The sequence below is a fragment of the Molothrus ater genome, chromosome 6 (assembly GCF_012460135.2).
Source record: "Molothrus ater isolate BHLD 08-10-18 breed brown headed cowbird chromosome 6, BPBGC_Mater_1.1, whole genome shotgun sequence".
NCBI classification, from domain to species: Eukaryota; Metazoa; Chordata; class Aves; order Passeriformes; family Icteridae; genus Molothrus; species Molothrus ater.
Genome location: NC_050483.2, coordinates 12317799 through 12556476, shown reverse-complemented (window position 1 = coordinate 12556476; position 238678 = coordinate 12317799). Strand labels below are relative to the sequence as shown.

General features: G+C 39.8%; 5 protein-coding genes across 8 annotated transcripts; 3 read left to right on the top strand and 2 right to left on the bottom strand.

The window, feature by feature from the left end:
• Positions 1-57374: 57374 nt before the first annotated feature.
• On the bottom strand, positions 57375-62560 carry CALCB (calcitonin related polypeptide beta). Of its 3 annotated transcripts, none has more exons than XM_036384326.1 (5): positions 62513-62560; positions 61479-61574; positions 61054-61185; positions 58153-58340; positions 57375-57846 (listed from the first exon to the last, which is right to left on the bottom strand). In XM_036384326.1, the coding sequence occupies exons 2-4, from the start codon at positions 61562-61564 to the stop codon at positions 58178-58180; spliced, it is 381 nt and encodes a 126-aa protein (XP_036240219.1). In that variant the 5' UTR covers positions 61565-61574; positions 62513-62560; the 3' UTR covers positions 57375-57846; positions 58153-58177. The 3 variants fall into 3 exon arrangements, with proteins under 3 accessions (XP_036240219.1, XP_036240220.1, XP_036240218.1); XM_036384327.1 differs by having other exon boundaries at positions 58153-58337; XM_036384325.1 differs by lacking the exons at positions 57375-57846; positions 58153-58340 and adding an exon at positions 59698-60242.
• Positions 62561-71462: 8902 nt separating this feature from the next.
• On the top strand, positions 71463-77029 carry LOC118687319 (vitamin D 25-hydroxylase). Its single transcript, XM_036384243.2, is given in 6 exon segments — positions 71463-71528; positions 71530-71733; positions 73354-73495; positions 73765-74397; positions 75395-75724; positions 76378-77029. Coding segments are annotated over 6 exon segments (1551 nt in total). The 3' UTR covers positions 76554-77029.
• Positions 77030-85496: 8467 nt separating this feature from the next.
• On the bottom strand, positions 85497-168027 carry PDE3B (phosphodiesterase 3B). The gene is made up of 16 exons (XM_036384651.1): positions 166880-168027; positions 104014-104064; positions 103118-103363; positions 100548-100693; positions 98041-98147; positions 97663-97873; positions 97032-97105; positions 96419-96522; positions 95544-95678; positions 93940-94051; positions 93116-93229; positions 91329-91528; positions 89746-89949; positions 89357-89518; positions 87812-88061; positions 85497-87471 (listed from the first exon to the last, which is right to left on the bottom strand). The coding sequence occupies exons 1-16, from the start codon at positions 167873-167875 to the stop codon at positions 87245-87247; spliced, it is 3339 nt and encodes a 1112-aa protein (XP_036240544.1). The 5' UTR covers positions 167876-168027; the 3' UTR covers positions 85497-87244.
• Positions 168028-192709: 24682 nt separating this feature from the next.
• On the top strand, positions 192710-201072 carry PSMA1 (proteasome 20S subunit alpha 1). Its single transcript, XM_036384835.2, is given in 12 exon segments — positions 192710-192740; positions 192743-192805; positions 192808-192821; positions 193700-193744; positions 195908-196009; positions 196503-196606; positions 197377-197465; positions 197682-197752; positions 198614-198743; positions 199359-199438; positions 200138-200242; positions 200723-201072. Coding segments are annotated over 12 exon segments (891 nt in total). The 3' UTR covers positions 200780-201072.
• A 1703-nt stretch (positions 201073-202775) lies between these two features.
• COPB1 (COPI coat complex subunit beta 1) lies at positions 202776-221272 on the top strand. Of its 2 annotated transcripts, none has more exons than XM_036384514.1 (22): positions 202776-202884; positions 205377-205528; positions 206211-206440; positions 207085-207254; positions 207410-207524; positions 208073-208165; positions 208698-208835; positions 209781-209900; positions 210320-210427; positions 210519-210665; positions 211098-211243; positions 212262-212358; positions 212954-213114; positions 213637-213757; positions 214109-214336; positions 214513-214692; positions 215484-215628; positions 217019-217138; positions 217462-217607; positions 218824-218913; positions 219643-219798; positions 220939-221272. In XM_036384514.1, the coding sequence occupies exons 2-22, from the start codon at positions 205438-205440 to the stop codon at positions 220996-220998; spliced, it is 2862 nt and encodes a 953-aa protein (XP_036240407.1). In that variant the 5' UTR covers positions 202776-202884; positions 205377-205437; the 3' UTR covers positions 220999-221272. The 2 variants fall into 2 exon arrangements, with proteins under 2 accessions (XP_036240407.1, XP_036240408.1); XM_036384515.2 differs by lacking the exon at positions 202776-202884 and adding an exon at positions 202949-203018.
• Positions 221273-238678: the final 17406 nt, after the last annotated feature.

Below are 238678 nucleotides of genomic sequence, written 5' to 3'. Positions count from 1 at the left end.
AGAAAGATTGCAAGTGAGATCCCTTCCAGCCCTAATTATTCTGCAATATGATTTCACGATTGTTAAGTAGCGAATTTACAGAAAGGTCCTTGATGACTAAGTTACTGAAGTATTTGACCCTTCCATATTAGACAATTTCATTTTTTGTACATTTAAAATGCTGCACACGTCTTTCTCCTCCATGATTTCTCTTTATACCTAGTGACCAAGAGATGGATCCAAGCTTTATTGCACTAGGAAAAAAGCAAGAGAGAAGAAGGACTCCTAATTTTCACAAGAGGAAGGATTCTGCCTCTTCCCCCCCCCCCCTTCCTTTAATTAGCCTCTCTTACATTAGAGCACTACCTACTATGGTCAAAGCACATTACAACAAAAATCACAGAGGATTTATTCTACAAAAAAAAAGGTGAAGTCATTTTCACTCACACACGGCTAAAAGAAAATTAAGGCAAGATATTTGAAGGAAAAGACTAATCCATGACTCAGGAAGAAGAGGAAATGGATTCACTTGGACAAGGAGACAGGAACAGAGGGAAAATTATGCTTTCTTAGATGTGAAAAAAAAAAACCTGGGATCAATGGATCTCACTCCTAGAGAAAATACTTTACATAGGAAATTACTGTTTGTGTCACCAACTGAGGCAGAGTGCTTTTGATGTAGCTGCTTGTGAAATTCTGCTATTTGGTTATTTGGCTGCATTGTGCAAGCTGAGTCAGCCAGCATTCAAGATATTTGCCACCCCAAATTGCTCTTAATTGACAGAGAGTGGTCCTCACTCCCTTTCCTAGCAAACTGATCTCATTACTAATGCATGGCCTTGTTTTTTCCCCAAGATCTCACAAACATGTCCTGAGCACATAAAAGTATTACAACCAACATTATGGTTCACATGCTCTGTCCACTGTTAGCTCCAGATTGCCCTGGTGATGGTGCCATCCTGTGTTCCTCCCTATCCCCTAGGTTTTCCTGGAAATAACAAATTTAATTTAATCCTTCTTCAGATGTATAGACTAAGAAGATTGAAATACAGGAGAAGAATCTATATAAAAAAACCAAAACCAACACCAAAAGAAACCCACATTAAAAATAGTTGAATTGGTACTGAAGTCTCTGGTTTAAAAAGACTGCAGATATTTCATAGGTTTTGACTGGAGGTTTGTATGTCCAATACATGAAAATATTAGTATGTATTCTTCTGCTACTGTGACACACTAAGATTTTTAAAACAAACTTATTTTGGGGGGCAGGAGGAGGGGAATTTAAAGAATTTAGTGTATGATATACAGATTTCACTAACAAAGTGAATAAATGAGCTATCTTCATTTTCTATTTTTAAAGACATTTAAGATTACCAGATACAAACAACTGTACAATCACATTTACTGGAAACAGACAAATATCACAATAATCACTGTCTTCATTTGCAGGAGATAGCCTTAAAGCTGAACACATCCACATAAAACCTTAATCTCCAAAATTATTTTTCCCTCCTAAAGCTTGTCATTTAAAGGACAAAAACTCCAATATTTTAGCCTGCAGAATTACAGATTTCATGGACACTAAGCAACTGTTTCTGCTCAGCATTAGACCTGGATTTACCTTCTCATGCTACCAACACTAAATCAAATCTAAAGCTTCAGCTTTCTCTGGCAAGCTAAATCTACTTCACCATTAGCTCAGCCTACTACCAATTTCCACACATACAAATCAAAGCACCTGCTTGTACTCCATTACTTGTGATCAGTGACATAATGTACACAGACATAAATTAGATTATTGCATGTCCTTGTTCCCCATAAATTAGAAACCTGACAAAAGCACAAGTTTTTATATGCTGTCTTCCCACAAAGCACACTTTTATATTATGTCTGAGAGCCTGTAAAAACATTATCAACTTCTACTTAGAGGTTACTTATGCTCCAGGAACAATAACAAAATGCTACAACAATATCTTAACCAAACTGTCTGGCTGGGGACAATGATTAGATATTAGCTCAAATCTTTAATCCCAAATTAATGTTGGCAACATGAGGAAATTCTCTGCCCTGGCATTTTGCCAGGGGATCCACTGTACACCCCAGGATCACAGGAGAGGTTGGAACACCAGTGATTTGTGGCACAGGCTTCTGGTCCTGCTTAGAATGCCTCCTCCACCTGCTGGGCAACTACAGATGGCAGATATTGGTCAGATTCCTGAGCTCTCATTCCTCTTTCCAGGTAAGACCAAAACAACTGTACTTCCTAGTAAATGAGTCCTTCTCTTTAGCGGATTCTGCTTTTTATTCAAGTCCACAACACATGATGAGTTCTTGATGATGATGTTCTATGATGTTCTCATCATGTTCTTCATGATGAGTTCTAATCAGCACTCCTAAAAGCAAAGTCCTCTACTCGAGCTGACTATGGAGATGTTACACATGCACTCACTTTTATTAAGTATATAGATAATAACAGATAACATTATTAGACTTCTGTAGGAGAGTCTAATTTTTTTTTTCCACTGAAAATATTTATTTCCATGATTAATGATTAGACCCACAGCTTGTCAGAGTTGCTGTCCAGATAAATTTGTACAAAAAAGACAAACAAACAAACCAAAAACCCACTGCTTGTACTTTGCAACATTGATCATTTTGGTAGAAGCCTGAGTGATACACTGAAATAACAAAATTATATTCTTGGACTATTATGAAGCCTTTTATTTAACACTCATATAAGGCTTTACATCTGCACACAGCCTTGTATCACAGTGTAAATGCTGACTTGCAATTTGTTTGACTCCTCTGGTAGGTAGTAGCATGTATATGTGGAATTACACATACACAAGGCAGCAGGCTCTGTGTCCTGCATTTTTCTCTTTGTAATTCCAACACTGAATTATGTTTTGAGATGTTATTTCCTCCAGGAATAGATGCAGATAGGCAGAGCACAAACTACATTTCAATCCCATCCAATACAGCCAGCCAAAAGCTTTTTTCAGAGAGCAGGAGTTCAGAAGAGAATAAAGCATCACAAGTGAAAAAGCATGAAAGCATTGCTCTCAGAAATCAGCAAAGTATCAGCAAAGGGCATGATCTTCACAGCCAAAATTCCCAAAACCACATAAGCAGGAAGAGGAATCTTGCTCACAGACAGGCACCAGGCCTTGCCAAAAACTGACAGAGAACTAAAAACATCTCTAAAAACTGTCAAACAGCCCATCTGTAAAACAGAGGAGGAGAAGCCTCACCCCAGCTTAGACCAGGCTTGGCAGCAGAGGGTAAACCTGTGCAGCACCTCATTAGCAGAGTGGTGCAGCTGGCTGCTGTTATCCCACTGCTCCAGGACAAACCCCTCCTGCCCCACAAGAACTCCCTGCTGGGAGCCTCCTGTTGCTCCAGCCTTTTTAGCAGTGGAAAGCAGCTTCTACAGGACCACAGTGCTTTTTAGCACCCTGCAAAACATGTTATTTCTGCTAAGAAAGCAAATTGTAACTCATAGAATCTCCCAGTTTAAATTTCTTCTCCATGATTCAACGTGTTAGCTTACATTTAAGAAACTAGATATTAGGAGGGTTTTAGCATAAGGATTCTTTTAGAAACAACATCCATACCCAAAAGTATCATGGTAACAGCATGTTTTCCAGATGAACTCAGTGTGACTCATTTTCTTCTACTACTGATGGCCCTAATGTTCTCTATCACAAAATGATGTCCTTAATAATTAAGCCCTGAAACTTCAGACAATTAAATTCACATTTTCGAGCTCATTCATGTCACACATGTTCACCCTTGCAAAGGTTCAAATCAAAAGGCAAATCTGTGAACTTTCACCATGCCCTTTCTAACCCCTAACATCATAATTTCAACACTAAAAATACCTTAAAATAGGGTCAATCAAGAGCATAATTTCTCTTTCAGAAAGAGCAAGAAAGCCACACATCTAGCCTTTGACTATTAATATTCATCTGAATTAGAAGAGCATCTTACCTATAAGCAATGTGGTTAACCTGAGAATAAGAAGTTATTAGCTAAAAGTCATTTCAGACCAGATATCCCTTGATTAATATGAACAGTTCCTGTCTGTACTAAAGTACAATCTCTTTTCTGCCAAACAGTGCTTGCCCTTATTCTACAATTCTGGGAGTCTGGGAATCATTAGTTATTATTCTCCTATATACAGAATAACTGTTAATGGAACGCTACAAATCAAATTAAGAGCAAAATTCTGACAGCATTTATGTGAGAGGTCAGAAAGTAAATACATACATTCTGTCCTTCAGCAACACATCCAGCCCATCAGAAGTTTTTCCACACTAACCATTTAAGGACTCAAGATCCTGTGTCATTCTGCATTATAAGAGGCTTACATGGGCATGAATTAATTACAATTGTAACAGCCAACTCAAAATTAAGCTGTGTGACACAAATCTAAGAAACCATAAAATCAGGAGCAAAAATAATGAAGAGCCCTTCGAGCGGTGCATTGAAATGGGTTGTATTAGCATGGGATCATATACACAGACCTATGGACCACACTCCTAGAATGCAAAATTAAAACTAGGAGGGAGTGGTGGCAAAAGGCACTACCTGTGACATTCATTCATGGCAGTGGCTCTTGCAGAACCAATAGTCAGAGAGCAAGCTCTGCTCAAAGTTTATGCCTTACACTTCAAGTACCATCTGAAGTATAAATTCATTTTCAGTCACAGAAGGGGTCTTATTTTTATGACATATTTCTTCCCCTCTTTTCTCTCTGCTTTCTGCAGAGAGAGGATCTAATTTTAAATTAGCCTCTGAAAATATTCCTCTAATATATCATAAAACAGTTTGTTTTGGAAGGGACCTTAAAGATCATCTACATCCAGCCCCTCCATGGGCTTCAGTAGGGTCATCTACCACTAGATCAGGTTGCCCACAACCTCATCTAACCTGTCCTTGATTATACACACATACCAAAAAAAAAAAAATATTATATATATATAGTCATCTGTTTATTTAAATATTTTCTTAATACTTCGCTTATATTTTCATAATTCTAAAAAGTATGTCTTATTTTATTATATATTCATCATAAATTTCTATTACATTAAATATTTTTGAAGTATAAATTATAATACATATGGAGATGCGGAGCGTGTGTGTATATATGCACATGCATCTGATGCAGTTATTCACGCAAACTCAAGTTTGTGCTGTTTTTTCTTCTGGATACTTCCCATTTTAGTCCTGTTTTACACACCTATGCCTTGGAATATCCAGGGGGATGGAGAGAGAAAAACAAATAAAAATCTACCTCAGTCAAATAGGCCATCCTGAAAACTACAGACAAGGAATATGATTGTGTAGATCCTTGAGGGTGGAAGAAAAAAACAAATCTGAAGCCAGTACCATTTCTCTGCACACAGAGGAATTCCTTAATTAACTTTCTGGTTTGTGTTTTGCTTTTTTAAAAACCTCCTTGAACATTAAAATAAAAAAATCATTTATGATCTCCACAGGGCAAAATCGTGCTTTGAAAGCAAGATGTATAAGACTTCTCTTTCATTTCTTTATTTTAGATAGTGGATCATATGAAAAACACTAAGTAGAACATATTTATCCAGGTAATTCAGCTTTCTCCAAGATTAAAAGTGGAGGAGATCAATCATCACATGTGCCACAGTAAGTCCTTTTGCCAAGACAGGAGTTTTCTTACCATGTATCTTTAACAAATTTTCCCATTCAAATACAAAATATCTAGAAAAATGGAGCCTCTATCAGCATGGATTACATTATGAAAATATTTAAAATAAGGAGATAAAGAATGGCATAACAGATTTGATGACTTCTTTTCACTCACTCCCCCTCAAAATTATTTTAGGCAACAGGCCATTTTAGGTAACAGCCACGTGGCATCTCTTGGGTTTTTTAAATCTTATCAAAGTCTCCAAAATCTCCCCTTCTGCAAGGGACACACCAATTTCTATAGCTGGCAGTATTACGGGAACAAACTGATTAGTGGTCACATTTCTGGCAATTAGCATTTTAGAGGCAGTTTCACTGGAAAATAATTTACTTTTGAGGTCCAGCAACCGAGTAAGAAGTGTCAGGTTGGGGCACTCCAGAGCTGTATTTTACCTTTTATGTGGTGCAGCATAATCACCATATAAAAATGTTTCTTGGTTCTCAGAGCAGCAGTAATGCAAACTGCTACCATGTAATTTTGGGGGGTCCAATAGACCAGGCTGCTCAGAGCCCCATCCAACCTGGCCTTGAACACTTCCAGGGATGAGCCATCCACAACTTCTCTGGGCAACATCTCCCAGTGCCTCACCAACCTCAAAGTAAAGAATTTTATCCCAATATTTAATATAAACTTGTTCCAGAGCCATCATCCCTTCTCCTGGTACCATGCACCTTTGTAGAAACTCCCTCTCCAGCTCTCTTTTAGGCTCCCTTCCAGCATTGGAAGGCCATTCTAAAGTCTCCTCCAGGCTGAAGAATCCCAATTCTCTCAGCCTCTCCTAACAGGAGAGGTGTTCCATTCCTGTGACAGTCTCCGTGGTCCTCCTCTGGATTCACTCCAGCAGGTCTGCATCCTTCCTGTGCTGGGGAACCCAGTGTGGTATTAGAGGTCAGAGGTTTGTTTTGCTGACAATAAATGACCTCAAGTGAAATTGCCCTGCTTTGGTCTCATTTATCCCGGACACCACAGCCAGGATTTCATCTGGTCTCCATGTAAAGAGATCAGAAATAAAAGGGCTGTTCTTTCAACTGTGCAGGGCACAAGGGAAAATGGGAGATTTTTGAACCTTAGAATGTACAAATGTAGAAGTGTAGAAGAAATGCCTACAGAACAGAGTTTTCTGTTATTAGATAACGTGACTCTCCCAAAAGTAGTGAAATTGGAACTAAGATTCATTGTTTCCCCTAAAAACATGCAAAAATTCCAAAACGACCTTAACATGAAAAGAAATTTAAAAAGTCCTTTCCCTATTGAGACATAAAATAAAGAAAAAATAATTTAATAACCCAAAGTTAAACATAATGCAAGTAAAAAATTGAAATAAAATATTCCAAAGTTTAATACTGTAAACAAGTACATAGAGAAGATATCACTGTGTTTAACCACTTCAAAGGGAAAGGAATAGAGACCTATACAAATAACTCACTGCAAGGAAACATGATAATATTTGCACATCCCTGTGTACAAACCATTACCTGTAATGAAAGGATTTCATCTTAATAGCCATTCCTGTTAGTCAGACAGGAAGTCTAAAAGACATCTTTATTTACATTGATATTCCCCAAAAAGAAAAACAAATCTGACATTTTAACAGAGAGGAACATAACAATATTATTAGGTCAGGTCATAGTCAAGGCTATATTGGACTAGCATCACAAGGAACTGCATGGTAAACAGTGGACATATTTTCACAATATTTGCCAGTGATGATTAAGTTTATAATTTTACAGAGTTAATACCAAATTGCTCTTTTTTGGTCATAACTCCGAAGACCTTAAGACCAGCTTTAGACCAGTACAGATAAACACACACTTATCTAAAAATAAAACAATCACAGAAGACCACAAACAGCTAATCTCTAGTCCTTAAATCACTTCTCTATTTGAATTACTAATAAACTTCCTACTTCTTTCAATCAACTTCAGCATAATTTTTTCACCTTTCCACAACATATTGGCGAAAGGATAAACAAGGACATCAGAGAATACAGAAAAGTTAAAAGGGAAGTAGCTGACAAAGATCAAAGTTCTTGCCTGCTACTATGGTAACTCAACAGAATGCAAGAGCAGGAGATCCAGTTGGGAAACAAGCACACAAGAGGAACCAACACACCAAAGAAAACCTAATACACATGTGGTTGAGCTACATATTTTCAAGGATCCCAGCTCTCTTCATGCTCATTGCAAGTTCTACTTTCAAGTCACCTTTTCTAGATAGACACAGCAAATCCAGTAGAAAAACCTCCTGAAAGCTGAAAAAAAAGTCAAAGTATGTTGTGAAATTACCTATACACTAAAAAGCAAGAACATGGAGCCTACAGCAAAATTTGAGCATATCTTCTATTTCTTGCTTCTTTCATTTAATTAACTCCAATTAGCACTTCCAGACAGCCTGTCAGCAAACTATGCTACCTAGTCATCATAATTCTACACAAAGAAGTCATAAAGCAGCAGCGAGCTTTTTCTGTTTGTAAGGAGAAAATACTTCATTTATAATGTTGAACCACTGCCAAAGAGGATCCAATCACCAGATATTTTCTTCTTCCTCTGTCCTTCACACATACAAAAAAATAAAAAAAGTGGAGAAGCCAAAAAGCTTTAACGATATCAAAGAGAGGGAATCCTCAGCAGGGCTAGAGGCAAAACTGCTCTGGAGGATTGTTCCCGTCTCCAGTGTCTCAGGGTGGGTGTAACATGAGCAGGGCACATCCAGAAACTCCAAGCAAACCCAAAGGCTCAGGGGGACTTTCCAGCCTGCTGACATTGTTTTTGCACCAGGGATCAAGTTGGGTGTGGGAGCAGAAATTGCAAATCCTACTCAAGTCAGTGAGCTGCACTCAGCCTGTGTGCCCCAAGTTCTCCTGAGCCTCAGGCTACTGAGCTCTGGAAGACCAAGCAAAAAAAGTTCAGGTGGTATTCCCTGACAGAATGGCAGGTTTTGTAAGGATCACAGGATATCCTTACAAAATTGGAAGGGACTGGAAGGGACCCCAAGGATTATCAAAGTCCAACTTTTGGTCCTCCACAGGACAATCCCCAAGAATCACACCGTGTGCCAAGAGCATTGTCCAAATTTTTCATCAAGTCTGGCAGGTTGGATTCTGTAAGCACTTCCCTGGGGAGCCTGTTCAGTGCCCAACCACCCTCTGGTGAAGAACCTTTGCCTGATATCCAACCTGAACCTCCCCTGACAACTGCAGGCCATTCCCTCAGGCCCTGTCAGAGGTCACCAGAGAGATCAGTGCCTGCCCCTCCTCTTCCCCTCATAAGGAAGCTGTAGACTGTATTGAGGTTCATAGGACCACAGACTATGATGAGTTGGAAGGGACCATCAGGATCATCAAGCCCAACTTTTGGCCCTGCACAAGACAGGTTTCTTTGGAGCTTTTTGAGTCTGGGTTTTGTTGGTTTTTTGTTGACATTGTTGCTGGTTTTGTTTTTTTAATCTTTCCCCTCTTCCCGATTCACAGGCTGAGGTCTTAGTATGGAAGAGCCAAGGAGGAGATCACAGGCAAAATAATAACAAGAAATATAAGGAGAGGAGTACTGTTGATTAGGAAATAAAGTTTGGATGTTGATGAGTGTGTGAACAACCATGCCACACCCAAAAATATTGTAGCTCAGTAGAGAGCTGTGCAGTTTCAATTAAAAAGTGACTGTATGTCACAGTACTTTTAATTACTAAACCTCCAAATTTGGCAGATACAGCAAGTCACAGCCTGTATCTTCTCTTGCACTGGTAACTCCCAGATAGTCAGCAAATCACCCAAGTCCAACAACTTCACATCTATCAGCTGATGTTCAGTAACCCATTATGCAAGGATCTGGCACACAAGTTCTGAGTACACCATGAATTGCTATACAGTCTGTTCCAGGATGGCTGCATTGTTTGTTCTCATGATTTTCTAAAAATGGATATTGAAAGAAAAGAAAAATTATTTTTTAAACTTTTAAATCTCCTTGCAGAACAGGCTTAGTGTTTTGATAAATATTTCCCATTATTATCATGAGGTTGTAACAGTTTGTGATGGCACAAGTAGAGACACATACCAGAATTAGTTGGAAGGAAAAGTCCCAGAGCCAATTTTGCTATTAGCAGCCAAATTCAATGAATTTGTAATCATTAGGTTTAGGAGTGCTCAGATTCCAGACTTTATTTTTTAATCCCCAAAATATAACAGTGACTATAGGGGGTTTTATCCATAATACTAGCTTGAGCTTGGCAGTTATTTATGAACTATGCCACAGAACTTTGTTTCCCTGCAAGTCAAACAGAGGCACATTAGACTCACATTTGGAAAGCAGTCTGTTCACTCATTTCCAATGCAGGTCTCTGTACTATTAACCCTCCAGACACATGAGATTGGTAAGAACAAAGAAGTGTAAAAGTTCTCCATAAACTTCCATTTCCAGAAATTGGCATTGACTGGTTTAGGTGCAAATGCACCAAAACTTAGAAGTCACACTGCTGATCTACTGCCCCGAAAATTTCAGTCTTCTCACCTGTTTCTTTCTGTTGCTGCCTGTGATATGTGGGCAGTGGATCAGCTCATCTCCTATTTGCAAGAGTAGCTAAGAGAACTCAAAATCCCTCCAGAGACCTCATTTCACTATTAAAACACCAGCACTTTTCCATAGACAGTTCCATGATCAAGAGTTTCCTTCATCTCCATTTCCCATTATCAGCCTTAGAAAACTCTGCCAATCTTCAAACACCCATCATCTCCAATATTTCTGGTGCAACCTAAGGCAATAATTGGCCTCAGCAAGAAAACAGACACATTCCTAATCCCTCAGGGTGACAGAGAGTACTTTCCACCTGCAACTGTGGCTTTCATCATTTTCAGTGTGCCTACGTTTAGAGATGCTATCAACAATCCAGTTTTTACATCAGCTGGATCCAAGGTACTGCTTGTGCCAATTACACTTACATTATTTACCAGTAAATATCTGAGGGTCAGGCATGTCAAATATCTTGCTAGGTATTGCCAGTGCCCACCCACTGTTGTGTTTGGGCATCCCACAGGAAGGATCTGCCATCTGTGCAGTCAGGCACAGTCCACCCCAAGAGTGGGAGAGGATGCACACAAGTTTTTCTTTAGATTCACATTATCTGGACAAGACACAGAGCAGAGGTTTCAGGGAAATAGCCCACGAGCTCTCTCAGTCAGTGCCCAGGTGAAAGAACTGGATCCTGACACCACATATCACCTGTACTCACTGCCATGACTTGAATGTCACATAGGCAATTTGAAGCTCATGTTGAAAGCTCATGAAAGCATGGCCCAGCTTGCCCAGCTTCTGTCAGTACAGACCTCAGTGAGAAAACCAGCCCCCAAAAGTACAACTAGCACTTGCACAGCAGACCCAAAACCTGAAATACCTTTATTTATTTAAAGATGGAGTGCTGTGACCAGCAACATGTACATGCAAGGGAAAAAGTGACATCCCTAAATTGTAGGAAAAAAATTTAAATTACTGCAGTGGTAAATGTAAATCAGTTCTGAGACCCAGCCACCTAATTGTCCATTAAGATATCAAAAAACAGATTCTTCTTTTAATTTAATAGTCTTCTAAAAGAGAACCCAAGAAAATGTTAGGCATTACTCATGGTAGAACTACAGGACAGAGCTTTCGACTCATGACTCATCCAATAAAAGGGAAAGCAGTTCATAAGCAAATTCTGAAAAGTTTCAAAGCACAAGATGAATTTACCTTTTAAAAAGAAGCATTTCAGTAAGCTGGGGTGGAAAAAGAAATCACTTACAGGAAACATAGGGCAGTGGTTACATCCAGGGAATGAAAATACAGAAATCATCCTGCTTTACACAACAAGGTGCATCACCATCCTCTCACAGCTATGCAGAAACTTATTTAGCCTCTCTCCCTACTCTGATAATGAAGTGATAATGGTCCAAATCCCTCTACTCTCTTTAGTGCAATGACAGATTATGCCTGCAAAGGTGGGGGCTGGTGGTGCCTTTTTACAGCCCTTGAACCTCAACTTGATTCTAAAGCACCAGCTCAAATCTAATTCCAGGAAGACCTCATACATGTGAGTGAAATGCATAAGGCACAAAATTTGATTTTAGTAAAAATGTGAAATGGTTTAATCCTGAGAGAAGGTGACTAAGAGGGGAATCCAGTAGGAAGCAAACATAGAAAAATAAGTCAGGAAGTTTAACATTTTAGAGCCCCTAAAAAATTAGAAGAATAAACTACAAAGTCAGAACTCAGATGGGCAACGCTCTTCTTGTAGCACATGTGCCACTTGCTCCCTCAAAGTCGCTGTGGCCCAGAACCTGGCATCCCACAGCCACAGAATCATTGAGGCTGAAGAGACTGAGCTTCAAAAGGGAAATTCTTATGGATAATACAGACTACCAAAGTTAAAATTATTTATAATAATTTTTAAGTTAATTTTTGCACCTCAAGAAAATTGCTCCTTGTATTACATCCTCCTCTTAGGATGCCCTTGAAAGTTTGGCTTCTGGTTTAATTTTTGAAGACCAGCATTTTCCAGGATAAGAGAAAACTGAATGGAAGAACAAGATGGGGTCAGGAGAAGTCAATGAGAGAAAAAAATACATTAAAGTTCCCAACAGCCCTGCCACTGACTTCAGTAGTGAAAGAAGCCAAAAACTTATTGTACATTTAGGAGTTAAGATTGACTGGGACCTTTCTAAAATTACATATACAAAACACCAGCTTCTGCAAATAATTATCAGGTCATATAACCATAAAAGTCAAGAAAATATACTTTATTACCTGCTCATCTTACTTATTCACAGAGCAGAGCCAATATTAGTCAGCACAAGTAGCTGCTTGCAAGAAGGAAGGCTTCAGTCATTAAGGAAGAGATGTAATTAAAAGGAGGGAAATCCAAAACACAGTTATACCCACCAATCACATCATCTAAATTATACTATTTTATTCATCAAAAATAAAGCTTTGAAACAAAGATGCCGTATTTTATGCAAGTTCTTGATTATCTTTCTTCTGAGGGAGCATGTAATTTACAAGAAAGAGGACTTAAAGCTTTAAGTGCCTCTGACTTAATTCAGCATTGCTGTATTGATGGTCCCATTTAGATGATTCCATTTCAGGCCCCTGTAACGCATTAAAGGCATGACTTACTCACATCCATTTGGCTAATGATCCCCTACTGCTCCAAAGTAAATGACAGCTATTTACAGTAAATTATTCAATTAGATAGAGGGAAGTGCGGTATTCATTTTATATTGTTTGACATGGCAAAACAGAAGTGTGCAAGAAGGCAGGTAGGGCATTTTAATCTTCCAGAATCAATTGTTTAATCCACAGCAGGAGGATAAATACACTCCACAATACTTGTTGGCATCAGGTTTTTATTGTAAACATTCTAAGAGAGACTGGAGTGTTGCAGCTCCAGTTAATATAATTCTGTCCATTTCAAAAGTAAGTCATCGTACCACACAAGGAATACCAGCATCTGACAGGACTGCTTTATTTTAGGCACAATTTCAAGGAGCACACAAAGTGACCATATGCTAGCAGCAGACCAAATTTCCATTTAAATAAAAGAATAGGCATGAGCAAGCCTGAATCCCATTTATCTGTAATGGGATTTACACTACTAAGTGACTACCTCACTCTCCAAAACAAGGACCCAATGTCCCAAGGCATTTGGATAGTGGGATATTTTTAATTTATGGAATCCCAGGACAGGACAGCTCCGCTCCTCTCTCAAATTAAGAGGGGGATCAAAGGATAATCAAGTAAAGAACAAGTTGGGGCTAAAACAGAGCCCAGAAAAAGAGGGAATGATCACATTGCAATAACTCGAATCTTTTCACATATTCATTGTTATTTTCCAGGAGTTGAAGGGGATGTATGGATACATACACATTGCAATCCCACTGTATACACACTTGCTTGACCACAGCACCTGGAGAAAAAAGTCATGACTTTGCTGTCCCCTGTCAAACCTTTGCCTTATAAAAGAGAAAATGAACAAGTAGTTCTCATTATTTTAGACAGGAACATGAAGTCCAAGGTGCAGGACAGGCCATCATGTGTGCTGAGCCTGCCAGTGACCATGCTTGTGTGGCTCTCAGGCCTCCCAGAATTTATCTGAGGGAGAAAACGAATAGGTAATTTCTCCAAGCCCTCCTGGCTAGCCCTAATTTTGGAGAATTTCTCTCTTCTGCAAGCCCAGAATGCCTCAGGACAAGTGCCGAGCAACCCAAATAGAAGAACATTTTCCTCTGGCTAACCTGCCAACACATTTAATTTTCTACAGGCAGAGGGCCAAGCTCAGCAAGCACAGCTCCTGCTAAGCTTAATGGGAGCTGCACTGGCCTGTGCCAGGCAGTGAAGGTTTGCTGGGGGACTGCAAGGAACACACCACAGAAAATACAACTGCTGCCAGTATCTCTATTCAGAGGCTGCATTTGAATGGACTACTCTTTTTTTCTCCCCCTGATTTTATTCAATTCTTCTAAAGCTGCTGGCACAATGAAACCCTTCCTACTCTTAGCATGTGTTCAGTCACTTCTATGAGCAAGGAATCCAGACTGGCTGCTTGCAGTGATGAATTTTGTCCAAAGACCAGCTTACCACAACTAGGCTGTATAAATTTAACAGTCATTTGCTGCCTTATAGCCAACAGTGCTGGCCAGATTATTCAAAATGCCTCAGACACACAACTCCTGAATTCCTAGGGAAGGTCTGCATTTCAATGGCTCCAGATCCTATTTTCTGCAAATCAATTCTAATTGCTGATTTTCCTAGCTACCTTTACCTCTCATGAATTATTATGTCTTAATTTCTAGCTCTCATTAAGAAAGTTTTAGTCAAGGTTCTCAGCAGCTCTAAGCTACACCAATTTTTACTAGGCAAAGATTTCTCCATTGTTATTTGCAGAAAATCCCCTCCCCTTTAAATATTTTCAGATGCTATAGTAATACAAGTAATAGGAATAGCAGTTCTAGACCTTAATGAGCAGCACTCTGGTCTTGCAGTCCCTGGTGGCTGCCTCTGCTCCATCTACCCTTCTTCATACAATGTCTTCTTTGTTCACCCTCCTGCTCTCAGACTAAACATATCTGCTGACATTCTCTCTGGTGCAAAAGGAGGTGGCTTGGACTTAAAACCTTTAAACCTGTGATGAACCTCTGAAACATTCCACAGTTAATTTCCAGTAAAATTCACCAGCCTGAAAGGCACTGAGTTGAAATAGACTTCAAGCCAGTCCTCCAGCTAGTAGATAAGAGGAGTGAAAACACTGTGTGGCACTTGAAATCACACAGAAAGGCTAAATTATTAATAAGAAATGTAAAAAACACAATGACAAAATGCAAGGACAATGTGAACTTGGATCCACATTTTTAAAAATTTAATTCACCAAAATAGACTTCTCTACACCAAATAGTGAACATTTATATTTTTCTAGTTCCAAAATTCCCCCAGACAGCCAAATAGGAAAGTTCAGATCAACTGAGACATTCAAGGTACATTGCCAGTAAAATTGCTACACATCAAAACTACACCAAGCACTACTGAAAACTGAGTGGTGAGTGCACAAAATTTCTGCTCAGCTGCTCAGATTCTGAGTAGTTGCTCAGAATAGGCTGCTTGGAGTAGCAAAATCTAGAAGATACTGAAGTGGAGGAGGCAGGGGGAGCCAATGCTGCAGCTGAGCTCTCCAGAGAGAAACCTTCCCTTCCCCTGGGCCAGACCATAGTGGGAGCCACTGCCACCAGCAGGGACAGCACAGCCAAGTTGGCCTGATAACATGGCCATGCTCCTGCCAAGGAAATACAAGAGCAAGGATTGGAAGGAATGATCTGGCCTAGGATGAGTCACTGGACATCATCTCCTGTGGGATGGTGCAGGCAGGAATGCTGATGCTCACAGCTCGTGTCCTCATCCCCGCTCACTGCCCGGCTGTGCTGCCCCAGGCAGGGGCCCTGTCCATGCTGTGCACAGCTTTCTCCAGCACAGGGACATGAACTGCTACAAATGGACCTGACTTGCAAGTGTTGTTTACAAAGCACCTGAACATCCTTCCAATTTAAGTGAGATTATACCAAAATGCAGTGTACAAGGTCACTCCACCTTGGGCAGGTGTGCTGCCTTTGCATCAACATCACAATTCACAGGCATTAAGGGTCAGGCACACACATCAGCTGGAAAACAGCACCAGGATAACTGACATGAACAGCCCAGCTATGCCCACACAACATCAAGCTTTGCTTAGTTTTGTTTTGAGATTTTTTTCTGCCCTCTCAAAACCCCTGACATTGTTTTCTAGCTATAGTAATACTTAGATAAATAGAAACAGGCAACATTTCCACATGTGGTATTGAGTATGCCACCCTATAACAGCCCTTAATTTCATAATTTGTACATGTTTAGATTTAAACAATTATATGCAGAGTATTTTTAATATAACCAAACACAGGGTACAACAACTCCCTGAGGTTTTCCAGGTCTCCCAGGTCTCAGGAGCTGTTTAATATAACTCCATAGAAGTTCAGAAACTTTTTTTTTTTTACATTTTCACAACAACCTTCATTTCACAAGTCCTACAAATGCTCTCCAAAGGAAAGGAGTTAGAAATGGGAGAAGCAAGAGCATTCAAATACAAAAAGGAATGCAAGAAAATAGATATAAAGGAAAAAGCTGTTCTGGGGAGGGACTTTCATTGAAAATTACCATGAAAATAAAGAAGATGCACCATGAAAAATGCCATTGCATCTCATGCTTAGGATATCAGTCTGTGCTGGAGACAGTAAGTGTCTGGCATGGGGCAATGTTTCAGCAATGATGAGAGCACATTTCAGACACAGCACAGTGTTATATTTTGCAACTCATATTGGCTGCATTTTTCTTTTGTAAATCAACATAATTTGGCTCTTTTAACATTCTTCTTACTTTTCCTTCATTTAATGATTTTTCCAGAATTACTTAAAATCAGGGTGTTCTGAACACTAAATTATAAAACCTGGCATATAAAGACTCAAATTCCTATAAATAGATGAATATCTCATTTTCTGGAATTCTAATCAGCTTCCACTTTTTATTTCACCTCTATTAGACAGCAATCTCAAGAGCATTTTTACAACTACTGAATATTCATCACTGCTTTTTCCTTTAAAGAAAATCTATTGATTAACTGATTTTGTGGCTTACATGAAGCAAAGGTCCCAGGTAAAAAACAATAATGTTGGTATAGAAGTACTAAGTTTTTACCTTATAAGTTAGAAGGATGACAGAAGTTCAACAGCAAATCTCAGTTTGAGGGAGAAGTGTAAAGCTCTGCCCCTCATTGACTCTACACTGGTGTTTGACAGTGCCATGCATCAGGACCTTATTCTAATATTTCTAGGGAAATCCACCTCCAGCTTTTCATCCACTTCATGTTCCCAGCTCTACATTTCCCCAGGATGAGGAACCAGTGTTTAGGTTAAACAGGTGCTCTGACTCAGGGCTGGCAAGAGGCCCCTGCTGGACAGCTGGGACCCTTGGAGAAGGCAGAGAGGATGGAGCTCTGAGGATGCCAACACTGCACAGTCTACAGAGTTTTGTGTCCCACACACCACTGTAGCCCTGACAGGGAGTGAGCAGCACCAGCCCAGGGCTGAAGGCAGCACTGGGAGCCCTGTCCCACGCTCAGCCGTCAGAGCATGCACTCACCTTTTCAGTAGCAACTCCATGAAAATGTGAAATCAGGAGAGACTTGCTCTTTGCTCACAGCAGTGTTCGTACTAGAACTTACATAAAAATCAAAGGGACAAAAAGCTCTCACAGCACACACAACTAAAATAACCTTACTTCAGCTGTGCCCTGGCAAAAAGCCTAGGCAGCAACAAGATCTTTCCCTTCAGCTAGCAAACAGACCCCATTTTCCTTTTTCCAGGGCCCACATCCGTATAATCAACTGTAGTTCTGGTATCAGCATTTATAGGTTTCATATGGTCACCATTTATAAGCAAACCACTTCCTCAGTACAAACACAGCTAGTATATTTTCTCATTTTCATTTGGCAGAATAGCTGTGGACTGTGGGAGAGAGTAAGGAGAAACTGTAAGGGACAGAAATCAGATCTCAAAAAAATGGAAGTATATTCCTTAAGACACAATAGATTAAATATACATAAATCACTATATAGATTGTTTGAAGCTCGCTCACTTTCTGCCCTCCTCTTCTCAGAGGAGCTATGGCAGCCACTCAGACCTTTCTGGTGAGATTTCATGGATAATTGCAAGCATTGTGTGCAGAGGGACTGAAGCAGCCACATCACTATCATCACCTCTACTAAATGACATCTCTAGCACATCTGCACTGTGTGTGCAGATGTAGTGTGTCCTGGTGGCTAGCTAACAGGAGCAGCCAGGGAAACCAAAATTTCAAGCTCAGGTTAGATACTTTATCTTCATTTTTCTTCCATTAGAGAAAAAACAAAAAACAAACCAAAAAAAATAAACCCAAAAACAAAACAAAAAAAAAAAAAAAAACACTTAGAAACAAACCAAAACTAAAGCCTCTTCCAACAGGAAGGAGGTAAAATTGTCATTTCAGTGCTTTCTTTGAAACAGGAGTTCCAGAATCCAATACACAAACTCTTCAGGCTCCAAGATAAAGACTGACATTAAACACCACAGCTTTAAAAGAAAATATAAGCACAGACCTCAGCCTGCCCTGGGATTACTGTTGCAGACTCCCAGGAGCTGCCTTTTGCCTCTGACAGTTTACACATCAATGTGTTGAGCTGGTACTGATAAAGAGAAGTTCAGAAAAAACAAGAGCACACATTTCAGTCTCTCACTGCTCCGGCAGGGACTGACACCAACCTTTTCATCTGCCTGCTCCATCACACAACAGCAAAATGATTTTTTGTGACACATAATAAATACTGCTTTTTAAAGAAAACAATCAACCACCCATCCTGAAGCACCTTACCTGGCCTGTAGCAAACAGGAGCCAGAAAAAATGAAATACCAAAAGGTCAGTCCACTGTTGGCACAGACAAACTCCCAACTCCCTTGCACTTGGGCTGAAAAGGCATGCTCAAACCCTACATGCAGTGCAGGCCTGGCAGGGCAGGTTCATTTTATGAAGAAAGTTCATGCTTGAAAATTACTCAGATTGTGGTCTTTGGGAACAAATTGACCTAGTTTTAATTATTCATGCACTTGACTCTCAACAGGTGGGCTTTCCCAATTACAATGCCTGGCAAAGTGTGTAACCCAGCCAGCCCTCAATGACTTCCACATAATATTTTCTGCTGGTTTGTTTCTGATTATAGCAGAAGATTCTTGTGTAGATATTTCCCACCTGTTTAATCTGTTGGTGGTATTCCATCTGTCTTTCAAAGTTTCAAAGACAGCCAATTATCAACAGGCCCTTCCATTCTAGTCAACAAGTCTTCAAATATTTTTTTCCTCCACGTGCCAGTAGATCTCACAAAGCAGATACTGAAGAACAAAAAGCCTCAAGAGATCACATCACATTCAAAGGATCAGATTTTCAAATTAAGAAGCATCACCAAAAAAAAACCCTCAGAAATATTTTCCAAATTTGACACACACTCATTTTCTGGGTGAAATGGGGATTCCAGAATAAACATAAAGCTCACATCTGACATAGTAACTAGGAAACTAATTTTTTTAAGTAAAACAATGTTCTAATATAGGTTCATTATGAATATAAAACCTACAGCAAATCAACAGCTTCTGTTTTACTGGAGGACAGAATGGATATCAACAAGAGATAGCAATCATGGAGCAGTGCCATATTATACCAGCTGAAAATATGGCTCACTCCCCTTGCTACAGAGAATTGGAATCTAAAAATACTATGCTATAGCCCATTAGTTTAATGCAAGTTTACAGCCATTCTACTTTCTCTGAAATTTTTACACTCTGCCCTGAAGTAGGCAACGAACTGGAACTCAGCATAGGGAAGGCAGAAAACTGCAGGGAAAATGCAGCATCTCTGGCTACCACTGCCCCAAACAGAAAACTCAGTGTATCTATGCTGCACTTTCTATTTTTTGTACACTGATCTTATTTTGCAGAATTGGACCACTAAGGGAAAATGAAAAGCTGCTTTCCTGTAGAATCAGCACAGCCTAAAAGTACATGACCCAGAAGGATAGAATTTATGTTTTGCCAATATTAAGAATTTATCAATGCTGAGCTAGTTTAAGAAACCCATTTGTTTCCACTATTAAATAAGGTATATTAAAATAATTTTAAAATCAAAATTATTTGAAGAGCTCTCAAAGCAGAACAGCATTTAGATGCTCTTACAAAACTTCTGCAACTTTATCCATAACCTTTAGGAACAATTTACTGTGAGCTGAGTACTAAAAGAACTTGGATTGCAGAAAGTGTCAAATTAAAATTAACTGATATTTCATTAGTAAAAAAATATTAATTACTACCAGAATTAAAATAATCTGACTTAAGGAAAATAATGAAGATATCCTTATCACTGTGAATGAAGGCAATGTTCATTTCCAAAGACTGATATTTTTATTTGAGCATTCACTTCACCCTATAACAGTTACAAGCAAATTTAAGTGCATAAAATTTGAAAAGTAGTTATATGAACCAAAAGGTGAATGAGAAAAAAATCCCTTCCTTTTAAACCATAAACTGTTCCTGCAAATTATGTGACTAAATGCATGCTCATATCAGGGCTTGAAAGTATTTTTCAAAACTATAAATTGTGAACAGCAAAGAAGGCAGTACACTAATGCAATGTAGATGTAAAGTTCAATTTGTTTTACACAGCACAGCAGCTCATCTTAGTACTTAGACATGACATTTACTTTTTTGCCTTTTAATCCATCCCAATAACAAGCAGACATTTCTCCCACAAGCCACTTTTTCAAGCTCTCTGTAGAACTGTTGAGTGCATTCGTGCCCACTGCAGCCCTGCAGAGCAGGAAATGCTTCAGCCCTGCATAGATACCTTACACTCATCCTGCACTGAGTGCAAAAACTTCTCCTGAGAGGAAAAAAAAAAACTACAACCAAAAAAAAAATCCAAAAATAATATTTCTTTTTAAAAACTCTCATACATATTGCCCAAGACATCCCTACATCTTCCCCATGCTTCCCTTCCAGTAACCTGAACAAAGACAAACTAGCAGATCTAAGAATTGCTCCAAAAGACATTTACCATTTCACAGTGATAAGCATATCTGTTCTTTGTTTTCCTTAAGTCAGATTATTTTAATTCTGATAGTAATTAATATTTTTTTTTACTAATGAAATATCAGTTAATTTTACTTAGACACTTTCTGTGATCAAAGTTCTTTTTGTGCTCAGCTCACAGTAAATTGTTCCTAAAAGTTATTAATAAAGTTGCAAAAGTTTTGTTTTTAATAGACTCACCAGGAAGGGCATGGATGGTGCAGGTTTCTAGCAATTTCACAGTTCCTGTGAATACTGACCTACCTGCAAATTTAGATACCACCATGGATGCAAATAATAAACCAAAGTCTTGACCAGCAGTTGACATAATGCTGAAAGTAGACTTAATTACTTTTTCTTCCACTAGAACAAGGAAGGAAAGCTGAGATCACATTTCACGACTAAAATGGAATATTTGGGATAGAAATGAAAGGGCAAATTCATCCCTTTGGAAAACCTTTTTAACCTCAAAATAATAGTCAGGTTTGTGACTGAGGCAAGAAGTATCATATTTTGGGGGCTATCTTATTTGGTATGCTTCTGTAATTACGAGTTTAAATCTATCCAGCTGGAGAAACAGCAGTAATGGTGTCCATTTCCAAAAGATCTGCATTTAAAGACTTTGGGTTTTTTCTATTAAGCAAAATTCTTAGTGAAATTGTGCCCTCTCTGTTTTCTTGCTTGGCCCAGTTTTCAGTACTGGAAACTGCTGAAGTCCATCTACTCCAGGCAGATTTATTGTCTAGGCAGACAGAGAACCTACAGCTGCAACACATCCCTTATGCACTGAAAAACTGCTGTATTCTCCCTGATTTCAAGCCAAAAGAGACCCTCAATCAATGTGCAAAAATCTGTTTTAAAAGAACAACAGGAAACCTGCAAGCTACAATAGCACAAACTGGGCAAGTACAGTCCAGGTCCTGCTGCCTGAATCATGAGAGCTCTTCCAGCCTTGCTTCAGCTTTCTTCTCACCAGCCAAAAGAAACATATGCTGTTCTATGCTGAAAAGTCATTTAATTCAGCTAGTTTTGGCAAACAACACCTCTTGAAAAATGCATTGCATTCGGCGTTTGCCACCCAGTCTCCCAATTCCTTCTTCAATAATACACAAAAAAAAAGCACAAAGAAATAGAAAGGCATCACCACCAGGCAGGCACAAAGGTGTGTAATGCAATCATGAAACATAAGCAGAATCAAGCTCAACAGCAGTCATTTTGTAGAGGAACTAATCCATCATTTATGATGGTTTGCTGTTAAGTGTGAGTTCTCTACAGTTCAGATAAGCTGAGCTCAGCTGAGCTGTTGCTAGATGTGCTTCATCTTTGCCGCCACACTAAGTGCAAATACAGCTCTCAAAATCACTTTTTTTTTGGCAGGCCAGAAAAAGTACTCCTCTGTGATGGTTTGCTTGACAAGACTGCAATTTTTTCTATGGACAGCCTCAAAGTTCTACAAGAGGTGTATTTTTCATCAGTATTAGTTTTGTGGGGCCCATTGATTGATTTCTTTTTCTTTTTTTTTTCCAAGATCTTTAAATGGGATTGCATATCTAATAGGAATAAAATGTACACTCTTAAATTTTATAAAACCTAATGAATTCTTTCAAGCTCTTAAAGAAGCAGAACTACCAATAGGGAAACAGTATAACTATGTCACAGAATTTAAGTAAAAGCTGCAAATCCAAAGAAATTTTTGCTATAACTCATGCTGCTTAATGGGCAAAGATATTTAAGGTTTCAGTCCTGCCAGGATCCCAATCCAGCAAACTACTTAAGGACTCTCATATGGAACAAAATGAAAAATCTCACATGTTTGAAACCTGCCACCTGCTGAAATGCTTTGCTACATTAGGGCCAGCCACCTCAGCACTTCTCAGACAAGCTGCTTGTGAATCTCCACTGAAATCAGTTTTGCTGTCCTCTGTCACTTGCCTTCAACCCTGTCAAACACTCCAGGGTTTGTCTCAGCACAGCTGCTGTTTCACCATTTAGATGCTTAGGGTATCAATGGTTTCTGAGGCTTTGACACAACTCTTGAAGATATTCAAGAGAAATCTGCTTCAGAAACTCCCAGTACCAACAGCACTGAGTGGAACGCACCCCTTATGGAAGGGCTTAGATTCAGAACATTGTTTTAATGCCTCCAGGGGATGGCTGCATAGCCCACCTACCTGAAATTCTACGTGGAATCTGCTGTCCCAGGTAGTTCATTTGGAAGTGACATGTTTTCCATGACAGATGTGGTGTTCATGCCTAGAGCCCCAGTCCCACTCTGTTCCTCGTCCTTGTCCAGCCCAGTGAGTCACTCACACCCTGATTCTGCAAAATGCACATCCAGCCAGGAGGACACAGAGCGTGTGCTTAAAGCCAAATCATCTCATTAAGGTTTGAGCATGATCTTTGTCAATTAAAGCAAGTTTCTGCCTTGTAGAAATAATCACATTCCTCTTCACACTCCCTGCTTTGCACTATTCCTTTATCTTCCAATAACCTCAAGCAATCTAGCTCTTGCTTGCCAGATTTCATAGACAAACTCAAAAACCTGTATTTTCTGGACTAGATGGGGACTCATCAAGTTCAAAAATGTAATAGCTCTGAGAAAAAATTTCAGTCTATTTTATCCTCTACTGCGTGAACATAACTCTCCATTAAAGACCATTAGGGTAAATTGAATGACTCTAAAATGTGAAAATTTGGCCAACCCATTTTTTTAGACAAATTAAATACACGGATTGTAGCTGGCAATCTATTTCCAATGACAAAGTGAGAGACACAGCAATGGGCTGTGCAGACCTTCACAGATTTCATACTAGAAACAAAATGCAGAGCCACCAAGTGTTTAGACTTGTGTTTCAATGAAGAAACAGTACCAAAAATATGTAGTTGTAGGCAAAGGATGGTCTTGCAAAAGAAAACATGGATTCATGTAGAAAAAATAACACAAGTGGAGAGGATCTTGTGAACAATGAGTTGAACAAGGAACAATGAACTCACAACTCAAGCTCAGATAAAAATTAGCTTATCACTTAGGAGAAAAAAAACAACAAGGATGAAAAATAAAGGCTTCTTTTGGTTACATGCAAGTTTGTTTCATTCTTCACCAATTTCCTAAAGCATCTGTGCACATACTGCCCTGTTCTGGTAAAAAGAGGGGATGCAAAGGCTGCATATCTGTGGGAAAAGGCATTGTCCAAACACATGAACACTGTGTCAGCACACTGTGGGGGTGACACAGCACAGTGGCTCACAAGCATCTCCAGTTTAATCAGTCAGCTTCTGCTCCCCTACACAGAAGTTACTGGCACAAATGGGTATTTTGAACATCAAAATTGAAAACTTACACTGTGATTTGAAAGCCAGGTTACTAGGAGAAAAAATATGGTTGTATGTAAGATTTTATCCCTCCTTTTAAATAAAATAAAAATAAAACAGTTATTTATCAAGTGAACCCGACAACTTCTTGTCAGCACAAGCAATTCATTTATCACCAAAGTTTTGTTGGACCAGGGAATATTCCTTGGATACTGCAGTGTTAAAAAAAATCTACCTTGATCCAACGACACTACTGCCTATAATTTCTAGTGGCACTTAAAAGGCTGAACTTTCCAGGTGCTGTTGCAGAAAAGTATAAGTTACAGCTACATCCAGTGAGACACAACAGGTTTTAAACCAGTATTTTCAGCTAGTGAACCAATATTGATCAGCTCTGAATTGTGATGGATCCCTGTCAACAGGGCTGACTTGCACTGAACTTTGGCCAGCTGTTCAACATTCAAACAACCTCACTGAAAACCCTTTCTGCATCACTTTTGCTACTTAAGAAGAACATATTGGACAAACCCTAAGCATCAAGAGTTTTCTCACCGTTTTCTTATATTTAAATGCATTTGTGTACTGCCTTTGATCCATTTGCACAATATTTGAGGGCAATATTAAAAATCAGTGCTCACAGTCCAAGGAGAGACTACTCCCAGCTGCAATTAAAATCAGGGTGACATCTGGCTGCTTTTTGTTTCAAGGGAGCGTGAGAATGGGCATAGTTACTTCTTGGGCTCATTAAAAGTAATTTCCCCTCTTTCTTAGCAGTCTACACTGAGAATACAAGGCAGAGGAGGGCTTTGTTCACTCCCCACACACTCTGTACTTGTCCAGAAAGGCAAAAACTGATTGTTTTAGTGACACATAGAAGGTTACTGGCCTCCCTGGCACCACACTGCCAGCTCAGACTAGCAAGGTTACTGTAAGACTCAGACACTCATGCTAAGTTTATCAAGCAAAAACACTTTTCTGATGACTCCAAGAGAGCCTTTATCCATCCAAGATATTAAGGGGACTACAGATATTTCACAGACTTATAGAACCATCAGGGTTGGAAAGGACCCCCAACATCATGAAATCCAACCCTTGATCAATCACCACATTGTCCAGTAAACCACAGCACTAAGTGCCACATCCCCAACCATCTCTTCAACACTTCCAGGGATGGCAACTCCACCCATTCCAAATGTCTAGCCACTTCAGTGAAGAAATTCTCCTGATGTCCAACTTGAGCCTCTCCTGCTGCAGCCTGAGGCCATTTCATGCCATCCTGCCATTATTTGCCTGAGGAAGAGGCCAACCCCACATCTTTTCTCAGGTGGTTGTAAAGAGCAAGAAGGTCTCCCCTGAGCCTCCTCTTCCCCAGCTCCCTCACCATTCCTCACAGGACTTGTGATCCAAACCATCCACAAGCTCTGCCGCCCACATCCACAGAACTGACTCTATTTTTACTCAGATTTCTACTAGACTTTTCATCATTTTGTGATTAATTCCTCTAAATGGCCATCCTCTGTATTTTTATAAATATGTTAAGAAACCACTGTGCATTTAACTAATTCTTATGTAAACATATCATGAATTGCACAAATTAAAATGCAGAGCAACCCTCTCTTTTCAAAGTATCATCAGCTTCCACGGCAATGCTTAAATGGACAACATTTAAAATAAAAGCTGTGAATTGTATCCTGATTTTCTCCTATTACTATCCAACAGGTGCACGGAGTACCAGCACTACTGAGACCACCACTGAGACAAAGCACAAAGTCAGCTTGTACAAGCCCTGTATGAGTGGCTGCTTTATGCAGTTTATTACAGCAGAAGCCACATAAAACTCGGTGTGTGGTCTTTGGGAGAGAAGGCCTTGGGCAGTGATGCTGCAGCAGGAAGGGGCTGCAGCCTCCCCTCCACCAGATGAGAGCAGAGCCATGGAACAGAGCAGGACAAGCAGGCTGAACACAAGACAGGCCTGGCCTGAACTCTAAAGAACTTTGAGGAGGAGACAAGGCTGCCTATAATAAATGGGCTGCCAAGCAATGATGTCAGCCAAGCTTTAGGATTGCATTTCCCTGGGTTTTTTTAATCTCCTCTTCACCAAATCAGCTCTATATTGTTCAACAATAAACACAGCTGATTCTGCCCTGTATGCAGACTGAAGCATTTACCAGCATGAAAAGGCATGAAAGAGCAAAAAGTATTTGGCCATCCTAGTACATCCAGCTATCAAAGCACTTGAACATGGTTACACTTCTATGTTAACATTAAGAAAAAATAAACAGTGATCTTGTACTACATTTCTATAATAAACAATTCATCTACATACTTGTAAAAAGTTACTGATTAAAAAATTGACTTGAACAGATTAACTCCACAAGAATAGAAAGCTGTCATACTTAAAGGCTGTAACATAATTCTCCCCCACAGCTCCTGGCTAAGGAGAGATTGACATAACTTTTCAACATCCTCAGTTAATACATTGGCAAAAGGCAGAAGAATTCATATGCTCCTTGTGAAAGGTTTTGTTAAAATTGCATCTATTTTTGCAGCAGATCTTATAAATCCAAATCCATCTGCAAATATCCCTCAGCTTCCAGAGCACTGAAGCCATCAGGAACCCAGCTCATCTGAGATCAATGATGAAATCCCTGCCTTCCCACGTGCTCTGTGTCATATGCAGATTTCAAATTGCCTGATAAAATAAATAGCAAACTCCTGACAAAAAGGCAAGGTAGGGATTTACTCTTGCTTTGCTTGTAGGTACCACATATTTGAGCATGAACCTTAAAATTCCAGGAAGCCAAAGGGCAAATCAGAACAAACAAATCATGCACAGCACAGTTTTTCCAGGTCTGCCACAGCCAATTTCCTCTTTTAGCAGTTCCAGTAGGAAGTGGTCTCCTTGCACATTGGTTTTAAAATGTCTGAGACCATTGCCTACTTAGAAACACTTTTTGGTCCTCTTTGTGCCCTGGATCTTGTTCTCAAGTGTGCCTAAGACTAAATGAGACTTTGGGTATTCACCAGTTAATTTTTGCTGCAGTCTACCTCATATTTACTTTTCCTAGATATATCTTTAAATCACTTGAGAATGAACAGCCTCAAATCCTCCTAGGAAAAAGCATTAGAGTATGTGCTGTGAACTAACTCTTCTCATCAGACACACATGGAAACCTGGCTCCACAAGAAGACTTAGCCCAGAAATCCCCAAAATTCACTTCCCTGCCCTTGCCACACCACAGTATGTGCCGTGCCACAGCCACTTCCTCCTCCTGAGGGTGCACATAATTGTGGCATCTGAGATAATGCTGCAAGCATGGAGAAATGCTAACTTTTGAAATGGAAAAATGATAGCTTGTACAGTAATTGCAGGCTATCATAAATGCCAGAGTTACTTAACTGCAAGACGGAACAAAGGCTGGCCCCAGTTTGAGGCAGTTAAACTCCACAGCAATCAAAATAAAAATAAAAAGTCTTCGACACAAATGTACTTTTTTGTTTTTTGCTGGAAATTGTAAAGCGTCTCAGCCTCAGTAAATCAGATGCTGAGCCAGCCAAACTACAGGTCTCCCCTCCATGAAGACCCTGGCCTGGGGCCTTTGGGCTTTCTGGGAAGGAAAGGAAGAAAAAAAATTAAAAAAAAAAAAAAAGAGGAACATCCACAAACCTGAAATATTTTTTTTCCAAAAATACCAGCCATCAGGCAGGTCCAAGGGAAGCAGGCACTGCAGAGTCAGGCGTTGCTTTGCAGAGACCTGGAGCCACGACAGAGTTTGTCTGGTATTTCAGATGTGATCTCATCTCCACCCATGGGCACTTTGGTTATGGAATCAAATCCCTAACAAGTAATGAATGTATTGATTTGGCACATAAAGTTGCACTTCATTATTGCTGCAAAATCTAGAGTTTATTTACTTATATTTATTATATAGATATATTATAGAGTTATATTTACTTATATTTAGCATATGCAACATCTAATAAAGCAATTGAGATAGTACAGGCTGAAAACTCAAATTATACTTTTACAACACTGTGATGGGCCAGTTGCCTCTTTTAAGCAGCCCCTTCTTTAGAAATATGATTCAATTTTTGCCTCCCCATCTCCTTTTCTTCAAACCAATTACCCCTGTACCCATTCCTTCAATTTATTTTGGAGGTACTTAGGCTGTGAGAAGGGAGAGAGAAGAAAAAAGAAGTATTTTAAATTGAAAAAATCTTTATAAATCTTGAATTTATTTTTAACAAAAAAACTTGAGGCAGTGTGAAAAACTCTTTATGTATTATCCTTTCATAGGAACTTTTCTCCCCAGGCTAGTTCACTGTTATTATTAATAAAAAGTTCTAACTCCTTACTCTTTTCCCCTTCTCCTCTCCTTTCTGACACACTGTATTCACTTTTGAAAGGAATTAGGAGTTTTGAGCCCTTTCCATACCTGGTGTGTTAGCTGCTACAGAGGCCTCTCATTAGTAGGCTACATAAATGGTACTTGAAGCCATAATGGTGGAAAACAATTTTCTAAAGGAACTATTTATTCATGTGATAAGAAGTGCCTCACTTGTTTTCCATAGAGATATATCTGATTTAATTAATTTTTCTGTTTTGAAAGCCCACTAAATTGTATTCTGCCTTTGACAAAACGGTACAGAGATTCCCAATATTATAGAAAGTTTTTGCTTGGTTTATATTAAGTTTTATTTACCATTATTTTGTGATGTAGTTTGTTGTGCTCCGGTTTTAAGAATGACAGGTAAAATTCTGCTGAAAATGGAAACATTTAATGAGACTTCCTATCTCGGTCCAAAAAAATGCAAGATTCAAGAGAAAAACCAGAATTATCTCGAGCTATTAAGTGTAAGAGCTGTTGATTAGGATCATAAAGGCAGAAACCATGAAGAGAAACTCAAGGTATAGGGAACCTGATTAAATCTCAGACTATTCTTCTGTCTGTCCTTGAGGCATGATTGCCAGCTTTTGCACAGAAATAACCCCAAATCTGCCACCAGCTGCTTGTGAAATAACCTCCCTCTAGGAAGATGCACACCTCATTTAGATGGTGCTTTTATCCATGGAAACCACCAAGGAAGCATGACAAAGAAAAGAATATTCTTGAGACAAATGACATGATCTGGATCACATCTTGCCACCAGGTAATTTTCCTGTGCATGTGGGGTTTTGGTGGGTTATGGAACAGAGCACGAGTCCACGAGCTCTGGCAGTGCTCTGGAGCCCTGCACAGTGGGCACCTGCATTCTCACCAAAAGTTATCATTCAAAAGAAACTTATAAATTCAAAAGAATAGTGCTCACTTACGCAGTTTATGAGAAGGATCATTTTTGGAAAGCAATTGATAGGATTCTAAATTCATCCCACTGTTCCTTTCACCTCTAGAGCAAGGCTTTTGCTTTTTTGTTTTTTGTCTTCAAATAGCTCCCTATAGACAACTAAATGAAGCTACTTCATATAGAAATTAAATTCCTCTCTCATCTATTAGTGCAGCAAGAGAACACAATCCTTAGCAGCCAGAGAGCAGCCTCCCACCTTTGACTTTTGTTTGGACAAGGACCTGTGCTGCAACCAGAATCGCAGAATAACGAGGTTGGAAGAGACCTCTAAGATCATCAAGTCCAACCTATGCCAACTAGTCTATAGCACCAAGTGCCATGTCCAGTCTTTTTTTAAACACATCCAGAGATGGTGATTCTACCACCTCACTGCTGAGAAGAGCACTACAGTACTTTATCATTCTTTCTGTGAAAAATTTCTTCCTAATATCCTACATTTCTGTCAATCTTCATCAAACCTCACCTTGATTATTACCATGCTTAAACCAGCATTAAAATTAAGGGGGTGGTTTGACTTCCACTCATTACCATGATGAGAGTACGGAGGATCCAAAAGCATTAGAAATTTAAATTATCACACTGAAAGAGATACACCTTTGTCCTCCCTATTTTTTGTATTTGCCCAATTTTTGTTTAAAAAAATGCGGCAATGGCACCATTCACACCTGTGACCAATCTGTTCTGCCACTTTTGTACTTTATCAGCAACACTAACAGGTGAGAAAATTACTTCATAGTAGTCCTGGTAATTTACAGCATTTCCTCTCTCTGCTTTCCCATCTGCACAAAACCCTCTCCACGACACTCAGACCATGACAATGACTATTTTTGGCACATTGCCACCCTCCAAACCAACCAGACACTTACCATTTACTGTTACATCATGTTGGACCTATGTGTAGCACCCAGGCCTGTTTCAGCATTGACCTTCCTGCAGCATGAGCTGGGTCCTGCAGGCTGTGCTGAAAATAATTGTACAAATCACAGCTTTTGCTGGAGATTACCAGATCCAACAGGAGATAATCTCTGCTGTGCACAGCTGTTCCAAAGGTCTCAGTGGGAAGTTGTACTCTTTTTTTGGATCAACACACTGAGTGAGAGCTTGGGGATCATTTTAGAAACAAAAAAGGAAAGTAGATCTGGGGGACTTAAAAGAAGGAAGGGGTGGAGAGGACTGATTTATACACTCAGAAGAAGAATACTAGCTCCAAATTATTTACTGAGGAATTTCCAGCATCTGCTGTTTGACTGAACCATGTTCTCACAGGTGCTGGCTGTATTAATCCTAACACACTTGGGAACACATTTTCCACTCACACAGTAATTATGAGCCAAGCTTCTTTTTTCATACTCAATTCCCCCCTAAAAATAAACCCAGCTAACATGAGCATTTATTTCTAGTTAAGCAGGGAAAAAAATAATTAACAAGTCACTCCACCTTCAAAAGCACAGAAAACCAACTGCTAAGTGGAAATCAATGCAAATATTCATGCCTAGTTAAGATAGGAGTCATTCATTACAAGCTCAGTTGCAGCTTGTAAATGCAGAGCCAGGTTTACACATATAGTACATAACCACAATTTTCTCTCCAAATCCTGCCTTTCACAGGCAGTTAATTGCCTCTCCATTTGTAGAGGGAAAAAAATAGCAAGGAAAACTTAGAGGACACTTTACCAGGAAGCATATTTAAGATTTATCCCAGCTTCAAACACATTACTAATTTCAAAATGACACTAGATTAAAAAAAGCAGTGATTTAGATTTCCTCACCAAATCACCCAATGCTGACTATCCAGCCAGCTGAGGCTTGGTTTGTTTCTTTTCTTCTGTTAACTCCTTTCCCAAGAGCTCTACTCCTTTGCACAGGTGGTGCCTCTGCAGCAGGGCACTCAGGACCATCACACTCTGTGATTGCTATGGATTCCTACCTACAGCATTTTTTTGAGGAATACAGTTAGGAAAGGGAAATGCAGTCCTAATGTTACTAAGCCAGTTAATGCTTAACATATGGAACAGAGAAAGGCATTTTTCCCGGCCAGGAAAGCTTTCTCACAACTGGCTTTTAGAAAGGCTAATGTAAATGATGGGAGTAAGGTGGTGTTCCAGCCAAAAAAATTGAGAATATTTAAAATGAGACAATTTGAGGATGCTGATGTTTTAAATCTGCTCCTCCAAGTTGTTTTTTTAACATCCAAGATTATACAGCCTTAAACCCACATCTAGATCACAAGATGCTAAGAACAACACCTGTATTTTTATTAATTCATGTATGCAGGCTACAAATAGTAAAATCCCTACATCTGAGATGGGGCAAAGTTCTGCAATAGATAGGCTCACTGTGTGAAAAATGTGCCATATCATATCAAAATGGGCTTCTTGTTCTAGGAAAGAAACTGTCACTTAGGCAGGCTTTAAGTAATATGAAGTTCAGAAGGAAGTCTGAGTCCATAAATCACAATTTGATTAAACATCAACAAGTGTTCAGTGGCCCAGTTCCACTACTCTCAGAGCATACTGAATTCTTCAGAGCCCTGTAGCTACACGAGGAAACATTTCACTTTCCTAATTATCAACTGTTCCCACATCCACAGGGAGTGACAGGGACCAAGTTTTATCACAGATAAAAGGTCTAAACTATGCATGGAGTTGTGCATTGCCTATTTCCAACTATAACAGCAAGGAACTACACCAAGTCTAGGAATTACTTGACATGATGAGATCTAACCATAAAAGAATCTATTTTGTTTTCCTGGGTTTACATCCCAGCAGCACATGCTGAAAGATATCTGTTGCTTACACATTTTTCAGGCTGAGTATCAGTTGTTGGTTCCATACACAAGTTTGTATAGTCAGACACTTATATTTAAAATAAATTCAATCCCAGATCTCTTGAAAATGAAGCTACCTTTTTTTTTAATATATATATAGACATTTTTGGCTCATTACCCAGCACCGCTTCCCACCTGGGCAGTGGCTTGAAGAGACAATGATTCTGGGGCCTCCAGTTCCATTCATTCAGCTGAAAAGCTACAAACTTCAGCTGTTGTTGAGTAAGTCAATTACTCAAAGCTGTGTGCTTTGATGGCTACTGGGTACGTTGTTCAAGGTGCAGTATTGCTTTGGCCAGAAGTTTTGGGGAGGTCTAAAAATTAGGTAGGTCCCTTCTGTAGTTGTTTGAAGTAGACCAAGGGGGACAAAAAAAAAAATGAACTGCTGTTAAATATCAGATTGACCACTCTCTTCAAGTCATAGCCTGGGGAATACATCCAGCCAACACATCCAAGAAAAAGTCCAACACAAAATCTGAACAAAGAAAACCAGAATCCTCTCTTTGCAGTTTGCTTAATGTAGAGCAGGGCCAAGCACAGGGTTCTAGACTTGAACTTCATAAGGTCTTTCCCCACACCTGGGAAGACACAGAGAAGCCAGATGTATATTTGTCATACAGACACAGTTTCAAAGCTCACTCAGGCTGAGGGATGGTAAATTGGATACTTAACTAGATTTAAATATCCTGAAATCATTCTCAGATATCTATTTCAGTTACTGCAAAGACTTAGTTTAGAGTATCAATTAGGGTGCTAGCAAAGAAAGATTTTTGGCCCTAAGCCTCCAGCTTATACAGATCATGAGACAAGGACAAATTAAATGCCCAGAGGAACAAGAGGCAAGTTACCCTCCCCACTCCTGCTGCCAGGAAGGATGAAGGAACATCTCCAGGGAAAAGCTTGGGCAGCCTCCTGTAACATGCACTGAGCAGCTTGCTGTCCCTTAGCCTCTATTGGCAAAGGAGCAGTGGTGACAAGAGAGGTTTGAAGAGCCCCTGGGAGGGGAGAGCCAGTGGGATATTGCTGCAGTGCTGCGGAGGTACCTCCAAACAATACCGAGCAAAAGGCTCTGAGCTGCCCTGAGGAGCACGGCTGAGTGGCCTCCCTTTCCAGAGAAGGGGGACTGGCTTCACAGAGCCCAGCTGCAGAGCCAGGGTAGCATTTCACCATCTTCATCTGACTCCACATTCAGCCCTCTTCTCAGCTGCAAAATCCCCAGCACAGAGGCAAATCCCCAGAAGCAGCCATACTTACACAACCTCCACGGACAAAAACCATGGCCTTCCTCCCGCACGCCAGAGCTGCCACTTTCTGTTCCTGCCTCAAGGTGCTCTCCAGTGGTGGTCAGTCAGCAACATGCACTGATTTCACTTTTGTCAAACACTGTTTAAAATCCGTGCTCCACAAGCTGCTGACTTCAGACACCAGCTACTGTGTGAAAGGCACACACATACAGCGCTCCCCCTCACTTCCACTCTCAAATACTTTCTGTGCTAAATGGTGTAAATATAACCCACCTGTGCAAGCTGCTGGAGGGGCACAGGTGGTGCTTGTCAGCACCAAAAAGCAGCAGAAGGGGAGCAATAAATAAACAGCTGTGACAGAGAAAAGCTGTCCTGCTTACAATCAAGTCAATGGCAAAATTCCCAACAAGAAGCAGTGTTGCACCCTGCATCAGCAGCCAAGAGCTCACTGTAACAATCTTACTTTTCCTGTGTCTTCCTGTGCAGCTTTCTAAAGGAAAGACATTCCCAGTGTGTTCTTCACACGGTGTATCCCTGATCCTCTGGCTGGAAACACAAGAAAACTCTTTGTGCCCGGAGCCCGCGCCGTAACTCTGATCGCGTTTCAGCACGGCTGATAAATAAAGAAAAACCTCGCACGGCAGCCTTCACTCAAGACACTTAAATCTGCAGCTTCAAATCCGCTTTGTGCACTTTCAGCCACGTCAAAGTAAAACACTTTCCCCTAGAAAAAAAAAAATGAGGGCGGTAGAAAAAGCCTCTGGGTTCTCCTGGGCCATATACCAAATGGAACACTTACTTTCTGTTTGGTGTAAAGTGACAGCTGGCTTATTAGAACTGACACTGATCCTCCCGAGAGGATTTCAGGGAGCCAGTCACACAGGTGAAGGTCAGCACAGCAAAGGAATTAAATGAAGAGAGGAAGGAAGCCACTTCCTCCTAAGGACAGAAATTAGCTAACAGAAAAGCTATTACTAAAGCGGCCCTCGCTGGCTGGAAATGCACTACTTGCAATAAGTTTTGCTCTCCAGAAATGCTTCCAAGACACTTTTGGGATGTAAGTTTTTATGCCTTGTCACCAGCTCAGTGTGCTGCAGTCAGGGCCCCAATGCATTCTCCACCTGCAGTGAGGGCTCAGTGAGCACAGCTTGCCCCCTGTCACTGTCTGACTGACACAGCACCAAAGGCAACACCTGAAATATCCTCATTTATTAATCATGCCTCACTTCTGACACATGTGAAAGGGATAATTAACGTGGCATGACATATTTTAAAGAGAATAAGACAACATCCACAGCCCCACTGCCTGAGTGAGTTTTGACTCCCGCAGCAGGCATGCACAGCTGGCTGCAGAGCTGCATGAGTTCTCTGGCTCCCTCAGCAGACCTTCAGCAGGCCAGAGGAATAAAGACTTTAGCCAAGGTATGATCAGCTTTTGCCAAGGTTTGTTCAGCACTCCTGCTCTTGCCTCTCTGGGTCTGGCCCTGGAAATGACCTCCTGCAGCACCAGGACCTTGGCAGCTGCAGCCCCACAGCAAAACCTGGAGAAGGAAGATTCCATCCTCACAAGGCTGGTGAGAGAGGGTGTAGCTGGTGCACAGCTATGGAAAGAAATGGGGTTTAAACCCTGGCCAGAGGCAGAATTCCTGCCTCAAACAAGGTGCACTGTCTTCTTGTGTGCAAACCCCTAGCGGGAGACAGAGCCCCAGAGGTCTGATTTTTATTCCTTTCCATGTTTGCTCTGCTGAAGTTACAGCAGTGAAACATTTCCCCTAAGCCTGCTCCACTGCACTGAGTAGGGCAGCACATCTGTGTGCCAGCTAACACACCCAGCCAAATCAAACATGTGGGTGCTGCTCCCCAGGGCCCTGACCTGGACAGCCTGGAGTGGCAAAGCAGGACAGCTCTCACCACCTGGGACTGTGCTCCAGCTCAAAGCCAGGCTTGGCTTTTTTTGAGGATGCTTGAGCCAGGCCAATACCAAATCACTTTGTTGTGAGCCTGGGAGCCCCCACAGCCAGTGGGTTTGTTACTCTTTCCACAATTTAAGGGAGCAGGAGAGCAGCAGAAAGCACAAAGTCCTACTCTCAGTCAGCACAGCCTCCTCTGGAAAACTCTTACTCTGAATGTTTCAACTCACTTCCAGAACTGGTTTAACTCCTTCCTAACCAAGAACACAAAAAGCATCAGAACTCTCAGTGACCCATCACCATTTTGGGTTTCCCCAACAGTTCTACAAGTCAGTGAGTTTGGAGTTGCAGGGAGAGGTCACTAAATTAATCTGACAGGTACCAGCAGCACCTCTGGTTTGAATGTCATCCATCTCCAGGCATGCTTGTATGATACAAGTTCACAGATTTTATTATTATTTCATGTAGATATGACTTACTTAAAATTATGAGGGCTTTTCCTGGCCAGAGACAAATTAATGCGGTTCTGCTGACTACACTGGGACTCTGCCAGGGTGCAGAATCTGGGGATGTAAGGGTATCACAGCAGCATCATTTCTCTTGAAGCAGCTTTTCCCAGGTCTCTCTTATCTCTAAAAAAAAATAATCAGTAACTCTGAATTGTTGCAATTTTGATAAGTTGGAATTCTGATATGAGAAGTTTTCAAGTGAAGCTCCATGTAATAAATCTCAGGACCACCAAAAGAAGATTTTTGTCCCTTGAGCCAACTGAAGATGAAGGTGCACAAATAAGCATGTTTGAGAAGTAAATTTGATTCCACAGGTTTTTCCTGTATGACAGGAAAGCTGGGCAGGCTTATATTCATGAAATGTTCTAAATTTCCTAGATGACTTAGAGTGGCACTGAGCAGGTGTGTTATCCCAATATGTCTCAACTTTCCCAGAAAAATATGAGTGAGAAATCCATCCTTCCAGTTCTCAATCCTCATGAGAGCAATTGGATTTCAAGGATACTCAGAAATATGCTAAGGCAGGATCTGAGAAGTTTGGCTCAGTCCTAAATTTTTGCAGAATCCCAGTGATCCACTCCAGTTTCAATCAATAATTTCAATTCTGAGGCTCTGGATAATACCCTGAGATTGAGCACATCTCCATGGAAGACCCCAAGGAATAGTTGTAGGCAATCAAATACATTCCTTGGCTCTAAAAGATTTCTATGAAATACCACTTGCATACTATACATAGTCAGATAATATAGAGCACACACTCAAAGAACATTGGAGGTACAAATGAACTAATAGCTAGCTCTAATCTCTTTTAAAGGTCACAAGCCTGCTAAAATGTTTTCAAGCATGTGCCTACCCAAAAGCTGTGTATTTCTTGTCTGCTCCTGGGATCACAGCACCAGGTGCTTTCCCTCCCTGCAGAGCTTCACCTGCAGAAGTTCAGGCCTTCCTAGGGCTTTTTCTTTGGAATCTGAAGTCTGTGGAGTGGGATGTCTTTCAGCAGACCATCTGCCCCCTGGCACCTCCCACCCCATGGACCTCTGCAGAGGGAGGGTTGGAGTTCAGGAGGCACAGGGGCTGTAGCAGGGAAAGAACTCAGCTGCTGGATTTGTCACCAAGCACAATCCATTTACAAGCCCAATTAGCAAAGTTATGGTTAGTCCCCACTTGGGAGGGAGGCAGGCAGGCAGAAGCAAAGGAGAAATCTTGTTTAAGAGACAAGAACCACAGTATCTAATCCCAGCTGAAGTCCTTCCCTTTGTGCTCAGCTGAAGTTTCTCCACTGGCTCCTCTGTGAAGCTCTCCCAAAGGAATCCAGCTTTCATCCCATGGCCTACGTTACCCAAAGAGACTCTTCCAGCAACCAGGAAGAGGGCACAGGTACATCCTCTCCATTTCTTTCTGGACAGCACTGCTGCCTCTGACATTCAGAGACCCCTACAAAGGGCTAAGACAGCCCCTACACCCAAAACATTTCCACATTGGACTGGTGCCATGCGTTTTATGGCCCATTAAGAGCAGGTCATCACCTGGGGAGATGACTGAAGGAGGAAGAATGGAGTTAATTGGGCCAGGTACACAGGAGGCAAAAGAAGTTTGGGAGGCAGTCACTCATGCCACTCTAGCTGATTATCCTGGTGGAAAACCTTGCACTCTGTGACCACATTTGCTTTCCAGGCCCAGGAAAATATGTGCTTCCTCCTGTGTTCATTAAGTTAGTCTGAGGACTGGTGCTCAACTCCTGCAGGAAAAAAAAAAGAGCTTTCCATGGCTGTGCCATCCCATGTATGCCTTTCCAGCAACCTGTGCTTCAAGCTCATTGTGTTTCCCCTTTGATCACCAGAACTTTGTGCCAGAAATGACACATTAAATATTTGGCATTCAAGAAAATAAATAAAAAAGGTCAATGGGTGAAAAACATGTCCACACACAGAATGGCAGTCCTCAAGAAGCCAGGAGAAATGTCAGTGCCCTTTGGAAAAAAATTACACAGGCCAAAGGATGACTGCCAAAAAATACTAATTTCTTTTATTAGACAGTGCAGGTCTTAACCCCATTTTCCTTAATGCTTTAATACATATTTTACCTCATATGACACTGATGAAAATTTAAAGCCACCTCAAAGAGTACAGGGGTGTATAAAAGAAGCAAAGAAACACTTGTATTTCCTCTTTACCAAAGGGGAGGAAACAAACCTTTGCTTGTTACAGATAGTAAAATGCTAAAAATGCATAATTTATTTTTCAGTCTTCCAAGTATTCTCCCTACATACAGCCATGTAGACCTATCAAACCCATAAAATATTTCATTTTTGTCTCTTTCTACATATTCAGAAATTGCAGCACAATTTCAACATCCAACACACATGTACATTGTTCTTGGTGAGATTTTTCAGGAAGCAAATTAAAATCCAACTGTCCAAGGACTGGAATCCTGCAACGTGAAACTTTAAACATTTTTGAAGTAAATATTATATTTTTCTGTCAATCAGCTCCAGTGAGATCCATCATATATATTCACCCATAGGCATAGGTTTCTGGAAAATCAAACCCCAGACAGGTGGAGGTTTTACACAATATTATGACAATTAAATTAGAATTGATATTATTCTAGTATCTATCAGCCTTGACTTTAAGGCTGCTTCATTGAAGAGAGGAAGGAGAGAAAAAGCAGGGACCAGAAGGGTTTCCATGAAAATGGCCCTGTTTCAGGAGGAACCTGGCTACATCTGTCTTTTCACTGCCAACACACTTCCCCACCCTACCTGGACATAAACCACTTCAAACAAAAAACATAGATACACCATTACAGGCTCTTTTCAGTCTGTCTGTAGAAACTGCCACATGTGCAACTGAGAAAAAGCACCTAACCCAGTAATAGCTTTCCCTTTCCAAGAGGAAATATTTGCCTCAGTGTATGCCAGGTTTAGAAATACAGAGAAAAGTTCCTAAAGGCTGAGCAATGTTTGCTTTCCACAGGCATCAGATAAGACTGTTCACATGAAATGAAGGTATGGTCCAAAATAAGGTAGCAACACAAAAAGGAATGCTGAGATACAGAAACACAAGCCCTGAACAGCAACAGAAATCATTCAAAAAAGCTGCTATCACACACATTCACCTCCTTTCTTACAGTCAAAGTGTATGAAAGTTCCAGTCCAAAATGCACTGACAGAAAAAGTTGCTCAACTGTTTAAACTTCACATTTAACACACTCACCGCCCTTGCAAAGTGCCAGTATGGATTTAATCTCACAGACTCCTCAGAAGACTATGGACAGATGTTATCACCCAACAGCCCTTACCATTTGTCCTCATTTTCTTTCTGTATACACCAACAAATATCCTTTTTCTGCTTTTCCAGCTGAAGCAGCCAATTACCTGCTGTGCTTTGTAAGCTCCCATCCACATTCCCCAGGAAACGGATAACGTGGAGTGCAGCACAGTGAGGAGAGCTCACTCAGATGCAAAATAATTCCCAACTTACCCAAGCAAAGTCTCTCCACTGCATTCACAGGCTGAGCTATGTGTTAACTGTATTTATTCACCACTGAAAGACTACACTTTACAGTTATAACCCTGGCAAATAGTGAGCATTTCAATAATTCTGCTCTTTCCTTATCTGCACAAAGGGGTTTTATTTCTCTACCACAGCTGTACACAAAAGAATAGAGTGCCATTTCAACCCAAAACTCTCTGAAGTTCCTACTTACCAGCTTGTGATTATATATTCAGCAAGCCCCAAGAGCTGAAAAGATTTTGTTGCGGGAGACAAAAGTTACAAAAAAGCAGGCAGAGTCAACAAAAATGAAAGGAAACTAGCATAAATCCTCTCTTCATTCATCTACTTAAATGTTCCTGAAGACTAAAAAGGACCTTAAAGAAAGCGCTCTCAGCAAAGACTACATCCTCTTGTCAGTCAAACCCTGCATAGTTTCAGCCAGGCACCCGTCCAAAAAGACATGGAATTATTCTATTTTTGTCTCCCTGTGCAAGTGGAAACATTTTTACAGATTTGTGGTGAGGATTTCAATTTTTGTAGTGGTCAGCTAGTGGAGGAATGTAATTAAAGACCCTGATAAATGAAAGATAGTCCAGAAAGATTATCCTGAAACTGGATAAATCTGGAGATAAATAACAATTCCATTACAATGCAGTCTGATATAAAAACACATTAAAAACTTTCAATGAAGTTAAAAATCCAGATGTGGTTTAGTGGAAGAAAGTTGTAAAAAACTTTCCTTTTAAAAGAGAATTGTTGTCAGTAGTGGGACACCAACACAGTTTCAACAAATGTGGGCTGATATTTTTTAATTAAATATTTTTAGTAAAAAAAAAATTAATGATATTATGCAGAGCACTAAAAGTTTGGTTTACCACCCATGTTATGTCTGGTATGTTACTGGTTTTACACAACACAGGTGTTTCCTTAGAAGTACTTCATATTTTGCCTGTTGCTGTCTTACAAAATAAACCTTCTAAACTTCTGGCTTTGCAAAGTAGGAAAATACTTGGGAAATTATGTTTGGCTTCTATTGCATTTAATGTTTGCTCCTATTCCATCAGTAAGAAAGTTTAGCCATTTCCCCTGTACATTCAGCCTGGAAGCTGACTCTGAAACTCAGTGTACATCATTACTGATCTCTGGAGCTCTGCAGATCTGAGACTTCCCTCAGAAGGGAAGCTTTTAGTTCAATTCCCCAAAACTCTGTCAGCATTGAAGAGGATGAACTTTTGTCCTTGCTGCCTTCTCCTCTCTGCTCCAACTTCCTCACCCACTGTGCCTTTCACATGGCTGCTATTCTGCTCTCATCCCCCCTCCCCTGACGTGCTCCATCGCTGCCCTTTCCCACTGTGCCCTGATTTTTACTCCCCTTTGCAGCTCTGAGTCCCTGTCTCCAGGTCCTGCCCAGCATCACTCTCAGGGCATCCCCAGCCACTGCAGCCTGCTGGGCTGCCTTACACACAGCTCCTAAAGCTCTAGAAATCTCCCTCCTGCTTTAGTCCAAGAAGTGAGTTTGTCCTGGCTGTCATCATCCCTCAGGTCAAAGCCTTCATCCACATCCACTAGAAGACATAAGAGAACTGTAAGTTGGAGGGTTGCAAGGAAAAAACAATACATATTTTAACAAAAAAAAAAAAAAAAAAAAAAAAAAAAAAAACCAAAAAAACACTTGTTGTCCCCCTGTCCCCTGGCTCTTAACTTAGATGTTGCTTTTTTTTGCTTGGATTTTTTACGTTCTCTTACAGTGGAAATGTCCTTGGGGTAGGAATGTTCTCACACTACATTTTTAATTCATCTCTGGAGTAGCAGGATCCAGTCTCTTCACACTGCAAAGCAAACAAGAAATAAGCTCTTTCTTTAGTATCTTATTATCTTCTTCCTCAAATCACAGCTCTTCTGAGATGCAGCTTTCAACTAACTGTAGAGATTTGTTTTAGTTTTAGGGATGAAAAAGGGAGTTTAAAAAAAGCCTGTGTGGATGGGTGCACATTGTAGATTGCTACCCACACATTTCTGGAAATGACAGAGGGCTACTAAAGCTTCAGCAGGACAAGGGAGTTGCTTCCCTTTGAAACATCTCAGGCACATGACAGTGCTGGTTTCTCTAACCAGGAACATGGCATGCTATCATTCCATGCTTGAATTCTCATGTTTGCTGAGAGTGGGACAAGAAAATGTGAAGGAGAGGAGCACAGGGGTGCAGAAGAAAGGCAAAACAAGCCCTAAGTGCCAAGGAGAAGTTCTGCTTGGATTACATCTGGGAAGGCAGGATAAGGACAAGGCAGGATTGTCTCTAATAAACTTGTCAGCCCTTTTCTTTTTGACAGAGGAGTTGAATTTCTCCATGTCCTCCTTTCCTACAGGATGCCTGGAAATCCTTCACTGGTGACCTGTAGAGAAGCATCTACCTCAGGAAGTGCCACAGGGGTACCCAGGAAACCACAAACTTTCTCCAGCCTCATTTTTACCTCAGACTTTATGGATAAGCACAGCTTCATCCATTCCATGCCCTACAAGCCTGCCCATATCTGCTCTGGCACCTACAGGTGGACTATTCCCAGTCCTCTTCTTCCAAGATTCCACCAGACTCCAACCTTTAGTTCAGTCCCCTGCCATCCTCTCCCACCATAAAACTGTGGCTGTTTTTACAGCTTGCTCCTGCCTGGGCAGCCTTGCTCTCCAGCCCCCTGTGGTTGTGCTGGCCAGAGCAGCCCAGCCCTGGCACCCACAGCAGCTCCACCTGCACCTCCTGGGCAGAGCACAGTGCCTCCCTACCTGTGCCAGCACAGAGGCTTTGATTTTAATTCTGCTTGCCCCAGTGTGATGCTGGTCACCTAGAGGATGAATGGTGCTTTCAAGATGAGCAAAACACTCTAATTTAAGGAGTTTGCAATTTACCAAAAGACCTGCGAATTATGTGCTCAGAGCAGCTCCTAAGTAATAAAAGACTTGTGCTGACACAACCTAGGAAGGAAGGCTCTCAAACCTCATGTTGCTCACAGCAGAGAAAGGCTGCCAGCATTCCCATGCCTTCTCTCTGCAGTGGAGAGCCCAGAGAGACACCTGGCACTGATGCAGATCACTGTTCAGCTCCACCACCTGATGTTGAATACAATTCCCAATCATTCTGCTATCCAAAATACAGGAAAATCATCAAGGTTTTGCACTGTTAATGTCTAATTAACATCACATCTCTTGCTGGCTGGCCATCAGCCACTATTACACCAGCATGACATTGACTTTTAAAATTGAGATGTTTTATGGCACTGATTGCTTAACTGTCTTGTTCTAAAATTGCCTGGTCTCCAAAATCCATCCATTCTGAAGAGTTCCTAAGAGGCAAAAAGCCCTGGATTAAGATTACTGTTCCATTATTGGTCAGAGTGTTAATTTCCTTCCTGTGATACCAGGCTGCTTATCATCTTTGACAACACACCTAATTGCTGTTGCAACCCCCACAGCTTTTTCATAGGTGCTGTCAAGATTATTTTAATTAAAATAATATCTATTCAGAGGTTAATGAAAATAGAGAGGAAAAAATCCAGCAGGAATTTGTCATTTGCCACACTTCATTCCCCAGGATTCATGGACACCAAGTGGGACAAGGAAAACACCCCTGCATGGCTTCCACAAAGATGTGGCTCCATCTCACTCTGTTTGTCATGCAGATCCAGCATGCTTTCCACAGAGAAAGCATCAAAGTCCTTGTCACTCTCCTCAGAAACACCAATGACCATGGGGCAGGTAAAATCTCCTTCATTAAGTCAAATGCTGCTTTGATAGGACCATAGACATAAACTGTGGTCACCTATACTTTTTCAAAGATAAGATCATTTGGTATCAAAAATTCATTTCCTTTTGTACATTTTAAAACCCAATAAACAATACCACATGTGGGAATCCCAGGCTTCCAACAATACATGCACTGAGCACGTAATACATTTAGTCAATACGACTTTTTCTTTTTAAAGGAGACTAATCTCCACTTTAAATAAACCCTGCACATAATTAGATAAATAAATATCTATTTCTCTTTTTTTTTCAGTTAGCAACCCTCACTTAGTGCTAAATTCTATCTCTGCAAACTGCTCATCTAACAAATTACAGGTTTTCAGTCAAACCAGCACATTTTGTTCACTTTGTATGGTTACAGTCCCCAGACTTTGGAGACTGTTTCAGTAAAGTTTCTTGAAGTAACACTCATGAGTGTAGAGCTCACTGACTCCTCCATTTTAAATACAATTTACAAGCTGCTGGTGCATCTTAGTGCATAGGTGACAGCAGGCACATCAGTCACCTCCTGCAGCTCAAAGCAGCCTCCTTCTCTGAGGGAGGCTGGCCATAACTCCAGGCTCCCCTTCTAGCTCAGCCCCTTGTTTGCTCTGGTCCCATTTTCTGTCCCATGATAAAGTCACTACCATAGGTTGCTTTTCATCTGGAAAAATGGTCACTTCCCCAGCTAACACCCCAGCTCCCACTGAGGAGAAACTGCAAAGTCCATGTCTCTGTACAGGCAGCAGAACTCACAGGGGTTGTTTTCCCACAGATTTCCATGCTGCTTATTAAAATTTCTGTTCTCAGTTCCTTGCCATGTGCCATATTACACCCATTATGGCTCCCCTGCTTCCTTCTAAGCTCATTTCCAGACAGGCAGTTCCTGAAAAAAAAAACCAAAAAACCCCAAGAACAGCTAATTCCTCATTTTTGCCCTAGTAGGAAACCGATTTTGATACAACTTGTAGACACTTAGTACCTGTGACAGGCTAGAATTTGGAATTTTTCAGACTTTCCTGGTTACACAGCTGTCAGGTGTGTCTCACTCCTTCCTGCAAAGCCAACATCCCAGGACAGCTGACAAAAACTTGTTCTTATGGATTTACTGTTTTGTTACATACTGCTCATGCAAAAACCATACAGTTGTTCAAAAAACTATGTATGAGCACCTAAAAAACCCTGGGAAGCAAACTGCAAGGAATCCCTTATGAGGTCAGCATTGCTGCTCTTCATCAAGGGGAGACAAAAGCCTACTGCAAATAAGGAAATATCTGCCTGCACAGGCAGTGTCAGAGAGATTTTCTTGGCCAAATAAATGCCTCACACTGCATCTGAACACATCATACTCCCCCCCATCCTGCCTGCAAGCATGTGTTGTTCTGTTAAAGGGAACTCCTCCTACCATAAAGTTGCCAAACATAAATCAGCCTTGAATAGGAATAATTAGAGTAAGTTAGAAGATTAAAACCATGGGAACAAACTGAAATCTACAACAACTCTTCTGTAGCTGTGATTTTGTGCGGGGGAGGCAGAGGATTCTTGTTCTCACTCACACTCCATCGGGGCATTTTCTGATAAAGGGGCAGCATTGTCACTCACTCTCAGATTTCCTCATGCCTTTTCTGTGACTATGATGATGCCTCAAAGCCTTTTCTATTAGCCTTTCCCATTATTAACCTTCTTTAGCTCATAACAGTTCATATGCTTTCTGCTGTAAGGATAAAGGGGCTCTTCACTCCTCACACACTGCAGAGACTCTGATTACTGGGAGGATATTTGAAATATAATATTGTGAGGAGAGGTGTAATTATGTCTGCATTTGAATGGATCTATTCTAAGGGGCTTTGCAAAGACAGACTGTCATGGCTGCTATAGGCCCCTGGGGTCAAGCAGTTCCTCAGGAAATAATCAGGACCTGAAAATGGTCTGGTTGTTTTGTGGATGCTTGGCAAATTCCACCACCTTCTCAGGAAACTGGTATTAATTATTCTTATTGTAAGAGCTCAAACTGTACAGTGAGCACTGGCATTGATACCAGTGTTCCTTAACACTCCTAATGGCACCACCAACATTCTTTTCTTTTCCTGGCTACTGGATGTGGTTGCATCCTGCATCACTTGTTTTGTGCATTTTAATTCTTTAATCATCATTATTATTGCTGTTATTTCCCCTTCCATTTCTCTCCTACTGAACCATCTTTATCTCAAACCACGAATTTCACTCTTTTTTCCCAGCTGTCTCCCTGATCCCATTGGTGGTGGGGGGAGAGGACATGAGTGGCTGTGTGCTGTTTATCTGCCTGCCAGGTTAAACCACCACAATCCAATGCAGAATAAATAGCTTCCCCATTTCTTAAGATTAAGGTACATTTCTTCCTCCACACACCTTGTAGTTCCCAAAAACTTGAAAGGGGGAGAAACTGAATAATCTTCCTTCTTAGAATTTAAGGTTTGGATTTCAGCCCTTTCCAGTTTATCTTTTCTCATTTTATTTTTGTCGCACCCTCCCTTTGCTGTGCTCTCAGTCTCTGCTCAGCCTTCACTCTGTGCTTCCCCAGCAGTGTCTGGGCAGTGCCTCCAGCAAGGCACACCCCAAATCCCCCACACCACCCCAAAGCACCACTCAAGTTTGTTCTTAATCTTCTGACTAGAAAACACGAACTTCCTTTCTCCTCTTCTGCCTCCCTTGTGGATTCATTCCAGCAATGCAATAATGTAAAATGTGTTGTGCAAGCCATGGGGAAAGCCAGAGGAAGCCCAGCTTTTCTGTCCCAGACAGCCTAACCTAGGCCAAGAGCTCTGTGAGGAAGGCCAGCTTTCCACACACTCTTCCCACCCATACATGCATTGTTGCCCAAAACAAGAAGTTTAAACAGTGTCTCGCCAAGATAGCCCAAAGTCAGCCTTTCTGAGAAATATTCCTTCAAAATGTTGTCTTGTTTCTGGCTGCAGCACTCAGCCAGGCTCTGTCATCCTAGGGAGACGTGCTCATGCAGAGCTAGATTAGAAATCTGGCCTGAGGAGTGATCAACCAGTTTTTCACATAACCTTTTTTTAGAAATACTACAAGTCAACATATGCTTCAAGGGAGGGAAGGAGCCAAATTTGGGCTGAGAACATCAAGGTCCCTTGGGAGTGCAGGCTGCAGGCAGCATCAGTCAAGCACAGGCTGAGAAGAGGGCCAGTGATCCCAAGCACCATTCCTGTGGGATTTCCACAAGCTCACATTACAGTCTCAGGCACACATAACAGGGCACCCAAAACAGGCAAGAAACACTACAGAAATCACCCAGCCTCTGCCACAGCCAGCTTCAAGCAGCAGCTGGGCAGCAACCACATCCAATCATGCAAGAATGCCAAAGGCACTGGAGTCCGTCCACAAAAAAATGGGTACTCTCCACATTCTAATGCTGCCCTCCACCACAGGACAAAATCAAGGCTTTGCCTTCCAAAAACAACAAGCTGAATGGCTGGGTGGCTCGTGTGCAGAAACATCTGGACTGGATGGGGAATAACATACAGAAAACAGCCAGCAAGAGTGTCAAAAGTTCAGAGAAGCAGGAACTGAACATCATCCTATTTCAGCCCTATAGGCAAAGATATCACAGAAAATCAAGGCAAAAATTGCAAGCTCGTTGTGCAGGAGAAATCACGAGTATTTAACTTTTTAGAGTGAATTGTTTCCCATTACTTTCCCTGCTCCCAATAAATTGTGATCTCTTACAAGTCAAGCACAGAGAATAAAATGCCAAACCCAGTAGGCAGCCCCAGCCACCAGGAAGGAACAGGGAGGCCTCTGACTGCGGCAGCAAATAAATATGCACAATTTCAGGGGAACAACACGAAAGGTTTTCCATGCCTCTGTCTAGCAACATGGTCTCACCAAATGGAGCTGTCAAAGGTGGGGTGCACATCTGCTATAGGAAAGGCAAAGACTGCTTTACACTGCACAAAATTGATAATATTGCATTAAATTTCAATCTGCAATGTTAGGATAAGCTGTGTCTCAGTCTCCCACAAATTACTATCAGGAAAAAAATGCCTTTAAGCAGAGTCCCATTCTCTCTAGAGCCCTATTCTTTGATATCCAGTAGCAAGACAAATAACTTTTTAGATCCTTACAACAATGAACCAGATTAATTTGCTACATTTTACTCTAAGATTACAAGACATCCTAATAAGCTGAAATTCGTCTTTAATGAAGAAAAACGTTGCAAAAAACTGTAAATTGTATTTTTTAAAACATTACAGGTTGAAAAAAAAGAAATTATTATATGACACTTGATGATGAAGCAAACTCTGCACTTTGTTCTTGATAAAGTTCAGCTAGTATGACAGCTCCTAGCAGTAACCACCATCAGAAGCAAGCCAGACATCTAAACAGGGACATCAGCTGAGTTAAATTATTCTGTGTATTACTATAGGATAATTTTTATTAATATAATGTTTAAAATACATTATATTAGATGAAAAGTCACTTAGTGAAAGCTTGAGTGTGCCAGCTTTGCCTCGGATCACTATTGCCCAGTCCAAGATGCTGCCCTGCTTATATATTAATACTCTTTTTTTTCTTTTTTTTCTTTTTTTTCAGGGTTCTGTCTCACCGAGCAGACATTACAGATGGCACCCAGTGATCAGCATTTTATAGCTCATGTTTCTCAAACCCTGTGGTATTACCCACTGTTTTGCTCTTGGATTTTCTCATAGCACCCGTCATCACTACCCCGTTGGAGCCCAGCACAAATCTGAAGGGACAGCATGATTCTCCTTGCCAGTGCTCTCTGCCACCAGTGGACACCAGCAACCAGACTACCATGACCTAATGCTGCACATTTTATTGCTCCCACCAAAGGTTAGAGTGGGGTTTTGGAAAACTAGTTTGCTTTTGGGAAGGTGGGAGGTTTGGATTCTAAATTCATTCTACAGAGGGGTTTCCTCCTTCCCCCACCCCCGGTGTAATCTTTCCTCCAGAGCTGTGAGTGAAACACTGCTTCACTCACCATCACTATTGGCAGGCCTCAGCAGACACTCCCTCTCAGCACCATCCAAAACTAAACCTCCAGATATTTTTTGTTGGAAAGACCAGTTCAGTTCTATAGACACAGTTGGCCTCACCATCATAATTTTCTCCACTCCAGCTTCTCTGCCCATGCTGGACATCCTCCCTTAAATTTCCTACTCACATTAACACATCCCTGGTCATTCTTAAGCCATGACAGCAGTGGGAGTAATGTACCTCAGGATACCTACTTTGGGATGAGGCTGTGCTGCTCCTCAGCTTCCAAAGGCCAGCTGGGAAAAGGCTTCATGGGCTAAAATTGTGCCGCTGGTACACACTGCTTTTTTGGAACCTGGCTGATGTATTCTGTATCCTTGTGGCCATGTGAGACATTTACTACAAGGCATCATCAGATTTTGGCCAACAAGTTTGAAGATATGCTTCTCTTTGAAGATGTGTTTCTCTTTGAAGATGTGCTTCCTTTAAAAATGTGCGCAAGTCCATTGCTTTGTAGCAAAGTGCTTAAATGTGCTTTCAATGTGATGTCCATGGAAATAGAGCCTGCACTTTAGTGGGGTTTTTTGGAATTAGATTGACTATTCAAGATGAGTCATAAATTTCAAGGTGAGTTTGGTTGACAGCTACCAAAGATGGTTGTTCCAGCCCTTTTATGCAAAGACATGAATTTTTGCAGATGCTTACCTGAGAAAACAGGCCAGGTGCACAGGGCTGTGCCTGGCACTGCTCTCATCTTCAGGGCTGCTTACTATGAAAACTCTCTCTGCATCATTCAGGACTCAATGAATAATTCAGCAGAGTTTCATTACTTCACCAGTGCTGTTTTGTTTACTAGAATATCATCCTGTGGTTCAGCACCCATCTGACTTTAGCCATAAAGCCTGTGGAAAATGTAGAATTCCCAAAGGCTGGAGGGAATCCTTTATGTGATGCAGGAGTCCTACAAACTCAGAGTTCCTCTGATATTCTGCTCAAGAGAGAAAGCCAACGGCCCTGAGAAATTCAGCATAAATTAATCCATACATACATCTTATATCCTTTGCAGACTGGCAAAGTTATCTCACTGGCTTACTTGGAACTGAAAACAAAACACACTGGAATTTGGGGAGGTGCTCCAAAGAGCAGGTCAGGATATTCTGTTCCACTTACACACTTAGGGTAAGGTCTGTGAACTTCATTTCAAAATGCAAACAAAGTAAGGATTGGTCTGTACCAAAAAGTTTCCCAATGTCCTTCTCATGCAGGTATTACACTGGTGAGACACGTGGCTTTTAAATAAAATAAAATACACCAGAACTATCACAGAAATACTCTCAGGGTGAGGAAAAGTGCTCAAATACTTCCACTAGACCAGCTAGACAAGGAAAATCTGTGATTATTAGGCTTGATAGCAAAACTCCTCTGCTCATGAACTTACCTTTGACCTTTTCTATTAAAACAGTTCTCAGTAGTTCTCTACAAATGGTTAATGATAGGAGCTCCTGCAGAAACTATATTATTACTGAACTAATCTGGATTAAAAATGGGAAGCATATATTGGCAACTTCATTTATATCAATAGCAATATGAATAGTTTATTTTCTTTTAAACCATCAGCAAAATTGATAAAAATCCAGAAAGACAATTCTGATTTTCAGTCACTTCTCTTCAGAAAGAAAAAAAAAAAATCTGTTTGAACTTGAGTAGCAAGTGCCATTTTATGTGAAAAGAAGCAAAAGTTACTCTGGCTTACTCACTCCTCCTGGTAACTGAGTTATACCAGAGGCTTTCTGTGTCTCCTGTGCCCTCTAGCTTCTAGAAGATGTATTTACCAATCACTCCCTTAACTTGAGCAGGTTTACAGAGTTTTCATTTCTATGCAGTCACTAAAAACTTGCTAAAACAGAGAGTGACACCTTTCCCTCTCTTCCTCCCAGATATAACTTTAACCTGAGACTGAAAGGAAGACATGGAAATATTAGTCTAGGTTTTTGTTTACCTTACAGGCACCTCATACTTCTGTGGTGATATAAATAGGCTTTATAGGTACACATTATATTAATATCAATTTAGAGGGTTACACATTATATTAATGTCAATTTAGAGTCCTCTGTGAGGGCTGTAAAGGAGATTCACAGAATTCACAGAGCTCACAGAATGATAAGGTTGGAAGAGACCTTAAAAATCATCGAGTCCAACCCATGCCCCATCACCTCATATAAACCAAGTGCCACATCCAGGTTTTTTTTAAACACATCCAGGGATGGTGACTCCAGCACCTCCCCAGGCAGACCATTCCAGAACTTTATCAACATTTCTGTAAAACACTTTTTCCTAATACCCAACCTACATTTCTCTTGATGCAGCTTGAGACTCACCAGATTCAGCTCATCAGAGAAATGCCAACCAAACTGGAAACAGCAATGTTGAGAAAAAGTGACTTGTGAGAGATAAGGGACACTAAATCAGGTCATTATGTGGTGTACAGCAGAAGGCACCTGAAGCGCAAGTGGCAGGCTAGAGGCTGTACTTTGTGACACCCAGCAGGTTTCAGGTTGAACTTCTGACATGAGAGCAACACCTGGCTGGGCAGGGGAATTGGCCATAAGAAAAGATAATCCTGGTGTCCATAGCTAGAGAACCCACAACAATCTGATGGAAAAAGTAGTTTTCTTGGAGTTTAGGAGGCTGATGGAGCATGATCAGCTTAAAGCTGGCTGGCTGTGAGAGAAAACCCAAGTTAATTTTATCTTGACATGTCATCAAAAGCACCTGATCTAGAAGTGTTCTTCACCTGTCAGATTACAGGTCTTTGTAAGAGTAGAGGCTTGACCTCCAATCCTCCCTGCCACATCACTGCAGTAGCACCAGTGGCAGCCTATGAAGTGCAGCTTCTGCAAACCTAACAAGTGATAACAAACAGGCAATGAAACTTTTGTTGAGGAGAAAGTCACCGGAATAACAGAATAGGGACACAAATCCTACCAAAATCTTTAGTCACAAAGGCTCTTCATTAAGTTAAATACTAAATGTATGTGGTTTTAAAATACACAGTTACAAATCCAGTGCTTTGACACTGTCTATTAGGAAAAGGGGCAATAAAGACATTTTGTTTCTTCTGAGAACCCAAGCCATGAAGAAGAAGCAAAGGCATCTTCACATAATGCAATAAAGCCTTTTGTCCACTGAAGTGTGCAACCTTACCAAGACTAAGCTTAAACTAGAGATGGCCAAAGCAGAAAGTTTATAAAAAAAAATCTTTGAGCTCACTTTCATTGTACATAAAAGTGCTTCAAATGGCTTGGTTTCTCATCTGCTTATCTGTAAGCCTTTTAAACAAAAACTATGGCAGTTTTCATTTAAACTCTGTATTTCCAGTATTTGAAGGGCAGAACCATTTCCTTTTTCTAAATAACTCTCTGCTTCTATTGCATTAAGAACAACAATCAATATTAATTTTCATAACTAATTTAACTCTTAGATAGTATCTTTAATTACACAATGATAAAGAAGGACCGCATTAACTAAGAGGGAAACATTCCCTGGAAAATGTACACACTCAAGAATGACCCTGGCAACATTGTCTTCTTCAGACTGTCTGGCAGGATTGACACGCTAAAAAGTTCCCCTAAACTACTAAGACTGCTCCATAAATAAAATTTGCTTGTCCACATGGAATTCACTGAACTACAAGGATTGTCATCCTTCCCCTGATGCACTTTCCTGGAATTCATTCCCAGTAACAGGCCATTCCTACCCTACAAATAACAACTTTGATATGGTTCCATATAAAATCATGGTCCTTTCATGAGCTAAAAATGGAATTATAAACAATTTATTCAACTATTTTAGGAACATATGCTAACTAGAATAATTGTCTCCTTCCACAACAAAAGACAGTGAAGACCTGTAACAGTCCTTCAAGCATGTCAGCAGAAAAATGTGCAAATTAATGTGTCTGACACAATATATTTGGGCATTCAAAGTGTTGCAAAGCTACAAAAAAAAATCTATAAAGGCTCCAAATAACCACGTGATTGTGTTCCTTTAGAGTGGTGGGTTGACCCTGGCTAGATTCCAGGTGCCCACCAAATTCACTCTGTCACTCTCCATCTTCATCTGCACATGGGAGGGAAAATACAATGAAAGGTTCATGGTATGAGATAAGAACAGGGAGAGATCACTCAGCACTCACTGGCATGGGCAAAGCAGACTAAACTGGTGGAAATCAGTTCAATTTATTACAATCACATCCCAGATAAATGATAATAAGTAAAACAAAGTCTTACAAACACTTCCCCCACCTCTCTTCTTCCCAGGTGTAACTTTACTCACATTTCTCTACCTTGTCCCACTGCCAGCAGTGCAGGGAGATGGGGAATGAGAGCTGTGGTCAGTTCATCACACGCTGCTTCTGCAGCTCCTCTCTCCACCTGAGGAGAACTCCTCACACTCCTCCCCTGCTCCAGAGAGGGGCCCCTCCCACAGGAGAAACTCCTCCTCCAACTTTTCCGGTGTGAGCCTTTCCCATGGCTGCCCTTCCTGAGCTGCTCCAGCGCTGATCCTGTTCCATGGAGTGCAGTCCTTCAGGAGCAGGCTGCTCCAGCACGGGTCCCTCATGGTCCCTCATGAGCCAACAAACCTGCCCCAGTGCGAGCTCCTCTTCCCATGTCTCCAGAGGTCCTGCTGCCTCCATCAGCCCTGGCAGAGGAGGAGGAGGAGGAGAAGTAGTAGTAGTAGTATTAGTAGTATTAGTAGTATTAGTAGTATTAGTAGTAGTATCATCATCGCTGGTTGGGGGCTATGTACAAATCACAAATGGGATGGGACTGCTGTGGAACTGCCTTGAGCTGTTTTATTGTCTAGCATCAGTCTCATTACATGGTTATGACAATGGGAAGATGCCATCAGCTCATATCTCAGGCAGCAGACCAAGAACGTAATGTTGCAGCTTACTTTAAAAGTTTTTTGACCAATCACACAAACCAAAAGCACATTGACAGTAGTTCTATCCAATCACTATAAGCACAAGTACAAACAATTGTACAAGGGACAAACAATTGCTTATTTCAAATACAATATTTGCTTGTAAGCCTTAAGATACAATGCACAGAGCTCCATTATTAAGCTTAAAACTTCCTAATATCTCGTTAGATAAACTTTTCTGCAGCTTAGGGAGTTGTTCTAGACAAGTGTTAATACACAGACCCCTGCTCTATTTGTCTTTACTTTTCTACTTCTTACATAATTTTTCTGCTGACTTATCTCATAGCCACTGCTTAGCTCTAATCACAATTCTGCTCTCTCTGAAGCCTGCCTTTTGCAGCTTTCCTAAAACCCTCTAATTTTATAGATTCCCACAGAGGAGGAGGAGGTGGAGGAACTCTCCATCATGCCCAGAGCCTGGGTGACACTGCTGGGGAGGAGAGAAGCCAGTGACTGCAAACCTGGCTGTCCTGTCCCCTTTCTGTGCTCTGGAGGGACAGGAGGCCTCTCAGGGAGATACCTGGGGGCTCTGGCAGGCAGCTCCCAGGCAAGGCTGCCCCAGCACCCACCGCTGGTAATCACACAAATTGTTCAGTGTTTAAAGCCCTCGGGCTGCACTTTCAGACTGCAAGGCAATTATTTGCTTTCGTGGAGGTGACACTAATAATTTAGCTGGGATCACAGCTCAGCCCCAGCCAAAAGAGTAATTGGTGAAAATAAGAGCTGTGGTGAAGCCAAGAATAGAAAGGAAAGATAAATGTTGCAATGGTTCTGATTACTCCATTGAATCCGAAATCTCACAGAGACTGGAAAGTTCACAGAGAAAGTGTGACAGTCTTAGGTGTAGTTTGGAAATAGAAATTATTTCCTTTCTGTGGAAAAAAAAAAGAAAAAAGAGGGCTACTATAATCCTTGGGCACTTTCTGCAGAACAGAAGAATTTTAGAAGGCATGAGGAGCATCCAGAGTGGAGAATAGGGAAAGGATGTGGTGCCTTTTAGAACAGTACAGAGACAGCAAAGGTGTGCACCATGCTGAGCCCTTTGAGCTGCCAGGGCAGCCTTCAGCTGCCTGCCAGAGGCAGTGATTGTGACCAGCTTGGAACCAAGCTGCCAGTGCTCAACCTGGGTGAAGCCAGGCTTGAAGCACCCAGTTTATATCTCTAATAGGTATTCACCTGCTCTGAGACAGTTCAGTCTGGAAAAATGCACAGATCCGGACTCTCCAGCATGTTTTAAACTCTTCACCTCTTAGAGATGTTCAATCTGCTAATTAGACATGACAATGCTGGATTAGATAACCAATACCAAAATTTACTACTGCCTGATATAAGTTGCTTTTGGCAGTGTTCAGTGTCAGAAGCAATAACATTAGCTCTGCTCCTTTCTCACACTGCAGATAATGGAAGCTTTCAGGAAGATGAATTAAATTTCACTAACAGAAGGAGAAAAAAAAATTGCCACAGTGGAAGTCCACTTGGGTTATTTCAAAATGATGCTCTATCAGTGTGGGCAGCAATGTCCTGGTGAATGATCCTGAATCAAAACCTGACTCAGCTCTAGGAGCAGATCACCACCTGTCCCCTTTCTTTCTCAGAAATTTATTCTGATTTTGCCTTTGCTTGCAAAGTACTCTCCCAAGATTTCATTTGCACTCAGATTGAAAAAAAAAAAAAAAAAACCAACAACTTAGTAGTTAAAGGAAACACACACAGATAGACATCTAAAAATATTAGACCCAAACTCCAGTCAGGCTGGTATTGCCTCATTAACAAGAACATAGACACTCGTGCATGAATACTGAATTCTAAGTAACTGGGGTTTGGTGCCACTCACTTATACTGCACCAATGTTACACTTTACACCAGCTCCAAGTATTCTTAGAATGGCAATGTATTAAAATGAAAAGAAAAGTACACTAAAAACCACACTTTTCCTTTTTAAATGCTAATTCCAAAATAGATTTTCTCCTGGAGCAGAAGTTTGGGGTTTACTTGAGAGCTGACAAATTTGGGTAATATTACCAGAGCAGTACCTTTTAAAAATGGAAGCAATTTATTCCACTTGTTCACAGCCATTCAAGGCAATTGACAACCTTCTAGCAGCTTTGCAATTCCTTCTACCATGTTTACTGCCTTAAAACTACCAAATTTTTACTTAAAATATTACTGCTTACAACTCTGCTTTTCTCTAGTTTCAATAAAAATCTGCTTCTTCTAGCATCTCAGTTTTCTGAAGAAGGGCTTCTATCCCTTCACATCATGGAAAAGTTTTTTTGTATTCCCTCTTGCTTCCATAGTGCTCAACCCTCTTTCCTTTACAGGGATATGCACTGCTGAGTGTATTGCATTGATGTGCAGACAGAGCTCCTGAGGAGAAATGAGACAGAAGATACAACAGGAATAGATCTTGAGGTGGGAAGGTAGCTAGTTCTTCCTAAGGAAAAAGAAAACAGCAATCAGCACAAGCACCATGTATCAAAATTTTCACCCAAATTTCCCATACCTAGGACAAGGTAAAAGGCAGCACCAAGGCTACTTGGATGTTTTACGTGTCAGGTTTGTGCTGTGGTGTGCAATGCTGGTCTGGGGAAATCCCTTGCATAACTTTGTTACACTGAAAAGAGGGACTAACAGTTTTTAGATTAGATGGATGTACAGCTGGCACTCAATTATGCAGAGCCTCAGGTGTCTCTCAGCAGAGAATGGCTGTAAATGGGAAAAAATAAACTGCCTGACCATTTAGGCTTTAAAGCCAGAAGGGGCCTTTGGGCATTGCCTGGCTTCTTATTGAATATGAATCACTAAAATACATGTACTCACCCCAATAACTGTACTTAGCATTCTGTCTTGGAGAAGATTAAAGTGCTGTACTAGGAAACAAAAGAAACAAGCTGCCACCTGTGCCCAAAGGATCTGAAGTGACAGGGAAAGGTGTTGCTGAGGTTGCCAGCCAATCCCAGCATAAGCTCCCCACTTTGTGTAAAGAAAAATGGGGAAAAATACCTGAAACGTGGCAACAAACACTCACAGGCTCCAGGACTGGCAGTTTGGTCTAAGCCAAGCAGGTCCTTGCACAAGGACAGGGCAGTGGCTGATCTCCCCCAAGGCCTGCTCTGTACACTGACTTACCAGGGCCGCTGCTCCGAGGAGCGACCCCGCAGCCAGGAACGAGCACGGACTGCGGTCACTGGGTGGCCTCAGCGCCCACGCCGGGCTGGCCAAGCTCCTCCTTGTGACACCTGCAGCAGAGACAGGCAGGGGCAGCGTGAGACCCTTCCCCTCTGCTCTGCACAGCAAGGTGGAGCCTCCCTCGCTGGAGAGAGCGCAGATCCCTCTGGATGCCATCCTGTGCCGCAGGATGACCCTGCTGGAGCAGGGAGGTGGCGCCACACGGGGCCCTGTGGCCTCTGCCCTCAGCCATTCTGGGATTCATCTGAATTGATGAAGCAGATTTTAGGGTCAGGCTGTAAAGCACGAAACAAATCTAAATAAATATCTGACTCAGCTGCTAAACTGAAGCAGCAGCAGCTTTGAGAAGGAAGTTGGCAGCACCACTTAGAACTCCATGGAATGGATCCAGCTACCCTCTTCTCCACTCACTCTAATTATTTATCCCTGATCCCTAAATAGACTCTGTCTCAGGATTGCTTCAAAGAAATGTACATTTCTGTAGCTTCTCTTTCTCTTCCTAATTCACTTTTTTGACTTTACACAAAAATCTACAGCAGATGTCAGGCCATTTCATCTGAACTAGAGCCTGTATAAAATGATTTTGTTTTAAACTACACAATGAAATTTGTCTCCATGTTTTTACTAGATGTACCTGTGGCTTCATCTTATTTTTCTATCAGAAGTCTCACTAAGTGGTGTCTTTTGGTTCATTTGGGTTGGTTTTTTTTTTAATATATATAAAAAGCAGCTATTCTTTCTACTCTGAACTTTTGACTCAAACTCTAATATTTATAGTTAATAAGGCTGGAGCAGATCAATGGACTAGCAGATCTGCAATGGTGTTGGCTTGATGCCACATGTCTCCAGAAGCATATCCAAATGAAAAATCAGTTTCTCAATCCAAGTGTATCTAAAATACTTTTTTTAATTTTGCGTAAATTCACAAATAATACAATACTGAAGTGATTTCTTTTTTTTTTAAACATACTGTACAATCAGGATAGTTAAGTGTTTTACATCAAGGCACAGCACACTGTATAATACACATATGCCTTGCCAGGCAGCAGTTTAGTATAATCCCCGAGATTTGGCAGTAGGGCCAGGATAAGTAGCATGGATCACATAAGCTGGAAGATAAATAAATAATAGATGCCGTCACATTTTATTTGAAATAGAGTTGCATATAAAAAAGAATATACAATAATTTAACTTTTATAACTAGATTCTCTTTTACTATACATAACAGAAGTGTTTTCATTTGTATTAAATAAAACATTTTCAATAGTAGGATGAAAAATTAATCTTTTTGGTGGTCTTGGATTATGAAGAAGAGTTGCTTCCATTAGAAATTAAAGTCGAATTTTCAGTTTCATTGCAATCTGTAAGAAAAAAAAAAAAAAAAACAGAGTTACTGATACATTGACAATGAAAGGTTGGTGGTAAAACAAGCAAACAATTCCAACCAAATGGTTGTGTTTAGTTAATGCACTGTGAAGGCGGTTACCCAATCAGAACATCTCCAAAACCTCTTGTACACTCATCTTTGTTCTATTTGGAACATCTTTTTTCTTTTCCCACTCTTACTCCCCCTGTCTTCACAGAGGTGACCACTGCAGGTCTGTTATTCCCCCCACACAACCAAAACACAGGTGATGCCCAGGCTCTGTTTGGTGCTGTGCATTTACCGAGTTCATGTCACCGTTCAGCTTCTTACATCGGGATGCTTCTCCTCCGCCTGCCGAAGGCCTTGGAGCCCACGTTGGTTGGCACGAAGTTGTTCTTGCCCACTGCCCCTGACCTGCTCAGGAAGTCTGCCAGGCGATGGGTCACACAGGTGGCTGTGTTGCAGGCCCTCTTCTGTGCTGTTACACTGCTTTTCAGGAGGAAAAGGAAGAGTCAGTTCCTGCAGCACGAGCCCTGCAGGCAGGCAGACATCACTATGGCCAGCAAAGGCTCTGCTGCAGGATTAAAAGCAGGCTGGAATTTGCAGCCTTCTGTGCATGGCTTAGAGCTGCTAAAAGAAGCCTCTTCATGGTTTTCTCAATGTCAGGCTCACTTTATAAGAGTTGGACTGAAGACTAAATCCAGGCCAGATTTTCAGCCTGCACTACTGCCTGCCTCCAGCCAGGGATTATGGCCATGGAAAGGAGCTGAGGAGGCTCAGATCTGGAGAATTTAAACAATCCCCTCTTCCGCCAAAAGCTCACATTTGTATTTTGCTTGAGGTGCTCCTGAGAGGCAGTAGCCAGCAGAGATTTTTCACTTCTCACTCCAACACCTGTGCTCCCTAACAGCCAGAAAACACATGGAATTGCAGCACCACTGACCACTACAGGAGCTCTGTCAGTGACTCTGACCAGCTGCCTTCAGAGCTGAACCACACAAAGACACTGCTTCCAGGTGCTCAGGGGGAATGGGAGAACCTCTCCTTCCTCCAGTTAGACCTTTGTCTACTACAGAACTCCACCATGGGGCAGTTCAGGCTTGGACAGTATTAGTTCTCCGCCCACAATTCAGCCTACAGCTAGCAGTTGTGCTAGATATTGTGCAAGATAATGCATACTCAAGGAATATGCATTCACACAATCCTTGCTTGCAGAATTTTCTACTAAAGCAATGAGTTTTTCTGGCAGTAGGAGGGATTTTTCTCAGCTAAGCTGTCACAAGCCAATTTATTAATTTTAACAATGAAGGGTTGTTTAAACAATCAATGCCATTTTTTTGAAAGAGGCCGCTAATTACAAGATAGATGCAGGGCTGCAACTATCTTTACAAGAAATGTAAAGAAATCTGGGTTTGGCTCTTAATGCAAGATAACCGAAGGTAGGTGAATTGTAAATCAACACAAATATTTTAAAGGTACATATATTTTAAATATAGTGCAAAGACCTATTGCAAAATAAGAAAAGAAAAAGACCACAAAATTCTTACCTGGACATGTTCAGCACCCAGTTTTAAACAGGATTACATTTCTAGTTTGTTAGAATTAATAAGTATGAGTCTTCCTGATTTCTTAGCTTCTCAGGGTTCCTACCAATAGGATTGCATGCATGCCTGATTACAGCACTACATATCAATTTATAAGTAGAACTTTGACTTCTAAGCTCTCTTTGAACTTTTCTAGAAGTTACTAGCATTGCCTCTCTTGAACATTAAGACAAGGCGCAAAACTTTTCTAACCTCATCTAGAAATCTCACATTCTAAAACAAAATGTTAAACCAAGCAGATCTAACCCTTATAGAAAAATAGGTTTATTGAACAAGTGCATGGGTAAGCACAAAAGAAGGAATCTACTTGAACATTTAGCAGCCAGAAATGAAGAACCTTTTTTAGAGTTTTTTCTTTAATCAATGTCTAAGAAAATCATTTGGAATGTCAAGACAGTGCTGATCATTTTTATTTATTTTTTTCCCCTAGTTTGGTATGCATGTTATATTCTTGGTCTTCCTAACATTAGGTCCATCTCAAACATTCTCTGTCGAAAACAGAATCAAAAGAACACAGCAAAGTTAGCAATCAAAGTTATATCCACATGCATCAGGTTAAAAAAGGGAAAGGGGGAGAAAGAAGCATGTCTAGTTGTTTCCCAGGGGCTCCCCATAGTTTGCATAGTGTTCATGTTCCAGGTCACTCAGCACATTCCGCTTCTTGCCAGGAGTTCCAGCCCCGACGTCAGTGCGAGGGTAAGTTTGCAATTTGTGCAACTCTTGAGACAGTTTGCCCAGCACACAAGTACTCAGACTGGCACAGCGTTTGGAAATGGGCTTATCCAGGCTGCAGGGGGGAAAGAAAATAAAAACATGCCCAAAGGAAGAGTAACCTCAAGCATGCACATCCATGCATTTCTTCCCCGCATTAAAGATCTACTGCTAGGAAACTTAAACATTCATTCAAAATAAATCCAAACCCTCCACATCACATTCATGCAAGGCAAGTCCGTACAAAAGCAGTCAGAAGGAAAACACCATTTGTTAATGAATCCAATTTTGTTGACAAGCAAGTCCATTAGCCTTTTGGATGCTCATACAGTCAGAGGTCAGGAAGCTGAACTTCCCCCACATCCCGCATGCTGTTCAGTGTCTCATCCATCCCCATGCATTGCAATGCAAATCCTGTTAGGATAATGCAAGTGCTCCTGCATGCCTTTGGTCCCAGGGAACGTGGCGCTGCTGCGTGCATCAGGAGGAACACATCCGTCCTGCCAGGGACTTTCCATGCCTTACAACAGCATGCACTTGCACGACAGAGAATCCAAGAGTGACTAAGAGTAATGCCCTAACACTCCCACTGGGAAGACATACCTTTTGCTGCCATATTTTAACACAACCTACTCATTCAAGCTCAAGTCGCCCTCCACTTTCAGAAGTAAGAGACAGACAGAGGCAGGTTAACTAGGTGGAAGCCATTCTCTTGACACCAACACTAGGATGTCTCTGCAGTATCATCCTTTACCAGTTAGCCATAACCCCAAGAAAACAAAACAGATTTTGACCTGCAGAGGGGTCTGCCCAAATGGCTTTTGCTAAATATCAAACATATAACACTCCCACATTGCTTTTCTGCTGCCCAGGGCTGCAGTCCTTACCTGTTCCCCTCGGAGGCTTGCTCCAGCTCCTCTGCTGTCATCTGTATGAACTCTTTCACCAGCGCGTTTAATAACCGCCGAGCTTCGTAATCACTGAGAGCCACTCGGTCCGTGAGGGACTCCAAGCCAGGTCTGGGCAGAGGCAAGGGAAACAGGGTGAGTAAAGCCCAGGCTGCTGCAGGGAGAGGGGTCTGGCAGGCTGTGTTGTCATTGACAGTGCCTTTCAGGGTGGGAATGTGCAAGCCCCGATGCGCTCTCCTCACACCCAGCTCAGGAGGTTTAAAGATGGAATCAAAACACCCCAGCACAAAAAGAAGCCACCTTTCTCCTTCACCGTGGTCTGTTTCCCTCCTGGACCTCTCAGGAATATTAAGCATTTTCATCCCATTCAGACAGAGCACTCAGCAACAGGACCAGCTTCTTACCTGACTGGAGCTGCCTGGAAGCTGTCCATCTGGCACACAACCAAGGCATAAACAGCAAGGAAAGATGAAATCTTCAGCATAACCATGATTTCCTCTCTACAACAAAGAGGTACATCAAGCAATGGCTGTCTTCCAACCCTCTCAATCCTGCAAGTTCCACTAAAGAGGTCATTGCTTCCCAGCCACAAGTAGCACAAATATGAACCGCTTTATATTTTGAATTCACCTTTTTGTTTATTGTGATTATTGCTATTGTGCTTTAGTTTTCTCAAAAATTTATTATAGCCTGGCTCTATTACAGGGCAGAAAAATGTGGCTTTTCAGACCTGCAGCTATTTGCATTCAGCTTAGAGCAGTTTTCCTCAAACTGGCACAAAATACATTCCTCTGACTACTGCACACAATGTCACAGACTTGTGTCCGACACGGACAGATACAAATCACAAGGAAAAACTGTAAGTGTTTAACATTTTTGAGAACCAAGTGCCCTTCTTAGCACTTTACCTGAAGCAGCTTGCTTCTTGCCAGGCAGCACACTAACACCCCAGTTCAGACTACACTAAGAATTAAGTAGTTTAATTTCAATAAACACTTCTACTCTGAAAACAGAGAACAGGCTAAGTTAAAAATCAGTCATAAGCACAAAAGCTGTAAAAAATATCTATTACTGAAGATTTGAGATACACCTCTCTCACAGCATCAGTGTCTTGCACTCCAATGAGAGCATCACAACCACCACACCATCCTCATTTTTGCCAGCTGCTGGTACTCGACGGGAACCATGACCCCACTTCCAAAGGACGCCCCTCTTCCCCGCGGGCCGTGACGTTTACCGCAGCACTTTGTCCTGGCCGGACACGCCACGTCGAGGAAGCGACCGAGCGGGGAAGGGCTGTGTCCCCCGCCTCGGCTGCCGCTGCCCCGCGCACACGAGCCATGAGCGGCGGTCCCACAGCCCCGCGCCCCGGCAGAGCCGCGGGGCAGCCGCGACCCGCCCCGCGCAGGAGCCGCGGCGGGCGCAGCGCGGCGCTTACCGGGCTTGGGAGCGGAGCGCAGGAGGGGCGCGCTGCCGGTGCCGGTGTCGCCGCCGATCCGCGGGGTCCCGCACCGCCCGCCGCCCCTTTATACCTGCCGCCGCCGCCGCCTGCGTGGGCGCCCGCGCGCGCCCGCCAGCCAATCACCGCGCCGGCCGCCCGACGGGGCCCGCTCCTCCATTGGGCGCCAATCGGGCCGGGCGGTGACGTCATGGCCCGCTCCGTGCGGGTCCCATTCACAAAAAAAATCGCGGCCGGGGCGCTGCGCAGGGCGGGGCGGGGGGGCCGCTCCCGGCGCGCCCCCGCTGCACCGCTCACGCGTGGCGACCTCTGCAGCAGCGGGACCGCATTGCAGAGCGGGGCCGCTCCCTCCCCGGGAATTCCCGCCCTCCCCCGGCCGCCGCCGCGGCTCCGGCGCGCAGCCCGGGCGCGCCCGGCGCTCTCCCGAAGCCCCGGGAGCATCCTGCACCGGCGGGGATGCGCAGAGGGGCAGGGGCACGGCGGGCGGCAGCGCCGGTCTCTGCCCGAGGGGAGCACACTGGGGCAGCTCCTCGGCAGAGGAGGGAGCGCTGGCGGCGGCACCCGCGGCTCCTCACCGGGGCAGGGGACAAGTGGCACCTGCGAGCATCCCCGTGGCGGCAGCGAGCGGCTCCCGTGCTCTGCCCTGCCGGGCGCCCGCACCGCCCCCCCGGGCCGGGGCAGCGGAGTAACTCCGCGCTCCGAGAGGAAACTCAGCATCACCAGCACCTCCATCACAACTCCAGGGCAGGTGCCGGTGCCGGTGCAGGTGCCGGTGCCGGTGCAGGTGCAGGTGCCGGTGCAGGTGCAGGTGCCGGTGCAGGTGCAGCGCCTTTCGGCGCACGGAAGCGGCGCCCGGGAAGGGGGCCTGGCCCCCGCGCTGCCCGGCGGGGATTACCGGGCAGCTGCGCGCCGCCCATGCATCACCCGCCGCGGAGCCTCTGTCACGGCAGCACCTGCCCGCTCAGGATGTTTGCCCGGGCGGGTGTTTGCCCAGGCGCAGCGGCGGGGGACACTCGAACGGGGGGGACACAACCGCGTTGCCGCCCGGAGCGGGCGCGGGCAGGGGGAGAAGCGGCCCGGGAGAGATGCTCTGCAGCGCCTGGGCGCACAGAGCGCTCCCTCCGCGCCTCGAGGCACCGGGGGCGCCTGTCCTGCCCGCCCGAAGGCGCTGGGCGTTTGCCGCGCACGGCAGCCCCGCCGCACACGGGCTGCCCGGCGGGCGGGGACGCGCAGGGTCCCCGACCGTCCCCGGGACCCCGGAGTGACCCCGCTCCGCCCGCCCCGGCTCCTGCCCTCGCTCCCCGGCATCGCTCCTCAGCTCCCGGCGCTGCGGACACCGCCGGCGGCAGCGCTGGCAGGAGACGCCGGTGTCGCTGTCGCCGGCCCCGGCGGTGACACCGCGGCGAGCAGAGCCCCGCGCACACTGCGCGCACTGGCTGCGCAGGTGACCGGCGCGGCTGCACGGATGGCGCGTTTCGCCGCTCCTATGGATGGGGAGCGCCTCTGGGAGCATCCCGGCGGCTCCTCGTTTGTGTTTTAAAGGGTCATTCCCGGCGGCAGGAGCCGTGTGTTCGCCAGGAGATGGATAAATGTGGGGAGAGCCGCGGGACGGGTGATGTTCTGTTGATGAGATTTTAGCTGGGAAGTTTGGGGAAAATCCCACGAACGTACAGAGACCGCTGGCGAGTGGCTGCCGTCCGGGCAGGGAGCGCCGTGTCCATCGCCACCGCCTCTCGGGGCGCCCCGGCCCCCTCCCCTCCCGGCGCGGGGGCGGGCGCGGCGCCGCTTCGCCACCCCCGTTTGGCAGAACCACAATCACAAAACCCTCTCGGCTTTTGGGGTCTGGGTTCCGCTTTTTTTCCAAGTGACAACCCAAACCACTTTTGGGTTTTTTGTTTTGGTGGGTTTTTTTTGGGGTTGATCCCCCCCTCCCTCCCAACACATCTTCGTAGCCCTTCACGAGCAGCATCCCTCGAGGGGGTGGCAGAGGGGATGCTCCCTGGAAGGTTTTCTCCTTCCCCCCCGCTCTGCCAAATTTGAAAGTTCGTTTTAAACAGCAGCTCCCTCTCACGTATGATCACCACGGGAATCCCCCGGGAGAAGGAGTCTAAGTATTTGATTTAAAATCTCTTCCGTTTTCACGACTCCTGTGCTGGTTTTAAGGTAGTTTTTCTGAGGATGTACTTACAAATATTAGGCAGCACCTAAAGGAATGGCTCGGCTTTGGTTTTGCTGTTTGAATATGATTTATACAGTTACACCAACGGAAATAAAGTGCAGGAATTTAAATGACTGGGCTGCCAGTCTGATATTTCTCTCTAACTCCACTCTTCCTTTTCTCTTCCTATGCTAACAGTTAATTGTTCCCATTTCCTTTTGGGGAACTATTTACTCCTTGCCCACATAGAATATTCCCGGGATTAAAGTTAAAACAATAAAATTCCAGACGATTCTGTTGTAAAAGCATATTTCAGTTTCCTCCTTCTGGGAGGCAAAAGCTAAATTTTGCCTCGTGGCTGAGTGCAGTCAGTTCAAGCCCTTCTCCTGCTGCCAGGGTGGCTCGGTCCGGGGCTGGAGCCGGCGTTTACAGGATTGCAGGTGCCAACATTTCTACTTTAAGCTTTCACAGGAAGGAGAGTAAATTTAAACCAACAGGTAGGAATGCCAATAGATCCACTCCTGTGCACGTAGGGATGATGTAGCACTTGGATGTTGGCAGGCGCTCCGGCTGCTCCTTGCCAGCGCTAATGGAGGGACTCCCAGCTGGAACGCTGGTCCTATCCCCCCTCCCCCCTGGCTATATGTCATCTGCTCTCCCCAAACATATCTTCTTTCTGCAAATTTCTCCTGTACATGAGATGGGGAAGAAGGGCAGTTGACCAGTTAGTTTGTCTATTTTTGAAGCTGTAAAAAAGAGAAAGGATTTTCACAGGATCACCTTCTTCTGTTGCTTGATAAATCCAAAACTAGAGGTTAAACGTTCATGGGAAATCTAGCAGAGAGGGGTACCTTGCAGCACTGCACTAAGAAAGTGAGATATTAACTGAAACAATCTGTTCCAAGGGACTCGTTCTGCCTTTTTCAGCACTGGGTATAGATTCAAACAGATTAAATAAAAAGCCACAGAATGACATGATTTTTTTTGTTTATTTATTTCAAGAAATCAGATTATCTAATGCAACCCCCAGCTCCAAGTAAAAGGAATTTAATTTTCAAATAAATTTGTTTTAATTTGTAGATAATAAGAAAAATCTGGGCTATTTTATAGTGACTTTCTCTATATTAAATGCAACTTCTTACAATATTATACTCATTGATATAATTTAACCAATACATTTAAAAGGGTGACCTTTTTTTCTACTGTAAATATTGCCATTATATTGAGAAGCCACAGACTCTGTAGTGAAGTTCTGAAATGCTAGCAGATGGCATGCTGGTAAACAAAAATACCACAATTATATATTATGGTGAAATTTTTGTTCAATACTAAAATGTAATTCTTCAAGAAAGGTAAGACTGTGACTGCACAGGGAAAATCTTAATTTCCATGATTGGTTCATATCAGAGAAAAGTGGACCCTGCAAAAATGAAAGGGGAGACAGTGATGATGCCATGATCCACAAACACAGTCAGCTCTCCATGAGGGAGTTGAGTGTGATTCTGCTCTCTGCTCTCTCCAAGTTTGTTCTTCATTACACCAAATCAAGATTTTTCAGGTAAGGACAAGTTATGATAAAGCCAGCTGTAAAAATCACATGCACTTTCCTTATAAGGAGAACCTGGGGAATTGCTTCTCTGAGTTTTTGTTGGATGCCTGGCCTTTCTGATCCAGGATCCTGTCCCATGAACAGCCAGCAAGCTGCTCCTTAGGAAGGCTCTACAAGCCATGTGGGGCAAGGTGAGCAGAGCTAACATTCTAACATTTCATTGTAACCCTTTCTGCAGAAAATGAAATAAGCTAAGCCAGAGTTGGTGGGGTTGTGCTGCTGTAAAAGCAAGCTGTGGGTCAGCAGGAGTGTCTTGTTTGAGGCCTGGGAGGTAATCCTTACACTCTACTTTTTGCTGATAAGATCGAGATCAAAAAGACTTGGGCAAATTAGAGAAAGTCCAGAAAAATGCCAGTAGGGATTATCAGAGATCCCATATAAGGATTTAGGGAAACAAGCCCAAAGACCAGGGAAACATAACAGAAGGAAAGACTGTGGAGAAAGGTGATAACAAAAATATAAATACTTGTCCTGAAACAATAACAATCTGCAATCTGGTACTATATTATATATGTATATACATACATATATATATATATATATATATATATATATATATATAGTCTTGAAGGGCAACAAAGGAGACACCACACTTGAGGAAAGCTTTCTGCAACTGAGATTAATGACAGGTAAGAATAAGTTGCATTTCAGTTATGGCACTGAAACCTCTTTCAGTGGAGGATTTCATGGCATGTTACTCCAACATCTGTCAGGAGTGACATATATAGGTGAGATGCTCTGCAAAAGGAACATAATCCATTACATTTGTTCTCTTTGTATCCTTCTCCTCCAATTTCTGTGACACAATAATTTGAAAAGCTGGAGAATGACTTAAACTCTGAAACCAGCAGTATAACTTTTGTAGGCATTTGGTTTTGCAGAACTTACATCCCTAATTGGTCAAATTATTTCCTAAATCCTGCTCCCATGGTCTCTGAAAAACCATATTCAGATTTAGCATAACCTCACATCAAGCTTATCCATATAAATAATATTGTACCAATCTATCTTGTGGCTTGGTTTGAATTTGGCCCAAAAAAAAAGAGCTTCTTTTTTAAAAAAATGCAGTACTTTCCCAAGAACCAGAACACTGATATAAATCCCAACACTAAAGCATTTCCTTTTTAATGGACATTAAATCTGGATTTAGGCTGCTTCAGCGCCTGCTTTTGAGAAAGTGGAACTGCTGTTCAGCTAATTAGTGAAAAATCTATGAATCACTCTGGAAGCAAATTTTCCTCCAGAATGCCTTAGAAAAGCTCCAAAACTGATTTATGAAAGACATTTTAAACAGATCAGGGTTGCATTGGTTTAATCTCCTTGAAATCTTCTCATGGCACAAAAACCCCAAAAGATTCTGTAGGTTCTGTGGCAATCTTCCTGGATATATTCAAAATCCAGTTTGGAATAATCCTTTAGACCAGACTGGGCCACACTGCCCTGCCCTGAGGTTGGCTTGGCCAGGCAGCAGGGGCAGAGCACAGGGACGTTTGCCATGGGTTTGTCACCTGTCCTGCCTTAGCACGGCTCAGCCTCCGAGCAGTTACTCCAGCCCTCTCCTGCCACCTGGAAACATTCCCTCCCTCTCACAGCTGGCACAATCCCAGTTCTGTCCCGAGCCAAACCTCCAGCAGGCTCACAAGGAGAGCCCCTCACACTCAGCAGAGGCAGGGTCAGACTTGCAGCACCACCAGGGCAGCACTGGGGGGGAAGCACTACAGAGGAAAAACTCACCTTGAAAATGTTTCAAAATCAGCACCTACTTGCCCTCCTTTTTTTTTTTCTTTTTTTTTTTTTGCATTCTGCAGGTAAAATGAGAGTTGAAAAAACAACCTCAGAACAGAAAACTAATTGTGTTAAACAACAGCATGGTTATAAAACTTTGATTTCATTGCTTGCACAAGTACTGTGATACTATCTCTATATATTGTCAGAGCACGTCAGCGAAAATGACATGAGAAACTGTTTCTCAAGCCCTCAAATTAATCCTTGCTCATTGTTTACAGGATGTTGGAAGAGTGGAACTCCCCCTGTCATAATTTCATCCTGAGGTCTGATGAAGCCACAGGGTAACTACTGAGAGTTTTCCTCAGTCCCTCCCAGAGCTATGCAGTTGTGCTGGCATTGACAGGTCCTACAGCGCTGATTGAGCCTCTGCCTCCAGTGAAATTTGGGGCTGAAAAAGATCTCTCTCCTTTCAGTGTCGGTAAATACCATGTGAAGGCAAAGGCTATTACAACGTAATATGTGCTAATCTACTTTCAGCAGAGTTTCTCAGAACCCATAGTCATACGAGACCGTCAATTAAAAAGATGAATTTCTTAATTTATGCATAGAATTGACCAGCATCATTACAGGCTTGGCTCAGGAGACAATTGTGACATGGAGGTTGATCATTCTCTGTGATGACATAGGTTAAGAAGAGCTCTGTGAGTGTAACAGATAACATCTGCACATTGGCCGAAACTTGTCAGTGGGCTTGTGAAATGGATTTCTTTCATGACAAGCATGCCTGTTTCACATACATCTGTAAAGGTCTCTCTCTTTTCCCCAGTCCACCACCAAAATCAGGGAGCAAAATCTTTACACATCTGCCTATAAAGAAGTTGTTTTCCTGCGCTTTATAAATCATGTCATGATTTCACTGAACGAGAGACATTACTATAGGAATGGAAAACACTTGAACCTGATAAAGGTTTACCTTGTTTTCCAGCTACAGTGTCAACTCTGGAGAATAAGAAAACCAGAGCCTGTTTCAAAGTTGTAGCTAAGTACAAGTTTGTGAGATTTTTAATGGAACTTGGAAAAAACTTAATTTTTCTCCCCAGAGTTTTCAAGATCTTATAATTGCAACTCAGAGAACAGCCACACCTGGCAGCATATTTCTTCAAAATTCAAAGCTACATATAAGTATGTGTAGTCAAAGAATACAAAGCCAAATAATTGCTTTCTGATTTTCCTGAGAAGACAGGAACACAATCATTTCCTGTTACTCCAACTTCTGCTTACAGAATTTCCAGTGCAAAGTAATTGTAAAACTTGATGACTAGAATGTTTCAGAATTTAATAAAGATACATGCTTTAATGGGTTTCTTTACTCAGGCATCATTTTTATAATTGAAATAAAAAAACCTTTATTCATCCTATAAGTTTTCTCATTTGATCATCCATGATTAAGATGAGTAAAACGTTCCCAAAGAAGCAATTCAGCATAAGCTGCCCACACATTTCTGAAGGAATGAATGAATGAAAAAAAAATTAAAAAATAAAAAGATCAATCAGAAACTGGCAAGGAATCCCGTGCTTGGACAGCAACTGAAGTCTTGCATCCCCAAACCTGCATCCTTAAGTGATTTCTTCTGTCTACAAGGGTTTATTTATCACTTACTTTTGACAAGTTTCAGTCATCTCTGTCCATGCTGCTGCTGCTTTTTACCTCCATTTAATCACACATCTTTAGAGGTTCTCAGACCTTTAATCTTGGTTGGCTCACTATCTTTTAGCATTTGGCTTGACCAAAATGGATTTTATTTTTCTGCAATCACGCTCTTCAGTTTCCCTTCCTCTGTTGCAGTGGTGAACATCACTGTCTCTTCTCCATCCCCACGGCTCAAACACTCTGGTAAGGTCAGTTTTGAGTGTTCTCTCCTCTGCTTGAGGAAAATTCTCAAATATTGTTGGCTTTCCCCCCACTACAAATCTATTCCTTCCATTTTAGTTAAATATTTGGACTTTTCTACTGTATCTTTTTTCCCCTCTTCTTGAGTCCTTCCTATACTATTTTCCCCCTTTTCCCCCTTCAAAATGCTTGCTGCCAAAACTGTTAATTACCTTTCTTTTCCTATACAGATGCAGTGGAAATCATGATTATCTAAAACTTTGGGTATTCAACATTTAAATAACAGAGCATTGACGATAAGCTGCGAAAATAAATCAAAGCAATAGTACCTCTTCCTACATTCTCTCAGATACTTAAGCATGTGCATACCTTACTTTACTCCTTGGCAATTCTTCCTCTGACTGGAGCCAAGCTGAGGTCCTGAATCTTTGGTGAGAATTCTTTAGGCACTGACATTGAAAATACTGGTATTTTCTGCAGATATGATGCAAATAATTAAGACACCAGTCAGTATCACACTGAAATAAAGGATGAAGAAATAACTTGGAAGAAGAATGAAAAAACTAAACCTCCAGCAGGGCTGAAGCCACTTATTTATTATTATTTCTTCTCTAGTCTGACAAACTTGGTAAGATTTTGATAAAGGATGGTGGCATTGACACAGGTTATTAATGAGCTCCATCAGCCCAAATTCCTCATCTGTTTAGATCTTATCAATGTTCTTAAAAATCTATGTGCAGCTATTAAGAATAAGAAAGACACCTCAAGTTAGAAACACGTGGCACAGAAATTGTAATGGGCCAGGAATGCTTCTGTTATTCCTAAAATTGCTTGTAAAATAGTAGTAACGTAATAACAAAACCAGCGTGCACGGAAACAAATCTGGGTTTGTTTACGAAGTGTCTTGCCAAGAATGCCTCATGGCGCTACAACACTGCTCTGTGACCTCTGCCTTACCGATCCTGGCCTCTGCTGCAGCTCAAGCCTTCGCTCTGAGCCAGCATCCCACTAAGTAACAAGTTTTGCACATTAAGTGTGTGATCTCCGTGCTGCCTGGTCACACGGGCCGGGGACATTCACACATCGCTCCGAGCTGCCTGCGAGGGCAGGGCCCCTGTCCTGCCGGGTCAGGCTGCGCAGCACGGGGATCACGGGCATCGCACCCGGAGCTGCCACGGATCCGCACGGAGCATCTGCCAGAGGGAATGGGAATCCCTGCGGGCTTCGCCGGCCCGAAGCTCCCCAAGCCCGGAGCGTGTCTGGGAAACACGTCTCCAAACTGTGCGTCTGAGATTCTACAGAGGAGTAGAATCTCCTAACAAGGAGCAGTGAGCTGCCTCGGCCGGCGTGCGGAGCGTTCCGGCACTGCACAGAGCCCGAGGCACCGACTCCGCATTGTTCCAGGGGAGAAGGGAAAAAAAAAAAAAAGAAAAAAAAAGAAGAAAAAAAAAGAAGCGCTCCTGACGCGGCGGGCGGAGCCTCCTTGGTCCAATGCTCGGGGGCGGGACCGGGCCGAGAGGAGGAAGCGGCGGCGGCGGGGCCGATGCGGGTGGCGGCGGAGCCCGGGGCGCGCCCGGGCGCGGCGACAGCGACAGCCACAGCCACAGCCAGCGGGCAGCGGCTCCTGGCTGCTGGCGCTGGCGGCGCTGCTGGCGCTGCTGCTGGCGCTGGTGGTGCGGCAGCTGCTGAAGCAGCGGCGGCCGCCCGGCTTCCCGCCCGGCCCCGCGGGGCTGCCGCTGCTCGGCAACATCCCCGCGCTGGGCGCCGAGCAGCCGCACGTCTACCTGCGGCGGCAGAGCCTGATCCACGGGCAGGTACCGCCGCCCCGGGGCCCGCGGGAGCGGGGAGGGCCGGCCCGGGCTCGGGGAACCGGGAGCGGCCCCGGCACGGACGGGAAACCGGGAGCTGCCGCCCGGGCCGGCGGATGCGGCGGGCGGAGCGCCCCGCCGGCAGCGGGAGCGCAGGGCTCCGGCGGAACCGCGCCTAAACGTGCCTTGAGCGCGATATTTGAGATACTTACAGCCCTTCAGCCTAACTGTTTAAAAACTAATCTTTTTCTTTTTCCTTTTTCTTTTTTTCCCCCACTTTTTTACTTTCTTCTATATCGGGCGTTTCTTTCCATCAGTTTTAAGCGGCCAGTCTCCTCTTACGAGCTTCGTAAAAGTTAACTCCCGACTAGATCTGACATGAATTTTTGTAATTAAAAAAAAAAAAAGTAAACGTTCTTCAAGCAAAGTGCTGGGACAAGTAGAATGGAAATAGGAAGGAAATGTGCTGTCGAATAAAGCAAGATTTCTACTTGCCTGGAATGCTGTATGGAGTTTCAGTCATCTGCTCTCAGAATCATGCAGAATTTGAGGGAAACAGCATATTAGGGTTTGGGGGACTCTGGAAAAATACAATCAAAGGGTTTTTTTTTAATCACGTATGATATAGGAATAAAGATCAATAAGTTAGACCAAAGAGGAATAAAGATCAATAAGTTAGACCAAAGTGTACAAAACTCACAGATGGTTTGCAGAAATATACCGGGAGTGTCTTCTTGACACATAAAAAAGAAGAGCCATTATAACAGTGAAAATACCAAAATAGACTCATAGAATCATTTAGGTTGGAAAAGGCCCCTAAGATCATCGAGTCCAGCTGTTAAGCCAGCATTGGCAAGTCTGCCACTAAACCATGTCCCCAAGTGCCACAGCTGCACAGCTTTTAAATGCCTCCAGGGGTGGCGACTCCACCACTGCCCCAGGCAGCCTGTTCCAGTGCCTGACAACCCTTTGGGTGACAACCCACTTGTCACAGAGTGTATAATTAGGCTAACACAATTTCATATTGTGGAGGTCACCAGCTTTGACATGGAGAAAAATATAAAGATTTGTAATGGTAAAAATACAGATTTCTAACGCCGAGGGAATGCATGGAAAGGGATCTAAGGATTCAATCATAAGTTTAGGTTCAGTTTTAATTTTTAAAATATAGATTCAGATTTAAATTTTTTTTATTCTTTATGTGCTGTATTGTACCTTTCTCCAAAGCACCTTGTGCTAACCACTCAGGAAAAGGAAGCTGGGCCTAGCTGGGCTCTGCTCTCAGTTATTGGCTGTCACCTTGGCTCTCACTCCTCTCTAGGGACTACATGAAGGTGTCCCCAGTCCTTAATTTGGAGGGCTGGTTTCTTTAGGTGCACAGCAAAGCACAGAATGCAGTGTGGGCTAATTAATTTTATCTTTTAACAAAGCAAATGAGCTTACCACAGACTCTCCGTGTAATGCCAGAGCTGTCCCACCTGTGACCACCTGTGTGGCCTGCTGAAGGTTATCCAACTCTGCATTTCACATTGACATTTAGTGTCGTTTCACATTTTCATTCCTTGTTCCAGATTGGGTTGTAATAGCATTTGACACTTTTTATTCCTTTTTTTTCCCCCCCCAAAGATCTTCAGCCTTGACCTCGGGGGAATATCTGCTGTTGTGCTGAATGGCTACGATGCAGTGAAGGAATGCCTTGTCCATCAAAGTGAAATTTTTGCAGACAGGCCCTCTCTTCCCTTGTTCAAGAAACTGACAAACATGGGAGGTGAGTGCTAATGTCTTTTGTATAAAGATATAATTTTTGTCCCATAGATGTCATGAAGCATCTGCTTTAGCCATTTTCCCTACTTGATGTCCTTTCATAAAATACTTGATGCTTCTTTAAAGATATTATTGTCACTCGTGGACTATGCTCCATAGCAGGACGTCCAAAATATTTTGTCTCCTTTTTTGTCTTGTTGAATAATTTTATTAACTTATGGGGGAAGAAAAATAAAGCATTGCATAAAATACTGTGTCAAAATATTTTTTCAGGCTTACTGAACAGTAAATATGGCAGAGGATGGACAGAACACCGCAAATTAGCTGTAAATACCTTTCGAGTTTTTGGATATGGTCAAAAGTCCTTTGAACACAAAATTTCAGAAGAATCTCTGTTTTTTCTTGAGGCCATTGATACATACAAAGGCAGACCCCTTGACCTTAAGCACTTGATAACAAATGCTGTTTCAAACATTACTAATTTGATTATTTTTGGAGAACGTTTCACATACGAAGATACTGAATTTCAGCACATGATTGAGATTTTTAGTGAAAACATTGAATTAGCTGCTAGTGCTTCTGTATTTTTATATAATGCTTTTCCTTGGATTGGTATCTTGCCATTTGGGAAACACCAGCAGCTGTTCAAAAATGCAGCTGAAGTCTATGAGTTTCTTCATGAGCTTATTGAACGTGTCTCTGAAAATAGGAAGCCTCAGTCACCTCGACATTTCGTAGATGCATATTTAGATGAGATGGATTGCAATGGAAATGACCCAGAATCTACATATTCAAGAGAAAATTTAATTTTCTCCGTTGGAGAACTCATCATAGCTGGGACAGAAACCACAACAAATGTTTTAAGATGGGCAGTGTTATTTATGGCTCTTTATCCAAACATTCAAGGTAAGAATTTTGACATTTTGAGGAACTGATTCACTTTCCTACTGCAAATTTAAAATGCTTTTTCAAAGTGGTGCATTGATCCATAATCATCACCAAAAAAAAGCTTTGTAAATACTATTCTATTCTGTCATTTACTAAATATACTATGGACAGAGGTGGAAAGCTTGTTTTAAATGCAAAGAGGATATCAAAAGTCAAGTGTTATGATAAAATTTTAACATATTATTTTGTGAATACACTTTTATGAAGCTTTAATACTTTTAAGTATTTCTAATATATTTAGGTGTAGCATTGTGATGCATGATCTGTGGTTGGCAGATATACTAATCTATGTAGTTAATAAATAATAAGAAAATGTAATTAAATATGAAAGTAATAAACTAAATTAAAAATGTACAGGTGTCAGCAAAAATGTAAATCAGGTTGTAGTAACAATTTAGGTACAATGCTTTTTATCTTAAGTTCTCCAGTTCACAACAGAGTTACATATGATAGACAGGAATACTTACACTTTTGGAAGAACAGAAATGGCATTTAAAAATAAAATATGTGTTACAGTCATTGTGAAGTAAAACAGCAGTAGGTGTTTGAGTGTTAGCCCAGACATTGTGAGGAGAAGTTTGGATTCCAGAAGTGAAGAGTCACATTTCTGATTTCACTGCCTCCACTTCACTTTTCCTGCCAAACCCTTAGCAGTGCTTGGGACAGCTGGAGCTTCCAGGATTTGGAAGCTGAGAGGCCCAGATAACTTATAAAGTACTTTGACCAAAAAGTATCACTCTAGTATCAATTTCACCATTGTTTCAGAATGGGGATAATAGCACTAACCAAGGATAGGAATATAGAGTCTAAATTTAAAAGCTTGTGACTGTTTTTTGTATAAAGGTATATCATGTTTCAGTATTTTTTAAAAATGTATGTATATACACAAATACTTCAGCTTAAATTGGAATGTAAAACCTATTACAAAATAAACCTCAGTTTTTATTCCTAACAGGGCAAGTTCAGAAAGAAATTGATCTTGTCATTGGCCCAAACAAAATGCCCACCTTGGAAGAGAAGGGCAAGATGCCCTACACTGAGGCTGTTCTGCACGAGGTGCTGAGGTTCTGTAACATTGTCCCACTGGGGATTTTCCATGCAACTTCCAAAGACACTGTTGTGCGTGGGTACACCATTCCTGGAGGCACCACAGTCATTACCAACCTCTACTCTGTTCACTTTGATGAAAAATACTGGAGCAATCCAGAAGTGTTTTTTCCTGAGAGGTTTTTGGACAGTAATGGGCAGTTTGTCAAGAAAGATGCATTTATTCCTTTTTCCCTAGGTAAGAGCAATTCCTTCCACTGTTCCTTTTCACAAATCCAGAGATGTGTAAAGTGTATGGGGTGGCAATAAATGGACAGAATGATATCCTCAGTTCTGATTTAAAGATATCCAATATAATTCAATTCAAAGATATTCCACATAACGCGCTCTGGAGATAACAAATTTTTAGCATAACATCTTTTATATAGGTGAGCTCAGTTTTATATGTAAACTAATAAAAATCCTCCTTACAAAGTTCTAATAATTGCCAATTAATAATAACTGGCAGTAGATGTAATTAAGAAAATAGTAGGGGGAAAAGGCTAAAATTCACAATGTCATTTTTTAAGCATTTTCCCTCTAGACTGGCACTTCACAATGTCATTTTTTAAAGCATTTTCCCTCTAGACTGGCACTTCAAGACCAGATACAGTAAATAACAAGTGTATATAAATCAATTTGACAGAATTCATTTCAATGGCATTTGTGAGCAACAAATTCTCTAAAATCAGTTTCTTAGTGTAAGCTCTTACCTATCCTTCTTACAAAATACTACCAACCAGGTTCACACATCGCTCCTAGAAGACAGAAATGACCATTCCTATCCACCTTAAAGGCAAAATGTGACTGAAGATACCTTAAAACCTTTTTGAAACCTTCTTTCCAATTCAGGAAGAAGACATTGCCTTGGAGAGCAGCTGGCTCGAATGGAAATGTTTCTTTTTTTCACCTCGTTGCTACAGCGATTTCACCTGCATTTCCCTCATGGAGCGATCCCAGAGCTGAAGCCCAGGCTGGGGATGACCCTGCAGCCACAGCCGTACCTGGTGTGCGCTGAGAGGCGCTGAAGGGCAGGGCTGGCTGGGCAGGTGCAGCACAGAGCTCCAAGCTGCAGCTCAGGACCCACTTGCTCTATTCCTAAACGTGTTCAAGCCAGAGTAACAACATTTTAAAGGACTGATAGTTTGCTGGGGTTTTTTTAACTTGGTTTTCACAGGAAAAAAAAAAAATGGAAGCAAAGGTGTGGAACACATCCTGATGTTTTCACTCCAGAAGACTGTGTTGACTCTAAGTTTTGATACAGTTTTTAAATATTTAATTACTTAGCAAGCCATTTTACTTTGAGAGGGTATTTTCATAAGCATGGAGAATATGGTTCAAAATGTTTATGCTTGAATTCATCTGTGGAAATACCATTTACATTATTCCAGCTAAGCCATTCTTTATAATTATCCATTAAATTTTTATAGCTAAAGGGATTTTAAAAGGTATCTATTTAAATACCTGTAACCAAGAATAAAATATATTTTCCAGCCTTGAAAAATAGATTGTCTTTTAAAACATTTTATCCTTCTTTTTCCTTGCCCTGTCTTCCCCGTCGGTCATAATTTTCTAGTGAATCAGATAAGCATGAATTCACTTTTAGGACCTTTTATGGCTTGCTTCTCACTTAGCATCATACACACAGTGTTCAGTTATAGCCATACTCCTGACAATCACAGGGCTTTTTTTCCTCCAGTATATTGCATTTCCAGACCCCTGTCCTCCACTGCCTCCCAATACAAAGTACTATGTAATGATTAATCTCTGCTTAAATAGTCTGAAAAAGCCAGTATTTGTGTTACCAGAGTCACATGTACCTATACCATGACTAAAGAAAATAAACTGCTCACCCTTCTGACCAGAGGAGAGACTTTATGGGGAGGGCAAGTGCAATAGGATGGGGAGAAACAGATTTTAAATGAATTTTAAGCACAAATTTTAGGTGTAAGGGCTACACTTGACTTCTGTCAGCTTCATTGATTATTCTTGCCAGCTCTTGCTTTGTGGTTATTGGTAGATAAAAATTTGTGTCTGCAGACCTTGCAGGAGCAGCTGGGACTCCAAACACAGAATTTAGTCCCCTCTGTGTGGGGAGAGAGGGCCTCAGGACAGGGTTCAGAACAAAACAAGCAAGCAGCTACTGAAGGCCAGGGCTGAGCGTTTGACCTGGCTTTTTACACAGATAGTGCTGCAGCTTGGAGCTGCAGGAAAGCTGAAAGGCAGGAATTGGTGCTTGTCTGCTGACCTCATGCTTGCAGCTTATGCTGAGGAGAAATACTTCCTTTCTTTTGAAAGAGCAAAAGAGAAAAAGCAAAGAGAGCTAATGCCAGTCCACTCACATAACAGCCTGTGGACTTCAGGTGCAGCAGGTCCAGATTATTTTACCCACAGAGAGCAGCTCTAGCACAAGTTCCTGTTTCTCTGAAGAGGCTGGGCAGGCTACTCCACTTCCTGGAAAAGTGCCTTTTGTGAGAAGATTTAAAACTCAAAAAAGAGAGGAAGGAGGCAAACCTGATTGCTGTGCATTGGGCACACCATGAAAACTGAATCAACCATTCCTAAGGCATTGGCAAGCAGTGGGGTTAGGAGTCATGATCAGGGTTTTTCTGGATACCAAGTAGATGTTGTGTGCTTGTGGAATGCCTGAGGAGAAATTGTGGAGTCCACTGAACGTAGGTGCCTTCAGCATGAAGCAGCCCTGAGGAGTTCAGCTCTAGCTTTGGACTCAGGGCAATTGCTCCTGTTCCCAACCCTGGGCTCTCAGATCAGACAGCCAGAGTTTGTGTAGTTCCTAGTCCTGCTTTCTGGGTGGCAAGAACTCCAGGACATCCTTTGTTACAACATGGCTCAAATAATGCTAATTGAAGTGGGGGGGAGGATTAAAAACCATCAAGAACCAGTTCTTGCAGGGACCCATGCTCACAATGCAGCTGACCAGTTATAATTCCCTTTTGCTGAGGTATTTTGAGATCTAACTCCTGGCTAGTCTTTAATCCATTTAATGAGAACCATATTGATTATATGTCATTCTGGTTTCTAAATCAAAATGCCCTATAAAAGCCTCAGAATATCAATCCAAACTTTTACCATTATCTGCCAACTTATGGTCTCATTTAAGCAATCAAATACATTTGACAAACTGTCTTTTCTCTAAATCTGTATCAGTATTATTCATATTTACATGTTTCATTCTATATCAGCTTTTTTATTATTTTCCTTCTGACTTAGAATTATCCTAATGATCCAATTTAATAATTTGAAATATTGACATAATAGTATTTTTTTCTAGTCCTCCAGAATTCCTCCACTGTATCAATACTGATTGCAGTAGCCAGCCAGATGTTCAGAATTTCCTGGTGGGATGTTCAGATAATTCCAGCTGAAATATCTAGGATAGATAGCAGCTGGCTGCTATTTAACATTGTTTTGGTATTAAAGGTTGATATATTAACCAGTGTATCTTCAGAACACTGCTGCAAGAGCTGCAGTCAGAACCACCATTGTGTCTGAAATCTTCCTTTCCAAATCTCTATCCTTACATTTAAGTTTTTGGGTTGTTTTTGGCCGTGTCAGCAACCCCAGAGACTGAAAAGGGAACAGTATAAGCATGTCATATATGACACTGAAAAAAATGCTGAAGAAAAATCTCACTCATTAGCACTGAATTTCCTGAACTTCCAGCAGTTTCAGTGGTACTGATGAACATGTCCTCAGTATGAACCTAATAAATGCAGGAAGGTTCATTAATTAATTAATTCATTCAGAAATTAACTATACAAAGGAAGATTTCATAAAAGTTCAAGGAACATTACTGCTTCTCTGAAAGTAAATAGTACAAACATACTGAGATATATTTCTATATGTATCCAGGATGTGTCTAGCCTGAATTGAGCTTAAAGGTTTGTGCAAGCACTAGAGAGTAGATGAGGCAGATTATGTTTTCATGAGAGAAAAAGCAAGCTCAGAGAAAAACACAGTAAAAAGTAGTGAAATCCCTTTGAAAAATGAGTGAAAATTAGATTGTGTAAATTTGATAATAATGCTTTTGATATGAAAACATAAAGATTCAGGCTAAACAAGGGGGGGAAGAAATCATAATGAGGAAGATGCCAGATCAGAATTTGTCTTTGATTGAGAGAGATGGACTGATGAAAACACAAGATAGCATGGCCAAGATCAGAGGATCAGTAAGAGTTTGAAAAGAACTCCATATTCCCAGCATAAATTGCTCTGTGAAGGTACACACAGAAGGTTGGTATGTGTTTTCATGCCAATAAGCTGTCCCAGGTGTTTTTCTGGCACTGGGCCTGATAATTCAAACCCTCTGTCTAATCAAGATCAAATTAAACTACGGCTCTGGAAATCTTCTGCCTTCTTCTGTCCTTTCACAACAATGTAAATTGGGCATCAGCAGATTCTCTCTATTCTAGATTATCCTTTCAGGCATTTTTGAAGGCTGTCAGCTCTGTCCATGTCATTAGAGTTAGGCAGGATGCACATTCAGAGCAGTTGTTCCTTAGGAAGACTGCCAGGCTTCAGGAGATGCTACATTTGTTACATTCTTCCGAAAAAGTAACATCCCAAATAGATTAAACCCATTAAAATAATGGGAGCACATCAGGAATGTGCAATCTAATCCAATATCTTGCTATTACTGCAGCAGATGGCTGCTTGCCAAAAATTTTACATGTGATGTAGACTGGCCTATAGCAACATTCTAGAAAACAGAATAAAGTTACTGTTTATTCTGCTGCTGTTTTCAAGTGATGACTTCCTTTTCTACACTCATGTAAAAAAAAAACTTAAAGGAAATATTTTTAATTTGTGTTAACTATGATTCATCAGAAGCATGAAAAAATATTATGTATTAAAAAGCTTTTTACTTTAATTTGTTGAGATGCTTATCCACATCAGGCCCATCAGTATCCAGACAACAGGATCCACCCATCCATGTCTCATGGACATTTATACCCTCACCAAAACAAGGGGTTAAAGGATGCCTCATTGTTCAGGTTCCTTACTAATGTAGGTAATACAGGTTCAACTTCACACCAGCAAGGAATGAAAGTTAGGGAACTGAATCACTATGGATAAAACATCTGAAGGAATTCCTGTTATTCTCAGGTAATTAAGTTTCCTTTTGCCACAGGCATCCTTGCTTAAGGAGTCAAAATGCCCCTTTGGTTCTCTTCAACTTACACAATAAGCTCATTTAAAAAATATTAATAATAATAATGCTGAACATGCACCACAGCAGAATTTTATGAGCCTAATTTTTCCAGGAACAACATTGGTATTTGCAACCCCTCTTTATCTGATATAGATTAGGAAGTTAATTTAATTCCTTTTTTTTTTTTTTGGAAGCATAAAAATGCTTTATAAAGCCACTTCAGGGCATTTTCAGATCTTCTTCTATTTTATTTTACATTCTGTATGGACACACCATTTCTCTCTCAAGGAATGTACAGTCTAAACTGCCACACTATAGAGAGGAATGCAACACAGCTTAATACTGCATTTACTTCACCACAAATTGTAGGTGCAATCTATAAAATGCTCTTTGTGCCATAATGAACTTCAGGATGACATAGAGACAGTAAGAATAATTCATTGTTGATGGGAATAAAATTTAGTGCTAACAGCTAAAATTTGTCTAAAAATCCCTACTCACTGATACTAATTCTTTTGCTAAGTATATGAATTACATCATCTTCTGAAGCGTCCAACACCTCCCAATGTCTCAAGAATGCACTTTCTTAAGATCTAGAAAGGCCCACATAGATTGAAAAGTATTTAAAATACAATTAGCTTTAGCAAACTAACTTAAGATAATCATATTTTTAAAAAAATTTTGGCTACTGCCTCTCCATTTATTCACCATCTGACAATTAGATTCTTATCTCTGGCTAAGGTTCAAATCTCACCTATTTTTTCAAGACGATTCTAGCTCTCTCAACAAATAAAAAGACTCTTTCTGGTGGGAGATGAATTATGGGTGAAACTCATTTAAAATAAAAAGGTTTTAATATTTACTGAAATAAAGGAGTTGATGCCTGCAGTTCTTGCTGTTTGAATGCTATTATTTCTATAACTGTGCACATTTTCTTCTTGGTATTTAAAGTTTCCATATCAGACTTCTACTCTAGTCCTAGTGTTTAAAAAATAGGTTCAGAAAGGATCTCAGTAAGTTCTGCAGTTCACTCATCTGGTCCACTAACAGTTTTACAAAAAGCTGTTTTTCAGACTTTTTTTTTTTTTGCAGATCCTTTCTTAATAGCCCCAGACAATCTATTTCAGTGAGTCAGAGCCCTCTCAATCCTTAGACAATCAGTCATGTTTGAGCCTTGCCACCTAAAGGTGTTACTCCTTGTCCTAAACACGATAAACACTGAAAGCATTATTCTGATTACTCTTTGAAACAGTCTCATAAGGTAACCTAAGAATATCTCACTCAAGTCTGATTTTCTCTAGACAAGGAAATAATCTTTTTAATTAATTTCATCCTTCTCTTCAGGCCACGTCATCAGCCCCACTGGTCTGTGCTACAATTCTGTAAATCTGTCTAAAGGACAGGCATTTTTCCTGGGGTGTGGCATCTGAAATTAGAAACAGTATTTTGGTAGTGACTTAGTTATGATGAATTGAATTCAATTACTACAAACTCATTCTCAAAGATAGAGGGTCTTGCTTATCGACTTTTTTGACTGAAAGAAAGCTTAGTTAATATGAGTCAGATAAACTGGCAGTACTACAGATTAATAAATTCCACTAGGATGAATGTCATGATAAAAAAAGGGGCATGCTAAGCCCATTTGAATGACTATATATAGGAGCAAGTTTTCACATCTGACAGGTACAGGGGACAGAATCTGCACTCTGCTCCTCATGTGCAATAATTAACGTCAACCCTATCCTCAGTATTTTTGGTATGATACCTGCATCTTAGGCTAAGCATTACCTTTTGCTTTATATGCAATTAAAATGAAGATATTTTGATCTCACTCAAGGTGCAAAGGGTTCTGCTGATCCAGAGAGATGAGTCAGAAGTGACTCATCACCTGTTTTTTGGCAGGATGTTTAGAACATGGACAAATCACAAGGTGAATGGTAGGGATCATTTGAAACACCGTGGTCTCTCACCAGTACTTAAAGGCTGGGTTGGTTAAACATCACCTTTTTTTTTTTTTTTCCTTCTGAAACCTCACAGATAAACCAGCAGACAGAAGGTTTCACCTCACTAGAAGATTTTTACTCTATGATATTCCACAGATGGCAACATTCTGCCAGGGAGCAGAGCCTGTGTAGCAGAACCTACCACAGGCACCAGCAGCTGATCTCTTGAAGTCCAGAAATCAGAAGATGACTCACGATGTACAGATTCCAAAAGAAACCTTCCTGTCAAACATTTCTGGTTGTGTTGTGCCCTTCTTAAAGGGTGTCTGAAGTGTCACACAGAACCAAGTAGGTGTAAATCACTTACACACCTAAAGCCAAGTGCAATGGAAGGTTTATCCTGTAGCAGCTTGGTCCATCAGCTTTCTTTCCTCTAAAAATGTTTTATTCCTTCTCACTAAGTAGAGGACAAATAAACTGACTCCTTATGGCCTTTTTAAACTAAGATCAGACAGATAGCATTTAAAAACCTGTGTTCTTTTGTCATCTTCATTCCTGAGAATCCACTGGACAGTTTTATAGCAAGTTAAAGACTTACTTCAGAAGATATTGCAAAAAAATTCCTCATTGGAAAAGTGAAAGTAATTCATTACCTCATTTGCCTTAACACAGACATGACTGAAGCAGCACATTGTCCAGAGACACAATTCTGAGAAGAGAGCTGGAAGAAAAAAATGCAAAATAAATACTGTCTTGATCAAACTTCTTGTACCTCATTTAATCAACTTTATATATTTGCCTTCGCTCATTTAATCTTTATTGGCCACTGAAGGATCAATTTCCTAAAACTTCTATCACAGCTTAAGTTGTGATGACTGCATCATTATTTCCATTACCATTTTCATTTCATTTCTAAAAATCCAAGTATTCTGACTTGATAAAGACATACTGTTTCTATAATATTTTGAACACAGACTGGCCTGAGACAACAATCAATGTCTCTCTTCCGAATATCTTTAGTATATTTTTGTGTCTGTCCCATTGTTACCTCTTCTTTCTAGTTCTCTGTCATCCAAGGTAATTCCATCCTTTTAGTCCAAAACATCTCTCAGGCTGAGATTCCTGCTCTCACACTCACCAGTGTATGAGACACTTACAATTCTGAACATCTCAAATGGTTTTTTGGACAAGAGGGGAAATGCTGCCACATGAGTGTAGGTGCCACAGAGAGTCACAGAATGGGTCAGGCTGGGAGGGACCACAGGGGTCACCCAACCCCTCTGCTCCAGCAGGGCCATCCCAGAGCACATGGCACAGGATTGTGTCCAGATGGTTCTGGAACATCTCCAGGGGTACCCCACAACCTCTATGGGCAATAACACACTCTGGATTACCTCAAATTCCATCTGTGCTTTCAGAGGATCCAGAAGCCAGGATTCAACTGCATCTACACCAGGAGCAAGGCACCAAAGCTAAAACTTGGAGCTCTTGAATTCTAACTCCTTTTGCTGCTTCACCTGCCCCTGGTTGTGGTTAAAACTGGATGTAAATACAAAGAAATGGTTCTATGCACAGAGCAAATGAAGTCTTACACAAACTTCGTTAGTCTGGACTTACCTTAAGCAATCCCAAATCATTCCTTTAATTTTGAACCTTACACTCACTGTTTAACTTTGTCATGGAGGGAGAACTCATAGGAAGAGGTTCCAAGTTAGTCATTTGACTGGTTTAGCACCTCCTCCACATCCAGAGGACTCCAGGAAGCACAGAGAGAATTTTGCCCTTATAGAAACTTGGTAGGTCTAGTTCTGTGTGTATGGGTGCAAGTAATCCAACACACCTTGGAAAAGAAGGCAATGAAAAGATGGGAAACTCAAACCTGAGAATATTATACATAAAAGTTGTATTTCTGCATGGCATAAACTTCAGTGTAGGCTAATTTGGTCCACTTCTTGGGGGAAAAAAAAACCAAAAGAGGTAGTGCTGCATTAGAAAGTGTTTTAAATGTGTTCCTTTGTGTGGTTTTCAGCACTACTCAGCATCCCCTGGCAGCTGTGAATTACTGAAGTGTGATCACAGATTTAAGAGTGATATTCTTTGTATGGAGAGATGATATTTTGCACAACAGCTCAATCAACATTCAGAGGACCCTCCATCACCATTTTTGAAAGATTTAAGACACCTTCAGTAACAGCCACATCCACTTCTGCAAACGTTCTCTGAACCAGCCTTTGTTAATTTTTTTCCATCTTTTCCCTTTGCTCTTAGAGTAACAATTAGTCACATACTGTGCACACATTAAAAAAGGCACTTTAAAGCAGATTTAGAACACATTCATAATTAAATGTATCTTTGAAGCAATCTATTGTAAATATCTAATTGGAAATACATATTAGCATTGCAGTTTATTAAACATTGAGGTTTGCTGCTTGTCACTGGATTTTAAAATTGCTTCAGTATTCCTAAAGAGTTTAAGAGAAACCTGAGATAAGAAAGTTGCTGGCAAAGATGTCACCACATACAAGTCCTGCCAATGCTCTAGCAAAACATAAAATATTAATTTTTACCTTGTTATACTTTTGTTAATTTATAAATAATGGCATTTTAAGGGAAACTAAAAAATGGAAACTTGTAATGTAAAATAATAGAACAGAAACTTTAGACAAAATAATTAGTATCATTTGTCAGACAAAGCAAAATGATATTAACCAATATTAAAATGATATTTTATGTACACAAACACACTATCTAAACACAAAATGCTGAGAATACAGCATACTAAAAGAATCAGAATTTTTCTAGTCTTCACATTAACTGCAAGAATATATGACCAAAGAAATGTCAAATACCAGGTGTATGATCAGTAAGTGCCAGCTTCAATAGTGCAACATTTTATTAATGACAGAAATATCTGGTTTAACACTGCTCATGTTACAAAAAAACTGCAGTGACAGTGATAATGGCAGCATAGGGGAATTTGACACTGAAGATATAGCAAAAGCACATTTCAGTGGTCTTGAAGTGCATCAACAAAAGGCTTATTAGTGAAAAGAGCAAAAAGAAAAAAAAAAGCCCAAACCTTTCAGTTATTTAAACTGGCCAATGAAACAGCAGAAGGAAAACCTGTGTAAAATAGTGTAATACAGTTTGCACAAGGTTATCTTTTTTTTTTTCCAAGTCAATTGATGCAAACACAAATATGCTGAGACACATTCAGAAATAGCACACGTGCATTTGGGTTTTATTCAGTTCAACTACACAGCATTTAAAGGTTCAGTACTAAAAGGAGCACTTTTAAAACCAGGCTTATCTCTGGCTTGCTTACCTGTAGCCTAATTTTCAACTTTTTCATTTGTTTGTTTACAAATTAGACCTACTATGGTAGTGTTTCTAAAAATACATTGGGGTGGAATGTGTAAGTTTGTTATTTTAAAACTCAACAATCTAAAATGTGGTACAGTACAGTGATTTTTATCTTGTATCAGGCTTTACACAAAGTTTCCGCCTTCTGGTTTCCATATGTGTATTTCAGGATGCACATCAAACTTGAAGGCAATAAAAGCTGTGTCTGTGATGGAAAAAATGTGTGGGGCAAATTAAAATAGCCATTTTGCAACAGTAGTTTATGTCTTTAAAAAAAAATCTTTAATTCACCTAAAGCTTTACATACAAAGAATAAATGAGATAAGATCTTATTTCCTTAAAATTTAATATGGGAAATGGGTGCAAGATAAAAATCTATGATGTGGTTGACTTGTTTTTAAAGTGAACCTGAGTAAGGGCAGGAAATACAACATTATTTATGAGTAAAAGAATAAAATTCCTTCATAATTTAAGTAGCTGAACAGGTTTTTAATGTTCTACCACAAAACAGCAAGGCAACAGATGAGAATGGCCTTGTATTCAATGAATTATCATGAACACCCACTGCAAACCTGAATATTTTCTGCAAAAATAAAACATCAGATTATGCACAATAATAAAAAGCATCAGAAATAGATGCACCTGGATTTTCTTTCCTCTTTTTAAACCACAAATATCAGAATTCAGCACTTATGTCACAGTCCTTGAACAGTTGCTCTGAGATGACTACATGAAGCACACTACTGCACTAAGTAGACACCCCACAACAGGCTTGCACTGCAGCAGTAACATGGTTTTCATGTAGGCACAGACTTTTTTTCTCATTCATGTTCAAAAACAACATGAAATAAGCAACTCAAGACAAGGTTAGGATTCATCCCGCGGTTCCTTGTTAGCGAAAAGTTCTTGCCACTTTGGTAATCAAAGTCACTGAATGTTTTTTAAAAACTGCAGGTACCTCAAGGAAAAGAAGAGTTCCATATTCAGCAAGGCAGCATTATATCAGGATATTTTATACCAACTAAGGCATAAAGAACTTTGCATCAGGGTATACAATACTCAATCTCTGAATAAAGTCCTGTATTCTGTGTGTGGCGAAAGTGCATAGGAGTGGGATTCCACCAGAGCACAAAGAATCCTCTCACAGTATTAAGGCCTTTCGATTTTATGTGTGTGAGCTGAAGTCAGCACAGTAGAAAAAACATAGGCTGTCATCACACTGGACACCACTGGAGCTCCCTTAGCACGTCTTCTCTTCTCCGAGCTGTCGTTCATCATCTTCATCAGCTTCCTCAATAACCTGAATGTCATCTGCTTGAGGTAAAGATGAGATTTCAGTCAGCAGTTTGGCTCCTTCTGTTTTGTTTTTCTCTTCCTCTTCGATCACTTTCTTCCATATTTTGTGATTTTCACTGAGGTGGTGTATTAGCTGGCAAAATATTCGTCTACCTTTTTTTCTTTGAGCTTCTGTAAAATTATAAGCATATTGGATTGTTTGACATTCTGAGTAATTGTATTTTATACATACAAAGCCAATGGCACATTGCAAGCAAGATGTACATTTCAGCGAGGCACATGGATGATTATTCTGAATATTTAAACAGTGGCATGGCAAAGGATATCAACAAGCTTCTGTTTTAAATTGCAAATCTCCTGGTAGCAACAAAACTTTTGTAAAAAGAGGAAAATTTATGAAGCAGCAGAATAGCAAATGCTACAAGATTTCTACAGCACAATTTCAACTACCACTGCTACATCTGAAGCTACTGAAGGACAACCAAGCACCAACCGAAACACAGAAACTTACTTAAAATAAGATCATCTTCCATTTCTTCATCATCACTCTCTAACTGTGCACCATCATCATCTTCAGTGCTTTCTGCATCCTCCTCCTCTTCATCAACCCACTGCCCTGGAAGCAACCCAGCTGCATTGTAGGAATTACAAAGGGGACCAACTATGTGAGTGATGAAAGATTCCTGCAGTTTCGCCAGCTGGGGAGAAGAACGATCCATGAAGGGGCTTATAGGTAACCCAAGACTTGCTTCCTCATCACCCTGAAAAAGAAATGAAAAAACTATCAGAATTTCTCACAAAATTGGCTTTAAATTCTTATTTTAAAAATTACTTTTAATGAACCGAGTAATCTCCAGCTTCCTCAGGAGGGGAAGCACCTGGAAAGGCACTGATCACTTCTCTCCAGTGAGCAGTGACAGGGCTTGAGGGAATGGCATAAAACTCTGTCAGGGGAGGTATAGGCTGGATATTAGGAAAAGGTTCTTCACCCAGAGGGTGTTGGGGCACTGGAACAGCTCTCTGGGGCAGTGCTCACAGCACCAGCCTGACAGAGCTCAAGAAGCTTTTGTACAATGCTCTGAGGCACATAATGTGATTTTTGGGATGTCCTGTGCAGGGATAGGCGTTATGCTTTGATGAGCCCTGTGGTCCCTTCCAACTCAGGATATTCTGTGATTCCATGAACCACCACATGGGATTGTACATTTTTACTGAGGAGAATAATTGTACAGACTAAGTGAATGAAAACATAATTAGGCCAATTTAAAATAAAGACACATTATGGCTCAGACTAGCACAGTCCATAATCCTCCCTCCAGCTTTGCTTGTGTCTGGATGGAGAACTAGTTCTACTGGAACTGCTATTCCTCTGCCTTTACAGGATGGATTCAGAGCAGGCAGAGACTCAACTTCAATTGCTGAGCTGACAAACAGAGAAAGTGGCAGAGAAATCAGCCATAGCAAGGCATGCTGCTAATGGCATCCCCTGCAAGGCCACAGGAGAATGAAATGAGCTATGACATCCAGAGTCAAGTGGTTTCTTTGCTGTTTTGTTGGGGGTTTTTTCCCCACCATTTTATAAACTGGAGAAGAAAAACATTGAACAGTTGTTCATCAAAAAATCTGAGCTATAATTACTTATCTCAGCACTTCCATGGACCTGAGAGCTTTAGAGCTGAACATACACTTTCAGTCTTGTAGATATTCTTTCACCTAGAAACACATCTGTGAACTTAACTTCCAAAATGAAAGAATTTTTTTTGCTTTACCAGCATCATCCTAAGGAAAGAATCCCTCCCCCTCAAAAATCCCCTAATATCTGAAAAATGGAGAATACAGGCTGGGAGCTTGTTTTCTAACACAATTATTAGAAACTAAAAGATCATGCTAGTAAGCTACTCGTGAAAATAAATTTTAGTGTTCAGAATGAGAAGATAGAAATACCTCACCTGAAGATTTAAAACAAGGAATAAAGCTTAATTTAGTTAAACCACTGGTAAAACAAAGTATTATCTGCCCATCATTTAAAAGAGAAAATTGCTCTTTCCATACCCACCTGCTCATAAAATTCATTGACAATGCCTTCAGTCCATTTCAGATGCAGGTCTCTGATTTTGGCTGGGCCATTGATATCAGCCAGTTTGATGCATATTTGACAGGCCAGCAGGCGATCGTTCTCATTGCTCCATTCTATGCCATTGCTGTTCATGTCATTGACCTGGGGTAGGCACAGACATCCACTTCAAACCATGGGTTTATTAAGCAACCTACGAACCATCTACAGCTGGTTTGTACAAAGGAAATACTCTGCTTGCATTTTAATAGCTTACCTTTAAATAAAATAAAACTTTAAATGCAAGTAATTAAAACCAACAATAACTGAGAAGCAATGATAAAATCTGTACATCAAGACCAGATCAGTGCAGACACTAAAGTGGAACAAACCTTGGCATTAAATTCTGCAAGGAAATCAAAATGCTTCTTGAGGTCTGTGGCAAGGATTGCTTCAATCACTAAGAAACGAAAGCGCTTGAACTCCACGTGATCAAGGTTTGATAAAAAGTTGTATTCTGGTCGTGATAAGAAAAGATTCCAGGCAGATGCAGCATGGTGATTTTCTAGGACTGATCTGTCATTGTAGAGAACAGCCTACAGGAAAAAAAAAAAACAAAACAAGCAAGGAATCATAAATTACACAGGGAAGTTTTAAAGTTATAATTAAATATTCTGAAGTTTCAGGGCTAGTCAGAAACAACACTAGGTAAAAATAAAAATTAAAAAAATGTTTTGTCTTCTAGTTTTGGGGTTAAAGTGACACAAAAATTACAGATGAGGGAACCTCCCCCCCCCACAAACTTAACAATTAGCAATGTTCTTTTTTTCTTTAAAAGTCCTTAATGATGTCTTAGTGACACCTACATTCAAACTATAGGCACACACACAAAAACAGCTTAAGTCTTTGCACAGTGCATGTGTGGAGCAGTGTGTGTTTTATGTCACACAGTGAGGTAAAAAACAAAACAAAACAAGAAAAAAATAAATCTAAGTATTTGTTTTCAATTTCTCTTAATTGTGTTGGAAAAGCAAAAACAACAAAAACCCCAACCCAACAAAAACAAAGAAATAAACAAAAAAATGCAACAAATAAAATACCCCACTAGAAAAAGGACTCCAAAACACATAAGAACTGTCATAATGGAAAATGGTGCAAATTATCACTAATTTTCAAAGGGCTATGTTTAATGCTAATGCAGAAATTTTAAGTGTAAACGAGCTAACTAAAATATAAAAACAGTAGCAGATTTTACTCACAGCTTCCATGTTTCTAAAAAACACCCTATAAAATAATGAATTCAATATAGATTAAATAGAACCTGAAAAAAAAATTCATTTTGCCAAAGCTTTTTGCAATTTTTCAAAGAATGCTTGCATTTTTGAGACTTCATGATGGATGTCTGTGTAGTTTGGTGTTGTTCCTCCTTGCATGCTGTTTTCAGCAGAAATACATAGCATCCTACATACTAAACTCCTTTTGTAATAAGGAGTTGATGAAAACTGATTGGAAAGTTCATTTTCAAAGTCTTTATCTCCTAACAAGTGTACCAGTTTCTGATCTATTGTTATTGTTGATATTATTATTATTATTATTATTTAAGTTTCTTTTCTGTAACTTAATAAGAGATCCAAACAGCCATCATAGCTGATTAGACAGACCCAGGGCCAGCTCTCTATTAAATAATCCTTTACTCTATCCTGCATTGGTTTCTGTTGTTATTTTCAATTTTGCAATTTGAAAGTTGTTTGTGGATGCATACACAACCAGTACATACAAAACACATCAGAATTTAACAGGAAAGAAAAATAAAAATATTACACAAGTATAGTACATGTTAATTTCCCCATTTCTTAAATCAGGCCTAAATACTTCAATCCTAAACAACTTACTTTAGAGTTACAGAATAGCAAATAATTCTTTATACTGATTTCATACAGAAAGAAGTGATTTTTTTGTGTGAAGAGGTTCCTACCTGAGGTGCATTTGTGGCCACTAGAAAAGCATTTGTACGTCCAGGATGATCATAGTCGTGCATGGCAGCTGCTACATACAAAGCCATCAATTCCAAAGCAGGAATGTTTGAAGCCAGGCAGCCATAACTGTCATCAGTAATAGGACAGCTTTTTGAAGAAGTGTAGCTGACTTGAACTGGGGCAATACCACCAGCTTCATCTAAAAAAAAAAAAAATCCAAAGTACAAAACCAGAATATTTTTAGAACAGTATTTCATACATATTTGTAATACATTATAAATGTGTATAAACAGCCAGACACTGTTGCAAACACAGTATGTTTATCCTTACTGTCATGAATCTGAATAATTGTCAGACTAATATTTTAAAAAACAAAATTAATGATAATTTTTATAGATTAACAATTTTGAAGAAAAGTTGAAGTGCCATTGAGTTGCAAATTTGTAGCACTAACAGAGTATTCTATTGTTTGTCTCAAACCTGAATTTGTCCAAGAAAAAATTAATCAGCACCTTCCTTAGTATTTCCATAATTTTCCCATTTCTTGAACTTGCAAACCTACAGGAAAACTTGGAGGTGGAGAGTGGAAACTACTGCAAAAGGAATTAACTCCATTAATTTAGAAATATTTGTATGATAAGAAGATTCACAGTTTTATTTTCATCTTTCCCATGGACAAAGTCACTACTTTAAAAAAAAGGAAAAGAAATAGCACTTATTTTAGCAATGCATAATATCAAAGGAACTCCCATGCCTTAATAGAATAAACAAGGATTAGAAACCTGAAAATATTTGTACTGGAAGAGTTTCCAAGCAAGAAGATAATTTCTTATTTTTTCTTTTTTTGTAGACGAGAATAAAATCATTATTATCACTTTTCTCCATTTAAGTCTCCAGACCCAACCCATTTAACACTTGGAGAAAGAAAAGGCAATAGGGTGCAATCAATAGATAGGGACAAACTTGGAAAAAAGAGAAAATCCCAGCCCCCTAAAAGCCATATGACTTGTGTCTTGTCTTTTTCTACTACACACTTAAAACAGAGTTCTTGATTTTATTTTTTCTGAAATACAAACCATTTAGCATCAAAGTCTACGTTTCCAATCTTTTTTATAATCCTTTACTTACAGGATACAATTAGGTAAAAATTACAAATTCTAAATTTAAAAGTTTGTTCTATGAAGTCACAGACAATACACAAGCAAGCTTCACTGGAAGTACCTTCACACAACATTTGAATTTGGAGGTATTATTTCGTTTTCAGGGATGCTCTTATGCAGTTATTTTTGGGGTGGTCTCTTCTGAGTTTGAAAGCCTGCATGTGATAGCTAACTGAAAATTCTAAAATATTAATTTTTATACTAAAGCCATTAAGGAGAACTTCAATTAAGTTAAATACTTTGGTATTTTTTCTCTGGTCTATTTAACTTTCCAATAAAGTTAAGAAATATTAGCCTAATGTATTTCAAATGCTAAAAATACCCTGACTATGGCAGAATACAGAGGTTTCATTCAGCATAGAAAATTTATTAAGTGAACCAGTTTTCTTGGCTAACAAACTAACCATTACTCATCTACTAATTTTTCTGAAAGTCAATTGCATGATATTTCTGAACGGTGTGTGCTTTGTGATTTTTTTCTACTGCATTATATTAAAGTACAAAAAAAAAAAAAAGTGAGTCATAAGAATAATTCTATATTTTCTTCCAGAGCAATTTGGTTCACCTGCTGTAGGTTCATTGTAACATTCCTCAGCAAAACAAAAACAGCCTGTGTGAATACACACCTATTTCACTCTCCATTATGTGCTCATTACGGATTTGCTGGAATCCGGGAATGGGCCGTGTGGTCAGGTACCAAACTGCATGGAGAACATCCGTGGCATGGATACGATTGTGATCTGAAAATCAACAAGATACAATTAAAAAACTGTTATCTGGAATGGCATCACACGGAATCATAAAAACAACAACAAAAAAAAATGTACAAAATGTATTATAAGTGAGCTTTTGATTAAATCTAAAAGGAAAAATAGAATTTTAAATGTTAGTGGTAGATAGATGTATCACTGAACATTTTTCAGAAGGCAGTTAGATAAACAAACAGTGTCTATGTACACTTCATCCTACCTGGGCCTCAGGAAGGGATTAAATGGCCTTTTAAATCAATAATGGTGAGAAACAAGCGTGGCCTGCAATCTGATACCTACAAGCACCCGAGCTGGGCAAACATCTGTGGAGTGGGGAAGTGTGGTTTTTGTTTTGTTTTCCAATAAATTTGGCTGCCTTGCACACCATCAAAATTCTCCATTTCTTCTCATTTTGTTAAGGACCTCATCCAAATTTCTGTTAAATCAGCAACTATTCTCCCATTGACTTCAGTGTGTTTGATTCCACCACTACTTCAAATTCTCTAAGATTATCTTCAAACTCCAAATTAACAAATTCACTTTTAGAGTCCACCCACTTTGTGCTGCAATTCTCTAGACCCATGCTAAGCTCTGTCAAATGCATTCACTAAAAACACACTTAGCAGCCCAGAAATACAAATTCCCACACCAAAGGGGAGCCACTGATAACAAAATTCCTTGCGTAACCAGGGAGCACTTACAGGGAATATCCCGGTAGCCATTTTCGAGCGCACAGAAGTAATTCATAAATTCTTGAGTGGGGATCTTGAAAATTTCAAACAAGCCAGTGTCTTGAAACAAGGTATAAGTAACCTAAACAAATATTAAGATTAATTTAAATCTGAGAAACTTAAATATCTTTGCATGTTCTGCTTTTTCAACTTGAAAAATATTTCTTGTTTTTAAAATTGTACTTGCCGACAGACATGGAAAACACTGAAATTCCACTAAAGAATTATTGGAATGCTATTGTCATAGAGATATATTTAATATACTTTTAGCACAAAAATGTGGATTTTTACAATCCGCTCAATAAAGAATAATAAAAGCTTTTATGTCATTACTGATAATTCTATGCACAACTCATTTGTAATAATATACCCCAAAATTTTTTAGAAGGCTAAATAAGCCATGCTTTATCTCATTAATGACCTAAAAAGAAGAAATTTACATTCAGACTTATTATTCAGAACTTCAAATTATTTAATTAAAACAGCAAAGTCCTTAATAATAAAACAAAACAAAGAGAAACAAACAACACAAGTCCTCCAAGTTGTTTTGAGACTTTGGCAAAGAGATGCTAGTTCTTGCATTTATTATGATTTCTCTTGAGTGTTTTTAATAAAACTAGCTGGTTAATGAAGAAGTATTTCAAAAAGGTACTCAGAACTTCCATATATGTATATAGATCACATATTATTATTTACATGTAGATATCAGTGTACTTCAAAGCCTAATCCCCCCTCACCCACAGCTGCAAATATTTTAAAAAAATTTAAAACAAGTCACTGCTACTCATTTTTATAACTTTTTTCCCTAGACACAGGAGAGGAACAAGAAGTTCTAAAGCGTGGGAGGTGCTCAGAGGAACAGGAGCTGCAAAATTAGGGGACATCACTCCAGGGTGGAAAACTAAGATACTGGAAATAAAACTGTTTAGCGGTCAGATCAGGAGCTCCATGATTGCTAAATCCACTCTAAAGAAAGAGGCAGAAGCTTCCAGATGACCTTGATGAATGGGACAAGCTGGGGAAGAGCAAACAGGATCCTATTCTTGCACCTGCCAGCAGGAATTGGCTTCAGCAAACATGGAAATGCATGGAAATAAATCAGTAAGAGATAAAAGGGATACTACATGCAGAAAGCAGAATGGAAAAAAACTCCACTGTTTGTAGGATCAAGAGGCAAAAGGCTGCCTAAAAGATCACTTCTCTTCCCCCACAGGTGGGGCAGAAATATTTTACTGAAGTAGAGAAAAAAGTAATGGTTGCCAAGCAGAGTAGTAATTCTGAAAGCAGGAGATAATTCTGCACAGGAAATTATGGCAAAACCTCATCAGTGTGAGTCTAACCTATTTACATTGAGAATGAAATTCAGAAAAACTGGAGCATGTTCTCTATAGATAAACCATTTCTTATGGTTTACAATGACATGGAGTACATGAGAAGTCATATTTCTGCTTTTGAAGTTATTCACATAAATGCAATTTCAAGTATCCACATGAACGTTGACTGCAAAATTTCCACATGGTTTAAATAAAGGACACCTTTACCTACCCTCCCTCATATAATAAAGGACAACAAACCTGGCTGAGGATCCTTCCAGACTGATCTCCCATTTCTTTTACAAGGTCAAAAACTTGGAAATTCCAATTGCTCATCTTCTCCAATAGTGAATCATGGTCTAATATCATTGTTTCTAATGTAGAACTCTGTTCCACCTGTATGAGATTAAGATACTTTATCATCTCTAAAATAACAATGAAAATTAATTTATCAGTTGTGTTGGCAAAAAAAAGCCTTGAAAATGATAAATCATTAGTGAATTTATTGAATGGTGCTGCAACTATGGCTATAAGAAAACCATAAATCAATATCACAAATAGCACACTTAAAGGCCTGAGCTTTCCTGTTTTGGGCAGCAGATTCTGGGGCTGTCTGAGATAGTGCTAAATTTTCCTTCTTATTTATTTTTAGACATGAAGAGTTAATAAAACAAAGCAAAAATATGCATAGGCTTAAAACCAAAGATTTACTGAGCTTTAAGAATAGGTTAATTGGACAAGTTTTAAAAACACCTGATGTATAAACCCAAAATGTTAATAGCACTGTATTGGGACATTCATTTGTGAGTCTCACTGCACTGCTGCATCTTTCATAAAGTTCCAAAAGAAAATATTAGCCAGTGTTTGAGCATACCCTCTCAACATTAAGTCTACACAAATCAATATTGATCAACAAAATCAATACAACCACAAGCTTTCCTGTCATTTGCTAGTGACATTTATGCCAGATAAACAATTGTTAAATGAAAATTTGAATTCCAACCATGCACCATAACCCCTTAGAAATTACTATTTTCGCAACATAAAGGCCTCTTCACAGCAAGTTAGAAATGACAAAGAAATAGTGAATTGAGAAAAGTTATTGCAGGGGGGTTTTTTGGCAATTACATGCTTACAAGCAGTGTATTTTGTGTTTGATCAATCATTTCCTTCTTTTCATCTTTCCTCTTCTCTGTATGGTGGAAAGATTCTTTGGAGACATTAGCACTTGCAATTTCACCTTGAAGAAAACACACAGAGAAATACTGTATCAGTAACTGATTTGTAACTTACTACTGTCTAATAATTTTTTAACTGATCATATGGATTTGTGCCAGAAATATAAGTAAGAGCTTGTTTCTAAACCATTTTATTTAGGAAATATGCAAAAAAGTCATTGAGGACAAAATTTATTAGACAAAAATTATTTGAAGATGAAGAAAAGCTATAAGCATAGCTTTTATTAAAAAAAAAGTGATTAGTTTAGCTTAGTTAGTAAAGTACTTATTTGATACATGGAGTACAGAGCTATAAAGGTATTAGTGGAAGCCTGTTTTAAAATCCTTACTATGAAGCAGGCAATAATTTGTCTTATTTTGATTATTCTAAAACACAAAACAAAGTAAAATGCATACATAGGTTAAAATATAAGAAGAAATTATGTAGAAATAGTGAAATTTTAATTTAACAGGCTTGGGGAAAAAAAAGCAGTTAGTTGATATCAAGTATTTGTCTATTTTGAAATCCCACCTGATCTTCTGTCTCTGTATTCTGCAAAGTCTGGTTCTGGTATTGGAACAGGCTTGAGTATCTGACGTCCACAGCTTACAGAATACATGAAAAATATTTACAACATTCAGTAACTTTCTTCTTTTGCTACTGCTGTCTTCTACTGAAAAATATCTGCAGATTACTTTTTTTAAAAAGGCTTGTAAAGATTCCTTCAACAACTGACTAGAGTATTTTCTCCTAAATTTGGCACACATAGATTTAGTCTGTCCTTAGATAATAATCAACCATCACCTCCCCAGATTTAGAGGCCCTGAATTATTAAAAAGTAGAGCTCATAACTAAGAAAGTATTGAGAAACACAGAATCCTATTCCCAAGTAAGAAACCCTCCTTTTCTAGAATTCCACAGAACATTGTTCCTCTACAACAACAGCTGCTGAGAAGGATGGGCCATGTCAAAGCAGCAACATACATTCAAGCATGCTTTATTCTCCCATGGATAACACAGTTACAGATTATTATGAGATTTATGCCCATTTTCTATCCTAGTAGGGGCACAGGTCTTGATTTTTTGTTGGTTTGTTTTTATTTTAATTGCATTCTTTTTACCCATATGGAGTGACTGAAATTATAAACAGAATTTACAGTACCTGCTACACAAATAACCTACAGGTGTTTTAACTGGCTGCTGAAAATCTGGAGAGCTAGGTGTGTGTCCTGGAGGCTTGTGTATATTAATGCTTGGTTTTGTGAGGAAATCAGCAGTGTCAGGGAATTCCACAGGTGACCAGTTGCTGAAAGCCCCACTGGAGACAGATCCATGGCTTGGTGAACCCACGGGACTCAGGCCAGGAGAAGCACCTTCCAAAACAAACATGACATGGGGTCCAGATGACAACAAAGTCATTGCTGTTTACAAAGAGGGGATTTAAACATCGAGGGACATGCTGATGCTATTTCAGTGCTTTGTTTACATGAAAAGACCTGTGATGTGCCATCCTGTTACTGTACAAGTGGCATGATCCTACCTGCTCGTCTGGGAGCCATGTGATGAGTCAAGGTCACAGAGGATGATCTTTGCTTTGGTATTGTCAGCAAGTTTGCACCAAAAGACCCATTTGAGTGAGATCCTTGGCTGAAAAGAAAACAGTGAGGATTTTTTTTTTTCATTGTTTCTTCATTTCTCTTCCACTTTTATTAATTAAAATGCTTTTAAAATAGCTACACTGCCCTGTGACAGGTCCACCACCATTTAAGAATACTACAAAGCTGTCAAATTCAAAACCAGCTAAAAAATACACGTCAATTACATTAAATAAAAACTGCTGTGTACTGATTGAAAGCAACAATAAAATTAACACATCCTACAATGATGCAGCAAATATACTCAGATTGTGTGATAGGTTTTAGTTTCTAATATGCTACTTTCCTTGAACATTTGAAGCAGGCAATTTCCTAACAGATCTGAAGATTGATCACTTTGGAAATACAATTAAAGCTTTACACAGCCACATAAATTTTGCATATTCAATCAGATGTTTTATTTATTATAAACTTAAAACTGAAGCTGTTTTTGACATCAAAGCGTGTTTTTGCTTCCCTGGCCAAATCCTTAAACTCGATTGCTCAATCCTGCCATCTGCTGTTCCAGGGATAAAATTTCACTCCATGGTTTAAAATTATATTTCCTTTAGGGAACAAAAATGTAATAGGCAATTAAAAATAACTGTATGTGTTTACTTCAAAGTGAAAATAGTTAATGTAAAACTATTTTTCTTCAGGAGGGGAAAATAGTATTTACCAAAACAGATTTAATCTTTCTTCAGCCGATGGCAAAAAAAGTCCAATACAGAAATAATACTTGATCTCCCATCACTAGTTTAAATACATGAATATGAAAAATTAGTTCAAGAATAAACATGGATTTATTCCTGTGTATCTCCAACTACAGTAAAGGGTCCAGTGGAGCCATAAGATGATGAGGGATCTGGAGCATCTCCCATATAAGGAGAGGCTGCAGGAGCTGAGCCTGGTTAGTTGAGAGAAGGCTGAGAGGGGATCTCATCAATGCATATAAATATCTCAAAGGAGGGCTAAGAGGATGGTGGCAGACACTTTTCAGTGCTGCCCAGCAAGAGGAGGAGGAGCAATGGCCATAAACTAAAACACGAGAAGCTTCACCTCAACATGAGGAAGAACTTTACATTTTGAGTTTGTGTTTGAATGAGAAACCAAGTCAAAAATCTGCATACAAATAAAACAGAAGAGATGCTTTTGAATAGTAAGGAAAGTGAGGAAACCCTCTGTAAATGTACACTGAGACTGCAGCAGGAGGGCTGAGTCTCAAATTGAAATCCCACGGTTGCTAAGGTTAAAGCAATTTCTCTGGTCCCTGGTTATTTCCAGTGGGGAGGTTCATCTATCTGGGCACCAGCTACCAGGTCAGCATGAAAATATCATCTTTTAATGACCACTACTGCTCGTATTAGAATCTTCAATGGTACTTCATACACACACCACAGTTAAGTCTTACAATGCAAAAACTTAAAGATCATCTTTTATTCAAGGGGGAAAAACCACTGAAAGGGACAAATTATTCAAGTAGCTCACTTTAATATTAAATATAATGCTGATAAGTAAATTCTTGGACATGTGTATATAAATTCCCATCTACTACTAATAATTACCAGTTATCAGCATAACTCACATTTTCTTTTCTAAAAATGCATGTTATACTTTCCTTATGACCTATGCAGAACCATTTAAAGAAAAAAAAAAACCAAACAACCAAATCAAGTAAAAAACTCAAATAAACAACCAAACAAAAACCCAAACAAAACCAACAAAACAAGAGAAGCAAAACCACACACATTTTTACAGATTTGAGAAATAAAGACGTGCTCATTTATACATTTAAATAAAATGGAATGTGTGAATTTTCACTAATATACAACATTATAGAAAAAGAAAAAAAAAACCTATTCATCTTAATCCTAATTCAGAATGTTATCTGATTCCGGAAATAAAACCTCTATTTGCACCATATTTACTAACCAGTAGAGAAGAGATTACTATCTTAATTTGTCTTGAAACTTGCTTGATGACTGGAGGAATAATAAACATTATAATACACACAACAGTGGCTCCCAACCACAAGAAAATTGTCTCACCTTTTTAACTGTGCATGGGTATATGAAAGTTGGCAAGTGATCCATATATTAAACTAAAAGACAGAGGCAGTCAGTACAAGTTTAGAGACTAGATTGTTTTGTGATCATGTATGCTGGACTCTTTTTTCATTTCCTACTCAAGCTTATATCAAGTTTTATTTACTATGACAGAGCTGACTATTTAACCTCAGAGCAACCTGATTTCTACTTAAGATCAACCTGAGTTACACAGCATAGTACATCATTAACTTTTCCAGTTTATGCTGGCAGAATTTGGAGCCTTAATTCACAGGACTTTACATCCAGTACTTCTGCTGCCAAGTTCCAGCATTATTATTGCCCTTAAAATGCTGCTCAGTGCTTACCTTGGTGTGTTATACTCCTGATGGGATCTCTTGCTAATGCTACTCCTTTCCCATCTGGATGATGTTGATTCCATAGATGACAAGCCAGAAACTCCTGAGGATCGTCTCAGCTGTGGGGTTGGCAGGCTGCTCCTGCTACTTAATCCCTGTCGAGCAATTTGACCGTGGTTAAAATCCATGGAAGTAAAAGCAGATGTTAAAATTTTATTTCTGATTTGTATGGGCTATTTGTTGCTAATTTTTACAGTGAAACAGGCTGATGTGGTACCTTACCACAGGTATGGTCTCTTACTCCTGGTGGGGGCCTCCCAAGGGCAACAAGGCCCGGAGATAAGAGATGTGCACACTCTGGGGTTTGCCTACACAACTTCTACTTGCCTTGACTGTGAAATCTGTTAAAATCATGACTGTTAATAACAGCACAAACTCACCCATCTGGAAAGCATTCTACTGTCATACACTGGGAGATCTGGGGACAGTTCTAGGGACAGTCCTGATGGAAGTGGAAACTGTTTCATTGCAGAGCAGCCTTGCAATGTTTTTTGTCTCATATTTAATTTTTTTTAATTTTCTGAATAGTGGGCAGTTCACACTTCCAAGAAACCCACAGGGATGGGTCAGCATTAGATAAGCTGTTATGACTAGCCCAAGGTCAGAAGCCCATTTACATTCTTTTCCCTGTTTTTAATTCCTTTCCTATAGAGGAGGACAGGCAGCTCACCACTGAATCATGGAATGGTCTGTGTTGGAAGGGACCTTAAAGATCCTGAAGTTCCAACCCACCCTGCCATGGACAGGGACACCTTTCCCCAGACCAGACTGCTCACAGCCCCATCCAACCTGGCCTAATACCCCATCCAACCCTGCCCTATTTCAGTTTGAAGCCATTCTCCCTGTCCTGTCACTACAGCTTGTGGAAATAATCCCTCTCCCCCTTTCCTACAGGCTCCCTTCCGGTACTGGAAGACCACAGTTAGGTCACCCAAAAGCTTTCTCTGCTCCAGGCTGAACAACCACAGTTCTCTCAAACATTCCTTGGAGGAGAGGTGCTTCAACCCTCTAATCAACTTGATGACCCCCCTACTTTGTCTCTCCCTGACTGGCTTCCAAAGATGTACATAATCCACAACAAAAAAATATGGAGAGACCTTTTATATTCTAAGTCAGGGAAAAAGAGAGAATGGGAACCTTTCAAAATCACCCATTTTGAAGAAATACTTGCATAATATTTTCTTTGCTGTGTTTTAACCCGGAATTTTTCCTCATATATCTGTTTTTAAAAGCAAAAGGTTTCTTTCTCTTGCAGTAACATACATAGTCCAATATTTGGGCTTACTCTTAAGCATACCAAAGCCAAAGAATTATTCAATGATTGTGGCAAGCACTAGGCAAATTTCTATACAGAAAATCTCCAGAACTTGAGGAAAAAGTTACTTTTTAGAAAGGAAAAAAAGAAAGCAGCTGCAAAAAACCATAATATTTAAATCTCACATACTCTTTATAATTGATCTCCAGCAATGACTATTTCTCATTTCACACTGTTTTGACTAGCTACAAAGAAATTTTAAAAATCAAAAAGAATGCCAATCCTTAGCAGCTTTTAAAGACATCCACAAAGAAAGCCATGCCAAATGACTGTAATCACTGCCCAACTGATTTCTGCAGGTATCCATCGTGACATTACAAGGAATTTCATACTGAAGTGGTTCTGCAGGATCTTCCACAGAGTAACCTGCAGACACTGAGTTTTTCCCCCAAAAAATATGTTCCCAACAGATATTTCACAGGCTGAATCAGGCTCCAAAATACTAAACCAACCAGATGATCAGTTTGGGCCAAGTTGCCCACTTCCTGGAAATGTAAACAACTACAGGGCATGTCCCAGAGCAGCCTCCACAACAAATAGCCTCAAGCATCAATACTGGGCTAGAAATATTAGCTCTGGCACCCTGCAGTTGTGTTTCTATATCATAATTTTTTCCCCACCACATTCTTTAGCATTTCATATAGTAACTACACTTTTGCTTTCATTTATTAACCTAGGGTAATGGAGAAGTGACAGTAGATTTTACAGTGGTCTCAAAGTGATTTGCTGAAGAAAAAGAAGGGATACTTTTCCTCTTACATAGCTGATTTGGTTCTGTGTGATGGCTGGTTTGCTGTCCACAAGAGTAAATTTCTTGGGGAGAAAAGGTCAATGAAAAAACCACACTGACAGTAATGGTTGGATAAAGAATGCAGAAGAATCAAGAACAGCCCTGTTTGTCCCATATCATGAGACTATAACACCTTCAGTTTATATTTGCTGTTATTTTGAAGAATGTTGTGGTCAGGGTGCAGACCAGTGCTTGTACTGTCTACCCATCAACCACTTGAATTTGCATTTTAGTACTTATATCCACTTCATTCAATGTGTTTTCACAGCTGCTCCCTTTTGACCTTAAACATTGTCCACAGGTACTCACTAGAGAACCTGCTATGCATAAAGGAGCATTCCATCTAGATGACTTTTCTTTCATCTAATTTTTTTAGTTGCAACACACACGCGAACGCAAATAAAAGATGTCGACCTTGAGCAGCTTCCGATCTTTTTCAGCAGGATCCTCGATTTCAGGACAGGGGAAGAAACCAGGAAAGGGAGTGAATGGGCTGGCCTTTGGCCTGCATGCTCCTGAGAAAGCACCAATGAGGCTGTTAATGCTTCGAAGGGAGGAGATCACATGTGGGGGGAGGCATGGGTCACTCAGGAGCTCCGTGAGCAGGTTCCGAGCCTCGTTCAGCACTGAGAGATCGACTCCACTCCCACTGCCAGCACTCTGCAATAGAGGGAAATGCTGCAAACTATTAACATGCCAAAACACTTCATGGTATTCTTTGTTTAAAGTATCTTGTGCATTGCAAATTTAGCAAAAATAAATTTTTAAAAAATCAATGCAACACAATTTCTTTTAAAGAAAATCTATATATAGACATTCAGACAGCAGTGTCTGCAGGTTTTTGTCACACAATAAAAAGTAATTCACAATTCAACAGTAGCTTTCAGCTTCCTTTTCTCTATTTGAAATCTGTTGGTAATTTTTAAATCTCTACTTTCATTACTTCATCTCAGAATTAAACTTACTATTCCTTCTCTTCCAACAATATCAACAAATTTTGGCAGTCAAACTGTTAGAGCCCCTTACAGAGGTACAATTTCCACAACTTCATAATTTTTATTAACCCTGATTCTACTGAAAGAAGTTATAAAAAAATTTATCCAAACAAAAGTGATTCATTTTAATTTTGCATAATTCTCTGAACAGGAACAACAAGAGCTTACTACAATCTAAGGAGACAGAGGGAAAAATAGGCAAATGCAGCATCAACAGAAGAACTGAAGTTTGACAGTCTGAACAGTTTTGAAATCTGTACTTAATCACATTTCACCAAAAAAAAAAAAAGACAATTAAATTCATAATATACTGACCTGGTAATAGGGCTTGTACCATTGCTTCAAATCCCAATCCCAAAGTATCATCTGTAAAGATAAAAAAAAAAGGAGAAAGAAAGATTAATAAAAAGGTAATGTGTAAATGGTAATTAACGGGTAAAGGTAATTAATAAAAGGTGATGTGTTAATGTTGAAAAACAGCAATGGCATACATTTTGATTATGTGATGCAAAGGGAAATGTCTCTCCCTTTGGTTTTTTCATATGTAACTTGGGCCTTATTCTCAGTTAATGCTACCCAGCAAGAGTCCTAAAGAAGAGTTTAAAGAAATTGCATGCAACAGAGATATCGTGATGACAGAATAATCTGCCCTTATTTCAATATTTTTAGATTGCTCATAAATCATTCAACATACACATTAAATTTGATGGTGATGCTGCCTTCCTGCTCCTATTCACTTCAACATAAAAAAGCAAATCTAGCGTAAAACCTCCAAAATATTTTATCTTTCAGAATCATTCAAACAGAAGCATTTTTTGTAAATACAGCGAAGAAAGCATTACATTAAATCGTGTACTTTTAAAGAGGGCAAAAATCTCTCCAAAGAGGTTAAAAATTGGTATTTTTAAAAGATTTTCTTGCAGGAGGTTTTGTTAGGCTTTGCTTGAACATGGCTACAAAGCCCCATGTTCTGAATAGCCTAACTAAACCCACCAAACCCACAAAAGAACGTCAGCAACACAATCTGAAGATGCTATCAGCTTCAAGTACGTCAACAGCACTCACTTAATTTGTCTTTTATACTGACAAAAAATGAAAACAACATACAAGAAATGAAATTCAGATGTCTGTTCTGTTTCAAAAGCTTTCAGTCTTCATGACTTCTCGACAGATTCTAATTATTCTTTGATAAATCAATCCATTTGCAAAATGCGTATTCACAAATTAAACATAGCTTTTCACTCTTTTACATTGCTACAGAGCACAAATAACATGCCAATACTCCACTTGCTAATTAATATTTTGCAATCCTGGAAGCTCTTCTGCTTATTTTTACAGGTGAGAGCTAGGTATGTTTTTGCTCTTCTGGGACTCACAGCACTTCCATGGAGAAAACAGCAACGTTCCAGGCTGGTGCTTGTCCAGAGGAAGGTGCAGAAAGTACACAGGTGGGGACGTGTCAGCAGTGCCCAGGCAAGGGAGGCACTTAAAGGCTCTTTTTCTCTTCAGCTGTCTTCACAGAGATGCCACTAAACTGTTTAAAGTTAATAGTTATAACATCCACCTGCTTGCTAGGAAAACTGAAGAGATCTGCCATGAAGCATGTGCTTGAACTGGGAGTAAGTTGTGCTCTATCAGAAAATCATACTGGGTAATACTGGGTAAAGCAAGCAGATCAAAATCAAGAATTAAGAATTTAGGTATTTGAGAGTTTGGGGGGATTTTTTATGTGAGTAATCTAGCTACCATGTCTTTTTCTTTTTTTTTAACTGTTTGTCACTGACAAACAGTAAGATAATGACCAACATTCTGTGGCCATACCCATTTTGCCATGATGCGTTTGGTTTTAGCAACATCTTGCCAGACGGGGTTGTTTCTTTTCATTTGTTTGTTTGTTTGAGTGGTTTTATTAAATTTTCTCCATTGTGAAGCGTCTCTTTCTAGACTGATGTTTCCTTACTGTATTGAACATCAGTAAATCTTTTGGTTTCATTCTGTCCCCGCACACAGAGACTGCATTAATCTGCTTCATTAACTTTTGCCTCAATCAGCAGCAGAGATCAGCTGTCCACATGGGTTTTGTTAGTTGTATTAGTAACCTTTGATACTAATGGGCCACAGAGTTGCGTCAGCTCGCTCGTAATCGTGCTGCCTCCATTAGGGGACACAAAAGAGGTTTTCCTCTCAGAGGATTTTATTTTTCTTTTGAATATGTGGTATGTTAGCTGATTTTATTTGTTTGCTACAAATGAGCTCACAATAATAATAAAAAAAAAAACCTTAACTAACAAACAAAATACCAAACCAATAAAGGTCTGGCTTACTCCAGAATATTTCTGAACCAAATAATTTACCTGCAACTCCTTTATTCATCCTTTAAACAACATGTACTCATACACATGTTCACATAAGCCATGATTTTGGGGGTCAATCTTTGTGACTAAAAAGGTTCAAAACCTTCCTTTTGGTTTAAGCCCTGCTATAGTAAATAAATAGGTTCTAATGACCCATGCTCACCCAGTAAACACAAGGCGAAAAAATCTTCCAATCTACTTTCAATGCAAATAATTGTTTGATATTTTAAATGGTGGGACATCATTTTATGCAGTTTTATTTAAATTAAAAATTTCACAGCTTGGATTCATCACTGAAAATTTTCTGTTGTCATTTAAACCAGAAGATTAAAGCTTCTTCACTGATACCAATTTTACAGCAAAGAAACTAAAACAGTTTTGAAATTAATACAACTTCAGTTTACATGTACTTTTCTATCAGATTATTCTTTAATTCATTATATATCACCATTAACAAGAAGCCATATCTCCTGAGAGAAAACGAGGCAGTATATTAACACAGCCAGCAGCTACCACAGCCTGTCACATTTTCAGGGGTCATTCCACATGCTACACATCAAAGGAATGAAAACAGACTGATGAGAAGTTGAGGTACAAAGTAGCAATCTCTGCTGCTAAGCACGACTGGAAAAAAAATGCAGATCTCCATAAACAAAGAATATTTTTCCAATAGATCCGACCGGGTACATCTCTGCACTAAGCAAATCCTCGCAGGCTGGCAGTAGTGAAAGGGGGGTTACCTTTCCTTAGGCGCTTAGAACGCACCACAAGATGGCACTCAAAATCCAGAAAGCCTCCCCCACAAAAACAATTCTGGAGAAAGTAGCAGAAAGCAGCACGATATTCCTTAACACACCTTCTGCAGAATTGCCAGGGCTTGAAAGACAAGGAGTGTGACGATTTTAAAGGTTAACAGCTGATACATTCTATTTCTCCATTTAAAGAAGAATTTTCTCCTTTGCACTAAGAAAATGTTATTCTTTCTCTCACTACCTATCAGACTTTGTTTAAGTAGCCTAACTCCTTGCATTGCAAGTTAAATCTGGAATACTAAACAAGCAGTATTTCTGGCATTATTTTTTCTTGAGAGCTTAGTAGTCTGAGTTTTGTTTCATTACTGTGCATCAACAAAAGCTACAAAGTACTCCCAGAGTCACACTCATCTTACAACAAGAGTGAAAAGACACCCTTTATTTTGACCTACTGTGAACAGACCAAGAGACCTTAAAATAGGTCTTAGGCAGAGCCTCAGCAACTTCTGATTTTGCAACCATGAGACTTGTTGCAAAAAGATCTGTACTCTGTAATACTAAGATTTTGTAATCCATTGCACATAACGTTCTTCCCTCACCTCCTCCATCAAGAAACACCTTATCTAGGATGGACTTGAGTCATAAAAGTTCCAAGCTGCAACTTAGACCTCTGCTTAGTAACTCACACACTTCGGCTTTGAGCGTCCATGGTCAGTGGCAACGTGACAGCAATCACACGCATCGGAGCCCCTCTGAAAATCCAAATTCAGTGGGCTCTGATACTGCAAATGAACTTCTGAAAGGTGGCAAATCTACAGCCATTCCCACCAGAAACGGGTATAGGACATTACCAGTCAGATTGGAAGAGAAGTTCTCATTCCAACCCCAGGGTCTTCCCGGTTCATCCAGAGAGCCATGAACACTCTTTCCTGCTTTTGTATAATTGCCTGACAAGCTGGTCAAGGGTTTGAAGGACAGCTTCAACAGAAAATAGCTTCAAATAGAAAAAAATAACCAAAACAAAAACCCACACATACACCACACCTTGTTCTCTAACAGTCAGGGTCCTTATTACTTTTAACTATAATAATTGAATCTATTTAGTCTGTGAAATAAATTTCAATGTGGTTAAAAGAAGACAAGCCAGCTCAGAGAGCCCCTTTAAGTACAAGTGACTTTTCCCTATTTGGCCATCATCAGCCAGCATAGGTCAAACTGAAACTTGTCACTCAAAACAGCCTAAGAGCCTCAAGAGAATGAATTTGCATCTCTGAAAATAAGTTTTTAAAGGTTAAAAAAGTTGTTAAAGCTCAACAAATCCTCCCCAAAGTTGCTGTTTTGAACAATGAACACTGTATTCTGTACCATGGGTGTTCAGTCAGATCCTGGGAGATTTTAAATACCTGTCACTTAGTGGATATATGCAGTGGATATATGCAAAAAAAAAAATGACAGTAGGCATCAGGCCTATGTTTTCTCAAACCACAAAAACAATATTTCCATGTACTTCAGAAGAGATACTGTGCTAGTTGAACACAAGGATATCAACCTAACCATCACCAAAGCTTAAGGACAGCACTTTGGCAAAGCACACATCATTAGCAACATCAGAAGCATGTTAAAAAAACCAAGGTAATGGTAACAGAGGCCTTCCCTAAGCCAGCTTCGAGCTCCAACAGCAGCAGCAAGGCAATGCTGCTTTTCACAAAATAAAAGGCAGTAAGTGCTCCTCTGAGAAGTTTATAGTCTAAGCAAACTAAAAACAGATGAGAAATGGGAGAAGACAATCAAGGCAAACCAGCAGGGCTTCAGGGGGTTTGTTTGGTTTTTAATTCCTGTTCCATAGGAAAGGTTATCTTTCCTGTGGCAGTGCACCCAGTGGTTCCAGGGCCAGGAATAGATGTGCCTTTCAGAAGAGTTGATGCTATGGAGGGTGAGGGCTTTTTAGATCTTCTTTATGCAAATAACACAACTCCATTTGTCTAAAGATCTGCTTGAGGAGCATTTTCAAGTTCCAAAGCATGGTAAAAGAGTATGGATTTTACTTTTGTCAAGCTATAAACAACTGAAATTACTATAAAAGTACACTAAGCATTTTAAACCTCTTTAAAAAAATTAATCTTAAAATGTATTTGATTAGACAACTTTGCAATGATGTTTTCTTAGTAATTTAACTTATAAAATACAAAAACAAAATATAAAAATATAAATATAAAACACAAAAATATCAGCTTAGTTACCCTAGAATTATTTGTTTGTAACAAGTTACAGTAAGAACAATATTAATGCTTATGCAGAGATTTAAAATACACGGCTACCAAAAAAAAATTACTTTAGAAATCAAAAATCATTTTAAGAAGCTGAATAAGACCAACATTATTCTCCTTTTCCCAAGCTGAAACATGCACACTGTCTAAGGCCACACACAATGTTAAAATTTGTTATCATTGCTATATGATTCCCTAAAGCTAAAATAGGATTTTGTTTCACTGATGATACTTTTTAGGAGATTCAATGTGTGCTTTAACGCTTACAACAACAAGAAAACTTGTCCTATTTGAGAACATCCGTTCCATTCCATGCTCCAAAATTTTAACAGAGAAAAACAAGCACAAAATTGAGTTTCTACTGCTGACTGAGTCTTTCATTGATCAAATATAAAGGATTCCTAGTTGCCAGTAGCATCTGTTTGACACCATTAGGCATTAGCTCCGTAAATAAGTATTTCCATAGCAACCAAGCATAGAATTAACTAAACAATGAAACCAACACCACAGCAACTTGATTCAGAAATCAACTCTGCAAAAAATCACCTCATTCAAAAGCCAAATTCTACAACTAGTTAAGAAATAAATTTATTGTAAAATATGAAAAAGGTTGTGTTACATACCCATTTCTTTTCATGACTGCCTTTCAAACAAGATTGATCCATCGCTTTTATTTCCAGATTAGTCTTTTGTAGCAGCTTACAATTAATTACTGGGTTTTATCCATGTAATTTAATAACGCAAACAAAAAAAAACCAAACCCCAGAGCATTTTACAATCTTGAAGCCTTAGGGGTCTTATTTATTATTAGAGGTCTTTTCTCTCTCTGTAGAAAAGGTAGATGTTGAAAAAAAGTATGTTAATAAGTAGTTAAATTTTATACAGTATGAACTAAAGGTGATGCAACCAAAGAATGAGTCTCAAAGTAGAGGCAGCATTATTTAGATAACAAAGACAACGTTCTGTTGTGAAATCTTGCAGGCCAAAACAGCAGCCACTTGTGTAGACTGCTGTGATCAAGACAAAATGCAGCCCTCAGTACCATACCCTCAGCATTTAGAATCATCATGGTATTTCTCCACTCCCTAAACCTTCCCATGAAAATAAACGGAAGAGGGGAAAAAAAAACGACGGTATTTTTGGAACCCTAATACTTATCACTTCCTGACTCTATACACAATTTATTTATCCAAGGGTGTAAAATGGCCAATGGGTTGTGAAGTCTGCAGATAGCCACAATCTTTGAACAGAAGCTGTGTGTGCTTTCATGGTTCTGAGGTTTGGACACATATCCTGACGGAAACAGTCACATCCCCTGTCCAACGACTCAGTTGTTGACTCTGCTGCACTCTTTTATGAAAGACATTACTTTTGCTTTTTTAAGAGCCCTAAAATCTTCCTTCAATGAAAAGAGATTCACTTCTTCTTAATTGCTTTAATTAACACTCTTCTGTACACTAAGTAGTACCTGCAATATATTTGGCTGGACACGTAAGAACAACACTGGATCATGCAGGTGTCTCGCCAGCACAATGTTTCCAGCAGACTCCAAGTATCCTGATCTCCCCTGCAAACACAAATCTTTGACAAGAGCTGCACCTAAGTAAGCTTTAATAAGTCACTTTAGAGTTTTCACAAGCTTAGTTACTATTTTCAGTGACTTTGCCCTCAGTACAGATACAAAAACAGAGCAAAAATGCTCCAGTCTATGCTAAAGTTTCAAAGAAGCCTTCAGCAAGCTCATTCTTACAGCTAATACTACTCCCTGCAAGCAGATTTTTTTTTGTTGTTGTTGTTTGGCTGGGGTTTTGTTTCTTTTTTTACATGTTTGTTTCATTTGGTTGTTTTTAAAAAGACATGCTACTTCTGCTTTTGTACCCAGGAGTATCAGCAGGACAGAGTCTACTTTGTCTGCTGTAGAAAGTTCTCAGTTTTTATTGCCTGTTTTATTTGATCTGATCTTCTTTTTCAGATATATTTTTAAGACCTTTTAATGTTTCAAAAAGGTTCTAAAAGGTAGAAAGTTGAGGGGCTTTTTTTCTTATTATGTAGGTAATGAAAAAAAAACTGTCTAAAACCACACTTAGATCATTTCCTGTTCCTTCTAGGTTTTGTCAGACTTGCACGTCAGAGTAAAGGCCAACCAGTAATTTATGACAACTGGGGGAGGGAGGGCAGAGGGGGGAAAAAAAGCCTGCTATGTGCAGATCCTTTAATTGCCCATTATAAGCATTTTCCTTTGGAGCATGTGGTTCTAATCACCATCAAAGGAAAGCAATAGTGTTAGGTGGATTACTGCTCTGCTCCGGTGCAGTTGCTTTGGTGTTCTGGCATTCTGCACCACTTTTACTGTCATCCAAAACCCAAAGCCCTTTTTTTTCTAAAGTGGTGTTTATTTTGCAGAAAGCAAGATCTAGAAATTGCTCCCCAAACATCCTTTTCCCATTTACCTATTGGCATTATTTTACAATTATACATAGTAAAAGCCTTTACTGCTGTGTTGACACACTGTTAATGCATCATGTTGGAACAGACAGAAGGAACAACATCACATTTTATCTCCCTTCAATAGAAGGATGTGCAAAAATCTTATGCTGAAATATTTCACTGCACACTGATGTATTCTTAACGCAGTAACTAGAAACACTAAGAAATGAACCAATTTCTCCATCTTACGACTTACATTTTTCAATCAATTGGTGTTTTTCCACCTATTATCCTGAAATACATCTTGGATTTTTTTCTTATCAGCAAAGAGAAACTATTCCATATGAACACAAGAAGGTTTTTCAGAATTGAGCTGAAAAGGGGGGGATACCGAATTTTTCACCCAGAGTTCTCTCACAAATTTTCTCTTTAAAATCTCACACATATGTATAAAACTACTTATATTTTCCTCTCTCTCAACTCCCTCTCTAAAACAAGAGAGAGGCATAAAATTAAACTGTATAATTCATTTAGTGAAAAATTACCACAAACCTGAGAATGGTTAGCATCAAACGAATTAGACCAAATGATCATCTAGTTCAGTATCTTGTCATTAGCAATGGCAGCCACCTCAAGATAAGGATATTCTTAAGTAAACAGCAACAAAGCCCAAGAAGCCATATGTTAGAACATATATTTCATGAATATTACAGAAGAGTCAGGGGCTTTTTCATCTTTGTCTTTCTCAGACCTAACACAATGTTCCAACATCACACACAAAGGAATTTCAGAAGTTAAATGCAGATTTTGCAAAGTTCCCTTTCATGGTGGATCCGTTGCACAGTGAGGAAGCAAACAACCAGCAGCACTTGCATGCAGCTCACCCACTGAACAATTTGTTTTTGCAAAAGCTCCAAGTTGTTCTCCAGCTGACTTCAGGCACAAGACAAATTTTTTCAGACTATGAGGATGCATTTTCATATCCCTCAGGCTACTTCAGAGACACAACACCGTCAGCAGAACAAACCTCTAAATCACTGAACACCACACACTTTTCACTTGATTCTGTTAATTACCATCTTGTGGGGGGGGGGGGGAGGTTTTGGCAAAACTGCCACAGGGTACAGGCTTTACACAAATGAGTGTTGTTTTCTTTCAATGACTTGAGGATGACCCAAAAAGAAATATTACAGGGACTGGAGTTAGAGAAGTAAGCTGAAAGAAGCTGGTCAAGATGCCAAAGAAGATATTATGTCATAAAGGAAAGCAAATATTGCTGCAGTGCTTTGGTTGGAAGTTATACACTGGGGCTGAACTGACTCCATCCTCAGTTGCTGAAGCTAAAGACTTAAAAGCAATAATTTAAAGCCAGATGAGAATGTAATTATGAGGCTGATTACAAGAGCAAATACATTAGTGAAAGTTAAATCAGTATTAAGAAAATTTGTCTTAATGGACAAGTTTCTGGTTGAAGTGCCAGGAAATACAAGATGAAATCTCTTAGAGGGAGAAAAATATTGAAACTCTGAAGAATGTAATACAGATTGCTCCCAGTAAGAGAGGGGAATGCAAATTGCTGCATTCTACAGAAAGTGCCAATTTACTTTTCTCTAATGTATTCATGGTAAGTAGTACTTTAGTTGGCAGCTTCGTAAGCAGCTGAGAACAGAATCAAATGACAGCAGATTTGAAAGAAAGCAGATTCCTTTTCCCCACATAGTAACACTGTGATGGTGTTCTAAATGAAAAAAAAACTCAACAATGATGCCTTCCCACTTGTTCTAGCAATAGGTGATGACTAACTTAAACAAAATGACTTGGGAAGATCCACTTGGTGCCCAAAATGCAAGTCTTGCATAGATATTTGTTTATCTTGCATGTGCAAAGTGAACAGAAGAATTACCACCAGCAGTATGGGAGGGTCACAAACATCATTGCACCTTGCCTCATGATCAATTCATCAAAGAAAATAGGCAGTCAGACTGCTCTGGTAGTGGTTACCATTTACTAATATGGTGAAAGAGTTCTCTGTGAAAATACTGAAGGCTCAGATTTCAGCTAAAAGAGGGAAAGAGATTCCCAACCAGCCTCAAACTCCAGAAGTCATTGTGAAATACTGTGGGCTTAATAAGGTTTAGTAGCACATCCTTCTTAAAGTGATCTCCTTTATCTAGGTGTAAACTGAATTTCACATTCTGCTAATGTGGTAACTAGAGGTGCCTTCCACAATCATCATTTCCTAAATCAGATGTTCTTTTTTTCACTGGCGTTTCACATATTATGTTCCATTCTGCTGTTCCAACTATCACAGGACTCTCACACACTTAAACACACAACTGTGCAATCCACTAAACACAAAGGTAGTGGAAAATTGCATCCAAAAGCCTATTTCCATTCCATTGTTTTGATTAATCTCTAAGGTACTTTGCTACCCTATTTGTAGGGCACAAGTTACAGTTACCTACAGCATTCTTATTGCAAAGGTTTCTAAGTACCATCAAGTCAAAGCCTAGCACAAAAAAAAAAAACAGGGGAAAAAAAATTATGCTGACTTGTTCCCTAGTTTTGTTTCTATGTTTTCCCACAATTTTGATGAGTGAAATCCTAATCCAACTTCCCCTGAACTAAAAGAAAATATTTTTTTAAAAATCAAACTTTTGTTTCTATAATGTATCTTAGGATTTTGATGAGTAAAATGATTACCCAAACCTCCCACTCCCCTCCAAAAGAATAAACATCTTATAAATGCCTAGACTCAACAAAATCTTTTTTGTTCCTTCATTTTGGTAGCAAGTCTCAGATGGAGAAACTAATATGAAAGCAAGAGGTCAAGATGGGTCAAGTGTCTTCCAGTGACTGTAAGATAGTAAGGACAGCTTGCCAGTTTTTCCTATACAAGCAGAAAAGCATTGGAATCTTCTTTTAAACTGCAAGACAATTTTAGCAAAATCATCACAATAGTGAAAGTTACATAAACATCTACAGAGAACAACATTGGCAGTGAGAATGTAATTTGCCATTTGGGACAAGTATTACTTACAATAAAGTTGCAGTGTAGCATGCCCAATAAATCCATCAAATTTTATAAATGCATGCAAAGGAACTTTTCCTTGGGGAACAACACTAATTTTTTTGTTTCTCAGGCCTTTTTTTAACAGTGTTTAATGTGTTTGCTATGAAATCTCTTTCAGACTGTGTTTTCAAAATAGTTACTAATAAGATGAACCTAAAGGAAAGAAGCTTACAGTCATCTGTGACTAATTCTATGTTCTTATCAACAAATTCATCTCTAAACCAGCATCTCATAGAACTTGCATATGTTTTGATTTATTTTCCGTAAAGCAGAAAAGGGGAAAATACCAAGAATTTTAACCATAGAAAAACAATGGTATGCCAAGACTCCCAGCAATATCTGACTAGAAAAATACTGTCCCAGTGAGAAAAGCAGGAAAGCTTTGACAAAACTTATCAGACCAATTTAATTTGCCATTCCATAAAAAAAGTCCCCAAAACCTCATAATCTTTATTAAAAAGACAAATATTTATATAGCTTGGGGGTTTTTAACCGAAAAGCTATGCACCTCATGATTTATAAACAAATGTTTTTTCCAATTCAGGAATTATAATTTTGCTCTCAAATTAATACACATAAGAAATATCATCTACAGCATTTCATTATTAAATTTAAACTGATATGAAGCAATTAGAATTTTTTCTCTATTTGAGTGTTTTTAACATGAGTTAACTTATGATGTCCAAAATATGTATATTAATCAAATACTCTTGCAATGCACATACAAATTAAAGTAGGAGAATGTCTGGACAAAACAAATATTCAGGTATTTAGTCATTCATGTAAGGTAAGATTTTATTGTAGGAACCTTCAAAGGAATAAAATCTGTACATTGTGTTAAAATCAATCACAAACTATGTCTTGTACCATAAGACCAGGAAATGACAGCTACACCATCAGCTTTTAAAAGGATGCATAAAAATGTAAGGAAAACATCAGAAAAATTGGATAGAAATTGGGGGAATGAGATAGGGACAGAACCCTACAAAATTAATTTACAGCTACAACATGTAAATGTAATATTAACAAAAATCAGTAGGATTTTCTTCACTAATACCTTGCCAAACAAATCTACTGGACTTTTTGAAACAGACTGCACACACCAATAGAAGTGGAGCAGCCAGTCAGTGTGCTTTGATCTAAAAACCAAACACAAGCAAAACACAATGAACAAATTTGATAAGGTCTGCCTTTAACGATCCTGAAGAAATTACATTTACATGGGAAGAAAGGAATGGCTCTCCTCAGGATGAGTGATTTGTTAACACAAAGAATGAGAGTAGAATGTTCACAAAAAATAAATTAAAAAAAACCAAAACACAATAGCTACTTCCTCAAAGATTCAAGCTGAGATCTATCCTAATCAGCCCACTCAAAATGAATTTAAAGTGCAATAGATGTCTAAAGTGTCAACATGCATTGACAACACAAAATTCCTGAGGATATTCAGAAATAGAGTTGATTGAGAAAAAACAGCAACAGGCCTTAATAGAGTAAATAAATAGGAATAAAATATTGCTAAAATTCTGCACTAACGAGTAAATGCTGAGAAAAAAATTAGTTTTAAAGTATTTATATAGAAGGCTGGGCTTGTATTACAGCAATAACAACCAGAAAAGACACTTTGGAGCCAGTTGCTTCAGCCCAATTCTCAAAGATGCTAAATGAAATATTAGAAAAGGAACATCAAACAATACAGACAAAACAACGTCACTGCATAGATCTGAGCAACACCCACAGTCTGAGCTGCAGAGAGACAGAAGTACTGAAGAAATAAAAAAGGGCAGGCTAATGAGAGAAATCAAAGGGATGGAGCAGTTTCTACTGTGAGGAGCTGCACAGGCTGTGAGACTGGGATCCCTCAAGCGTGAGGAAAACAGGGATTATTACAATGCTCTGTAGTCACCAGTGTCATGGAATGGTTGGTCTGTGCTGTTCACAGGCTCTAGAATGGGGGCCATGCAATTAGACCATCTGGCAGCAGGCTTAAAACAAGCCTAAGGAGGTATTTCTCACACACTACATAAATAAATTATTGCAGTAATTGCTGCTGGTTTTTACAGGAAAAAAATGTAACCAAAGATGTTAAAAAACTTCACACAGACTCATCAATCCACGGTTATTCGCCACAGCCCAGATGTATCCTCTAGCTAAGGATGACAAAACACGGCAGAGAACCCCAGAAGGGAAAGAGCCACTTCTGAAAGAAATGCCACTACTGACTATTGCTAAAGATAAAAAGCCTGAGCTGAGTTTGATATTATCTCCAATTAATGTAAAGAACTTAATTATAAAAATGGACCCATCTTAGAACTCTTCCTAGTTGCATAAAACTATACTGCTCTTTATACCCTTCTGTAAACCTCACAGAATTATTCAGGCTGGAAGGGACCTCTGGAGATGGTCCAGTCCAACCCCCCTGCCAAGGCAGGGTCACAGGAGCAGTGACACAGGAACACATTCAGGTGGGTTTGAATGTCTCCAGAGAGGGAGACTCCATGAACTCCCTGGAACAGCTGTTCCAGTGCTCTCTCTCCCCTCACTGCAAAGTTCTTCATTTTGAGGTGCAACTTCTTGTGTTTCAGTTTATGGCCATTGCTCCTCATCCTGTCCCTGGGCACCACTGAAAAGAGTCTGGCACCATCCTCTTGACATCCACCTTGGAGATATTCGTATGGAGTGATGTGATCCCCTCAGTATTCTCTTGACTAAATAGGCAGCATTCTTCCTCCACTCTTGTCATTTGGAATATCCTTCCCTTCTCCCCACTCAATATGCTTCCAAGAGCAGCAGCAGTCTCCTACTCCACCCAAAGAGTTCCACACGACCCAGTCATTCAGTTTAAAAGAAATATACTTTTATAAAATACATATTATCCACTTGATTTGTTTATATTATGGCTCAGATATTACTTAATCAATTTGCTCCATTTGAAAAATAAGTGACATTAATGATCTAGCCCTCCTCCAGCAATAACTAAGTTTGTGGCTTCTTCAAAACTTAAATACGAAACAGACCAAACAGCTTGGGAAAGCCTAATTACATTCCTTTTCAGGCTTCCTATGTTTTTATATACACATATGCATATACTTCTGTATATGTACACATGTATATACACACAAACTCTACAGAAAACGCTATATAAAGTATTTGATAACATTACAAAAACTCTAAAACATATCATTGCACTAACAGTATTATCACCTCTGTCATGCTAGAGCATCAGCAGACTAAGTAACACAAATGAAGAAACATTAAAACATCACCTTGCATAATGGTCAGAAAATGCATGGAAAAAGTAGGCTACAGAACTTTTGCTTTTTCATGCAATGCATCTCATCTCTTTTATCTTTTCATTACACTTTGAAAATGTGAACATCTGGCAGGCAACTAAAAATAATCAGGAAGGTTCAATAGAGACAAATAGGGGGTAAAGCAGCACTTGCAGCAGCAGAGATCTCAAGTAACAAAATGTAGCACCAAATATTAAACACAAAACTGAACCAAGTGCAGACAGCAAGGGAATAGAGCTGAGAACTTGCTTACAATGGTACTGAACTAACCAAACACATTGATCAATCTGTTATCACACATCCAATTAGAATCGAATTTTGGAGATCAGAGGAAATTGCAAGTCTAAACTGAAGATGACAGGCACTGTCACAAGTGTAACTACAACTGCTGTAAAAGGCACAGGGTACACATCTCTGAACGTCATCACTGAGCAGCTTAAAAGGGCTTAAATTCAGAAAAGATGTGTAAGAGTTCTTGAGGAGATTATCACTTTCCTTAAAACTAGCTAGAGACCTTCAGAAGCAGCACTTGAAATTTGAATGTGTTCATTATAATTACATTTCTAAATGAGAAAAAGTTATTTCCCCATTCTTTACCCTCTAATAATTTTATTTTTACTGATTGGAAATAAATTAAATGAGCAGCAGCAAAAGGAGAAAAGGCGGGCAAAAGAGAAATAAGGAAAATATTATTGTGAGATCCTAAATTACTATTCCTTATTCGCTATTTTCTTTCAGAAGGATTATTTAATATTTTTAAAGTATTTGACAGACTTCTCAGCTTTTCATGCAAAGATCTGCTCTATCTAAACAAGTGCTTATTCTTTAATTTGATGGTAGTGGCTGATGATCACATGATCCATAAGAAAGAAGAGAAAAATAAACTATATATAGAAAAAATTCTATTTATGCTAATGAAATTGGAAAGAAAAATCTCAAAAAAATCACTGACATATAATTTTATACACCATAGATACCATTAAATAAAGATATTTTGCAGACAAAAGCTTAAAATTAGGCAGCCATAAACTCAGAAAAGTAAAAACAGATGGAAAAAATCTTGTCTGAAATATATGGAAACACAGAATTATTTATTCTATGGTACCTTTTTTCCTTTACTTTTTTTTTTATTCCTTTCTTTTCAATCTGCCTTTTTGTGCTGCCTAACTTTTTGTATTTGTTTCTGCCAAGGACAGTCAGCTGGCCAATAAGGGCAATTAGATCATCAAGACATCACATAATTGCCATGGATTTTGACCCAAATATCATTCAGGAGGAAGTTGATGGGAAAAACAAAACAAAACAAACAACCAAAATGCTCTCAAATTTTGAGGAAGACAGACTTCATAAAAAACAAACAAACAAAAAACCCCAAACACAATTCACCTGAAAATTACCCACTGCATTTGCTGCCTTTTTTTTTTGTTCCTGTTTTCATAGTTTTACAATAAAACTCCGTTAGAGTTTGCCCTTATTTCAACCCCTTCTCTCCATCAGACCATTAGGATTTCAATCTTCCCAGGCCCACATGGGCAGTGGTTCTTTCTTGGTCAGAGAAGACAATTACCATGGAATCACAGAACACCCTAAATTGGAAGGGACCCACCAGGATCATCAAGGTCCAGCTGCTGGCGCTGCACAGGACAGCCCAGGAGTCCACCCTGTGCCTGAGAGCATTGTCCAAAAGCTTCTTGAGCTCTGTCAGGCTGTGAGCACTGCCTGGGGCTCAGGCCAAGCACTCTCTGGGTGAAATCCAAACCTTTTCCAGGTATCCAGCCTAAATGTCCCCTGGCAGAGTTTCAGGCCATTCCCTCGGGTCCTGTCACTGGTCACCCCAGAGGAGAGATCAGTGCCTGCTCCTGTGCTTGCCCTCGGGAGGAAGCTGCAGATTTCAACAAGGTCTGCCCTGTCTCCTCTTCTCTGTTACACAGTTATCAGTCAGAAATGCTCATTAAAGACCCATTACTAATTCCAGGTTAAATTGGACAGGGAGGACGCCCTTCTTCCTTTGGAGCTCTGTGCTGGCAGTTGCCTCTGCTCCCTTGTGCTTCAATTATGCCACTGATTGCTGAAAGTATCTTTTAACACTGAGGAAAGGCAGCCACAGCAGCTTTAACAGCAGATGACAAAGCAGGATACACAAACAGTTATGAAATATTAAGCCCAGAGGGACTCATTTTATTCTTTAATTACATAAAACAGAGCAGAACATAGTAATTTCTGCACCCATCCCTTAAGTACCAACTGGTTTGCTCTAGAACCTATTTTTAATGGTAATGTCTGGGTCTTATCACAGAAGTTAATTTTAGTTGAAAGAGAGAATGTGTGAATGAATGCTTTAAATATTTACTCTAGATTATGTCATATGCAGCATTATTGCACTAAATCATCTCACCTCTCCAGATTACATGAGAACACAGAAAACTCATCCTCCAAAAATTAATGTTATTTCAAAAACTAATTCTGTGTTGAACAGTTACAGCACAAGAGAGTTTATATCTCTCTTCAGATTCCAACCTCCTACAGTATCTTTTGCATGTCCAAGGAGGAGTCCTATGACAAGTTCAGCACAGCAGGAAGATCACTGTTACACTTCAGCTCTTCCTCTCAGGAGTAAAATAAACAAATCTTGCATTTCAAGACCATCACAAATACTGGGGGGGCTGAGTGATCAACATCTGCCATAACCACAAAAGCTAAACTATTTAAATGCTTTAACAACTAAAAAGCAATTTATAAAAAACATCGTGATAAAAACAGACAGACTTTGGTTCTGTGGGCAGTTGGTAATCAGAACTGTAATCAGAACACCCAAGTGCTTCACAGTCGCAGGAAAACACAGATTTAAAAGCAGTCCATGTACTGCTGGACTGGCAGACTGGACCAATATTACAGATCAAAAGCTCTGACACAGCTCAACTTAAGAGAATTGCTTCCTCAAGGAAGAAGCAAGCACTATTTTCTCCAAGATAAATTTGGTTAGAGACCAAATCTTTCTCAGAAAGTATTTCCCTCTCATTTATAGCAGGTCCTAACTGAGCCTGAAGTAGATTTAGAAAACTTCCCAACTTGCCACCAGAGCATGAAAGTTTAGGACTTCACTGGAGGAAATTATTGGTGTTTCCCAAAAAAATCCTTTCATTCCTGGGGATGAGTCCAGATCAAATATCACATTTCTCAAACACAAGCCTAATTGCAAAGGTGTACACAGAGAAATCCAGCTCTGAAGTAGCCTCCATAATAAATGTGGTTCTAAGGCACAGTTAAGTGTAAATGAGAATCTTTGAGGCACAAACTAGAAAAGACCAAAAGCAATTTGTTAAACAGATGTTACAGTATGGGAACAAAAGACTAATCAGACAGCAAAAGTAGTAAGTTGCTCAAACTTAAAATTGGTGTGTAGTTCTAAGAAACAGCGATTCTAGGATTAAATTTTTAGGATTAGCATGGTTTATGGTAGTGAAAAGACACATGGAAAGGCAAGGTTTGTGTGACTGCCCATGGGTCCTGATAGGGGAAGAATTTTTCCAGTCTCCAAAGCGGTAGTATGTGTACACCTATGGAATTTAACTATGGATGAAGAAGCACGATAACAGAATTCTTAACTAGAAGGAAGCAGCACAAGTCTCATCCTACTCTTTAGAAGGAGTTTTCTAGGATTCTGGCTATAAAAAATCTTCCTGTGAGCATGAACTCCAGAAGAAAAATGTTACAAAACCTTGAGTAGACCATTGAAGTTTTCTTATTGTGTGCTATTTCCATTTCTTTTCTTGCTACAGCCCTTACTGCATGCTCTTACTCTCATTATATAAAGGCTATATCCTCTTTCTCATATAACTTTTTTTTTCCACCATCTTCTTTCACATAGACAGCATCACCAATGGTCTTTTAATATAATTTAACATCTTCATGCTGCTTATATTGTAGTGTCTGCATTGTCCTACAATTCTTTCTAAAAAAAAGAGATGACCGTAAAACGCGCTATTTAGACACTTCCAAAGAAATTTAGCAGGGTGTGCAAAACCCACTTTGAAACATCATCTCATCAGGTTTGCTCTCACAGAATAATTTGAAAAAGTAGCAATGCCCTAATTTATGGGTGCTCCTCTCCCAAGCCATCTGCCTCAAGCAAAACAGCTGCCAGTGATGCAAGCTGGGAAAGTGGCCAACCTGGCTCACGTGCAACCATATACCCAATAGAGCAATTAATAAATCACAAAACAGTGCCCAATTATGCAAGAATTTCTGAATCTTGGGGCTCAGAACAGGGTTGAGAGAGCATGAGACAGCCTGAAGGAACTCTCAGCATTCAACTGCACTGTATAGATGCTCCAGCACCACCTGATCTGCCCTTCCTAGTAGGTTTCTTCAAAAAAATGAACCCAGATGCCAATATTTAAATTGCAGGAAATATCTTAAATAATTGCTTAAGCCCCAAGACTCACATAATGCTACTTTTCATTCAAAAAGCACAGGGTACTTATTCATGAAAAATGAGTCAATAATGATTTACACAAGTGACATTATTTTACCCTACTTATGCAAGCAAATTAGAACATTATTTCTATTGTCTTCTTCCAAATATCACCATCTGAGTTTTGTATATTTTGTTTTTAAAAAGAATTAATAATTTAAAATTTAATAAAGAAATCCTCCCCAGACACAAACTGAAATGCAGCCAGGGTTATTTTTTGGCAGGTAGAAAGCAAGATTCAAGCTGAGCACATCTGAGTAAGTTTTGACAGTTGTGTCATTTCAAATTAATTTTTCAATGCTCTTTTGTTCACAGCAAGTTTCACTAATTGTAAAAATATAGGAAAATTAAGGTCTACACATGTTTCAGTCTCTGGGGCCTCCATCAGGAAAAAGTCAGGCTATGTTAGAGCTAAAAAGATTAGTCTACACTTCGTGTTTTGTTAGACTATCTGGAGGGGCTGTGTATTATGAGACTGTCTCCAGGTTTATTAAAAAGAACACAGACTGATCCATATGCATAATATAAAAATCAAACCAGAAATGTGATTAAACATGTAAATAGGCCTTGTTTGGTAGTTTCCTGTTTTGTTTCCTGACATAGGAAGGATACTTGTTTGTCAAACTGTTGTTACAGAACCACTGCTTGGCCACCATCACTACAAAAGGAGATAGTCTAAAATGAAGAATACAATTATACCTCTGTTACAAGCCCTATCCCAACATTACTTCCCCAAATAAAAGTATAAAGTATTTTAGTTTCAAATGTAGACAAACTGAGAGGATGCCTAAATCAGCCATCTCTCTTACTTTCTCTCTCCCATCTGCAAAACATGTTAAATTAATCATAAAACATAGCAAAATGTTCACACTTGTGCAAAAATAAAAAATTTTCCATCATATTCAGTTAAATGGAACATTAGAAATTCATAAGATCAAAATCAATATGGCAAATTTTAGCTCCAAAATTGTAAACATCTACTAAGAGGTACATAACAGTCACATGTTTACTCAACCAAGCTACTTGGTTCAACAAGACACTTTTAGAGTAGATAGGGAGCAGCTGGAGGAAGACAGAACCACAAAGAATTTCACCTCTTTGGTGGATAACAAGGCAACAGGGAAACTCCTGCTTGATTAACTGACACCTGCAATGTAGTTAAAGATTTACTGAAAGGAACACTGTTCCTTGTAGTTTTAGCAAATCTCTTGGAAAGGTTTCATTTCAAGGGAGAAAATCAAGAATTGAAAATTCAAGACTGATGTCTCAAAATCCATGTAATGACATACTGCATGGAAAAAGAGCAAAAGGGGACAGTCAAAAACAATACAACAAAAATATTGAAATGAAATTAAGACTGCCATGCATTCACAATGTTTGTGAGGTCTTTCTCCCACAGTAATCTCTATCTGGTAGAGCACAGACAGGAGCTTGCTCTGAAATCATTAATACCTGTAACCCCAAAACTTAAAGGAACTGGATCATCAGTCAAATATCTACCCCTTCATCAGTTTCTTTAAATCATGCAACATGTCCAAAAACTAGCAAGCAAGAGGAGACAGATGTACAGGTAAATACAGACAGCACAGACACTGTCCTGCACCCTTCTGCCTGCAAAGCAGAATCACATGAGCTTCACTTCCTTTGGAAACTGAGCTAAAATACATATTATACCCCCAATATTATTTACTGAATAAACATACCTCTTCCTCCAAAGGAATTGTTCTTTCTGCTCTACTAATTTCTAAAAAAGGAAATATAGTAATTCAAATCTATCGGCTGCATGAATCTAGAATGACAAAATTGTGAAGGGCATGAAAAAATGCAAGGCAACTTCCCCGGAACATTGAAGGGATGCAAAGGAGCGGTGTTTCTCCTGCCACTGCACAATCTCTCCATTCTCACATCACACAGAAATGCTGAGGCCATGGGGTTGCCCCTCAGACACTCAGATAAGGTCAATATTGATCTCTGACCTCAGCCCTGGCACAGTTTTGCTACTTGCACCACCCTAAATTTAGCTTTGTAAGCCTCAATATAAAGTGCACTGTCAATACTAACAAATGCCTTTGTCACCTTTAAGGAGTGAAACAAAAACAATCAAAACCTTTACAAAAATATTTAAAAAGATAATAACTCCACAAACTTTTATAACACAGCATTTACTCAAATAATAACTGGCTTTACAAAAAAAGGCTTCCTATTACCTCACTATTTATACACAGAGGATAAAGCTGACAGGACAGAAATGCCTATTTGGGGCCTGCCATTTACTTAATAAAGTCATGGCATGAGTACAAGCCAAGGATTGACCACTTGTAAAAACCAGGAGCCATCTGTCACACACCAACATCCTCCTGCAAGTGCTCCAAGGGCTTTATGAGCATCTCTAGTCAGCCATACCAGGGCATAGTTGTGAAATTTTCCATTCCACTTCACAATACTCCTGATTTTATGGGAATTTTAAACCCATAAATAATCATTTTGCAGAATAAGGAAAGAAAAGAAAATGCGTCTTTATGCAATATAAATGCGGTTTGTGTAATCTGTAAAAAGAGTAAGATTTCAGTTTTTGTAATGCAGCCCTTTTGAGCAAGGATCAAGTTTAATGTGAAAAGTGAAACAAAAGTTACATGATGCCCACATAACAATAAGACTAAAATGTATAAAATGGCTAAAGAATTGCTTCCTTAATTTTTTTTATCCATAATAATACCAAACTATTTTTCTTTTTTTTTCCTCTTTACTCCCCCTCCTCTACCATAAGCTCTTGTGTGTTTAAAGTTAAAACAATGACAAAGACATTTGCAGGAAAATCAAAGTGCTACAAACCAAGGAAGGTCAAAATTGTGACGTCAGAACTGAACTTTACTCTACAATGACACCTTTTACACCTCACTATCACATTTCAACACACAGGTTGAATATATTTTACCTGTTTGTTTTTCAGTGTAATACCTGATTAGTTTTAAAAAATCTAAAGATCTCCAGGGTCCTCTTCAACTTCAGCCACTGTGATAGGCACACGGCAAGTCTAGAGTCCCAAATGAGATCAGTAAGATTTTTAAAATTTCAAGAAAATTCTAATATTTTTTCCCATCATCATATCACTGTGAAAGAAAATGTAAAAATTTGCTCATGTGTCCGTATCTAGACGTGCTGAATAACTTTAGAATTGGGATAGAAGTTGATTTCTTAATTATGCTTAAATTGGAGCTTTTTGCCTTGTTTGCTTTTCTATACTAGTCATTACATTTTGAAACAAAAATGAGAGTATATCAATACTAACTGTCAAAATGCAAAGCAAATACAATCACTAGATATTTCCAGGGCTATGAAAGTAAACAGAAAATTCCTACAGGTTGATTTTTGCATTTTCAATTTCCTAATTTTAGTTAAAAATTCCAGTACCTCCTGCCACCACCCCTCTTCCTTTGTGGCATTGATATAAAGTAGGAGGGATTTAAAAAAACTACTTCATGGCTTATAGTTATTAGATCTACATGGTTCACACTATGGTTTTCTCATCCTTGAGTGAAGCTTTCTGGAAGTAGGCTAATAAATGTCTTTCCCAAAAAAGCTCCTGAAAAACTTTCTCATTTCAAAACAGCCCGAGCTTCTGATAATACCATAGATAACATGATGCTGGTCATAATTTTATACACAACTTCTGTGAATTCAAACAGTGTCATTTGAAACTTTGAAAGGTCTAAGGATGCAGCCTATTTTCAAGTTACCACTCTGAAAAACTACATCAGACACCATAAATCAAATAACTCAAGAGGCCTAATGGTCTGTGGTCTCTCTGGGCTCCCCAGCAGGGTGCTGAGGCACTGGGCAGAAGATGCTAAAGCAGCTCCTGCCTTCAGTCAGCTCAGGTAACAGCCCTGCTGCAGCAGACAGAACTAAACTCATTTAAAACCTTTTACCACAGCTCTGTCATTCCAGACACACGTCATCAGGGCCATTAGGGAATTTCAGAGAGCTCCAAGTTGCCCAAATCTGCACGGTGCCATGGTTTTGTGCTGAGCTGTAGCATAAAAGGCCCTGGATTTGGAAAGCAGTAAGCCCCAGATCCACACAACCTGTGGAAATGTTCCAGGGGGTATGACAACATGAGGACAACATGCCTGGATTATTGAGCACCTGATAACTACAGGCTGATGATCTTGCTCCTCAAGCACGTGTTCAGCGATTCCTCTTTATGGCATCACACCAGGCTAACTATGTACGATGACTGTCAAACACAAAATATGTGCCCAGTGAAACTACAGGACTGGTCAGAAATTACAGAAAAAGTTTATGCACTCCATCAGTCTTACACATTGCATACAGAAGAAAATTTTTTTAAAAAGAGACTATTTTGTCTGGAAGATACTTTCTACAAAGTGCCACTCACTATGCCCCTTGACTGTGTAGTGGTTTTTGTGGCAATAATATAAACTTTTGTCATCTTGATTTGCTAGTTTTTGTTTTTGAAGACAACCTGCACCGCCTTCCCCTGAAGAGCTTAAATTCCCAACATATCTTCCTTAAAATCCAGGAATAAACTGAGAAAGTGCACAAAGAATCACATAAGCACCAACCTTTCGCAAGTTTCAGATGGGCTTTTTCTTTCACCACTCAGAGACAACTTGTGAGCTGCATTTTACAATATTATGATAGCAAAGGCTACTTAAATGGACAGATTGACAGATAAGAGAAAACAAAAATATTTTTCCTTCGAGAAGACACCAGTCTGCACTTGGACAATAGCAAAAGCCTCTGCCAAGCAGAAACAAGTTTAGAGGTCAAAACCTAGTGCCAGTACTGCTATCTTGAACAATAATCACTGTATCCAAAGAATGCCTTTGCTGCTGCATTAATATTTCTTCTGTGAGGAAGGAAAAATGCAGACTGAACCTCATAGGATTGCCAGATGTCCTGTATAATTAAGAAGTTGTGTTCTAGGGGCCAAATCTATAGCCTTATGAAAAGCCTTTATGGTATGGCTTTTCCTGCATTTCTGAAGTAACTGTTGTTTTTCCAAACACACAGGAATCAAGGCATCCAGAAGAAGTGGTTATTATGCAGATAAATTGTACTTTCCATGCACAGTTCATCTACATATGCACACTTTAGTTCTCTGACATCGTCCAAGATTTTAGCATCTAAACTCTGGCAACCCTAAGACATTGCCAAATTTCTACAGACAAAGAAAGAGTCTGTTTCAGCTCCAGATGTGATTGTGACTAAGGAGCTGCTTCTGACCCCCCTCCTCTCTCCCACTGACCTTGGCAAAATACTTGTAAAATGGGACTATTTATATTCATGAGCTGCCCTCTCGGAACTGGGTCATCACTGCATCCTCAGTCTGTACATAAAACGATTACTGGGGGTAAAAGATGCAAATTTGACTTTTCTGATATTATTAACACACAAATGTTGAACTAAATTGCTACTGGCTGGTAGGAAAGGAAAATAAGTCAAACTGCTGAGAAATCAGCATCTTACATAGTGAGCAGACACAAACTTCCATTCTGAAGTGCAGAGTTTGCACTGATGTAGGCAGGAAAACCTGTGAGATGGTTTCTCACGGTTTAAAAAAATTTAAGAGGACAGTGGAGTAAATGACAGAAATTGCCTGCCACAGAAGAAGAGACAGTTCTTCAACTAGATATTCATTACACTTCATTGGTTTTAACCTAAATCTTCAGAATATATGTCAAATGCTGAAATCTTAAAAAATATACATATCTCAAGAGACTTTTATCATCTATGTAAAACTGCCAGTCACCTGTGACACTGTGAAACTACTGGATAGAAATTGTTAACTCAGCCTTTAATCAAAACGAAGAGAAAGGCTGAAATTCCTCACATTAATGTTGTAATAAATTCAATCAACCCATTTAACTTTCTTATATATGCTGTGCAAGCAGTAGTCCAAATTTTTTTGGAGTATTGTAAAGAAAGTGCAAAGTAAACCCTTAGAAATTATGAATAAAGTAATAAAAGCTCTAAAATTAAAATAAGCTTTTGAAGCAACAGGATGAATCCCAAACTCTCAATTTATATGCCTCTTAATTCTAGGAAATGTGAGTTACTGTAGTTCTCAAATGGTAGAAGCAGAGTAATAGAGCCTGACTCAAGATTGCTGCAGTTTCACATGGAGGTGACTCTGCCCCAGCTCTCTGGGACATTTTTCTAAGCATTAGGGCCCCTCAGATACAACCATGAGACAATTAGAGTGGCTCGAGCTAGTATTTTACAAATGCTCCAAGAGAAGCATCTTAGTTTTTTAAAAACCAAAATACTCCAAATTATCACCCCTCAGAGATAATACACAGGGAATGCCTAACTGCACTGGAAATAAAAGCAAATCCATGGGCAATTACTGCAGAACAGCTGATGTACCATAAACCAAGCCAAGCCATGGCAACACACCCACCCACACAGCTACATGAGCATGGGATAAAAGGTTAACTTAGACCATTTTAGAGTAAGGAAACAATTTAGTATTTCTTTCTATTCCACACTTTCAGCGTGATCTCATACGTTCCTTACTGTAAACCTTCCAAACTGTGATGCAGATTAATTTTCTAATGTGTTTTTTATGATGTTTAAAACAACATCTTCTCCAAGACAGATGAAAGCATTATGATAAAAACTTTAAAGACAAAGACAGAAAGACAATTGACATAGACTGGTTAGCAGCATAACAATGCTGCATCAGGCAAAGATTCTTTGCCATTCAGTTCTTACAACCACAAAATGACCTTCTGTTACCATATTTTCAACTCTGAAACAAAACAAGGCATAGCTCTTAAAGTTTCATCAACTATAAAACGTCTCTAATTACCAACACTGATTATTTTCACTGAACACATCCAGGTTGTACCTGGAAAAGAGAAAAACAATAGCTGGAAAAGGAAAGGTTTTATGATAAACCTTTGCAATGGAAGAGATTTGAGGGCTGTTAGTATGGTAACATTTCAGGCAAAGCTGCAAAGCACAAATGCAGGTTTCTCAAATGCATCACATGCTTTACTGCATTTAAAACCCCAATATTTCAACTGAAATACATAAAGATCACAGTACCACTGCCACGTGCTGCTGTGTTATTAACAAAGATTTCGATTCATGACTGGCAGAACTGGTTCTGTTGCAGCAGAACAATTGATGAGCTGTCACATTCCTTTTTGGTGATGTGTTCGAGCAGTTCGTCATCACTCACTCCAGCAACCGGAAAGCGTTTGTCAAAATTCCACGGAGAAAATGTATCTGTGGAGCTCTCAGTCACACAAGGCAGCCTCGGGTTTGATGCAATGGTTATGTTTGGGAAACATCATGCTAATGTGTCTAAATAGAAAAAGAAACAAACACTCCCAGTGTCAAAACACTAAGACGTAGTTCTAAGGGACTTGCAGATGGGCAAATGAGGTAGAAATTTTGTCTGCCAGCAAGGATTATAGCAAGTGTGAGCTGTCACACTTGAAAAACAACAGATCAGGCCCACAGAAAGAGACACAGTGCTCTGCTGCTTTATTGTTCAGGGTTCAGCCCCAAAATTGCTGACTACAGTTGAAAACTGCTCAACCATTTTTTTCTTTTCACTTCCTCTGCTTTTGGTATAGTGCCTCCCATGATAACACCTGAATATTCACACACATGCTTACAAAATTTGTAACAAAATGCTTGCAAAATATTGCAGTACTTTACTGATCTGTACCTCAGATTAAAAAATTATCTTCCTAAATTTGGATGCCTAACTGAATGCTCAGTTTCTTTCACCACAACTTAGACTTCAGCCACTCAAAATAGGATTGATGGACTTCAGTTAGAGCTGCTGGTTCCTGTTACTGCAAAACAGATCCACATTCACAAAACACAAAGCTAACAAATAACAAAACTGAAACACACACAGGCAGTTAGGAACCACTTGGGAATAACAAGATTTTAGTGAAATGCCAAGGATCTCACACACACAAAGAAATTTTGGTGACAAAGCAGAATAAAATGCAGTTCTCCAATGTAATGTTTAACTGTCTCAAGCCTAAGTATATCTCTCATTATTTTTCCTGATCTCCAACTCAATTCTTTACACTTTCTTTTGGTCACAGAACTGGGAACTACATTGAGAAAACAAAACAAATCTCTCATTGCTCACCATGATGTACAAATTTCAGGATGTGGAGGGAAAAGGGGAACAGAAGAGGTGTATGGAATTATATATTCAAAATCATAGGCACTTTTATTTCCAGTATTATTTAATTTTTTAAGTCTTTCAGAAACACAGCCCATTTTAACTTTCTTGTTGCTATCTCCTAGTGGTTCTCAAGGGACACCAAAACTCCCAAATACCACCATTTGCCATCACACTGATGGACTGACAAGCCAACAGATTCAAGCCATTGGAGCAGGGAATGGCAGAAGTCAGGTTAGGGTTTCTTTTTCTGGTGAGTATTAGATAGCACCAAGAGCCCTTCTCAGGAGCTCTTGCAGCAGAGGGAGATGGTGTCATCCAGGTCCCTGATGTTCCTCAAGAGGCTCAAATTTCAGCATGTTCTCTCAAATACAAGATTTACAGCCTCGTCCATTCAGCATGAATCCAGACCCACCCCATCCCTCCTTATTCCAGTTTCATTCTTCAGCAATCTCCAGCTATGTTTACTCACCAAAACCTCCTTGTCTAGCACGTCAATCTCATTACTCCAGACAAAGTTATCCCACCCTCATTCAAGCTCAAACCACCATTTGAGCCTCCTCTCCTCCAGTCCCAAGTTCTTCCTCTCTGCTTGCCAAAACGTTGGACTTATTTTCTTCTCCACACCCACATCCCGTTCTTATCCCTACTGCAATCAAATCAGGCAAGACAAGGCAAGGGAGAGACAAAGCACAGAGGAAACTGCTCTCCTGTTCAGTTCTGGGGCACAGCCCAAGCTCAGAGAAGAAACTACAGGCCAAGTCCACTTCAGATCAGATCACATACATTGTGATTAAGTCCCCAGGTACTCTGTTACAAACATGAAAGAAAATGGAGCATATGCAAAAAACATTTTTAAAAATACAGCTACCCTGAGAGCAAAACTTCAGAAAGAACATCCCACCATAAAGGCCATTTCTATTCAACTTCCAGTCTTGTCCTAGAATAGAGGACTTTGAGACAATATTCAAACCAACAAAGGAAAAAGAAAGAAATAAAAAGATAAATTTAGTCTATGTGCCAATTTAGTAGCTTTCAGTTTGGAAAAGGGAGGCAAAGACAAATTAGATTATAATTTAGAAATCAATTTACTAATCAATTTTGGCTAGACAGGCTTAAGAGAAGCTTGACTTCCCTTCAGAATCCTTTATCTAACCTAACAAACGTGACCACCTATGTGGAGAGCTAAAAAACAAACCATACAAACATTAACTCAAATACATCTGTGCTCAGCCCAGGTTTCAACATTTTCATGATCCATGGCATTATGTAAAAATGAGCTTTACATGCTTGTATGTAAAGTTGCTCAAGAGGGACTCCTTGCATTCATACTAAAAAATACACAAAACAAAAGCAACTTGTGGACCTACTGTACATCCTGTAATTCTTGCTGTCACACACCAGCTGCCCCTGTCTTTGGCATTCCAATCAAACCACATTCTCCCAGCTCCTCAAATTCCTGATAACTGGTAATTCAGGTGACAAAGCGGAGGGAGCACAATCTTCCAGAAATCCAAGCAGACCGTAGTAGATAGATCTTCACTACAAACTTGCAGTTCCTTCAAAAAATTCTCACAAGCTGGTTTGATGTAAGACTCACAAAGTAGCAGTGTTGATTCCTCCCCAAAACATCTTTCTCTGAAATGAGTCATTTAACATTTGTTATGATTTCTACCAATTTGCTGCTATGAAAGTCGTAATTATTGGCCAACAATTCTTTAGAGCTTTCTTGGAAACTTTCATTAAATGACTTGCATTGGCCAGCTTGCAGTCAGCAGGGACCTAATCAAATTTAAGTAAAAAGCTGAACATGACATTCATCAGTTTGGGTGGTTTTTCCTCAAGTGTCTCGAGAACCTTGAGCATGCATTATCTGGTCCTGAGAGGTTTGCTGCTCTCCTGCTAGCAAATGTATTTTGCAACACTTAAATTTGACTCAAAGCCTCTGAAACATTGCCTGTAAACTTCCAGCATAGGCATTTTCTCCAGATTCTCCCACAATCAATTTCCTCAAAAATAATATTTTCTTTACCTGCTGTGGCCTCTTCTTGTATGGATGGTTCCTTCTTTTCTGAGAGCCTGATAGTCCTATAGGCATTCTAGGAGGCTTCAAAGCTTCTAATGCATTTGTACAAATACTATTAATTTTTCAGTACATTTTCTACAAACTGATAGATTTTTTTTATCTGCTTTGAATTATTACATTTATTCTGTCTGTTCTAAATACAATTATTTTAAGAATATTTACTTTTCCTATGAGCCCTTTTTAGCATCCTCTTTATTCATGGCATTTTTCTTTTTATCTTTACATCTTGTTCTGATAAATGGCATGCATTTTCCTCAAGTTTCCAGTGTGATATCTTGGAACAGTCCTGATCTTGCCCGCAGGGATTGTACTTCATTTACTTCCCCCTTTTATTTTAAAAGTTTTTCTGAGCCCAGGTGTAACAGATATTTTACCTTCCACTTCTCCAACATGAATTCTGAATGATCATTGACACTGCCATCATTATTATAGGAAAGGTAGAAATGTTCTCTGATTGCTATTTTGAAGGAGAGCCTAAATATCTTCCTCAGGAAGAAGTTAACACTTGTGTTTCCTTTTCCTATTGGCTGTTCCAATAAACAATCATTGATGTTATCTAAACATTTCATCCCAGCACCCACCTTCATGCAAAACCTGCACAATCTACATAAAGATATGCCTAATTCATGTCGTTTTAGAATGTTTAGGGTACCACAAATGCAAGACCTCAGAGGGGAGAGAAATCTTCAGTTAAAATTAATATTGATACTACCTCCAACAATTTATAATTATCTGATTCTTCAGATTTGTGAGGTTTTCACTATTCCTAATTCAACATGAAAGCCAACTTGTAAAAAACGGCAACAGCGTTCTTTATTTTGTTCAGACTCAAACTATACTAGTTTGTTATTTCTACCCATAATATCACTTAATTTCTAACTTTCTAGATAAAGCCTGGTTTAAGTGACTATCCAGCTTCTTAAATCCTATAATATAAATCTAGAGTACTACTGATGCAGTGAGGAATTTTTACAGACCTTGGAAAGATATTTTTCTATTACAGAGTGTTTAGGAACCATCTCTTAGTGGTCCAGTCCATCAAACAGCTGCTTCAACCCTTATAATAATGAAGATATTAACAAGTATCAAAAAATCCAAGCCTCAAAAGATATGTCAGTACCCTCCTCTGATGGAGGAGACATCTAGCAAGGACCTCTGTTTGTGTGCCAAGGTTTTGGTAGCAGGGGGCCACAGGGGTGGTTTCTGTGAAAAGCTGCATGTGTGCAGTTTATTCATTCTATATTACATAATCTGTAGTGAAGGACAAGAATTACATGGCCTCACGTCTTTCTCCAGTCTAAGATGTGAAAATTTCTGATAGTTCTGTGTAGAACATTTAAAGGAAGGCACAGATTTATGCTGTTCAGAAAAATATACTTCAAAGCTCATTCTATCACGACTTCCTTCAGCAACCTTAAGCAACAGCGTCCAAAATCAACAGAAGTTTCACACCAGGATGGGGATAAAAGAACTGAATTAAAAATATCCACAAGAGGTTTAATTTTTGGAAGAATTCAGTCATTGACATTAAAGGCAAGTAATACTGTAGTGAGAGGGCATTGCAACACTAACAGCCCTCAAATCTCTTCCATTGCAAAGCATATGAATATTTTCCTCCAAAATTCACAAGATTTCATCAAGATGCTGAGGTAAACATCAGAGCAACTAAAAGTTTGTGCTGTGTTATCAGAAGTATTCAGGTTTCAATGATATTTAAAGGCACAATGTGACTTGAGCACAAAGTTGCTCTGACTGCTGTGCTACAGAATGAGACAATGTTAAAGGCATCTTAAACGCCTCTTTCAGAACACAAAACATTTATTCTGCTCCCACCACCTTCTGAAACACAGATTTAACATGTGCTGATAAGTTTACACTAACACAATGAGCTAACAGACTGTTCCAGGTTCCTGGTTATAGCAATAAGGGTCTGGTTTTTTGCAAGTTTAATCCCATGAACAGAAAGATGGGATATGTAATGAAATGTGGCCTATTTCTACAATGACAGGAGAGTTATGAGCAGTCATTAAAGGTGCTGAGATGCTTCCAGTTCATTCATAAAGCTAGCAAGGAGCATGCTAGAAAACTAGAGAAATATAAGCTAAAAAGCCCAGGCAGCACTAGCTCAGTAGCCACTGAGTGGCTGGAGTTCAACATTGACTCAATACTTAAATATTTGCTCAGCTCCTTTCCCAGGATTCACAGCCTGAGAAGAATTATGTGCTACTGCAAACATGCCCTCAGCAGTACCTGCACTAGTTAGCTGTGTCTACACAAAACTTCACACCAACAGGTACAGTCTTCCAGGATAATTCTGCTTGCAAGGAGCCTCAAGGGGTCACAGAGTCACAGTGTGTCAATAGCAGACGTTTTCTATGAAAGCATAAACGTTATCCCGTATCCCCGTCTCACCTTGGAGTAGTTGCCAATTTTATTTCCCTTGTGATAAGTTCCATTTCAAGCCTCATTTCTCTCAGGGTTAGAACTCCAAATGTTAATGAGCAGTTAAGCTTTTACACCAGGGATGGAATTCCCTTTGCAACTGCTGTTACCCAAAGTAGGATGACAACCATTGACATCCCAAGTAGCTCAGGAACAAATTATGTACACCACATAAGACAATCAATTTTTGGCCAAGATGAACAGCCAATTTCTGGAATAAGGCAAAGCTACCAAGAGCAGAGAGAGAACAACTAATATTTAAAAAAATATGCTCTGAATCTACTCTAGAAACACCACAAAAAACACCTGGATCCAAAAAAGCACACGGCAAAAGGAAATCACAAAATAAAGCCTATATGTCCAGACTGCCCCTAAAAACTGCACTATGCATTCACACACTGGGCTGAAACTAATTATTTCAGCCATACCTAGCTTAGGTACAAACCTTTCCCTATTTTTGGCAGCCATATGTCAACTATGCCTCACAGAAGTGTTTATTCTGTGCTACAAAAATCCTCTTCAGGACTTATTTACAAATACATTTGATTTGTAACTTTATAAATGCACTCTATTAGCTAACTTTTCTGCTAATTGTCTAACACATGCTAACCAAACCCAAGGTGTATCTGTTGAAGTCTCCTAGCCTTTCAAGGTGTTTCTGAAGACAAAAGCTGCCCAAATTTACATCTGGAATAAAAACAAAAGTCATATGAAATTTCGGAAGAAGACATTTATAGGATCAAAGATCAAATATATGTTTTCCTAACCTTTGTAGCAACAAAAATAAAATCTCACTCATAGCAAATTATCAGTGGGAGATTATTTAAATTCCAGCATCTCATACTAACATACACATATTCACAAATTTTTGCATTTCCTTATTTAAAAAGATCCAGCAAATAAATCCTCAAAAAGTTATAAAGAGTCAGCATGGGTATTCTTGCAAATCTAGAGACAAATACTTCTCAGTTTGTCTATTATAAATCTACAGAGAGCAGATTATGGATCAGAGCACAGTTACAGTTTCACAAACTAACAGAACATACAGGATGGTAACTAAGAAACCAGAATGGTTGTTATAGGCTGGTACTGTAATTAAGAAATATAATAAAAGCCTGGTGCTTTGTCTCAATTTAAAATAATTATGGTTAAGTCATAAGTGTTCTTAAAAATGTTATTTTACTATTTTATACCCTTAATTCAAGAAGAGGTTACAGTAGCTGCCTAAACTGTTTAACAAATTAAAGAGCTTCATTAAAATAAATTATTATAGAATTTAAATTTATTTTGTACAGTATCCCAGAGCAGTATTTTGAAATTGGACTGTTATAAGATCACAAGTCATGAAAAATGAACAAGGAAACAGGGACCTTTTCTGTCTATAGACCTGTACTTTGGGATCTCTGTGACTGCTTTTTGAACTCAGTGACAATGAAAGAATAACTTTTGGAAAAATACATTTCTTCACAAAATCTTTTAAAAAATTGTTCTCTGTGAACAACAGCAGAACAAATACTTGCGAAAACCCAAACTGTATGTCCAAGGTGCACTTACTTCTCTGGAATTATGTAAAGACAGTAGAGGTAAATCCTACTGATCTCACAACACCAAATCAACAACATTCCCCTGCAAAAGGAAACCAATGTAATACCATGGTGTCTTAGCTCAGGGTGGATTTTTCTGCCTTTCTTTTGTCTCCAGAATTTTTCCACAGGAACATCTGCTATCATTGGGCAGAACTTTGAGTTGCATCAGCCTGCGACAAAAAAATTCTAATGGCAAATAGTTATCAACCTTCAGAAAACAGAAGACCTGTGTATTACTGCAATATGTTCAGAATATAAAATCTCATGAAGTTTGCTATGCCAAGAGGGTTTCTGAAGCACCTTAAAATAATTTTTAAATCAATCACTTATTGTCATTGCTACAGTGAACTCCTGATTGTTGCAAATGCTGCCCAAGGAACCGATCAGCAGAAAGTTAAACACATTAGAGTACTTTTTTACAGCACAAGAACCAGATGCCACTAGCATGGGCTAGGAACAAGGCAGACCAAACCAGAAAGAGACAGCTCTTCCCCAACAAGGAGGAAGTAACCTGCTTTATCAAAGGATGCAAGGAGTTCAAATGTGTTCAAGGGAAAACTAGACAAAGGAAGAAAGGTCCATACATTGTAAAGGAGACTGAACAGCATTGACAACTAAAGAACCAAACCACATCAGAAAGTCCCCCAAGGTGAAAACAGGTGGAAGTTGGGAGAGTGTGGGAAGGTGGTATGGGAGAAAAGAAAGAAGAGTATCGTATGTGATCATATTTTTATCCTTCCATTGGCTTCTGATTACAGCTACTTTCTTTTCCCCCATGACCTTTAATGCACTTAATTGCACATTAGCCCTTGCAATAGACGGGAAGATGATAAGCAGCAACTTGTGATTATAGTTTTTATTGATTTTTCCCTTGGTGTGCTGCTTCAAGAGACACTGCAGTAGCAGGCAGATGCTTTGGACAGACAGAAAAAGTTCTAACACACCCTCTGGCCCCAAAAGTCTTTAATATGACATCTTCAAGCCAAGGAGGTAGAAGATATTTAACTATTATGAACAGATGTTAAACTTGACCTTAGACAAAGATCAGAGATTAGAGACAGAATATTAAGATAAATGAACTCTTAATCTGAGCTAATTTTATGTTTTAATACTTCTAAAACTCAGATGTAACTTCACCATTTGTTTAAGAGCAGTTTACTGAATTAAATGTCATTTCCTAAGTCTGCCACTCCTATTGAAAGCTGAAAAAATATTTTGTAGTAAGAATGTGGTTAAAGGGAGTGGAGAAGCTACCCTGTGAGGAGAAGCTGGGGGAGCTGGGCTCATCCAGGCTGGAGAAGCAATGGATTTTTGGCTTTGGGGGGACAAGTCCTGCTACTGTCTAACAGGAGGCCATCACAACAAAAAAAGCCAGGCTGTACTCTGTGGTGCAGAAGAGGTGAGGCAATGTTGAAACAAGTAGTTCAGTCTAGAGGCAGGGAAAAAATGTCCCACTATGAGGGCACACAAGCAGGGAGACAAGGTAAGGCAGAATGCCCAGAGAAGCTGTGCTGTCTCCAGCCATGGAGGTCCTCAAGGCAAGAGGGGATAGCACAATATAACAGCACAGGATATGTAAAAGGAGGATGGAGACTTCAAGACTGGCAAGACCACCACCACAGCCACATTCAAACTGGACCTTATTTAGCTTGACCTTTTCACCTTTATGCTTGCTAATATCCTCCTATGTCCCACAGGCACTTTTTTTTTTGTTTTAATCTGATTTAAGTTTATTTGGAGCACTTGCTTTTGGCTTTTATTTAGTTCTGAAAGTTGCTGCTTCTATTCTTCAACCTGAAGAGGAGATTCTATGCTTGTAGTTTTTCCTCCCTGCCCTATTATGCCATTCAGTACTGCTACTACAAAAGCTTCACTTTTTGGCCTACCATGACTACAGTCCCACTACTTTAATGAAAAGATTTTCATACAAAGAGGTTTTGCTAATTTCTAATTTCTATTCATTATGGGTGTGCTGCAAGTATATTCAAGTACAAAAAAAATGTGCAAAGGTATTTTAGCCAGCTCCACTCCAACTCTATTTGACACAAAGGCATGCAGTAAAATATTCCAAGAGTATCATTCCAGTTTTTCCAAACGTATAGACTCTGGCCAAAAATCTCTAAGTAAATATGTTTCACTTAAACTGGAAATTGTAAGCCTGCTTTTGTTTCTAACAGTTCTATTTCCAGCCTTGAGATCAGGTATGTGAAAGCTTCACACTATAATACAGGCTTCTCTTCAATTCTCATTCTAACTGTGCTGCAGAAAAGAAGCAAAGCAGCTTCCCCTTTAAAGCAAGAGCAAAGAGAATATATACCCCCTCCTTATCATCCCCTGCAAACGAGATACTGTGGCATATGCAACAGAAGATAGAACTGCTAATCAAAATAAAATATATTTTAAAAAAAAATTTAAAAAAAGGAGCAAGGCATTGCAAACAGTACGTATGCTTATTTAAAGCAGTAATCTCTTTGGTCTAATCTAGTTACATACTTTCGTCTTTTCTAAGAGTCTGCCCACAGCAGATAAACACACAAACCTTCTTGTGCTGCACCAACTGACGTCAGCAGTCGCTTAGGAACCGCGTTTGGTGCAAAAGTGGTAGTACCGAAACTATGTTTACAATTGAAAAAGAATGAAGTATGCAGGGCTCACCAGAGCCTTGGGAAAAGAGACACACATTTATAAATGCAAACTACAAAAGAGCTTCTTGAAAAATTCACGGGGCTTTCTGAGATATTTTATCTGCTTAAATACCTTTATTGCTCTATGTATTCGCCAAGATTTATTTTTTTATATAAGCAATGGTAAAATTTTCACCCTGCCCAGAAAAAGTAAAAAAAAAAAGTAGTTGTCGGTTTTGTCAGTTTGGAATGTAAGCTTTGAGCTTCTTTCACTTCTGTATAATCTGTGAATGAAAATTCAAATCCAGTAACAACTTTATTGGGTAACTGTTTACAGGGACAAAGCCCTGTTGTTCCCACAGTGAGAAAAGAAAAGATGCCACAAAACAACCTGCACCAATAGAAATAATCATCCCATCACTATTTTCTAAGAAGTCAAGTTTTTAGGAAGTCTAGTATTTAAGGAACTTAGAGGTGCTGTATTTTAAATAACTCAGTAGAAAAATCACTTAGAAGACCCTGAAGAATAAACAACATAAAACTACACAGATGCAGAGCTGTTTGAGACAACTTTCAAAATAACCTGAATTTACAATTACAGAATTTTAATTTTGAAAAAAATGTGCGTGAAAACTCTATGCACAGGCTTACTTATTAGTCCAGTGTAATTTACAAGTAAAGCTCAATTCTAAATAGCCTGATACCTTCCATTCTATAAAGTTTCTAACCACTTCTAGAAATCTATTGAATGAGAAAAAAAAATTGCAAAAAGTTTTTAAAATGGCATTTAAAGTGCTAGATACAAGCATTATGTTTCTAGTAAGCACTCTCAGCTCCAGTCTATGGAAATGAAGCAGTTTTCTCATCGGAGCTGGCCCTAATAGGAATGCACTGTAATGTTAGACACTGTAACACAGGGAGTCTGTATCCTGTGTGCTCACATTCCTCCTGCTGGCTCTGGGAAAACATGAAGGAAGAAGCTAAAATTCAAGTGGCCAAAAAAAGGACACTGCAGAGAAGAACACAGAATAATTTGAGTCAATATTCCAAAACCCAGAATGCTTATTTTCGTATTCTTTTGACAGATATTCAATATGAAGCCCCACATTCAGCACTCCCTCTCAACCCCTGAACTGTAATTATTTACTCAGACCTGAGAGGTGGTGCGTGCATTTATCAGTTTTTTGCTGTACACATCTCTAATTAAAAAAAAATAAAAAACAACCAAAAAAACTCCACAAACAAACAAAAACTGCACAGAAAGAGAACACAGTCTGCCCAATATAACCATTACCATAAATTTAGGAAGGATAACTGGAATATATGTTCTATCAAATGCAAGTGATCAAAATCAGGAACAATCCCCCTTCACTTGACCAAAAAACCCCACCATCCATGTGCAAAGTGGATAAACGATAGAAAAGGCAGCAAACAGGGGTAAACCTCTCTTTTTAAATATCTAGTTCCTGACACGCAAAGAATTTTGCCAATTCTCTAAAACCAAAACAAGCAAAATGTGCAAGTAAAACCAACTTGATCTGAAGCAGATAATGACTGATTTTACTCATCTCAGTATTTTTTGGTCTTATATCAGGAGTGGGAGAACGCTCCGATTCCAATATAGGGGTGATTCCAATGCACCCCTAAAGAATATTGTCTCTGGATAAAGCCCAGAGGTAATTTGGGCCAAGAAACAGCTATATGATCCCAAACAAACATTTCAACACTACCTAAGGTCCAAGTAGTTCATCTGGAAATGAAGCAGAGATATCTGAAGAAAAAAATGGCTCTATTAAACTCAGCAATGCCTTACTTATTGATCCAGATAGAGTTCTGAAATTGCCTCAGCTTGCTTTCTGATTTATATGCCTGTACCTGGGCTCTAAGTCAACTTTTCCAGAACTCTGAATTTACTTCCCATCACAGCTCTCATCATGACAGCTGAAAACTGAGTTGCCAATCTTCTACCACCCTTGGAAAACAAAGCATCACTTTGCTGCTGCTGTATCTGGAACCAATCAAGGTGCTGAAGGGAACAACTTGCTGTTCAAATTGAGAATTTTGAGAGGCTAGAGCACAGTTCAACTCTGCTTCCATGGGCAGCAGCAGCAGGAGACTCTGTTCTCCCAGGTCCCACTGCTGGCAAACCACCCAACAAAGACTTGCAGAAGCCACCTGGATAATCTTTTCAATATGACTTGGGATAGGAAGGAAAGAGCAAGAAACAAATGTCCAGTTGTAACCAAAAAACAACTGTGCCCGTGCAGTAAGCACATGCTACACAGAACTGTAGTCAGAATTATGCTGCCACAATGACAGCTTTGTGACCCACAAAGAGCTAAGACTTACTGGGGGAATTATTTTGTTGTTCTAATAACTGGGCTTGGAAGTGGCCAAGTTTTAAGTGTCTTTTCCCTTCTTCACCCTCTCCTTTTTAAATTTTAGCTAGTTAATTTTAAAACAAACAATAACATCACCTCACCGCCTAAACAGATGACACATGCCTATGAGCAATGTAATAAATTATAAACATAAAAACCATCTTATCTGCAAGCAAAATGTGAACTTGGAGATACAATGAGAAACATTCTTCACCAACACAAGTTCCATTTCTTAGAGTGGGGCAAAAATAATGCTGGGCATCAGAAAAGACTTCAGAAAATGAGTGGTAAGCAATGTTAATAAATCTTCATGCTTTCTGGTCATTTAGTGAAAAGAAATTCTATGAAAACTCATTTTGCTTGAAAAACAAGCTTCTTTGCTTCATCCTTTTATCTGCTGTCCATTTTACTACTCAGGGCTCCACAAGAATAGGCTGTGACCTATCATTTTATTTCTGAATAGAATACAACACAAAATAAAATACCAGTGAGACAACTTTCTTTTACATCCCAGCAGCAGCAGTGAATCAGGCCTCGTGCCAGATCAAAACTTGTACAAGCTCATCCTCCAAAGAATGGCCATTGCCATTCCTATCTAGTAGCCTACTACACTGAAAAAGAAGTTGTAGACTCTGCAACAAATGCACAGAGCACAAAAAAAAAATAAAAATCAGCCAATAAATAAGTCAGTATTTCATTATATTGGTGCTGTCATTGCTAGACAGCTCGTTTCCATAACTGGTAAAGACTGAGGAGCAACAAATTAAGTCCTTATAACATCTCAGGAAATAAACTGTCATGTCTCACTACAAAGAAGAGCATCTTCCCAAAATTTGAATAAACATCTCAACAAGGAGTATCAGGACAATAAATACACTTTTTCAGTAAAAGGGTAAGTGCCTCTGTGAGGAGCACAAATGATGAAACCCTTAGAAATTTTGTCTTATGACTGGATTACCTGGCAGCTTGGAGTTGGATGCTTATGCTGTGTCAAATTTCACTGAAATAAGCAAGGATTTCAAAGGTACTAAGGATGACAATGCTGAGGCTGTTCAGCCTGGAGGAGAGCAGCCTGCATGGAGACTTCATAGCAACCTTCCAGTATCTGAAAGGGGACTACAGGAAAACCAGGCAGGGACTCCATCAGGCACTGTAGTGACAGCACAGGGAAAATAGCTTCAAACTGAGAGAGAGCAGGTTTAGATTAGATATTTGGAAGAAATCCTTTACTAGGAGGGTGATGAAGCAGCGGAACAGAAAAGCTGGAAGTGTTCAAGGCCACACTGGATAGGGCCCTGAAGAACCTGGTCCAGTGGAAAGTGTCCCTGCCCATGGCAGGGGGGTGGAACAAGAACATTAAGGTCCCTTCCAATCCAAACCATTCTATGATTTTACAAATTATTGCATGACAGAAAGGTATTTGAATTAAACTACAATGCATGCACACATACACTATGTGCTGATATATAAACTTGTCTATATTTACATTAAGGTATTAATTAAATAAAAGGTTATATATCCCAAATATATTACCCTAGAGAAGTATGTCCAAAAAGAAGGTCAGAACTGCCACTTCAGAGACAATTTGGAAAACAGACATCTGTGGTAAGGGAACAAAAATTCTTTACCAAGTTCAGATACATTTGTAGAATCATAGAATTTTTAAGGTTGGGAAAGAACTTCGAGACATCATCAAACAAAAAGTCCAACTAGGTTTAGCACTTACCACCACATTCACCATTAAACCTTGTCCTCAAGTACCCTAACCACATGCTTTTTGAACACTTCCAGGGATGATGACTGCACTGCTCTCCTGTTCCAATACTTTACAACCCTCTCCATGACAATTTTTTCCTAATATCCAATCTAAACCTCTCCTGGGGCAACTTGAGGCCATCTCCTCGCATCTTATTGCTGGCTGCTTGGAAGAAGAGGTGGACCCCCACCTCCTGTTAGGCAGCTGTAGAGAGTGATCAGGCCTCTCCTGATCCTCCTTTCCTTCAGGCTGAACACCCCCAGCTGCTCCTCACAGGACTTGTGTTCCAGACCCTTCCCCAGCTCCCTGGACTCACTCCAGCCCCTCAATGTCCTTCCTGCATAGAGAGGTCCAGAACCGGGCCCAGCACTCAAGATGTGTCCCTCACCAGTGCCCAGCACAGGGGGACAATCCCTGCCTGGTCCTGCTGGCCGCACTATGGCTGATCCAGGCCAGGATGCCCTTGGCCTCCTCGGCCACGCAGGCACTGCTGGCTCACGTCCAGCTGCTGTCAACCAGCACTTCCAGGTCCTTTTCTGACACTTTTCCAGCCACTCTTCCCCAGCCCATAGTGCTGCAGGGGGTTGTTGTGACCTGACAGGACAATGTCTTGTATTAGAATTTAACAGGAAAATAAAATAGGAAACAGGAAATTATTCTTTCAAGACTTTTCGTCTTGTATCATAAACTTTAGGGATATATTTATGGTTTAGCCTCTTGAAAGGACTATGATTTCAAGAATCATCGCAAGTTCAGAACTAAAGCTTCAATCATGAAAGATGTTCACAGGAACCTCAACTTGAGAGCTCACAAAAACAAGCTGGTTAGAAGAGAAAAAGCTACTTATAAAAGAAATGCTGAATCAAACAGTTCAATTAATTTCTCTTCAATGAAAAAAATCTATATTGGTACTTGAAAACACTGATGTAGAAACTTCAAACTTACTAACACGATAAGACTGAGTCACATTACCAAGTTTAAACAATGTTGACTCCCACTTTCACACTGAAACCGTTTTAATTAATTGCCTCAGGCCACAGAAAATGAGCTACTACTTTGCAAACTAGAAAACGCAGTTTCCAGTGAGTATAAATGGTTATTAAAAATGATTACAACTGCTTAAACAAAGATATTCTGTACAGTTCACATCAGTTATCAAACTAGTGAGAATACGAAGCAATATGGTTTAAATGTCAAAATGCAAAAGCTGTTACTTGATTTCAATAATTTTGGATTATGTTTTTGACATTGGCAATTTTAATAACATAAAAGCTTGTGTAGCTCTCTTGAAGTTAAGAGACTTAAGAGAGTTAAGGAAATTTTATAGGATTTAGTCATTAAATAAACATCTCAAAATGGGGTGGGGAAGACAGGTATCTTCTGTGAATGCTGGACATTCTAATTTTCTTTTTTTTCCCTTTTATAAAATTTTTAAATTTTGGGGCAAAAGGAGTTTTTTTTTAATTCAAGCTTCCAAGTAAATGCTCCAACAATCATTACCAAGTAACCAGCACAGCAGAATGCAGCAACTCTTCAGACAAAAAAAACCAATAAAGCCACACAAAGAACTTACAAGAAGCTGTAGAATGAATGGCATTAATTATCATGTCAATATTCTTAATTTTCATATTGAAAATTTGAAACATTTTGAATACTTAGTTGAAATTTTCTGACAAAATATTGTCTTCTGAAAGTACTGTCTTATTTTGTCAAAATAAGAATCCTTTACAAATGTTCCAATAAAAGAGACACTGAAACTCTCTTTTACATAATGAAACCTAAGAAATACAAATCTATGATAGATTTTTTGTTGCTTTGTTAAAATACTTAAAAAAATCTATGAATCAAGCTATATATTAAATACCAAAGCAAACACTTAAGAAGATTCTAAAGTCACTTCTCTTTGATGCGTGTTTCTGACCAATAGATAAAAAGGTGACCTTTACTTTTCCTCAACTCACACAGGGCTGTAACCAAGCTAATTAATTAATTAAAATTTGCACACAGGACATTTGCATTGAGACCAAGCCTGTAATATATAAAAAAGACAGATTTTTGACTGGAGGCCGCCAGACAGTGAGGTTTAAAAAATAAAGCAGGGAAATCAGATTAGAATTGCCTGGTCTGGCCTGGGGCTTTATCCCTGATGGCACTGAGCATTTACAGGAAACATTGGCTAAATTCACAGAGCATTCAACTTTTGACAGTTTGTCAGCCACAACAAGGAGATCTGGCAAAATATTTAAAGTCCTGTGGGCAACTTTTCCAAATATTTAATTTATCAGAAAGATTAATGGCAGAATGGAATTCAGCACAAAACATCCACCCATGCCCACTCAACTTCCTGAGCAGATTTCACAGGATACTGTAGCATAGGCAGCATTACACACAGCTGGTTTAGGACCACTGTGCCCCTTTTCTTGAGATATTATAGGGTCATTTATGGCCCTTTACAGTCATTATAGTGGATGACTGCTAAGAGCCACACTCTTCAAAGTGCTTGCCAAGCTGCCTCAGTCAATGAATAATTCTCAACTATTTCTTGCAAAATATTTCTAATCGTGTTTTCAGTTGAAAAGTCTATGTTCTATTTCAGCTCCTCAGTGTATTTCTGCCAACAAGCCATACTTACTGAAAACCTTAGAGAGCACATCCCTGGCAGTGTTCAAGGCCAGGTTGGATGGGGCTCTGAGTACTCTCTGGTCTAGTGGAAGGTGTCCCTGCCCATGGCAGGGGGGATAGAAGGAGATGATATTGCATTCCCTCCCATTCCATGACTCTCTGATATTCTGGGGATTCTGGTGACAGAGGACCCTGCACATCCTTCATACCACGTTGGCTAGAACACATCACCATGTACAGTCACTACCAAACAGATAAAGCCCTAAAAATTGCTTACTGGACATTATAAAATTAAAGTGTTCTAACTCCATCTTCTGGCTAGGAATAATTGATATGGAAAATCAAAAACGATCTAGTGAATTCAGCTTGGCATTAGGCTTTACTTACAAACTTCAGGCTTCTAAAGTTTCCTCTTTATGTGATTAAAGCTTTCTCTTCAGTTTACTTCTCACTTCCCTCTCAGTTCTCCCAGGTCTGAGTTTGATCTTTGTCTTCATCTATGTAATCAACATTTTTGTTAATATTTTGGTTTAAAAAAATGTGTATTTAATCAAGAGCAAATTTCCTCCTTATCTTCCTGAACCTTATTTTAAAAGATAATAATAATAATTAGGTGGTAAGTAACAGTCCTTGTGTTAGGAAGGCATCATTAGTTGCACAATGCAAGATTTAACATTTCAGATTTCATAAAGGAATAGAGCTAACAAATCCAAACAGCAGGGCCACAGATGTTTTCACACAATTCTCTCTTTGATCACAAACCTTGAGACAGTAGAAGAAAACACAAAAAGTTGACAAAAGAAACAGATACCTAAAGCCATTTCTGTCTATTCCTCAGCAGCTGAATTTGTTCAAAAGCTGAAATGAGACACATGGTGCTCCTGCTTCTATCTCCACTCCCAATCCCTTCTGCAAAAAATTGCCTTGGTGACTAAATGCATCTTACACTGGTGATTCTGTGAAGGGGTGACAGACACAACAGATAAGCAGGTAACTACAAAATGAACACACCACAGACTAGGAGTTATTATAAAAGCAGCAAGCAATACACAATTGGATTGCTCAGTTCCACATTATAGAAAATTGCAAACTGGATGGAAAAGGAACTCACAGGAACAAAGTCATAGGACCTATTTGTCTCATGAAATTCAGCCTGGGCTTGAAATATTAATGAGAAACTGGCGTTTTCATCATATTTTCCTATTCCTTGTTTGTCACATATGCGAATTTTTGGCAATGTGAAAATTAAGAGACAAAGAGGATTACTACAACAGAGCTGGATAGAAGCTTCCTGACTGTAGCAATTTACTTATCTGGAACCTCAGGTACCCACAAAATTCAGCAAAATCATCACATAGAAGCATCAGAGGGACAGACACTTGCTGACTCAGTATGAGAGGATTTCCACTTCTGCACTCCCAGGTAATAGCTTTTCTTCACTACCACATTACACATTCAGTCCTGCAGATGGAAGCATGATGAATTGATGAGAGTCCAAGACTCAGAAGGTGACTCACAGAAGTGTTGTTACAGTTTCATAAAGTTTTTGTTTTATTTCACTCCAAGACTTATGAAGAATTTTCACATAAACAGAGCAGTATTAAAGCGCTGTTTTAAAAGAGAGCCAAATATTCTGGCGTTTGGAAGAGCCTAATTCACATGTGCCCTTTACTAGTTCATTCTGTACGGACATATCAATCATGCAGTATGATTCTGTCTGTGACCACACGATCTCAAATTGTTCTTCAAACAAACCCTCTTCTCCATTAATGTACAAGTTTCACTTAAATATCTAAATTGCACCTTTCCATTCAAAGCCTTTGTGAAAACTTTGTGTAAAACATGATCTGTTGCAAGCATGGTACCACATTTGCCTGTCACTGCTTAATTTTACCTACCTGTTTGCCATATTTCAGCCACCCAATGCCGAAGCGTTTTGCTCCTTTACATCAAAAAGACAATGCAGAATATATGGCTCACTCAAGACTCATGGAAAAAACAATATAGAGGCTTTTGGGCATGAGGGGATGCTCCTTCAACTGATTTATTGGGAAGTTCTAAACACATCCATTCTTTACACGGCAGTGCCATTAGTTCTCTTAAATCAGCACAACTTGGCAGGGCCACAATAGAGCTGCAGCCCTGCCCTCCCTCTGCTGCTCATTCCCACCCCTGGGTGACTCCCCCCTTCTGCAGCAAAAGCCTTGACACAGACACGTGGCAAGGAGCTACAAAAAAGAACTTGATTACTTTTAACACGGATTAGTTCCCCAATTTAGTTCACTGTGTAGTCTCATGAATGCTTGTGTCAGCACAATGGGGGATGGTGCCAGGGCAGGAATGAGCAGACAGGGCTGGGAAGGACCACTCCTCTCAGTGTTAGTGCCATAAAGCATTCCGGGGACTGGAATATTTGAGTAGAGGTGTTCAGATTAGAAACCTAATGTCCAAAGGTCAATTAAAAAAAAATCACTTTTTATGACTATATAAAAACTAATTTAAAATTGAACCTAGTTCTTAGCATCAAAAAATTATGCTCTGACCTCAGAACTCATAATTTTAATCAAGACTTGCACTGCAATTGTACCTCCCAGCCAACAAAACCTGCTGTTGCACCACACATTTCACTTGGTTCTGCTGCTGGTATTATGAGCAAAAAAAGAGGAGGGAAAAAACACCTAAAGAAAAAACTCACCAGTATGTGAATGAACAATGAAGAAGACTGGGGGGAAAAAATAAAATATAGCAGACACAAATGCTGACAAGAGGTCAGCATTCCAATTTTTAAAAAGCAAATAAATAAAGGAGGGTGGGAAGAAAGGAAGGAGGTACTGAAAAGTTACTGATAGCATTAAATCACTTGATTTTAAAATTAATTTAAGTCTTGTCCTCCAGTGTGCATCTTAAAAACATTTCCTCTAAATAGGTACAATATATAGAGGATAACACTTGAAGTCAAAAATGCTTATAAAATTACTATCCCAGAAGGAAACTGTAGTGGAATATAAAGACTGAGGAAAATCATCTGTAACTGTAATCTAGAGCAATGAGAAGGAGCAAGGAGCTCTCTGCTCCACAGGATTTTAGCAAACTGTTACATTCTATTGATTAGTTAAGGACTCAAATTCTGTGTGGACACCAAATACTCTGGGAGGAAGCTTAACAGTGAAGAAACTGGGAACAAGTTAGTTACTTGGACACAGCAAATAAATAAACTATGAAAATCACAAAATAGTAAAGGAAAACTTGTGACATGCCAGGAAAATTTAGAGATGGCTATGGCATGCCTCTCTGTTATTCTCTCTAGCTTTTATCCTCTTAAAATCCAAAACAAACAAAGAAGCCCAATGACAGGTTTACCACAGGCTGAAGTTGTGATGTTCTAGGGTGGAGATGTAGAGAAACTTCCTATTCATAAAAAAGAGGAAGATTTTATTATCAGGAAAAAGGGGCTGAAGAACAGAAATATATCTACATAATTTCCTCTGTTGATCTAAATGATTACATGGAAAGAAAAAAAACATTCCCAGCAACAGTAGTTTGAAAACAAAAAGACCTGGAAGAAGCTATTCAAATTAGACTTTGGGAGTAATAATAATAATTTCTAAAAAGCTGCCCATTTAAGGGATTCTAATTGTCATTTAGGAATATGATGAGGATACAAAACAAGGAAAAGACCCCCTTGTGCTGCTCAGAAAAGCATGCAAATATTCCTGATGCACAAAACTTTCCATGCAAGGTAGTCTGACTGCTGGTCATTTTAGCTGCACACACTTAAAAAAATAAGATTGTCAGTCACTTCCTTCATGTTTTCAGTGGAATTTTCTACAAAACAGTTCATAAGGGCTGCAAAAACATTTTGCTGACTTGTAAAAATCACAGTCAGAAGGAGATGGTAGAGACCTTAATCCCTTTTCTTTCATAGCACCCACCTATTTTACTGGTTGTGTTACAGAATAAACATTATGAGACAAGATGACTTGTCATGACACTGACAGATATAAAACAAATGTTTCCCCAGGAATTGGACAAAACATCACTGATTTTGCTGAAAAACATGCAGTCCCTTACTGTAATGCCTGAAAGATGAAATAGCCAAGTAGCATCCAGTTCCATCTGTTATTACAGACTCATCTTTTGAAACATGCATGTATACCAAACAGTCTGGCTGAGAATCCACAAAACAACAACTGAGTATTGTCAGCTCATAAAAGCACTTTGAAAATAGCTAACAAGTGCCAGAATGAAGATCAAATACAGATAATTAAATAATGTTAAAAGTTATGCAGAAACATAAGTATGTGATCATGTAACTCCCATTTCCTTCATCGAAAGAAAACTGACAAGGCTTACTGGGCTACAATACTAAACAAGGATAAAACAAAATATCCAATATATGCCTGATGTACTGCATAACTTGCAGGAATTGTCCTAAAAAAATTGGCAGAATTACAGGACACAATCAAACCCAACACAGACCATAGCCTCCATTTTACTGTCCAGAATTGAAGGGGCCAAAAAAACGAAGGACAAAATTCAAAACTGTGATTTCTACGTCTTGCTTTGTTAACATCCACACTAGCTCTTTATTGATCACCCAGATTTAAGTCCCAATACCCAATGACTTCAACAGTAAAACTTCATGTCTTGCAGCTGAGCCAACACAAAGCCACACCAAATACAGCCCTTCCCAAGCAGTGGCCACATGCAATGTCTCAGTGAGGCTGGGCAAGGCAGCCAAAGGACTCTGAAATATCAGCAAAAGCCAGTGCTCTTCCTTTTTAATGGCCAATAAACCCCTGGTGTTCTGGCCACCTCCACACTTTTTTTTTTTTAATTTAATTTAAGTAAAATACAATTGGAGAGAAACCTGCACAAAGGTCCCAGGCCACACAGACAGTGATCACCATTTGGAATGCAACCCCAGTGACCAGCTAACCATAAATGACACTGGCCTGCAGTCCAAAAAATGCCCCTAAGAATACGGGCTGCCAGACTCCTACAGCCAAGGCAATTTATCATCAGTGTGCCTTGTATCCAAGGGTTTGAGGGGGGGGGGGGGAAGGGGAGGGGAAAGTAGGGTTTGAAATTGGAAAGGTTTGGTGATTTGTTTGGTCATCTTTTTTCCTGTATGTTTTTAATAAGAATTAAAATATTTGAAAACCCAAGTATCCAAGCATTTAAGTTATATTGACTTTTTAAGCATTGCACAAACTGAGGAACATGTGTATTCTGTATTAGTCTTGATGTTTTAACAACTCTGGCCTTCAGCTATGCACTATAATTCTAGTTTGTTAAACCCTAAGTTTGTGTGTTTGCCTATGTAACAAATCCATTAAAATTAAAAACAAAAAAAAAATAATTAAAAAACCAAACATTACAGGTTTATCCTGTTGGTCACTGGGTGATTTTTCCCTAAAAAACCCCCAGCCATAGCTAGCCACGAGACAATACCCATACTAACAGTATACATCAATATTAAGCTAGTTACTGTAAATTTGTTTACAGTTTTTAAGTGAAATACAGGAGATACGATGATTTTTTGAGATAAAACACACACTGCTTTCAACACTAACTGGTTTATATTAGTGGATAGGTAACCACTGGAAATAACTGAATTTTAATCAACAAAGAAAAAAAAGGGTTTTAAAAAAAATCCCTTGCTTTAGAGGTTAAGCTTCACGTAACATTAATTTTGAAAACTATGTTTTAATATGTAGCACACAAAAAAACTTCAGATTAATAGCTGAACTAGGTGGCAATATCCAAAATGTTGGTGAAATTTAATTTTGGCAACTAGGGAAGTTCACTTTCATACAGATCATAAAAATGTGACTGCACATTTTTGAGAACCAAGCCCAGCTACAGCTCTCTTTTACAGAAGCTGCACGGAAAGTTTAAATAAATTTAATTTTTCTCCCCGAGCAGCGCTTCGCAAATTCTCTTTGCAGTCACAAGCGGAGGGCTTGAGATGGAGTCAGTCTTTCCCTTTGTAACAGGCGAGTTCAGCTTGCAACACTATCAAAAATAAAAGAACTGTAAGCTAATTGCTGGCAAGTATGACGCAAGCGGTTTCCTAGGTTACAGCCCAAGTTGCTGAAGTGCCTGATCCAGCATTTCCTCATCTGTTTGCACTCACACCAGCAGTCTGACAATGTAGTCACTGCATCCTGTTTCACTCAGCAGCCAGAGAAACGCTCAGCTTAACCCTTCGCTTACAGCTTCCCACCCAGCCCGGCTCAAACTAACTTTTTGTTTTTACAGCCAGGCCTTTGCACAGGCCTTTGTGTTTTCTCGCAACTTGGCAGCAGCTGCTTTTTCTACTTTTAATTGGGGAGGAAAATATGAGAAGGAAATCAATTTAAATGTTTTTTTTTAAGTATCTTTTAATTTGTAATTTCTATTTGCACTACTGAAAGTTTCGGCCACAAATTAAATGTAAAAATTATTCACCCACGGATTTTACATAAAACAATGAGTTATATATATTTCCCATCTTAACTTTACAGCTACGGAATTTTCCTGATTTTATACTCTACTTAAAATAAATTCAATACAAATATCAAGATTATCTATCAAACTGCTTCTCATTCAATTCAAATAGATGTAGAATTTCTAAGTAGCCATAGGCTCATTCATAAGTAGCAAACATATTTTTAAAATGTATCAAAAAAACAGTAGAGACACCAAGGAATAAAACAAAAATCACATTTTGATCTAAAAAAACATAGAGAGCATGGATCTCATCAGTTTGCATGGAAACTGCAGATCCTGGAGAAAAAAAAATTACAAAAAAGAACAAATGCTGGCTTTTCTGGCAATATAGTGAACACACAAAAAAATAGATTATTTTACAGTGTACTTCTTATATGTGAATTTGAATTTGGTCATTTCAGGACATGAATAAACATGAAACAAACTATTTTCAGCACAGAGCTTTTCTGTGCTGACATCAGTGCTTATCCGGTGTAAAACACGACTGTTTTTCTGTACTATAGGAATAGCTGTGGGCCACAAAGAAAGCAAAAAGGTGAGATAAAAGTAATTATTTGTTGTTCCTGTTGTTAAAAATTCTGGGCAATTCTTCACCAAGGAAAAAATGCTCATGAAATTTGCTGGTGAAAAAGGCTCCCCCCTTCACAGAGTGATCTCCTGAGCGCACTTTCAAATGGGAAACCCCCTCAAGCATTCTGAAATGGATGACAGCCAGCCAGAACAACCTGTCACAGCAGCTTCCTGACCACCAAAGAGAACTGGGTACCGAAAATGTGAAGGTGCAGGCAGGAGGCAGTGGCAGGGACTTTTCAGAATTCCTTTCCCCAAAGCTTACTCACTCAGGGGCCAGGCTGCATCACACCAGAACTGCTCTGCAAGAAAACATCCTGATTTTCCACTAACTGGCACTCTCATTCTTTCTAATACACTGTGTTTCTCCTTTTTCTTGGGGAGCTTTCCTGCTCAAACCTAGCATAATGCTGTAACAATATTCCAAAGCAAAAAATAACAAGTTTTATGCTAAAAAGCCCAGGGGTACAGAGAAAGGAGCAGCCTGAATTAAAACTCCCGAGAACAGTTATGCACTGTCACCTGTACTTCTGTAAAAAATAAGAAACCAAAAAGTTAACACAACAGGATCAATGCTCTGGCTTAGTCAGCAATCAACTATTGGCTAGCATCTCAGAGGTGTATTTCTCAAAATACAGATGTTTCCATCAGTAGGCTTTTCTCCTCTATTAATATAGATTTTTCTCTGCATCACTTACCAGCTTCTTCCCATTCACCTGCATTCCTCTTATGTTATTCCTGTGTGCTACAGTACCCACATAGTTTGCAGGAAGGCAGAAGAAAAACAGAAATAAATGTTTTCTTCACCCATAGATAATTTTCCTCAACTAAATGGAAAGGCAGCTCAGGAAAAAAAAATAAAGGAAGTAGTCTGGTATGTGATTATGGAAATTCCAGAATGAGATCAAGCACTTTCAGGGATGAGGAGCAGAAAACCAGGGATGACACAAGGCATGTTGAGGAACCCTAATGTCCCTATAGGGGAGGGAGGCAAACCAGCACAGGCTAGCAAGATACACAAGATTCCCAGCCTAACTGTATTCAGCAGTGGACTAGGGAGCCCTGAGGAAAGCGATGAGCCACATGATGGCTTTAGCTTATGGGATTCAAGGTTCAGACAAGTTCTCCAAAACTAAAACATAAAATGGTTGCCAAGGATATCTTTGATAAAATGAGTTTTTAGGTGAGTGGATTAGAACCAGGTGGAAGAACACCCACATACAAGTTCTGTCAGAGGGCACTAAAAGATATTTATATACAATTTTGAACAAAAGCCTCTGCAAGAGTTGGAAATCTGTCCAAATACTACTGACTTAGCACTTTTACAATCCTCAGAATTGTTGTCTGCCTTATTACAATCCACCAACTATGGACTCTACCATCACACAGAGATTTTCTCCAGCTACACTCTAGGACACAAGAAGAAAAATACAGCTCTGGTCACCAAGCTAGGTGACATCCCAAATGATGCTCATGACAAGAGCAAGGCAGGGAACTAGCTGTCCTCTTTGACTCTGTTTATTTCTTGGCTTACCCATCTTACTGAAATCTGCAGGAGTACCACTGCAGAACATCTCAGAGAGTGAATCAGAGCTGATGGCAAGAACAAGACAGACCTGGAACACAGCTGGGAATCTAACAGATATGCTGAACCAAAGTATTACTCAGATATTGGAGATAAAGTTCAAAAGGTCTTTTAAAAGAAAGAAGAGTTCTGTGAAAATCCACTAAAACGTGCAAACTAAGGGAGGCAAATAAAGCTCAAGGTACCAGGACAAAAAGTATTCCTCTGCTCCTGCTGATCCTGTTACAGCCCAAGCTGTAATCAGAACAAAACACCTCAAACAAATTCATTGTCAGTACTGTAGAGATCAGGCAAAGCTTTCCTGTAGCTCTCAAACACTGCAGGAAAGCACAAATACAAATCCTCTGAGTCTTTATCTCCATTTTTAACAGAAAAGTGAGGGGAGGAAGATGTTCAGTATTTCTTTTTCGAAGCACAGCCCATTCCAGACTATCATTAGTCAGCCAGCTCCTCTTGCTTCAACTGCAGCCCTTGAGTCAATACTACTCCTGTTTTGCTACTCACTTGCTTACAATAGGAGAGAGCAAGGCAACACATAAACAAGCTGTCTAAAGAGACATCTTGTTTAAAAAAAAAAAAAAACAAAAACACCAAACCAACCTAGAAATCCTTTGTCCCCACCATCCAGGAAATAAACAGGAAATTGTTTTGAGTTTTGAAACTACTGAACACATGCAGATGTTGTCATCCTATTGCAGGGGTTCCATACAGTTGTCTCCTTATCACAAAAGTTCCATACCTTCTTGGTGTTCCTTGTGGGCAGCTCCTCAGAGCACTGACTCTTTCTCCTTCACAAAGCAGCCACAGACTCCAGTTCCCCTCTCACCCAGCCACCCACTCTCTTATAGCATCTTCTTCTCATTGCTTACAGTTGTGGCCTGTTAAAGTCAGGCCTGTTCCTAATCTTTGATAATTGGCCCAGCTGCAACTCCTTAGGGGTAAGATTACTTTCTACATGATCTTTATTTTCTTATATTCCATCTCCCTAGATGCACATACTCTTTGGGTAGCAAAGAATAAGCTCCCACATCTCACCAAAGCCCACATCTTAAGAGCTCAGATGTCACAAATAAATTTGCAGGTGCACTTACAGAGAAGGAAGAAGATCAGTGAGTGCCTTGCATCTAACTTGCAGAATTAAAAAAGCAAAATGAACAAAGAACTTCACAATAAAATACAGTATCAAGGTAAAAGAGAAGGTATGCATGACTGTAAAAAATAAATGTATGCAGCATCTTGAATGTAGTTGAATTGTGTATAGCTTTTCCATAATGGACATTACAAGTAACAGATTCTAGAAACATTTTAATGCTGTAACTACAAATAATTATTTAATTCCTCTGTGCTAGAAGTTATAAGTTACAAAAGTTTCTATAATTTTTTAAACAATAATTTGATTGCTATGTTTCTAAATAGTAAAGTATTTTGTGTCAGAACATTTTCATATCTCTGCTGAAACAGACACTTGTAATTTTGAACCAAATTATGGTACTGATCTTACAACAAAGAAAGAACACACTAGTAGGAAGTAGGGAAAGGTGTTCAAATTACTGTAAATGAAGAAAAGGTAAAAACAAGGACAAAGCAAGAAAAATGATATCTCCAAAAAAGACAAGCAAATAAGCAATTTACTTTTGAATGTTAATCTCCTGGAAAATTATTTCCTTGTACTTTTAAGGCCCAAATAATTAAGAATAAAAATGTGGCTTCTAAAGGCACACCAAATCTATCCATCACCAGACAGGTGAAAGAAACATAGCTCTAGGAGTGTATTCAAGACTGTTAACACTTGTTAAAGTTATAAATTACATTAAGCTCTGTGAATTTTTAAACAAGTAAGGACTATAATCTCAATCCTTAAACACTGCAAAACACATGTTCTTTTCCACTTGAAAGCTTAAGTGCTCTGCTGACTCTAGGGAGCTTCCTACTAGAACAAGTGTTAAGGCAAGCATTGAAGACTTTCAAATCTTTAGAAAGGATATTTTAACAGCAACTACTCTCATAAAAGACAAATTACATAGGACTAAATGTACCTTTAGAGGTCCATTATTGAAGCTGTACTGACTTTTGCAGATACCTGAAATGGCATCTCTTTACTACAAGAAACACAGTTTAAACATTTTCTAATGTTGTGAGACACTTTCCTAAAAAAATATATCAATTTCATGTTTACAGGTGTAATATCAGTTTCTAATTTAATTTGTCCTGAAATGTTATGCCCAATATAATGAGTTACATAAATTTTACATGTAAGCACCGAGTTTTACTCAGTTTTAACATGAGTGAAGCTTAGGGTCTCTTATCTAGTTTTGAATTTGCTCTTCATAGAAAATTCTTATCCATCACACATATGATAAGGTACTGGTTTTTTCCATCAGACCATTCTGCAGATGTCTCTGACAGTCATTGCCTCAGAGGATTTGAAAACACAGACCACACTTAAAGCAATAGCCAGCATCGCATCTGCCTCTGCTCATCTACTCCCATTTTCTTATTTTCATCTTGACATCATAGAAAACTTATTATTTTCAAACTTCTTTGAAATTCTCTGGCATATAATAAACAGGCTGCCAGTTATGAAAAATAAATGAAGTAACAGCAATGACAAAAAAAAAGAACTGTCATTAACACAAAAGCTGTTCCACACTCTTCCTTCTCAATCCAACTTGTTCAAGCAGAGACTCCAAATAGAAGGAAAAATTAGACTTTCTGTATTGTGAGGGCATGGAAAATTTCTGCTGTGCTCAATAAAAAATAGCAATAAATGCTGATAAAAATTCTAATTAATGCTTTCTACGACTGCTTAAAAATAAGCTAAGAGATACTTATAATCAAAATACTTTCAACTGTGCTTTGCCATAACAGCAAAATGCTGTCATTTACATCATGGCAATAACTCATTTTGACTTCAGACAGACATATTACAGTTCTTTAATCATTAGAAAGATCCTAAGTAGCATTCCACAGATTTTTTACTATTTAAACAAAAAAAGAAAAAAAGAAAAAACCCAAAACAAAACAAAAAAACCCCTAGAAGATGACTAAACATCTGTGTGAATAATCTATGGAAATTCTCTCACTGCAAGGTTCGTTTGAAATCTGCTTTGTGAGCATTTTCCAGTGGTCCCCAAAAGGATACTCTGCTGCCCCAAAAATGCAGGTTAGCTGAAACAAGGACAGAAGTGAGGATGCATGCAGGGTGGACAAGACAATCCTGGTTATGTTTTTTAGTTAAGATATGAAATATACTGCTCTATTCTATACTAACATGTTAGGAATAACCGTGTCATCATTAATGATTTCTTTACCTCTGTGCCTCAGGCCCTTTTGTAGGGACAATCTCAGTGGAAATAGTAAAACCTGGACCAATTTTCATCTTTCCCTGAGCAAAATAAAGTCTGTTTCTTGCAGATCCGACTGGCCAAGAGAAAAGCTGTGCTAGCGTGCCTTTGCTCCTTCCAGTCCCAGCCAATTCCTTCAGGGCACTCCTGCCAGAGCAGATGGCGTTTCACAGGCACAGCAGGATCTAAACTTTTTCAGCCTGCTAATCACACCTTCAGGTTTCAACACAAACTTCCCTCCCTTTCTACTCACACATCTGCTTGTATCTGCAGAAATGCGGTTTAAATAAACTGAAATTTAATTTCATACTATGTAATGAGGGAGGGAGAATTTGTAGGAAACTATGAAACTGCAAGAGCAGCTATGGAAGAGCCTGTGAGTGAATTTACACATTACACTGTCTAGGTGGCAAATCAAATGAAATGAAGGCCACTGTGAACAATAATCAACATAATAATCACTTAAGAGTTCTTTCAAAACACTTTTTTTTTTTAAGTCAGCATCATTAAACCACACAGGACACTGGGTTTCATTAACGACTCATGACATCCTATGAATACATAGATCTATCCCTGCCTCAGAGAAAGCTCACAAAGAGTCAGCTCACTTTGAGAGGTACAAGCCCAGCTGAGAGGCCATCCCTGCCTATAGAGCAGGGATGTGGGGTTCCCTGGCAACCCCACAGACCTCACAGTGGAGATAATGAGGTATCTGAGAGCCACTGTTGAGCAGTCATCACATACTGAAAAACAGGAGGTGTATCAACAACTTCTGTGAAAGGATGGAACTCTTCTGGACAGCCAGAAGGTACTAAGAAAAAAACTCCTTTAAAAGCCCTGTACTTCTTAAATTAGTAACTTTAGAGTACTCAGAAATTTAGAATTCTTTTAAAAGAATCTACTAGGCAGAAAGAACAAAATTATATTCTTGAAGTGGCAAACAGGTATCACACAACAATACTTAGGAGGAAAAAAATAAATATGTTGTGATTGAACATGCAATATCAACTGACTCTACAAAAAAATAAAAAGACCCTAAATGGAAACACAAGCCTTTAGTTTTAAATCACAGCAGAAAAAAAGTCATGCAGACATTAAGCCTAGTAAAAGAATGTCTTTTTTACCCTTTAATTTAGCTCCTATCTTGTTAAAGGGCATTAATTAATCAAAAACAAATGAAGCATGACCAGTAATGAAGGTTAAAGAGACATGCTAATACCATAGTGCCTATGCAGGGAGTCATAATGAAGCTGTTATTTCAATAAAACTGATGAAATTTCCCTCTGGTAACTGAAGTTTTCACAAACTTTTCTAAAAGTTGATTCTATATTCTGAGCTTTGCTGACAAAAGCATCCTGGCAGTGGATATTAACAGGCAGGTGTGACACAGGCTTGCTGTATCACCACTCCTCAGAGGTACAGCTCCTCTGGGGTGGGGGAGCAGCACTGGCAGCTCTGGCCATAATGAGTGAACTCACCCCAAACTAAACCCCATTCCTATTTCTGTGACCATCATCAGCATGGATACAGCTAAACCAACATACCTGTAATGATAATTCATACCAGGAGGCCTGGGATTTTCCTCATAAAAGAGGGAAGACCTCTCAAAGCCAAATCCAAAGCACTCAAATACAGGCTCATATGGTACCCTTTTTACAGTATCTTGAATAACTTAAAAATATAAATTATAGATGGAAAATATAATTTTCATATTCCATAAAACAAACTTTTCTTTATCAAATGAACAACAAATGGAACATTTGCTGCAAACATGCCTTTAACTTAGCGAAGGGATTTGGGCTTGCATAAAGGGACATTAAGGTTGGCAACTCAATACTGGTTAACAAAACTTGTCAACATTACCATTTGATCAGACATTGAATTGGAAATATGCCAGGTTTTTTCACACACCCCTGTACAAACTGAAGTGAACACTGGTGGTCACAAATGTTCTGCATAACTGCACTGTTTTTCATAAATATTGAACTATCAAACAAATAGGGGGATATAAAAAAACTGCTTGGGTATCTGTGCCCTGGTCTGGCCCTCTCCCAATAAATTTGCACTTGTTTCAAAGGAATGTGCCACATACAAAGGATCTGTGTGAAAAAGTGAGGATGGCCCAACACATCAAAACTTAGTCCTCACTAGCTGCCCGTATTGATATAAATGATATCCTTCTCCAGCTGAATGATCCATTTTCAAATACAAAACTGCTCTGGAAGTTGACATTTTGTTTCAGCAGTCATGCCTTGTTATGGCCCTTCCAGTTCCTAGAACAGTTTGTTTTGCCACACTCATCAATAAGGCCATTCACTTCTCTGGTCTTCCTTAAGCACAGAGTCCCCTGACCTATTTCTTTCACAAATATCGGTAACACTTCCCCAAATATCATCATCTGCCAGTTTACTTGTTACCCTGTGAACTCTCATTTTTTGACATCCATGGCTCCTGTCTGTTTTGAAGGCTCTAGCACAATTTTACTGTCACTGGATTCTTGAAGTTATTGATCCTTTTTATGCCTCAGTAACAATTACTCAGACATTGCACAGTTTGCCCTGACCAATACAAGCCCTAGCTGTAACCTTAAATTTTCATTTCTCCTATTGAGTTGCAGGAAAGTCCCTTTTTGTTTTCACCATTAAAATTTATTCTGTAGTGTCACTGCATCTTGTAAAGCATTGTTTTCAGCCACTGGAAAGGACATGCTGAAATTCAACATTTCCTTTCACTCTCTTTTATTCTCATCTTCAACTATTCTTTCAGCTTGCTCTCCACATAGTTTTATCCTGAAAAACCGGTGAGATTCCAGCAAAATATTCTATGTCTGTAGCCTTCTGTGCTCTGTCCTCTCTTTTCTCTTTTGGCAGACACAAGTTTCTCATCTGTTTTCCTCCAGAAGTTTTTATATCAACAATAGAACAGTACATCCCCCAGTTTCTCTGCCTGTAATCCCCAATCTTTGCACAAAAGTACAAGATTTACTTTTTCCCATCTTCAGCAACTGGTATCATCTAATAGTTGTATTTGGCTTTGTTCAGTGATTTCTTTTGAGGGTGGTAAGGCTGCATGAAGTCTTCATTTTAAAGTATCAGAAAAGCAAAACAGGACTTAAAAAGCTTTTTTTAGAAATACAAATTTCCAACCAAATGTCACATAGGGCCCAGGCTGTGACAGACTCCCCACCCCACCTGCATCATTCTGGTGTTCACTCGTGACATGAGACTGTCATGGGGATTCTGAGAGCTCAGCTCACATTGCAGACTTGCCCTGCATATTCCATAGGGTTTCCTCACTTCCCACTCACGTTCTTTTCATAAAATTTGCTGGGATTTGATCCTGTAAGGCCAATATACTACAATCAGTTCCATTGCTCAAGTTCAATTATTAGAATAGTACTATCAGGCATATACATGCACAGACATTTACATTGTGTCAAAATATGAGTTTTTCTCAGGAAAATATACCAAACTTCTTGCCATTCTCCTCCCTTTCATATTTCACCTCCCAGAATACACTGTTCACAAACCCCAGCATGGAAGCTGCCCTTCTTCTTCATTCTAGAGACTCTTCTGGGCACCTTTTGTTTCTCATCTCTACAAGTTTCTTTCCTAAATTTAAAACATCTTCCTGGTCCAAGCTGAATATTAGTACTTTATGCAATTTATTCTGCTATTTTTCTTCAACACAGTCAATCATGCAGTTGCTGGAACTGTCTCACAGCTTCTTTCATTTCTTTCCTACCCATACTCTGTAACATGCTTCCCTCGCCTTCCAACAAATTTCTCCAGCATTTCCACAGCAGTGGTCTTTGATCTCCTCCCTTTCTCCACTTATATTTTCTTTCCAGGAAAACACACCTGAAGCAACAGTCAAACTCCTTTACTACACAGACAGCTCCGAGACACTCTTGCCTGCTTTTACTTATGCAGAATATAAAGTGCCACCAAGTCTCAGATATCTAAAAGCCAGCTTAAGCTAAACTTAGCTAACAGAGCTCTTAAGTGCACTCAGTCTTCCTAAAACCCTTCTTTGTCATTCTCGGTGGTCCCAGGTGAAACTGTGCCAGAGGATAACATCTTAAACTCTGACCTCTCTACGGGCAAACCATGATTCAATCAGCCTTTCTCTGTGGTATAATACTACAAGAGAGACAGAGAAAGAGACAGAGAAAGAGACAGAGAAAGAGACAGAGAAAGAGACAGAGAAAGAGACAGAGAAAGAGACAGAGAAAGAGAGAGACAGATGGAACTTTGACCAACTTTTACTTCTCATTTTACATTTCATCTAGCTCAATATATTTTGCCAGTGTTAGAGAGAACCAGACAGAAACAACAGAATGCTACTCATCCAAAATACGGTTGCAGAGTTTTCCAAGTCTGTTTCTTTCACCATGGCATCCTTCTCTTTGCATATTCCTCACACTCAGCTGCATCCCATTGGAACTGATTCACACGGCTACCTTGACTTTGTCCCCATAAGACAAACCCCAGAGAGAGGAAGATTCGGTGAACAACAGAAACACATCTTGCCATGCAGGTAAAGCTGTGGTAACAGTCACTGGAATCGTGAGGGGGAAACTTCAAACAGCAAAAAGCTGGTTTGTTAAACACACAGCAAGGAGAATTGTATTTTGTTACTGGCTGCACTCAACAGGTAAAGGTTCACCTGTTTCTGGGTTGCAAACAGCATCTGAGTGTAACAGATACTAAAAATCTGTTTCAGTATCAGATTATAAAATACACATTAACAGACAGCTTCTGCACTAGGAAGTTTATGCCCTGAAAACTTAAGGACAAAGTGTAATTTGTTTCACAAATAGGTAACAGACGCAGATGTAAATTTCATGAGCAAATAAGGAACTGCATTAATTTCAAGCTACACAAATATTTCAGACTCCTGAAATCAAGTCCTGATGTTCCTAAGGTAATACATCAAAGGTATGAGATAGCTTGGAACAGAAACTGGGGAGAGGTGGTGGTCAATCCAACCCTAATCACAAGACAATTCTTCCTGTAATTAACAGAGTGCAACATGAAAGCAGTCTTTGTCCATGAAATATCCCAGCTTTCCTATGTGTTTGAACCCAGTCAGATAACCAGAAAAAGTGTGTGTCAGCTCTGTTTGCAGACTGTTTGGGACACGTATCATGTGTATTTAAATAGCAAGGCCTATTCTTTACTCAAGGAAAAATATGAATATTCTTTCTGGATTCTGAGAAGCTCCTATGTAAGATTTCCTACACATACGTGTTTGCTCTCATATACATGTCCACTATCAAGTTAAAGAAAAAAAAAAAGTCTTACTATCATATTTTTCAGGGCATGGTGTTTACAAGATCTGCAGTATTGACAAGCACCTTTTAGATTTCCTGATTTGGCTTTCAGACAAAAAAATATATAAAATGAGGTGCTAAATGTGCAACAGTCAATAAAGATAAACCCTTTGATATCAGCAGCAATAGGTAGAGCTAACAGATTACCATCCAATTAATACATGCAGTCAAAATATGACCTACACAAAGTTTGAAATACCAATCAATACTGCAGTCTTACTGCAATTCCTCTCTGGGTCTGAGATGAATATTGAAGTAAGAATACAAACAGCCTGTTTACTGCTAAAATCATATCAATTTCTATTGGCAGAAGTGTTAATGTAGTAGAATTCAGAAAAGGCATTGCCTTTGCAAAATTTTTAGCTGTAATTTGAGTCGTATTGTTTCCCAAAATGTGTATTTATATATTTTGATATTGGCATTTAAGTATACTTACATAAAAACATAAAGACATAATCTGTTCAAGTTTCTTTCCTCCCACCTCAAACTATGTTGCTAGACATATGCACTGCAGAAGAGACACACACAGCACGAATTTAGACACTTTGATTGCTAAAGTAGATATAGATACTCATATAAATGGCAAGAATAATCTAATTTTATCAACTTCCCAGCCTTATAGTTACTGCACCTGTTGAAGTCCAGAAAGCAATACCTACGTATTCGTCATGAGGATTACTCAAATTTGCAAGCTTTTACAGGATCATGCTTACAGGGCCTCTTTCCACTTGTACTCCAGAAAAAAATGATCGTTCCATCCAATTTCTGTGTGCATGTGCTGCTGGTTGTACATTCCCCTGTGTGTTAGTATCCCATCCTGTTCCCACCCCTCTATGCACACAGACCCCTTGGAACTGTTGGCTTAAAAAAAAAAGAAAAACATCCAGTCGAATAAATGTCATTATTTTCTTGTATACTTAAGTAGATAGCACATAAAACTTCAAATCAACACGTTACTGAAAATTTAAGGTCAATACTAACATTCCCTACTTTTATCAAATAATAACTAAAATCTACACAAAATGAGATTGTTCTTATTGTAAAAAAAAAAAAAAAACAATCAGTCACTGGACTAATCTCCCCAGAGAAGTAATGGATTCCCCAACATTAGACAAGTTTAAGATTTAGCAGGACAGGGTGCTGGGCCAACTTGTCTAGACAGTGATTTTGCCAAGAAAGGTACGACCAGATGATCCTTGGAGTACACTACTGACCTGCTATTCTATACTTGACATAAACTTCTTCTACATATAAGAGGTTTGTGACAATCACACAAAATACACCTAATAGAATCAGAATACTAACTTATCTCTCATTCATTAAAGTATTTCTGTCATGGTGGACCAGCAGCATCTTCCTAACAATGTTCATTCAACTCCTTGAAATATTAATATTGGGGAAAAAAAAACCACTGTACTGCTTTATAAAGACTTGCAAAATGTGTAATCAGTCCTTCAAGAAAAACCACGCAATAGATGCTCTCTGAAAAGCATTAAGTATACACATTCCTTCAGTTTCAAGGAGGCAATATAAAAACCTTGTACTGTTTATTCAAATAAAGTCACACATTATGGATTTACTTCTCCCTACCCCTGCCCAAACAATTGATGTTTTATCAGCTCTGCAACGTCTGATCTCTCTCCAAGTTAGACAGGAGATCAGAGGATTTAACCTGTGTTAGCCTTGTAAAATTGCATATAAAATAGAGCAGAGAACATGTATCTGTGGATCTCATTTAAACCGTGCTTAACAAAGCACAAATATTTATTGTAAAGCATAATAGATTATTAGGAAAATTAAGAACTTCATATCTCTTTGTTGTTCACATCTAGTGATAACAAAGATATCAAATCCTGGAAGTCTACCAAAAAGTTACATTTTATTATGAACACGTATGATTTAAGCATTGCCAATAAATTCCACGTATTTAGTTATAGCTGACATTTATGATGTTACTTGAAGAATAATGAATGCCCTAACTTGAAATATGCACATGCCTTTAAGAAGTGAGCCGAACGTCAAAGGAAGCTTTTAGTAACTTGCATATGAACAAATATCTTCTATCACCTCGAAAGGTTAATGAAATCACATTTTCTGAGATTTCTGCGCCACAGACAAATGTGTCAGCAAAAGAGAGCATTTACTATCCAGAAAGGAACAGAGAAAGTAAATTATTATATGATAGTCCCTACGTATCTTAACTGCTAGTAAAATATTTTAATGTTTCTTTCATTGTATGCATTAGATAATCTGCAACGTACTGAATGAGTTATTTCTGAGGACTGTCACAGCATACTTGCATTTTAACCTTTTATGCAGAAACAATTACTGTATTAATCACTGTAAACAATTACTGTATTAATTCTGCTGGGCAAACTCAGGGGCTGAAATGCTCGAAAACCACTCCACCGTTTCAAATTCACTTCGTATTTCATCAGACCTAATTCACAGTCAATCACAAGACCTGCATTATAGAACAAATGTCAAGGAAAAACTAGAAAATTTCATTTGGCACCGATGAGTTTCAGCCACGACAGTAACAGACGTGGGATTCTGCAGCAACAATCACTTCGCAGAAACTGCTCACTTGCGCGTTTATTAAATACACTCCCCTCATTCTCCCTCCTACAACGGGCTGATAATCCACTTGCAGCAGCCTCGGGCCAGTTCCAACACAACTCGATGTTCCTGCAGTTGACGTGCAAGTGCCCAAATAAAAACAAACTCCCCCACACGCACGGGGGTTTACGCTACAAAAAACAAGACTCATTGAAAAGTTTTCCGGGAGGTAGAAACCAACAGAGTTCCATTCAAGAAAACTGAGCGTTTCGGGCATCCCTCCAGCCCCTACTGAACAGCTCTCTCTTCAGTAAAAAGAAGTTTCTTAAAACCCATCAACCCAAAACTAACGTTAACTTAGGTGGAGCGAGGAGCAGGGGGTGAGAGAAAGGGAGAGAGAGGAACAAACGACAGTAATCTGCAGGGCAGAAGGACAGCTGCCACTCAAACAACGCCAACGCTCGATAAATAATATCCCTCAAAACCTGGTATTTCTTTAGCTCTTGGTAATGGTTTTGTCGATAGAAAGCGGGAAGAACCAGAAGTGCCGGGCAGCTTAGAAAGCTGTGGTTTCTTTCTCTCGGAAAGGCTGCCAGACGGTGGGGGGCTTCGGAAAAAAAACCAAAATAACACGGTTACTGAAAGCTGAAGCTGACTGGCTTGAGGTTTTGCTCTAATCAATAAGAACGGCTGTTTAATAATTGAGAATGCATAAAAAAGCGAGCGAGCCTTCTGTCCTACAGCAAATACATTATTATGATTTATCACCCACGCAGAAATAAAGGGTTATATCGATTCTGCAGAACCGAGCTGAGAAACCCACTAAGGGACTAACATTCTCCTCCATTCCTCTAGCAGGAGTTTGTTAGTGAGCAGACATCCAGCACAGACACACACAGCAGTCAGGAAAAGCTATGGAGTGGCGCTCACTCACTCCTCCGAAAGTTTCTCCTTCAAGTTTCGGAGAAACCTACCTGCTCTCTGGAAATGCAAGGCAACGAGGGTCTCCTAAACATTTTGCAGCTGCCGTAGTAGCTGACCGAAGTTTCCCCTAGGGACACGCAGCTAGATCTCCTCCTCGGTCTTATCACAGGCACTTTTTCCTCCACGCTGGGGAGCCGTGGGTGGCGGTGATGCTGGTGGTGCGCTCCTCGGCTCTGCGCCGAGAAGATGCCGTGCTCCCCGGCACAGAGTGCCAGGAGGCAGCCTGCCACCCCGACCGTGCCGGCCAGCAGCGGGCCGAGCGCTGGGGGCAGCGCCTGGAGGCTGCTCAGCGACACCAGCCACACCAGGCTGCAGAACACCAAGACGAGGAGGCTCCGGCGCAACTTCAGGGAGCTCTGCGGCAGGGTCAGCGCTGCCACCGAGACCAGCACCGTCAGGAGCCTTCCTAGGAACATCCGCGGCTCCTCTTCGTGCCCCTCCGCGGGCAGCAGCCACTGCAGCGCCACGAAGTCCCCCGAGTAGCAGCACAGGGGCAGCGCCAGCAGCCACCAGCGGGTCGTGCCGCCGCCGTGCTCCCCGCGCCGGCTGCCGACCAGGTAGCAGGTGAGGAAGAAGAAGGCACAGGCGATGCTGAAGAGGGGGCTGAGGAAGCGGGTCAGGCACAGCAAGGCGTGCAGCGGCCGCGGGCTCCGCCAGCTGCTCCCGTCCTGCTGCTCCCGGGCGCTGCCCCGGCCGGGAAAGGCCAGGAGCGAGAGGGCAGCGGCGGCCAGGACGCCCAGGGCGAGCCGAGCCCGGGAGGAGGAGGCGGTGGGAAAGAGCAGCAAGGAGAGGAAGCTCTTCGGGGGGTCCTGCCGCAGGGGGGTCGCGCAGCTCTTCACGTATCCGTTCCGCAGGCTCTCCGCGCCGCCGGGCAGCGCCGCGGGGGCGGCCGCCCCGCCGCCGTCCGGCTGCGGGCAGTGCTGCGGGGCTCTGCCGGCCCCGGGGGGGGAGGCGGCCGCCGCCGCAGCTTCTCGCTCTTCCCTCATGGTGGTCGGGGACGCGGCAGGGGGAGGACGGCGGAGAGGCGCGGGTCGCGCTAGCTGCGTCCCGGCCGCGCCTCCCGCATCCCTTCAAGAGAAGGGAGCCGGGCTGAGCCGCCGCTCGTCCCCCGCGGGCAGCGGCGTCCGCGGCATGGTGGGTGAGGACGGGAAAAAGAGAGAAAAGGTAAAAGTCTGGCTCGTCCGCTCGCGTTCCTCAAACGGCTCCGGCGGCGTGCACTCGCTGCCGCCTCCCAGCGCCCAGCGGCGGCAGCGGCCGCGGCGGAGCCAGCGGGGGTGGGAGTGAGGCGGGGAACAGCTCCCCTCCGCCTCCCCTCCCTGCCCGCCTTCCCTCCTCCCCCGGGCCCCGCGAGCCGCACTTCCCGCGATCTTTTTTAAAATATAAATCTGTATGTCTGTGTGTACCCAGCGGCCCCCCGTGCGGGGCTCGGGCCGGCCCCCGCCCGGCGCCGCAGCCGCAGCGAGGGACGATGAGGAAGCGGTGGAGGGGCAGGAACGCTGAACCGGCGCGACTTTGTGCTTTATTCTTGTCATCTAGCTTCGAGGTGCCGCGGAAAAGTTGTTCGTACGGGTATAAAGCACACGCAGAGTATCGAAGTGTTTTCCCTCTGAGGAGCATCACTTTTTCCCTTTTATTCCTTTTGTTGTTTTTTTTTTTTTTTTTTTTTAATACCTGAGAAGTAAGTATGGATTAGAGTAATTATCTACTTTTTTTTTTTTTTTCCCGCCCTCGTTAACTGAGTTACGGACTAGACCTCATTGCACGACCAGGTTTATTTGCACAGCTAATACCTTTGGAATGGATCAAAATAATAATTTTGGAACAGATCGTTGGAAGTGTTTAGACTGCTGTAAGGGAAAACAGGCAGCTAATGGGATTTTGAGTAATACCTTTGCTCATTTATTCTGTTTGGTTTTTTCTGGAAAAGTAACTGCTAAGCACTTCTAAATTTATTATAATTGTGCATGTTTACCTTGTTACTTAGAACAAAAGTCCTTTGAGCCATGTTTCCACATAATATTGTACTGCTTTACTTACACTGGTTCAGAAATCAGTTTGGGTAAGTCAGTGGTTGCACTTTTTTGCCTTTTTTATTGAAACAAGGAGCTCTTGAAATTATTTGGTGCCATTGCTTGTAATTCCCTCGCTGTGAGCAGCCCCCGTGTAGCAGCTGGTTTGTGAAAGCTGTGGGGTGGCAGGAAGTGCTGCTGCAGGACACGGGCCTGAAAGCTGGCCATGAACAGAAATCATCAAGTGTGATTCCTGACAGAAAATGCACTGTGCAATGGCAAATACAGTCATTTGCAATGGTAAATTTCCCTCCTGTACATGGCAGGGAAATAAGTAATGATTTATTTTTTAAAAGGCAGATCAATCTGGTGGAATTTTAATACCATAGTACATCTTTCTCTGTTAGAAGTACCCCTTCACTCTTTTTCCAAAGGGAAAAAAAATTCTCTCTGACTTGGTACACTTAACAAAGATTCTGTGCCATCATATTGGTTCTAAAATGTTTTTGAAAAAGGAAAATGTGTAGTTCCTTTGGGATTATATTCTTACATTGTCTTGTATTCATATGTTAGTGATATCAACTGCACCACAATCAAGTATACTTGTAAATGCTTTTAAGGCTGAGAAATACCTTGCTTTTATGCATATTCTTTTTTTTTTTTTATTCCCTTGTATTCAGCTATAAATAAATGCATTCCAGAAATAATTCACTGGTGTAAACACCTTTGGGTATATTTGCAGCAGTGGAGACTGGGAAGTGCCTAAGGAAGACTACAGAGACAGGACATCACATGAACCCTAAATACCATGGATGCAACCATCTGTGGCTTCAGCACTTTCTGAATCAGAAGTGGTGTCTTATTCTTCACAGTTCTTGGTAGGTTTATAATTCAAAAATTTGCCCAGTCTTTTTTTTTTTTTTAATTTATTTAAGTCCTCATAGGCTTTTAGCATCTGCAGAGTAGTACAAGAAAATGTCCCTACTCAATGCAGCTTGACTACACAAGTGTGAAATATGGTCGTTTTTTTAAAGTTTCCTACCTGTCTTAATTGATATTCTTCTCATTTTGATAGAAACAATGAACAGTTGCTCTCTAATCACCTTGACTCTTCAATTCATGATTTTATATCTTTCCTCCATCTTGCATTTATTTTCTAAGATGAAGAGTTTGGGCATATTTTTTTCAGATTCTTTTCATGTTACTGGTTTTTTTTTTTGAGCAACTATATGCTTTTGGAGCAGAGAAGACCAGGAGTTATACCCAGTATTCAAGACAGAAGCCCAGTCCAAATAATGGTTTCTTCCCTTATAATTCCTGTCTCTCATTTGTTTTGCTTTGCTAGGGAAGTGATACAGCAGATAAACTAAGCATTGTTGAAAGTGGTTCTGTTGAGCATTGAACACTGTTTTCACAGTGTTAAGTATATAGATCCCAGGCCCTGTGTTCTGATTGTTAACATCTACATCCACTAGATAATTTTATAGGTAAGATTAGGGGTTTTTTTCTGTGTTTACATTACAGTTATCTACAGTAAATTTCACCTGCCTATGAAGTCAGTGCTGTGAGGCTGTAAGCACATTCTCTCAGTCAGTAACTTTGTATTAACTTTGTATTAAAGTATATTAAGTATACTTTACCACCTTCCCATCTTTTTTCCAAATCATTTATCATTAATTAATTAGCTTTAATTTCAGTGATCTGTGTGCTGAAGAAATGTATACATTCCAAAATGTAATAGGAATATAGTTGGTCTTTAGTAATGTCTCTGTTGCCTAACAACACTCTTCCTACCACATTATAGGACCCTTTCTTGAGGAGTTTCCAATCTAATAATGAATTTCAGTATAAAGAAAACTTGGTTTGAGTACTTTAGTGTCTGTTGTAAATTAGAATAGCATTAACTAAGTTGCTCCTTGTAACAGAATAATTTTTAGAATAAGGAAATAACTTCCTTATTAGCTATTTCTTAAACAAATACAGAAAAACATATTGTTTTATTAAAATTGAAGACAGTTATGTCAGGGGAATGTAATTTTTTTTTGATCATACTCCAGTTTCAGTACCAAAACAAGATGGGTGGCTCAGTGATTTGAGTCAGGTTGGCTGTCTCTGACTATCTAATAATAATAAATACTAATATAATTAAATACTCATTTTAAATAATGATAAATAAGATTTTCCAAGTTAAGTCTGATTCATCAGTGGCCTCGCTGTCTTTATGCTGAGGCAACTTTCTTGTTCCTGCTTTTCTTATTTTCTCCTTTTCCTCCTGAGCAGAGGGAATGAGCCAATGTCAGAAAGTTTGGCTGCCAGCAAGGGCCAAGCCACCACAATAACCATGTATACTCAGCCCTGGAGATCTGATCAGGAAAATATTTTTAAATCTTAGATTCTCATTGCAAAGACTGACCCTGTTGCCATCACTGTATTTTAATAGAGAATTTTCATTTGTTTGGTCAAACTCAAACCCAGACCCAATTTTAAAGTGGAATTCTTCATGGATGAGACTATGAAAATATGGTGTTTATACCCACAGCATACTGGCAGTAGAATAGAACAACTCATAACTGTTTTGGCAGTAAAGACTTACTTTTTCTTCATTAAATCTATACTAGCAAAATTCATAAACTGGTGGTATCTATCTCTACAGTGGAAAATATTTACTGACTTTATTGACAATTTAATATATGTTGTCAAGTTGTGTTTGTTAGTTTCTGTTGATCCTGAGACATGTGAAGTTCCTTTTGCTGATTAAACTTGCAAACACTTAAAATCAGATTTTGGGAAGATGGGTGTATATTACTTTGTAACTCACTTCAGAAAAGCATAATAATGATGAATATTTTGGATAGAAATAACAATATTTAACATAAGAATATGAACCAAAAGCAGTCATAAAACAGTTAATTTAAATTCTCCTAATTCAGAGGACAACTATTTTAATAGCATTGTTTTGAAGGTTTGGTTAGGGTTTTTTTCTGGCTAAGGAAATTGCAAGTATTTATTTATCCAGCTACCTCCACATTTTCCAGTGTCATTATTCCCAGTGATCCCTACAGTGATAAGTGGTCAATGACCCTCACATAGGATGAACTACAGAAGTTTGACAGACCTGCCTGTTATTCATCACAGTGGTAGAACAAATGCAACAGCACAGTGGCATTCTGCTAAAAGCTCACATTTTCTCCAATGGGTTATTATACAGGCAGAATAAAATGCCTTCTTAAAAACCAACCTTGTCTTTTTTCTCCCTAAAAAGAGAAATGTTTGTTTTTTCCTTAATTTGGTGAAAGAAAAAAATAAAAAGGAAACTCACTGGAAAGGCCAAACCTACCAACTGGTAGTGCTTCTGTGTGAATGTCCCCATTTACACACTCAAACTTGCACCGAGAGACCTTAAACTAAATTTAAAATGTCATTTATCGGGTGGTTTCAACTGCTGATTATCTTCATCCTTGTTTTCTGTACTGGTTTGGTATCACTTCAGAACATTGCCAATAATAAAACTGATGTGTAAAACTTGAAGGAATAGTTTTTGAAATTGAAAAGCTGATTTGTAGTCTTTGCTTATAGGATTGGCAGAAATGGGTAAGCCATCAATATCAGCATTTCTCAGAAAAAAGCAAGGTACTCCTTCATCCAGTGAAGGACCTTTATATTCATAAAGGATGAAATATTAAGAAAATAACACAGCAAGGTGTAGAAAAGCTGAAATTTATTCAAGTGGATTATTCTAACAATTGAAAACTAGGAGGTGAGAAATCTACATGGGGACAACCTTATACCTAAAAAGGGTCAATTTCTTACAACTAGAACTCTGAAAAAACTTCACCTTCTAAGGCAAAACATTGCTGGGAACCTATGACTAAGATATGGCTAACAAACAGAATTTTCACTAAAACCTGTGGTGGGGGATGTCCAGTACCTGGGCTGAGCGCTGCTCACACATCCCCTTGCAGTGCTGTGGCAGCTGAGAGGCGAGCTGGAGCTGGGGACCTCAGAGCTGAGGGGAGAAGCACAATCTCCTCCTCTTCCAAAGGCCCCCTCTTGGCGCTCTCTTGTGCCTCTGTAGAGAGCCGCGGCGCAGGCACAGCCGCATCAGGGCACGGCTGTGCCTCAGCAGCTCCTGGCAGCAGCCGCGTTCCCACCCGCAGCACGGCCCTGCAGAGACCGAGGGGCTCTGGCGCTTCGCCTGCAAGACACAGACCACAGAGAGCGTGGGGCTGAGCCCTCTTGGGATGCCTTTGGACACCCCTGGAGACACTCTGGCCTGGCTGGGCTGTCCTGAGCTGAGGCTGCAGGAAGAAGGGCCCTGGCCGGCTCAGCCTGGTGTCCCTGGGGCTCAGCCCCTGGCCCTGATTCCTCACCCAGGGCCTGAAACCCCCTCTGCCTTGCGGCCTTGGGCTGAGTGCTGCCCAAGAGGTCCAGCCAGGAAGCTTCAGATCTGCCCAGCTTTTCTCCTCCATGGGACCTCTCATGCCTTGCCTGACCCCAGCTTGATCCAAGGCCTTGTTTCCTCCTCACCCATGCCACCATCCCACCTGCCTGACACCTCTCCCTCACCTCTCCCCAGCGTCTCCAGAGCCTTCTGCCAAGGCAGAACCTGAGGACAATTTCTGTCAGCAGCAGCTCCAGGACTAAATCCAACAAAGAATCTGCTGCCATGACGCACAAGGGGGTCGTCTTAGGGCCCATGGCCTGCGGCTCCGTGGCCCAAGGTGCCCATGTCCCCCTCAGGATGGCTGGAGTGGCTGAGGGGCTGGACCAGCATCAGGAGCACGTAGACTCTCAGAAGCCACTGGGAGCCGTGGCCAGCCATGCTGCTGCTGTAGGTTGAGCTGCCACTGAGCACACACCCTGGCCGTCTCTCCGCGCCAACTTCTGCTCGTGCTTTGGGCACGGTGACAGCCTGGGGACAGTTCCCAGCCACCATGCTGGCCCCAGAGGCTGCGGTGTCACAGAATGGCAAAATCAATTGGCTTGGGAGAGCCCTGTGGGATCACTGAGCCCAGCTGGGGACCCATCCCCAACATGGCAGCTCCCGCAGAGCACTGAGTGCCACACCCTACTCTTTCCTTGAACTCCTCCCACAAAGGGAACTGTGCTACTGCCCCAGGCAGCCCATTCCAATGTATTTTGCCCTTCTCTGGGCAAAAGTTCTTCCTAATGTTCCACCCAAATGTTCCTTGGCACAGCTTAAAATCCTTGTTGGCATTTGCTCTCTCATGTCCTTCCCTTCTCTGAGAAGGCTGGCATTTCCTTGTCAGTAAGTTGCCTTTAGGCAGAAGAAGAGGCTTTGCCCATGAGTGCTAGTCAACTTTTTAGCCATGCCAAGGGGCTGCTTTCTTCATGTCCCTGGGATCTTGGGAGTTGGAGCACAGTGTGGGCCCAGATACAACAATGCTGCTCAGTGAAGGGAGTCCTGCTTGATGCTGCCCAGCAATGCCAGAGATGTGCTCCAGGCCTTGGTGGCTGCACCGGCTGGAGCAAGTGCCCCTGGCACAGGAGGGATCTGGAGCCTCACACAGAGCCCTGAAGGAAGGATGGAGAGGCCTGGAACTGCAGGGGATTCTTGTGGTAGAAGTGCAGGACCCAGCCCTTGGTTCTGTTGAACCTCCTGCCTCTCCCAGAACTGGTTGATGCTTAAGGCACCGTATGATAGAATACCTGCACCTGTGTAACAGTGGCTAATGATACTATGGCCTCTGTACACAAACAAATATCTTCATTTTCTATTTTTTAGTTTCTCAATGAAAATGTGTCTTGATTTCAAAATGCTTTTTTTTTGCATTGTCTGTTCTCTGTTTCAGTGTAGAATAAGTAGATAGAACTGATAACATTATAATGACTCTTTTCACTCAAGGCTGTAATCTGGCATCCTCTTCAGAGTATTGCTTTTGACCCACACACCCAGAATCTGTCTAAATTTTACCACATCCATTTGAATATTTCTTAGTTTTAATAATTGCTGTCTCTTTTTACTGCCCAATTTTATTTCTTTTTTGCCAATGCCCTGTAATCTTGGTATGCACAGAGATCAGCTCTGTTGAGAATTGATTTTGTTTTCCCCTCAAAGCACCTTTTTCTCATGTTCTGCAGACACATGAAATACAGACATTTGATTATTCCTTCCTAATGTAGTGCTTGCCATTCCTATCGGTTTCTCACTGTGTGGACAGCTTTTCCATCTGTTTAGAAACTTTGGACATAGTTGCCCAGCTCTTCAGTTTATAAAACTTTTTTGTGCTTTCTTTTGAATCAGCACAGAAATGTTAGGTAAATTCTAGAAAGTCCTCTTTAAAGTTTCTCTTCAAGCACTTCATACTATTAAGCATCAAATTAATAACAATCAGATCTGATTGTTATTGCATGTAAACCTGCCCTGACTGTAGTCCTTGCCCTTTTATTCATGGTGAAAGAAATTATCAATTTGGCACCTAATTTGAAAACTTTCACATAGTAATACTCCAGGAAATTATAAGACACATCAGTGCTTTCTAGAGACTCCCTTTTGGCTTTCTCATCCTAATCTGGGATCATTTGTGTGGAAAGTCTTGTGTATGATCAAAGAATCAGTTAATTGATGCCATGTTCAGGGAATAGTATTCTACTACCTGACTACTGGTGAGATGTGGAGCATAGGAAAGAAAAGGTGGGAAGAGAGGACTTACTTTGTGTGCAAGTTCTGAGTTAAGTTACTGCTTTTGCTGCTTTTCTTTCATGCATATCCATTAGGAATTCGATAGCCAAATATCATGTTTTGAATTGGCTTTTCTTTGAGTACTAGAGTTTGAGAAATTCATTTTTTCAATTAATTTAAAGACAGGATTACATAGGCAGTAATTGTGTCTGCCTCAACTTTTTTATCAGTTGTGCATCGATGCTTGAATAAACAGAGAAATGGCATTATTACAACATAACCAGTTAGGGAAAAAAAAAACAAAAAACAAAAAACAAAACCCAAGCAAACAACAAACTAAAGAAACATTTTGCCTGCAGAAAACCCATGAAAGTGAGGCTCACTTAGCACTTAGGTAAGTCAAAAGTTTTGACCAACTTTCTGTTGTTAATCTGTCATGTCTAAGGGTGACAAAGAGATTCAGTTGTATTCCACATCAAGCAAAGCACTCACTTTCAAAGTTACAACACTGTGATCTTCCTCATGTGGCAGCAAAGACTGAGTTACTAAAAATTACATCTTCTGGTTGAATTTCTCAAAAAACAGGCCCATGGGAAAGAAAACTGGAAAAGAGTAATAAAAAGTAAGTTGTTTCTTGTATGATAAGGTGTATTTAATGGTGGTTGTGCTTGTAATTTTAAAAAGCGTGGGCAATGCACTGGAAAGCACTGGAAAGATGGAGTTGCTGTGGAAGGCCATTGTTAGATGAGATTTCCCATTTCTAGTGAAGGAAAATATCCATGAGATGATCTTTGACAAACTGATGGTGAAAGCAGAAATATTGTATCAAGTTAATTAAACAAGAACTCTCTTTAGAAACTACAAGGACAAAAATCTTTCCTATGCCCATGTTTTTAGTTTTTTGAGAAGAAGCAGCAGCATGTTGGCTTTTGGTACTAAATCTAGATGCTTCCACTATTTTATTTTTTTAAATCTAAGGGATCATCCCCCTCATCTGAACAAACTGTGACTCTTTGGAAATGGACCAACATGTGCAACCCCAGATAAGAATGTAATGATGCGCACCTCTACAGCTGAAATATGTTTCAATCATAGCCAGGCTCTCACTTTGAGGGTGAAAACGTAAAAAATATTTTTAATGTTTTACAAACAGAATTTATTGATGCTGATGTGATTTCCCCAGTTAGGTCATGTATAATCTACATGTCCCTTCAAATAAAATGAATTGTCTAATACTTCATATTGAATTTATGGAAAATTTTCATGGAATTGCATAACTTTTAAAAACAGCATTTTTATGCTATATATAAAGTAGAAATGAAAAAAATATTGAGAAGTTGTTCAGAAAGTACACATTTAAATAAACTTGGATGTCTTTGGCAATTGTTTTTTCCAAGGCACCATGAATTTGGATGTTCACATCCTATCAAAAATAAAGATAATGGGCTATCACATTCAACAAATAGCTGTCAAATTTCTGGTTTTATGATACTTGAGAACTGTGTAATTATTTTTGGTACTAATTTTTTTGCATGAGCTTATTTAGAGAACAGTGGTATTGTTTGGAGGGGTAATAATAAAAATGTAGGAATTCATCAAACATTACCAGATTTCACTTTTTCACCCAATTATTCAAGTACAATTTGTCATTCTATATTATAAGTGAAATTGGAGGTTAATAATAAAACAGAGGTGACTTTCTTCATATGCAGCATTTCTATAAAAAGTTTATTTTATGCTGAATCGTGTTTTATTATAAAATCTGCACTTCCAATGAAATAGCATTAAACTTAAAAATGCATACTAATATTTCAATGTCAATTCAGTTCTTAACTTGCTAATTGAAATTTCTGTCTTGAATTGAAATAGAGGCATTTTATGGACTCTGCTTATTAATAGAGTTAAAGATTAAATCTAACTAGGGAACTGGTTTGATTTTTCAGAGAAGTCTGACTTAATGAATAAGCATCAGATGCATAAATATATTCTGAGAAAGATCAAAATCAGTCTGAATCAGGTCATTTATTGGGAGGGAGAGGGGAGAAAAAAATGAGTTGAGTCTTTCAGTCAGCTTCCCTCATTTCCAGGTCTTTCAGATACCCATTTTATTGACCTTAAATCAGTAAGACAGGTCCTTGTTAATTAACATTCTTTTAAATTCTGTTAAATTGCTAAAATTGCATTATACTGTCAGCAGGCATAAAATAACCCAGTAAAGAAATTTGCTGAATTATACCTCTTCAGGGTCTGGCCTGTTTCAGCACATGCTTGAAGATAATCTCAACTGTTTTGCTTGGCTCTATTATTCCATTCAGTTTTGGGCATGAAAATCTTATAGACCTTAATGTATTTAGAAAATCATCAGACTTTAATGCTTTCTTATGGTAAGTACTGGACAAGGTTGGACCTTGAAGAAAACAGCATAAACAGAGTCACTAATGGTTTTGTTCATAGTTCAATAAAACTGGAACCTTCAGCTTGAAGTATCAGGCTGCAGACAAATAGTGGGGATATGTACAATATCTTACCTCTTGAATAAAAAAAATCTGGACTTTTAAGCTTTCTGGTCTTCTCTATTGTTTGGAGATTAATTTTAGTTTTTAGCGTTCAAAGCAACAAAGGACTAACAAGACAGTTTATGCAAGCAAATCTCCAGAACAAAAACATGTTCCAAAGAAGGAAAAAATGTAACAGAATCCTGTAATTGTGACTTAGTAATTATATCTGCTAGAGATGCCACATGAGATTAAAAATACAGCAAAATTATGCAATTAAGCTAATTAGCTCATTAATGTGGAAGTATTTTGTCATTCTAATCACAGAAGGAATTCATCTGAGTAAAAAAGCAGACAGGAATAAATTGTGGTAGGAGACAGAAATTGTCTGGTTTAAAATTGATAAATTTGTGTGGTTTATGTCTGTCCTCTAAAACCTAAGCACCTGCATTTCTTAGTTAATTTTATTTTTATTACTTGTTATGGCCAAGTTGCTGATCACACATAACCTAAGCCTTCTGTGTTGTTCAGGAAGCCATCACAGGCAGTGAAAGCGTTCCAGTTTCAAACAACTTGGCTCAGTAATTTTTCCTATTTAAGTCTACTTTTGTAGCTAAAAGTCACTTTTGTTCCTCATATAATACAACAGGATTGCTTAGCATTTGTAATCAATACTGTGTAAAATTGCAGGAATTCATCAGCCTGCTCTTAGCATCTTAGCTGAAAGTCCTGTTGGCCATTTCTTCATGAAGTTGTGCCAGGGGATATCTGGAAAAGGTTCCTCACCCAGAGGGTGTTTGGGCACTGGAACACTCCCCAGGGCAGGGCTCACAGCACCAGCCTGACAGAGCTCAAGAAGCTTTTGGACAATGCTCTCAAGCACAAGGTGTGACTCTGGGGTGTCCTCTGCAGGGCCAAGAGCTGGACTTTGATCCTTGTGGGCCCTTTCCAATTCTGTGAACCACAGTGTATTGAAAGCAGTAACCATTGAGACAACTCAGAATTTACCACATAAGAAGCTGCACACTGAGTGAAGTGAAATGTTTTTGTAATTCTGATGGGGTTGCTGCTTTTGTCACCTCTGTACAGCACAAGGATACAACCCTCAATATTTATAAATAATCCAGATGTATTTAGTTGTCAAAGGCAAACAAATGGAGGTAAAGCAGTGTCACAAGATCAAGTAACACATAAATGACTGGATCATTTAACTCAGCTATTTTTGTACTCAAAACTAGTGCTTATCATCCTAATGCATGATGTTACAGTAAGAGGAGGAAGAGGTAAATGTGGAAATGTTTTTAAATATTTCCAAGATGTGTATTTTTGTTAGTTGATATTTTTAATAAGTAGGATCTTTTAGAAAATTGTTAACAGAATGTCTGAATTGACTACCTAAGTAAAAATAAGGGTATGCTATGGAAATTTTATAATTCTAAATCTAGATAATGCAAGTTATTAACTTCTGTTGATTAAATGTTATGTGCTTATTTATAGCTAAAATGAGCCCAGCATGCTGGTATACAAAGTAATGGTGTAGAAGCAGCCATGTGCACCTGCTGGACCTTGCAATGAAAGGATAACAATTGACCTTCAATAGCAGAAGCAGCACATTTCTTCCATTGCTTTGGAGTTTTTTTGCATTTGAATTTACAACAAACTTTGAGGAAAGGACCTTGAAAGGAAACAAACTGGACACAGCAATAGGTTTTTAGCAGAGCTGATTAGGGAAATCCAGAAGTTGACATTATGATATCTTTGCACTTATGCTCAATTAGTAGTAACCAGCCAGCAATGACTGATGCTTAACATAAGAAACTCAAACACTGTACGAGCCAAGAACTGTGTTTCAGTTTACATCATTAACTGAGTTCCTATTTGTCATGCACTTGCAATATCATTTATGCCATTCCATAATGTTTCCTGTTGTGATTGTTAAATTATATGTCATCTAATCGCTCTCTACAACTCTCTGAAAGGAGGTTGTAGCCAGGTGGGGTCAGCCTCTTCTCCCAGGCAACCAGTGACAGGATGAGAGGACACAGTCTTAAACTGTGCTAGGAGACGTTCAGGCTGGACCTGAATTTGGAAACATTTCTTCACTGAAAAGGTTGTCAAACATTGCAATGGGCTGTCCAGGGAGATGGTGGAGTCACTGTCCCTGGAGGGGACCATGGTCTGCTGGACACAGCGGTGATAAGTCAAAGGCTGGACTTCAAGGTCCTTTCCAATCTAAATGATTCTGTGACTATGTAAAATTTTATGAAAGCATGGAAAAAACTGTCTCAAGGGTTTTTGTGTAACCTGAAAATCTGTCTACTTCAAACTTGACGGAATTTTATTTACATTTGGAAAAAATACTAAATCGATTGCAAGTCATATGAAACACATATATCTTATTTTCTTATAACTACTAGTGTAACACTGACCATAAAATGAGTTACAGATGCTTTTATTTAGTCAACATTCAAATATTTTTTCCAGAGCAATAGATATCACATAGTAAATTTCACTGCTACAGCATTCACTAGCACTGACCTACAACAAACTACACTGCTATATTTATTTGAGTATTTTTTACTGCTGCATTAAAAATGTTTTATTTACTACAATTAGAATGTTTATTAAACATGAATACTTTATTATGCCAATATATTGCTAGAGAGAAAAGCATAGTGAGCAAACAATTTAAATTAGTAAATGAAGTGAACACGAACCTGTATTACCCTTTATTATTTTTTACTTACTGATTTGTAAAAGTTGCTGGTTTGTAATCTGTTTCTCTGTGACTGCTGCTAATTACAAAGACTAAAATTCATAATAATTAATGCCTAGTACCAGTGTGTGCTTGGTAACAGTTTGAAAGTTTGTGATTCTGGGCCACTTTGGTATTTAGTACTTAATTATTGTAGGGCTTATTGCAAAGTAGCAGTTTCCTGAATGTAGGTCTCCTAAATGTATGCAATCTTTGAGATTTAAAATACTACATACTACTTTCATTATTTGATGTCTGAAAATTACAAAAAAAGCTATGTACCAGGAGGTTACCCAGATACCAAAGCAGCTGAGTGACGCACTTTAGCTGAAGTTCTTTACATCATATATTCAAATTGCTGCTGTTAATTCTGAAGCACTTTTGTATCAAAAAATGATCATTACCTGTCAGGTGGTACTGTTAATGTTCGGGTCTAAACAAAATTTTATGATCTTCAGTTTTGGCCTTGATTTCTTACTGTGAAGTTGTTTAAGTAGTCCTGATCATTAAAATGTTACATACTTGGCATATTTGCTTTCTTTAATGCTGAAAGTGAGGAATACATCAGCTACACACAAATTAAGTTTTGCTTTTATTTATTGCCATGTCCCCTTCCCATGATGGATGTAATTTTTTTATGTGAGTTCTGAAAGGATTGGAGGGGAAAAGGACAACAGCATTCTAGTTTTAAGGAAAAGTTTAGTAAAATTTTCAATGCTTTCTGATATATTAGAAGAAGAAAGATATTTTTCAAGACTGAATAATTTAGTTGTTAAAAGGTACATGAGACAGTTGTGGTGTTAATTGAAGTCCTGAGATGTATCCTACCCAGTTACCCTCCCTAATCAGGTCTCCTCCACAAACAGGTCTGTACCAAATCTAATGCTGAAATTAGCATATATCTGAACAGAAAAACCTTGAATTGCTGTAAAATATAATAATCTGGCATGCAAATGAAAATAACTAGGTAATTTTCAGCTTTTCAGTTGAGAGGCCTAATTCTTTACTGCCTGACAAAACAGGCCTTAGAGAGGATAGGCAGGATACAGCTTTAATATATATAAATCTTATACTCAGGCTTCGGACAATAGTTATCTATAAACATGCTTCTGAGAGATCTAGCTAAAAGCCTTTTTTTTATAGTATATAGAGGAATATATTGACCTGGGATGTAAGTGAAATGAGTATATAATTGATTGTTATATGGTATAGGTTCCACTTGCCACAGCAATATCCACAAGCACATTTGTTTAAGTTTGATTTAACCTGAAACACAGATAAACTACTTTTATAAATGGACATGATGGTTTAGAAGATGTTTGTGAAGTCAGGCCAAGTTTTAAAGTTACTTGAAAAGTTTGTATCAAGTGACAAAATGACCTGCAGAAGTTTAACTTACGTGAACCTAAACCAGTAGAATGGGGTACTTCCCATGAATTTTTAATTGCTTAATCACCAGGAATAGTGCACAAATGCAAATGTAAAATTTTTAGATATGGAATGCAAACAAAATGTTCCAAGAGTCAAAAGCTCTTTCTTCCAATTAGAAACCTCCCATCTGTTTTTCTTCCTTCCCCACCTTTTTTCCCCTCTGCTTTTCACTTCATTTTTCAATAGGACAGGCTACAGGACTTGAAGAGCTCAGGCTATAGGACTTGAAGGGCTCACTTCTTAAAAAGCTTTCTTGATGATTAGGAGTAAGCTAAAGATACTTTGTTTGAATAAAGCAAAGGTTCCATACTCCTTATCAGCTGATCTGTTTCTGTTCACCCTGAGAGCCTTATCTGTACCAGTGCTCCAGGCCAGATAATCTTACTAATGGCAGCAGGGTGTAGGGGGATACAATATAAGAAAATAAAGGTAGTATAGAAAGCAATCTTACCCCTTAAGGAATTGCAGCAGAGCCAATTATTAGAGATTGGGAACAGGCCTGACTTTAACAGGCTGCAGCTGTAGCCAATAAGAAGAGTGTTATAAAAGAGTGGATTGGTTGGTTGAGGGGGGACTGTAGTCAGTTGGCTATTATGAGATGAAGGAAGAGTCAGTGCCTAGAGGAGCTGCACTATGGGGAACATCAAGGAGGTATGAAACTCTAGCAGTATAGAACCTTTGCAATGTAATGACAATAGGAGCTTTGTAATGTAGTAATAACAGCAGGGGAGGGCACAAGTATCAGCCCCCCTGCATAATGACAATGGGACAATAAGCACAAACCTATTTCTACTAATTGAGTTGAAATGTCCACTGAATCAAAATGATTTGTCATTTCATACATTGTGTAATGCTGGCTCCCACCTGGAAACTTTTTCTGTTTTCTTACAGCTAAGAGGGTTTTGGCTGCTGCTGGAATTTTTAGTCTACATTTTTTGGGTAGAGGGTCTTGAGAGGTGCATTGATCTTAGCAATTGTTTCCTAATCTCAGATGATCATTCTCTTTACACTAATAGCCAATATTCCTTGGCAACTTTCTCTTTATACCCACTGAGATCATTAGCACTATTGTCAGGAGCATTTGTTAATTAGGTTTTGGAGTTCTTCAGGACCAAATATCAAAGTACCTTATTATCTCACCAACACAACTAGAGAATTGCTTCTGAGCATTGTTTCAATCAGATTGGGCAAGAGCAGCATTCCAAAGACAAAACCCCATACTTGGGACTCTGATTTCTGAATGAGACCTTAGCATGTCAGCTCCATGACCACTGTGGCAACTGGAGAAGCCGTTTAGATCTGCAACATCACATTATTTGTTTTCCAGAGCTCCCTAAAACAGGCTATTGCCTGCTATCATATAGTTTAAGGAAAAGATCTCCCTGTGATCAGCATCTTCAGCTCCCCTCCTGACATCAGAAGTACTTTTCAAGGCTGCTTCTCTAAAAACTCAGGAGTTACTTGTGCTCCATAAAAGACTGGACTCTTCAGCCTCATTTCAGTTCCACATTTGGAACTACCTTGTGTGCTTCTCAAACTATATCCACGTGATCTTTGACCATCTGGTGACCTTTATCAGATTACTGCCTAAAGATTTTTGCCAGAAGTTTGACACTCCAATTATTGAGGGTCATATATCATCTAGAACAATCCTGCAAGCCTCACTTGACACAGCAGGGACAGCAGTCTGGGCTTTCATGGCTCCTTTATTTCTTAGAGAATTTTCTTGGCTTCTGTTTTTCCAGGAAGAATAAAGCCATTATGAAAAAAGGGATTCCTGAGCATCCTTTCCAAAGGACCATTCCAAAGGGGGTTGAGCTGGAATATCATACCAGAAGTAAGCAGTAGTGCTAGGAAATTACTTACTCCTCTACTGGTTGTTTAGTCAAGTTTTGTCTTTTCTTAAAGTATAGACTTTTTCATGGATGAGTCTGAGGAACTTTATTTTTTGAATGTTCATCTACCTACACATTCTCCCAGGTCTTTGTAGCAGACTCTTACTTCCTTGGCTAGAAGTTGTGTCTGAGAGACTTGAGATGGGAAGGAGGTATGCTGTCCTCTCCAGAAGTAAATATATCATGTATCAGACACATTTGCTAGCAATCTGCCTGGGTTCTTGAATGAGCTGGGAAACAGATTATGTCAGTCAAGCATCCATATCACATGCAGGAAGTCCATGCCAACGTTCTTGAGACTTTTCTACAAGGAATGTGGTTAACCAAGAACTGCTCTTTCCATGGATGTGAAAAGGAAATGCCAGTCTTTTTACTCCAGAGTGGCTTCCAGGCTCTTTTGTAATCAATTGTTAAAGGAGACAAATGCATTCATGTCCCTTTTTATTTTTTTACAGCCCAGAGTGATTTTTTTTTTTCTCTTCAGAGAAATACCATAATTAATAGAAGAACAAGTAAAAGCCAAATGTATTTGGCCAAGTAAGCTTAATTTTCTATGTGACACACAGGAAAGACTTCTTTCTTGTCTTTGTCAGGAATTCTGCTCTATTTCTAAGTTCTAGCAGCACAATCTATTTGACTGCTCTTTTAGCACTGCACTTCCAGACTAGTACCCTCCTTGGTTTTGTTCCTACAATAGTGATTGTATCTTGAAAGGTTTGCTAGTTTATTTTTCTCCTTTATCTGCTAGTTTTCAAGTAGGTTTTGAGTATCATAGTTGTTTCTTCTGCTTCTCAACAATTTGGAGTGGAGAAATGTCAGTTGAACTCTGAAGTACTTGTGAATGCTCATCACAAATCCTTCATAACCCAGCCTAATCTTAGAGTATTAATTGAGAAAGAAAAGGTATAAAAGAACATATACAAAGATAGATATATGTTTAAAAAGTTATCAACTATTTTAAGAAAATACCTTAAAATGGTGATAATGTTTATGTAGCAGTGCAGATTGAGAAATGGCCTTTCATGAGCTGAGAAACATTCTCTGAAATTCACAGTCGCTTCACTTTGCAGAAGTGAGTGTATGAGTTCATCCCTGGCTAGAAATCAGAGAAAGTTGGTCAATTTCTAACCAGTGCTCAAAAGTCTGCTAAAGGAGAGTTAAACCCCTCCCAAGAATGAAGCACTGCTGTTGTTTTACTGGTATACTGCACTTGCACAATGCTATGTTACTAAAAACTTGGTAAAAATACAAGTGTGCATAATGAAGTTGTTATAGTGTCAATTCCTGACCTATTTTTCAATTTCTTTCCTTCTTTGTGGCTAATCAGATTTAGACCAAAACCCAGAAGACCATTCACAAATATGTAGCTGGAGGGTGATACTCAGTATCCAGATTAATCCTTTAATACTCACCAGGCAGATATTATGATACGGAATTTGGAGATTTCATCATGTAACTGTTAGATTTAAATAAAAGTGGAAATACAATATATTTTATATGCTTTCCTAATTTGTTTTAAATTTGGCATGTTCAAGATCTAAGTGAAAGTGTGGCTATGCTGAAGTAAGTCAAAAAACCCCACTGGTAATGCTCTCAAGAGTGTAACCCAGAAACTGGATTTTAAAATCCAGGTTGAATATATTCTGAAGAAAGCATTAGTGAGTCTGATTTGTATTTTGGAAATATATACTGATGTCACTTTAGAAGAAAGCTACAATATGAAAGAGCAAGCTACATACACAAGTGAAAGTTGGTTATTATTGATAGGGAAGCAGCACCAGGCAATACACAATGTAATGTGAAGTAAGAGATTTTTTTGGATAAGATCCTAAACAAATTAACTTAATGTTTAGCTTTAGAGGCAAAAAGAGTATTTTTGTCTGAAACTAACCTAAATAATGTGCTGAGTGTTGTGTACAGGTAATAGTGAGAATACAGAATTTGATAAAAGGAGCATGCTGTTTGAAAAGAGATTATTTTGTAACTTTCACCCATGTGATTTTCTGCAATACAGAAAGAAATGAAATACAAATCCATTCATATTCACTGCTTGCTGTGAGGCAAGAAGGTGTCCAGGGCTTTCTGGTAATTGTATTGATGTAATGCATTTTGAATTGCATAACAAAAAATTGATAGCCCCTATCACGGGTCCCTTCAAAATCCTAAGGCATGCGTTCCATTTTCAAACTGGAAAATATCTTCCTGTGCTTATTGAGTATTATAAAACAGTTGAAGGGGTCTATGTAAGTACAGGAATAGTCTTCTGATTTCACAGTCTTTTCCTTTTTCTTTTTCTTTTTTTTTTTAGTTTCTGTGCTCCAAGTATGGAACCTTTCATTTGGTAACAACTTTTATCTGAATAATCATTATTCCCATTTGCTTAATGATGTGATAAACACAGCTTAAAAAATATTTTCGTGCTGTGGAATCTGTTGTGAATGAGACATCTGTAGTCACTAATTTATTTGATACATACTTCCTAGAATTAAAACCAGACATGGAGATGTGTGACTCTGTGCTGATATGTTAATAACAAATGCAGAGCTCTTTAGATACTCACTCAAGGCAGGGTTACATCAAGGTGGTCTGGAATTAATTTAAAGCCCTTTTGGCCCATCACTGAATCCTTCCAGGGACCAGGCATAGAAGCCAAGGGTTGTGCCAAATACTCTGGATTTAGAATTATCCTTACATCAATGGAATTTTTTCATAATTTAAGCATGTGTGATGCAGTGTCTGAGCTCCGTGATCTGTCCGAATTATTGCAGACAATGGACACAGCAGTGCCAGAAGCTCTCTCACATTTGTCAGGACAGGCTTAAATTTCTGCTTGCTTTGTTGTTAGTTTAGGAATAATTGCAATAAGGATGACAGTGCCAAACAAAATTTGTTCTATGAAAACTGGGACATACATGACAGCAAAGCTGTTAAAATCCATGTAGCAAAATTAGGGGCTTGGCAAAACATAAAAAAAAACTCTGGCTGATGACAGCAGGATTTTTAAGACTAAAGCCTACTCAAACATCTATTTTTTCCTGCATATTAATTCTCTATTGATGTCTTTGCTAATCAAAAACTCAATCCACAGTAAGAATAGGCTGAGTTGCTTTTCAAAAGATGTGGTCTACAAATACCAGAACCATTGCCTAAACAGTAACAATTACAATGTTTATCTCTCCCACAGAACTTGAAAATGCCTGTAAAGAAAAGTGTCACATCAATCCTTAATGCTTTGCCATGGTAGGTCAGTCCTAGGGCATTTTCTCTCTCTTCTTTTTTTTTTTTTATTTTAGTTTAATATCCTCCAGAAAATTTGTTTCTGTATGTAAATGTCTTTCCATTTTTCAAGCAGAAATTTTTGGCACCAGTAGATGCGGCAAACATCTTGTGAACATTTTATTGTATGATCTACATACAAGCACTCATTGTAAAATATTTATGGCATACAAATGCATAAGTAAGAAGGTAATACTTTGTCTACTCATTAATTTAATATGACAACAATGTTGGTGGTAAGGAAATGGGATCCATTAGTGGTCTCATGGCTTCATTTCTGTGCCACGCTGTTATTTCCTATTGGTGATGATTCTTTCATAGGGAGAAATTTTGAACCTAACTGAGATAGTGTTTATTAGTGAATCTGTTCACCATTCTGTCTCAAAATGTTATATATCCACTGCTGAAACTTCGATGACGCTTTGGTTTTGATTCAGTATACTTAAAAATAGTTCCAACAATATGAATCAAGAGAGCAGTTAATATATTTGAAAGAGCTTATGCAGCTTTATGCCCACTGAAATGGATCTTTTATCCACAGAAACTTGGTAACAGCCATTCTTTTTCATTGAAATGAGAAGCTTAGCAGACTTTCTGATAACTGCAACAATATCTTTCATAATGCTCCATAAATTATGATAATAATTCTTCAGTTGTATTTTGATGACTCAGGCAATTCTATGTATGCTGTTTAAATCATAACTTCTAGGCTAGCAAGCAATTTATAGCTCAAAATATATTTTTCTTGTAAAATAAAAGCATATTATACAGAAACTCTTCCTCACTCAGAGTGAAGAAATAAATTTCAGGTCCAAGAAATAACCAGCAATAATGCCCATCTAAATTCATCTCTAAATATATTGTTGGTCCCCATTCAAACAAGAACCTACAAATAAAAACTATTTCCATGACCAGGATATGCTACAACAGCTCTGCTGTGTTGAACCTTGTGCCCTTGTTTGTTCCAGAACTGGACAGAAAGAGCCAGACTCTTTCCTGCAGCTCTCTTTCCACAGGGATTATTTAAGCCTGCTTTCAGCATTGCCTGGTCTTTCCTAGCCAGCTTTGATGATCAAGCAAGGTTAGTTGCCCTGTAGGCCTGTCCTGAAAAGGTCAACTGACGTCAGCCCACAAAAGCTAGGGATTAAAAAAAGTAAGGAGTGGACTTTGAAATGTGTGTAACACATTTTGTGACAAAATAACATCTTCTGTGACAAAATATTCCAGTGATTTAAATTGGTCAGTACTTTAAAAATGGCAAAAAAAGCCTTTGGCAACATGAAGGCAAGTTTGTCATAGAGACTGAAATGTCTGCATCTCTACTAATGTGCCAGCAAAAGAATAGGAAAGAAATCTAGTATAATTTATATAGAGAGGTTATTTTTTTCCTATTTACAGTGTTAATACAAAATGATAGGTTTTTTTCTTTTTAAGGACTTCTAAGATTGTCTTTAAATTATTGTAAAGACAAGTTGGTACATTTATAGGTGCTGTCAATTTTTTATTTTTACCCTTAACCTACTTGATGAAAATGTCATCAAATACTACGTATGTCATACACTAAGGCTTCCAATTAATTAAGTAGTCTTGTTAACATATATCTATTAATGAAGCAAATCTCTTACCTGTATTAAATCCAAATATGGACTGCTCACATTGTCAAGGCAGTAAGACAGTTCTCAAAATAACTTAGTCAAAATGCTCAGTCCTGAACGCATTATGACAGCACTGCTATTTGTGGGCAACCACTTGTCCATCTGACAGGAGTGGCTCTGTGTTCTCTCTGGGATCTCTCCTTCCCCTTCTCCAAGGGGATGGAGGCACTGCCTTCATTCAGTTTGTATCTTACTCTGGCACAGCAATTTTCTTCCTCCTCCTTTGGCAGTCTGCTGTGCCTAAGCAGCACAATGTGCAGCCCCTGGGAGTGCTCCCAGAATGTTACCACTGACCTCAGAGGAGCCAATCTTTTGCCAAAATACTCCATCTAACTACAGGAACACAGCACACAGGGGTTAATGTGGGCTGCTGGTGAGTGGTATCCCAAAAAGGGACTTGCAAGAACGTTGTTTCCTCTCGTGAATCAGCAGAAGCGGAGGCATAATGGCCTTGCCTTTCAGTTGCTGTACATTAATCTCTGCAGAGCAATGCCTGTCATCGCTCAGATGTCAGATGCTGTTTATAACCCTGATGGAAACACAGCATAGAATAAAACAGGCTCATTAGTTTCTCTTGAGACTGTATATGCATGGTTTAGGTTAGCTATGCTTTCACTGCTGCACTGAGCTCAAGCATTGCAGCAGCAGTGTTGGTAGCTTGGACAGTTGTTTAGTCTGTGAATCTGTCCAATATCTCCAATGTCAATCTCTCAATGCATGACCAAAAGCCTGTGGTGTGTTCAGGTGCAGAGGTTTCCACAGCACAGGAATGACAAGACCCAGAAGTAATGGGGTCTGCTTTTAATGGCACCCTGTACCAGCCCTGCAGGACAGAGAAGCATTGAATCTATTCAGCATCTCTGTGCCAGCTGTGATTTGGCAAGAGTTCAAAGCCTTTCCTGCTATTTACACTGAGAACTTCTACTCCTTACTGTCATCCTTTACATGAAGTTATTCCATAATTTGAATCCTTCTTTCTACTTTTCCCAGTGCCACATCATTTCAAGGGGGGAAACGAGTCACGGCCGATGTTCAACAGTGTCAGATGCAGCATGGATTTATACAAGGGCACAGCAATGCTTTGTTTCTTTCTCTTTCCTAATCATTCCTTACGTTTAGTTTGGACACTACTGGGCACTGAACTTGTGTATTAATTGCTCCAAAGTCATCCTGGTTACCAGGTTGCCAACTGTGACATTTAAGGGGAAAAAAATATTATTTTCTGTGGAAACCCAGGCTACCAGGAATATTTCTCTGTCTGCTCTGGTGTGTCCTGACCCCCAGGGGAGCACTGACTTTGGCCCTTATTCATGGAGAAAGTTTCCTAGACTTCAAGATAGACTAGAATCCACAAATTGTGAAATAGATCATAGAGAGCAGTGTAGGTGTATCACTTCGTGAGGAATTTAGCTTTTGGGATTTTTAGTATGCTGTGGATGGAGGCAAGATGGAGGGCGCAGGGTGTCATCCTGGGTTTCTGCTTCATGCTTCTTCCTTCTTCATGGGTTTGGGTGGCATTTTGTAATTGGGCAAAAAAGTCTCCATTGGGGGCTCTTTGGGATCAGTTATTGGGTTAAAAGGGTAAATAATCTAGGTGTCAGTTCTTAATTAAATAGTTTAGTCTTAAAAGACCTTGTAACAAGAGATTAGCACAGCACAAAATGGCTAACAATGAAAAGCTGCCCAACTCACAGTAGTGAGACTGTTTTACTGATAAGAAATAACACCTGAATCTGAACATGAACTACTGTCTCAAGCACCTTCAATGCAGACCCAGAGAAACTGATAGTTTTCTCCTTAGGTTTTTTAATAAGTAGTTCATTTAAATGAGAGGATAGTTTTAGCTTTACTTTTCAGTCCTGTACTCTTTTACATTGTGATGTCTTGATGTAATATATTGATTGCTGCTTGTCATTCACTTTTTCACTCTGCAATTAAATTTGTAATATATGCAAAATACTTCCCTTCTGGTGTGATGCCTTTGTTATCTGAAAAAGAGCTATTTGATTCTGCCTTGTTGATTTTGCCTTTCTCACCTTCTGAATCAACACATACATGCTCAGTTCAAATACTTTGATGAAGAATAGGCTGGGTGCTCTTTAGCACCAGCATGTCAGGATCTCTAGCTGGTCAGAGTGACCCTGAGAAAAGTTAGAAAGTCTCTTTTCCCAGCCCAGCGCTTGAAAAGAGTCAGAGCTCTTAATTTCTCGCTCTCAAGGTTGTTTATTTATTTATAAATAGAATTCACAAAATTTTTTCTCCTGTCCTGCCGAGGTCTGCTCAGCACGGCAGTCAGAGGCATTCCGCCTGCCCCCGGGGCGGTGTTGTGTCTTTATACTAAAAACTACATATTATAATGTTTACAATTACTTTCCAATACCTATCACCGATGTTAGACAGTGAGTTTCTACTCTAAACTAATCTAAAAGTGCCAACATCGCAGCAGAAGATGGAGGCCAAGAAGAAGGAGGAGAAAGGTTGGATGTGCCCAGATCCCTCCATCTTATCCCCCCTAAATCCCTATTCTAAAAACCCCAAAATCTACTTTTTCACCTTGTGATAAATTCACTGTCATGGCTTGCAGATCTTCATCTAAGGTTGGTAACTTGCTCCACGGGTCATAATCAAAACCACACAGGCATTTTGGGCTCTGTGCCAGGGTCTCTTGAGCCCCCTGGCAGAGGTCTTGGCTGCTCAGGACAGCCAGAGGGATGTCCTGGGTCCTGACACCAGCACATGGAGGTGAAATCACAAATACACCTCCAACCTTCTGGCTTTAGCCCTGCCTCTAGAGGTCTCGTCCTGAGCCTAAAGGGCAAGAAGGAGCATCCAGAAGGAAGTGAATGACTTCCACGGTAAGCATTTCCCCGTCCTGGAGATTATTCCTGCCTCCCCATCCTCTTGCGCTGCTGCCCTGGGAATACAGAGCGCTTGTGCGGCATAGGAACTCCGGGCCCTCCCCCCTTCCTGCTGCCGCGGCACCCCAACCCTTCCCTCCGGAATAAATTTTTAATAGCTGGACATCTGCTGAGCTCGGGTTTGGCTGTATCTTGTTCTATCCATCTAATAAAGGGGAAAAGATTACTCGGGAAAATACTTCAGTTGTTACTTAATAAACCTACAGCGGTTCATACGGCTTCCAAAAGTTCTTTATTTACGCAGCCATTACCAATATTCTTCACGAAGTTTTACAATCCTGCCTTTTTATCGCTAAAATCCCGGCCGCTGCCATTCCTCGCTGAACAAATACAGAACAATGGGGAGCCTTGGCGTGGTTTAGCCGTCTATAAAAATTAACGCGGTTTTGCCAAAATGAGAGGAAATGTCTGCGTGTGGTTCTGTTCCGCGGGCGGAGTGAAGGGAGCTGTGTGGGGAGTCCCCCATTGCCGTAGGAAGTTATTGGGGAGCGCCCCTCGAGCACAGGCTGCGGGAGTATTTACTGCGAGCTCCAGGACACCCGAAAGCTGCTCAGCTCGCCTAATAAAATGTTTATACATCCTGTTCCCACGCAAAAACGGTGAGGAGAGGAAGTCGTTTCCGAACCAAATAAACTTCTTTATTCATCAGAAAGCCTAAAAATAACAAAACAAATTAGGTAACTTAAATCGCGGTTCCAGGAGCCGCCTCGCCCTCAGAGGCAGCGCGCAGGCGCGGCCCATCGATGATTCGGGGCGCGACTGGCGCTGCCTGCCCGCTCCCATCCCGGAGCGCTCGCTGCCCGCGCTGCCCGGAGCCGCCCGGAGCCGCCGCCGCCGCCGGCAAGCAGGACCATGGTGAGGGGCGCCGGGGCGGGACAGGGCTCACGGCCCGGACACGGCACCCCCGCCTCCTGCCCAGCCTGCCCAGCCGGCGCGGGGCAGCCGCGAGAGCAGGCGGCGGGGAGCGGGCCCGTGAGTAAGCAGTTCCCGGGCCACGCGGGGCCGCGGGCGGGACTGGGCCTCGCTGCCGGCGTGAAAACGAATGGGAGCGGGGAGCGGGCCCTGCTTCGGGGCTGGGACAAGAGATCTGAGGCCCTGTGAGGATCCACGTAGATATCTCTGCAGGGGTCTGGAGCATCTCTGCTGTGAGGAGACTGCGGGAGCTGGGCCTGTTCAGTCTGGGAGAGAAGGCTCAGAGCGGATTCATTAATGCGTACAAATCTATCAGAGGGGGCTAGGAACTAAAACAAAAGAAGTTCCACCTCAATAGAAGGAAAACCTTCTTTACCCTGAGGGTGGCAGAGCACAGGAAGGGCTGCCCAGGGAAGCCATGGAGTCTCCCTCTCTGGAGACATTCAATCCCACCTGAATGTGTTCCTGTGTTACTGCTCCTGTGACCCTGCCTTGGCAGGGGGGGTGGACTGGAAGATTTCTAGAGATCCCTCCCACCTCACAGTTTGACAGAAGGGATTTAACAAAGTAAGAACTTGTTCACAGGAAGGGTGGAGTCACCATCCCTGGAGGTGTTCAGGGAGGCTGGATGTGGCACTCAGTGCCATGGTCTGGTTAACAGGATGGTGTTCAGTCACAGATTGGACTTGATATATTAGAAATCTTTCCAACACTATTGATTCTGTGGTACTGGGATTCTGTGGAAACAAGCAGAGTTTCCTCCCAGGAGCACTCTGTTAGCTTATTAAGGATACTAATGAGTTTTATTTTGTTCATTCCAGTTTCGCAACCAGTATGACAATGATGTCACGGTTTGGAGCCCGCAGGTAAAACCTTTATGCACTTGCTCACTGGGGTTTTAACTTGCTTTTTGGGTTTTCTCACCTCACAGCAGTGGTATTACAGTCACAAAGGTTGTGCTCAGGTGCCTGAAGCTTCCTGCAGGCTGCTCCCGTCTCCCTTTGTAGGCTGTAGGTGCCCAGAAAGCCCTCACTCAGCACATCCCTGTCTGCTGATAGATGAACCTGAGTGCTGCTTACCTGGGCCTTGTCCCCTCCAGTTGCTTAAGGCAGTTGCTTTCTAAATGTACCTGTGAGGTACAAAAAAGATGCTGTCATCTTTGGGTGGTTGGACAGGATGATCTTGTAAAGGTCCCTTCCAACCCAAACCACTCCATGACTCTATGATTCATTCACAGAGCTACAGTAAGTTGGTAAGTGAGGTGTACACAAAGCATGAAACAGTTGCAGTCTCCCCGAAGTTAGGCCATTGCTGGATCTTTGTCTCTTCTGTCCACTAGATAATATGGGAAAGGAACTATTTAGTTTATAATTGGGAGGTGCAAGTGAGATTTGCATTTGAATTTGAAATTTTACTACCTCTGAATCAGTTTCACACTCAGTATTGTTACTGAAAACACACAAACTGTGTGTTCTGAAACTTTCATAGCTTGTGTTGAAAGTAAATATTCTGGAATTTTAAAAGCCACTGTCAGCTGAGGTACTTAATATTGCCTCTTTTCTCACTATGGGTATTTTAAGACAGGATACATAGAGAAAACCAGAGCCTTGGAAGAAAGCTCGTCTATATATTCAGCAAAACTAGAGATTTATTTAAAATGCAAGTAGCAAGTTGTATTAGTATAAAGCTAATGTATCATTAGTTTGTGGGTTTGTATTGCTACTGAATTCTTCATCATGTACTACTATTGCTATGTGAAATACAGTGCAACAGAGAGTGTTCTTTCCATTCTCCATGAAGACAACTTTGAATATTTCCTTTTTTTGCAGTCAATACCATGATACATGTAGGTGCCTTTGAGCTGTTTTAATCCTTCTTAATGATTGTGTTTCTCTGGCAGGTTCTGTATGATAAACTTTATTTTTTTGTCTTATCTGTTACTTTAAAAGTTACTTTTAATACTGTAACATTCTCTTGAGACTTTTAGCAGATACTGCAAAATATCAACAGCACAAATTTCTATGTTTTTCTTAAATTGCCTTGGAAATATTAATAGTGTTGGGTTTTTTCTGAAAAAAATACATTTAAAATTGCTACTGTGCTGCAATTGCTGCTCCATCCATTCTTGCAGGTGAGGCAGTGATAAGATGCCATAATAGTTTTTGGCACTGTTAATGCAGGAGCAAATCATGCTTTATTGGGAAGTATTTTCAAATATGTTAGATGTTTTCAAATAGTAAAGAAAATGAAGTAGGAGATTTAAAAACTTGAAGTAGTTCCACATTTTTACAGTCTTGCATGTTGTCTTCCTGACAGCTGACAGATTCATGTTGGACAGGTTACTGTGATTCAGTGCTGTTCTTGGGCAGGAAATATCCTATGTTATTGAAATTCCAGTTACAGTAGGGGATGCAATTGGACATTAGGGTCTCTCTAGTAGACTTAAATAAAAACCTTATGCCAAAAATCCCCAACAACCTATGGAAAGGTGTTATCCTGTAGATGATCCCTTGCACATTCACCATAACAGCTACTGTGTTCCACTCTCTCCCAGCTGATGGGATGCAGCTCCATGGTGTCCATGCTCGCAGGATAGGAGTGCCCATGTTGGCTGTCTGACATGGGCTGGAGTGCTGGAAATGGGAAAACCCTCAGTGCTTCTGTTACATGGACATTAAAGCTCCTGGCCACCTCTCAGAGCTTGTAAGGACTTAATTTTCTTTGAGACCTCTACTCCTGTTTCAGTCTTGGCTGCAGATGGCCAATAACTTGTTCAGAAGTTACTGGGGAGTGGCTGGTGAGACACAACAATTGTGTAAGACTCATTTCTGCAGCAAAGCCGATTAAAAGTTAAGTGTCCAACTTCAGCTGGAAGTTCTGTCTGTCTTTGAATCACGTGCTGATTTAACCTGTCATGCAGTGAGTGTCCCCATTGGGGTGGGGAATCAAAGGTCTGAGAATGCAAAATTGCAAGCTGATTCAGAGGATTGATAAGAGAGTGATTGACAACCTTTGACTTGGTTTTGCAGGGCCGAATTCATCAGATAGAATATGCCATGGAAGCGGTGAAACAAGGCTCAGCTACTGTGGGGCTGAAGTCAAAAACACACGCTGTCCTGGTGGCTCTCAAGGTAACTTCTGAACTCTGGTCTCAGTGGGGACAGTATTGTTCATGGAAAACTTTTGGTTTGGCAAATTAGTTTTGTGCAGTCTGTACTTAGACATGAAATATAAATGCAATTGCAGATTCCCTTTGCTTGAGGACTGAAATACTTCCAGTACCTATGCAAAGCAGATCTTCACAAAATGGTGAAGGAAATTAGTAGAAGATTGTTTTCCTTTAACAGATATGTTCCTCTTTTTTTTTTTGTTTTCATTTGTTATTAAGCAGTAAATCTCTTCCTTTCTTTTCCCAAAACTTGGGTGAGTGTCTGTTCTTTCTTTTGTTCTGAGAGAACTGAAGTGGAATTAGGTTTTTCTTGTCTCCTGCTGCAAGTTTATAAATTTACTTTTTTTTATTGTTTCATGAACATATTCAGTTCTTGCTGTAAATGTTAGCAGATTTCTCCACAATGCTTGGCAGACTGTTCAGTTTGCTACATAGCTTTCTCCTTTTATGCATAGAGAGCACAGTCTGAGCTGGCAGCTCATCAGAAAAAAATCCTGTACGTTGACAACCATATTGGTATCTCCATTGCTGGACTCACTGCCGATGCAAGACTCTTGTGGTGAGTATCCTGCTTGTTGACATACACAATGCTGCAATAATGAGGGAAAGTTCATTCAGACTATTGCAAATGACATTTTCTGCTTTGCTAAGGATTAGTCTTGAGTTGCTGCTTAATGTTGTCTTATGCCAAAGACCTCAGTATGAAATTCTGGCAAGTTTTTAACTAGTTGGCAGAAATCTCATTTGTTTGGCCTAAAATTTTGCTCTTTGGTTTTGTTACAAGTAAAACAGTCCTGTCTGGTTTCCTCAGTGTGATTGGGTTTCCAAGCAGTCTGAGAAAGTCCATCATTTCTTTTCCTCTGGCAGCTGCCTCTGTGTACACACATTTGAGAAAGTTATTAAACACATACAATGCTGTTTGTGTGGGCTTCAGGGGGGCTTGCTTTTAGCAACATTGATCAGAAGGGGTGGGAAGGATTTCTGAAATAGGTTTTAATTGCTGCAATGTCACAAAGCAATGTTACCATTTAACCTTGCCATTTCTCCAGAGGATCCATCTGTTGCCTGCGTGAACTTCTACTTTCTCTGCATTTGTATGGTTGAAATACCCAGTTTATGCTTTATCAAACCTGTGGTCAACTTTCTCAATAACAATGATAGGTCATGTAGAAATGAAATCATGGAAAGCCTCTGACCCTTTTTCTCAATGAGCAGAGCTGAAACAAAAATGCTTACCTTAACAAAGCCTTGAGAAAAAACCTCATTGTGTCTTTGATCTATGCACTGATTTGAATTCTTAAGTTTTTTTTTTCTATTTTTGCTCCCTAGCAATTTCATGCGTCAAGAGTGTTTGGATTCTAGATTTGTGTTTGATAGACCTCTTCCAGTTTCTCGCCTAGTGTCACTAATTGGAAGCAGTATCCTTTTTTTATACACTTGATGAAATGATTTTCATCTATCACAGCTTAAAAGTTGAAAAAGTTTTTTGGACAATTCTTCTTTGTTCACACTGCTTGCGTATACTTTTGGAGAACATCCCATAAAGATGCATTTTGGTCCATCTCTGCTTGGTTTAGGAGAACTCTTGGATAATTATCATATAATTTTGAGATTGTTTCCTTAGCTTTCTTAAGAAACCCAGATTCCAACCCAGCGCTACGGCAGGAGGCCCTATGGAGTGGGACTGCTTATCGCAGGCTATGATGTGAGTAAGCTGCTCTGGCTGCTACTGATCTGCAGGAAAATGTGCTCAGGAAAACTTCATGCAACAAATAGATTTTGAGAGGGAAAGATGGAAGAGGCAGACTCGAAATTCTCTAAATAAGAAAATAATTTTCTGTATTGTACCCTAAAACATAACTCAGAAGTGTTAATTAATAGCTAATCCCACCTACACTTACTGAGTATTTTAAGGTGCAAAGATGATATTTGTTTATATAAATATTTTGCAATTGATTTTGGATGCTTACAAACTATTATTTTTTAAACTTTCAGTAAGAAAATGGATGTGGAAATCACCACTGCCCTCTCTCTCACTTGTTTAGCAACATTTTGCTTAATGCAGCACACAAAGAATCTCTGTCCTCAAGATTGTTGACGTGATGATGGTTGGAGGAAATTATGATATTGCCTGAAATTTTGGATAGTGTGGTCTAGTTACAGCAAGTTTTTACTTTTTTGTAGATAAGACAGAATGTGTGTAAAATACATGCTGCAAGCCATGAAGTAGGGAGCATACTTAAGCACAGTGCTATTTGTAAAACAGAGAAAAACACTTTTTTGTGCCAGCCATCCTGTCCATTTAGAAGCTGCAGATGAGCAAAGTGGAAAAAAAAGATGTTTTGGGGTTTTTTTTTAATTGTTGTAGTTTTTTAAACAACAGTGTTGAAGGAATTGCATAAGATCAGTGATCTGATCAGCAATATAAAATATGTTTCTGTGTGCACATGTAGGTGTGATGTACCATGAAGCAAAACTCTTTAGAAAATGTCATGCTCCAGCAGCAGAGTTGGTGTGAATTTATATTTGTGTAACATTCTCTGGGGGTTTTCTTCTCTCTTTGTAGGATATGGGTCCTCACATCTTCCAGACTTGTCCCTCTGCAAACTATTTTGACTGCAAAGCAATGTCCATTGGTGCTCGTTCACAGTCAGCACGAACTTACTTGGAGAGGCACATGACTGAGTTCACTGACTGTGAGTAATGGAACTCTCTCTACCCACTGGTGTTCATCAGTTCTGCAGTTTGTCTCCTGCTGCCTCTCCATCCTTTTGCATTGAGTGAGATGAAGATAAATTTTGTGAGCCAAGTTTGGCATAACTGTAAATCTGCACGAAGACAAAATTTCAGAGAATATGGTTGAGATTTTCATGTGGATGTTTATTACATCTAATGGAAAGAAAAGCTGTGAAAAACATGAAAAGCCTCTCCTCTTTTTAACCCAGGGAAAGTGTTTCCCTAGCAGAGCAGGGTTAGTATGTCAGGGCGAGTATTCAGGTGCTGCATTTAAAGTGGTGAATTTATTTTTGTATGGGATGATGATGAGGAACCACTGAATACCTGCTTGGGGGAAAAAAACTTGAATCAAGGCATGGGTCAAAAATGGGTGCACTTGACCTCAAATCTAGGGGAAGGCTGGTTTCTCAAGAAAAACTTTAATAACCAGCTCTGCTCACAGAGGAGAGGAGGTCTAGGAGTCAAGTTGACCTAAGGTGATTTTGGAGTTGTCAGCTAGGATTAGGAAGAAAGGGAATGAGTGTTTAGAGGTAATACCATATAGTTTGTCAATGTCTTTCTGATTCCATTTTAAGGTAATCTAAATGAGCTAGTTAAACATGGACTGCGAGCCCTGAGAGAGACTCTTCCCGCTGAACAGGATCTGACCACCAAGGTAAGGACCAGGTCTCCTTTGCCATTGTTACTTGGAAGTAACTGTGACAAAATTCTTGTGAAGTATGGTTGGCACTGAAGCTTGGAAGCTGAATACTGGTAGATAATAATATCTTCATTTCATGTCACCAGTTTATCTACTGTTCTGTGTTCATCTCAGAATTAAGTTTCTTCACAAAACCAATGCTTTCACTAAATAAGGCGTTGTTTCCCTGGGCTTCACTCTTTCTTAAGCTTTGATCAGTGTTTAAGATGCATTACCTGCAGCTGTAGAATCCCAGCTTTGCATTGTAAGCACAGTCAGTAATTCACCTGGGCAGTGGGTGAAGGTAATGCACCAACAGTTTATAGAGCATCCAGCATCACAAAGCTGCACAAACTTTTGACAATTAATTGAGGACCTGTTGAAGAAGAAAATTCTAAGGATATCTAATTATCTACCATTTTCTGTTTTTTTAATCTTAGCTCACCATGTTTTTTAGAAGTCTTAAAATACTGAAAATCAAAATGAAATTAAAATAGGCAGTTTTAAGAAATTGTGTGTGTTGTTAGACAGGATTCAAAATGAATGAAATTGAAACCCTTGAATGGCTTTACTTAGAAGATTTTTGAATATGATAACTTTTGTAAGTGAAAGCTGTAAAGCCAAAGTTAATTGCAGGAGAATGCTTCTCACTGCTTCCAACCCTTTGCTTGACAGAATGTTTCAATTGGAATTGTGGGCAAAGACATGGAATTTACCATCTATGATGATGATGATGTAGCACCATTCCTAGAAGGTCTTGAGGAGAGACCACAGAGAAAGGTGAGTGGTTCAGATATGAATAAATAGGCTCAGTTGAAATAATTAGATATGATTACTATGTTTAACATAAATTTAATAAATCTACTACTGTAGCAGAGTTTTAGGAAGGTGATTTTTAAAATACGTAGTTATTATATGAACACTCCATAATCTGAACTGGTAACTCAGATGCTTATTAAATCAATTTATGCTGGATTTATGCCAGGCTATTCCAATATCATCTTCTTTCCTCATCTCTGATCAAGTATGAGTTTTCACTGTTTTGCAGCGGAAGTGGTTGCATATGTTTCTCATGGCCTTAGCAAGACACCTCTGTAGTCTCCTAATTACCAACTGTGCTTAATTTGGATAACAGTAATTTGTGAGCTATTGCCTGACACAAGCTGCATTTACCACTCATGGTCCTCCAGTGGGGATAAAGCTGATTTGTCAAGTGGTGTCTTCTGCCTTCCTAAAATGTTTCTTTTCCTTCTCTCTAAGCCGGTTCCGCCTGTTGAAGAAACCGTGGAGAAGGCAGAGGAGCCCATGGAGCACTAGTTGGTGGATGAGTTCCTCTGTTAATGTAAAATTATCCAGGAACATTTATCCATTTGCTGGTAACTTTATCCTCACCTATATATATGTTTTATGACGCTACATTCTGAGGATTGCTTGTAAGGAAAGAAACCAACCAACCCACCTACCCTTAAAAGATAGGGGGACATACCTGGGTGTAACTTGGACAAGAAGGGTATAATCATTTTCTAAATAGTACATGATACTGTTTTATAAAGAAAAGATACTGTTTTAACTCATAAGGACAAGTGGAAATAAATAACTTTCTTCTCGGAGTCTGCTGTGAGTTTGGTTCTTTTTCAGTCTGAAAAAAAGCTATTCACAAATAGCAGTGTCATATCAAGGTGCCATTCTGTGTCTGACCATTTGTTAGAGTGTTTGTTTACCATGTAGAACTGAGAGGATCTTAAAATGCCTATGAAACCAGAAAGTAGTCATGGAGCATTTCCCTGTGTCAGTTTGTCCCAGCTGAAAAGGCATGCGTGGTTGTGAGGCTGAAGAAGCATGAAGCTGACAACCAATTGTAGTCAGGCTTTTTGGGGGGATTTACTCAACCCCAGCTCTTTTACAATGTCAGTGTTTCTTCAGAGCCATCAGCCAGCCTTGGGGCAGAAAAGAGCTTTTAGCTCCCTGAGGGCTGAGTTGGAGTAACAAAAAACCACCTCAAGTTCCCATTAGAGGTCTCCTGAGCCGAGCTATGGAATCTGCATTGCTGCTGAACCAACAGGTTCTGCAGGGCTTTGTCCCTTCAGCTTGGTCTGCACCTGGTGCTCTTTGGATTTAAGCTGAATGCCACAAAATCCGGTACTAATAGTGACTTCCTCAGGGTCATCTGCCAGGGAAGCCCAGGGAATTGGTGCTTCCTGGGTGGGATGCTGTACTTTAGGCAAGAATGAGTTCAGTCTTTTCTATGTTGGATCATTCTAATGTAATTATTCTCCCCAATGATTGCATTGAAAATTACAAGGAACAACCTTCTGGGGCAGGCCCACAGAGGACCTGATAGCCTGCTCAGTGTACTTAAAAAAAAAAAAGGCCTGAAACTTGCAGATTAATTAATAAATAGTAATAAATTATTAAACAAAAAATAACAAATCACAGTGCTGTTTTGAACAGCCTTTAAATACTTACTTGAATCCATACCAATAGTTCAGTCTGAAAATAGCAAAGCAGCAGTGCCAGGGCTGTGTATTTGGTTTTTAAGCACTAGAAAAAGCTGCTTTTATTTTTCCTTTTATTTTTATATTTATTTCCTCTCTTATTTATTTCCCCCTTTACTCATTTTTGCCCTTCTTACTCATTTTCATTTTCCCCTTAATTAATTTTTCACCATTATTTATGTTTTCCCCTTCATTTATTTTACCCATTGTTTTTTTCCTTCCCCTTGCTTCCCCCTCGTTTTTCCACCTCCCACTGTTTTTTTTTCTCACCCTTTGTTTCTCCCCCCACGTTGTTTTTTCTCTCTCCCACTTTCCCTCCCTTTGCTTTTCCCTTATTTATTTATGCACCCTCTTCTTTATTCATTTCCCATAATCTATTTTCCAGCTCCTTACTAATTTCCCCCAATTGCTTTTTTTTCCCCCACCCGTTGTTTTCTTCCCTTTACCATTTCCTAACCCCCTTTTATTGTCTTTTTTTGTTTTGTTGGTGTTGTTGTTGTTATTTATTTAATTGCTATCTTTATCTATCTATCTATCTATTTAGATCTATCTATATCTATCTATCTATCTATCTATCTATCTATTTATATCTATATAGCTATCTATCTATATCTGTATCTCTGTCTATCTATGGGGGGGGGGGGGGGTTAACCTTAGTTTCGGCCGCTATTTTCCGCTGTTTTCCTGCATCCGAGGGTCCCGGATCCGTCCGCGCGGGGCCGTGACGTCACAGGCGCCGCCCCACCCGGCACCGCCCCTTTCCCGCGCGGCGGCGCCGCCCCTTTCGCGCTGGCGGGAGGCGTGTCCCGCCGCGGCCGCCGTACGCGCGATGTGGCCGGGGCGGGCGTGGCTCCACGTCAGCCATCGCCGGAGCGGCAGCGCCGCGGGCTCAGCTCCGCACCGGGACCGGCCCGACCCCTCCGCCCGGTACGGAGTCGCACGGCCTGCCCTCGGAGCCGCGGCCTCGCGGGGCCGGGGGGAATGGGCGGGCGCCGCTTCTCCGCTGGGCGCCGCAAGGCCCGAGGCCTCAGGGCCCCGCCGGCATGTTGCCGGTGGCCCCGGTAGGGCCCCGGGGCGCGGGCGGCTGTGGGAGGGTTTGTGGCGCCGAGAGAGCTGCGGGGCTCGGGATTCGCTCAGGGGAATGGCAGGCGGACACGGGCACTGAGGGAAGTTTTGCCTCGTAGCTTAAAATGCCCGGGTTTGGAGTGGAAGTAGGAGCTTGGACAGGAAGGGAGAAATAGCCCTCAGCCGCCTGGAAATTAGTGGGGATTTTTAGCAAACGTTTGGAACACTCTGTGTTAAAGCTGTGCGACAGTAAAACGGTGCATTCTCGAGGTTTTTGGTTCATTAGGTGCCCCCGTTGCTCGGGCTCCCCGGGGATGTAGGTGGCGAGCAGGCGTGGTTTTGTCTTCCTGGGCTCTGTAAACTCTGTAACTTTCGATTCCCGTGGGTGCCGAGGTGTGGTTGCGGGTACTCCATCCCTGGACGTGTTCGAGGCAGGTTGGATGGGGCTCTGAGCAGCCTGGTTTGCTGACGGGCAGAGGCTTGGAATGAATTCATCTTTAAAGTCCCTTCCGACCCCAACCCTTCAGTGACTCACCACAGGGGACAGAGATGTTACTGCTGGAGAGTTAAAGCAGCACCCATATCTGTGTCCGTGTGGGCTCTCAGTGTCTCTGATTTCAAGTCTTTGTGCCTTGCAAGGAGGAAAACTTGGGTGGTGGGTCTCCCTGCCAAATCTCCCAGCTCTGTGTTTCAGGAGAGTTGTTTTTCATTGCTGCTTTTCAGAGCCCAAAGTGCACTCGTTTATAATACTTCAGAGATATGTTTGACCGTGATTTTGGAAATTTCTGCAGCTGAGGTCTCTGTATGAGTAAAGAAACCTGCCCTGCTTTCACAAGGATCTGCTTTATGGTCTGTGTGAGTTGTTCTTGCAGGTGAAGGTGATGGCTGCAGGGCTTTGAGGCAGGAATTCTGGGTAACAGCATAGGGAATGTAAGCAAAAAAGGTGCTGCTGAGGCAAGAAAACAGTTGGGAAAGCCCTCTGAGATCATCAAATCCAACCTTTGACTGATCATCACCTTTGTAAACTGGAGCATGGCACTAAGTGCCATATCCAGTCATTCCCTGAATGAGTGGTTTATGGAGATATTTGTAAGCAACAGAGTTAAGGAATCTAGGCCTTAAAGTACAGAATTCATAATGGGAAGAGGAGAGTTTCTTTAAAAATTGTGTTGCAATTATTTTTTGGGGTGATTGTTGTGGTGCTGATTGATGAGTTGTTTTCTTGTGTGGAAAAAGAGACAGCAGCCCAGTTCAGCACAACTTCCCTGCTCCCTGTTTAGGGTAAGGTTCTCTGGGTGCCCATTTGATGAGAAAAGGGAGTCTCAGACTTCCAGACAATTAATATCAATAAAAGCTGATTTATTTTTGACACAATTTCTGTAGAAAGTACAAAATTGCTCATGTAATAAACAGTAACAGTTTTCTTTGGTGTACTTGTCAGTGTGGTATCACAGCATTAGCCAAGCAAGCTCAGGCTTGAGCATTTTTCTTTACTTAAGAAATAGAATAAAAAGGTTGATTTGATCCTAGATGTCTATTATATAAAGAATAAACAAACATGACAATGAGGATTGATACAACAAAAGGGTTGATTTGATCCTAGATATCTATTACACAAGGAGAAAAACAAACATGAGAATGAGAATTGAGCTTAATAGCAGAATTCATTACCTGGACTGCCAGGCACACAGCAGCTTTGATAGATCTGTAGCCTTCTTGTCCTTTTTCACCACAAAAAGACTTGGTTTCCTCATTAGTGTCTAGTGGAGACAGTAGAGTTGAGCTGATCTGATGATCCCTGGCAGGTAAAATGCTTCTCTCTTCATCTTTGTCTTCTCTCCCATCCTTGGTTTCTGCTCTCTTGGATCTCATGCTCATCTTCAAATCCTCCTGCATAGACTGATTCAGCTTGTTAATTGAGTCCAGAACTTTATCTTTTCATTTTTTTCTTTTTTCTGTGAAGTTTTTCAGCTGATTTTGCAGCTTGGGTCATTCACTTGGAGGGGCACAGGAGTGCAGGGAAGATAGTGGGGATATACAGCTGGGATCAGGGAATGACTCCAGGAGGGAGAAGCTACTGCATCCATTTGGCTTCAGTCAGGTGCCCTGACTGTGCCCAAAATATTGGAAAGATTTTGGTTTTTTTCTGTTGTGTCTGAAAAATGTCATGCTCTTTATCTTTGTGGTGCTCACAGGAATATTTTAGGGTAGCAGCAAAGCAAGAAAGCTTTTGCATGCAGCTTCTCAAGAAACCCAGCAATTCCTCCAAGGCATTAAGTCAGTTATAATAATGCTTTTGTGTTTGTTAATAAAGTCTTTTAACTTTGGGATGGTTTTGTTTGCTTGCTTTTTAGGTTGTCTGACATTTGTGTGAAAATAATTCTTCCCTTGAGAGAGCTGCTGTAACCAAGAGCCATGACTGCTGCAGAGAACGTGTGTTACACGTTGATCAACGTTCCCATGGATTCAGAGCCGCCTTCTGAAATCAGCTTAAAAAACGACCTAGGCAAGTATTGGCACTGACTGAAGGATACTCCATCTTACCTGAATTATTCTCTCATTGTGCCTTTCCTAGAGTACTGTTTACATTTTGTAAGCTAAAACAAGTCAGTTTCATGTTTATTTTCTGTTGAGTTCTGGAAGATGTCTGTTCTTCTGTTTGATGTGTTTTGACAAACTTCATGATATTATTTTATGTGCTTCAGTGTAGTCCACAGTCTGTGAAAATCTGAAATCTTTTTTTTTTTTTTTGAGAGTTTTAATACCTGCTTGGGCTAAGGCAGATTTGAGCAGATTTTTTTTTTTGGAAGAAGCAACAAATTGTGTTGTCACTCATTCAATGCACTGTGGGGTGTGCTGGCCAAAGCAGCAGTGTTGGTATCTGATATATATGTGACACCAGAGCACATTGTAGTATCCTGGTACAAATTTAAGCATCAAAACAGCCTTGGAATTTGAACCCTTTCAATTCCAATATATTGATCTTCTGTTTAGTCCATGAATTCCATGCTTATTTTTAAATATCTCTTGCTTCCTCTTTATCCTTTAATCGAAGTAAAGGCATGGATTTTATTGATGTGCTGTATTTCACTCCTTCAGAGGAGTTTGTGTCTTCTGACACTGAAGATCGATACTCCTGTTAAAGTAGCTGTGACATGTCAGCCTTCCTCACTTCATTTCCTCTCTAGAAAAAGGAGATGTCAAGTTGAAGACAGAGGCCTTGAAGAAGGTGATCATTATGATTCTGAATGGTGAGAAGCTGCCTGGGCTCCTGATGACCATCATACGTTTTGTGCTGCCTCTCCAAGACCATACCATCAAAAAGCTGCTTCTTGTCTTCTGGGAGATCGTGCCAAAGACCACTCCAGATGGCAGGCTCCTGCAGGAAATGATCCTCGTGTGTGATGCATACAGAAAGGTAGCCTCTTGGTTATTTCATTGCTTGTCTTCTTCTGCTGCATCTTTGTACAAGGGGTACATTTTGTGTTACTGAATAAATATAAAAATTGTTTACACTCAGCATTTCTTTCCTATCAGCTGTCTCAGTGCTTCAGAGTGGGGTATCTGCAGATAGACAGCAGACCTACTACCAAGGAGTTTTGTATTCTTTTACTGGTACAACTTAACAAAAATGTAGTACTCTGTTTCCTTGCCAGTGAACATTAAAGGTGAGGGGTAACATAGTTACCATCTTCGTGGCATCTTGGGACAAGCCATGGGTCATGAAAGTACAGTATTGTGGTATGTTTGGGAAACTCCTTCATAAAGATATTAAGGAGCTTAAACTTTGGGAATGGGTTGGAAAAATATAATCCAGAAAAAATATCCTACAGGCTTTGTAAGTTTTATTGCACATAAATACATATTTTAAATATTAAAATTTTTAATATTTTAATTACTGTGGGGCAGCAGTGCTTTAGGAAAGCATTTCTTGAGAAAACAGTGAGGTGTCGTTGGGGGTGTTGGGAACTTGTACCACGGGAGAGCTGAGTGTGGGAGAGGGTGGTAAGTGCATTCATCTGGAGAGTCTGGCATTTCAGATATGTTTCCTGTTGCTTTTAGGATCTCCAGCACCCCAACGAGTTTATCAGAGGCTCCACCCTGCGCTTTCTGTGCAAGCTGAAGGAAGCTGAGCTGCTGGAGCCCTTGATGCCGGCCATCCGCGCGTGCCTGGAGCACCGGCACAGCTACGTGCGCCGCAACGCCGTGCTGGCCATCTACACCATCTACAGGTACCACACCCACCAGCCACAGTTTTGGAGAGCTCAAATATTTGTCACTCCCTCGTGTGCTGTTAGAATTTTTATGTTTGTTTGCCTTTTCTCCTCTGTTTAATGGGCATCCTTGGGTTCTACTCTGCGCTTAATTACATTTTTTTCTTGTAAAGGAACTTTGAACATCTTATACCTGATGCTCCTGAGCTGATTCATGATTTCTTGGTGAATGAGAAAGATGCAAGCTGCAAAAGAAATGCATTTATGATGCTAATTCATGCAGATCAGGTAAGGATACCTGGCCTCAAAGTCATTTGGTTTAATAATTGTAAATATGCTGGGTAACTAGCCAGTAGTTTATTGGTAGTATAAACTACTTGTATTCATAAAAAACACCATGTATGGTAGTGTTAATGCTTTTGTGGGATATTTGGTACTGATAATGTAGCTCTTTAGTGCTCTCTTTATTTTAAAGGAGAATTACTCTATTTGGTGAAGGTGCTGAAAAATGTGAGCATGAGAAGTACTCCATTATCTGCTGGTCTAAAGCTTTTGTAGTTGCATGAGAAAGAAATTGAAGTGTCTATTAAGTATTTTGGATTACTTGTTCTACAGGCAATTGCCTTTTGTGCCTAATTACCATTAGTTTGTCTCTCTTTTTGCCCTCTATAGACAGGATAGATGATTTTGCTCTTTAGGTCTACAGTATTTTCCTAAATTGTTGAAGCATTGCATAAAGGCTGTTTTGTATTTTGATTTTTAGCATGTGTTTTTATTTAAAATTGAACTGAGTGAGCAAACTCTGAATAACATAAAATAATTTATTCTCTCTGTAGGATCGAGCTTTGGATTATTTGAGTACCTGTATTGACCAAGTACAGACCTTTGGTGACATACTGCAGTTGGTTATTGTTGAACTAATTTACAAGGTAAAAGGGAACTGTTGTGTCACATTTTAAATAAATGCACGTGTTGATTTACAGAATTATATTAGACTGTTCTTAAAAAGGGATAGAATGTTGCTGGAAAAGGAATTTAGCTGGCTTCTTGTCTATGTCAGGAATATGTCACTGCTTAATAGAGCTGAATAAAACTTGTCTCTTGAAATGATAAAGAGCTCAAGTGTGCACTGTACAGAGCAGTAAGTCTCACCAGATTTGCTGTGATGGGGACAGTATTATCAGAGTGGTCTTTGTGAGCATGAGCAGGGTATCTCTTACAGAAGCTGTTAGAGGCTCTGCCCTTCCTTTTGATGGGAGATTTTAAGACTCTGTAACATTACTCAGAGTTGTTGAGAACAGCTTTTGAAATTAGATTTTTACAGCTGTGAATGACACTTCCTGTCACCAGAAAAGGTTGTCACCTTTTGGTTAATTTTCTCCTCTGTAAGGTAGTGGAGCAGGTGAGCTGTAGGATTGCTCTTTTCTTTGTGTGCCAACTGTGGATCATTCTTTTATCGAGGTCTGTCACGCGAATCCCTCGGAGAGAGCTCGGTTCATTCGCTGCATCTACAACCTGCTGCAGTCCTCGAGTCCTGCAGTGAAGTATGAGGCTGCAGGTACTCTGGTTACACTCTCCAGTGCACCCACAGCAATCAAGGTATGAAAGTGATGTTTTCAGCTCTTCAGTAGCTTCTAGTGCACTGAGGTGAACTGCTGCATGTTGATACTTGGGAGGGAAGGTTTTAGTAACATGGGCTGTGCAACACTTCTCATGTGAAACACTGTCTTCAAGTATCTCTTAGAACTGGTCACAAAAAAGACTGAGCAGACCTGGAGCTTGTGGATTTCATGTCACTTTGGTAGGGCACAAGCTTGAATACTGTGCAGACTGTTGGACCAACTTAAAATCTACTTGGCCTAGTTAGCAAAGCAGACCACAGCTAAAGATTTCAGAGATTGGATGAAATTTTTTACTCATGAATGTCACTCATTTCGGAGCAGGGTAGAAGCATAAAGCAGTGAAGATTCATGTTGATTACTGGTTGGGGTTCTTAGTTTTGTATTTGTACAGCTGATTATTGAGGATCACTTTGAAATTTTGAATTTGTATGGAAGTTTAAAAGATAGGTCATGCATAGATTTATAGCATTGTAAATAGTAGTTTCCAAAGGTCAGGGGAGAGTATGAATTCCAGCATTCTTGGTTTGGCATACTCATTTTTTTAAGTAGACACACTGTACATAGAAGCTGTCATTAAAACCTAATCTTGGTAGGCTAATACTGCCAACTCTTTTAAGTTGGTTTTCATGCCCTGTTGCATATTTCACAGCTGACCCAAAGCATGTCAGATCACCTATCTTACATCTGTCTTTGAATTGAAGTCAAGTCTGTGTACTGTAAGCTGATGCCATTGTGAGCCTTCATGTGTGATTTTTGTAACATAGTGAACAAAAAATTTTAAAGTCTGTTTCTCAGGTTAATTTCTGTGCCAGCTCTGAGTAGCTGCTTTAATAGTAAAATAGGAGTCTTTTCCTCAATTTCAAAATTTTCCAGTTTATCCTCTTCATGACTTAAAAAATGGTTTTGATCCTTTTAATTTTAGGCTGCTGCCCAATGCTACATAGATTTGATTATTAAAGAAAGTGATAATAATGTGAAACTGATTGTCTTGGATCGGTTGATTGAGTTGAAGGAGCATCCCTCCCACGAACGAGTGTTGCAGGTATGTGGGCTGTCTCTTTTCCTGCAAGCCTTAGGAAAGAAAAGCCTTCAATAACAAATCTCCCAAGTTTTTGCAGTGTATGGGGAGAAGAACTTCTGAAGCTTCAATTTCCTGTTGGTATGTTTTTGAACATATATTGGATGGACTTCTATGTTTATGACTTGGCTGCTTTCATTGTCTGCATAAGAATTAACAATGACAAATGCTGTCCTGGTTGTAAGGTTTAATGGTGTAGCTACATAAGAGACTTCTGTGTAAATGTATTAAATGAACACTGAGAAGTTCTAATGCCTGCCTCTTGCTTGTCAGTACCTCATATATTATGTATTCAGAAAGGCTCATTGAGGACTGAAAATTAGAATTGTATGAAGAGGAAGCAATTTAAAATGGCAAAATACTTTACTTTGTTATTGTTTCAGGATCTAGTTATGGACATCCTCAGAGTGTTGAGCACCCCAGATCTAGAAGTGCGCAAAAAGACCCTTCAGCTGGCTCTGGATCTTGTGTCTTCAAGAAATGTGGAGGAGGTAAATTATATGTGCTTTTGATTCATTACACTATTTTCTTTCTCTTGAAAAATGTCACTTTTTAAAAAAATTGATTTGATGTTTTCTGCAGCTTGTGATTGTTCTGAAGAAGGAAGTGATTAAAACTAATAATGTGACAGAGCATGAAGATACAGACAAGTACAGACAGCTCCTGGTTCGGACACTGCATTCCTGTAGTGTTCGCTTCCCAGACATGGCTGCAAATGTTATTCCAGTGGTATGCAAATATTTCATTATATTTTCATTACATGTGTTACACCTATACCCAGCACCTGCAGAATTGCTGGAGCTGAGATGTTCCTAATAGCGGCCTCATAATGAACCTCACAAGAACCAACGCTATTTTTAGTTCCTAAAGAAACATAGGACTTTTGATGCTGTAATTTTTTGTTTTTCTGAGACTGTTATGATATTTTTGAAGAACATGAGGTGAAGAGGACCTTTAAAAGTGCAATAATTTGTATCACTAGAAAAACAGTTTGGGAATGTGATAATTGGTACGTGTTTGGAATGTACTTAAGGTTTGACTTCTGTTTTTTTTCACTGGAGATACATAAGGAGTTTTATTTTTCTGAACATAGAAGGGAAGTATTATTGTACAAACTTCTCTGTGCTGCTGTTTGTGCTGATGTTCAATCTTTTGTGGCAGCTGATGGAGTTCCTTAGTGACAACAACGAAGCGGCAGCTGCTGATGTCCTGGAGTTTGTGCGGGAAGCGATCCAGAGATTTGAAAACCTCAGACCTCTTATTGTTGAGAAGATGCTTGAAGTCTTTCATGCTATTAAATCTGTCAAGTGAGTCCAGAATATGATATCAAACAGACTTGGGAGCATCTGTGGCTCACTTGCATTGAATGTATATTGTCATTAAATATGTACCAAAATCCACGTTACCCACACAGAATGACTCTGAGCCTATATATTTTGAGGTAGAGGATTTCTAGGTACAGCTTTCTTTTTGCCTATTTGTGCAAGAGGTAAATTGGGCATTTGTTGCATTGAATAAATGCAAAATGAAATAAATTCAATTTTCATTTCTGTAATGCATTTGATAATTGTAATTCCCCTTGCTAGGATGTAGTGTTGTTGATGAAGGCAAAGATAAAGTAATATATTTATTAAAACAGAATTCCTAAGAAATTTGCACTTGTAGGCAACTGGAAATACTGAACATTTATTAGAAAGCCTAATCTAACACAGACTGAGCTTTACAAAGTATAAAGCTATTTTAGTACCTTTCAGGGCTCTAAAAACTTTGCTTGCTGATGGATTTGTAAAGGTTAAGTCATATGAGAACTTCTCTGTGTCAGAAGAGCACTCTGTCATTCTCCTAATACACAGAAAACTCTGAATTCCATCTCCATTGTAATCTCATTAAGTGGGGGGAAGAAATCCTCTGAAGCTTTGCTATTCTTTTCCTAATCTTCATTCTTGTTCTGGTTTTTCATTTTCTCTTGTATAATGGAAAAATTAGTTTGTCTCAGTTAAATGGAGAATTTAGAGCTGACTTTATTCACATGCAGTGGAGTATTTCATTATGATCACAATGAAATTTAATTTTGTGTATTTCAGGTTTAACACAGATGGAAATAAATATGTAGCAGAGGATATATCTAATTTGATGTAGTTTCTCGTGAGTTTACTGAGGCTTAAAAGATAATTGCTTTTGATTTAATTTGCTTTTGTCAGTTGTGTCCTTCTGAGTTTGTCAAGACTGGCCTTTACTACCTGATAAATCACTTTAAATCACTTTTCTTGGTGCTAATTTGAGTATATCACAAAAGCATGATTTAAATTACTGTTCTTGTCTCAGGATTTATCGAGGAGCATTATGGATCCTTGGAGAATATTGCAGCACAAAGGAGGATATACAAAGTGTAATGACAGAGGTTCGCAGATCACTTGGAGAGGTGTGTATGTTTTGGGGTTTTTGTGTTTCCTGGCTCTTTGTGGTTTTTCCTGCCATTATGCAGTGGGTTTTCTAAGAAAAGCTATTTTAGAAAGATCAAGTAAGATGCAACAGTGTACTGGGGACTTGTGATGTCTAATGGCATTTGCACAGAAAATCTTAAGCAAAAAGTGGTCAGGGTTTTGAATTCATTACTCATTTTTTTCAAGTAGCATACTTGAGCTGAGAATAAGTGATATCTGTTACAAGAAAAGTTGGGAAATTCCTTATTTCAGAAAATTATGGCAGCTTTAAGATATGATTTAATTATATCCAGTAGCAAAGAAGAAGTGCTTTAAGTCTGGCTTCTTCTGAGAGAAAGGTTTCTCTGCCAAAATCTAGTTCATCAGTGAGAGCTTTATTGCATGTGTAGGAAGCTTCTGTGTGTATTTCAATATCTGCTTATTTCCTCAAATTCTTCCCAAACCGATGCACTGTAGCTGACCTTTTGGTTATAAAAACCTCAGAAATGCAGATAATTTTATTAAGACCTGCAGAACAGAAATGTATTTTTTATTTTAATTGTAACAGCTGCTTCCTGCTCCTCCTATTTCTAGATCCCAATAGTAGAATCTGAAATCAAGAAAGAAGCTGGTGAGCTCAAACCTGAAGAAGAGGTGTCTGTGGGTCCAGCCCAAAAATTAGTGACAGAGATGGGCACTTATGCAACACAAAGTGCTCTTAGCAGTTCCCGACCTGCCAAAAAGGAAGAAGACAGGTATTTGTGATTTCATGCTTGGCCAGGAATGACTTGGTTAATTTTTATCTTTGTTTATTTGAGTGGTGTTATCTGTCATACAGAGTTCAGTGGTTGAGGGAGTTTCCTGTTTTAATCCTAGCTAGATAGAATAGGAAGTTGCCTGATTGCTTAGGATTTGTAATCAAAGCTTACTGTATAAGTAAGTGCTTTATTAATTATGATGTCCTGAATTCTAGTTGATTTTTTTACATATAAAGTTCTCTCTGGATACAGAGATTGTGCCTTTAGATTAAAATATTTTCTTCCCTTTATATCACCTTGCACTCCTACACCTCTCTCTCCCTAGTCCACATGGAAATGACTGTGGTGACTTGTGAAAATCTCTGTATCTAGAAGATTACATTGAGAAGGAAAAAACTCAACCTTGTGAGGTGTTTCAAACTTGTTTTGCTTGTACAGTATGAAAGTTAAGGTATCAAGAGAAGTAAGCTGAAGATTGTAATCCAAAAGTAGTTTCCTGAGGATTATTTGTCTTTGCAGACCTCCCTTACGAGGATTCTTGCTGGATGGAGATTTCTTTGTTGCAGCTTCCCTTGCTACAACTTTAACCAAGATTGCTTTGCGTTATGCGTCCCTAGTTCAGGAAAAGAAGAAACAAAATGTGAGTCATCTCTGGTGTTTTCACATTTAAGGAACAGCTGCTTTTTGCCTCTTTTCAAAAGATAAGCAAAATGGGTTAAGTCCAAAGTGAAGTGCCAGTTATGTGATTGGATAATAATGATAGTTTGGATCACAAACAGGACCTGCTGCTTTCCAGCCATTCTATCTAGACAGTCTCTAAATCATTCTGCTTGGTTTCAGATAACAAGTACTAAAAAACTAAGTAATCTGTTCAGAGATGTTATGATTTGATTAATATGCACCTTTTCCTAAATAAGTCAGAAGTCAACATCTCTTTAAAGCTGTGGAAAATGCAATAACCTTTTTCTATTCTCTTTGTGCCCCTTCTCAGTCCTTTAATGCTGAAGCAATGCTGCTGATGGCCACTATTCTCCACTTGGGAAAGTCTTCTCTTCCCAAGAAGCCAATTACAGATGATGATGTGGATCGTATCTCGTTGTGTCTGAAAGTGTTGTCAGAATGTTCTCCTCTCATGAATGACATTTTCAACAAAGAATGCAGGCAATCCCTCTCTCACATGCTGTCAGCCAAGCTAGAAGAGGAGAAACTTTCCCAGAAGGTGAGCTGTTATCAGTAAGTAACCATGAACACCTGGAGTTTTTACAGGTGTTCACATCCAAGCTGGTCCCAGAAATGTCACCATTTGACTCTGTGTAGGTCAGTCATTATTTGACTGTTTTTCTGTGCTAAGGAATGGAATTCACGGTGAATTCTTGAATTACTCTCTTCCTGCAGAAAGAATCTGAGAAGAGGAATGTGACAATTCAGCCAGATGATCCCATTTCCTTCATGCAGCTTACTGCAAAAAATGAAATGAGCTCAAAAGAAGACCAGTTCCAGCTTAGCCTTCTTGCAGCAATGGGAAACACACAGAGGAAAGAAGCTGCTGATCCTCTTGCTTCCAAACTTAATAAGGTAGTGGGAAATCAGTGCTTTAATTGTATACATGGGATCACTTTGGGAATTGCAGACTGGAACTGATTAACCAGACTATGCTGCTTGATTGGGAAGACCCAGTTATATCCTGATCAGGAGAAACAGAAAAGGACTTGTGCTTTTAGTTGTTACCTACTCAAATGGGGAGAGGAAGAACAAAAAGGAGACTGGGAGAGTACTAAGCTGGTGGAATGTGGAGAAGAAATTAGGGTTTGCTGCTTTGAAACCCCAATAAAGTTCATGGGGAAGGGAGCAAGGTTGCCAGAAGTGATTAAGATCTCCTTTCTTTGGCTGCTGTATCCTATTGCCAAGTGCAATGCATCCTTATTTCACTCTTTATGCCTTTTTTTTTTCTGTAGATTAGCAGAACCTGCTGAGGAAGTTTAAAGAGAAGAAGTCACTTGAGTAATTCATTAGTTAAGAATTAAACTCCCAGACTTTGAAAGACTGGGTGAATTCTTTTTGGTGTTTAAAATTACCTTTTCATATTAAGTCAGCATTTCTTTGTGCTGCTGATCATCTTAAGAATAAATGGCATTACAGTTCATATTTTGGGAACTTATTAGTTCAGAATGCATTTTGTCTGGAGAGGGTTTATAATTGCAGTGTGTATCCAAGGGGACATGTGAAGGAAGGCAACTTGTTTTGGAGGCTTATATTAAAGAATAATCAATTTAAGTGCACTTTATTCTCATTTTTTGTCATTGTTGGAATGATTCTGTGTTTTAAACTGCTTTCTGAGGAGGTGAATCCCTTGGCTTGTGTGACAGGTCACTCAGCTGACAGGTTTCTCAGACCCTGTGTATGCAGAAGCCTATGTCCACGTCAATCAGTACGACATCGTGCTGGATGTGCTCGTGGTCAACCAGACCAGTGACACCCTGCAGAACTGCACCCTGGAGCTGGCCACGCTGGGTAAGGAGGGCTGCATGCTGCAAACAAAGCAGCTCTGAGCTTCTGGGAACTGGGCATTACCCTGCTGTGAGGAATTCCTGAAACACTTCCAAGTGAATGCCTTTAAAAATATACTGGTTTAAATATTTGGTGGAAGTTTGCATGTGTTGACAATGCAATCTGATGATATAAACCATAGTCAGATTTTATCACTAAAAACATAGTATTCCATTTCCCCCTCTCCTTTTTTGCCTGAGATATAGACAGGTTTTTTGGTGTACTTATTTTTCATTGTGCTGCTACCATAGATGGGAAAATAAAAATAGGTCAAAATCCCAACTGGTATGGAGCAGAAAACCATCTGCCCTAGGTGGTTTTTGCACTCAGCCTGAAGTGCATAAATACTGCATTTCCTCAACTGAAACCATTCCCTGTACCAACAGCTGTACCAGAGTCTTGCTTGGACAATACTGAGGCTTCATTAACTTCTCTTAGAGGAGTCACTGGAGCAGATAATTCAAGAACAGTAACCAGTTTCTTATTAGCTGTCCTCTGCTTTGGCAGTCAGGAGCTGAAATACATTTGCAGTATGCTAGGAGACTCACATTATGTACTTTTCACTATTGTAGACATGACTGGAGGGGCATAACCTTTCTTCTAAAATCTTGTAAATCATTTGATGAGACTAACAATGGAAATAAATCAAATGGAGGCATTATTTAATAGGTTGTATTTTTTATTTGTCAGCTCAGTAAAGTGGAATTCTGTATTTCCCAGCTGATGTACTGCAAAAGCTGACTTGAGGCATCACTCCCATGTGTGGAGCTCATGCTGTTCATGCTGTGTTCTCAAGTTGCAGTTGAATAGAACTAAAGAGTCTTTCCAATTGCTTGCTGAAGGATTAGTAAAAATGCATCCCTTAGTGTTTCCTTGGAGCAATTATATTCAGAATCAAGGGAATATTTTGACCTTTTTGTAAATAGCTTGGTGCCTGTAGTGCTGGACATTGTACTTTGGATTTGAGGCACTTGACTATAGGGTTAGGCCTTATGATGATGTCAGTGATTAAAATACAAGGTAGAATTAACCATTTCCTTGTTAAAAATGAATACAAAACTCGATCCAAAGCCCATTTAATTCAGTATTTGCATTTGTTTTCAGTGGGGTTTGGGTGAACACAGCAATATTTTAACTGAAATTTGTATATAATATAATTTCTCTTGCAATTAGGAAACTGTAAAAAAAAATAACAACCAATTCCAAATCAATTATTATTTTTATGGTGGTGTTTAGTGCAGCTCTATAGATGCAAAAATTGAATGACAAGAAAATAAAAAGCTGTTGTTCAGAAGCTAAGCTCATTGTATACTGCTAGTGTTCCCTGATTTCATCTCCATATTTCTTTACACAGGTGACTTGAAACTTGTGGAAAAACCATCTCCTCTGACACTTGCTCCACATGATTTTGCAAACATTAAAGCCAACGTTAAAGTCGCTTCAACAGAAAATGGAATCATTTTTGGTAATGTTGGTAAGTAAACAATTTCAGTGTGCAAAATTAACATGAATGTGTTTCATTTTTAACTGCTTAATGAGTTCAAAAAGAAGTAAAACCCTTCATACTGGGAGAAGAAATTAAATTACAATGTAAGAATATTTTGTGATGATTTAAAAAAAACCTGCATCACTGCTACTTAAAACCATTGTAGAATGTGCTACCTTTAGCATGATTGTCAGCATGAGATTGAGCAAGGGTTGACTGTTGTTAACTGGCAGATGGTAGCTCAGCACCCTTATTAAGTGCAAATTCACTTTTTGGACCATTCAGAAATGGTTTTGTGTGTTCTCTTGCAGTGTACGATGTCTCTGGAGCAGCCAGCGACAGAAACTGTGTGGTTCTCAGTGACATTCACATTGACATCATGGATTACATCCAGCCTGCTTCCTGTACAGATGCTGAGTTCAGACAGATGTGGGCAGAATTTGAGTGGGAAAACAAAGTTAGTTTTGGGGATTTTTTTGTCTGTTACTTTGTTGATGAGATAGAATTCTGTCTCTTGTTCTACAGCAGCTCATTACAGCAGCATTATTTATTGCCACATAAACCTCATTCAACATCCTCATTGGATGTTTGCCTCAAGTAGCTTATTCTCTTACAGCTATCTTATCAGTTTCACAAGCTTAGCAATGCAATAAGTGGGGGTTTGGCTTGCAAAAGAGGTTGTGTGCATTGAGCTTTACCTCCTGTGTGGAAGCTGTCCAAGTTGACTGGTGATTGCTGTGTATTTTGGCTCAAAGGTGAGATGGCAACAAGTGTAAGTTTATGCTGAGGCTGCAGAATTACTGGTGCTGCTCAGCCTCTCCAGTTCTAATCACATTGTCTTGTGGATTGCAGGGGACCTTCTAAAGGTTGTTTAGTCCAGCCCCCTGCCTGGGACACAGGAACATCTTTCTTTCACCTTGCTACTATGCAGTACAGCTGTAGCATAAAGTTCTGGGTGCTGTGTAAGACCAGCAAGACAGTGGTTACACTTCATAGTAACTAGGGTGCCCAAACCTAAAAAAAGGGCTTAATGGAGATGATATCATATAAGAATGGGAGATACTTTGCATGAACTGTAGCCTTGTGTGGTACATAGGTGTGCTCACTTGGGACTAGATTTAAATACCTCAGGGGGAGCTTGTGCACAGTACATTGTAATAGATGATACATGAAGCCTTAGTAGTTTGTAAACTCCTCCTAAGAGAGATGTTAAAAAACAATTTAAATAAGGAACATAATATGCAATATGATAAAGCCAAGGAAGCCCAGAGAGCTTTGTTGCTAGAAGGGGAAGATGAAAGGAATCTTTATCACTGGTTGAAAGCAAACTTTGGACTAGGTATTGCTTTTTCATGTTCTGGCAATGTGTAAACTGTATTCACACAAGGAGTCCACTGTTTGCTATACTGTCCACTGTTCAACAGAGTATCATATTCACCCAATAGGTTTTAGAAGAGAAACCATGGTAATAGCATGAAATTTTCCATCTTAACAAGTGGAGGGTAGGAGGGGAAGACTTCCTGTGATGCCACCACATAGTGGGAAGTGCATGCAGATTACTGAGTATGCTGTTCCTCAAGGAATAATGTGGAAGTGATCTCCTTTATAGAGCCCTGAAGAAGAGATTTCAGAAATACCTGAGTAATTAAAGTAATTTTTTTTTCCTCTTGAAGGTAACAGTGAATACAAATATCATTGATTTAAATGAATACTTACAGCACATACTGAAGTCAACCAACATGAAATGCCTGACTCCAGAGAAGGTGAGTTATTTCTTAGAGAGTTTTAGATAACTTTTTTAGTTCCTGTGCTTTATTACTTAATTTGTTCAATATTTGTTGTTAATATTCTTAGAAATGCCTGCTTACAAAATGAAATAGTAGATATACCTCAAAGCTTTTACTCTGAAATGAATAAAAACAGATAAATGTTACCAAAATTCTCTGTTGTCCCAAGGTGGAAAATCAGAATATCCATTTTGATTTATAGTACCTAAGCTGCAGCATAGACTTGATGGGACCATCTGTTGACATAAAGGGGGTTTTTAGTAGCTCCATATTTCTTCCTCTCTGACAAAATTTGCCTTTATTTTGCCAGTTTAGCCTTCTTGTTGTAAAGCAAAACAAATATATAGAATAGCTACTTGCTCTTAAAATACAGCATGTATGATAGCTATTAGCTATTACATGTATAGTAACCAAACTAAGTATAGTAGCTATTTAGCTTCTTTGCCATCTTGCTGTTGGTTAAAACAAACCATAAAATGCCCTCCTGCCTTGTCTTGAGGAATTCTATAGACTGCATAATTCCCAACATGAATTTTAGAAAAAGGCCACCACTGTTTCCCTGCATGATTCCCACATTGCAAAAGATTGCACATTAAGAAAGAAGTGTAAACGTGACACGTTGATAACTGCCTAGAGAACTTAGGGTGAACTAAACTGTGTTCAGAGGATTTTGGTCTTTTAAGGGTTCCCATGTGCTTTCCCCAGGCCCTTTCAGGCTATTGTGGCTTCATGGCAGCCAATCTTTACGCCCGTTCCATCTTTGGGGAGGACGCCCTGGCCAACGTGAGCATTGAGAAGCCGATTCACCTGGGCCCGGAGGCGCCTGTCACGGGCCACATACGCATCCGGGCCAAGAGCCAGGTATGGGGCTTGCCATCCTCACCCCTTTAGGGCAATGTACCAAGCACTCCTAAGCATCTACAGATTTTCTACAGTCCTTTCTCCTGGTGTGTTGCCATAAAATTGGCCTTTGCACCAAGGTGTCCCAATTTTGTCCGTAGTGCTGCAAATAGGATGTTATATTTTATGGGCTTTTAAATAAAGAGCAAATATGCCCCAGGGTGACATGATGTTTTTCCAACCAAATTGCACGTTTCAATGTCACACAACAAGGAAATTTTATGCATGTGATTGCTCTTCACTGATTCTTTTTAAAAGCAACAAAAGAAAATCCCAGGGTTTTTAGTAGGAGTATTTTCTGTAGATATATGTGTCTGCTTTGGATTTTAGAGTTTCTACCTCCCATCTAAAAAAAAAGACTGGGATTTGGGATGAATAAAGCAAAACACCAGTGTAAAAGAGAATTATTTTAAACAGTGTTCAATAAAGGAGTACCTGAGAGTTTTCATATACAAGAAGACATTTTGTTTATGTGATGTCACTACTAAGATTTTGGTCTGGTTTAAATTAAAGTTTCTGATAAGTTACAGTGCCATTTTTACATAAGACTACATTCAATTACATGTACCAGCATGGTTTCATCTTGAAATCATTGTGCTGTTGAATATGTGGATTTATTCATGCAGTTTCTTTTGATGGTTCTTCAGTTTTTGTGCAATATTAATCTGGCTCTGTGATTAAATAATTTTCCATAGCTGTGGTACACTGAGTGTACTGGTATCAGCACTGGGACTTTCAACAGTTTAATATCAGTAGCTGGACAGGCAGTTGTCATTTCTCCCTGGTAGTCCTCTTTCAATTGGTGGGAGGTCAAAAGCTTACAATATGTTTTAGTCTTTTGCTTTTCATATGGATAACACATGTAACAGTTGCCAGCTCAGTTAAGTTTCATTGTCTAAATAATATATGTAGACCTAACCTTTACCTAGTGATAAGGAAGTGAGCACTATGAAATGTACAAAGAAGTGAGCAGCTAGAAATTTCCATGCCATTGATTTAATAGATTTCTATATATGGAACTTCCATTTTAATATAGATGAGATAAAGTTCTTTTCAAGTGAAGTATTTGTGTCATGATTGTTGTTTTCCTTTTACTTACAGGGAATGGCCCTGAGCCTTGGAGATAAGATCAATCTGTCTCAGAAGAAGACAAGTTTATAAATTTTACCTAATGTCTTTTCAAGTCTTTTACAGTTTAACCTTAGGTATGTGGCTTTTGGGATCCAGAACATCTTATATTCTTCAGTGTTCTGTAATTGTAGAAGCCAAGCTTTTGAGCTGAAAGCATTCCAGCAGATAATTTATAGGTTCTCCATGATTGATATTGGGCAAATTTTAAATCTCCAGGTTTTTTTTTCTTTGTCCTGGAAGTCATGTTTTCTTTGTCTCTAATATATACTGATGCTCACAGTACAATAAACAAGTTATACCAGTACTGTTTTGTCTGTAAATAATAATTTCTGTATTATCTGATCAGTGTTGTCCAGGGGTACTTGGATACTCTGAAAAAGTTGCAGTCTGTAATAGCTTCAGTGTTTGCAATAATGACTAGGTCTGAATATGTGAATGTGTTCATGATTCTTAAAATACTTTGGTAAACCTAGGAGAATATAAATTTGCCAACTAAATTAAAGGCTGTATATTCTAGATGGTAATGTAATAACTTGGCAGAGACAAGCTTGTAGTATCAAAAAAGAGACTGGCAAAATTCAGCCCTTTCCAGCAAGTTGTAGAACCTTAAACTTTGTTTCTGAAGTGCTTTCCTAGCAGTGTTATCCTGAGTAACATAACATTGCTGGTGGTGTTCTTATTTTTCAGTTACTGTGGAAAAGACATCCAAGTGCAGCATTAAAGCTGTAGCAGCATAAGCAGTTTTTCAGTGAATGCGGCCATTGGCCATGTGTGTGAGCTCAGGAAGGAAAGATTCAGACTCATTGTGAGCTTGCCATGAATTGAACTATGTTGAAAAGGAAGAGTTGTGAGTGAAGGTCAGGTCAGGATGTTGAAGTGAGTTAACACCATTTGGCTGCTAAATCTTATGCGAATTAGCAGTGGATTAAAACATACTACCATAGAGTGAAAATACTGTCAGCTGTATTCAGCATTAATTCTGAATTTATTAAATTGTTGCGAGCAATTGCTTCTACAGAAGTGTCCAGAGCCAGCAGTGCTCTTCCAGTTGGCTGAAAGTCCTGCTGTTGGATTTCCACAGCTGTGACCTGCTCCAGAAGGACAGAGAAAATATTCCGTGTAGCTGATTCCCAAAACATTTCAGGCCTTAGTGATGAAAATACCTTTTTTTCATTCTGAATAAGCACAAGGAGCACACATGTAAATTGTGAAATGAAATAGTTAGGGCTACAGTATTTTATCTGGCTAAAGGATGGCCCTAGAAGTGCAATGCAAAACCTGAACATGGTTTTGCTGAATTACCTATTTATTTTTCATGTTTTGAAATGCCTGTTTGGTTCTGTCATTGTTTTGTTTTTTAGTGAAAGCTCTAGCTTGTGAATAACATGATAGCAGCAAGAGCTGAAGCTCTGAGTATGCAGGACTGCCTTGTTAATGTCCTTATGTCTCTGCTCACAGCAGCTGTATTCCTTTCTGAGAGGTTACTCCAGATTCACAAGGATATAGTAGAGATAATCAAATTCTGATCTTAACTGTTCAATACTTCATAATTTGGGGGTGAGGGGTGCTGATGGGAGAAAACCATTAGGAGTATGTTGTATGGGATCTCCTGGGAAATTCCATGAATATCAGTGTGTTGCTCTGGGGTGAGCGTGGGGGATCTCTTTCTGCAGTCACTTAACACCAAACCAAGGTAAAAGAAAATCCTAGGAGTCCAATGGATGGTTTAATCTCTTCATGAAGACACTGTGAGTTGTAAGACACTAACAGAGACTGAATCACAGCTCTGTGGGCACTGACTGGTTTGGATGAGATGAATTTGTTGACCACAGCCAAGGAAAGGATGCTTTTGGAGAAGGAGAATGACTTCCAGTGTGTGTTATCCAAGCCATGCCTCAGTCACAATCTGCTCTCCTCACCGGAGAATAGAAAAACATCCTGGCACATGGAGACATCCATATTTCAAGTGGCTCTTAGTCAGCTGGGAGGGGAACATAATTTTGTTTGGGATATTTTTTTGCTGTCAGGATTTTATGGAAGGACATGGAAACATCTGTGCAGCAGAAGCTGCCATGACTTTGGGATTCATTTTCCACCTGCCATGCTTTCCAGTAGCTCTTCTGCAGAATTGGTTTTGTACAGACATTTTTATTGGTGGCATGCATTTTTTTCAGTAGCCCGAAAACTAAAAATGGTAGATCTATGTTTCATGTCTATGCTTCAGAGATGAAATTCCCTTCTTTTATACATCCATCCTATTGTGTTCTGGCTAAGCTTTTGCTCAGCAGCTCAGGTAACAAATTGCTTCTGGTCTTGTGCATACAAAAGAATATCATGCACAGACCATCATTCTTCAGGAGCCACTTGCAGCTTTTTCACTGCAATAAAAGCTGGTGTACAGCTGTGGCTCTGAATTGTTCCAAACTTGGTATCAGAAGTTGCTATACCCCATTTTCTGCACAGCAGTGTGTATTGCATACTCTGTGCTAGGGTTAAGGGAGTGTTATTCCACTGCTCTGATTTCAGAAACTTCTATAAGAACAGGAATAAATTACCAGGAGGAGTAAATGGAGCAAAAAAAGCTTGCTGCTTTTCCATTAAAAGTTTTAGAAAGTCATTGCAGGATGCAGTATTAGAATAGCAGGAAGCCAGTTTGTACTATGCCCCTGCTCCTGGTGTCCCATCTGCCAGGAATCAGGGCCAGGTTTCTTTATTCAGGGCCTCATGAGGATTTGTATTTCTGTTTTATTTTATGTATTTATTATTTAGATGCTAACATGAGAAGCAGGAATGTTTACCTGAGGACAGGCAGATGTGGGCCCCTCTTATTTGGGAGTCAAATAAGACTTGGGGCTCATCCTAACAAAACATGAATAGAAAGACTGGATTTATAGGAACTTTATAGGTAATGTAAAAAAATAAATTAAAAATCAGGTCACAGAGGAACTTGATTTGTGCACTGACCTTCAGAAAGGTTTGTAAGTGGTTCTGTAAAGGCAGCTTTATGCATCTCTGAGAAATGTGAAGACTTGTGTGAGGTCTCTGTTGTGTGCTTTTTGGCACAAAGCTGCAGCTGAAACACTCAGTCACTTAATCCTAATTGAGCAGCACCCAGCACCAATTTAAAGCATTTTATAAATTCTTCTACGTTTTCTTATGTTGTTACACCAGGGGGTGCTGTCTTGCAACTGATAAATTTTCGGAGGTTCTTTTTTGTTGTCTTTTTTTTAAAGTGTTAATGAAGAAAGTAAAGGATCTGGTGCCAGGGTGTGCTGCAAGTTTTGTCATATAAGCAGTAGGGAGTAATTTTGGCCCACTCTTGGGGTCACTTTCCATTGGTTTTTGTATATTTTTAGGTTGCCTAGCTAAGTGTAAGCAGTGCACACCAATTCACAGCTCAGATTACTAATACAGTACATCTGTTCAAACACTGCCTTGTCTCTAGAGATTTTACTTTTCTAAAGCACAGTGAGATAGATTTGGCTGTGCACAGCTGGCCTAGGGAGGATCTCCCATTTGAGAGACATGAAAATGAATTCACTAAGAAAGGGATCTAGGTATAATATAAGAAATTCTAGCTGTAACTTTGCCTGTACATTTGTAATACTAACCTAGGCCATTTTCTGTTTGAGCAAAGTCATAAAGTATCCACTGCATTTCACTAGATATTTCTTTGGATTTTTTTGGTTTATATTCTGTAACTTGTGATTTTAACTTTTTCTAAATTCTTTGTATATTTTATTTTATTTCATCAGTGATCCACAATTGTTAAGAATAGAATAGAATTGCTACCAAAATGTAATTTCTTTTGTTTTGAAAGATGAGAGCATAATTCTTCCAGCTATAGATTGTAGGTATTTTATAATTTGATTATAGAGTACAAATATTTTATATATATACAAGGTAGCTATTTTATACTTGTCTAAACCAGTTTCTTTAGACAGGTACAAGATCTGCAGTTTCTGTGGCTTGTAAGTGCCTATTTTGCTCTTTCTTTCACTGAAATTTCATTTAGGAGAAGCAGAACATACTGAGCTTATTGTTACCCTGGCCCCAGCTCAGAAGCAGTGTTAGTGGGTCTCACTGTTCCTGCATCTTATTCACAGTGGTTTTCAGGTTTGGTGGTGTTTCAGGTCTTTCCTGTAATAGCTGATCAAAATCTGCCACAGCAGATGGTCACACTACATCTTTTCACTAAAGATGTGGTCTCTTCTTTTTCTAAGGTCTCACAGGACTAGAAAGAGTTGTAAGAATTTTCTCATGCTTCTGATTTTAGTTACGTCCAAAGTTTGGAGATAAATTTCAAAATGCAGTAATGACTTCTTAATCTGATCTTTCTGAATAACTCCTATCACTAATATTTAGACACAAGAATAAACAATTATTTCTGCTGTGTTGTTCTTAAGCTATATGTAAATATTTTTTTACTTTGTAGAAGTTTCACTCAGATGGAATTCCCCATGTCCTTTTGTTTTTTCCTTCCTTGATTTTAAGTATTTTTCACTCACAATGATCTCTACATGATCTGTCCAAAACTACAATGATGTGTTGCATAGGCATCCCTACTTTTGTTTTTCAAATGAGATTCTGTCTTTTTTTTAGTATCCATTGAATTCAGTGGTGCTGGTGGACCAGTTTCCTCTGAGCTATGGCTGAAAGAGTTGAAAGGGTTGTTCATGTGCAGAAGCATGCACCATTTAGGAGGAGATTCTTTTTTGAGGCCAGGAATGGTGGGTGACAGGGCTATGTAAGCCCCTTCAAATTTGGGAGGGTAGAATTTTCACCTTAGAGTTGTCCTAACTTGTTGCAGAGCTCTGTGGGACCTGTGGGCACTGAAAACCCACTGGGTTCATCTCTTTTAATAATGCAGTGCATGTTTTTAGGTGTGATCTGCTTTTCACATTCAGTAGTCTTTGGGATGGACTCAAACTTGGTGCAGATTTCCTCCTGGTGGGACCTGAAGTTGTGGCCCAGGCCACAAACCTGTGCCTCACTGGCACTGTGGCTGCCAGGACCTACACAGTTAGGTCTGCCTGTGGGATGTGGGACCAGGACCTGGCAACAGCTTCATTCCTGGCCAAAACCAAGCCTAGACTTGCAGTACCAGAATGGCAACAGGTCAGAGCAGATCAAAGCTGATCTCCAGGTGAGTGTCTGAGCTTCAATTCAGCCATGAGCTAACCTCTGTCTTTCCCACCTCATGCAGAGAAGTAGCTCCCTGCTTGAGGCATTACCCCATGCTCTGAGACCTTCCAGGCTGTTCCTGTCAGTAGGAGGCTGTTCTACATCATCAGGCATCTTGTCAAGAGCCCAAATGCACAGTTCTCTGTACCAGATGGGATTATGCTCTGGGCTTCAGTCTGTTTGATCTTAAGCACCATCTCTGCTTGTTTACAGTACTCTAATATCTGAAAACTGCAACTTGAAATGGTCCACTTAAGTTCTTGTGTGTGGTGCCCAGATTTGATACCAACCTGGAAGGCAAGTGACCCAGTTTATTTGGTTTATGCACCTGATGTTGTCACCATTTAGAAAGTGAGAGTGTTCACTGTCTCCTTACAATTAGGTCCACATTGACATGAATTATTGTTCTGAGGTAAAGGAGTGGGGTTCTGAAGTCTTGTCATCTTCAAGGATTCTGTATCCCTTCATCCATGCTTGAGCTTGAGGGAGAAGAGAAGGCAGCTTGAATCTGTAACTGATAGCACATGCAGCAAAGCACATGTCAGTGCTGGCTTCAGGCTGGATGCAAGCTCCCACACCTGTGCCCAGGAAGAGTCTTACTGACTGCACTCACTCCTAAAACCCCTATAAAATTTCCATAAATGTGCCCCTATAAATAAACCTCTGTAAAGTTTCTATAAGTCCAGTCTTCCCCAGTTTACCAGGCTGCATTTAGGCAGCTGTTTACCTGCTCAGATGGCACCTACCTGCCAGTAAAAACCCTGCTGTTGGAGCATCCTTCTTTTCTGGTTCATCCAATTTTCTTTGTTATAGTTTACTTATATAAATATTTCCATCATGGAAAGCAGATTCACCTTTACTCAGATTATCAGGAATTGCCTTGGATTCTTAAATGGGATTTTTTTGAATGCCATATCAAACTTTCTCTTGACAGTGCAAGAAAAGAAGCTATTAAAACTTTAATGTGTTTGACCTGATAGTTTATTGCTTGTGTTTTCAAGCATGTAACACTATGTTAATGCATCTTTACTAAGAGATGCAATTATTGCAGGGTTTGGATGCCTGATCCATAAGTAAGAACAGGTTTTTTTCCTACGCCTGTTCTCACTTGCACTTTCAGATGTACAAGTTCGGCAGTGCTACTATATCCAGCCTTAATAAACAAGAATGTTACCTTAGAAACACCACAGAAACCTGCTCTTGTAGCAGGCAGGTGCTCAGAGCACATGAAGACATTTATCAGGTAATCAGTCAAATGTAATATTTATGGAAAATACAGATTGTGTGAGACTATGGGAATGCATTTCTTAATTAAGTGAAAAATCAGGAATTGTGTGTGTTCCAACCAATTCCTCATGTGTTGCTGTAAAGCATGAAGATACAAGCCCTAACAAATACAAACTTTTATTTCTGGAAGCATAGTCCCTAACTTCCCAAGTAAAGCACATAAATAACAGACCTGCATATCTTGTTTAACCTTTGCTCTTTTTTTTTTAAACAATGTATTTTTTCATTGCTGTTTTTCTTGGAAATTATTGGAGTTTGTAACTGGGACAACCATGTTTTCAAAAGCTTGTAACTGGTTTTTGTAGCAGTATTTAATGCATCATACCTGAGAGCAGGTCAGTTTTTCTCATATCTCCAGGAAATTGCCTTAGGACCTGAGTTTCATGGTTGTGGGGATAGGCTGCCATCTTTGTGAAGTGTTCTGAGATCTGCTGGTGAAGACTTCTGTACAAAAGCTCAGTTGTTGAAAATGTGGTCAACAGTCCCCACTTTTCCTCATCACTAGATGGGCAGGTAGTGGAGCTCAGGCAGATTTCAGAGAAAGCTCTGGCTGCATACAGTGAGACAGAACTAGGAGCTGGATGGCTGTGAGCACCTTGCTCTGATAAGCTGCAGGCTGAAGAACAGAGGCTCTGCCATCTCCATGATATAATTTACATTTTGCTGTAGTTTCATGTGAAGACAGTAAATTCTCAGTACAGTAAGACTAGTTTTTGACATGCACAAAAGCTAATAAACAGTCATGTAAGTGATATGTTAAGGGAATGAATCACATGGGACTCTATTTTCTTCGTGGTGGAAAAAGGCAATTCTTTATTCACAGAACTCCTTTTTATACAGTTTTACAGACATCGTGTGTGACTCCAATTGGTCAGTAGCCAATTTCTTTATTGGTTAGTAACAAGTTATTATCCTGTATTGACTGGTCACTCAGACCCCAGGGTGTATGTACAGGAAAGGTTGTTTGTGAGAAATAGTTTTTCTATCTAACAATGCAAAAACAGTTTATACATGTGCTGGTTGTTTTTTCGCCCAGGAGTAGATTGTTGTGCTAATGAGCTGCTCACACCAGGATTGCTTTCACGTGGGAACTTGCAAAGTGCTAGCTTGACTTAGAAGAAATGACAGGAACAGAGCAGCCCTGATTTTATAAGGCTTTTCTTTATAATTTTTCTACCTTACTGCAACAATGTGTTGTTTAGCAGTAACAGGACAAAGCTGCAGCAGAGACAGCCTGGTGCGTTTCACCTTTCCCATGAGCCTGGGAAAGGAAATGGATAGATAATTGGAAGCTGGGCTTCTCAGACTTGTCCTGCTGCTCCCATGTCACCAGGCGTGAAAAGACTTGTGCAACACCTTGTTTGTTACAGTGAAAGCATATTTTCTAGCTCTGTTTTGCAGTTTGTCTTTAACAGAGCCAGCCAGAGCATTTAGAGGCAAATACAATCGTCCTGTTGACATTTGTAGGCAGTACTTTGGAAGCTCCTCTTCTTGCTAGACTGTTCCTTTTAAATCCATCCTGCTTCCAGGGATGTGCACAACCCTGGATACAGGGGGCCAAATCCACTTCTAGAGGGCTTCAGTATATTCCACCAGTCTTCAGTTGCCCCAGGTTGCAAAGAAACCAAGCAGATCAAGGGAAACCTAGAGGCCCAGATCTTGCTGTTTTTAGGAGAATCTGCAAATTGACACATACTTCACCAAGGAAAGACAGAAGGGCTTTGTATTCATAGAAAAAGAGAAGAGTAGTGGAGTTAGATCTTCCTCCAAAGAACTCTTAAATGCCCATCGAAAGGCTTAGCTGACCCTGCTTGATTAGATTATGATAAACTTTTAAAGGAATTAATTTCCTTAGCTTTCTCTGCTACTATTCTATATCTACCTTTGTGAAAAAGGTTGTAACCCCAAGTTGTTCAGGAATCCTTTAGTGGCACTGTCCTCTGCCAGGAAGTGCCCCAGTCTTACCAAAGCAAGGGAAGATGCACTTTGCTGGCCTACAATGTGTTATGTGTGATCACTGTAGTTTTCGGAATTGTGGGCAGGGCTTTTTAACTTCATGTTTTGCAGTATATGATGTATTTTTAAAGTAACCTAAAAATGCTCTTGAATAATTAGAAGCTGGAAGTGCAGTGACTGAAGAAATGTTGCTGTCTGCTAAACTCCTGGCAGTGCTCATTCACAAATATTTCTGCCCTAAAACGCTGCTACTTGGAGGGTGTGAATGACAGTGGAGCAGAGGTATGTTGTGGTGTGGGTCTGTATCACATGAGTGATACAGTCAGAGTTTTCCTGGGTGATGTAAGTGATGCTGGTATTACAACCACTTGTCTATTCATGTTTTTTGATGGCAGCCTTAAATGTGATAGAGCTCTAAAATGATAGATTATTACAGAAAGTTCAGTCATCTCAAAAGTATGTTGAATTGGTGCCATTCACATAGAGGAGTTCTATGGAATCATTTCAAAATCCTGCTGGATTTTGTAGATTGGCCTATAGAGATTCAATGCAATTTCTTTGACTGCTTGTATCTATTTGAAGTTCCTATGTCTGAAATTAATTCTGGTGCTTGTGACTGAGCAAAAGATACTTGTCTTTCTGAAGTTCCACTAAGCCTCAGCTTTCATAACTTAAGCAGCTACTTTGAGAAATGGGTCTTGTCTTAATTGTTTCCATGCAGAATTTGTGTGATGAAAACAGGATTTAAGCTTGGGAATAACTGATAATAATTAAGAATTTAAGCTTGGGAATAACTGATGACCATCTCTGCCCTGTTGGGATGCAAGCAAGTATCACGTCATGCCCAGCCACACTGCAATGTCAGTACTGCAGTAACTGAGTGTGAATTCACGTTTTGTCAGTGCTAGCTTTGGAGCTAGTACATCAGATCATTGAAAAGGCAGACAAGGAAGGTTGTCATTCCCTAGAAGTTGGTCTGAAGTGATGAAGAAGTTTGCTGGTGTCCCAGTCAGAGTCAGGTTAGAGCTTCTTGGAAACATGAGTAAGATGGAATCTTGAAACCTGGAGCATGAGAGCCTTGGGGCTGGCTGAGGCTGGGCTGTTGCTCCCCACAGGGGAAGGACAAGGAGGACTGGACCTGAGGGAAATGGGATGGTTTTTCCTCTAGTGCTTTCATTATAAAATCCACAGGCAGGTGCTAAGCATGCTTGGAGCAGCAGGTATTCCTGTCTGTCTCGGGGTCAGGCTTCAGCTGATATCCTTAGAACAAACCTCTTGTACCTCTTGCAAATTTGCAGAAGCTTGTTTCTACATAAAAGCTAAGCAGTCCTCCTCCAAGGCGGTTAGGGATCTCTGCCAAAGACCGTGTTGTATTTTGAAACCCAGGTACTGTGTGTTTCCTTCCACAAATATTCACAACTGTGCATAATGTAGCAATATGTAACTGAAACAAGGGTGCTCCTTGGTTCCCCTAAACCAAAACGCACAGGGGGAGCACTTCCCCATTCACACACAGCCCCACATACTCTCAGAGCATCTGAAGCTTCTTAAAAGGGTCTATTACTCTAAATTTCTTGAAAACTTCCTGAAAATTAAAAATCAATCAGCATTCTCGATCTCTGTCAAATTGTAATCTTAGGGAAGTACTTTTTGTGCCCAAAGAGAAGGAGTGTGACAGGAGACAAATGCAGTCATTTACCCTGGCAGACTCATTCTCTGCCTGACCTCACCCCAATGGTATTTTGAAAGTGTGGGCGCGTTATTTCGTTCAGGTGAATCACTCAAAATTACCGTTTGTCTGAAAGAGTTTATCAAAAACTAATGGGATTTTGCAGAATAAAGGGCTTCACAATTCTTCATCTAGCAGATTGCTGAGAGATGAAATGAGTCTCTGAGGTATTTATTAACTTCTGTGGGCAGCTCTGAATATAAGACAGGCAGAAACTTTTGTACAGGATGCCTTACACTCCTTGTTTATCAGTGAGAGTTTCTAATGCACAATCAAAATGCCAATCATCTATTTGTCTGCTGCCTATAACACTGTTTGTAACATAAGACTATTTTAATAAAGAATTCAAATTTTTTAAGAGTAAATTTTTAAAAATTAGAATTTTTAGAAAATTCTTTGGAATCCTTTTTTCTGACTAATTGGTCTTTTCTACCAGCTCAGAACACTGGTGGATGGATAGCTCCTGAGAGGTAGGAGAAGGGTTTCTCATGGACTTGCCATGATGCTCACCCTTCTCAGAAATTTTATAAAGCTATTAGAATAGAGTGTCAGGTTTTGATACCAGATGTAATTGTACTCTAGAGGCAAGTGTATATTTAATATATTTAATCCTGAAGGATAAGAATGTTAAGTAGGCAGGGTAGAGTTTGCCTGCGTGGACTACTGCATTCTCTAATGATGCTGGAGCAGGCTAAAGCTTATTCTCTGCTTTTGTCTCTACGTGCCACAGCATGAGCATGAATCAGAGTTGGTACAGTGCAAATGTGATGTGCAAAAGCAGTTTAATTTGTGCAAACTATGTCAGTGAGAGGGAACTCACCTTTCCCAAAAGGGACTCCTCACACTGGGCTTTAGCCAGGACACTGTGTTAACTATAAGCCAGCTGTAAAATTGTGATTTGAATCTTATGCAGATTGTCAGAGAGGTTTTATGGAGAAAGGGATGGTATGTTTGTAATATGTGCTAGACATGTATTGACCATGGTTTGCTGTGCCATCAGCTAACACCACATAAGCTGAGCCATACCATAAGGGCTTCAACTGATTTTTGCCTTCTCTTTACCTACTCTCATGGATATTCTCAAACTGCAAGAAGCAAAGGATTGTAAAAAGGAAACAGGCAGGTTGTGTGTAGGAAGGGAAATTTCTTCTAACATTCTGTTATTCTGTAATTTTCCATAATCACCTGTGTAAGTGGTTTGCTTTTAGTTTTGGGTTTTTTTCTAAGCACTTAACAAATAATAATAAAAGCTTACACAAAAAAAAAAAAAAGGAAAGCACATTATCACTGTGAGATTGTTTTAATTTTGATGGTCAACAGAAAGACTGTTCAGCAGTGTAAGGGAAAAGCAAATGGAAGCAGCCACTCTAAAATCAGGTGATATTTTTACAGTAGTATTTATCAGAATGTTACATTTTTAATAGATATTAAGACCTCTTCACAGCATGTTGTAAAGGCAAAATACTTTTAAAGTAGCTTTTTGTTGAGCATTCTGCAAATGGAGAAAGTTGATTGTCACTAATGAAGTGTTTTATGGCTAAGACCATTGCTGGAATAAAACTATTGGCTACTTTCGCCTGCAGGTTCTACATCAAAATCTTATATACATTCATTAAGTTTAGTTTCCTCTTTTCTTACTGCTCTTATTCATTAGTGAATAATGTGGGTTCCTTTATTGCATCTTCTTCATCCTGGATCATTGTAGGGTCACTAAATGTAATTTTCCCTGTGGGTATATATTAGCTGTTCCTGCTCATTTCACAACATTGTAATTATGGAGAAACCAGAGGTTTCAAATTATGAAAACAATTTGGTTTAATTTAGATTCAGTGTCAGCCGTAGGGGAAAATCCTTTTATGCACCTACTTTGTCTGGTTTATTTTTTGCTTTGTTTTTAATGGAAAAGGACCTGGATTTACTGCTCCAGAGCCTTATAGAAGGTAGGAATCTTGTGGCAGTGTCCTTTTTTTCATAGCCAGTGGGTTTTGAGATATTTCTGCATTTTGAATGAAATAATTCTTCTTTCACCAGGTAAATGCAGCTGGGGCCCTGAGCAGAGTGCAGTGAAGGCCGTGGTCAGTTCCCTCAAGGGCTGTGCTGTGCACAAGGGCACTGCCTGTGCCATGAAGGAAAGAGAAGCACTGCTGCTCGAGGCCTCTTGCTCTGAGTTTCTCATTTCCTCCTTTGAGGGGAGCCAGGTGCTGGCACAGGGATGGCTGCTGCCCAAAGGAATTGTGGTTATCTCTTGTTGGGAGAAACAGCAGCTTCAAAAAGATGGCAACTCACTCCTCTGATTTTTGGAATGACTACTTCTTTTCTGATCATGCTGGCATGGAACTGATTCCCCATCAAGGACAGCTAAGAGAGGACTGTCCATGTTTTCCCTTTCTAAGTTTTCAGGGGGAGGGGTAGCACACCTTGCTTTGCACACGCGCTCTCTGTTACAGCATGTCCTTGTGCTGCTTGCGTTCCTCTGGATGTCCCAAGGAATGTACAGTTGTGCTCAGGAGGGAGGGTTGCCAGCAGATGCACACACTTATATCTGAGTCTGAGAGAGATAAGGAGAAGGGGAAATGCACATCTTTCACTGGTCAGTGGCAGAAATGGTCCCAGCCAGGTTTAGTATTACACTGCTCTCACTCGTGTAGTTGGTGTTTAAACCCAAGGATGACAGGTACCCCGTGGTGCTTCTGACAGCAAACAAAGCAGGTACTGAGAGCAGATTTGCACACAGTGCTGCTGTTGAAGCTCAGTTGTTTCTGCCTACAGGACATCCATTATTCCAGTCCTTAGGCTCATCAGGAAAAAGCTACAGTGCAAGTGCTGCAGTTGGAACAAATCCCTGAAGTGTCTGAGGGCCAGAAGCCCATTTCACCTCTACCCATGCATCAAATATGAACTCATGTCTCCAGTGACTCAACTTTCTGCACCACCGGCCTCCAGCCCTCTCTGTAATGCTCTTATTTCTGGATGGGTCACAGGGGATCCTCTCAGGCTTTTAATCTGTAGCTTATTGTTTAAAGATTTATTTGTTTTGCAAGACTACCGCCAGTGCTGATCACAGGCCAGCAACCATGGAAGGGAGCTGGGCAATTGGAAGAGTTTCCACTCTTTCCCCAGTGCTTATCTGTGATGAGGCTGCTTTGAAGGATTCAAGTCATTTGCAAACATCATCTTAAAACTGCAGGTGCTTAATTGTTTGCAGGGGAAATATGTGAGAGAAAATGAGGTGTAACAGCAATCCCTTAATGGTACAGAATACCCTTTTTTTTTTCTTTTTTTTTTCTTTTTTCTTTTTTTTCTTTTTTGGTAGGAGTGCCTTGTTTCCATGGCTGCCCTTTGTTAAGATTCCTGCTGTTGGGATCATCTTTGATTCCGCAAGTACCAGACGATGCCCAGCAGTGGGATGGTTTGGTCTCAGGAGGAGATGGGTGCAAGGTTTTCCCCTGCACATACAAGCAGCACCTCCTTTTCTGGGCTCTGCTAAACCTTTCTCCCTCACTTTAGAGAAGACAATCTCACATTTCTTTCTGTGCCTTCTTCTCCTTCCAGGAGACTTTCCCACTTCAGGGGCATACTGCCACAACAGGCAAATTAATTAAGCCAAGAAACCTTAAAGAAAGCACTGATCTTTTTCCTTGCTGCCAATTCAGAATAGTCAAGCCAAGGGAACACTGGAATTCTTGCTCTGATCCCTCTGCTCACCCAGTGTTGAGTCTGCATCCTGCTAAAAAACTCCAAACAAAGAGAACACCAAGCCCCAACCAAAACAAAACAACCCCTGTCTCTTGGAACTGCTCCTAATTGCAAATAGAGATATTAATGTTGATGTTTCTGTCTCATACTTTTCCCATGTTTTTTTTTTTCCTTTCTAGATTCTCCCTTCCCCATGCAGGCAACAACATGTTGATGGGATGAAGTGTTAGATTTTGGTTGTTAATATAGCTGTAGTCATATGCCACAGTCTCAGGAGTGTTGGGTTGGAGATGAAGAAGTAGTTTTCTACACATTCACATAAATAACTGTAATTATAGGAAAAAGCTTCAGGATGCCTAATGGTGGTTTGATAACACTGGTAACTTCTAAAAGTTTGCTTGGATGTTTCTGTGAGTTTCTAAGTGTGTCACACATTGATCATTTGATTCTCTGTCTCTCTTCTGTGTTGAAGTTTCATGTTCTTGTCAATGATGTGTGTCCAGAAGCAGTAGACTTCAAACCTGTTCATGGGTATTTCTAACTTCTTGTTATCTCTCTCCCTTTGGAACTGATTGAATATAGCTCAGGCTGAGGCTTTCTCTCTTGTCACAAAAAGGAGCAAAGCTGCTTGCAGCCTTTCCTCCTACTTATCTATTTCTGTAGCCATGAGGTACATGAGAAATCTCATCTTCTATTTTCTTCAATTTTCCGCTAAATTTCCTTTGAAGGTTATCTTCCCTGGAGGCTTCAACTGATCCATTTTCTTTTCATTTCCTTCCCTTCTCTTTTTTTTTTTTTTTTTTTTTTTTTGGCACTGTGTAATATGTTCATGTAAAGAAGAAAGGACCAGAGAAGAAAGTATACCTTTCTGCTGGCATAAATACTCTTCAGTTCTTACTCTGCTTCTGGGCTCTCTGCTTGGACATCCTAAACACAGCTATGCATCTCTTCTGTGCTCTAAAAGGGAGTGCAGCTGTGAAGGATGCTATTTGAAGTAATTTTCCTTATGGACTTTGAATCAGACCCTTTTCTAGGAGATCTGTTATCCATATATATATTCATGTAGTCATAGCTCTTTGCTTTATTGATTTAAAGTCAGTTTTAATGATTCCTTACTTTTCTAATTCATCTGGAGCCAGTGCGGCTAAACCACATTTATCATATTTTGTAGAGGGTAGTTCCTGCTCCATCAAGCAGGCTGGTTTTGCTCTAGGCTGGGAAATCCCAACACTCCTGCTTGAGATCTGTGCCAGGACCAAGCAGTCAGGTGAGGAACAGAGCCATGCTGGTGGTGGGAGCTGAAATGGAGAGTGCCTGGGTGCTTGTGGTGTCCCAGACCCAAGGCACTGAAGATGGGTTGTGGTTGCACTGTTCTCTCTCCTGATGGAGCTCATCCTCATTTGCAGAATTAATTGATGGCATCTCTTCCTGAGCACACTCTGCCTCAGCTTTTACTTTTGCCTTCAACACTCAGTGTAAAATTTTCAAGCAAATTCATCTTTTGACAATTTGACTCCACTTTCTAAGCAGCTCTTCTGGACTTTTTACTATTTTCTGAGTGTACCTGAGTGTGTCTGAGAGTTTGTTGAGCATTTAGAAAGCATTTATTTACACATTTCCCAGCATGTAAATAACCAAATGGATGGGTAATTCACAGTCTGTACCTCAGCACTAATTTGGGGAGATTATTGCATCTCTCCAATTCAGAACCTCTCTTGTCCAAAAATCAACCTTAGACATACTGAGAGCTGTTTGTGTTACAGGAAGATGTGATGCAATGCATTTCAGATCAGCCCTGCTCCTGTCACAGGCTGTCTGAGGGGGCTGTAGGATGGCTGGCACCACAAAGTCTCCTCAGATTCTGGGCAATCTGTGCTAGAACCTCAGTCTGATTTCAACCTGCACTTTGTGTTGACATCAAGTTTCCCTTGCAGGATGAAGGGTTTGGCCTGTGGATTTCTCAGTTGAAAAGCACAATCACAAAATTCCATGAGAAAAGCAAGTTTTTTGTTCACAGCACAGCTAATGTAGCTTTACTATATATATTTGTGCCTTCCTCACATATCCACACTGCTTTTCCTTCTGCTTTTATAAGACTTTCTAGTTCCCTTTCTGTATTTCTCTGGTCAAGCAGTAGCATTTTGGCTAATGTAGAGTATGGAGGGGTTGGCTGGTAGGTCAGTATTTATGTCCTTGTTGGTCTGCCTGTTCTTTCATAGTACCCATTTTTCCTCTCTATGTGACTACTTGCTCGAGTTTCTGTCTTCCAGCCAGCTGATTTGCATGAAGAAAAAAAAAATCTCAAGTGGTATGTCAAATTTGGCTGAAATTGGTACTAACAGGAGTATCAGTTTGCTGCTTATGCTGAAAAACTTCAGTGTGCTCCTTTTTGGCCCCAAGTCATCTTATGTTTTATTGAAATTTTTGCCCATGAGCCTTAAAAGATACCAAAAATTGAGCTTTCATCCTCATTTTTTTTTTCCTGTGGAATTTTATTTATTCATAGGGGAGCAATCTGATAGCCTGTGTAGCATGTGGACCATGGGCTATATGATTTTAGTAGAAGGTCATTGTGCAGAAGATTAATAAAGGTATTTGACTGTGTTGCATTTCCTCTTTATTCATTGTATGAGCAGCGTTGACGTGTGCAGTACACTGATACAGATTGTACTCTTTCATCCAACTACACACAGTCCTATTCTCCCTATGTTTTGCCTTTAAAGTGAACCACTTGTAGTGGTGAATGATGTGATTTATTTTATTAATGGTATCTTTGCTGCAGGCTGTAGCATTGAGTCTCTTTGTCCCTATGAAGTCTTTTTTATGACAATGAGAATATATGACTTGGTGTTTGTTTCAGTAACAAGGAGACAACTGTATTTTGCTTGTACTTATTTTTTCAGCCTCAAATTCTTTGTTCATTCCCAAAATAGACAAAATGGGCTGAAGCATATGCAAAGATCCTAATTTCAAACTTAGAATTATCTATTTGAATACTATTTTTAACATGAGAAAACAGCTCAAGAAAACCAATGCATTCCTTAAGCATATCCTTAGACGCTGAAATAAGTCTAAGATTTTGGGGCAAGTTCAGTAACCCCAGCCTGTTAAATTTCCAAAGTTAGCTAGAACTGCAGATCACTGTGTTTCTGCACATAGAGAGCCCAGGGCCCTGCAGGGGTTTTGCTGGGATGGCAAATCCTTGTTGTCTCCAGCTGCAGGAAGGAGTTAGGATGCAACTGTATAGGCTGGACATTGTCCAGAATATCAGGAAACACTTTCCAAAAGAAAGTGCTTTTCTTGAGCCCTCATCACCAGGGCTGCCCTTTAGAGCCCTGTGTAAGAAGTGGCAACCCTGCCTGAGTAATTCCTTCCAAACCTCATCCTGCAGCTCTGCATCAGTGCTGGGTCCAGCCCAGCTCTCATCAGCATCGTTTCCTGCCCTCATTGGTGCCACTTGGAGACCTTCCACTGCAAATATTGATCCAGCTTACACTGCTTTGCTTGTGAGATCTGAGGAGATGACAGCATCTGGCCTTCTGGCTGCAGGCTATTACAAATGATTACAATGTGAATCAGATCCTCCACCTGCCTGAGAAGGTACCACGTTTAGATTCTTTTCCACCCCCTGCCCACGCAGTTTTTAGCCCAAAGAATCCACCTGGGATTGTGAAATGTGCTGCTGGAGGGATCAGGCTGGCAGACTGCCTTCTGGTTTGTGTTTCTGTCTCAAACACATCAACTTTTTCTGTTCATTATGTGCCTACATTAATGCCTTGGGTGAGTGGAAATGTTTGGAGGTCTTTTGGCTCCAGCTGTGTCACTGCCTGTTCAGCTCAGAGTCATGATTCACAGGTC

Excerpts from the sequence above, each read along its gene's own strand:
- PDE3B (XM_036384651.1), bottom strand. The coding sequence starts at position 167,875 with ATGAGGGAAGAGCGAGAAGCTGCGGCGGCGGCCGCCTCCCCCCCCGGG. Across the intron at positions 104,065-166,879 it reads CTTGCATTTCCAGAGAGCAG|ATGATACTTTGGGATTGGGA; the intron begins GTAGGTTTCTCC and ends TTATCTTTACAG. Across the intron at positions 100,694-103,117 it reads AAGATCGGAAGCTGCTCAAG|GGATTAAGTAGCAGGAGCAG; the intron begins GTCGACATCTTT and ends ATTGCTCGACAG.
- COPB1 (XM_036384514.1), top strand. The coding sequence starts at position 205,438 with ATGACTGCTGCAGAGAACGTGTGTTACACGTTGATCAACGTTCCCATG. Across the intron at positions 207,255-207,409 it reads GCCATCTACACCATCTACAG|GAACTTTGAACATCTTATAC; the intron begins GTACCACACCCA and ends TTTCTTGTAAAG. Across the intron at positions 213,758-214,108 it reads AGGAAAAGAAGAAACAAAAT|TCCTTTAATGCTGAAGCAAT; the intron begins GTGAGTCATCTC and ends GCCCCTTCTCAG.
- CALCB (XM_036384325.1), bottom strand. The coding sequence starts at position 61,564 with ATGGTTATGCTGAAGATTTCATCTTTCCTTGCTGTTTATGCCTTGGTT. Across the intron at positions 61,186-61,478 it reads TTCCAGGCAGCTCCAGTCAG|ACCTGGCTTGGAGTCCCTCA; the intron begins GTAAGAAGCTGG and ends GCCTCTGCCCAG. Across the intron at positions 60,243-61,053 it reads CAAGCCTCCGAGGGGAACAG|CCTGGATAAGCCCATTTCCA; the intron begins GTAAGGACTGCA and ends TCCCCCCTGCAG.